Raw genomic sequence first — 288,358 nt, 5'->3', positions numbered from 1 at the left:
CCAACTGGCAGACATGGAGCAGCACCAACATGACCTGTCCAAGCAGCTGGCAGAGACCAGGTAAAGACAGGGAGCAGACCCTGGGCAGGACAGGGCTGAAGGGCTGTAATGATAAAGGTGGTAAGCACTACAAAGGGGTTTATTGTATCCTCTGTGCTTTTCAGATGTAGATTTGGCTGTTGAGGTCAAGTTGGGCTGGATTGTCTGTGCTATGGCAGGCCATAAGGAAGGCCTGGGCACTCCCTCAGAGGGCCCTGCTTTGCCACTGAAATGGCACAAATGTGCCTTCTCTGGATGAGTTTCCATGCCACTCATTTTCCACATTCAGGTGCGGGGCTCTTGAGCCATGTTGCCCTGGAATAACTGCCTGTGGGTGTCAGGAGCAGGCAACTCATGTCTCTCCATATTTGCAACTTGTAGATCAGCAAAGGAGAGCCTGGAATCCAGCCTGTTTGCTGCTCAGCAGCAGATATCTCATCTGGAGATCACCAGGAATCATCTGGAAGGTCAAGTGCTCACAGTGACACAGACCAAGGAGGTGATAGAAGGTGAGAACCTTGTGTGCTTTGTTTGTGGTGCTGGCCCTGCCTAGAGAAGCTGCTGTAAAGCCACCTCTGTCCACAGGGCTTCTGAGGAGTGCTGGGGATGGGGGCACTGAAAGGGCCTGAGGTCAGGAAAGTCAGTAAAGACTCTGACTCTTGCTGTTGGTCTTGTTTGCAGGAGAAGTGAAGTGCCTGCAACATGAGCTGGAAGCAGAGAGAGCTGCCAGGAGGCAGGAACAGGAAGACACAGCTCAACAGCTCTTGCAGGCAGAGCAGCAGCGTCAGGAAAGCCTCAGGCTTCAAGCAGCTGCTCAGCAACTGCAAATAAACAAGCTCCTGCAAGACCTGGTAGGGGACAATACACTTCTGAATTGTCCAAGGCGGCGCTGTGGGTTGGTTTAGCACAAGCAGAGGCACTGGGTGGGTGTGAAAGGGCAGCAATCCTCTGCCAGAGGCCTCCTGCTGCTGGGCCGGGCAGCAGAGCCAGCGGCTCAGACTTGGAGGTGCCTGAAGGCCCCCAGGATGGTGCTAGGACAGTAAATGCAGCCACGGCTTCAGTGAGGGCGTAAGACAAGTTCCAGAGCAGGTTGGGCAGTGCCCAGCCAAAGTGTGGCAGCCCAGGGCAGGATCATCCCCAGGTCCCACCTGCCAATGTGGAGCAGATGCCAACGTGGAGCAGATGCCAACAGTGCTGCAGGCTGCAGGCTTGGGAACTCAGTTCCTTTCCTGCTGTGCTTCCATGGTGGACAGATGGATCAGCTTTGGGCTGGAAGCAAATGGAACAGGCCCCTTGTGCTGGGTCCTTCAGTACTTGTTCCTGGGTCATCAGAGAGGGGAAGGTGGCACCTCCTTTTCTGAGTGGTTGGACTCAATGCTTGGGAAGGTCTTTCCCAACAGAAATGATTCCATGACTCCATAATTCTTGCACCTGCTGAGCCTCCTTTTAAATTCCCTGACACGACATGATTTCTGGAGGGCAGAAAGCCAGTGCTGTTGTCTTTGAAGGTTGGAGTTAGTGGGAGGGGTGAAGCTTCACATTTTCAGCAAGGAGGTTGCCTGGGACTTTATCTTGCAAATTTCTCCTCCCCTCCTCAGGCAAGTGAGCATGAAAGGCACCGTGCAGAGATGCAGGAGGCACTGGAGCAATGGGAAAAAGAGAAGGCAGAGAGAGAGCAGGAGCACGAGAAGGTGCTGTTTGAGATGAGGCAGAAAGTTTCCTCCCTGCAGGTCCAAAAAGAAGAGGAACGAACCAGATTTGAAAATGCCAAGCGAGAGGTAACAATTGTGAAAGGAGAACTGGTGTGATTTTCTGCAAGACTGGAGCTGTGGGAGATGACAGGATTTGGGGCTGTGTGGAACATGCCCTCCATGTCTTCTGCATTGAATCTGGGGAGGGGAAAGGTGAATAGGGCCATCTTTGGGACCAGGAATGAGCTCCCTCATAGGAAGCCCGGCAGAAACAGCAGCTTTCAGCTGACATTTTTGTGCTGCTCTTGTGCTCTGTTTTTCTAAGATTAAACTCAGAGTATCTTCACTGTTCTCTCACCACTCCCCTTTTGGAGTGTACTGGTAGGTGTCCATAGCCAAAGGGAGTTTGTAAGGAGTTTTCTTTTAAAGACACAAGAAGGGCTCAGCAGGAATGTTGACAAGAGAAAAATAAAGACTCGTCTGGAGTATTTCTGAACAGTAACTCAGAGATGTCTTCTGGGCTGTGTTTTCAGTCACTTCCTGGGAGCTGTGTCTCCCCCGGGGCAGACAGTGGCCCAGGGGAGCAGCAGCCCAGTGCTCTGAGAGCACGTGAGGCCATCAGTCTTTGCCTCTTGCCACACAGATGTTGTAGGAGAAGTGTGAAGTCCTCTGCTCTTTCCTTCTGTGCAGGTCCTGCTGGAAAAGCAGAATGAGAAAAATGCTTTATCTGAGGCACTGCTCCAAACTCGGGGAGAGCTCAGCCAAGCCTGCCAGCAGGTCCAGCAGCTCAGGCAGGAGGTGAAAGAACAGCAAGAGAAGGGGCAGGTAAGTCTGAGTAGGCAGGGCTCAGAGTGCAGGGCAGGGACAAAAACACTCCTGGGACTGAGGAGGCAAGGGCTGCTTCAGGCCGTGGGAGCACAGAGCCTGGAAAGCTCCAGAGCTCAGCCCCAGGAAGGCTTGCAGTGGAAGCAGAGTTGGATAGAGAAGCCATAACTGAAGTAGCTGAAGGAATGGGATTTTGGGGCAGCAAGTGGGAAAAGCTGAGCCTGAGGGCAGATCTCTGAAAACTGCTCTGCATTTTGTTGCCAGACTATCAAGGCAGAGCTGCAAGCTGAGCTGCAGGAAGCTCAGAGTGAAATCCAGGCAGTGCAGAGGAGTCACCAGGAAGAACTGCAAGGCATCAAAGAGGAAATGAATATTCTCCTTGAGCAGAGGGAGGCCCTACAAAAGCAGGTGAGTGAAAGAGCAGTGGCACTGCAGTCATCCAGCCAAGGGGTCTGTGTCCTTCTTGCTTTTCCATGGCAGAGCAGCAGCTGATGGGGTGATCCATCGTGCTCTGGGGACTCCATGGCAGCTGCTCTGAAGGACACTCAGTGCTCTGCTGAATCTCAGCTGCTGCCCTGGACCCCTGGGCTAGTCCTCTGGGCTGTAGGCCAGCAACCATCAGCATGGATTCCTGCTGGCCTCCTCTTGCTGGCCTTGGCTTTGGAGGTGCTTTTTTCACATGCCCTTGGTGGGCCACTTAGAGATTGAAACAAGTTGTCCATATCCATTGTGAATCTGGTGCTCTCAGGACAGGGAGCAATGGAAAGTTGTCCTTTCCCTTTCTTCACGGGCTCTGCTGTGGCTGACAGGGACAGGCTGTGGCTGTAGCCTCTGACTGCTCTGCTCTGTTTGACTGCAGGTGGGAGAGTTGACATCCCAGCTGGCAGCCTCCCAAGAGTCCAGGGAAAGAATTGTCCAGAGAGCCCAGCAAGATGTGAGTGAGGCCCAGGAAGAATTGAGGCAGAAGCTTCTGGAGGTTGGGCATGTCCAGAAGATGCTGGAGGAGGCAGAAGATCAGAACAAGAAGCTGCAAGAGCACCTGCAGAACTTGGAGAGGGAAAGGTGTCATTGGGAAGAAGTGGCACAGGAAAATTCAGAATTTCAGGCTTCTGTGAATGCCCTAGAGAGTGAAAAAGCCAGGTAAATGAAAGCCTGTGGGACTTTGCAGTGTGGTGAATGGATACCCTCTTTGCCATCTTGCACCTGCCAGGGCCTCTGGCAGCATTTCTGAAGAGGCAGATTCTGAACTCTCTGTGCAGACACGTCTCATTGTCTGGATGTTGTGTTTCGTTTTCTTTTCCTTTAAGTCTTCACTTAGGGTTTTTCTGAAGACCAAGGCTCATGGGGCAGCTCTTTCCCTCTAAGGAATGTTGTGTTGTTGAGTTAGATGGGTGTGTTAACAGTGCCCAAGCTGCAGTGTAAGGAGCTGCATACATCCATCAGCTGCACCTTGGCTCCTGTAACTCGAAGCCTTTGGGATCTGGATCAGCCTGGCATCTGATGCTTTTTGTTGACGCAAGATGTGTTAAAACCATGATTTTTTTATCTAAGCCAGATGAACAGAATCACAGAATGCATAGGGTTCAAGGGACCACAGTGGCCTGTCTGGTCCCACCTCTTTGCTCAAGCAGTGTCATCCCAGAGCACATGGAACAGGACTGCATGAAAAAGGTTCTGGAATGTCTGCAGTGAGGGAGACTCCACACCCTCCCTGGGCAGCCTGTTCAGGGCTCAATCTCAGCCCAGGAAAGAATTTCTTCCTTCTGTCCAGGTGGAACTTCCTGGGTATCAGGTCCTGCCCGTTTCTCTGGTGCCATTGCTGGGCCCCAGGGAGCAGAGCCTGGGCCCTGCTCGGAGCCCTCCCTGCAGGCAGGGACAGACAGGGCTGGGGCTCCAGGCTGAACAGCCCCAGTTTCCTCAGCCTTTCCTGGGCACGGAGATGCTCCAATCTCCTCATCAGCTCCACAGCCTCTGCTGGCCCTGCTCCAGGAGCTCCCTGTCCCTGCTGTGCTGAGGAGGCAGAGCTGGACACAGCACTCCAGATGTGCCTCCAGGGCTGAGGAGAGGGGCTGCAATCACTCTCTGACCTGCTGGTAGTGCTTCTCCTAATGCTTTCCAGGATCCCAGGGGCCACCTTGGCCACAAGGACACCTGCTGGCTTGTGGAGAGTTTCTTGTCCACCCCCAGGTCCTACTCCACAAAGCTGCTTCCCAGCAGGTTGGCCCCAGCCTGGGCAGTGCCTGGGGCTGTTCCTCCCCAGGTGCAGAACCCTGCGCTGGCCCTTGCTGAATTTCAGAAGGTTCCTCTCTGCCCGTCTCTCTAGCCTGAGATCCCTCTGAGGGGATGCACAGTGACCCTGATGGGGAGGCATCAACCATCTCATCCAAGTCACTGATGAGCAAGTTCAACAATAGTGGGCCCCGGAGTGAACCCTGGGGGACACCACTAATGACAGGCCTCTAACGAGATCCTGTGCCACTGATTACAACCCTCTGGCTTCTGCTGTTCAGCCAGTTCTCAGTCCAGCCCATTGTCCACTCCTCTAATCCTTACTGCCTGAGTTTCCCCAGGAGAATGGTGTGAGAAACAGTGTCAAAAGCCTTGCTGAAATCAAGGTAAGCAATATCCACTGCTATCCCTTTGTCCACCCAGGTAGTTGTTTCATTGTAGAAGGCAATCAGGTTGGTCAGGTATGATTTACCTTCAGTGAATCCATGCTGACCATTCCTGATCACCTTGTCCTTCCATGTGGGTAGAGGGGGCTCCAACATGAGGTGCTCCATCACCTTTCCAAGGATTGACAAGAGCCTGACAGGCCTGTAGTTCCCTGGGTCCTCCTCCATGCCCTTTCTGAAGACCAGAATGACATTTGCTTTCTTCCAGCCCCCAGGCACATCTGATCTCCATCACCTTTCAAAGATAATGGGGAGTGCCCTTGCTCTGGTGTCCACAAGCTCCCTCAGCACTCATGGACACATCCTGTCAGGACCTGTGGACTTGGGGATGTCAAGTTTACCCAGGCACTCACTAACCCAGTCCTCGAAAGGGGAATCTTGCCAAGGGATAGTCTTCCTTCCAACATTCCTTTAGCCTGGTGTCCTGGGCCAGAGATCCCTGAGGGGTGGTCTTGTCCAGTACAGACAAATGCAAAGAAAGGCACCCAGGAACTCTGCCTTTTCTGCATCCTGTATTACCAGGGTCTCCCCGCCATCTAGAAACACACACACATCATCCTTGGTTTTCTTTCTGTTATTGATGTATTTTAAAAAGCCCATCTTGTTGTCCTTGACATCCTTGCCCAGATTTAATTCCAAGGTGGTCCTTGGACTTCTTTGTCTCATTTCTACTTACTCCAGCAGTCTCTCTATATTCATTCCAAATGGCCTGAGCCTGCTTCCATCTCCCGTGTACTTCCTGCTTGCACTTGGGGAATGACAGGAGTTCTTTGTTTATCCACTTAGGTCTCTTGCTCACTATGATGCATTGTTGTCGAGCCTGGAAGAAGTGATCCTTGGATATCAGCTTGGACCCCTTTACTCTGCAGGGCCTGTTCCTATGTGCTTCTTTCAAGAACATCCCTGGAGAGGCTAAAGTTAGCTCTCATGAGGTCTGGTTGTAATCTTACCTTGCTGTCTTGCTTTTTTCCTCCCTCCCAGCTGAACTCTACAGTCTCATTCATAGGCCGTGCAGCCAAGGCTGACCCCAAGCTTCACATCTCCACCAAGGCCTTCCCTGATTGTTAGGATAAGATTGACAAGCATCCTGATGTGGGATGCTCCACTGCCTGTGACAGCAAGTTCTCATCAATGCTTTCCAGGAACATCCTGCACTATGTTGCCTGTAGAAAGCCTCATTTACTTCTCCTGTTCAGGTGGCCTCTAGCAAACACCCACAGCAGTGTCACCCTTATTTTTCTGTCCTTTTATTCTGACTCATAAGATCCAGACTCACTCCATCATCTACCCCAGACAAGGTTTGACACATTCCAAGTGTTGCCTCACATAATGGTCAACTCCACCGCCCCCTCTGAGGCATCCAAGGGATATGAATGTCTCTCATGGCCATCTCTTGACTTGTCCACAGGCTGACTCTTTCTCTGGAAGAAAAGGATCTGAGCCTCAGAACCCTGGAAGAAAACAACCTGGCCCAGATCAATCAGACATCTCAGCTTCGTTCTGCCCTTAACCAGGCTGAAGAGCTCCACTCAGAGCACAGAAGAAAACTGCAGGAGCTCAACACCCAGGTAAGCAGTGCACTGGCATCCTCTTCTCCAGGGACACACAGCACCACCTTTGGCTTGGATGCCCCAACCTCTTTCCCCTCCCAGTAGCATCCACTGCTGCCCTGTTCTGCCTTGTGCTGCTGCTGCACCCTGGCACCAAGGCTGGCTCTGGTGTCTGTGCCAGGCCCTGAGCAATGTGGGGACACAGAGGTGGCTGTGGCAGCCTAGGGAGGGCACTTCCACCACAGCCAGTTCAGCCGGGGTTCAGAGCTGCAGCCTCAAGGATGCCCATTGCCTCCCTTTCCGTTTTCTCTACATTTGTCTCCAGTGGAGTCCTTGCTTCTGGGCCTTCTGTTTCCTGTGTGTTTTTTGCCTGAAGTCATTTCTACTTTCTTGTTCTCCCTACTGCTCACTCTGAGCCTCAGGAGCAGCCCTGTCCCTGAGGCTCTGTGTATCCATGTTCCAGATCCACACCCTGCAGGATGCAGTGGTGCAGATGGAGACTACCCAGTTAGCTCGAGAGAAGCAGCTGCTGCAGGAGCTGGAGGAGTCCCGAGCAGGAGAACGGTGCTTGAAGGACTCTGTACAAGTGCTGGAAACTGAGATGTCTGAGCTGCGTGTGAGGCTCCAGAGCTCCGAGAACAGAGCAGAGACCTTGGCCACACAGTGTCAGCAGGCCAGTGGTGCCCATCAGGAAACTCAATCCCAGCTGGACAAACTGCTCTTGATTCTCCACTACATGATCAGGGACAGCAGAGATGTGGTCACCTGGAGCTCAGGTAAGTGTGGGAAGTAAGCTCAGTAAGTGTGGGTGACCAGGTGTGGGAGAGGAGGTGGAGTGAAAGGATGGTTCCTGGTATCCTGGTATGATACACTCACTGTCAGTTTAGACTGACTCAGATCTTGCGATGTTGTGACAGCTTGACTTCCCTGTAGAGACACAAGTCCATGTTTGCATGTAGAGAAATTACCAGAATCAGAAGGGAGAAGGGCCCAAGTTCTGTCAAGCCACAGGGCCCATGCACCTGTCTTTGAGGCAGTGCTGACGTTAGTGGTCATCAGAATAATGTCAGCCTGTGACACACATCCTGCTGCAAGGCGAGCTCTAGGACAAGTGACAAAGGCACCTCCTCCTAGGTAGAGAGGCCTTGTTTGTTGGAGACCATTGGATTAAATCTTGAAACGGAATGTCTTCTCTTTTCAGAAGAGGGTCATGTGAGCTTAACTGCTTCTCAGGCCAGAGATGTCCCTGCAGAGCTCACAGTGGACAGAGTGGCAGCAGCTTTGCAAGACCTGCAGCAGCACCTGGAGCATTCCCAGAAAGATCTGGTAATGTGTCCCGAGTGCGCCCAGAAATCCTGTCTGGCTGCTGGAGAAGCAGCCAAGCAGTGCCAAGGCCAGAATGGATGTCAGTCCTTGTTAGGGGTGTTGGCTCACTTGGCATGGGGAGAAAGGAAGATTACAATCACATCTACCAGAACGGTCCAGCTGCCCTCTCCCACCTGATCTATTTCTGCTTTAGTGTTTGTAGCCCTTTGTTTGCTGCTAGCAGTGGTACTGGCAAATGATTCTGCTCCTCTTACCTCTTCCAGAATGATGCAAGGAAGAAGATACAGGCCATGGAGCTGGAGCTGGGCACGGGGCAGGCTCAGATGGACAGTCTCAGGTCTCGCAATCAGGAGCTGCAGATACAGTTGGAGGAAAGTGCGCAAGGTACAACATCTCCTCTCCCACCCATTGCCCCATCGTGTCTCTCCAGTGGGGTTCTCTGATTCCATGCAGAGGAAGAATGCCCAGAGATGGCAAAGGGGAAAAACAACCAGCAGGAGATTTATCCATCCAAGTGCCAGTGAAAGCTTTTCTCAAGGACATTGCCATGGCTGGCAGTGCCATCTGGCTGGGCTGTGGCTGATCCCGTGCACAGCTGGTGCCTTTCAGGTGCTCTGTCTGTGCTAAGGAGCTCTAGCTGGATGCCTCAGCTCTATTCCCCCAAACTCCAGGCCCTGCCAGAGCCTCCAGGCTATTGGCCTCTCTGGAGCAGGGCTGCACAGGCATTCCTGCTCCTTTGTCTCTCCTGGATTTCTCATTCTGCACAAGCCTAAAAGGAAACACACTTTCCTATTCCTCTGAACCTTGCCCCTTTCCATTCCTGCTTTTCTCTCTGCCTGGAAGTTTCCCTCATTTCGGTCAGCTTTGGAGCCCTTGTGGGCTTAGGGCGTGGCAAAGACAGGCAGGCAGAGAAGACAGTGCTGTTGTCTCTGCAGGATGCACATCAGTTTGCCTTTGCTTTACTTTTCCCCTTCTTGTCCTTCCCCTTCCCTTCTGCAGCAATGTGGAGAGCAGAACACCAGAAGACCTCGTTGGAAATTGCCCTGAAGGACGAGGCTGTGACCCTTTGTCAGGAGGTGGCATCTCTGCAGAGGAAATTGGAGAGCCTGGAGAAGGAAAGGAAGGATATGCAGGTGAGATTGGCAGATGCCACAAAGGGCCATTTCCTGGCTATTTTTGGACCTTGTATTACTAGTTCTAAGGAGCACCTTTATCAGTTTAACCTTTCTAATTTCATTCTTTTGAATAAGAATGAAAAGATATTATAGTCATGTCAAAGCCAGCTAGTGCTGAGGCTGCTGATTTTCCTCCATGCCAAAGTTCTGTGCCCTAGAAGGTTTAGTTCTCAATGTCCAGACCGTCTCTAGTGACATTTCATTATTTGGGCAATTCTTCATGTCCAAACCTGTGCTGAGATTTCTAAATATCTGGACCTGGAAGGAGATGTGAGAAGACCAAGTTTGCTGTTAATAGAAAGGTGTTGGCCTTGGCCATCTGAGAGCAGCCAGGGGGGAAAGAAGAGAGGAAAGCCAAGTGCTGATCCAGATAAGGACGTGTGCCTGCAAAGGCAGAACTCGTCCTGAGTGGCAGCAGAGAATGACAGACTGATCTGGCCATGGCTGCTCCAAGAGAGGGCAGTGGGGCTCTCAGGGATGGTGCCATGGTAACTCCACACAGAAGAGGTGAAAATCCACTCCTGTTGGGCCAACATCAGGGAATGAAATGCTGGGGGTGTTTGCTCTTCCTTTCTTCCCTGATGAGGGGCACATCCTCATGGCACTGCCTAAATCCTGCTTAGCATGGACTTGAAATCCTGGCTGCAGTTCTGGCAGCTCCTGCCCAGAGGAACACGGGAGTGGAGCTGCAAGAGGTCGTGGAAGGGCAGAAAAGAAGCTGGGATGGGCTGAGTGAGCTGGGAAAGATGCAGCATCAAGGGGAGCCCGGCAAAGGTCTGCAGCATCCCGAGAGGCAGAGAGAGAGGGGCAGCCTTTGCCTGCCCCTGCAGCTGGAGTCCAGATGTGGTATGAAAAGCAAACTGCGAGAGGGAATGAGTGACCCTTTTTCTCCCTATTTTGGCAGCATGAATGGGATAGGCTGCAGGCAGATAAAGAAAAACTAGAGTATGAGATAAAACTTCTAGAGGAATCAGTCACAGCCTCTGAAACCCGAGCAAATGCAGCAATAGACAAGAATTACTCCCTTGAACAAGAACTCCAAAGCGCACTGTCCATGTTAAAAATTAAAAATGAGGAAGTGCAAAACCAGGGGAAGAAAATGGAAATTCTTCAGAAAGAGGCAGGAGAGACCAAGGCTTTGCAGGAGCATCTCACTCATGTAACTGCCATCCTGTCAGAGAGAGAGGGAGAAATGAAGTTGTACCAAGAGCAGATGAGAATGTTGGAAAAGCAGAAAGAAATGCATAAAACTGCTCTTAATCAGATTATTAAGGACATAACAGAGAAAGAACAGAAGACAGAATCTCAACAGGAACAGATACAGGAGCTCGAGAAGCAGCAAGAAAAGCAAAGGATTGTTTTAAGCAAGATGAGCCAAGAGCTGGAAGAGAAGGACCAGGAGATCAGATCCCAGCAAGAACTGATAAGGGAGCTGGAGAAGCAGTTAGAATTGCAGAACTCTGCTGTCAGCAGGGTGAGCAAAGAGCTGGAGGAGAGGCATCTGGAGATCAAATTCCAAGAGGAGAAAATAATGATTCTAGAACAGCATGGTGCAGTACAAGTCAGAAATCTCCTTCTGGATCTTGATGATATGAAAGGAAACCTGAAGGAGAAAAGGTTGGAGCTTCTTTCTCTGACTCAGCAGATTCAAGAACTGGAAAAGGAGAGAGAAGATGTGAAATCTCTAAATGCAAGCCTTGAACACCTGCAGACTGTTCTTAAAGACAGAGAGAGTGAGTGTGACACTCAAAGGGAAGAGTTAAGGCTCTTGCAGCAGCATAAGGAACAGCAAGATGGGAATCTGCAACAGCTTCTTGGTAAAGTAGAAATCATTACACTTTCTTTATCTAAAAAAGATGAAGAGCTTGAGTCACAACAAAAGCAAATGCAGGAAGTTGAAGAAGTCATGAAAATGCAATTAAAGACTGTCCGTGACCAACTGGAGCAGACCTTAGCAACCTTAAAAGAAAAAGACAGACTTATGGACATCCAAAAGCAACAAACAAGGAGCTATGAGGAAAAAATGGAAGAACAGATGAATGTCTTGCACAGAGACTTAGAATACTCTAGGACAATATTGAAAGAAAAGGACTTAATGATTGAATCTCAGAAGGAACTGATTGAGACCTTCCAAAAACAAAAGCAAGACTCTGAACAGCAGAAGCAAATTCTGCAGCATCTTCAAGTGGAATTGAAGGAAAAAGAGCAAGAAATTTTGTCCCTTAGAAAGCCATGTGAGGCATGCAAGGAAAAGGAGGAAAAGCATGAAGCTGAGCAGAGAAATTTCCATGCAACAACACTGACTCTGAAAGAAAAAGAGGAAAGGATTTGTGTTCTGGAGGACACCATCACAAAACTTCAACAGCAGAAGGAAGAGACAGCGGTACAGACTAAAGCCATACTGCAAAAACTAGAAGATGCTGAATCTTCTCTTGAAACTAGAGATCAAGAGATAGTGTCTTTGCAAGAGCATGTCCAGGACCTTCAAGAGCAGAAGGAGGTGGCAGGCAAGCAGGCCAAAAGCCTAGAGCAGGATCTAGACAAAGCAAGCCAGATGTTGCAGAAGAACCATTTGGAGTTCCTTAAGCAGACAGAACAAATGAATGCATTCCAGCTTCGTGAAGAAAGCATGAAAGTAGCACTAACATCATGCCAGAAGCAAGTGACTCTGCTTGAGGAAGTGATGAGGAAGAAAGATGAAGACAGTGACGCTCTTAGGCAAAGACTCCAGCACGTAGAAGAAGAACTGAAGACTTTGCAGAATCTCCAGTTTAGGCTAACTGAGAAGAATGAAGAGGTTAGACATTTTGGAGAGCAAGAGTTCCTGAAAGAAGCCTTCCCCGAGAAAGGAGAGATCAAGGCTCAAAGTGAGCAAAAGCAGTTAGAAGAGGAAACAAGAGCTCTTCGGAAAGATCTCCAGCATGTTCAGCAGACTCTGACAAAGAAGGATAAAGAGATCAAGTACCAGACAGACAGAGTAAAGTATTTAAAGAAGACTCTGATTGAGAGAGAACAAGAGCTTAGAAGGCAGAGTGAACTCCTGAAAGAATTAACATTGGCTTTGCGATGGAAAGATGAAGGGGAAACCCTAAAAAAACAAATCCAAAAACTCCGAAAATGGGAAGAAGATGAAGTAGAGAAGAGGAAAATTCTCCAGGAGAGAGACCATTTCTTGCAAAGGCAGAAGGAAATTACCCAACAATTGGAAGCTGAGAGGGAAGTCAATGGTGAAGAATTGGAGCATGTGGCTGCTGCTTTGAAGCAGAGAGAAAGCAGAGAACATGAATGGAGAGAGAACACTCGAGTCCTGAATGCTGCACTGAGCAAGAGTGAAATAGCCAATGGGAATCTGAAGAAAGAGATAACCATCCTGCAGAGAATGCTTTCAGAGAGAGATACAGACCAATTTCATCAACAGGTAGGCACTTGCATTGACCCTTCAGTCCACTCCATTGTCCCTGAATTATTCCAACAATGTTTCCCATAAAGAGGTGGGATCTATATCCCTGTCAGTCCAGGCCAGCTTGGGCAAAGCAGTCTCGGCTGCAGCAGGCAGCTTTGTCTGTGTGCTGGGCTCCAGCCAGAGACCATTGACTGCCCCATTGTTTCCTGGCATGGCCAGAATGATTGATACAGCTCTGGAGCTTGCTGTTCAAATCAGCTCCAGGCCAAAAGCTGGGGATGGGGAGCTGCTTCTCCCATGCCCATGCAAGGGGCAGGAAGACATGGGGGTTTGGATTTGGTGTGGGAAGGAATGGAGCCCGTGAGCAGAGTGATGGACTAAACCCAGCAGTTTTGTACTGGAGGCTGAACAGCAGCTGCACTGCTGGTGCTTCCAGGATGCTTCCTGAGATGGAGGTTTTTGAGGGACAGCTTTTGCAGTGTATTAAAAGTATGGGATTTCTGTTACTGCTTGGTCAGGTTAAATGCTTAGTTATGCATTCAGGACATGTCTGTACTACTACCCAAAAGTCGTGGAGGCAAACTTGTGTGTATTTTTCCAAAGTGAACTGATTCAGGTCCTGCTAGTGAAACAGCTGCAATAGCCTGTGCTGCAGCCTTGCCAAGAATTTGCCTATATTCTAGTGTCTATTAGTATATATTGGCATGTGTAAAAAGTGCTACTAAGAAAACACTGTATTTATGCATTATACATTTACTTATGACTTGAAAAATATTAGTTGTATCCTGATCCAGGATGCTGACAAGTATTTAGATCTGTTGATGAGAAGCAAAGATGTGACAAGGGCAAGAAATGTGAAAAGAGCATGAGATTTCAGTTACATCCATGCAGGTCAGGTATACAAGAACATTCAGTCACGTAATGCAGTTGCATCCACACAGACTGGTTTAATGCTGATACCAAGACTACATTTCTAGGTGCTCCAAGGAGCAGTTCATGAAAAAAGGCACAAAGGAGGAGGTGGCTCCTGACTGAATTCAGAGCAGTGCATATGGCCTGATTGATAATGTGATATTTTCAAAGAGCTGTTCTGTATGAGGATGTAACAGGTGAAGAGAATTGAGAACAAAACCAGTGTTTTATCACTGCAGAAATATGTGCTTCACCCACGTCTTGCACGTTTGGTTGTCTAAGGACAGAGAGTAAAACTGTAGGCAAGAAAATTTACAGTGATGATCAAAGAGGATGACCAAAGATGGTAAATAACTTCCCTAAGAGGAATATGTAAATGTTTAAGTATTCAAAACTGACAAGAAATGGCTGAGAAAGATGGAGACACTACAGAGCTTTGTAAAACTATGAAGTGACTGGATAGGAAATTAATGCTTCCAGTCTCTCAAAACTGTAATGGGAACATTGAACAAAACTAGCAGGAAGCAGATCCAGAACAAATTACTCAGTTCTTCAAGGGGATTTGGAGGAGAGCCCCTAGAAAGAGGGTGTGTTGTTTTGGCCTGTGGACAAGGAGGAGAACAAGGACCTTAGCACTGTCCATTCCTGCTGTGATCACTCTCCCTGATGTATTGATCCTGACACCCTTTAACATTTATGTGGCATCAGCTCATGGAATTTCCTCTCTGGATGCCCAGCAGGCTGTTGCTGAAGGGGAGCAGCTGTCATGGCTGTCAGAGAAGAGACTCATGTTGCAGAGCTTGGAATGTCTGCAGCGAGCAGTTGCAAAGCTGGAAAATGAAAGGGTGGAGCTGAAGCAACAAAACACTGAACTCAAGAGGACTCTGGAGCAGGTAAATTGGGCTTTTGCAGCCTCTGTAGAGCCTCAGGCTCCTCTGGAACACAACATGTCAGCGCAGGCAGCACTTTGGAGTCCTCTGCTTGTTTCCTTGCCTCTCCCTGTGCCTGCTGTGGGCACACCCTTTTGTTTGTTCTCTCTCTTGTGGCAGCCCATGGCTTTAACAAAGGCACTTTCACTCTGCTGCCTCTCTCTGGCCTCGTGTCCCCAGACACACACTGGCCTCTCTTGCACAGACCCCAGAGAGAGCTTTTTGCCCCCAGTGTTGTCTGGTGCAATTCAGAGTCTCAGAGCAGAGATCTCCTTGCCTTAATGTCCAGAGGCCCCTTTTGCTCCATGTTTGCTGGCAGGTTTCTCTGACCCTTTCTCCCATCCAACGTGCAGGTGGAACACGAACGGAGAAGACTGAAGAGATGTTTTAGGGGTCAGTTACTGCCAGATGCCTGTGGATTTTCTCTCTCTGAGTCTGAGCAGTGCAAGTTGCCCACTTCTAGACAGGTGAGAACAACATTTTCCTTGGTGTGAGAAGGCTTTGGTCATACAGAGGAATGATGGGAAATCCCAGTGGCAGCAGCCCTCCAGAGACCTAACAGAAGTCGAATATTGCCTGTGGCTGTGCCAAACAGACTGAAAGAACATCCTTTCATTTTCTTCACAGGAGGAGTCTCATGCTCACTGCAGTCAGCGCTTAGCTGAGTTACAGAACCAGGTGAGGAGTAGGAAAACTTCCATCAAAGGCTGCTATACTCATGGGCACAGGTGTGCATCCTGCTACAGCCCAAGTTGTGTTTGGCTGTCAGGAAGTGAGTACAGCAGGCATTGTCAGTCGCTCACCTGTTGGCAGCAACCAAACGACATCCTTTACCTTGGTCTTATTTCTGACTTGTCTAAAGATCAGGCAAGATCAGGGGGAGAGAGATGGGATGAAATTCAGAACACTGGAAGTCACCTGGAAATATCAGAATCATAAAATCATAAAATGCTAAAGGTTGGAAAAGCCCTCTGAGATCATCTAGTCCAACTATTAAGCCAGCATTGTCAATCCCAACACTAAACCATGGCCCAAAGTGCCACAGCCACATGTTTTCTGAACACTTCCAGGGACAGTGATCCCACTACTTCCCTGGGCAGTCTGGACCTGGGTGTTCTCCTTTGTTGCCTGTTTCCATTTTCCCTTGACTCTGTAATAGTGGACCTTGCATCTTAGCAGAAATCCAGGGATCAGAAGCAATGCCAGAGGCTTATTATTCCACTGGGCTTAGTTGCCCACATTGTCCTCTGCTCCTGTGTGGAATGCTCTGAAGTTTGGGAGAGGGAGAGTTTTCTCTCTGTCCCTCAGCTACCTGTCCAGCAGCTCAAGTAGAAGAGTCCTCCAGTAGCTCAGGGAAGCAGCAGCCCTCGTGCTGAGGCACAGCCTGTGGAGAAAGGGGTCAGTAGCCCGAGTTTGTGCTTTGGAAATCAGAGTTGGGTTTCTAAATGCTGTCAGAACTCTCTCTAATAGAACCTGTGGTGGCTGAGGGTTGTATGTGGGAAGGGTTTGCCAGCCATGAGCTGGACTTGTTGATCATCTGAGCTCTGTTCAGGGGCAGCCTGGGAGCCTGTTCCTTTCCCCTTCCCCAAGGGCAGAGTGTTGGTGAGGGCTGGACTTGGAGGCTGTGTCTGTCCCCACAGCCGGTTCCGTGGGGCTGCGGATGCTCCTGCCAGTGTGGGCTTGTCTGAGCTGGGCCTTGTGCCTCTTTCAGGTGTCCCTGCTGCAGTCACAGCTTGCCCAGGACCGACAGCACCGGCAGAACTACATTGAGAGCTGTGCAAGGACCAGCCAGGAGCTGTCACACCTTCACCAGGAGCTGTCCTGCTCCTTTGCAGCTGTGCTCAAGGAGCCCAAAGCTGCTGTTCTGGAAGCAGAGACTCGGAAGCTGGACCAGTCTCTGAGCCTTAACTCAGCACTGACGTCCCTGGACCGTCAGTCTCTAGAGAGACAGCCCAAGCATCCAAGAGCCAGACCTGCCAGAATCAATGATGACCTGAGGTAACAGCACCTCTTGTCTCCATTTGAATGGAAGAATTTCTGCTAAGACAAAGAGTTTATGGATGTGAGAAATGGGATCAATTCCTCAGGGCAGGGCTACACTCTGCCTTTAATATCTGTTGGTCTCACATTCAGCTGGTGTCAAACCTCACCTTATGTTGAGGACTAGGATCTATGAAGCATTATTTCATGAAGTAGATGATTGCTGGGACCAAAATTTGAATATGTGAGAACAATGACATAGGTAAGGAGAGAATGATGTATGGAGAAGGAAACCCAAACAAGAAATGAATAATGAAGAGTAAGGCTTTTGGGTGACATCTGTCTGAGGGCAGCTACTTAAAAGGGCACAGAGCATCCTACAAACAATTAAAGTAATGTAACAGTTTGTGGTGTTTGCATTTGCAAGCATCTCCTAGGAACAGATTTTTTTTTTTTAATAAATTTTTTTTCAGAAGAAAATTATACTTATTTTCACTGGCACAATGAGGCTATTGTGAGCTCTTATACAATTTTTCTTCTTGAGGGCAGAGGTGTTCCCTGCAACAATTAATGGGATTTTGAGGTGTTACCAAACAAAGGGGTGAAGAGTGCACAGCAGGGATCAAAGTTCAGTGAGAAACAAGGTTTCCCTTCCCTTCTCCCTTTTCTTCCATTTTTCTCTCCAAAGCACTGGTGGCATTGCTGGCCCAAGGGACAGCTTGGCTGCTCTCCACAGGCTGTCAGTGCCCAGCTCCAGCCCTGCCACAGCCCAAGGCCATGGATGTTATGGGGAGCATATCCTGGGCAGGGGGAGCTGCTTTCCACCAGCAGCTGAATCCCCTCCCTCTGGTGCTGCTCATGCTGCTGGGGATGCAACCATGGGCTTTCTGGGCCAGTGCAGGGAGAGGTATTTTCTGAATCTTATCCCCACCTGTCAGCGCAGCAATCCTGTTTCTGTAGGGTCTCTAGGTCATCTGTAGGGTCTCTGAGGAGCTGGCCAGTCTGAAACACAGCTGAAGGAAGCTGGTACCCTCTGCTTCACAGCTGGAACCCATCTTCTTACAGCTGCTTTCCTGCCCTAAATCCTCTTTTCAAGTTCTGCCAGGATGTGACAGATTGCAGGGAGGAAGAGTAGAGCAGGATCTCACCACCACGTCCAGGGTGTTGCTGACAGCAGATCATTCTCGAGACCATTCTCTGGAGGCATTCAGGGTGCAGCACTGGCAGCTGTAGCAGCCGCTGTCACCTTTCTGCACGTGGGAGAGGTTGTAGTCACCTTGTTCCCTTGAGAGTAGCTGGGCTCGGGTGTGGCCCTCCAGGTACAGGTAACAGACGGTGCTGGGGTGTGCGGAGGTGCAGCGGAACATCACGTCAGCTCCAGCAGTCACCTCGTGCCCAGGCAGGACAGAGAGGTCGGGTCTGGGCAGATGGAGCTCTGTAGGGACAGGAGAGGGAAAGAGGAGGTGCAGAAGGCTTTGACATGGTGCCAGGAGCACCAGGATCTCTCTGTAAAGCCACCAACTGGCTCAGGCAGAGATGAAAATGGTCCCCACCTCTCCAAGCCAGGGAAGAAGAGAAAAACCCTGCCCATCATGTGTACATGGAAGCCAAGTGGCTCTGTACATCCCAGTGTGCCCCTGGGGCATGTGAATCCATGAGAGGGGAAACAGCACCCCCTCACCTGCATCCCCCGCCATGGACATACTCCTCTTGCCAGGTAGCCCCCACAGCTGCATCCCCCTGGCTATGGCCTGATGCCCCTGGGCCTGTAACTGTATCCCCATGTCCCTGCCCCATAGCCAGGGTCCCCTCACCACCCATGTACGTCTTCCTGCTCCTCTGCAGCTGCTATTTCTGAGATAAAAATCCACATTTCCTGTGAGTGCAGCAGGGAATAGAAACTGCTGGGCCAAGGAGGTGCCAGGGCTTCAGTGCAGCAGGGCAGAATTGGGCACCAGGTGCTGGGCAGCAGCAGCAGCTCCGGGCAGCGCGCAGGGGTCTCCCCGCAGTGCCCATCATGGCCCTCAAGCAGCCAAACGCGTGAGTGGGTCTGGGGGGTGTCACTGCAGGTTTGTGGGGGGACACAGGGCATGGCTGGGGCGTTCTGGGGGCCACGGGGGGCTGTTGGTGGGGTGGGGGACTCAAGGGGTGGTGGAGAGAACTGAAGGGTGACAGAGAGGTGGGGACTGTGCTGGTCAGGGCTCACAGGGAGGGGGGTTTGGGGACTGCTGGATGTCTTGGTTTTGACTGGGAGAGAGAGAATTTTCTGCCCAGTAGCAGCTCCAGTGCTGTGTTTGGGATTCAGTGAGAACAGCATTGGTAATGCACTGACTTGGAGCCCTGTCGAGCTGACTTCCAATCAAGGGTTTTTTAGTGTCCCAGGCTCTGCCACCAAGGGTGAAGCATGGCCAGGAGACCCAACTCAAACTGGCCAGAGGGAAATTCTGGACCACAGAACTTCTTGCCCAGTACAGACACTGGGAGAAGGTTGGCCAGGAGCCACCAATCACTGCTGGGGGATGGGTGGGGCACTGGTCAATGGGTGATGGGCAACTATTGGGCATTGCTGGTTTCTCTTGGTTTTTTTTATTCTATTCTCTCTCCTTTTCACTGGTCAAAACAGAAGTAGTAAAAGCAGTAATATAAACATATTTAATTGTGTTTCAGTTATTAAATGTTCTTGTGTCAACCTGCAGGTTTACCTTTTCCGGATTCTCCTCCCCATCCCACCAGAGCAGCGAGCGGCTGAGTGGGACTGAGTTCCTGGCCAGGGTTAAACCAGGTCAGGCCTTATTGGTGCTCACCTGGGGCACAAAGAGTTGAGATAACAATAGATCTGAGCAGAGTGTGTTAAAACAAAATTGTTATAAGCATCTCTTGTATTTGTTTAATAGCTGTGGGTCACAGTTTGCTCTCAGAGGTCCTGCCCTTGCACTCAGGTGCATTTTATAAAACCCTTCCTCGTGTGTATGGTCCCGTAGGAATGTTCATCCTCCCTGGCTCTGGGCTAAGGTTATCATTCGGTTGTGGTTGGTACCACCGGGCTGTGGTACGAGAGAACGGCTGGAGCTGAATCCAATCTGCCGGCTGTGCTCAGCGTTGCCGTTCCCGCTGGGCTTCGGGAGCCATCCAGTGGGAACTGTCAATAATTACACCTTGAGGCTTTTCTCCTGCGAGAGCTAAGCCATGAGACAAATATTACAGCAGGTGGCCTTGCCCTTGTCTTGCCTTGCCCTCCTTTCCCAATGCTCTGCACCTACTCAAGCCCTCAGGTCAAATCCAACAGGATGGGCTTGAATGGAATGACAAAACTGGGGGTGTAGTTTAAACTTGTTCCTTTTCTGTATAGCTGCCTTCCCCTGCCAAGGGCACTCTGCTGCACCTTGCCAGGTTTCTTACAGGCAGAGCCCACCAGGAGTATGGCCTGGGCTCTGCTCCACCTCTCAGGCATCCTGTTGTTACAGAAACTTCCCTGTCTGAGCATGCCAGAGGCACTCTGGCAGTCACACTCCCACCACCACACTGTTCCTGCTGGGACCAAATCCCCTTTGCAGTGGGTGGCTCAGGTGAGCCAAAGGGTGTCCCCGCTGACTCCCCCCACTCTCATACAGTCAGACCGGGTTTCCCACAGCAGTCTCATGTCTCATTCCGCAAAACAATTTATTCACAGCCCAGGAACACAGAAACAGCTTGAGCCAGAGCCTCCAGAGAGGGCCCTTGAACCCCTGGGCTGTTACACCTTCACAGTCCAAGCACAGCAAAGTCTCAGCCCTTCCTCCCAAGCCTTGGCATCTGCCCTCAGTCTCTGAGTGGCCACTGGCCTGGCTGCGCCACAGGTCCCCAAGTTCTTTGTCCTGCCAAGGGTCAGCAGGTCATGGGCTCTTGCCTCAGGCTCCTGCCAGCCAGAGCTCAGCCTGGAGCTGGCAGTGCAGCTGCACCTCGAGCTACCTGCCCAGGAGTATTCCTCAGCAGCTGTGCTCTGCAGCTGCCGAGGAACTGCACACAGGGCCTCCTACTTGGCCTCCTGGGACTGCACGGGGAGCTGCGGGAGCTGCCTGGCACTGCCCCAGGTGTGTGAACGCTGTGGGGCTCACGGCCCCAGTGCCTGAGCAGGACATGTGGCACAGGGAAGTTGGGGTGCAGCTGATGCTGCTCCAGCCCTTGCTAAGCTGGAGAAGAGCTGTAGCTGGAGCATGTGCCAGAAACTGCCTTGGGAGGAGAGGAACACTGTCCCTGAGCTGTGCCCCTCACTGTTTCCCAAGAGCCCTGTGGTAATCAATCACTGCACCTCCACCAGATTGCTCTGCCTGTCTCTTGCTTTGTTCAAGGAGTGAGGCTGGCAGGGCTCTGCAGTGTAAGAGCTGCCCCAAGGAACCAGACAGTACTGGAGAACCTCGCCAAATCCAGCCAAGAAGGGGTAGGAAATGAGAGTGTCACCAAATGGGACAAAAAACCCCTTATGCAATACCAATTTGATGTGAATGAGCAGGCACTTCTTTATTCAGGTGCTGGGAACATGGGGGATAACTTCTCTTGTAACATGTTCCACTTAACAAACAAACTCCATCCATTTAATATACTTTTTCTGCTGCATCTTTGTTATGTACATTCTTTTACATTCTATACATACTATTCCCACTCTTAAATTTAACCTTTACATTGATTGTTTCTAGTAGTTAGTAACTTCATCAATTTTCTTATTCTAAAACAATCACTGGTCATCTCCCCTGAGGCCTACTAATTAGAATCCTTTACATTAAAATCAAGATGGGAACCGTAGTGGGTTTCCAAGCAGCGTTGCTGGTGACCGTGACCTCCATAGAACAGTCCAGTAACTTCCTGGGGAAGTTTATATGGTTACACATTCCAAACACAGCACTCCTGATATTTCTATACCTTATCTTTCACAATTTTCTACTTATGATCATAGCTAACCCTTTTATATTATTTGCTCCTTGATCAAAATATTCATAACAAGGAGCAGCAGAAACCAGGGCAGGGGAGACTGGGAAGGTGGCAGAATGGTGTCTGGTCTGAAGGGGAGCCTGAGGAAAGGGGAGAAGAGGACTTTCCCTCAGCCCATGCTTCTCTTCTGTTTCTTAAAACATGACCAAGGAGTCTCATGTTGCCAGGGATGGGCCAAATATCCAGTTTGCTGCAATTTTCCCCATTGTGGCTGCTTGGCCATGAGAGGGAAGAAAGGTCTAAAAAGGGAAAGACGGAAAAGCAGAGCCCAAACTGTGCATGTTTGGAGTGGCAATTCCTCCCATTCCTTCCTGCTGGCAAGGACACTTTGGCTCACAGAATGACAGGACAGGGGAGGGGGAAGGGGCCTGTCAACAGGAGCTCTCACAGCAAGGTCACACGGAGGGGGTCCCACAGGGATGTCCAAAGGGGCCCCCAGGTGGGCCCCCCTCCCCCCCAGGTGTGGTGGGCAGTTTCCACGTGACACCATGATGTAACAATGGGCCGTCACTGGGACACCTCAGGACCATGAGGAGTCAGTGTTGGAATTACAGCACCACGAGAGCTCTTGGAAGGAGCTGTGGAGCTCCATCTCACTGCTGGTGTCCTACCAAAAGGCAGAGGCACTGCTGAGTGCACTGGGAATTGGGAGGAGAGCAGTGGGCTGATAGAGCTCAGTCGGTGAGGCTAGGCCTTGGGGGGTCTGCTCTAGGGCCTAAGGACCCTCAGGAACCTCAACTCCTTCTCTTGCACCTGCTGTGCTGGAGGCTTATTGAGCTACTGCCTGAGTGTCATCTTCCCAGCTCAGCCCCAGAACTCCACACCTGGGTGACTGAGCCACCAGGCTGATGGATTCTCACCTGCTGGACCTCCCACTTGGAGTCAAGATCTATGTGGAGCCCAAATCCAACACTGTCTTCTGCAGGGGAAAGCTGGGAGAAAAGGTAAAGGAAGTAAAAGAGAGCAGAAAAGCTCTCCTCTTTCATGGGGTCCCCATCATGTAGTTCTTGTGGCCACCTCCTCTACTGCAGAAGCTGCAGCCCTACAGTCAGGCAGGGCTGGGCATCAGAGGGAAGATCCAGGCTACCTGGAGAAGAAGCACTTGTCAGTGTCCTTACTGGTTTTTTGGCACTGTGCATATCTGTGGCAGGTGCCTGCCTGCAGCAGGAGGATGTGTTCGTCCGGGTACCAGGGCAATGAGCCCCTCCAGCTCATCCTGCCACGCTGAGCCAGGCTCTGGTGGACCTTTAAGGGAAACTCCAACCTTCTCCTGCCTATTCTGTTGGCATATTTGGAAGAGCTTGGGTTCCCCTGATTGGGGAATGCACACACTGTCCTCCTCCTCCAGCTTGCACTGCACCTTCCCAAGGCAGAGACCTGCCAGAGGTGGAGGCAGAGGCAGCCGACACAGCCCTTGTGCCTGCCTAACCCAAAGAGACTGGTTTCATCCATTCTCACCTGGCTGCATTTGAAGCACTGGGCTTGACCTTTTCAGTTGGAAGGTTCATTTGTGGGTGGGTCAGCAGTTCTTCCTGGGGGTCTAATGTGTCTATTTGCTGCTGGGGTTGCTGCTGGGGTTTGTCTTCTCTCCCTCAGCCCATCCCATCAGAGCCCAGCTGGCCCAGCACGACCCCACAGTCTTTCTGTGAGGGCCCCTGTGCCTTCAGAAGGATTTAGAAGAGTGCTGGTTGTCAAAGTACCTTGCTCTTTTCACAAATACCATATGGCACCTCTTTGCTGCTCTCTCCTCCCTCCTTCATACTCTGGGAAATGTCTCTTACAGCTTCACGGGCCATGTCCTTTCAATTTTGATGATCCTTACATTCACTGTATGAGCCTGCAATACAACTGCCTGCATGACCCCCACCTTCAGGATTACCACAAGCGCAAGGACATCCTGCGGATGCTGAAGAGACAGGGTGTCATCACCAGTGACAACAAGGTAGGTTTGGGTGTTGGGCTGATCAAGAGCAGTCCTCTTGAGGCAGGGCTCCCACAGCCCTTGCTGCAGCCACCTGCTGCTGTCAGAGGGCAGGGCTGTGTGCTGGTGTCCCTGGGAGCAGAAGCAGCACCAGCTTCACCCTGGCAAGCCCCAGTCCTGCCCTTCTCAGCCTGCCCCACACTGCAATTCAGCCCTGGCTGGGGGAACATCAGTGGCTCCATCCCCAGGGTATGGGGTAGGGCTTGGAGGCAGCTCCCTTCCCACTGGGCTTGGGCTGTTTTGGGGAAGGCTGTCTGCAGGGTTTGACAGGGTTTGGGGGATTCTGCCCTCATCCCTCCATAGGTGGTTTGCACTGTGAAGGAGTTCAATGACTACAGGCACTACCTAACTAGGATCAAGCTGCAGATAGAGAAGATCTTGGGGCAGCAAGAGGTAGGTAAAGTGTGTTCAGGGGCATGGGACTGTGCAGGGCTGTGCTGCTGGGCCAGGCTCTGCAGTGAGGAAAGGACTCTGGGGCTGGGAGCTGAGCCAGCACAGGGTGCTGAGCTGGGCACGGGCAGCAGGGCCACGTGCAGGCACAAGGCAGTGCTGAGGGAAGCCTTTCTCTCCTGCCCTCATGGCCTGGCTGAAGCAGAGTGCTGGCCCGGGCCTACGGGAAGCCTCAGCACGCAGGGGCTGAGCAACATGAGCCACAACCTGGTGTCACCTTTCAGGAAGGGCTTCTCCCATCTCTGGCCAAATTAAAGGACAGTCCCAAACTGCTGGGAACCACTGACACTTCCTGCCAGACAGAGTGGTGGCCGTAGCCTCAGAAACCTTATTTTCCACATCCACAGAAAAGCAAAGAGACCCCCCTGAAATCAGGGAAATTGAGAAGAGGAAAAAGAGCTTTGGACAAGTGCCAAATGTACCCCAGAGCTGAGCTGGGCACTGCTGCTGACTCCCAGAGGAAGCCAAACAATACTGCTGATGGCCTAGTTAAAGCTGTCTTTGAGCAGCTGACCACAGCAGAAGCCCAGAAGCTCCAAGAGCTGGTTGAAAATGTTGTGCACGAAGTCTTTGGGAGGCTCAGGGTCCCTCGGGATCACTATGTCAACTTTTTAAGGAATGCTGCCCGGAGGATCAGAGGAATAGTTTTTAGTGGCTGTGTGGGAACAGAGACATCTCTAGACCGCCATCAAAAATTGGAAATGGTGGCCAAAGAGCTTGTAGTCAAAGTGTTGGAGATCTTGGGGAATCATCTGGAGTCCAAAGCTTCTGAGCCAGGGATGGCAGCCAGGCAGAAGAAGCCTGTTAATGGAAGAGCCATTCAAGCGGACAAATCCAAAGACACTGAAACAGACAGAGCACATTTACATGTTTGCCTTGACAAACTCACCAGACAAGTTGTTACGAATGTTCGCTGCCTCTTGAAATCTATGATGGCTTCTCAGTTTGAAGGAGACTCCAGTTGTGACTACACTGAAATCCTGAAACTTCCTAAGGGTAAGGTCTCCAACAGACAGAGGCAGCTAAGATTCACTGGAGTATCTGGAGAACAGAGCCAGGAAGCAAGTACAGCAGTAAAGCTGCCTGCCTTAGGACAACAGCTCCATGCAGAAGGGACTGGCTATGCCAAAACCATGGAGCCCAAGAATCCTACAATGGTGAAGAAGAGCTTGCTGAGAGGAAGGAATCCACTAGCCTCGGGCAACACTTTGAATATAAGGACCATGGCAAATCAGATCGTTCAGTCTCTGTTAAACCAGATTGGTCATCATGGGCCTGCACCAACCCCCATACAGAATTTTCAGGGACCTGTCCCAAATCCAGCCACATCCCAAGGCGGAGAGGAGAGCTGTGCTGCTGAGAACACTCTCCCCTCTGTGAACCCAAATTTTTCCCAACAGTCCATCCCTCCGGAGGATCCGATGGATCCAAAACCCCCTGCCTAGGCTGGAGCATGGGGGCAGATCAGTGCACCCAAAGCTCATCTGAGGCGAGCGAGGTGTGTGGCAGGGGACCTGTAGGGCTTCTACTAGATGGCAAACCTCACACCCTTGTTCCATCAATAAAGATTTTACTCCTAAGGCCTTGCTTGTGCTTCCTCCAAACCACGCCAAACTGCATCTGCACATTTTCTCTGCTGTAACCTGTCCCATCCTCTTCCCTTCTACAGCCTCAGCCAATTTTACAGGGAGTCTGAGCTAGGGAGGCAAGGAGTAGCCAGCATTTTTGTCTTGTACAGCAAGCTTTGCTGTCAAGCAAGTGGAGAGACATGTCCCATTGGAGGCAGCTTGGGTTTCACCTCGTGTGAAGGACAATGATGCCTTTGCCTTGTGATCCTTTTTGTAGGGCCCTTTCTCCCCAGACCGAGCTGCCCCAGAAGCTCTGCATGCGCACTCGCTGTCACTGTGCTGGGGACTGACAGCAGTGTGTGCATCTGGGCACTGCTCTGCCACCTTCGGGTCTTGCCTGCCCAGGGGACAGAGGCAGAGAAAAGGTGGAGGCCCAAAGTTTGTTCTGAGTTTTGTCCTTTTTTTCACGCCCTGTCCAGGATTGGAATGGCCAACCCACATCCCCTTGGGGTAGAGTAATGCAGCTGCTCAGCAGTGGTGGTCGGTGAGCAAGGACTGGGCTGGCACAGCTGGTGGAACGGTGCCACTGCAGGGGATTTAAATGGGCTGGAAGCCAGGACGCGAGAGCACAGGAGCCGTCAAGGGCCTATCCTTTCCCCAGGCAATAAGGAACAGCTGGGGACCTAAGACAGGCAGCTGCTCTCGCCACTGGGGCTTGGAGCCTGTCCGGCAGCCCCCGCCTGCACCCGGCCGGGTTTGTTCCTCCTCCCGCCTCAGGCCGCGGGCGGGGCCCCGAGGGGAGGCAACAGGCCCGGCCCCGCCGCAGCTCCGGAGCGCTAGCTCCCCTCGGGGGCTGGGCAGGGCCTCACACAGGTCCCGCTCCTGCCGAGATTGCCTCGCCTCGTCTCTGGCTGCAGCCCAGGGTCCCTAAAGGCATGCGTGTCCCACATTTACCTCATCGAAGTGTGTGAATATCGAAAAAGTGGGTGCCAAGAGGCTGGAGCCAGGCCCTGCTTGGCAGTGCCCGGCAATGGGACAAGAGGCAATGGGCAGAAACTCTTAACCAGGAAGTTCCACCTGAAACATGAAGAAATTCTTTCCTGTGCAGAGACTGATCACAGGAACAGATTGCCCAGAAAGGGTATGGAGTCTTCCTCACTGGAGATATTCCAGAACTGTCTGGGCACAATCCTGTGCCACATGCTCTGGGATGACCCCTGTTGAGCAGGGAAGTTGGACCTGATAAGCCACTGTGGTCCTTTTCAGTCTGACCCATCCTGGGATCCTGTGGGAGCAGAATCCCGGTGGTATCATCAGCCCCCCCATCCCAGCCTAGGGAGCTGTGGGACTGTCAGGCCAGTGTGTGGCTGCTAGCCCTGCCTTGAAGGTGTTACAGGGAAGATGTTCCCAAGCAAGCAAAATTAGGCACAAGAAATACTCACTTGCTAAGTTTGCACGGTTTTGTTGCAGCTTTGCTGCTTTCAGAAAATTTGATGTGTTTTGTTCTGTGAAAAATACACAGTCACTGATAAAACTGAACAAGGACATCAAAATAAAACTATTTGTTAATATAAATGAGTCAGTTGAGCTGAGGAGGCACACCTCTCCCTAAAATGCACACATTTTTATGCCCTTCTGCAGCTGGTGGGGGTCCCTGTCCCCTTTTCCACTGGCTGGGTTCTCAATAACTCACATTCTTCCCAACTGCCTACTGTGCTCAAGCCAGCACCTCCTTTCCTCTCCCCTTTCTCTCCCTAGTGACAGCATCGGTTCACTGTCCTTTTCCTCCCACTCCACTCTCACAAGGCCTAGCCCCGTGCTAGCTACATCTTTGCCTATGTGACATAAGTGTACATTCTTATGGCTGAAACAATAGCTGAAGCAAAACATTACTTTATCTCTCATAGTTCCCAGAACAGACTCACTTATGCTCACAGGTTGTTGTTAGTCAAGTTCTCTTGCTCATGTCTTCAAAGCCACCTTTAGATTGGAGTTTCTTTGAATGTAATGCACATTTTCAGTCAGAGCAGAATCGTATCTGTATCCATGAATTTGAGCAAGACCCATTGGCCGTACTTGAGAACTCAGTCTTGAGTAAAACTGCTATCTCTACAATTAATAAAAATCTGAGTCTCTTTAATACCAAACTCATAAATTGTTTCAATATTGAGGCAATAGAAGGAAACAGATTTGACAAGCAGTTCCATCAGTCTCTTTCAGGCCCTGTTTTTATTATATTTGTACTAAAGCTTTGAAGTTTCAAATTTTGGCTTCTGTTGTTCTATTGTTAATTGTAAGACTGAAACAACAAATTTCCTCCAAATCTTCCCACCTGTGCCTGACCTGGAGCAATCTCTGCCTGCTCCATTTTCCAAGACTGCTTCCTGTACTGGTTTGAAAGCAAAACTGGTGAGAGACTCCAAGTCAGAAATACAATTTAATGGGAAGGGAAAAAAAAAAGTGCAATAGTACAAAAAAACCACTGACAGAGTCAGAACACAACCTGACACCCTGTTAGTTAGGGTGGTGGTAGCAGTCCATATGATGTGGTCTTGTTGAAGCAGTGATCTCGTAGAAATGTCTCGTAGCTCTTGTCCTCTGGGAATCCAGTGGGTAAGGGCTCCCTGTGCTATTCCAAATCCCAGATTTTATCCAGGTGGGAATGCTTGGCTCCTCCCCCTGGGTGGAGTATCTCACAATGGTATGATCTCATTCTATGAGTCATGTAGTGGGTCCTTGGTGGCCCATTAAACAGAGATAGTTCCCAGAGGGAGTTACCTGTGAGTCGTGGGCAAGGCATTGATGGGGCCATTTAAAGAAGACAGTTTGGAGGGAGGGGGCAAGGGAAACACTGCCCCACCTGGTTTCAACAGCTCTTAAAGATGGTGATAGAATACATACTTCGGGGGCACATCTTACATTGTTACCTAAGACACTTCCCTATTCAAATGTTGTTCCTCTTGGAGTAGTGCAATCCAAGTGGGGGTGGCAGTCAGAGGTTTTGAAGTGTACATGCAACCTGTGTCAGCTGGAGGTCAGCACCTCTGGCTAGTGCAGGAACTCCCACTAATGACAGGCTCAACACATTTACAGGAATAAGGGCAAAAGGATGAAAGGCTTTAATTGGAATTACTCACCACACAATAGAACTGCTAATATAGTGCTTTCTTATTAAATCAGTTATATCAGAGCTATCGTTTCAACTGGAGAACGATGTTACTCACTCATCCCAATGACCATGGGCAATCTCTTTCACTCAGCCTCGAGGGGTAGCCTTGAGGGTTGTCCCCTCTCTAGGTGTTAAAAATGGGCAGGAGACGATGTTTTCTCCTTTGAATGCCTTTATTTTTTCAGCTCTTTAGAAAGGGAGTCTCGAGGGTGGCTCCACCTCTGCTGGCTTCAGCCGAGCGGCACCGCTGCAGGGGAGGAATGCACACTTTCCTACAAAGTAGTAAAGTGGGGAGCTCTCCCTCCTCATGGAGGGGATAGTGCCAGAAAGCTCCATCTTGCCCAGTCCCCAGGGTCCCCCCCGTTCTAAAGTTTCCTTTAAGTTATGTCGAGACAGCTAACTGCAAAATTCAGCCGAGCTGTAGTTACTTCAGGCTGTGCCCATACCCAGTCCTCTATTGCTCTGTTTTGGCTTGGCTCATAGTCTGGGATACCAACTGGCTTCAGTGTTTGTTTTCAGAAGCAATGCATCATGGGATCTCATTTCCATTTTTGGGTGGTGCTGTCAGTCGGGAGAACAGCCTGGGTGGAGAGCAGGCGGCGCTTGTCCGGCAGAGTAGTGAGCCTGGGCAGAGAGTAGGCAGGGTGCAGGCGGAGAGTGGGCAGGGTGTAGGCTTTTGATGGATGGGGTTAGAGTAGAAGCAGCATAGTAAAAAAACGGAGGGGCGGCGGGAGGAGAAAATGTTGTATAGTGAACCTAGCAGGAAAACAATGGGAGATAAGTAGTATTTCTAAAGCAGGAGATACAAAATAGATACAAAACAGTTTTAACTAACGTGATTACAAATCTTAAACTAGCTTATACCTTAACTTTACAATTTTATAACTAGCAGCTTCTAACTTTATGAGTTGTTTGGACTCCATTTCTCACACAGGGAAGGATTTTCACACACCTTAGGGAGGTAGGCAAGAAATCCCTGCTGTGAAAATGTGCAATTGGTCTGTTATAGTATAAAGTGATTGACTGTCAGTCAGACACAATTTTGGTCCAGGTGTTGTCATGCCTGCTCCGCAAAATATTGCTGAAGCAGATGTTATCAGCTCTTTAATTTCTTCTGCTTGACACTTGTGACTTTTTCTTCTGTCTTGGCCTGCTGGCCCCTGCTGATGCCAGCCTTGGTCAGGAAGCACCTGTCTAATTCTGTGCTACTTCAGGTCTAATTCCAAGTACTTGGTCTCAGCACCCTTTGGCACTAAAACTAGCAGAGCCTTCTTGCTCAGTCCATTCCTGATAATTTGTAAATAAGACAAAGTTCAAGCTGCTCTAGCCTAGCTCAAGCAGACCATCCTTGTTACACCCATCCTCTGAATGCAGACAATCTTTGGCTCATGAAATGGTCATGCAGGTACCTTTGCCTCTCTGCTATGGAAGTGTCCAGAGTGTATGTAAAGAATATGGGCAAATGTGTTGAGAAACATGTGGAATGCCTCTGCCCCAAGTGGTGGAGATGTGGGGTGTGCCCCTGCAAGCCCAAGAAAAAGCACTCCACTCCCAAGTTACAAATAAGGTATCAACCTAGAGTGCTCTCTCCTTCTTTTGTTATCATTGGTTAAAGTTATACTGCAATGTCCCTGCTTCAGTTATTCCTATTGGTAACCTTCCTTCAGCCCACTCCTCTGCAGTCCTTGCTCCTCTCACTATTGGACCCCGACCCTAGACTCCACCCTTGCTCTACCCTATAAAACCTACCACCCTACCTGTCCTGGGTTGTAGTGTAGGATGTAAACAAAGTATTTATTCTATCACCATCTTCATGACCTGTTGGAAGCAAGTGGGGCAGTGTTCTTCCCAGGCCCTCTTTCCTTTGGGCTGTCTTCTGGTAATGGCCCATCAATGCCTTGCCCATGACTCACAGGTAACTCCCTCCAGGAGTTATCTCTGTTTAATGGGCCATCAAGGACCCACTACATGACTCATTATCCCATTGTGAGATGCTCTGCCCAGGGGGAGGAGCCAAGCATTCTCACTTGGATATAATATGGGATCTGGGACAGTACAAGCAGCCCTTACCCACTGGATTCCCAGAGGACCAGAGCTACCAGACCTTTCTGTGGGATCACTGCTTCAGGAAGACCACCTCATCTAGACTGCTTCCACCACCCTGCTCAGATTGTATTCTGACTCTGTCAGTGGTCTTTTGTATTATTGCATTTATTTTATTTTACCTTTTTACCTTTCTTCCTATTAAATTGTATTTCTGACTTGGAGCCTCTCACTCGTTTTCCTTTCAAACCACAACACTATCTTTGTTTTTGTTCTTGTCCCTGGTCACCATTTGAGTTACGTTGTAATAAAGGATACTCAGGTTTCCAAACAAGAACTCACCTTGTCTCTGTCTACATTTATCATCAGTGGCTGGCTGAGACACCAGAACCCTGGGGGAGTTGTTGCCCCTCCATAAAGTGGAATATAACAGTTGTTGGAGAATGTGGCCAGCGCCCACCATGGGCTCTGAGACCCCACATAGTAGGCAGCACACTGTGCAGCTGAGGGGGTTCCTCCAAGCAGTCACCACTCTGAAGAACCAGCTATGTAATCCAAGTTTGGACCCAGCTGCAAAGGAGGAGAGCTGAGCTTCTGAGACAGTGGAGAACAGCCGTCAATCAACATCCCCTTAAGCTACTGGAAGAAAGCACTGTTGAACCCTGTGTGTGGTCAAGTAAAGCAGACCCAGGTCCCAATCCCCTAGAGCTTTAGGCCAAGCTCACGGGAACCCCCCATGCTAGGAGGAAGGAAGAAAAGTTCATGGGAGAAAAGTCCTTTCCAAAAGCAGACTGTTATAGCTTGTTTAAATTCCATTGTTAGTGGACTATTCTGTATCCCCCTGTTTCCCTGAATTAATGGTTTTGTCATGAAAGTTGTTTCAACCCCCTGAGATGTCAGTAGCACCTAACCCAACCCCTCTTTCCTGAACCTTCTAAGTCAATCCTTTCCTTGGCCAACCCCTGTCTAAATTCATCCTGGGGATTCCCCTAATCCTGGGCACCCTGTTGGCCCAAGTGACCTGTTCTCCTCCCACTGTTTTCCCATCGGTTCCTGAAGTATGAAAGTATTGGTTCTTGAAGTATCTTGTTCTCCTCCCACATCTTCTCCCTATTGGTTAGAATTTGGTACCCACCCCGGGACCTCCCCTGTTTATAAGCTGCTACAGACTGCATTCTGGGTGTTTTCTGTCACTGACTGTTCAGAAGAATAAATCCTTATGAATTACAAACAGAAGACCTCCTTCTCATTCCTTGTCCCCAACCTGTGCCGATCTAAAGACCTTCATGCCGTAGAGCAAGAAGCTCTAAGCTGTGTCTCTCGTCACCTGTTTGGGAGACATGTCCCACTCTCGGTGCTATGCTGTGGTGGCTGAGCTAGCAAGAGACTCTGGCACAGTGTCAGTGGAGTAGGCCAAAAGTAAATTGGGAAAGGACCGACTCACAACTTGCCAACGAGCCATATATAGACATTTTAAGTTTCACTTAGTTTTCTGTGGGAAGTTTACTAAGAAAGATGTTAAAAATGTTCGATGGCTTTACAACATCTTCCCTGACATGTCTACAGACTCTATCTGGGACACCAACTTCTGGGACCTAGTATATTGCAGACCGCTGGCAGTCCCAAAGGTGCCACGACCTTCCCTGACAGAAGTGTCTTTAACAAGACACCCAACTTGCCAAGTGTCGCCCTGATCCTTAGCCTTCTGATGATTGTTTACATATTTCCTTTGGAGTCTCTCAAGACAATGAAGATTGTTTTCATTCCTCTCTTGGTGATGGACTTCTGAATTGACCATTGGGGTCAGAGAGGTGTTCCTCTCATCTGCCAATCCTTGACCAAATTCCTAATCCTATAAAAACCTATATCATAATAAACTGCCTTCTTTTCCTCACTTCAACCTGACAGGTGAATGTGTTCTTTTCGTGTCCATAACAGTGACAGCCAAGAGCACGGGCACACCATGGGTGATGGTGATTTAGCTCACGTGTGAGTGCCACTGAAGTGGCAAGGTGTCAGAGTAACTCCAGGCGATGCAGGAACAAAGCAGGAGCAGATCTGCTGGTTTCCAGTAGTCTTCTTCATTCAACAGGAATCAGTGACCAAAAGACCCCGAGGTCTCAGGGAAGCAGAATTATATAGAGGTTCAAGGGGGTGAGGTTGGCAACTTGGACCAATGGGGAAAAGCACTGGGGAAAGGGCCAGTGAGGGGAAAAAGAACCAGTCGGGAGAAGGGAAAACCAGGAACTGGGGATACAACAAATCAGGCATTAAAGATTAACATTTAGTAACAATGGCCATGGAAGTACTTAGTTTTGCTCGCCATGAGTGAGAGGGAAGTCTCCTAAGAAGACAGCCCAGGGGGAGAGCACAGCAACTTAAAGGCATCTCATCAGCTGCTGGCCCTCCAAGGGAGAGCAAGCTCCTCTGTGGATGGCCCAGGCACCACCAAAACTCTTCTATCTTTATTTAAACGAAACACTTCACTAACAGCCTTTTTTTAAACTTTGTAGTAGGCATGAAAACATCAACAGAGCTATGAACACAACAATGAAGATCCAGAGAAGGTGGTTGAGAAAAGAAGCAATCCTTTCTTTTAATCATAGATGTCTGAATAAGTTCCTAGACTGCTCAGGGTCTTTTTCAGTCATTAAATCTTTCACATCCTTCTTGAGCAGCTGGATGCTTCGAGAAATGGATTGACTGTGGTTGGACAAGTTAAAACAGCACAAACCCTCGAAGTCCTGGGCAGCTGTGCCCATGGACTAACAGCAAAAAATCAGTATCTGTCTGGTTCTGCAAAGTTGCATGTCTGGTGGTTTCCTCATCTTTGAGGAGGTCACTGGGTGCCTTAGATGTTTGGTTGGCATGCTTACTGAGCCAGCACCCCAGATGGTGAAGCTCCCCAAGACTTTTTGCAGTGGCTACCCAGGGAAGGAACATGGCTACTGCAACCCTCTTGCTTTTTAGCCAATCAAAATATGTAGTCACAATTTTCATCAAATTCAACAAATTATCATTTTTGGCATGTCAATTTATAATTTTGCTTCCAATCCTGAAGGAGGGTTAGGTTGGGGATGAGGGCAGTAAGCATGACAGCGATGCATGGACCTCCCCTAAGATGAGAGGGGACTCCTGTCCATGCCCTATCACCACATAGAAAGAACATGCCCTGGGGAAGCACTCTGGGATAAAAGGAATTTGAGGCATCAAATGGTATTTTTATGGTGTAATTACACCAACTAGATGAATTATAAACTTTTTTGACAGGTTTTACATCCATTACATAATTTACAGATGGATTCCAAAAATAAAAGTTAAAACAATAACTGGCTTTGGCAGATCTCAATAGATCTAATTCCTGGGGTTCTTGGGGTAATTTAGGCAGGGTTTCTGTCTTTCTTTTCCAGGCCTCCAGGGCGGGGTCTTTTTCAGCAGTTGGTGGAGTGGGCCATTTTCCAGCAAAGGGATGTGAGAGTGAGGGTACATGGAATTTGAACAGAATCCCAACTACACGTGACGACAGAGGGTTGTTCACAGAGCCCATGGACAGGCACAGGTTATTTTGCTTGAGGGACTTGGCCAAGGGGACCCACACATTCTCATGAGGTCATCCGGCTCTCCAGGCCCAGGCATGCTGTATGATGAGGAGCATCCGGACTGCTATGCAGAAATAGATGTTCTTCATTCTTCTATGTAGCTGAGTTGTTGAGGAGAGTGCTTCTATTGAAAGAAAAATTATTAAATAAACTTTCTTAATAAACTTTTGTTTAACCTAACTTCAACTTAACTTCAACTTCTTTTTCTTCTCTTCCTGCCTATCATCCCTTCTTTTGCCCTTTAAAACAAGTAACATAGGGGGCTGGGTGAGAGGAGTGAGGAAAGTGGGTTTTGGGAAGAATTGAGGTTAGGAGCTGTTTTACCTGTGACAAGGATTGAGCAAAAGCAAGAAGGAAGTCTCCTAAGGAGACTTCCAGGGACACAACCTAAAGGCTACTTTCTCTCCAAGGGAGAGTGTTCAAGTAGTTAGCTGACCCACTGGTCATCCTCTCTCCTCCTTCTTTAATTAAATAAAACAGTTTGGTTATGGTGTGCTTATGATAACATAACTGATAGATACACACAAGAAAAATTTTAAGTAGAATTACAGAAATTACAATGACAAAAAGAAAAAGGAGTCCACCCATCCCACATGTTTGGATGCATTTTGAATTTGTTCCTTGTCCTCTTTGGGCAGCTGGGTACTCTTGTAATATTCATGGGGCTCTGGGATGCTTTTGGGATGGATTATTGCCGACACTTATTATTCTCTAACAAGTTTATTTGATTTTGCCAGGGAACACTTAATACAATAAATTTACAGATGGTATGTTCAGTTGTTTGGCTTATCTCTACTTCAGTAGTGTACTTGACCCCAACTGTGACCTGCTTCTTAGCACTAATAATTTGTACAACTTGACTGGAGTGCCTGTTGTTGCCAGCTTTGTCATGTTCCTTTATGGCAAACTGCAGCACTTGTTGCAGTCCTTTGTCCTTCTCTGGGTTATCAATGGGTTGTGGTGCACTTGCCAACCGTGGGAAGGCTTTGCTGCTTTGTGTGGCATGAGCTATGAGGAGAATGGCTGCTACTACCATCATCAGGGGCACCTTCCTTGCTGCCATATATGCCCTTTTCTGCAGATGGATGTGTGAATGGATGTTTCTATTAAAATAAAAATAAGCTTTTTGAGAGAGCCTTCTTTTTCCCATCCTTCCCTCACCAACCCCTTTTAGCCCTGTTATGGAAGGAGTAGGGTGAGAGGGATTTGGGAAAACTGGGGTTTGGGATGGACATGGGATTAGGGTAGACTCGGGAAGGTAAGTTATAGGAGTTTCATCAAGGTTTCTCGAACTGGGATAATGACAATGAAATTCTAAACAAAGTCTTGTCTGTCGTCTTGTTGTAACAGAGAGAAAGATTTCTTCACCTGGTTCAAGAGTCTGTACTTCAGGGAAAATGAAAATTTCAGAGGGTTTATGGATAGGATCACCAATAACAAGGATATCAAATGGTCCATCGGTGGGTGCGCACTTTCCTGTAGCTGTTTTGTAAACACTGTCTTCCTCAAATTGGGTGGATAGATCGCTCACCAATTGGTGGCAGGTTCCCATCTGTACGTCGGAGTAAAACGGGTCTGTTTCATTTCAAGGGGCACCTTGGGAGATGGAATCTGAGGCCCATGGGAAAACTGATCTTTCTTCCCCTTGCTTGAGGTATTGGTGGGATGAGTAAAATGGGACGGCTGAGCATTTGGTGTCATCGCGCGGGGCCATCCCGCGCTCTGCTGACCGTTTCCCAACCACCACCATGCATTGGGGTTGGTACGCAGCCACTGGTGATCCCTTCTACTGTCAGTCAGTCCAGGTTTTTGAGGACATTCAACCATTAAATGACTAAATTCCCTACAGTTGAAACACCTTTGGTTTTCTTTTGCCGCAACACCTGCGAAAGCCCCAGACACTCCTTCTGCAATTCCTTTATAAACAGCTTGAGCTACTGTATTTTCAGTGGAAGTATGTTTAACGCAGACTTCAATCATTTGATCAATAGTGGGCTCAGGCTCAAGAGGCAGGGATCTTAAAATTGTTTTAGTATCTGTATTAGCATTCATCTTGGCTAATGTAATGAACATCTCTTTCTTTGCCTCTCTGCTCTCGCTTTGTTTTTCGAGGTCATCTTTAAGACAATCAACAAATTTAATAAACAATTCATCCACCCCTTGTTTAATGTTAGTGAAGCTTTGAACTGGAATTGAATCATCTGGGGTGAGAAGGAGTGAGGTCTTTGCAGCATTGGTTATATCAAAGAGTGCAGCTTCGGGGATGTCTTTTTTGATCGTTAGGTTTTTGAAAGTCATCTTTGCCAGCAATTTGCTCAAAGACCAAATTATGTTTATTTGGGTCTGTTTCATAAATACTGACCAAAGTGCTTAATTGCCTTTTCCATTGCCTCTCCCACAACATGTATTCTGCTGGGGAAAGGACACACTGCATGGTGTTCTTGATATCATGAGAGATCAGCATGTGCAGGGTGAAAACGGCTTCAAGTAAGTTTTTGAAATAATGTGACCCCCGCCCACGTTCCTTCGCAGCTTTAGATAATTCCTTTAGCTCCTGATATGGGACTGGGTCCCAAGAGACCCATGTTCCTGCTCTCCTGCTCCACTTGTACACAACTGGGAAGGCTGAGATCTTATTCATCATTTCCCAGTCGCCTTCCCTTGCCACCTGCCCCTGGGTTTTTGCCCAGTGATCCTCACATTCAAAAAGCAAGGAGTCATTGCTCTCATCCTCCGAAGAGGATGGAGGGCACCTAATACGAGCGTTGGGCTTCATCAGGCAAGCCAGAGGTGCCTGATGTGAGGTGGCAGTGGAGGTCAATATCTAATAGCTTAGAAAGATACGCTATCGGTTTTCTTTGACCTCCCCACTCCTGAGTGAGTACTCCATGGGCAATGCCTTCTTCTGCATTAACAAATAGGTCAAATTTTTTTTTTTAGGTCTGGTAGGCCTAAGACAGGAGCTGTAGCCAATTTAGTTTTTAAGTCTTCCAATTGTTTTTCATCAGTTTGTGTCCAATTGATAGGTTCTGATTGTACTAATTTTTCATATAAAAATTTGACACTCTGGGAATATTTTTCAATCCACCATCGGCAGTACCCAAACAGATCCAGAAGTTTTCTTACATCAGTTTTGGTAACTGGTGCAGAAATGGCTAGTATCCCTGAGATCCTTACTGAGCTTAGCTTTTTACATCCTTTTTCAATTAAATGACCTAAGTATGTAACTTGGGGCTCTACAGACTGTAATTTGTCCTTGGAGACCTTCAGGCCCTTTCCCCCAAAAAAGTTTAAAAGATTGATGCTGATTTACTTGACCTCAGCCTGATGTTCCCCTGATACCAAAAGGTCATCTACATATTGTAAGATCTGGATGCCATTCTCAGGGATGAATTGTTTTAACAATTCTTCCAGGGCCTGCCCAAATAAGTTCGGACTGTCTGTAAAACCCTGGGGGAGGCGTGTCCATCTTAGTTGTTGCTTTCTATGTGTTTCAGGGCACTCCCATTCAAAGGCAAACCAATTGCGGCTTGGGCCAAAGGACAAGTCCAGAAAGCGTCTTTCAAATCAGTTACTGTGAACCAAGCATGATCAGTGTGGACCTTACTCAACAGGATGTACGGATTAGTCACCACAGGGTGATTGGTAATAGTCTTCTTATTTATTTCCCTTAGGTCTTGTACAAGTCTAATTTTTTTCTCTCCTTTCTTGACAGCTAGGATGGGTGTGTTGTGAGGAGACATGCAGGGCTCTGAGACCCCTGCTGCTAACAGGTTTGTTATAATTGGGGCTAATCATTTTCTCTCCTCTGTTGAGAGGGGATATTGTTTAACCCTTAATGGTGGTGTTCCTTCTGGTATGTTTACTTTTGTAGGGGTGATGTCTAGGTAGCCATACTTCCCCTCTTCTGCCCATACATTTATGTTAATCTCATCTAGATCTTCTACTGCTAACCTCATCATTTGTACAACCATTCTCCCCTCTTTTGGAATAATTCCCACTCTTAGCTGTATTTGTAAGTCACATCCTAACAAATTGCTGTCAATGTTTGGTAGGTATATTAGATCTGTGATGTATTTCCTTGAATTTCCCCTGACTTCCACACCTTCAACTATAGTGGCCTTAAAGGGCCTCCCTTCTGCTCCCAGAACATCACAAGATCTTTTTCCTGTGGTCAGTCCAGCGGGGACCTGCTTGATACTTGATTTCTCCGCTCCTGTATCAACTAAAAATTCAACTTCTTTATGGCAGAGACCTATTTCTAACTTTACAATGGGCTCTTCTTGATATTTATTTGGATCCCCCATTGTGAAGAGCCCATGACACCCCTAGTCTTCTTTATTTTCCCCACTCAACCATTTTTTGAGGGTTTTCTGTTCCTTTGCTATTCTTTCATCAAGGATGGCCTTTTTGCATTCTCTCCTAATGTGTCCTTCTCCACAGTAAAAACAAGTTCTTGTCTCTCCCGGTCTCGGGGGGGTATTCCAAGGTAACAACCCTTTTCCCCTCCCTCATCCTAGTGGAGGTTTTGTGCTCTCTCCACTCCGAGGGTTTTTATTACTCTCATTGTTTACTAGGTCTTTTACCCTCTCTCTCGCTACTGCCACCATGATCTTAGTTTTAGCTCTGTTTTTTTCCTCTTCCCTCCGCAGGTACACTCTCAATGCTTCCCTTAACAACTAATTTATCCTCTTTTCCTGCCAGTCGTCTAGTTTTTCTAGCTTCCTCTGAATATCCAGCCAGGATTTTGTCACAAATTGAAGTTTCAGGAAGACTTGACCCTCTGGACTGTCAAGGTCCAGATTTGAGTATTGCTGGAAGTTCTGTCTGAGTCTAATCAACCAAGCTGCCGGCATTTCATCTTTCACCTGCAATCCATCAAAGGCAAGTTTGGTGTTATTATGTCAGGGGACTGACTCTTTAATTCCTCTTATTACCAATCTCCTAAATTCTTCCATATTTCTGTGACCTTCCTCCTGGTTTGGGTCCCAGCCTGGGTTGACTAGTGGGAGCTTCTGCTCTCCGGGTGGACCCATGCGATTCTCTCTCTCCCATACTCTTATTCCTGCTGTCCTTATCAGCCTTACCTCATCTGCATTGAATAATATATTTAAAATTGAATTTAATTCATTCCAGGTGTAAAAACATGGGCCTAGGAACTGGTCTATTTGATTTGCTATTCCCACAGGATCCTCTACTAGATTTTTCAGCTCTTTCTTAAAATTCCTAATTCTGAGGCGGTCAGGGGAGTGTTAACAAAGCCTATTCTTCCTGCTACCCCTCCCATGGGCACCTCTCTTAAGGGGAATAGCTTTGGTTTTGCCCTAGTGTTCTGATAGGGTCCTTCTGGGGTCTCTGCAACTGGTGTCTCTTCTGTACTAGGGACTGTCTTTCCTACCTCCCAATTCGGGGGGGGGTGGGGGGGGTGGAGGGGTGGGAATTGTTGATGGCAGTGGGGGTGTTAGGCTAGGTAGGTGCTGGTAGGTGTCTTAGATAAAGCGGAAGAATAAACAGGGTTAGCCAAAATGGGGAGATTGGGTTGGAGGAGAGATGGTGGAGGAGATGGGGATGTCCCTGTTGTGAAGCTTGCTGAAGGAGGAGTTAATTGTGGAGGAGTCGAGGTTATTGGTGGGGATGAAAAAAGTGGAGTGGCTGGAGGCAGAGTTGGAGGACTGGTGGGTGGCAGTGGAGGGTTAATGGGATGTATTTGCGGAACTTGTGGGTATATTGGGGGAGGAGGAGGTAAATGGTCGAGAGGGTCCTACTGCTTATTTTTTTCTCTCTTCTCTTTCCTCTCCTCTACTTTCTCTTGCTCTTTCAACTTACAAATCTTCGTGGCCTCTTCCCTGGATGTACTGTCTTGCCAACAGACAGCATACCTTATCTGCTCGGCACTGGTGTTCTCTTGAGATTTTAAGTATTGATATAATTGTGTGCACATCCACAAATCCCTGGTCCCACACCATGGCCACTGGTTCATTAGATCCAAAGTGGGCCAAACCTCAACACAGTAATGGATCATTTTGATCGTACTTAGATCCCTGGTTTTATCATCGCTCTCCCATAATTCTAACATTCGCCCTAACGGGCTCTCTGGTGGTATGTTTTTGACTCTATTTTCTTCTCCTACCTCTCTCTTTCTTACAACTTTGCTCATGCAACCGCCCATTCTCACCGGGTCTCAAACCTAACCCTATAAGGTACTCTTACCTAAAAGGAAATTCTAAACCAGAGCAACACAAACTCAGAGAATTGACCCTTAACCTTAACTAAAATCTCCTAAGGTGCTTTTATTCAAATACAATCAGACAACTAATATTCTAATTCACACTCACTCGAGGGCCCTGGAAGCAGTTCGTATGACCCGCCCTTAGGGTCCCGACCCCTGCTACAGCCAGCCCCTGGTACCCGTCAGTGGCCTGAAACTCGCCCACCCTCTTTAGGGCTTCAGCCACCACCCCAGCCGGTACCCTCTTTCGCCCCTGTGCAACCCCTGTGGATGGCCAGTCGGCCTGGGCCCAAGGAGTCAGCACCGCCCACAGCCAGGATCGGATGCACAGTGTGCAGCTCATTCACTCCCCCTACTGTCAAGCTTCCTGCACCAGCTAAAGCTTGTTTCCCTCACTTTCACTCCTTACCCCCAGACGGCATATCTCTTGGACCCCTCCCAATACACGGACTGCACCCAGAAATACCCCTCTTCACATCCATAAGATACACCTCCTTTTTGGTGCCCTCCGACCAATGTGAGCACACTGTACTTCACCAGTCACCCCAGCCAGCCTCCTCACGAGCCCTGAAGGATCAAGCACTCCTCCCATCTTGAGTTACCCAGAGCTCCCTGAATTTGTGTAGTGTGTGCTTATCCCCAATGCTCGTAAGAACCCTGGACCATGACCTCGGCCAGTACACCCAGTCCCATTCCACACTATTCTGAGCTCCCTGAATTGGTGCGTGGCGTTCTTCCACACCTTGAGCTACTTCAAACTCCCTGTACTTGTGTGTCCGCCCCCACACACTGAGCTATCCCAAGCTTCCTGAATTTGTGTGGTGTGTGTCTCACACACTTTTTCCTTGGCCTCCTGCACAGCTGGGACAGCCTTGGTGGCCCACCCCTGTTAATGGGGGGCCTATCCCACAGGCAGACTCTAACGGGCCACTCACACCCTAAGTTTCCTCCACCCGTTTGGAGGGGGGCGCCTGAGCCCTTGGAGACGCCTTCACTCGCTTCCTCCTTTTCCCCAGCCAGCCCCTTTTGGGAGTCCAGGACCACGGTAATCAGAAGTCTGCACTCGCTTGGGGGTCCCTTTCTCATTCTTGCCCCCTTTCTTATTCACTCACACACTTGCTCGTCTCCACCCCCACCACCGTTTTTTCTTACCGATGCCCCTCAGTGGTGTCCCTCGAGGCTGGCATGCGATGTCCTCTTGGTCCAGGAGGCCAGCTGTCCAGGAGGCCTGTTATGGTTTGAAAGCAAAACGAATGAGAGGCTCCAAGTCAGAGATATAATTTAATAAGAAGAATGGTAAAAAGGTAAAAGTAAAATAAAATAAATGCAATAACACGAAGGATCACTGACAGAGTCAGAATACAACCTGAGCAGGATGGTGGAAGCAGTCCAGGTGAGGTGCTCTTCCTGAAGCAGTGATCCTGTAGAAAGGTCTGGCAGCCCTGCTCCTCTGGGAATCCAGTGGATAAGTGCCCTTGCACTGTCCCACATACCAGTTTATATCCAGGTGAGAATGCTTGGCTCCTCCCCCTGGGCAGAGCATCTCACAATAGCATGAGAAGTGTGAAATGGCTCCTTGATGGCCCATTAACAGAGATAGCTCCTGGAGGGAGTTACCTGTGACTCATGGGCCATTAGCAGAAGACACCCCAAAAGTCATTAGCAGAAGACACCCCAAAGGCGTTAATGGGCCATTAGCAGAAGACACTCCAAAGGCCATTAGCAGAAGAGGCAGGGGGCTTGGGAAAACAGTAGCTCACCTAGTTTCAACAGTTCATGAAGATGGTGATAGAATAAATACTTTGTGTACATCCTACACTGCAACCCAGGACATAATCCACCCCTTATTCTATTACCATCTACATCATATCCAAATCAATACATTCTTACAAAGATATGCATACACATAGAGAATAAAATGTTACACACTGTTCTCACTTAAAATTAAGTCTCCCTGTGGTACACAATGGGTTTCCCCATCTTTCTGCATTACCCACCAAGTGTGACCAGGTCCTTGAGCAAAGACAGTCCCACATATGGGTCTGCCTTTTCCTGAGGGGGGATTAATCCAAACAGTCTTCCCTAAAATGCCTTTCATATGCACTGCAGGGACTTTATCTCCATCCACTGTGTGCAAGGGTTCAGACTGGGCAGGACCACCTCGATTAATAGACCCTTGGGTGTTGACCATCCAAGTAGCTTTGGCTAAGTTCATTTCCCAATTCTTGAAGGTTCCCCTGCCAAGTGCCTTCAGGGCAGTCTTTAGTAGTCCACTGCACCGTTCAACTTTTCCGGCAGGTGGTGCATGATAAGGAATGTGATTTATCCATTCAATACCATGTTCTCTGGCCCAGGTGTTTATAAGGCTGTTTTTGAAATGGGTCCCGTTGTCCGACTCAGTTCTCTCAGGGGTGCTGTGTCTCCACAGGACTTGTTTTTCCAGGCCCAGGATGGTGTTCCGGACAGTGGCATGAGACATAGGGTAGGTTTCCAGCCACCCGGTGGTGGCTTCCACCATGGTCAGCATGTAGCGCTTTCCTTGGCGGGTTTGGGGAAGGGTGATGTAGTCAATTTGCCAGGCTTCCCCATACCTGTACTTCAGCCATCGTCCACCATACCACAGAGGCTTCACTCGCTTGGCCTGTTTGATTGCAGTGCAGGTCTCACAGTTGTGGATGACCTGTGAGATGCTGTCCATAGTAAGGTCCACCCCTCAGTCACGGGCCCATCGGTATGTCGCATCTCTTCCTTGATGACCAGAGGCATCATGGGCCCAACGAGCTAAGAACAGTTCTCCCTTGTGCTGCCAGTCCAGATCCACCTGTGATACTCTCACCTTGGCGGCTTTGTCTACCTGCTCGTTGTTGTGATGCTCCTCATTAGCCCGGCTCTTGGGTACGTGCGTGTCCACGTGTCGAACCTTCACGGTCAGTCTCTCTACTCGGGCAGCGATGTCCTGCCAAATGTCAGCGGCCCAGATGGGTTTTCCTCTGCGCTGCCAGTTGGCCTTTTTCCAGCGATTCAGCCATCCCCACAGAGCATTAGCTACCATCCATGAGTCAGTGTAGAGATAGAGCCTCGGCCATTTCTCTCGTTCAGCAATATCCAAAGCCAGCTGGACAGCTTTAGGCTCTGCAACCTGACTCGACCCACCTTGTCCCTTGGTAGCCTGTGCAACTTGTCGTGTGGGGCTCCAAACTGCAGCCTTCCATTTCCGGTTAGCGCCTACAATTCGGCAGGAGCCATCAGTGAAGAGAGCGTATCGTCTTTCAGTCTCCGGTAGCTCATTATATGGTGGGGCTTCCTCGGCACGCGTTACTTGCTTTTCTTCTTCTTCAGACGATAATCCAAAATTCTCACCTTCTGGCCAGTTTGTTATAACTTCCAGAATCCCAGAGCGATTTGGGTTTCCAATACGGGCACGCTATGTGATGAGAGCAATCCATTTGCTCCATGTGGTGTCAGTGGCGTGAAGCGTGGAGGGAACCTTTCCTTTATACATCCACCCCAGCACTGGTAATCGGGGTGCCAGAAGCAGCTGTGTTTCAGTGCCAATCACTTCTGAGGCAGCTTGAACTCCTTCATAGGTGGCCAAAATCTCCTTCTCTGTGGGAGTGTAGTTGGCTTCGGAGCCTCTGTAACTTCGGCTCCAGAATCCCAATGGTCAGCCTCGAGTCTCCCCAGGCACCTTCTGCCACAGGCTCCAGGACAGACCGTTGTTCCAAGCTGCAGAGTAAAGCACATTCTTCACATCTGGTCCCATCCTGACTGGGCCAAGGGCTACTGCGTGAGCAATCTCTTGTTTGATCTGAACAAAGGCTTGTTGCTGTTCAGGGCCCCAGTGGAAATCGTTCTTCTTGCGGGTAACCAGATAGAGAGGGCTCACAATCTGACTATACTCAGGAATGTGCATCCTCCAGAAGCCTATGGCACCTGGGAAAGCTTGTGTTTCCTTCTTGATGGTAGGTGGGGACATGGCAGTGATTTTGTTTATTGTCTCTGTGGGGATTTGGCGACGTCCATCTTGCCACTTGACTCCCAGGAACTGGATTTCTTGAGCCGGTCCCTTAACCTTACTTCGTTTAATGGCAAAACCAGCTTTCAACAGAATTTGGATAATCTTCTCTCCTTTCTCAAAGACCTCCCCTGGGGTGTTCCCCCATACGATGATGTCGTTGATATACTGCAGATGTTCTGGAGCCTCACCTTTCTCCAGTGCAGCCTGGATCAGCCCATGGCAGATGGTGGGGCTTTGTTTCCACCCCTGGGGCAGTCGGTTCCAGGTGTACTGCACGCCCCTCCAGGTGAAAGCAAACTGGGGCCTGCACTGTGCTGCCAAAGGAATGGAGAAGAAGGCATTGGCAATGTCAATGGTCGCATACTACTTTGCTGCCTTGGACTCCAGCTCATATTGAAGCTCTAACATGTCTGGCACAGCAGCGCTCAGTGGTGGTGTGACTTCATTCAGAGCACGGTAATCCACCTTCAGTCTCCATTCTCCACTGGACTTACGCACAGGCCATATTGGGCTGTTGAAAGGTGAATGAGTCTTACTGACCACCCCTTGGCTCTCCAGTTTACGAATCATCTCATGTATGGGAATCCCAGAGTCTCTGTTAGTGCGGTATTGGCGGCGGTGTACTGTTGTTGTGGCAGTTGGTACCTGTTGTTCTTCGACTCTGAGCAGTCCCACAGCAGAGAGGTCATCTGAGAGACCAGGCAAAGTATTCAACTGTCTGATGTTTTCTTTCTCAACTGCAGCTATCCCAAAAGCCCAGCGATATCCCTTCGGGTCTTTGAAATATCCATTCCTGAGATAGTCTATGCTGAGAATGCATGGGGCCTCTGGACCAGTTGCAATGGAGTGTTTTTGCCACTCGTTCCCAGTTAAACTCACTTCAGCCTCTAACACAGTCAGTTCCTGGGACCCTCCTGTCACCCCAGAAATAGAGATGGATTCTGTTCCTATATACCTTGATGGCATCATGGTACATTGGGCCCCAGTGTCAAACAATGCTGTATATTTTTGTGGGTCAGATGTGCCAGGCCATCGGATCCACACAGTCCAGTAGATCCGATTATCCCTTTCCTCTTCCTGGCTAGAGGCAGGGCACCCCTATTCCTGGTCATGGCATACATTGTTCTCCTCCTGTACGTATGTTTCTGAGGTCCCTTCCAGAGGATCAGTCATATCATCATTCCTGTACCGTCTGGAGTTCTGAGAGACTGGGGCAACCTTGATCCTAGATGGGCTTCTTGTGGTAGGTGTTCCTCTTTTCAGTTCACGTAGCCGGGCTGCTAAGGAGGAGGTGGGTTTTCCATCCCACTTCTTCATGTCTTCTCCATGCTCTCAAAGAAAAGACCAGAGGTTACCTCGTGGTGTGTATCCTCTCTCTCTGGCTGGGGGACGCCTGCTCCTAATGGCAGAGACTCTTGTCAGCTCTGGTGAGATATGGTAAATTTCTTCCTTAAGTTCTTTTAATTTCTGATGGCCTTCTTCAATCAAGCTCCGGACTTGCTCAGCCAGTCACGTTTCCACAGATGAGACATGGATACGAACTGGGGCGGTGACAGTGTCCTCGTAAATTCTTAATTTATTAGCCAAGACACCCACCTTGTCCTCACTTTCCCTCTATTGCAGTGTTGCCAGGTAACGTGAGTGCATCTCTGGTCCAAGCCATGCAAGTCTCAGCCACATCTGTGATGTGCACTGGACATCATCTGGGCTTTTAGGAAATCTCTCGTTTTCTGAGAAAATGATTTCCAGCACAGCCAATTCCCTCAGGCATTGGATACCTTGTTCTATTGTGCTCCATTTGCCTTGGTGCACTTGGAGGTCTTCTTTACAAAGGTATCTGTCTTTCACACTTGTTAGCAGTCGCTACCAGAGGCTGAGAGGTTCTTGGGTTTTCCCAATCCCCTGGTCAATGACCACATCCCAGGACAGCGATCCCAGTTGCCTGGCCTCAATTCCATCCAGAATGGTGTCATTGGCTGCAGCGTCCCAGATGCGGAGCAGCCAGGTCAGGATGGACTCGTTGGTCTGGCGAGTGAATTCCCTTCGTAGGTCACACAACTCACCCAGGGATAGAGAACGAGTAATAATCTCTATCTCTGTCTCCTCTGCTGGCTGCGAAGGTCCTGCTGCATTCTCGTCAGTCACTACGCGGACTGATTTGCTCCTTGACTTCTTTTTCTGAGTGGTAGCAACTGCTACTGGTTTAGGTTGTTCCAGTTCAGTGACGGTTTGTGTGGAGATGCTGACGGCACCTTTGGTTCCTTTCTCCTCTGTGACAGTCTGCGTAGATGTGGACACTGTTGCCTCACTTTTGGCTTCTTTCTCCTCTGTGGTGGTCTGTGTAGATGAGGACACTGTTGCCTTGCCTTTGGTTCCCTTCTCCTCTGTGACAGTCTGTGTAGACACGGACACTGTTGATTCACTTTTGGCTTCTTTCTTCTCTGCGATGGTCTGTGTAGATGCTGATGATGTTGCTTTGCTTCTCTTTCCCTCTTCCTCTTCCTTAGGAACACGCTGTATCACACCAGGTAGTGTTTTGATCCTAAGCATGGTGCAGAAAAAACAAAGGGCTGTGCAGAGAAGAGAAAGCAGGGATGACAATAACATAATACTGTCCTTGGCATCCAGAGGGTACTCAATATTTTCAAAAACTGCTGTGTGATGCCTAAAAAGCTGGAAAAAATAATTCTTTACTCCTCCCCACAGGGGCTGAGTGAGATTGTTGAGGCCCCCGATGTAGCATCCTAGACCAGGACACGAATCCAAAACTGGGTATATATTCTGAATGCTGTTCATTGCCTCGGAGTTTATCAAGCAATGGACATAATAGACCAATAAGGCAATTTTAGTACCATACCCTGGTCTACACAGGAGCATTAAGACCAGCAGATAGTGCCCCATGTGTGGAAAAATATAGAGAGATAGGTATAAGACACATGTAAGCATGTTCAGCATCATAGCAAACAGGTGTCTTCTCAAATACAAAACTGTAGTTCTGACTTTTCTCAGTGCCTCGTGCCCCACGTTGGGCATCAAAAAATGTTGTGGTTTGAAAGCAAAACGAATGAGAGGCTCCAAGTCAGAGATATAATTTAATAAGAAGAATGGTAAAAAGGTAAAGGTAAAATAAAATAAATGCAATAACACGAAGGATCACTGACAGAGTCAGAATACAACCTGAGCAGGATGGTGGAAGCAGTCCAGGTGAGGTGCTCTTCCTGAAGCAGTGATCCTGTAGAAAGGTCTGGCAGCCCTGCTCCTCTGGGAATCCAGTGGATAAGTGCCCTTGCACTGTCCCACATACCAGCTTATATCCAGGTGAGAATGCTTGGCTCCTCCCCCTGGGCAGAGCATCTCACAATAGCATGAGAAGTGTGAAATGGCTCCTTGATGGCCCATTAACAGAGATAGCCCCTGGAGGGAGTTACCTGTGACTCATGGACCATTAGCAGAAGACACCCCAAAGGCGTTAATGGGCCATTAGCAGAAGACACTCCAAAGGCCATTAGCAGAAGAGGCAGGGGGCTTGGGAAAACAGTAGCCCACCTGGTTTCAACAGTTCATTAAAATGGTGATAGAATAAATACTTTGTGTACATCCTACACTGCAACCCAGGACAAGGCCCAAGGCTGGGTGGTGCCTTCCCATCTTGGTCCTCTTCTGGGCGTGGCCAATCCCCGATTAGCCCCCAAATTTGTTAAAAATGGGCAGGAGACAATGTTTCCTCCTGTAATTGCCTTTATTGATTCAGCTCTTTAGAAAAAGGGGTCTTGAGGGGTGGCTTTCGCCACCACTGGGTTTTGTTGAGCTGCACTGCTGAGGGGGAGGTGCTGCACCATTCTGCTGCTTGCACAGCAGAGTGGGAGTCCTTTTGCCCTCGCGAGAATTTAGAGAACTATTTTTTTGGCGAGCACCGGCCAGGGGTCCCCCCTTCTAGGATATCTTTTAAGTCGTGGCGAGGCTGTGGCTTGCAGAGATCAAATTCACACAAGCAGTGTTTATCTCATGCCTTTTATTGCTCTTATCTGTCTTGTCATGACTCGTTGTCTAGGAGAATAATTTGTGTTTATTTTAGAGAGCATTGCATCATGGGATTCTTCATTTCCATTTTAGGCGGCACTGACGAGCCAGGGAGCAGCAGGGGCGGAGAGTAGGCAGGGTGTAGGTGGAGAGTAGGCGAGGCGTGGTGGAGAAGTGGAACTTGGGGGGTAGTGATCAGTCTAACCTGACAAGGAGCGACGAGAGAGGTGAGTAGAGTTTTTAAGGCAGGGAATATACAAAATAGATAAAGATAGTTTTAAATAACTAACATCATTACAATTTTTAAACTAACTTTTACCTTAACTTTACAATTTTATAACTAACAACTTCTAACGTTATACTTTAACATCTAGGAGTTGTCTGGACTTCATTTCCCACAATGTCAAAGCTAGTTAATGCTAGGGCTCTTTTGGTGCTCTGCTGTTGGGAAGCCCAGAAGCAGTGTGTGGCCTGCCAGGACCTGGGACCACCCTCATTTCCTGATGGGGGGCTGCTCCCACCCTTCGCTGGGTGGCAAACCCAGAGCTGAAGGATCAGCCTGAGCCGTTGAGAAAATCCCAAAGAACCTTTCCCTAGTGCATTCACGAGCCAGACTGCTACTGCCAAACCCCCGCTGTACCTCTGCCATTGCTCCAGGTTTGTGCTACACTCTGGCTTTTCATCCTCTGTCTGCCTGGAGGTCCTGCCATTCCAGCTTGCTGCTCTTGAGGTTTCCTGCTGCAGCTCCTTTTGCTACCCAGAGGAGGCACCAGGTTTGGCTGCCCCTGGGGATTGATGTGTGAGAAAGCCCCTTCCCCATCCTGTCCCACCAGCTGTGTTCGCCATTGACCACTGAGAGGGAGATGGCCAAACGCCCCCTGCAGTCACGGGGGAGTCAGCACACCTGCCCTGCCTGGCCGGGAGTCACCAGCGCCCCTGCTGGCTGTGCCCGGAACTGCACCAAAGAATGGGAAGAGACTGTTCATTGAGTTTTCGGAGTTTTTTTGTTGTTACCATTGTTGTTTGCCTCGTTATACATAAACACACACACACACCAGTAAAGAACTGTGATTTCTTTTCTCATATCTTTGCCTAAAAGTCCCTTAGTTTCAAAATTACAATAATTGGAGAGAGGTCATATACTTTATTTCAAGAGAGGCTCCTTCCTTCCTTAGGTGACAACTGCCTTTCAAACCTTCTAGAGTCATCCTCTATCTGAATACCCAGCAGGATGTTGCTGCAGAAATGGGGCAGCTGTTAACTGTCTCAGAGACCATCCTGGAATTTCAGCAACTGTTTGGCAGACCAGAAAAACAGAAGACAGAGAGGCCCAAAGGCAACGCTGAGCCCAGAAGAACTGGCGAGCAGGTAAAGTGCGCTGCCTGTGCAGAGCCTCAGGCTCCTCTGGAACACAACATGTTTACCCAGACAGTGCTTTGGAGTTCTCTGCTTGTTTCCTTGCCTCTCCCTGTGCCTGCTGTGGGCACACCCTATTGTTTGTTCTCTCTCTTGTGGCAGCCTATGGCTTTAACAAAGGCACTTTCACTCTGCTGCCTCTCTCTGGCCTCGTGTCCCCAGACACACACTGGCCTCTCTTGCACAGACCCCAGAGAGAGCTTTTTGCCCCCAGTGTTGTCTGGTGCAATTCAGAGTCTCAGAGCAGAGATCTCCTTGCCTTAATGTCCAGAGGCCCCTTTTGCTCCATGTTTGCTGGCAGGTTTCTGGAACCCCTTCTCCCATCCAATGTGCAGGTGTAACATGAAGGGAGGAAAATAAAGAGGACTTTTGCAGAGTGTTCTGCCCAGATACCTGTGTACTATGTGTCTGCCAGTCTGCCCTGCACAATAATGTTAACTTCTGGATAGACGAGAACAGACTCTTCTGTGGTGGGAGGAATACAGCCTCTGGCAAAGCACATGTCCCTCAGAAAGCAGAAGAGCAGCTGTGAGCCAGGCAAGCCCTGAGTGCTGCTCCCAGGGCTGGCATTTCTAGTGCTTCAGAGCAGACAGAGGGCACCATGCCAGAGCTGCTGTGGCTTCACCCACTGCAAAGCAAGCAGGAGCTGGCTCTGCTGCCAGCCAGCCCAGGAGCCAGAAGCTCATGGTGTCAGCAAGGAAGAGTTGGAGGAGATTCATGATCTCAGCATTGCTTGAAGGCTTCTTCTCCCCCTGGGCTTGGCTGCCCACATTCTGCTCTGCTCCTGTGTGGAATACTCTGAAATTTGGGAGAGGGAGAGTTTTCCCCTGTCCCTGGGCTGGCTGTGCAGGAGCTTGCACGGACTGTTCCTGCTGGGACTGTGAAAAACGAGGTTCACTTTTTGGTAAATTTTAAGAAAAATGTTTAATAATAAATAAGACAATTAGGAAATAAAACAAGCCAAATATGGCCAGCCAGGTGACTTGGCATTCAGCCAAGTCCACACCTTGCTATCTCAGAGACGTTCTTTAAATACCCTTTCTGTCGCATCAATTTATGAATATTCATATAATTCCATAAACTAGTTTCCATATTCCAGGAACTGTTTTGCATGGCTCCTCCTTGGGTCCGCCTTTTTAGAGTATGCGTGTTTTGTGGCTGTGTCTTTATTATCACCTCCAGCTTGGGCCTTGGTCCATGCTTTCTTCAGGTGGTAGATGCTGATAGTTGGTGTATCAATAGCAGGGTCCTCTTTACATGTTCACTGGATGTTATCCCAACCAAACAGACAGTTTAAGCACATTACATCAGTTACTACCACTATGCCTAATTTTCTAAAAGCAGAAATAAAAAGCTTATATTCTATATCCTTACCACAACATTATTAACCATATAGCACACATCTTGCAAAAAGCCAACTCTATAATGTATATAACAATTTCTTCCTCTTTCTTTTATAATTCGTTTGGCTTGAGCTGTATTTCTTGTTTTCTAGCCACCATTATTTGTTCATTTTTTTCATAGATCAATTTTGCTTCTTCAGAGGGGTCTTTTACATTATTTTGTTTCTTTAACACCATAATCCTTCGATCCATTCTGGATGTAGTCAATTTTGAGTCTGTAGGTACTGTTACCACTTGCATGCCTTGAACTACATTTGTAATCAGCCGAATAAAACAGGAGATTAAACAAGGAAGAAATATCAGGCCAGCAGTAGCACATAAGAGAAAAAATTCTAGTTTTTTTCCACCGTTCTATTCCCAGTAAATTATCTCACCAGCTGCTTTTTAGCATTGATTCCCACTTTTGGACGGGTACATGGGCTACTTTTCTGATATCATTGACTATATCCAGAACAGCATCTCCGTTGTCATCTATTTTCAAACAAGAATCTGATGTATTAAATTTTCCACAAACACCCCCTTCTTCAGCTAGTAATAATCTAAATAATAATCTAAATAATCTAAATAATAAATAATCTAAAGCTAACGTATTTTGATATACTGCAGCCCTTTTTTGGTGTTTTTGACTTGATATTAATTCCAATGCCTGACCAGTTCTGTTTGTTATCATTTCTACAACAGCCTGGAGTCTTATGATGCGGTTCAGCATATAAATTGGGGTCCGATGTCCTCAGGTCCCATCCTGTGCCCAGGTGGCTGGCCCATATGTTTCCAATATGCGTTGAGGGGGCCATTCATCATCTCCCCATTTCTGGAATCCTCCAATTACATCCCTTTTATTTCTTTTTAAGTCCTCATAAACTGGTATCCCTAATTAATCTCCCTTTAGTCCTGGTAAGAGAAAGAATCCTGGCTGTATAATTCCCAAGGTGCAGCTCCCCTTCTGCCTAGAGGGGAGTCTTGGGTATGCTCTTTCCACATATCCAAAATAAACCATCTGGTGCCTTCCAATAATCTTTTTCCTGTTGATTTATATTCTCCCAAAATTTGGATATTTCTGGGATCCCGAAATAGGGATTTTTTTCTATATCATTACATTGAAAAAGTCCATCTACTTCATTATATTCACAATTTCCCCTTTTTATTTTCTTTTGAGTCCAATAGCAAGTTGGTTTCTCTGCTATCCACCAAGTAAAAGTTCCATTGCTTACCTTATATCTTTTACAGGGAGCGTTTCCCACTTCATTAAGAAAGTGTTTTCCAGTGTGCCAGAGACATTCTTCACCTATTACTATTGAGCTTAAAATCCACCCTTCCGGTCAGTTTTCCCCTTTTGTATTTGTCTGGTTCCACTTAAGGAGTTCAATCAGGCCTAAGCTACTGCCTTCCCATGGCCATTCCTCTGACATCAAAGCCCCTCCACAGACCCAGCAGTTGGTTAAGTTCCTTGCTTATTCTTTCCCCCAGTTCCACAAATAGATTTTTCCCCAGTCTCAAGATATCTATTTCTTTTTCTAATTGCTGCTCCAGTTTTGTATACAAATTCTGGAGTGAGATTTGTACCGGGTTTGATTGCTGTGCTGGCTTTGTCTTTTTGTTTACCAGTTGCTCTTTTACTAAATATAGGACCTTACTCCCAACAGCATATGTGAAACAAATCCATCTTTGTCCTTTTGGACATTTATTCCCCAGCCTGTCACCACTTGTTCCCAAGTTTTCCGTAATCCAATATTTTTTCCCATTATGAGTACAACAATCTAATTTGGATGGGTTATAACAGTGACTGGCAATATGGGTATGTGTAATAAGAAAGGAACCTCAGTGTCTTTCCATATATAACTTCCAATAGCATCTGTGGCATGACTTTGCCGATATCCCATAAGGGAGTAGACAAAGAATGAGTGACAGAAGAAGGAATGACAGAGGTCTGGTATGGCTTATACTTCCACCTTCCATGCCTATGGGGTTGCAGCCCACAGCAGGAGTATGTGATCTTCATGGTGGCAAGTACAGCGGCCAACCCAGTCTTGCCCTCTATTTCCTTGTCACTTCCTTTTTGCTAATTTCCAGGCAAATTGTCTTTGACACTTCTTAATTGTAATTTCCCACTGTTCCTCAGGTATTTTCCCACTCAACAGTCACTAGTAATTCCCATACACAAAGCAAAGTTACTATTTCAGCTCTTCGTGGTTCTACCAGGATGGGGAATAAATTTGTCACTCAACACTTTATACAATGGGTGTGTTGCTTTTGTGAATTTACAATACCAAATTTTATTTTTAACCCGGCTAGCATGTTCAGTATTGGGATGAATCAGGCAGGTTATATAGTATAGTTTTGATTAAAGTAGTAACTCCTCTTCTTCTGTGTATAAGTCCTAAGGAGAGAATATGAGAATCCTCTGACCAAAACAGTCCTAATCCTTTTGTTTGAGGTAGAATTGTTTCCCCCACAGGGAGTATAATGGAGATATTTCGGAGATTCTTCCAGGCAGGACTTGAAACTACTGATATAAGTTTGCCCTTATTTCCCAATTAGGTATGATTCTTTGTATATTTCTTGGGTCAATTAGGTTCTCCCCAGTTCATTACTACTCAGTCCTCTTTTAAGAGTCAGTTTAGTATCGCCTGGTTCAGATGTTACAGTCCATTCCTTCGGTTCTTCCATGGATCCTTTGATCCTGCTGGCGTGGATCCACCCTCATTCCCTGGTCTGGACCGCAGCCTCAGTTGTCAGTAGTACCTGAAAAGGACCTTCCCATTGTGGAGTTAAAGATTGTTCTTTCCAAGTTTTAACTAGTACCCACTCCCCTGGATGAACATTATGGATTTTAAAGTCTAAAGGTGCAGTTTGAAGGAGTATCCCTTTCAACTGCAGATTTTCAAGGGTTTTTGCAATTGTATTGACATATTTCTTAATACTCATCTCTCCTATATCATATGTGGCTGTTTCATGTTGGATGGTCAGAAAGGGTAATCCAAACATCATCTCATGAGGTGACACTCCCAAGTCTGACATGGGTTGTGTGCGAACTCTCAATAAAGCCAAAGGTTGGCATTTCACCCATGACATTTGGGTTTCAATTACTAATTTTGTTAACGTTCTCTTTAAAGTCTGGTTCATCCTCTCTACCCTACCTGAACTCTGTGGATGCCATGGAGTGTGTAATTCCCACTTTATTCCCAAGGCTTGAACTATTTGCTGAAAGACTTTTGATGTGAAATATGTTCCTCTGTCTGAGTCTATCCTATTAACCATTCCATACCTGGGAATAATTTGTTCCAAAAGGGTCTTACATACTACATTGGCTGTGGCTTTGACAGTGGGAATAGCCTCCACCCAATGAGTCAGGTGGTCTGTTATTACTAATAAAAACTTCCATCTTTGTACCTGAGGAAGTTCAGTATAATCCACTTGGATACTTTGAAATGGTCGGAGAGCTAACTCTCAACCTCCTAATGTTGTTTTTCTCATTACCTTTTTATTTACCTTCTGGCAAATTTTACATCTTTCAGTTACTTGTTTTGACAATCCAAAAATTCCAATACACCCATAATTCCTTAGAAAGTGATCACACAAAGCTTGAGTATCCAAGTGTGTTTTTTGATGCGTGTTTTCTAATATTTTCTTAGTGAGTGGCTTATTAAGTAACTGTCTCCCATCAGAAAGTTTCCATCTCCCTGATTCATCTGACTTTCCCCCTATTTTTCTTAATTCTTCTTTTTCTACTTTACTGAATTTTGGAGTTTCCAACTCCTCCTCATTTGAAGTCAGAATTAGCTTAACTTTTTTGGTCCCATTCTCTGCTGCATCTTTTGCTTCTTGATCTGCCAGATTATTTCCCCTTATTTCAGGGGTCATTCCCTTTTGATGCCCTTTGATGTATACCACAGCTATCTCCTCAGGAAATCTTAGTGCTTCTAGGACTTCCAAAATAAGGCTTTCATGTATCAACCCTCTTCCTTTTGAATTGAGTAATCCCCTTTCTTCCCAATTTTTTTCAAAAGTGTGTACTACTCCAAAGGCATATTTTGAATCAGTACATATAGTTCCTTTTTTATGTGCCAAATATTCTAGTGCTCTTTTTAGAGCATATAATTCACAAGCTTGGGCTGACCAGTTTGAAGGTAACTTTCCTTTTTCAATGGTTTGCATATTTTTCCCATCCACCAAAGCATAACCTGACATTCTTTTCCCTTGTATACACCTGGAAGAACCATCCACATGTATTATTTCCCCTTGTAAAATGGCTTGCTCTTCGAGATCTTCCCGTACCTTAGTTTGGTACTGGATAATTTCTAAACAATTACGTGTTAAGTCACTTTTTTGGTTCTCCATATAAAAATTGTGCTGGATTTAAACTCTTGTTTACTTCTAATATCAGGTCATCACTATCTATCAGGATTGCTTCATATTTCAACATCCTAGAGTCTGTTAACCATTTTTCTGTCTTCTGGTTTAATATATTTCGAATTGCATGAGGTGTACATACAACTAGTTTACTTCCAAAAGTAAGCTTACGGCTCTCTTCTACTAGGATTGCAGTAGCTGCTATAGCTTGAATACACATCGGCCAGCCGTGGCTCACTGGTTCCAACATCTTTGATAGATAAACTATTGGTCTCTTCACTCCTCCCCACTCTTGAACCAGGACTCCATGAGCTACTCCACTTTCTACATTTACATACAAATTAAAAGGTTTTTCTAATGAGAATAAACTCAAGGCTGGCACTGAGGTAGTTTCGACTTCAATTTTTCTAATTTATCATCATCTTCCTTGGTCCACTTTATGTCATCTCCCTCTGTCAGTTTTCCATATGAAAATTTTACTGCTTGTGTATATCCTTCAATCCATAATCTGCAATATCCCAATAATGCAAGTAGTTTTCTTATTTCCTTCTTTGAAGAAGGAGGAGGGAGGGATAAAATTCCTGCAATCCTGTCAGGGTTTAGTTTTTCGGCTACCTTTGCTTATTAAGTGTCCAAGATATTTCACTTCAGGTTCTACGAATTGTAGTTTCCCTTTTGATACCCTTAATCCTTTTCCCCCAAGAAAATTCAAAAGTTTTATGGTAGCTTCCTCAACTTCAGCTTTAACTTCCCCTGGTAATAAGAGATCATCCACATATTGTATAATTTGTATTCCAGGAGGAGTAGGGAAAGTTTGTAATATTGTTTCTAAAGCTTGTCCAAATAAGTTGGGAGACTCAGAAAAACCTTGTGCAATCTAGTCCATCTTAGTTGCTGCTTCCTTCCAGTATGTGGATCTTCCCATTCAAAGGCAAAGATATTTCGGCTTTCCTTGGCTAATGGACAAGTCCAAAAAGCATCTTTTAGATCCACTACACTAAACCACTGATGCTGGGGCAGGACCTTACTTAGAAGAGTATAAGGATTGGGTACCAGGGGATAACGGGTCTGGGTTCTTTTGTTAACCTCCTGCAAGTCTTGTACTAATCTGTAATTCCCATCAGGCTTCTTTACTGGCAGAATAGGGGTATTATGAGGAGACATACAAGGTTCTAATGTCCCATCCTTCATTAGTCCTTCTATTACAGGCTTCAAATCTTCTCGCCCTTCTAAGGATATAGGGTACTGACGTACATGTATAGGACATTCTTCTCTTTCAATTGTGACCCTTATGGGGTCTATGTTTAATCCTCCCCTATTTCCTTCTCCAGCCCAGACTTCTTTGTTAATTTTATCCTCATCCTTTTGGTCAAGTTTTAAAATTTTAGCTGTCATTTTCCCTTCTTGTGGTATGACCCCTATTCCCAATTCTACTTATAAATCTCTCCCTAATAAATTACTACCTACCCCAGGGACTAATAAGACATCTCCCATCCAAATTCTAGTTTCACCTTCTATCACCACATCTTTAAGAACAGGAACTGTAAAACTTTCTCCTTTTGCCCCTGACACCTTTACAGTGTCTTTACTTACATTATAACCTGTGGGAACATTTAATAAGCATGTTCTCTCGGCACCTGTATCTACGACAAATTCTATTTCCTCCTCTTGGGGACCCACTTTTAAAGTTGTCAAAGGCTGTTGATGGTATTTGTCCCCTAAAAAATAGAGACTATGACTCCCCTATTCTTCTTCTTGGTTTATCTCTGAAAATTTTCAAATCCTTTTTTCGATGGGGACACTCATGTTTGTAATGTCCCTCCTCCCCACAAAAGAAACAGACGTTCTTAGAGTGGTCCTGGGATTTTGTTTGTATTTGGGCTCTGTTTTTTTCCTTTTCCCTGTCTTTAAGACCTGAATATCTAGGAGTGGTACCTGGGGGCTTTGGGTTTTTTGGAAATTACTTTCTCGCATCATGGCTATCATGATCTTTGCTTCTGCTTTGGCTTTTTCTTTATCTCTTTTAACATAAACCTTTTGGGCCTCCCTTAATAAATAATTTAGTGATTTTTCGTGCCAGTCTTCCATTTTTTCCAGCTTTCTTCTAGTATCTGGCCAGGCATGAGTAACAAAATTAACTCTCAATAAACCTGTCCAGCAGGTGTCTCAGGATCTATTCCAGAATATTTTTTCATATTTCTCTTGAGTGTCTCTAGCCAATCAGTCAGTGTTTCCTCTTTTCCCTGCTGTCCTTCAAAGGCCTTCCTGGCATTCTGCCCTCGTGGTACAGCCTCTTTTATTCCTTTGATTATCAAGTTACAATAATCATTCACAGATCTCTGTCCCGCTTCATCATTATGATTCCAATTTGGGGGTTCTATTGGCACTTTTTGGTCTCCTGGTTCTCCCTGCAGGTTTTCCCTTTCCCAAATCCTTATGCCAGCAGCTCTAATCATCTGTCTTTCTTCCTGGAAAAAAATAGTCTTCTTAATTGGTTGTAACTCTGCCCAAGTAAAAAAATTTGGCCCTAAGAAGAGGTCTAGTTGCTCCGAAACACCTACAAGATCCTCCAACAACCCTTTAATTTCTTTTTTAAAATTCCTGACTTCTGAAGAAGTCAAAGGGTCATTTACAAATCCTGTGCTTCCACCTCCCATGGGGACTTCTCGTAATGGGAATAAATTAATCTCTCTATTCCAGTTTTCCTGTTTTTTATCCTTATGTTGGTATGGTGTTTCTCCTTTAATAGGAGAAGTCCCCTGGCCAGTAGCAGCTGTCATTACCATGGGGACGGTGGCAAAGGCAGAGGTGGCTGTGCCTGGCAGAAAGGGAGGGGTAGGGGCAGTGGTCTGCCCCAGGGCTGAGTCCTCCAGGGAGGGGAGGGAGCTAGCGGGGGCTGCAGCTGGAACCGCTGACAGGACAGGATTTTCCGGCGGAAACTAAATTGGAGTATGGATCTTTTGCACGTGGTCTACACTCGGCACTGCCGGAGCCATCAGGGGCAGAGCCACTGGGGCCGGGACAGCCGGGGCACTCTTGGGCGGGAGAAAGGTGGCCGAAGCGGTCGTGGCTGGGGCAGGCGGGTTTTCTGGCAGAGGTGCTGCAGCCCACGCCGCCGGAACTGAAGCTGAGATATGTCCCAACATATCTATTGGAGCGACCCCTGGCCATGCGATCTGGCCCAGAGCCAACACAGGTGCCATGGACGGCTGGGCAGCCAGCGGTGCAGGAACAACATGCGGGGGAGCAGCCGCTGGGACAGGGGCCAAGGCGGGCGGGGGGGCCGAGTATGGGGGAGCGGCCAGCAGGGAAACAGGGTTGGCTGAGGGGGGCGGCAGAGGTGAGGGAGAAAGTGGCACAGGAATAGGGGCTTGCGGAGCAACTAGCAGAGGTGGGGGAGGCAAAATTTTCCATACATCTTAGCCCTTTTCTCTTTTTTTCTCCTCTTGCTCTGTCTTTGGGGTTTGTGATAATTTAAAAATTCTTATCCCCATAGGGTCCGTGTTTCCTTTCCAGCAGGCAGCATATTTTTTTTCCTCTGGATTAAACGGTTCTTTTGAATTTATAAATATATTTAAAGCTTGACAAACCCATCCTTCAGAAGAACCGTATCTGGGCCAATAAATATAGTCAGATCTTATTTCCCTATTTGTCCATTCAATCATACAGTATTGAATCATCTTTACTTTGTCTTTTTTTCTTGTACAAGGATCTAGATCCCAATTTGCTAACATAACTCCCAAAGGGCTATCGTGGGGTATTTCTACTGGCAATTCTTTTCTTTCCTTTTTTCCTAAACTCTGATTTTTACTAAGTTTTTGTCCCATTTTCAGGATTTTATCTAGTTATTGCTTGGTCTCTTTTCTGTTATCTAACAGCCTGAACACCACCTTTTCCCTTTTCCCCTCCAAGGCACAGAAAATTCTTTATCTCAGTAGTACAGTACCATGTGTTGCATGCACTGTCTTTCAAAACAAAAATTCCTTTTTACTTCAGCAGTCTATATTACACATACATTCACTCACCCCACTTACATAGTTTTATTTATAAATTTTTTCTTTTCACTTTTCCCCCCTTCACAACCAGACAACACAAGCAGACAATACAAGAAAATGGTACCCTCTTTTAGTATTTAATATTTACCTATAGGTATTTAACTAACCCCCAGATTTTCTTGGATTATCACACTCTTTAAGCCTCTAGTGTTTCTCAACCTGGCAGCCTTTTTTAAGGCCCAGGTGTCTTGGACCTTACACCTGCAAGCCTTTTTGTGTTTTTATCCTCAATCTGGCAAAAAAGAAAAATAGTTACATTTGGCCAATCTCAAATGCTCTTGGGTCTTACGTAACCCTCAATCTGGCAACATTTAGGGGATCCCCTCTTCTTTAATTTTTTTTTTCCCCTGTTTTCCCAGTGGATTGTATGGGAAAACTATTGGATCCCTCCCTGAGGGGTACAACCACTCCCTGGGACTGTCACAGCCACATGGGGTTTTTTTACAACCCTCTTTCCTCTGGGACCCCGTCCCAGCCACCTGTGGGTCACTTTCACACTTTTTATCTTTCACTTCACTTCTGTACTGGCTGTTTCTCTCGCGAGATAATGAAACCGCAGCGTGAGAAGATACCGCATTCGCTCCACCAGTCTGGAGTACCCAGCCAGTGTCTCATTCACACAGCACACAGACCCCATTTAAACCACTCCCCTGAAAAATACTTACAATCCTTTTTCTTTCTCAGGTTCTTTGTGCACGAGGTTTTACGGAGCACAAAAATACTGCTGTTTTAGGGAGCCTTTTCCCTTTTCCTTACTTGCTTTTTCTTTCTCCTTGCTTGTCTCTTTGGATGTTTACCTGCAATCCCCAATTCTCACCAAGAAAAACAAAGTTTTGGGCCACCAGAAACCCAGATGGGGCGCCTCCCTTGCTCTGGATTTCCTGGGGTTTCAGGGACGAGGTGTATCCCGGACGAGTCTCCAAATTGTGAAAAACGAGGTTCACTTTTTGGTAAATTTTAAGAAAAATGTTTAATAATAAAATAAGACAATTAGGAAATAAAACAAGCCAAGTACGGCCAGCCGGGTGACTTGGCATTCAGCCAAGTCCACACCTTGCTATCTCAGAGACGTTCTTTAAATACCCTTTCTGTCGCATCAATTTATGAATATTCATATAATTCCATAAACTAGTTTCCATATTCCAGGAACTGTTTTGCATGGCTCCTCCTTGGGTCCGCCTTTTTAGAGTATGCGTGTTTTGTGGCTGTGTCTTTATTATCACCTCCATCTTGGGCCTTGGTCCATGCTTTCTTCAGGTGGTAGATGCTGATAGTTGATGTATCAATAGCAGGGTCCTCTTTACATGTTCACTGGATGTTATCCCAACCAAACAGACAGTTTAAGCATATTACATCAGTTACTACCACTATGCCTAATTTTCTAAAAGCAGAAATAAAAAACTTATATTCTATATCCTTACCACAACATTATTAACCATATAGCACACATCTTGTGAAAAGCCAACTCTATAATATATATATAACAGGACCAAATCCCCTTTGCAGTGGGTGGCTCAGGTGAGCCAAAGGGTGTCCCCGCTGACTCCCCCCACTCTCATACAGTCAGACCAGGTTTCCCACAGCACAGTCTCATGTCTCGTTCGGCAGAACAATTTATTCACAGCCCAGGAACACAGAAACAGCTTGAGCCAGAGCCTCCAGAGAGGGCCCTTGAACCCCTGGGCTGTTACACCTTCACAGTCCAAGCACAGCAAAGTCTCAGCCCTTCCTCCCAAGCCTTGGCATCTGCCCTCAGTCTCTGAGTGGCCACTGGCCTGGCTGTGACACAGGTCCCCAGATTCTTTATCCTGCCAAGGGTCAGCAGGTCGTGGGCTCTTGCCTCGGGCTCCTGCCAGCCAGAGCTCAGCCTGGAGCTGGCAGTGCAGCTGCACCTCGAGCTACCTGCCCAGGAGTATTCCTCAGCAGCTGTGCTCTGCAGCTGCCGAGGAACTGCACACAGGGCCTCCTACTTGGCCTCCTGGGACTGCACGGGGAGCTGCGGGAGCTGCCTGGCACTGCCCCAGGTGTGTGAACGCTGTGGGGCTCATGGCCCCAGTGGCTGAGCAGGACATGTGGCACAGGGAAGTTGGGGTGCAGCCGATGCTGCTCCAGCCCTTGCCAAGCTGGAGAAGAGCTGCAGCTGGAGCGTGTGCCAGAAACTGCCTTGGGAGGAGAGGAACACTGTCCCTGGGCTGTGCTCCTTGCTGTTTCCCAAGAGCCCTGTGGTAATCAATCACTGCACCTCCAGCAGATTGCTCTGCCTGTCTCTTGCTTTGTTCAAGGAGTGAGGCTGGCAGGGCTCTGCAGTGTAAGAGCTGCCCCAAGGAACCAGACAGTACTGGAGACCTTGCCAAATTCAGCCAAGAAGGGGTAGGAAATGAGAGTAGATGGGAAAAAAAAACCAGGGCAGGGAAGACTGGGAAGGTGACAAAAAGATATCTGGGCTGAAGGGGGGCCTGAGGAAAGGGGAGAAGAGGACTTTCCCTTAGCCCGTGCTTCTCCTCTGTTTCTCAAAACATGACCAAGGTGTTATATGTATTATCTGTATGAAGTAATTCGTGCTTGGAAATTAAAGAATCTCAAATTAGAGGTTTGCAAGTGGCGAGCAGGGAGAGCTGATTTGCAACTGAGAAGCACAGGTGGCTCCAAGGAAGTAATACAAATTTGCAACAGAAAAGAACTGCTGCAGATGGAGATGAGATGTTACTAGGGCTGGGCCAGACCCACCTGAGGGATTGATATCTGATATGCATCTGGGATAAGACAATCAGAGTCATCATGAGTGTGCATCCCAATGCCACTTCTCAGAAATCTAATCAAGCTCTTGCCCCTGCCCTCTTGCCCCTGCCCAGAAAGCAGTTTCAGAGCACAGAAGTCCCAAAAGAAGACATGAATGTGCGATCTGAGCAAAAGTGGACAAAGAACCCTGCCTTAGGGGAAATAAACTGTATATAAACTGGCCCCTCAGCAGCTGGATTTGTGAACGGGGAGAGTTTGGTGTGATAGCGACCAAATGCAAGTTCACCCAATACTGATCCCAGGATCAGTGTTGTACTTTTTATTGTGGCTTTCCATGATCGCTGTTTGTAGCAAAATAAAATTTATTTTGATTATTAATCTGGCTATTTAGTTTATAACCAAGGAATCTCATATTGCCAGGGATGGCCCAAATATCCAGTTTGCTGCAATTTTCCGCCTTGTGGCTGCTTGGCCATGACAAGGAAGATGGTCTGAAAAGGGAAAAGGGGAAAAGCAGAGCCCAAACTGTGCATGTTTGGAGTGGCAATTCCTCCCATTCCTTCCTGCTGGCAAGGACACTTTGGCTCACAGAATGACAGGACAGGGGAGGGGAAAGGGGCCTGTGGACATGAACTCTCACAGCATGGTCACACAGAGGGGGTCCCACAGGGATGTCCAAAGGGGCCCCCAGGTGGGCCCCCCTCCCCCCCAGGTGTGGTTGGCAGTTTCCATGTGACACAATGTCAGCACGGTGATGTGACAATGTGGTGATGAGACATCACCATGATGTAACAATGGCCCATCACTGGGACACCTCAGGACCATGAGGAATCAGTGTGGGATTACAGCACCATGAGAGCTCTTGGAAGGAGCTGTGGAACTCCATCCCACTGCTGGTGTCCTACCAACAGGCAGAGGCACTGCTGAGTGCATGGGAATTGGGAGGAGGAAAGCAGTGGGCTGATAGAGAGGGCTTAGCTGGCAGTTCTGGGGCTTGGGGAGTTGCTCTAGGGCCTAAGGACCTGTGCTCTCTTGCACCTGCCATGCAAGATATTGAGCTACTGCCTGAGTGTCTGTATCATCACAGATCAGCCACAGAAGACCACACCTGGGAGAACGAGATATGACTGAAATGGATTCTGACCTGCTGGACCTCCCACTTGGAGTCAAGATCCCTGTGAAACCCAAATTCAAGACTGTCCTCTCCAGGGGCAAGCTGGGGGAAAAGGTAAAGGAAAAAGAGAAAGGTAGAAAAGCTCTCCTTTTTAATGTGGTCTTCATCATGCAGACTTCTTTAGGCCACCTACAGCAAGAGCTGAACCCCTTCAATTAGAAAGGGTTGGGCAGCAGAGGCAAGCTCTAGGCTCCTTGGAAAACAGAGAAGATGCACTTGTTTGTTCTTTTCATTGGTTTCTGGCAGCTTTTCACAAGTACTGCATAGCACCTCTTTGCTGCTTTCTCCTGCCTCCTTCATACTCTGGGAAATGTCTCTTACAGCTCCAACGGCCAAGTCCTTTCAATCTTGATGATCCTTACATCCACGAGACAAGCCTGCAATACAGCTGCCTGCATGACCCCCACCTTCAGGACTACCACAAGCGCAAGGACATCCTGCGGATGCTGAGGAGACAGGGTGTCATCACCAGTGACAATGATGTAGGTTTGGATATCAGGCTGATCAAACAGCCCTCTTCAAGCGAGGCCCCCACAGCCCTTGCTGCAGCTTCCTGCTGCTGTCAGAGGGCAGGGCTGTGTGCTGGTATCCCTGGGAGCAGAAGCAGCACCAGCTTCACCCTGGCAAGCCCCAGTCCTGCCCTTCTCAGCCTGCCCCACACTGCAATTCAGCCCTAGCTGGGGGGACATCAGTGGGTCCATCCCCAGGGTGTGGGGTAGGGCTTGGAGGCAGCTCCCCTCCCACTGGGCTTGGGCTGTTTTGGGGAAGGCTGTCTGCAGGGTTTGACAGGGTTTGGGGGATTCTGCCCTCATCCCTCCATAGGTGGTTTGCACTGCAAAGGAGTTCAATGACTACAGGCACTACCTAACTAGGATCAAGCTGCAGTCAGAAAAGATCTTGGGGCAGCAAGAGGTAGGTAAAGTATGTTCAGGGGCATGGGACTGTGCAGGGCTGTGCTGCTGGGCCAGGCTCTGCAGTGAGGAAAGGACTCTGGGGCTGGGAGCTGAGCCAGCACAGGGCGCTGAGCTGGGCACGGGCAGCAGGGCCACGTGCAGGCACAAGGCAGTGCTGAGGGAAGCCTTTCTCTCCTGCCCTCATGGCCTGGCTGAAGCAGAGTGCTGGCCCGGGCCTACGGGAAGCCTCAGCACGCAGGGGCTGAGCAACATGTGCCACAACCTGGTGTCACCTTTCAGGAAGGGCTTCTCCCATCTCTGGCCAAATTAAAGGACAGTCCCAAACTGCTGGGAACCACTGACACTTCCTGCCAGGCAGAGTGGTGGCCGCAGCCTCAGAAACCTTATTTTCCACATCCACAGAAAAGCAAAGAGACCCCCCTGAAATCAGGGAAATTGAGACGAGGGAAAATAGATTTGGACAAGGGCCAAATCTACTCCAGACTTGAGCTGGATCAGGAAGATGCCAGCACTGCCGCTGACTCCCAGAGCCAGCACGACAACACTGCAGCAGAAGCCCAGAAGCTCCAAGAGCTGGTTGAGGCCATTGTGTACAAAGTGTTTGCAAGGCTGAAGGTTCCTCGAGACCAGCGTGTCTCCTTTTTAAGGAACACTGCCCAGGCGATCAGAAGAAGTGTTTTCTGCAGCTGCATGAGAACAGAGCCTGCAAAGACACCTCTAAACCACCATCAAGAAATGGAAATGGTGGCCAAAGAGCTTCTAGCCATGGTGTTGGAGAGCTTGGGGGACCATCTGGAGTCCAAAGCTTCTGAGCCAGGGATGGCAGCCAGCTGGAAGGATATGCCTGTTGATGGAGAAGTCACCCAAGCAAACACATCCAAGGAAGCTGAAACGGCCTTCTCAGACACGGCTCGTATACAGGCTGCCCTTGACAAGCTCACCATCCAAGTTGTTAAGAATGTTCACTGCCTCTTGAAATCCATGATAGCTGCTCAGTTTGAAGGAGACTCCAACTGTGAGTGCACTGAAATCCCGGAGCTTCCCAAGGGTAAGGCCTCCAACAGACAGATGCAGCCAGGATTCCCTGGAGCATCCAAAAAGCAAAGCCAAGAAACAAGCATCAGACTAAAGTTGTTTCCCTTAGGACCACAGCTCCAACCCAAAGCCACGGAGCTTGAGAGTCCTGCAATAGTGAAGGAGAGCTTGGTGGGAGAAAGGAATCCAGCAACCTCAGGCAACATTCAGATACATGGACCACAGCAAAAGAAGATTGTTCAGTCTGTATTAGGGCGGATTTGTAAGTGTCTGCCTGTACAGCCCCCTGAAGAGAATTTTCATTGACCTGTCCCAAATCCAGCCACATCCCAAGGTGGAGAGGAGAGCCGTGCTGCTGAGAACACTCTCCCCTCTGTAGACCCAAACTTTTCCCAACAGTCCATCCCTCCGGAGGGTCCAAAGCCCCCTGCCTAGGCTGGAGCATGGGGCAGATCCGTGCACCCAAAACTCATCTGAGGTGAGCGAGGTGTGTGGCAGGAGAGCTGAAGACCCTCCGGAAGGCAAATCTCACACCCTTGTTCCATCAATAAAGATTTTACTCCTAAGGCCTTGCTTGTGCTTCCTCCAAACCACGCCAAACTGCATCTGCACATTTTCTCTGCTGTAACCTGTCCCATCCTCTTCCCTTCTACAGCCTCAGCCAATTTTACAGGGAGTCTGAGCTAGGGAGGCAAGGAGTAGCCAGCATTTTTGTCTTGTACAGCAAGCTTTGCTGTCAAGCAAGTGGAGAGACATGTCCCATTGGAGGCAGCTTGGGTTTCACCTCGTGTGAAGGAAAATTATGCCTTTGCCTTGTGATCCTTTTTGTAGGGCCCTTTCTCCTCAGACCGAGCTGCCCCAGAAGCTCTGCATGAGCATTCCCTGTTGCTGTGCTGGGTGAATATCTAAAGACAGGGTGCCAAGAGGCAGGAGCCACGCCCTGCTCAGCACTGCCCAGCAAGAGTGTTATAGTTAGGTAACGTGATGGTTGGCTCTCAAAATTAAGGGATGAATATTATGTGTATTGTTAAAAATGGGCGGAGATAATATTTTTCTCCTTAAAATGCCTTTATTAATCAGCTCTTACAAGGGTGTCTCGAGGGGCCAGCAGCCGGGTTTGCCCTTGAGGAGGAGGGTCTTGGTCAGCTTTGCAGCCAGAAGTTCCTGCAGAGCTGGAGAACTCTTTCCTTGCCGGGGGTCTCCAAGGAGTTCTGATTTCCGTTGGGTTGGCTTGGGGTCTTGCCTTTTTTTGGGTATCTTTAGGTTACAGCGAGTTACAAAAAATTGTTTATTAATACTCTAGGGTATACACAGTTTAGTACTGTCTTTTGTGGGTCTAAATCTTACATGGATTTATTTTTATAGGGGTTTTTTGGTGTTAAAAAGGGTCCCAGAGTGCACTGGGATTCTTAATTTACATGTACTACGGGGTCGCCCCCGGCGGGGGGGCGTTATTTCGCAATCAGCGCTGCAGCAGCCTCATGGTGGGAGCGGGTCGGGGTTCAGCAGCAGCGAGATGGCCGCGTTACACGAGGAGTGGGTGCCTCGGGGGTCTCGCAGTTTTGATGGGGGGGTGTGTATATGCTTTTGGCTGTTCCGTGGCGGGAGTGGTGTGGGAGCGGGACGGCCGGGGTCTGGCAGTTGGGGCAGATTTATGCTGGCTCTGGTGGGGGAGGGCGCAGGGGTGGCGGCGACTCGGCGGAAATTTGCCGCGGCTTTGGGAGCGGGTTTTTGAAGTGGGCTGGGCCGGGAGTCGGGGTGGCTGCGGGGGCACACGGCACACGGCATGGCCACGCGGGCCAGGAGCAGCGGGCTGCCCCGTCGACAGAGCTACGCCGGGGTGGTGGTAGTGGCGGGAAGGCGCGGGCACGTGATGTTCTGGCTGTGCCGGAGTGCGGGAGCAGTCTTTGGGAGCGCAGGGGTTCTCCACGCCGGGCTCGGGCTGGCTCAGCAGCCCATGCCACGTGGCGGCAGTTTGCGGGCTCTGGGAGCTGGGCCGCGCCGGCCCGAGGCGAGCGGGAAGGCTCGGGGGGGGAGGTGGCATGCCGGCAACTTTTGTTTTCAGTTTCTTCAGCAGCGCGGAGGCTGGGAGCAGCGGGCTGCCCCGTCGGCAGAGCCACACCGGGGTGGTGGCAGCAGCGGGAAGGCGCAGGCAGCCGGCATTTCGCAGGGGGAGGGGCCGGGGCGGCCTGCTCTGGTGTCTGTGGGGGGGGCTGCCGGCGGCCTCCAACAACCAAGCAGCCCCCCCTGCCACTGCCCCCCCAGGGGGACCACGGAGGTGGCTCCTTACTGTTACATTACAATTTAAAATTAACATTTAAAATATTAATACACTTATTGCATAACAATCAAGGGTTTCAACTCTTCAAATTTCGAACATATATTTAGGAGCTTTCCAATTTTCACTCCTTTCAATCTCTCCTCTTTTCTTTTGATCAGGTTTTTAACCTACATCAACCTTTTTTTTTGATAATATATTTCTTGTGACTTTTGATACTGATTATAAATTTTTTCTGCCTTATCAAGTGTTTTTGTACTAGAGGTTAGTTCTAGTACACTTGCAGGCTTTTTGGGGCTGAGTTTTAGAATTTGAAGACTTGCCTGTACTTTGGAGGTTATAATTCAAATAAAGAGGAAAATTATAACTACACTCAAGATTATAAATTCAGTCTTTTTCCACCAGGCTTCTTTCAGGGGCTTAAAATTGTTCCACCAATTGATACTGATTTTTTTTTTTCTTTTGGAAATTCTTTTGGTTTTTGTTTTAGAGCAGCATTTTGATGAATAAAACTTTTTACAGAGGTCACTTTCATTTGCTAGCAAATAGTTTACGATTAATTTTATTTGGTCTACTTCTGCTCTTGTTTGGGCTATTTGATGGCTCATATGATCTAGGGCTTGGACTGTTTTATTTGCTATCATTTTGAATATTGCCTGCAATTGAATAATCTGGTTTAACATATACATGAGGATTTTGTACTTCCAAGACTCATCTTGTTCCCAGGTGGTTGACTTGTATGTTTTTATGATTCTTTCTGGGATCCAAACTTTACTTGTCCAAGTTTGGGCATTGCTCATATCAATCACAGCTTGGTTTTGTTTTGTCATTTTTTGCCTAATTTTTGGGGCTTTCCCTGGGGTGTTTTTGGTGTTGAAAAGAGTCCAAATTTGGGCTACATTTTTGACTACTAGGGACTTTTTGTAGCCAGTTCTTTTTATTAAACTAATAAACAAGTTTTTACTGAGGGGTTTGCTTATTTCAGTTATTGTTTGTGGTTTTTCTTTTATGAGGTTTATAACTTTTCCTAAAATACTTATTTCTTTTAGCTAAAACCATTCTCTTATAGCGCACTCTCCAATCAGGCCTTGCTTAAAGGTGGCAGTATTTCTTGTGACTAATTTTTTTCTCTCTTTCTGACAGGTTGAAAGTTGGAAGTCAGCAAAACAAGTGGGGTTTGTGTTGGTACAAACTCTGATTGAGGACTGTGAGTTCTTCCCATCATTGATGGGGAAATGTCCTTTTGAACCAGCTCCTTTTATGGGTCTACTCATCATCCAGACTATTATTAGTCCTCCCAAGAGTCCAGTATGAACCTTTCCCATTTTTAGGTCTCACCTGGCCTTGCCTCTTGGGTTTAGGAGCTTTCTAGGTTCAGCTTCCAGAGTTTTTCTGTTGCACCATCACACTTGGCTGTTAGTTTTAGGTAGCTTTCTTTGGGGTGTGCTCTATGAGAGATTTCTAAATTTTTTTTATTTTTTAGTAGATATTTGTAGCAATTTTTTTCAATAATCTATACTAATTTAAAACAACAAACAATCCCACAACTTCTGTGATTGATATGCGCTCTCAATAACAACATCACATTTTCAACAATAAACTCTTAACAACAATATTACAACCATATTAATACAAACAGTAATTCAAAAACTTCTTGTATGTAGTACTGGGCTTATATAGTTCTTTTTCACTGAGGTTTTTGTTTTTTCTCGAAGGCTATTTTTAAAGAGTTTGAATGTGAAACAGCAATCCACGGGGGATGATTTTTTGGAAAGTCTGGGCTGGACAGGTTGTTTGGAGGTAGTACTGGTCCTTTCACTCTGGTAACATGGGTCTTACCTTCTTTAGCAGCACCTAGAAAGGACTTTTATATTTTGGGGTCAATGGAGTACTACCTCAAGATATGATTAATACTCAATTTTCAGGGTTAATTTGGTAAATATTTGAATTAGGGGAGAAGTTTTGGGGATTTTTGGGTTCTGGTTTCTCTTTCTTGGTAACTTCCAGTGCTAAAGGGGGTTAACAAGAATGGAAGTTTGAACATTATTTCATAAGGGGAAGCTCTTATGTTAGATTTGGGCCAGGTTCTAATTCACAAAAGAGCAAGAGGCAAACAGCTGAGCTAATTTAGCTGTGTTTCCTCTACGAATTTGGTTAACACAATTTTGAAAGTCATAGAGTTTATGACTTTTTAATTTTCATAATCTTCTCCCTTTAATATACTTTCTAATGCATTTTTTTTTCTTTCTTGATTGCCTCATCAAAAGATGACTTTTGGCAATCCTTTTTTAGGTGTCTATTCCTTCACAGTAGAAACACTTTCGAGTTTCTTCCCGTCTTTTAGGGGTCACCCAGGGTAGTAGATTATTTCTTTGCCCTCTTACTGGCTTCCCATCCTCTCAGTGAGGTGAACTCTGGTTGGATACACTTTCTCTAGCCACAGCTACCATGATTTTTCCCTTTGTTATGGCTTTTTCTTCTTCCCTTCTTAAATAGGCCTTTAAGGCTTCTCTTAACAAGTCATTTATTCCTCTATCTTGCCAGTCTTCCACCTTTTCTAATTTTCTTCTAATATCCGGCCAGGACTTGGTAACAAATTGTGTTTTAAGTAGCACCTGGCCTTCAGGGCTTTCTGGGTCAATATTAGAATATAATCGGAAATTTTGCTTTATTCTGGTCAGCCAAGTGGCCGGGGTCTCATCTTTTCCTTGCTTCGGGGGATTGACTCTTTAATTTCTTTGATTATCAAATTTTGATAATCATCCATATTCCTTCTGTCCTCTTCCCTATTTGGGTTCCACTTTGGGTCACTCACTGGCAGTTTATGATCACCTGGGGGCCCCATTCTGTTCTCCCTTTCCCAAATCCCTATCCCCGCTGTTCGAATCGTCCTTATCTCCTCAGGGCTAAATAAAATTCTAAATATAGAATTTATTTCCACCCATGTGAAAATATTGGGACCCAGGAACTGATCTGCTTGTTCAGCCACCCCCACTGGATCTTCTACTAAGTTTCCCAATTCCTTCTTGAAATTCCTGGCCTCTGAAGCTGTCAGGGGGGCATTTACAAATCCCACCCCTCCAGCAACTCCACCCATGGGAACTTTTCTCAAAGGAAAAAGCTTAGCTTTAGATCTGGTGTTATAGGAATGTCCTCCTGGATTATTTTCAGAGGGAAGCTCTATGCTTGGGGTGGGCAAATTCGGTTCCCAATTGGCAGGTGGGGCTGGAACCATGGATGGCAAGGGAGAAAAAATATAGCTACTGTTAGGGGAGACTGGGGGTATTTCTGTTGAATAGAAGGGGTTAGTACTTGATGGAGGGAGACTCACTGAAGGGCTGGTTAGGGAGGGGACAAGGGTATTAGTAGGTAAGGTTTGAGGATTTGAGGGAGGAATAGGGGAATTAGTTTGAGGGAGTTGAGGGTGGCTTGGGGCTGAAGGTATGGGAGGAGAAAGAGGGGTTACAGTCTGGGAAAACCGAAAGGGGTTTCCAGGTGGAACCTGGGGCATATCTGGATAAGCTGGAGGGGGAGGTAAGTAACTGAGTGGATCCCAAATAGGGCTATTCTCTTTTTCTTTGTATTTATCACTCTTTTCTTTTTTCCCTTGTAATTTACAAATTTTTATGTTTTCTCTGTTTTTGCTCTGTTCTCCCCAACAAGCAGCATACTGTATTTGTTCTGCTTCTATGTCACCTCGGGTTCTCAGATGCTGATTTAACTGAGCACACATCCAAGGGTCTGTTGTTCCCTGCCATGGCGATTCTCCAGGTAGACTTAGAGTAGGCCATACCTCTACACAATAATGAATCATCTTGATTTTATTCAAATCTCTAGTACTCTCCTCCCCGTCCCACTGTTCCAACATCTTTCCTAGTGGGCTCCCTGGAGGGATATGTGGTACTTTTTCCTTCTGCTTTTCAGCCTCTCCTGGCTTACTTATCCAAGCACCCATTCTTGGTAACTTTATTAAAATTCCTTTAAAGCACTTTCACTCAAATTCACTCAATTCACAGTCACTCATGGGCCCTGGAAGCAGTTCATATGACCCGCCCTTAGGGTCTCGACCCCTGCTACAGCCAGCCCCCGGTACCTGTCAGTGGCCTGAGCACTCCTTGTGCTTCAGCCGCCACCCCAGCCGGTACCCTCTTTCACTCCTGCGCGTCCGGCGTATCCCCGTAAGCAGCCGGCCAACCTGGGCCCAGGGTTCCAGTCACTACTTCTGCCAGGATACACACACACAGCATGCGACTCACTCACTCACCCTATCGTCAAGTCCCTCGCACATTGGTGTGGAGAAGATAGCTGAGGAATAGGTAGAGGATAAGGGACACAATAGCTCTTAGACTAATATTGTAACTAGAAGCTAGGACAAGGCCAGCATGAGGATGAGGGAGAGAAACTGAGATCATGAGAAAAGAGGAACTGAACATTACAAGGCGATACAACTGTTGCAATATGCTGATATAGCATGAAGTAAGCTATTGTGTAGTCACTACCAATCAGGAGTTTGGCTTTTGCAATATGTATGAACTAATTAATTAGAATATAAATGTAAGCGAGAAAACAAATAAAATCGAGCCTGATTGATCAACATCAGTTGAGTCAGTCTCCCTCTTTCCAACAAATAGTGACCCCGATACATGATATGGCACCACGGTTGGAGGAGTAGGAGTTCAGGTCCTGCAAGCAGAGGGACGGCGAAAGAAGAGCTTCCGCGCCCCGGTGCTCACATCGGTGGGGCCGGCTGATACGTGCTGCCGAAGACCTCTGGGAGCTGCACAGCGCTGACTAATATGGAGAGGCAAGCAGCATATGATTTATTTGCCTGTATGCTAGAAAAATGGGAAGTCCAGGGTATAGATATTAAAAAGGAGTTGCCAGGCTTGCTAGCATATGGGTATGCTAAGGGGTGTTTTATAAACCCCCATACAGTACATAAGCTTTCTGAATGGCAAAAATTTGGGGATAAGATATGGGAGGCGAGTTTAGATAATGATAAAACAGCTAAGAAGTTAGGGAAACAGTGGCGAGCAGTACATAATGCTCTGCTGCAACACCAAGTAGAAAAACGAGCAGCTCAGCAGGCAGTAGCAGCCCAGGGAATGAATCTGACATTTTCATCAGAGTCAGACTTTCCCTTGCCTCCTGGATGTACAACAGTACATCTGCCTCCAGAGCAAATGGGTGCCACCAGAGGGGATACGGTAGCTGCAGATTCTGTACCATCAGCTCCCCCAATGCCTCCAGTCGCTGCGGGTCAGCTGACAGATACATGTCCATTACCATGGACTGGGGAGAGCGATGAAACTATTCTGACAGTTGAATCAGATTTGACAAAGGTAATAGCCAGGAATCGGAGGGAGGCATGGAGTGCACTAGCTAGAGAAAGAGTAGAACGAGAGGATGCACAGATGATAGAAGCAGGGAGCTCGATGGCATGCCCGGTAATATATAATCCTGCACCGGGAGGAGGTGTCACTGCCCAATTGACTTCCCTTGACTGGAAATTACTTTCCCAATTGCGCTCCACTGTTAGCCAATATGGGGTAAACAGTGAGCCTGCTCGGCAAATGCTGGATTATATCTGGGGTACATATTTGCTGTTGCCAGCAGATTGTCGGGGTATTTCTAAGCCTATGTTTACACCCCACCAACTTTTGTTATTTCAAGCTCACTGGCAAGCCCTAGCACAGGAGTCAGTTGCCACATAGAGACAACCTGGGGATCCTCTGCATGGGGTTACCTTAGATGAATTGCTGGGAATAGGCAATTGGATAAGGACAGAGGCACAGGCTCTGTTAGGACCGGAAAAACGTTGAGAGGTCCTGAAGCTCGCTAGAGCTGCTATGGATAAGGTAAAAGATCCACATGGAACCCCTATATATATGGGAATAAAACAAGGTAGAGAAGAACCATTAGGCAAATTTGTAGATCAACTAGTAGAGGGAATAGAAAAAGCTGGAGTGCCACTCTATATGCAAGGAGCTATGTTAAAACAGTGTATACTCCAAAATGGTAATCAGGCTACAAAAAACCTAGTTAACACCTTAAGAGCTAATGGGTCTGTAGAAGAAGCCCTAGAGAAAGCAGCATCTGTACCCTCTGGGCCTCAGGCGTTTATTGTCGAGGCTATTAAAGGGCTAGGTGAAACATTTCAGAAACAGGCAGAGAGTAGTCAGGCTCAAGTTTTTGCTGCTCTTGCTCCACTCCAAGCTGCTGTTACAGCAAGTCAGCTGAAGTGAGGCAGAAGAGACCGAGGAAGAAGCTACCATTGTGGAACGATAGGTCACTTTCGCCGAGAGTGTCCTGCAGGTGGAGTATGGTGTCAGAAGTGTTGCTCTGATACCCATAACACAGGAGCCTGTTGGAGGAAATCGGGAAACGGCAAGACCAGCGCGCCATCTAGCCACTGTGCCGGGACACAAATAGCAGCTGTACAGCAGCCAGCGACCTGCACCCCGCCACCTCTGGAAGCCTCAGCCTGGACTTAGCAGCCACAGTGGACATATCTATTAAGGACAATCGCCCTGTGCCAATTCCCACTGGAGTAAAGGGGCCAGTAACCTATCAGGGACAGTCGGTTCCTGCTTTACTTTTGGGACAATCTACTTTTTTAAAAAGATTGGACATATTACTGTGGGATTTATTAATGCTGATTTTACAGGCGAGATTTGTATTTTAGCACAGACACTGTATCCTCCAGTGCTCACTCCAGCTGGCACCCGGATAGCTCAATTGTTACCATTTTCGACCTTGGCTCCAGAACATTGCTCGGAAACACAAAGAGGATATTATGGTTTTGGTTCTACAAGAGGATCAGCATTCTTAACACTGGGCCTGGTGAAGTACAATATATTGGTTGAGATCACATGTGTGTGCTTATACCCACAGGTCCTGCGTGGATTTCCAGCTGCTGGACACGAGCAGTGAATGACAGCACCCAGCAGTCCAGCAGAACGAGAGCGGCATCGCGTGCTCCTGATCCTTCAACCTGTGATAGCTCAGCTCCAGCCAGTGTGGCCTAATCCTCTAGTAGTAGAAAATAGAACTGATGTACTAACATTGTTGCATGAACTACAAAGCACCCGACTACGATTAATTAAGAGTTCTAACTGTCTGCACTGCGACAAGCCTAACTGTGGTGCTTGGGTAAAAATATATTGTGGGGCTTGTTGCAGATAGTGGTGGGTTTTTCAACAGCAGCTTGCACAGCCATGGTGCCCATGTTGCTCCTTTTATTGGCATCATTATAATTGGCAGACAGCCATAAAAAATTATACAGGGTGCAGTACTGTGCCAGAAGCAGTAAACCTTGTTCAAGATTTAGGTCAAAGAGGTAGGCTGGAATTGGTATTTTTAATAGAAAGAGAGGTGTGTCGCCTGTTAGCACAAAAGGCTACTCGCGTATTGCAGACAACCTGCAAATTATGGGGTGGGGATACCTCATATGCATCAGGTGGATCCTGCTGATTGGGATATGTGTTGTCGCCGCTGGGCTCACAGAGCTACCAAAAATAGATGAAAGGCAAAACATGTGGGTCACTTGGGTTAATCAATCTGGTCAGGATGGTTTGTGTTTATCACCTGCCACGCCTTCCAATCCATTTCGCACTTGTTTAATTGGAAAACAAGAATGTGCAAGGGAAGCGTGGAAAAGTTACATTTCTCATTGGCAAAATGAAACAACAACACAAAGAGAATATTGCTCTTGGTTTGCTGAAATCATTCAGCAAGGCAGTACTTCTCGCCGTGACCCTCTCCTGCCTATTAATTTGGCTATATGGCTCAGGAAATGCCATCTTCTTGGAGCCCTTGTTCAGCAATTAAAGAAAAGGGGGGAGAATAGGGGAGAGGAGAAAGACATTTGGGTATTAGAATGGTTACAGCCACCCCTACAACAATGTAAAACTGTTTTTCAAAAATCAGAAATGTTGGCAGTCCTTATCCATAAAGGTAGACATCGTGCACAACAGATTATGGGGAATGAACCAGGCACTATTCTGTTGCCAATAGCTAGAGATATACTGCAATGGTACATTGAAAATCATGAGGAGGTGGGCCTTGCTCTGCTGGGAGGAGGGGCCACAGTTGTGACAACGGTAAAGTGGCCCCCACCCTTGCGATGGGTGGGAGAACAACAGTGGCTGAGCAAACCTCTGCGGAGTGAACAGCCCATCCCAGAAGCAATCACAGTTTTCACAGATGCTGGGAAAAGGTCACAAAAAGCTGCTATTACATGGCAGCAGAGAAATGAATGGCAAGAAGTAATATTGCCTGCTGAAGAGGGGGATTCTTTACAAAGTTTGGAATTGTCAGCTGTTGTATGGGTACTGTGGTAACAAAAGTGATCACCAGGGGTTTGGGGCATATGGTGTAACAGCCAGCAGTAACAGAAACAGGATTTGGAACAATAATATGGTGAAAGCATTGCCAGCAGGAATTTTCCTGATCTGTGGGGATAGAGCATGGCAAGGAATACCTAAAGCATTTATAGGAGGTCCCTGTTATCTAGGTCAGCTTACATTATTTGCCCCTGACCGCCACGCACTGCCCTCTTTGATCAATAGCACTCTGGTACGGCGACGACAATCTTTACGGGCCCTTGATAAGAATTGTAATAACAAAGTAGAGTTATGGGGTCCTGCAGCTCGTATTTTTGCATCTATAACCCCTGGAGCTGGCACAGCTCATGCATTGATGTCACTTAATAAACTTGCATGTTGGGCTATAAAGCAGGCAAATGTTACTACGGAGGTCATATCAGCACTCACTCAGGACGTAAACAGCCTGAGACACGCAGTCCTTCAGAACAGAGCCACTATAAACTTTTGGTCTAACGCCATAGCTAACTCAGCTTTTGAAAGAAGGGCTACGATTTTTGCTTATGATTTTAATTGTCATTCTATGTGTGAAATTGGTGTTTGCTTGCTTTTTTCGTCGTCAGTCCCAAGTACTTGCAACCATTAAAGAAAAAGGAGGAATTGTGGAGAAGATAGCTGAGGAATAGGTAGAGGATAAGGGACACAATAGCTCTTAGACTAATATTGTGACTAGAAGCTAGGACAAGGCCAGCATGAGGATGAGGGAGAGAAACTGAGATCTTGAGAAAAGAGGAACTGAACATTACAAGGCGATACAACTGTTGCAATATGCTGATATAGCATGAAGTAAGCTATTGTATAGTCACTACCAATCAGGAGTTTGGCTTTTGCAATATGTATGAACTAATTAATTAGAATATAAATGTAAGCGAGAAAACAAATAAAATCGAGCCTGATTGATCAACATCGGTTGAGTCAGTCTCCCTCCATCCAACACGTTGGAACTTTCCTAACTTTCACTCACTGCATCCAGTAGCATTGGCTTTAGATACCCCCACCCAGTTTTACCTCTCCGTGCCCGGTAGCGTAGTGCTCCTGGCTACCCCCGCCCAGCACGACACACTCAAACCCGGTAGCGTATCTAAATCGACCCCCGCCCAGTGCACTCTTCACACCTGGTAGTGTGTTCCCCTTTGAGCACCCCCGCCCAATGTGACCGTCCTGTACCCTGTCAGCTACCTCCAGCCTAGCCACCCCTCTCCTGGGAGCAGCCCCTGGTAACCTCGGGCAGTACCTCTTGCTCTCCCCACACCCCTGCAGGACCCTGGGAGCAGCCTCCTAGCCACCCCTCTCCTGTGTTGGAGTGGTGCATGCCTCACACACTCATCCCTGGCCTCCCTGCACACTTGAGGTGACCTGGGTGGTTTGCCCCTACAGGTCTAGGGGAAACCTACAATACCACTTACTCTATGACGTGCCACTCACACTCTAATCAGCCTCTGTAGGTCTGGAGGGGGGTCCTCTACACCCCTGGAGATGCCTCTCTCACTCTATTTCCTTTCGCTTCTTCCTGTTCCTGACCACACTTCTCGTGAAGATGTGGAAATGTGGTAATTAGGAGTCCTCACTCGCGTCGGGGGTCCGAGCCCCTGTCTCACACATGCACACACTTGCATGTCTCCACCCCTGCCACCAAGTTTATATTTACCCGGTGCTCCTCAATGGTGTCCCTTGAGGCTGGTGTGCATTGTCCTCTTTGGTCCAGGAGGCCAGCTGTCCAGGAGGTCCAAGGTGGGCGGCGCCTTCCCGTCTCAGTCCTCTCTTGGGCGTGGCCACTCCGGGACGAGCCTCAAGTTGTTAAAAATGGGCGGAGATAATATTTTTCTCCTTAAAATGCCTTTATTAATCAGCTCTTACAAGGGTGTCTCGAGGGGCCAGCAGCCGGGTTTGCCCTTGAGGAGGAGGGTCTTGGTCAGCTTTGCAGCCAGAAGTTCCTGCAGAGCTGGAGAACTCTTTCCTTGCCGGGGGTCTCCAAGGAGTTCTGATTTCCGTTGGGTTGGCTTGGGGTCTTGCCTTTTTTTGGGTATCTTTAGGTTACAGCGAGTTACAAAAAATTGTTTATTAATACTCTAGGGTATACACAGTTTAGTACTGTCTTTTGTGGGTCTAAATCTTACATGGATTTATTTTTATAGGGGTTTTTTGGTGTTAAAAAGGGTCCCAGAGTGCACTGGGATTCTTAATTTACATGTACTACGGGGTCGCCCCCGGCGGGGGGGCGTTATTTCGCAATCAGCGCTGCAGCAGCCTCATGGTGGGAGCGGGTCGGGGTTTGGCTGCAGCAAGATGGCCGTGCTACATGGGGAGTGGGTGCCTTGGGGGTCTCGCAGTTTTGATGGTGGGGGGGGTGTGTATGTTTTTGGCCGTTCCGCGGTGGGAGCGGTGTGGGAGCGGGACGGCCGCGTGGGCTGGGAGCAGTGGGCTGCCCCGTTGGCAGAGCCACGCCGGGGCGGTGGCAGCGGCGGGAAGGCACGGGCGTGGGATGTTCCGGCAGTGCCGCAGTGCGGGAGCAGTCTTTGGGAGCGCAGGGGTTCTCCATGCCGGGCTTGGGCTGGCTCAGCAGCCCATGCCACGTGGCGGCAGTTTGCGGGCTCTGGGAGCTGGGCCGCACCGGCCCAAGGCGAGCGGGAAGGCTCGGGGGGGGAGGCGGCACGCCGGCAACTTTTGTTTTCGGTTTCTTCAGCGGCACGGGTGCCGGGAGCAGCAGGTTGCCCCCTTTCCCCCTGTATGGTGACCAAGGGACAGCCTTTGGGTCACTGGGGACACAAGTGATTTTGTAGAGAATTCAGCAGCTGTGGAAGTGTGAGAGTCTGCAGGCAGTGGGAGCAGGGACTGGAGAAGTGGCCAAGTGGGCCCTTGCAGGAATTGGTTAAAAAGGCACCTCAGGTATATGATTGTTAAGGGTGTCAGGATCTGCTCTTGTATCAATGGCTCACAACACTGCTGTGCCCTTGCTGAATTGAGAAGTGTGTTCCCTAGTAGACCCGGGAACTTCTCTATCTAATTTGAATTTTATGCCAAAGGCAGAGTAATTGTTCTTTTCTTAAGTGGGAAAGAGGAGCAGATGTGTTTTTTTCAACCACTTCTGGAGAATGTGTGTATGTGTATATGTGAATCGCCCCTGTGTGTGTTGAGTTTTGCTAGCAAATAAAAGTAACATGGGGACACTTATGAGAGTTTGCTAAATGTGTGAGATGGGTTTGAAAAGCATGAGTTTCTGATTATTCCTAGTTGTAATTGTGGTTTGCTAGGAGGGGATTTGATGACTGGAGTTGGAAATACGAGTTGGTGTTGTAAGGGGTGATGGGGAGGCTACCGATGTTGGAATATGGAAAACTGGATGTGGGGCCGCTACAGATACTCTGAGGCAACCTGGACACTGGTGTCTAAAAACCAATACTCTCTTTCAAAGGAAGGAAAGAAGGGGTTGCAGCCTGTTGTTGAGCTAAAGGCAGGTCTTTTGAAGCTGTGTATGTCTCCCTGTAACACTCCTATCCTGCCAGTTATGGTGCAGGACCTCAGAGTAGGCTATTAAACCCAGGCACTCCACCATCCCAGATCCTTGTACCATCTTGAGTTGGGTTCCCTGCTCACACTACTAAGGGATGCTTTCTGGGGATACTCACAGAACATAGTAAGCAGTATTTTTTTACCTTTGAGTCAGAAAAAGAGGGAAAAGAGGTTAATTTATTCCATCCTTATGGTTTCTTCCGAACTGATCTCCGGTTAGCTTGCTCTTCAGATAGCCATATAAACAAGTTATACCTAGGGCAGAAGGGGAGTGGGGAACCTGAAGCCTGGCTGAGTCACCAGCTTTTGCCAGAGCACTCAAGCCTTAGGGTGTGGCAATGGGTCTTATCAGTGAAGGTTTACAATGGACTGGGAGAGGGCTATTGTAAGGGGAAACTGCAGGGATTCGGGAAAGGGGGTTGGTAGGGATAAACTATTACAGAAAGTTAATAAGAAAACATACAGAACTTTAGAAAACCCAAAATGCACATTGCAACATTCTCCCTCTTTTTTTCTTCTTATTGTGCAATGTTTTGTAGTTTGATGAGGTGGATTCTCATACTTGAACTATGAAATTGCATCCCATTCAGGGCTAGTAAACTATCCTTTCTGTTGGCTCTTCATCTTCTTCAGGATCTGCATGCAAGGCTACTTAGTTTATTTCAGAGGGTGCAGTGTCGTTAGGGAATAGTTAACAAATAATTTTTAGAACTATACACTTAATAAAACAAAAACAATTAAATAAAAACAACAACGAACAAAATCAACAGTCCAGCTTTTGACCAGAAACCCATCCCACCCAGGGAATCCCCAGTTCAGAAACAAATACCGTCTTTAAATTCTTCTCAGTTTTGTTGATGATGCTTGAATCTCAGCAACAAGTGAGGCTCACTTTCAGCCACACTGTGGCTTGTCCACCTGCTGACTTCTGGAGGCTGGCAGGCAGAAGCAGCTGTAGCATTTTGACAGCTTTGGGGATTCTTATTTTGGGCAGGATGTGGTCTGGGGCTGTAAAGACAAACTTAAAACAACATAATTACAAAAACAGTGGGGAAAAAGGTAAAAAAGAGTTTTTTCAGGAACTTTTGTTTTTCTTTTTTCTCTTTTTCTTTCTTCTCCTCCATGCAGTGAAAGCGACCTGTAATTTTTGTGGAACAGTCAATTATGGTACAGAAGCTTTATTTAAATTTGTTTTGCAAGAAGGAGATATGATGTAAATTTCTCGTTTCTGTTTTTCCTTTTTCCCTTTCCCCCCTCTGTCCTTTTCTCTGGTTTGAGTCACCCTATTTTTATCTTCACGCTGGGTGCAGCATTCTCTCATTTATTTTTTTGAGGGGCTTTTTGGGGTTTCTCCCTTCCCTCACCCTCGCCCTTTTTCCCACCCTCCCCCTCTCTTTCATTCCCTCTTTTCTGTTCTTCGAGTTGGCTAAAGTCTTTTTTGACAGGACTCTGCAGTCTGCTGGATCTCATTTCTCCACACAGAGGACACAGATTCTGGGTTCTCAGGGCTGGTGTGTGAGAAGCAGAGAAGTAGATGGTTCACTGTTCATGACAGCAGCTTGGACAGCAATTTGTTTTTCTTGCAGATCTTCTGATGGGTTTATTTCTGCAGATTATTCCTCACACATCTCTAACAACTGGAACATTAGATTCATAGAAATTCTGAAAAATTCTAAAAGATTAACAGTTTGCATATTGTAAAATGCTTGCTCAGCTGCTGTCCTGGGTTGCAGTGTAGGATGTACACAAAGTATTTATTCTATCACCATCTTCATGAACTGTTGAAACCAGGTGGGCTAGTGTTTTCCCAAGCCCCCTGCCTTTTCTGCTAATGGCCCATTAACGCCTTTAGGGTGTTTTCTGCTAATGACTTTCTGGGGTGTCTCCTGCTAATGGCCCATGAGTCACAGGTAACTCCCTCCAGCGGTTATCTCTGTTAATGGGCCATCAAAGACACATTTCACACTTCTCATGCTATTGTGAGGTGCTCTGCCCAGGGAGGAGGAGCCAAGCATTCTCACCTGGATATAAGCTGGGATTTGGGACAGTGCAGTGGGCATTTATCCACTGGATTCCCAGAGGACTAGAGCTCCCAGACCAGATGTCTACAGGATCACTGCTTCAGGAAGAGCACCTCACCTGGACTGCTTCCACCATCCTGCTCAGGTTGTATTCTGACTCTGTCAGTGATCCTTTGTGTTATTGTATTTATTTTTATTTTACTTTTACCTTTTTACCTTTCTTCTTATTAAATTATATCTCTGACTTGGAGCCTCTCATTCATTTTGCTTTCAAAACCACAACAGCTGCCTTTTAAATTTTTTCCAGAACAGATATAGGGATATTTGAAGAAGGTATCAGGCTCCTTAACTCCCATTGCTCTTGGTTATTTATTTGATTTATTTTGATTGCAATTTTATTTATATCAGATTGTTCAGGAATTTTAATTATTTCTTTCTTTGTATTTTGGGGAGTATTTGGAGTTTGTGTTGAAGCCAGATCATAATTAGGATTTTCTGTCTCACTTTCTACTATGTTGTAGTGATTTGACATTAATGAGTGAGCAGGGGGAGGATCCGAGGAGAGATTAAGAGAGGCACTAGGGGTTGGCAGAGGGGCGTGCTGAGTGTGGGAAAGAGGAAGGGGAGTGGGGCGGCTGTCTGAGGTGGGGCAGGGCCACTGAGCCTCGAGGGAGAGTCTCGTTTCCTGGTGACTTTAGACAAAAGACAGACCTGGGGACAGGGTGAGGTGGAGAGGTTGGAGGAGAAGGCAAAGGGGGAATGGGCATGGATGGGGGTTTGGGAACACGAGGGATGCTGGGAAGAAGAAAGGGAAGAAAAGGAATCTGAGCCACGCAGGTGGCAGCTGCTGTTACTGTGTGGAGGGGAATTCCCGAGCCGGCTCATGCCACGTGGGTGACTCCCAGACCTGTGCAGGGGAGGAATAGTTACTTTGTGGTGATACTGAGCAAGCTCATGCACTGCCCTGGGACAGAGATCTCTCCCTGGGCACCTTGCGGTGGAACTTCACCGCCCGCCATGCCCCCAGCACTAGGGGGGTTCGGGGGGTTGTGCCAGGCTGACTCACTACCCACTCTCTGGTGCCGTGGTGAGCTCTGCCATGCGTTCCTGGTGGCGGCTCAGGTCCACCACCACCACTGCCACCACTGCTGGCATGGGCGCTGTGGGGCTGGCTCACGGGGATGCAGGGGGAGTAACACTCACCCCTTCTCTGGCGTTGGGGCAACAGCACCCGCCGCTGTTCCAGGTAAGATACTGTTGGAGTCCAGGACATCCCTTTGGATGACCTGGGACCCGGGAAAGGGAATTTGAGCCCTGGACAGGAGGGTGTGGGGCCGGTCCAGGGAGTTTGGAGACCTTGGCACAGAGCCCAGGAAGACACTGAGTTTGATCTTAGCCCATGGGAGAAACTTCCGACACAAGGAGAGGAATTGCAAATCACCAGGAAGTGAAAATAGTAGTTCAGCACAGTAGAACATGCAAAATTCAGTAGTTTTAGGATTCTTAGAATAGAGGCAAATGGGAGACAAGATGGTGGAATTTGGGTGGTACCTCGTGCCCCTCTCCTCCTTCCTCGTCCTCCATCTTCTGGGGTGGTGATGATATAAGGTAGTTAGAGTGGATTGGGTCAAAGCAGAAGTGACCCTTTAGTGTAAGCACTAGGCATTGGTACAAAATAGTAAATAACCTACACGTAACTATCTGTATAAATGTAAGGTGACGTCCCATCGGTGGGCAGTCACCTCATGTCTCAGCCGCTGTCTGGATCTCGGCTGGGAGTGGAGAAAAAACTCTGAGATATCAAATAATAAACATCACAAGAAACCAGAAAGCAAGGCCTTGAAGACTTTGCTTCTTTGTACCAATGCGACTTGGGGCTTTTAGAGGGCAAAGGACTTTAAACAACCTGAATCTCAGGTGAGAAAACCAACACGAGAGATACAGAGGTCTCGGACTGCCCGCACAGGGGAAGCGGGCCAGGCCACCGGCGGTCACTGCTCCAGGCGGGCGGAGACGGCTCGCGTTCTCAGTCATCACAACCGCGGGACTGTTCCAATGCCCGCCGCTTTTCTGCTCCATGTGGCAGGGGGCTCCACTTGGCCTGCCCCCACCACCACGGAGGGGACAAGTCTCTCTTCTCCCTCCCATGGCTTTCACAACCGCACAGAGCCAAGCTTCGCGAGGGGGAGGGTGAAAGGGAAAAGCGGCACTTACGGTTCAGGGATGCTGCAAATGCTTTTGCCACAGAGCTGCGGCATCCTCAGTGGGGGAGGGAAGCCCCCCCCCGACGCACAGAGCTCATGGCTCTGGGGATTTCCCTCACTTGCCCCCTTCCCGATCTAGTTTGGGGCTTTCTCTCCCGCCCTCCCTGTAGGGACAGAGGAAATGGGAGGACAACCAAGTGCTCCACAGGGAAGCGAGCTTCTCCCACCTGTGCCGACCAGAGCCGAACCAGCGCTGCAGCTCTGGGCTGGAAAAAGTGCTGCCCCACTCGCTCTCCCCGGATGAAACTGAGCCATGCCTGTCCCGGCGGGGGGAAGTGTGGTCCCCGGTGTTAAAAATGAGGCCGAAAATCTGGAATTAAATAAAAATTGGCCAATTGTTTATTGTAACAAAAGGACTATTAGAACAGCAAAAGGGTCAGGCTAGTCCTGAACCCCTTAGGACAAGCCAGAGTAACAATGTACATATGGTACCATACGGGTACTCCCCCCTTTAGACAACAGTGTCTCTCAGAGAAAAGGCACTCCCTCAGGCTGTCAGCCCCTTTTTATCTTCTCCCTTCTTCCTGTGATTGGTGGGTTTTGGATCCTCAAGATGATTCGCTTGTTTTCTGGGGTTCTATTGGTCCTTAGCAGGAGCTTCTCTGGACCAGTCATTTTTTCCCACCTTTGAATGATTGGTCAGTTGTGTCCACCAATCATTAACCCAGAGTGATGTCCTGCTTCGGATCCTACTGCGAGGGGAGAAGGATTCCTTCTTTCTTCTCTGTCTCTCTCTGGTGACAGCCTGGCGAATACTGTAACAACTCTTTAACTGTAACTTCCTACGTCCCTACTGCTTAAAACTCCTAGTGACAATTCGTACAAAACTGGCAATCACAACTATACAAAACTTATAGTAACAACTGGTGCAAAGCTACAAATGGAAATAACTCTTATGGGATACATAAACATTTGTGACAGACATGTACAAAGTTGCAAATGGAAATGGAAACTTATAAGACGCCTACATTTAGACTAAAATGACATTTATAACACCAGCACCGGGCAGCCCGCGCAGGTGTTTCACTGCCACGGATGCTGCTGCCGCCACCACAGGGCTCTTGCTGCCACTGTGAGATGCTGGCATGGCACCATTACAAGCCGCTGCGAGCCCCGGAGTGGCCACAGTGTCACGTGCGTTAGCGCGACTGCATTTTCTATTTACCTTTTTAATAACACTAAAAAGAACTTTGGTTTCCACTTTTAGGGAAGAGGTGGGGAGGGTGTCCTGCTCAGTCTGGCCAAGGCTGAGACAGGAATCTGGGAAGGAACGGCTGATTCTGTCCTGGGGAGAGAGGGGAGGCGCATGTGGAAGGTTGGGGTAGGGGAGAGATGAATTTTCCGATTCCCCTACGCTGGTGTGCCAGTGATCTGCCATGCGGGAGGAGCAGGACTGACCCTCTCCCTCCTCTTACTGCATGCCTCTTTTGGGAGAACAGAAAACAGGGCTGGGGGAACAGGAGACTAGGAAAGAATTTCCATGAGACCGTTTTTCACTTCCCATCTGTCTGCGGGTTTGTATTGCCTGCCGACAGTGGGGCCACTTAGCAAATTATGCAACTTGTAAATCACCATCGTGGCTCAAATCCACAAAACCCTAGCATACTTCATGTATGGAGTATGGACTACTACTACTATTATTATTATTATTATTATCATTATTTATTAATTATAATAATGATTAATATAATTATTATGTAATATGATTGTTATTATTATTATTATTATTATTATTATTATTATTATTATTATTATTATTATTATGGATTATTACACAATCTTAAAGTGGTTTGAGGGAAATGAATAAACAGGAACCTTACAAATTTCTTCAGGTCCCTTTCAGAGAACTTAACTTTTGCTGCTGTTAAAGCTGAGCAAATCCTTCAAAAAACACTCCTTTGCAGAGTAATTCACTCCCATGCTGCAGAGGTTTTACAATACCACGAAAAAGGCAGAAACATTCAGATTCAGCGTCCCTTCTCCCGGCCGTGTGGAGAGGTGGGGGGGTGCCGCACCTGCAGCGGCTACCAGGTGGCGCTGTAGAGCAAAGAGAAAAACCTGCAAAGCGCAACCCTCGAACATCGCATGTTCACAGAGAAAGGAAAGAGAGACAGAGATAGAAAGAGATTTTTCTCTACCGATGATATTCCCTTACAATTGCACAATTGATTTCCCAAAATCCTTTCTTCACAGGGAAAGGGGACCCTAAGCTTAGAGCCTTTTGTTCCAGTAGGAACTCCAAAAGTTACCCCTAACAAAGGAGACAATTCACCATCCGTTGTAGAGAAAAGAAATGTTGTGGTACACCTTCCAAGCCACAGAAGGACCCTCTTGGAGCTGGGGGGCTGCCCTTTTCTGCTGGGGATGTCTTTCCCAGGGGTGCAAAAAGAAACAAAGTCCGTTTGTTGGTGCCAGTGTTTTCTTCAGCTGGTCCAAGAACTCTCTGGGGTTTCAATATTGCAGAAAAATCCTTGGTGGTCACCTTGCAGTCATGTCTCCTCAGTACCCTTTTCCAGCCACGTAGTTCTGGGTTACTGGAGGTTCTGAGATCTGAGCCTCTCGCCTTGGGTGCCAGTTATGGTTTCTTCCGAGCTGATCTCCGACTAGCCTGCTCTTCAGATAACCATATAAACGAGTTATACCTGTGGGTCCAAATCTCAGACAGAGACATGTTCCCGGCTGGAAGAAGGAGCGGACTCACACTTGGGGACCAGGAAGGTTTTATTCAGGCTGAAGCCCAGGTGCAGGTGAAGATTTCTAGAGCTTAACTGCCCTTAAGTACAGGGGTGTTACCTTTGGGAATGAAGGGGAACTTAGGAACAGAGGGCATTGGCATGGCCATTTAGGGGCAGAAGGGGAGTGGGGAACCTGAAGCCTGGCTGAGTCACCAGCTTTTGCCAGAGCACTCAAGCCTTAGGGTGTGGCAATGGGTCTTATCAGTGAAGGTTTACAATGGACTGGGAGAGGGCTATTGTAAGGGGAAACTGCAGGGATTCGGGAAAGGGGGTTGGTAGGGATAAACTATTACAGAAAGTTAATAAGAAAACATACAGAACTTTAGAAAACCCAAAATGCACACTGCAACACATCCTTAGGAATGAGGTTATTAAAGTATGTGAAAGACATGTTCTTATCGGGAGAATGGGAGGAGGTGTGTCGTGGTTTGACCCTGGCCAAATGCCAGGCACTCAGGAAATTTGTTCGCTTAGCCTCTCCTGTTACAGTTGGGCAGAGGAGAGGGAAAAAATTAATGAAGAGCTCATGAGTTGAGATAAGGACTGGAAGAAAAAAACACTCTAAGGGCAAAACAGGTTCAAATTTAAAGGCATAAATTTATTATTAACAGAGTCAGAGGAGAATAATGAGATGTAAATTAAGCCTTTAAAACATCTCTGACAGTGCAGAGAGATAGGGCATGGGGGTTTTGGTCAGTTCCTCACTCTGAATCTTTTTCTGTTCACTCAGGTAATGGACCCCCCCCATCCCCTCCTATGCTGTGGGGTTCCTCTCACAGGCAAACAGTTTTCCCAAAACTGTTGTGGGGAGGGTCAGTTGTCCGCAGGGTGTAGTCTTTTAAGGATAGGCTGCTCTAGTTTGGAAGCAAGAGCCCTCTCTCTCTATTCAGGTCTCCCACGGGATCACAGCTTTCTCTGACATTGACCCGCTCTAGTGTGAGCACTTTTCCCACAGGCTGCAAGTGGATCTCCACATTACCCTGGATTTCATGCATTGCAAGACAATAGTTTGTCTCTCCATAGCCTTCACCACAGCTTGCAGAGGTATCTTGGCTCTGATGCTTTGAGCATTTCCTCCTCCTGTTTCTTTTCCACTGACCTTGGTGCCGCCATATTGTTTTTCTTTCGCATGTCCTTGCTTCTCCTCTTCCCTGACTAGAAGAAAAACTGCTGCTCATAGATAGCATTGCCAACAAGTCCCACTAATTCAGATTCCTGCAGCATTTCACAGTGCTGAGAGATCGATCTCCTCTAGGGTCTGCACTGGGGAGTTGTTCACCATGTTTCTGCCAGTGGCCAAGTGGCCCTGCTGCCACTGGGTGGGCAGTGCCAGTCACCACGGTGCTGGCGCTATTTAACACCTCTCTCCATGCGGGGAGCTGGGAAGGAGAAGCCACTGCCCCATTCCTGCCCTTCTGCCTGCAGCGCAGCTGCCTAGGGGAACCAGGCAGGCGAGGCTCAATGCAATACATGGAAAAAAACCTGCTTGTGCCCTGTTTGGATTTCCTTCTTAAACACATCCCAGAGGCATGATCAACCTCTCTAATAGGCACAGTAGAACGTCTGTCTTCAGAGACATCAGAGATTGGCTCTGTTGGACATGGTGGAAACTTCTAGCAGCTTCTCACAGAAGCTACTTCTGTGACTCTCCCTCGTCACCAAAAAACAGGCTGCACCAAATCAATACAGTTTTCCACTACAAGTGCTCTTACATCTGCTGTGCCATCCCGCTGCTCTGAGGCTATTGCCACAGTCCAGCCTGCCACCCAGAGTAGCACCAGGACCAGCTGCCCCTGTGAGTTTCACAAGGGAGTCATTTTCTCTCTCTCCCACCACCTGAGTTGCCATTGCCACATGGAGAGAGGAGGCCGAGCTCGCCTCACAGTGCCCCCTGCAGCCGCGGGGGAATCATCGCACCCACACTGCTGGCCAGGAGCCACCAGCGCCCCTGCCGGCTGTGCCCGGAACTGCACCAAAGGGGAAGGTGCCTGCGGCCAGGAGAAGGCTGTGACTGGGTCTCTGCTCTGTTTGTTGTTGCTGCCGGGGTTGTTGTTTGTTTGCCTTGTTATACACACACATACACAGAAAGAAGTGCTATTCCTTTTCCCATATCTTTGCCCAAAACCCCCATAATTTCAAAGTTATAATAATTTGGGGGGAAGGAGGGGTCATATTTCCATTCTAGAAAGGTTACTGCCTTCCTTGGCAGACACTTGTCTTTTAAACTATCTCAGGTCTGCCATGTACCTTAGCATTGCTTCCATCATCTTCCCATGCACAGACAATGAGGCTCACTGGTCTGTAGTTCCCTGGGTGTTCCTTTCTCCTCTTTTTAAAAACAGGAAAATTATTTCCCTTGTTGCAGTTCCCAGGGACTTTGTGTGAGTTTTAAATTAGGGTTGGGTGTTTCTCTGATTTTTCTTGCTTTCAAGTGTTTGAGTCTTCACAGCATGATTCTCACGGAGCTTGATGTAAACTATATGAATTTTTAGAAATTATCTATGTGTTTGCATAGTTGTTCTCTGAGAGGAGAACTTGATTGATGGTAAGAGTGACTAATGAGGTCCATGAGGTCACAACCCTCTTGAGCCAATCCTGGCTTTCTGTACAAAGTGTATATAAGTTGATGGAGCCAGAAAATAAAGAAGCTTTCCATGTCTGACCTGCTGCTGCCTGCTGTCCTCTGTGTGGGTCTGCACCAACACCACAATTGGGGACCCCTCCATGTGAGAACAGCACAATTGGTGACCCCTCTGTGTGAGGTGGACACAATTGGTGACCCCTCCGTGTGAGAACAGTATATCTGGACACTGTCCATGTCTGAACTGCACGTCGGGTGGACCTCTGTGCCCACTGAGAGACTGCAGCCTCCTGTGTGCCTGAGGTAATAGTAGTAAGAGATGGTGATCTCTAACCCCTCCTCAGAAGATGATGAGGCCCTCATGTTGGATCTTTGGCTTAAGGATCTACAGAGGGAAGGAGCCCTTGTTCCTGGAGATGGTCTCCAGAAATTATTCTATTATGCTAGAACTCATGGGTTTTTTTGCAGCCTTCAAAAACTTTTTCTGCAGCAGAGGGGAAGTCCCTGGGTGACCATTTGCTTCAGTTTTTCACTGCAGATCGCAGTGAGGAGTTTTTGGAATTGTTAATGGCCTGGAAAAGGTTGGAGAGGGTGCTGCATAAATCGCAGCCTCCAAGTTCTGAGGTCTCTGAGGACAGCTCCAGCCTCATTGGGCTGGATGCCAGGGGAGATGTTGGAGATGTTTCTCCTGTCCCTGCGCCGTGGAGATGCCACGGGAGTGCAGAGGCTTCAGCCCCCTCCCACATGCCCCGATATCAGCAGGAGAGCCAACCCCCCTCCCTTGGAGGCGCAGTGTGGAAAGCCTGCCTGTCCTCAGCGCAACTGCTGAGGTGGGCACGGAATCTGCAGAGCAGACCCCACCTGCATCCACGCCACATTGGCACTGGGGTGTGGGAGATTTCGGGGCTTGCAGAAGCCCTGTGGGACCGGTGCCGTTGCCCCCCCCCCCCCCCCTAAGTCCCATGCCACAGCAGCGGTGGTGGAGGTGGCAGCAAAAGGCCGCCACCTCCACTTGCCCCCCCATGCTTTCCTGGCATTGGAAGCACCAAGAGTGCTCTTGGATCTAGATTGGGGGGTGGTGATGGCGGACTGCCCACACTGTGGAATTCCAACAAGATATTCCGTGGAGCAGGATGTCGCAGGGTGCCGGGAGGGGCAGCCCCGGATCCCCATGGTGGAGCCTTGCAGCGCACATGCAACTCCAGGCAGCCTGGTGAGAAGCAGTGTGGCTCCGGAGAGTGGAGGAGCCAGCCCGGGGCAGGCGGCGCCACCTGCCCAATCCGCGCAAGGGAGCCTCTCCCTGGCAGCTGCAGCTCCGCCCAGGAATACAGGGGTGGGGTGGTGCTGCAGTGCCACGGCGCTAAGGGACACGCTCCCTCCAGCACTGCGATCCCCTCCCCGCGCTGAGCCGGAGCAGCGCAGGTAGCTGCCGCCAATCCAGAGGCAGCTGCTGCTGATCTGGAGGTGGCTGCCGGCTCTGCGGTGTTTGTTTTAAAGGGACAGCGCAGCGCAGCCGGTGACAGGTGGATGTCCCGCAGTGCCAAGTCTCCCTCAGTCTCGGATGATGTCCCAACCAGGGCTGATGCTGTGGGCGGCCATGGGTCGGCGCAGTGCCCCCTGCAGGGCAGAGATGGATTCCCCAGCTCTGCAGGTGCAGCAAGACAAGTTCTCACCCCTGTCCCTGTGGAGCACACGGGACAGGATTCAGAGGCTGAGGATGCCTCATTTAATGCTTAGGCCTGCAAGAAAAAAAGGAAGAGAATGCAAAAAGGGACCGCTCCTTTGTTTCTTTGTGGATGATGTGGATGGCCAAATCATGTGGCAAATGTTTGCAAGGCAACGATTTATATAAATGGCCAGCCTATGTCAAACGGGCAGTGGGGTGCAAAGAGGAAGCATGCTCAGACATGAGTGTCTTCCCAGTCCCCACAGCTGATGGAGGTCTGTTGGGCAAGTTCAGTCCCATACCCACCAGTCCCTGTCAGTGTCCCTGAAGGGACCAGAATTGTTTAATTTGTGGTTTTTGAGTCTTCTGTTCACAGGATGAAGAGTTGGTGGTGAGAAGGCAGCTGCTCTGAAGTTACTGAGATGCCTCAAGTTTACTGGACTGTTGCTCTGATCAGAGATTGTCCTGGAACAATTTGGAGCAGACATTGCGATTCTCTCCTTTGCTGCTTGGCAGCTGGAATGGATTGTCTTTCAAGACCCATTCATCCCCCTTCGTGACTTGGTTCAGCATCTGTTGGACCAGGATAATATGGAACCTTCAACCAGTCCTGGGAAGTTCCTGTGTTCTGCATCAGAACAGAACTCCAGGAAATGGAGGTTTTTATAAGACCTTTGAAAGGCCAATCCTCAATTGTGAATCTGAATGATTGTTTTCTTTGATTCATTTGTATCCTACAGGTATCATTGGCTGATGGATGTCCGATTCCTTGCACATTCTGGAATGGGTCATTCTGCCCCATTTGCCACAAGGCGGCAAAAATATTGTTTGAACAAACAAACAAATAAGGAAACAAATTTTTTGAGCTAATTGCTTGATTTCAGCTGCAAAAGATGGCAATCATTTTGTTTGAGCTCACCGCTCGATTGATAAATGCAGGCAACAATACTTGCAAATTTGATGGGTGCAGATTTTTGTAAAATTCATACTCTCGGTATTAAGGGAGAAATTTGATTGAAGCTTTGCAAACAGAGTTTTTCTGCCAAATGCTCTGGAGCCATGAGCCATTGCAAGTGGTGAAATTCTTTGAAATTTTTTGTGGCCCAAAAATAGTCAGAACTTAGTGCAAGGACCCACTGTCTTTACAGACGATTTGGGGAGGACAAGGAAGGCCATTGTTGCTTGGAAGGATGGTTTAGAGGGGCACGTCTTGGAAGGTCATGAGGATAGGCAGCCTATTTGGTTGAAATGAGGGCTGCTGTCATGGCATTTCCAAGCTTTTCCCAGGAACCTTTTCATTTAGTCACAGATTCAGTTGCTGTGGCCGACATGGCACACAGATGGGTTGTTCAATTTTGAAGGGAGTCAGCAATGTTGTTTTGTTCCATTGGCTGAAGAACCTGTGTTGTGCCACAGAGGCTTGGTTCTTCAAAAACAAAAATGGGGAATGCAGGGTGAAAACCCCACAAATTTAATTGGCAAAGGCTTTGCATGCCATTGAGTACCTTACAGGTGCCACAGAGCTTCATTAACCCTGTCATGTGAAAAGCAAGAAACTGACTGAATGAAGGTCAACAGTGGAGGAACCACTGAGAGATCCCTCCGGTGTCGATAACACGGGTGATCCAATGGCCCTTCCATGGGAACAGAAATTGAACGATGTTCATTTTCTTTTTTTCTTTTTTAATGGTAAAAGGGTGAGATGTTGCCCTGATTTTTCTTGCTTTCAAGTGTTTGAATCTTCACAGCATGAATCTCACGGAGCTTGATGTAAACTATATGAATTTTTAGAAATTATCTATGCGTTTGCGTAGTTGTTCTCTGAGAGGAGAACTTGATTGATGGTAAGAGTGACTAATGAGGTCCATGAGGTCACAACCTTCTTGAGTCAATCCTGGCTTTCTGTACAAAGTGTATATAAGTTGATGGAGTCAGAAAATAAAGAAGCTTTCCATGTCTGACCTGCTGCTGCCTGATGTCGTCTGTGTGGGTCTGCGCCAACACCACAGTTGGAAAGGGCTTAGCAATGCCATCAGCTGTTCCCTCAAGATCTTGGGGGGCTTCTCATCAGGCCCCACAGGCACATGGCCAGTCAATTCCCTCAGGGGATCCTGAACTTTGACAATGAGAGGGACTCTGCCCTCCCAACGTCCACCTGGAAGTTCAGGGATTTGAGAGATGCCTTTATACCTTGTTTTTGTTCATATCTCAGCCTGAAAAGTTTACTTTTGTTTTTCCCAATCTCCTGTTCTCCAGGGGAGAAAGGGTGAAGAGGTGGGGGGTGTGGAAGTGGCTGTGTGGTGTTTAGTTACCAGCTGGGGTTAAACCACAATGGTGGAGACCCAGAACTGTGCACATGAGCTGCTTGAGCAGCCCATGCCAGGGCTCACCCAAAATGGGGAAGTGGGAGGAACCTCTTTCCAACAGGAGCTCGCTGCCCTGCTGTGCCACAAGCTTGGTCTTTGGTGGTTCCTCATCCTGGAACTTCCCACTAACAGCCATAGCCATCCTAGATGCCTTCCTTAGGGCCACAGGAGCAATGTACTTGGGCAGTGAGGATAGTGGCAACTGACCACATGGCGTGGCCAGTGGATGGAGAGCAGCATTGGTTCCTGCTCAACTCTTGCCCACCACATTTCCAACTGTGCCCGCAATTGTAGCTCCCTCATGACAAGAAATACAGTGCTAAACTGAAGCAACTCCCAGGCACCCCCAAGGTGGAGAGGACCTAGTGCACACAGCTTGTAACATGGGGCTGTGGGACCTTGGCTTACTCATCCTGTAGACAAGGGGGTTCAGGTGGCCCTGGCAGCAGCATTGTGTGGATGGTTGTCGAGAGGGAACCACACGGGCCAGCAATAGTCACAGCCTGTGTTAGCAGTCACCAGGTGACATGTTACAGTCTCATGGCTCTGGTTGCTGGTGGGTGCAGCGTAACATGCAGAGGCTTGGTTGAGGTAACTGAGTGATGCCATGAGGCACAGCCCCAGTGCAGTGCAGATTCACCCCAGGCTCTTCCACACTATCACTGTGTAAGATGCTCTTACACAGCATCACCCACAGGCCACTGTGGGTGGCCTCAAGATGAAGAGACCAGCATCAGGATGTGCAGCTCTGTGCTGAGACAGATGGGGGACTGAAAGTGGCCTCTGAAACTGTCATGCTCACCCTCAGGTCTTTACCCTCTCCTCCGTCATGAGGGAAATGATCAGCATTGCATTTGTATCTTTCCTTGCTAGTGTTCTGCCCTACCTACCCTTGTCCCAGGCTTACCTCTGTTCTACCATACCCAGAGAAACCTCGGCTTCCTCCTACCCTGGTGGTTCCATCGTTTGGCATCAGTCATACAGCTGTGCATGGCTCAGCTCTGGGTCAGGCTGTGTCATCCCTGCATTTCTTGGTTTCAAGTGTTTGAGTCTTTGCAGCAGCTTCTCACGCTGCTTCATGTAAACAATATTGTATTCTTAGAATTTATCTGTATGTTTTGCATTCTTGTTCTCTGAGAGAGAACTTGACCAATGGTCATATTGACCAATGGAGTCAGGAGGTTGTAACCTCTTTGGGCCAATCTTGGCCCTCTGTACAAAATGTATATAAGCTATTGGAGTCAGATAATAAAGAGCCTTCCATGTTTGACCAAGCTGCTGCCTGCCGTCCTCTGTGAAGGTCCGCTCCCACATCACGATGTGTTGCCCCTCTAAGGGCAGGGGTAACAAGGCTGGCTGGCTCCATTACTTTGGTCAGTCCTTGAATTCAGTCTGGCACATGTAACATCATCCACTAGTCAAGCAATGCCTAAACCAATGCCCAGAGGCATCAGTCCACAGAAAGTCCAAGCAGACCGGTGTGCCGAAGCAGTTGGTCATGTCAAAACACACAGCACTTCCTGAAGGTCGCATGTGAAAGGACAGCAGAGAGGGAGGGACAAGGAAAGGGCCCACTCTCATCTCCCACATGGAGAGGAGGGGACAAGACAGCAGCATTCCCCTCCAGAGACCTTTGAGAACCTGCAAGTATGAGAAGCCAGGCCTCGTACATCCAAGCTGAATGGATAATCACAACTGTATAAGAATGAGCAGGGCTGCTGGGTGCCCCTGGGGAGAGACTCCAGTTGTTACTCACCTTTATTTACAACTCACTGGGAGGTAAGGGCAGAATGGAAGAAGAGAGAACAGCAAAGAACTACCTGAAAAAGAGTAAGAAGAGATATCCTGGAAGTGGTCAAACCTTGAAGACAATATCACATGGGAAGCAGAAAGTGGAGCCTGGAAGGACTTGGGGATGCTGGTGGATATGAAGGTAGACATGTCCTGGCCATGTGTGCTGGCACCCAGAATCCCCTCCGTGTCCTGGGCTGATACCCCAGCATGGGCAGCAGGAGCCAGGGGGGATTCTGCCCCTCTCCCCCACTCAGGGGAGACCCCACCTGCAGAGCTGCCTCCAGCCCTGGGGTCCCAGCACAGGACAGACGTGGAGCTCTTGGAGCACATCTGTTACACCTTTGGCAGCTCCCACGGGTTGACCTGGGGCCATCACCTGCAGCATCCATCCCACAGGGAGGTGGATGGGAGAGGACCCTCCCTCAGGGACTGCTAAATAGCATTAGGCTGGTGCAAGGGGCAATGTCCACAGCTGCTTCAGCTGCCAGGACCAGCAGGGCAGCTGTTCTCACCTACACTCTGCTGGGAGCTGTGCTCCAGCTGGCTTCCAACATCTTCTTGCAGTGTTCTGTTGGATCTGCCCCTCACACCAGCTCCTCTCCTGGATGGAGGATTCCCTGCAGGTGTAGGACAAAAATGACAGTCAACTGCAACTCAGGCAAGCGCTAAGCTTTTTCAGTGCCTAAACCCTTCTCTGCTTCTCTGGGCAGTGCAGAAGTAGAGTGAACCAAGAAGCAGGGAGACACTGACCATCAGGAGCCAAATGACCATCAGCCTGTGGTTGGAGAACAGATCTGATGGAGTGCTCAGGATGAGCCACTGCTCAAAGCTTCCCTTTAAAAAAAAACTTTACAAATGCCTCCACCTCAAGTTTTTGTTACCAGATGAGGAAGCTTAGTCAAAGGACAAGAGACTCTACCCAGGTAGGGCAAGGACAACCATGTTTCCTGTGTCACTATCCAGTGCTCTGTTCTCTAAACCAATCTTCCCCCTCTGTCCCAGCCCCTCAGTCCCAACCAGCTGCTTTTCCACAGCTTGGATTAACCAGCTCAGAGGCCTGGGCAGATACACACACACACACACCAGTGAACATGGGGAACACATATCACACTTGATATAACAGAGACATTAACACAGACAAATGAGATGGGAACAGAACATTCCTACAAGACACAACTTGGATTTATGTTTATTTTATATATATATATATATATATATATATACCTTTGTATAGATTAAACTGGGAGGGATTTTATCATATACATTTTTTTTGGTATAATACATGAGAAACAGGGACAGGAACACAGCAAATATAAATCAATACATTCCTTCAGTGAACTCCTTGACACACTGAGACTGAAAAATTGCATGCAATGGGGAGACAGAGAGAAGGGAAATTAATTTTATTAGAAAAAAAAAGAAACAAGATAATCTAGGTATAACTGTCAACAGAGGAGCAGCACTATAGATGGCAAACCTGTATAAATTAAAAGAAAATTCCACTCTGACATCTACTATGCTTTAAAGTGCAATGAAGCCTGATTTATTTACCTACAGAATACAGCAAAGTTTCCCCCTCTCCCCATTCCAATCTATCCCTAAAAAAAAACTGAATAAACCCAAACAAACAAACCAATAAAATAAATCTAAAGGATATACATTATCCACAGTCCTATAGAGATGCCTACATCTACTCAGTAGCACCAAGAATCTGATATGGGTGTAATTAAAATCAATTAAAACTCGGGAGCAATGGTAACATCTGTTAGCTGCTTCTGCAGACCTCCTGCTCTTTATGAGTGCCTGGGGGAGAGGTGGCTCTCCCTGCGCTGGGGTGACGGTGGCCTGGCGGGTCTGGCAGCAGCACAGCACACACAGCACAGCGAGAGCAGCGTGGGGACAGGGGGACATGGGGACAGGCCCCACGTGGGGTCTGCACGGCTGGGTGGGGCTGTCACACACCTGGGCGGGCACCTGCGGGGAGTGGGACTGACCTACACAGAGGGGAAGGATTGTGTGAGTCCAACACGCGCCACGAGCCTCTTTGGTGACAGGGTGATGGGAAGAGGGAGGGAGGGAGGGAGGGAGAGAGGAAGGGGGTCAGCACAGCCCCCCTCTTGTGAGCCTCTGACTGTGTTGTCTTCTGAGGCCAGGGGCCTCTGTGCCACAGTTCATCTGTCTCCACATGCCATCTCTCAGCAGCCCTCAGAAGCCAAAGGTCTCCTGGGAAGCATAGACCATGTAGAGGAAGCCATCCTCATCCTTCTCCTGCTCGTAGATCTCTGAGATGGGGGTGGACACGCTGACCATGCTGTGCTGGTTCACCAGCAGGAAGAACGCCTGGGTGGGATTCAGCTGCAAGCGGCGCCTGTGGGGGCAAGGGCAGGAGAGGCAGGGTTAGCCCACCTGGGGTGGGTGCCATGACAGCCAGTTTCACCTCCCCAGCAATGCTATTCCCTTGGGACCAGGCCTGCACAGCCAGGGCCTCCTCAGGACCTCCTCCCACTGCTCAGGACATGGTATCCTTGAGTCCAGCTGAGCTGCTCAGGCTCCAAGGCCTCCTGAGTCAGGACTCTGCAAAGCCCTCTTCCCCAAGTGCTACTTGCAAGGGCAAAGCAGAGGGGCCTCTTCCCTCTGAGCTGAAGAATAAAAAGAGGGGATGGGACCCCTTCATTGCTTATGAGTGTCCCCTTAAGGGAGAGACCCCAGCCCTTCACAAGGTACTAAACCTGCACTCCCCTGGCCCCCCACAATAGTCTGTACCACACACAAGGATGCTGCAGCTGCCACGTCCCCATCCCTGCCCTCAGCAGCTGCCTCTGCCTCACCCTCACCCCACCACTCTGCAGTGAGTGGCCTGTAGCTAAGGACAGGCTCTCAACATGCCAGCTGAGGCCACCCCACTCACCGGATTATTTTGACTAATTCACTCATGTTGACATGGTCTGGGACAAGGAACTTGGTCTTGTCCAGCACTGGCAGCTGTTTCTCCCCTTTGTAGCGTTCAATGATGACCTGGGGGGAAAGTCAAGGGTAGGATTAGTCATGTTCACAGTGCCCCATATGTTGGTCCCAAGGTCAAATACAAATCCAACTAGCACGGGTAGAAAAGGTGAGGTAAAGCCTCATTTTGCTTCACCCTCACAGAAAACAAAACAAAGAAAGGACATGAGTAGTGACCACCTGCTGGCTGCAGGTGGCTCTTCATCAGTCACCTGTGCCTGAGCCAGGCAGTGAAGAGTGTCCAAAACAATGAACTAAAGCACCGAGTGCTCTGGCTGGCTGAGAGACAGTGGGCACCACTGGACTGATACAGATTCTTGTCCTCTGGCATGCAGAGTAGTGAAGTATTTTAACATCACTTTCAGACTGACCAAACCCACAGGTTTTGCTGGCTTGAGCTACAGACAGCTCATGGTGCAGCTTCCTTCCCCTTTCCTTTCTGCTGCCATTCAGCATCCTTCTGCCTGCTCAGGAACAGCTGTGGATATTCCCAAGCAAGCAGTTTTTAGAAGTCCCAGTGAAGCACTCAGGCATTCCTTCAGAAAGGATTGTGTTTGGATTTCCCAGTCCCGCTCCTTATGTTAACAGTCAGACACACGGACTCCAAAAAGGATCAGAAACCTAGGGCCACCCCAGCTGTGCACTGAGCTTCCCAGGCACTCATGCATGGTGTCACCACAGGGACAACCCAGCCCATCCTCCTCTGCCAGACATCTTGCTCGGAAAAACTCTTACCATCCCTACATTCTGAAACGGCTGAATGATGATTTCTGATCCATTTTCCTGCTATTATAATTAATGATTTTCTTCCGTGAAGCTGTTTGCTGACAGCTACAATTGCTGTTCTAAACCAGCCTGGAAAGGTACATTTTGAGTCCTGAGAAACAAAGCAGCAGGCAGTTAAAATAAGGAATGTACTTTTAAGTAAAATTAAAGTAAGTGAAGAATATACAGAGTATGTTCCCATTACAGTGATGCTCTCTAGCATCTCACATCTCCCATCTCTCCAGCAACCTGTTGTTTTCCCCAAAGAGAGACTCTTGGATACTCATCAGTCTATTATCCTCTTCCACCTGACACTAAACATTATTTTTCACTATAAGGCAAGGAATTGCCATTATTTATTTTCCCAAGTCCTTTCCAAAAATACTTGAAAGATTGCAAATGGCATTTGGCAGCAGAGCGATGGAGCAGTGTGCAGAGGGGAGGATCCCCAGGAGATGGCTTTGTGGAGCCAGAAGGACCAGGGAACCTCTGGGAACACGGATTTCCCTTTCCTTCCATCCCTTGTTGACACATCAGCCTCTGGCAGCAGCAGCAGTGGAACTCCTGCCAGCCTCCCCCTGAGGTGGATTCAGACATCCTGGCTGGAACACTGTGGAGTCACCAGTGAGCTGGGAATGTCTGAGGAGCCCCCCAGGCCATGGGGCTGATCTGACAGGGCTGGGCTGAGGAGGGAGGGGTGTGAGGTGCCTTGCTGGGAGCTCTGCACCAAAACGGCCTCAGCAGAACCCTGGACAAATCTCACCCAAGGGGAACCCAAGGCCTGGGCAAGCAGCATGTGAACACCAGGAACTGCCTCTTCGGTCTCTTTTGCAAAGGAGGATGTGATTAAAGAACTATTTTCTGCAAGAGACTAAATCATGCTCTGGGATATCCCCCACCATGTTGATGGCCCTTCATCCCTCCAAGGAGGGCACAGGGAAGACAAGATGAGCAGAACCATCCTACAGCATTTAAACTCAAGTCTTACAAGGACAGGTGAGTATTTTGGCTGTGGAGAGAGGAATAGTCTTGAGGGGCTGAGCACTCACAACAGCCACATACAAGGATGCTGCTGGGAAACACACAGGCAACAGTGACCCTTCAGCTTTTTGGTTTGCACGAAGGAGCAGCTGCACAGCAGCTGTTTGTGCACCTACCTTTACCTGCAGAGAGGGCCCTGCACACCTGGATAATGCTTCAATTCTTACAAAAACAAGGACCAGAGGCCAGTGTCTCTCTTTACCAGCCAGTTCCATCCCAAGAAGAAGAACCTTTAGATTAATCCAAGAATGGCATGCAATGGCTGCCCTGGCTCTTGGAGCAGCAGCTGCCTTGTGCCCTGAGCAGACACAGAGCCTCTCATGCAAAACAGCTCCAAGAGTTTCTGTTCCCAGAACATGAGCTATTTGGGTAACCCAGCTATGAGAACAGGTGGCCAATGGACAAAACGTTCTTGTCTAGCTCTGGAGGGAAAAGCATGATCAAATGCTAAAGTTACATCCCTGTGGCCACAGGGCAAGTGTACACAGCCACCCCCCATCCTGTATCCTCTTCCAAGCTGCTGCCTTGAGCCAGGGGGTTCCTCAGGGTGGGACACCTGCTCTTGCAGAGGGAACCCACCCCAGATCTCTGCAGAAATCACGAGTAGGCACGGGTGGGGAGGGGAAATGCTCAGGGCAGAGCCTGAAGTCCTGGTCCCACTGCAAAGGGGATTTGGACAGTGTTTATAAAAACAACCTTTCTTCTGGGGCCAGTCTGGAGAGATGTAAAGGGAGTTTGGTAAGGAATATGGCCAGATGTGGTGGTCAACAGAGGCAAGGTCCAACCAGGAGTGAGGCTGGGAATGTATTCCCAGCAGGCACAGAGGCTCAAATGTGTGTATGTAACACCTCCCTGACATCAATGGTCAGGCACAGAGACTGACAGAGACACACACAGCACTCACATGAGCACAGACTGCACCAGCCTCATCCTATCCCCCTCTAGCAGAGCAGGCTACAGGTCCTTTAGTAGCAACAGACAGAGTAGCCCTCAGTCAAAAAAGTGCTCTGGTGTTGATCCATCCAGAGTCATGGCAGTGCTGCACACTGGGTCTGCAGCTCCCCAAAACAGCCTTCCCAGGAACCCAGAGAAGGTTGTCCCTTCCTCTGAGTCCATAATTTGGGTTTCCATCCACCCCTGTGCTGGGGCAGGGCATTATGTGGGATCCCCCCCCTGCCATTACCTCTCTGTGCTCCTCTGTGAGTGCTCAGATGAACCCAACAGAGCTCTCTCTGCACAGCCCAAATACCCCCTCAGCCCTCCTTAACAGCACGAGGAGTGGCCCTACCTTCACTCCCCTCTACAGCCCATGACTCACCAAGCCAGCCTGAATTCAGCATTGCAGGGCTTTGGGAAATGGTTTGCTCCCAGTGCTGCCCAGCACAAACTGTTTCCCAGCAATTTCAGACTCTCTGAGGCTTCAATCATCTCCAGAAAGATCCCATGGACTGAGAGCAGGCAGGGACAGTGTGGGGGGCACAGGCTCCCTGTCCTCTAACATGGGAGTTCCAGTGAAAAGGCTGAAAGTTCTCTGCTTGCTCTGATTGCCCGAGGAGGAACTGCCCTGTGAGGGCAGCTGGAGATTTCTTCCCGACAGAGCTGAGTGTGAGCAGCACCTACATCACAGCACAACCATCTCACCTTCTTAGCAAGAGCTGCATGTGCCTGTGGTCAGCACTTTCTACCAGAGCAAGCAGCTCTGGGAAATGCAGAGACAGCAAAGGAGCCCCTGGCATGAGGTGGACAGGGGACCTGGCTCCTGCCTATGTCCTTATTACATCTGCCAGTGGGGTGTTCTGGGATGTGACTTCCCTTGAAACACAAGGAAAGAACTCCACGTCTGTCCCTTCCTCAGCTTTCCCTGCAAGTACACTCATGGAAACAGGGGAGACATGCTCTTCCCTGGGAACACAGCCAGGCCATGCCCTCTGCAAATCCTCCTGGCCCCCTCTCAAAGCAAAAGGGACTCGCCCAAGGACTCCAGCTGGAAACTGGAGATGCAGGAGGGCAGCAGGTGCTGCACAGCTTTGCTGTGGTTTCTGTCAGCAGTAAGGGTGTGACCTTGGATCTCCCTAACTCCCCCAGGCTGTGGGCTCAAACCCTTCTGCTAATTCCAAGTGGCTCTCCAGGGAAGCCAATCACTTGCAAAACATAGCTCCTGTCTTTCACAGATGACCAAGATCTTCCTACAGCCGATGAGCCTGCAGTGCCTGGATCTACAACAGTGCCCACACCACACTCCTCCTGCACAAGGCTCTGATCACTGCCCAGCATGGAAACCTGCAGGATCTCTGCCTTGGGAGAGAAGAGAGACAGCACCAAACTGGTGCTGGAGTCTAACAGGGACCAGGCCTTTAGAAACACCAGTGACACAAACATGGCTGGACCCCACAAGGCCTTCACGACCCTTCTCACCTCTTGATTCTTTTTACCCCTCCAAGCAAAAATTGCTTTGTGGTGTTGACCCCAACACAAAGAGCACTCCAGCTGTGGGAGCTCTCCCACATGTCTCAGTAATGCCATAAAACTACCTGTGGATGCACAGCTCTGGCTCCTTCTGTCCATTCCCCAAGCAACACACATTTGTGTGCAGGCACTTGATACATGCACATGTGTGCATTTTATATACAACTTACTTCTAGCCTGGCCTTACTGCCAGAGCGTGAATGCACTGCAATTAGCTCTGCCACAACTCTGGAGAAATGCAGAACCAGTCTAATGCCATTAAAATCACATTAAAAGCAGAGGTGAATCACTGTGTTGATGACCTGGAGTACTGGTACCCAGGGTGATGTGAGGGGCAGGCCCTGCTCTGCTGAGCTGGAAACATGTGAACACCATGTGAACACCACAGTGGTGATGGGAGGAGGAGAAAGAATTCTTGTGGCTGGAAGACACTGTGCTAAAAACAAAACAAGAGTGAGGCAGGAGTGGACTAAGATGGGGCAAGAGCAGTTTGAGACATTCAGTCTTGAAGGCCAGATACTGATAGTCTACAATTTTAAGACAAGGTTGATGTTCATTCAACACTGAGAGAGAGCTGAACTAGGAATCCTGTCTTTTTGGTCACAGATGCTGTGATATTGCAAATAGTAAGTCAAGCAAGCCCCAAGTACATAATTTCATAGAATCATGGAATGGTTTGGGTTGGAAGGGACCTTAAAGGTGAGCAGGGACACTTTTGACTAGACCAGGGTGCTCCAAGCCCCATCCAACCTGGTCTCAAACACTTCCAGGAGTGGAGTGTTCCTCTAAGTTCTCCATCTTCTCAGGAAAAGAAGCAAATACTCAAGTAGGAGCTCAAAAGCACACTCACAGCCAAAGAGCAACTCAGCATATTAAGTGTGACATGGGCAGGAAGAACTGCAAGTTCATGATGTGCCTGTCAACTACAGCTACTGGGAAAGCACAGAACAGGTATGAAGGATCCTAAGAGAGACTCTGTGCTTTCAATATAGTGAAGATCAGCCCATACAGCTTTCTCTGCGCAGAGAGAAATCCTTACCACGTTATCCAGGAAAGATGAGGTAGCTACTACAGCCAAAAGAAAAGCCATTTCAGAGTTTTCTCCTAGTGCACTAGCTTGGAAAGAGATGTGAGATCAAATCAGTCTCCTGCCTTGAGGGCAGCATGGAGCTTTAGAGCCAGACTGTCCTTTGCACTGCAGAGAACACATCTGCTATTGAGTAGCTGGCACATACAAGACACTGGAGGCTCAACATCCTGTGTTGATTCCAGGAAGCAAAGTTTTGCAACCTCCATGGAGGCCACCCAAGGAGCACAGAGAGGTCCTGAGAACAGAGTCTGACACAGCAGAGTGAGAACAATCACTTACCGGGATTTTGTTTGGATGCTGCTCTCGGATCTGCTGCACTTCTTTACAACGGTCCGCTGGAGAGAAAGAAGTAAAGAAATGAAGTTAGAAACACCTGTGTGTGGTAGGGTAGGCAGAACTGAGGTACCCACCCTTCAAGCCACAGCCTGACCCAGAGAGAGGGACATTTCCCAAGGAATGCACATTCTGCTCACCAGGCCTTTTCTGAGCATGGTTTGCCAGATGTCAGCTTCAGTGACCAACCCTTCCTGGCTTCCTACTGCCCCAACCATCCCCCCAGGCTGGGACATGCCACTCTGCCTGCCAAAACTGGGCAGCACACCTGGAAATGATGAGAGTGAAAGGACACCATAAAGATAACAAAACCAACTTAAATCCACCCCAAGCAAATGCAGCTCCTGGCAATGGGTGCAGGGCAGCAGCGCAGCTACAGGGGCTGTGCTCTGCAAGTTCAAGCTCTCTCCTGGATGCTTACCCCAGGGAGACAATTCTCCAGCTGGGGCTGGGTTTTAGCCATTTACTTCTGCCTGTTGCGCCCTTCCAAGCACTCTCTGGCACAGTTCCACAAGAGCTGCACCTTGCCAAGCAGGACTCCTTCCCTAGCACAGATCTCCAGAGTAGCTACAACAGCTCTTGGCCTGACAGAAAGTATGTCTAGGCCTGGATGCAGAAAGAAAACCTTAAGCAAGGAGATGAACCACATACAGAAAGACTTTTCCTGCAGTTGTTCTCACGATTTCTATTGCATTTTCCTCCAGAGTTTATGTTTACTGACACACACAACAGGCAGCACACAAAGCTTGTGCCCTCTTCCAGTTTACAGGAGAATTTCCAAACCCCTCACTGCTTTACCAGAGGGCTCTCCACTTTCCAAAACCCAAAGCAGCAGAAAGCAGATGAAGAAGCAGTACCAGAGCCAGGTAGGGCTCTGTGCAAGCTCTCCCTGGGACACTACAGAGCTGCACTCCTCCTGGAACTGCCACGACTCTGGGAAGTGCTCCACAGCCTACAGTGGCCCATCTGAAATGCCCAGAAACTAAGGGGACACTGAGGGTGAAGGCTGGTGACTAAGCACTGCCTAGAAAAGAGATCTGGGTATTGCAGAATCTGTCACGGGACCATCCTGCCCCACCAGCACGGCTCCAGCCCAACTCTCCTCACCAGCTTACACAGCCCCAGTTTCTCATGGCCCACTGGGATAATGGAGGGCAGGATAAATGCATGTATTTGAGTGTTGTCTCCTCAGAAACACTGAGAATTTCTCCTCTGAGCACTCAATAAAACATTACTGCTTTTTGTTGAATGTGGCTAGATATGACTTCAGGAAGAAACTGGAGTTTCCTTAAAAGCCACAAGACTACAAAATCACCAGATCATAGAAAGTTTTGAACACTATTTCTGCCTCCTCTGAGAGAAAAATATCACTCTGCTAGGAATTGTTAGACCTTTTATTCTGTAGGACTCCATAGGTGAGCAACACAGAGCAAGATTATTTGGATTTCATGAAAAATTCAGGCATATTTGTTTTGGGTTTTATGACTGAAGATGCAGTTTCTCATGTTTCCTTTTCATCCAATGCAGTGCTCCAGGGACCCAGAGTTATCCTTGTGATACAGACAACTTTCCCCTGGGGTACCAATCAGCCAGGGAGTCACATAGACATCAGCACCACATGTGACACTGGTACAGAGACACCTCCCTGGGAATGCTGAAGGACACAATGCCAGCAGCATCCAGCCCACATCACCTAGCTGGAGCAGAAGCAGCTGCACCCTCCCATAGAGCCCCATTCCCACATATTCACTTGTGCCCACGATGGAGCATCCAAAAGACTGGAGATCCAAAGCTCAACTGGACAACACTGATAACCATGGAAATTCCAGCAGCTTGACTGCAGCCAGCTCAGACCTCTGAGTGTTACCAGAGCCTGCAGAGCTGTGTCCTCACCTCTGCCCAGTCATCCTGGCTTCAGTGCCACCCTAGTCTGCTTCTCTGTCCATACTATCAGATGGCCATGTGGATGAGCTTCCTTAGCACCATGTGCTGTCCTGCAAGGTCACAGGACTGTTTGGACAGGAAGCCCCAGCAATGCAGGTAATTGTGAGAAGGGTCGAAGAAGGAATTTGCTGAAGGCATGTTATCATGACTAGTAAATGAAGATAAATCTTGGAGCATCCAACTAGCCCAAGCTGTGTGTGCCAAAGGGCAGCTACATGCCAGACCCCCCCTCCTGCTCCCTGGAGGCATCACCAGCTACAGCACAAGGAGATGACACAAGCCACCACCACCTTCATTTACACAGTGGAAACAGAGGTGCCTCCTACCCATTACACTGAAAAAGGCACCACACAGAGAGGAAGAGGGTCCATCATCACTCTAGCTGCACATCAGTGCCTCAGGATCCTGGGACCACAGTCCTTTGCCCCCCCAAGGAGAGCAGAGGGGGTGCCTTGCACAGAGGTGGCTGCTGCAGAAAGCTCCTTCCAGGTCTTGATGACTCCATGCTCAGGAGGAATCAAGGGCACGAGATAGCAGTGACAGAGATCTCAGCTACCCTCAAGTCTGCTGGACAGTGGAAGCTCCCCTGTCCCACTCTTTAACACCTGCCACATGTCCAGGACCTGCTCCCCTTGGCCAGCAGGAGCCAGGGCATTTGCAGCCTTTCTGACCTCAGGGCACCCTGTGGCAGGAGGCTGATCTGCAGGTTACCACAGTGGAATGGCAGCAGGTGCTACTTTACTCCGGGGGCTGCTAGATCTCTCCAGCAGGTCCATGGATTGCAACTACAAACACCTCAAGCACTGCAGTTTTTCCTCTGGCCTGGAATTGCTCACTTCAGAAACTTCTTTTGGGAAGGCAGTTGGGAGCAATCCCACCTAAGGTGCTTAGGTTCCTGAATATACAAGCAGAAGTTTCCAGGACAACTGAAGCACTGCTGAAGAGCACACTCTGTCCCATCCTAGTCTTGAAGAGCCAAGGAAGCAGGCTTGGCAATTGGGAAAAGCTGCATCAATCCCTGGATGATTTCTGTGCACACAGGAGTTCAGACACAAGAGATCTCCATCAAGAGATAGTGATGGTCACCCACACCCTCCTCAGTCTGGGGTGGGAGTGAGAGGCTGAGCCTGTGACTCATGAGGCATCAACATCACACACCATGAACGGCTATAAATACCAGCCTTAATTTAGTGTCTATACAGTCTAATCTAAGTGACAGGAATACAGAGAGAACGGTTAAAGGGCACTTCAGAGAAACCTGGCTGGAGGTCCCAGCCCAGCACCCGAGCCCCCATGGTGCTGAGGACAGGCAGAATCCCCCCACCCAAGCAGTGTCTGCACACTCACACTTCATACACAACAGGACTGATCTTACAAGCTTTGTTCTTCTCCTGCAGCTCTCCCAGACTGTGCTGAAGTTGAGACTTTCCCTTTCCCTGCAGGATCTGGCTACAGTTAATCTGTAGCCAATGTGCAGAGCAAACCAGAGCTGTTTACACAGCCCTGTCCCTATCCATGTTCTCCTCCTCTGGACCCTCCTCACTGCCAGGGGAGCAGAACATCACACTTACTGCAGCAGCTCAGGGGCTGGAGGGGCAAGAGGGGCTCCATCCTCCTGCTGTTCCAAGGAGCTGAGCAGAGTGATGACCTGCACGAGAGGGAAGAACCCCATCTCTGCTCCAGCTGTGGGCACCACATCTCTGCCATGAGGGAAGCCAGATTTCTCCCCATGCCAGGATGTCAGACTTCAAGATGGCAGCAAGATAAAAACCACACAATTTTATTGGTTATTCCCAAGGAAACTTCTCTGCTAGGGCCTTTTGAAAGATAGGAATATTTTTGTAGCATTGCATATGCCAGGAAATTGCCTATTTCTCCTCCAACTGCTCTTTCAACTGTTAAGTACCAACAGCAAAGCTTGCAAATTGCCCAAAACACCAGAATCTTGGCTGTTTTCTTGACCAAGGTCCTTCCCAAGCTGTGCTCCAAAGGATGTGAGCACACAGTGTATCCCATGGCAATGTAGCATGAGATCATTATGGCAGTTGAGGAGAACAGTGGAAAATTTTAAGCCACACTTTCTAAACATTAACCTTTTTTATCAGCAGTGCCCAGGAACCCTGGCCACAGGAGCCAGGTCCCTGCTGTGCTGGGTGCTGTGCAGACATGGAATGAAAGGACAGTCCTGGATGCAAAAGAGCCTCAGCAGACAAAAGATACAGATGGTGGGACAGAAGGAAAACACATGGCAAGTCCTCCAACAGCGCCGTTGCATAAGGGGCACCGTTTACCAGGAGATTCTAGACAAGCGCTGCTCAGGCACTGGTGCTGCCCTGGGGCAGCAGATGGATGATAGGGAGAGGCCCTGCTGCCTGTGACCAGCAGGAATGCTGTTAGGAAAACACCAGTAAGAATAAATACCACCTGGAAACGTCATCAGCGTGCTAGCAGATAAACAGCTCCTGAGCTGAGCAAGGGCTGTGTGCTGAGAGCAAAGCAGAGACCAGAAATGCAGCCATGAGCTACTGTCTGTCCCTGTGTCCCACAGCTCTGGAGTGTACAGACATCCCCGGCACCTCCAGCAGGCTGCAGGCCCTGTGGCTTCTCCTTGCCATCCATACAACACCCTGCCAGCCAGGCCAGAGAGGGATCTGCCTCAGATTTGAAGCAGATGCAAAAATTAACACGCTTCTTCAAGAAGCTGCTGTGGTCAGTCCCAGGGCAGAGTGCTGCTAGAGCATGGACTTGTCTCCAAGAGATTTTCTGCCAGGAGAGGAGGAATTGGATGGTTTGAAATCAGGATATGTGTGGGATGAGCTGGCAAGTGCTGGAGACACAGGCCAATTATGCAGGTCATTCCAGATGAATATCAATAACTATTTCTGTAATATCACACCATCCTAAGGCCAGACACCTCTAACCACCAGGAAACACCCCCATGAATCTGTCATGGCTCACCCAGCACCTGACCTGATCCGTCCTTGCCCAGTGCTCCTTCTCAGGCCAGTGGTGCTGCAGGAGGAGCAAGAGGAGACTCCCACATCCAGGATGGAAAGAGGTGATGCCCAGGGCAGGTGTCCTCAGCACCCCAAAGGGCACTTGTCCCAGCCTACATAGGACAGAAGCACTGCAGACATCTGACAGTGCTTCTGATTTTCAGGTTTATTTTATTTGTCTGTCTGCAAAGTTGAGTGCTCTGGACAGGACAAATGACTCAGGACCAAACCTACACTGCTCTGAACCTAAAAGCTTTGAACAGATAGAAAATATGTCTCTGCATCATTAAATAGGTGGAGCCTGAAGCTCCACTGTCTCTCAAAGGTATTACCAACACAAACATGGAGCAGTGAATGCTCTGTCTTCATGACTCTCCATCCCATCACTATAGCTGCAATATCAGGTCTGCAGTGTCTGGGAGGATTTCTGAATGCCAGGTTCTTGGGGTCCTGTCACTGCAGAAGGATCTCAGCAGCTTTATTCATTTGCAAAAGTTCCCAATCTTCCTGGCTCCAGAATAGAGCTTGAAAATGGATTTTAAAACACAAAGAGGAAACAACTTTGTTTTTCTTAGTAGTTTAAAAATGTAACAGGTGTATGATCTTGAGCCTGGCTCCAGGAATGAGCATTTGCATCTGGCAAATCATGATAAGTGCTCAGCTCATGATCAAGCAGAGCCACACCACAACTGTGAACTCTAAATACATGTCAAGACACTCGTCCTCCGGTTGTACAATACCACTGGAGTGACAGGACAAGGGGGAATGGCATTAAACTGACAGAGGGCAGGGTTAGGTGGGATACTGGGAAGGAATTCCTCCCTCTGAGGGTGGTGAGGCCCTGGCCTCAGGTTGCCCAGAGGGTGGTGAGGCCCTGGCCTCAGGTTGCCCAGAGAAGCTGTGACTGCCCCTGGATCCCTGGAAGTGTCCAAGACCAAGTTAGCCTGGGCTTGGAGCAACCTGGGATAGTGGAAGGTGTCCTGCCCATGGCAGGGGTGGAATGAGATGGCCTTTAAGGCCCCTTACAAACAAAACCATTCTGAGATTCTGTGATCCACCCCTGCCATGGGCCATGCAGGATGAGAACTGGACCTCCATCATCCAAACAGCTTAAAATTCACTGCACCCTCTGAGCACGAGGGGCAAATGGGCAGCACCTCCTGTGTCACGTCAGGATGGCAAACGGAGTATTTACATGGCAGTTTCAGATAAGGAACTGGTTTTTTTGCTCAACATTTAATCACAGTTTCACTATCCTTGCTAAAGGAACATCGAGTTCCCACTGTACAAGCCCTCGGGAAGCTGCCATGCCAGGGTTTCCCTCTGCCTGACTTTCCACCTGGACAATCTTCCCATCCATAAGACAGCAGGAACACACTCATATTTCTCAGAACTACTCAGGACACTTGAAATTGCTCAAAGAAAGACCTGGCACTGCTGGCAGGACTGTTGTAGTGGTGTGTTTTTGGTTTTATCAGTTTTATGTATGTATTTGTTCCTTGTTTTATATTCTTTTTTATAAGTTGTAATGATTTGCCCCATTTCACCCATGTTCCACCCTTTTTGGTTTTACCCCAACCCCAGTTATATGTCAATCATAAGTTATACAGCCCTGGGGTCTTGTCTGTCACTTTGGAGTCTCTCCCAAAAGTCTGGAAAGTTCCAATAAGGACCCCAAGTGATTGGGGTCAGCTGTCTCCCCACCTGAGTTATTGATTTGTTACAATGTGTGTCATTTACCTGGAGAGCCCCTTGGCCCCTGATTCGTCCCCAGTTAAACCCATCCCTGAGCTCCTCCCCCCAATAAAAGGTGTTACATTGGGGGGTTTCTGGCTTTTTTCCCTCTCCTCCTTTCTTCCCCGCTGCTTCTGCTGAGGGGTGTCTGCTGGGGCAGATACTCTGATGAATAAAGCCAGCAGTTAACCCAGAACAGCCTCCCTCTTTCTTTCCTGCTGTTGTTGCTTCACTCCTTCGGGCAACTCACAGTGGTCGGTGAGGTTCATCCTGCTACCGAGCCGTGCCCTTTACTGATGAGGTGTCAGGGCCGGCCGAGGCAGAGACAAGACACCTCTTCAGACTGTAATTTGGTGCAGCCCACCGTGCACCTGCATGTACCAAGAGCCTTTGCCCAGCACAGGTCACTGCTATTTGTGCACAAACAGGCCTGGACATGCACAGATGCTCTGGGGACACGTGCCAGAAACCAGAGTCTTGAATTCATTCCTGCATTTTCTCTCACAGCCTTAAACCACCTTCTGAGGACAAAAGGCAGCAAACGGCAGCATGACAGAGCTGGGAGTGTTTACGCCCTGCCAGTCAACCACAGAATGTCACACGAGCAGGTGACACATTGTGAGACCTCCCAAGTGACTCTCCTGGCCGTGATCCCTGCTGGGACTGACCACAGAAGGAACACCAAAGCCAAGGGACATGACTTATCCATGCCTCATGGCTACTCAATGACAGAGGTGGCAAGGGCCTACCAGCCTGACAGCCCCTGAATTCACCAGTCTCCACCCTTCTGGCTCAAAGGAAGATCTGATGTTTTTATAGTGGAAAAAAAAATTAAGTAATGAACAAAACACACAGGTTTTATTATTCCTGGCTGTCAGTCAGGACCTTGTGTTATATAAAAGAATAATCATTAAAAAAATCAAAATTTGTGGTCTACATGTCAGGCTGGCATTTGTTCTGGACGCCTGTTCAGTTCTTCAACACTGATAATTACCCCCGCATCCAGTCAAGTCACAGAATGTCCTCAGTAATTAACCCAAGACACAGGCAGCTAAGCAGCAGCTTGGAGCAGCATCCTCCTCTCAAGGAATCCCATCTCTCAAAGCACAACTGCCAGAGCACAGATACCCTGAGGACTGGCCAAGGATCAGCGAGGGCTCACAGACCAACCCCACATCAATATCCAGATGTTCTTCCAAGCCACCAACAAGCAGAACTGTTGTGATAAGCACAGGATGGTGTGTGAAGCAGACAATTCAGCCACTGCTGGTCTCTCAATGGGTACAAGCATGGTTGGCTCACACTGGATGAGTCCCCAGGGACGCTGCTCCCCTGAGCCAACAAGAGTTTCACTCCACACCCACCACTGCCTTTCCTCTGAGGAGGAGTGGCTTCCCACAATCAAAGGCAGATCTCCCAGAGGATGGAACCTGGGATGGGAACACTCCGTCCACAGAGGCTGAGGTCAAACCTCTGTGTCTGTCACCATGCCAGGGGCTCCAGCTGAGCCACCAGACACATGTAGGTGTGTTCCTGCCTCCGTTTTGGCTGGACATGGGGGCACAGGGCTGAGATACTGTGGGTCATCCGGCCGGGATCCACGCCTGTGTCCGTCACCACGCTGGTTTTGTGCTGCCCTGAAAACACAGCTGGCAGCTGCTGCCAGTCCAATGCAAACCCTCACCTGAGCAGCAGTGGGACAATGTTCCCAAGGACTCATGTTCCTTTCAGGAAGTGCAACAGTGTTGTCAGGCTGCTGCACGCTCTTACTACTGCCAGGACAGCCTGTTCCTCTGACACAGACCACAGCTTTGTTCTGGGAATTGTTTTGGACTCCTGCAACAGATCTGAACATGCCTCAGCCTCTGGGTTCAGCACATGGATGCAGAGGTACTGCCACATTTTACCCCCTGCACCACAGCAAGGACGTTCTGCTGCCAAGGACCTCACCTGCCCACCAGGGACAGCACCTCAAATCACGGGAGAGTCACTGCTCTGTGCCCTCCACACACCTTCAAACTCCTGGTGTTTTCCAGCCAGTCCCCTCCTCAAGTCCTCAACAATGATGAAGAGAAATAAGGAAATTTTACTCAGGAGAGACCCAAGGCCAAGCAGATGAACAAAGACAGGAAATACACAGAAAAATTCCAAAAATACAAGAAGGGGGAACACAGCATTGAGGAAAGGAGAATCTTCACTGAGGAGCAGCAGACCAAGACCTAAGGCTGCCACTTGCCATGAAACTGGAGCCTGGGTGCCTTTTGTAAACAGCCATAGCCCTGACTCTGCCTTTTTGCTGCTTTTTTGGAACCGTTCCATTTCTGTAAAGTTTTGAAGCCTTAAAAATTAAGCCATTCTGAGGGTAGAGAATCACTGGAGATGTTTTCCACCAGCCCTCTCCAACTGCATTGTAAACAATCGCTTCCTGCTCCTGTTGTGTAATGATTCAAAGACAGAAACAAGCCGTATTTACTTTCTCCAACAGAATAATTCCAGCTCTGACCCAAAGCAACTGCGGGGGCTGCCAGGCCTCCTCCTCCTCCTCCTGGCTGAGCTCTGCAGCCCAGTCAGCTGAGAGAGCAAAAGGGCAGAGGAAAGTACAGAGAAACAAGGAGCACTTGCAGTTGCCGGCACCAAACTCCCTCACCCCCTGTCCCTCCTGGGCTATTTTAATCCTGCTTTCTTTCAACTACTGAGCCTCAGATTTTGTTTTCCTTCTGGCTCACACAAAGTCTGAGCAATCCAGAAAGGCGAACCAGTCTCCTCTCGACCATAATAAGCTGATTCTCACCAGTTTAACATTAGGTAGTTACTAAGGGGCTGATTTAGGATTTTAAATATGGTTTTAATACATAGCTTAGGAGAACAGAGCAGAGTCCCAGCAAGTATCCCAAGCTCCCAGGCTCTGGCTGGTTCTTGTTTGTGCGTGTTCCCCTGGCTCAGGCCTGTGGCAGGGGAGGGCTGGGTAAGCACTCAAGGCCAGAAGGGTTGTGCTAATAAAATACCAAATATTTACAGTTTCCAAGAGAGCAGCAAGGGGCTGGATCAGCAGTTTTCACCAGGCAAAAGCTCCAATTTTAAAACTCATGTAGGAAACGCCCTCACCTGTGTTTGGACGGTCTCTGGCACAAGATGAAGTTTTTTATGGCACAAACCCACAGATTTCAGCATTATACAGCCAGTAAAGCTCAACTGATACCCCCTCCAAAGGGATTTAACCTGCCAGAAACACACACCTCTCCCTGCACCAGCTGGAAAAGGGCAAGAGAAACAACAGTTGACGTTTCCTCGGATTCCATTATGAGGTCTGGAGATAAAATCTGTGACTTTCTACAGTCACCTCCTCACCTCTTGAGCCTCCCCACCACGCACCTTTGACAAAGGGGCGGGGAGGATGCGAGCACTGACTGCTCTGAGTCTCCACAACCAGAACCGAGGGCGTGCGACATCCTGGAACAACAACCGCCCGAACGCCGACGAGACGGGAGCGCGGAAGGCGATTTTTGGGGAGGTCTTTGTGCTCTGACAGTCAAAAGGGACACCCGGCCACCACCCTCGTCCTGGGCATTCCACGGCCCCTTTGCGGCCGCCCCCGCGCCCCCGGTTCCCCCGAGAAGCGGCGGCAGAGCGGGGACGGCCTGGGGACATCGCCGCGCTGGGCCGGGCGCGGTGCGGCCCCCCCGGAGCGGAGCCGGCCGGGATGACATCACCGCGCGAAGGCTGCGGCACCGCCGCCCCCGGCCCGGGCCCCGCTGCTCCCGCGGCCGCGCCCGGCGGGGACCCGCGGCGGCCGAGCCCCGGCCCGGGCGGGGCCGCCCCGCAGGGCAGCACGGCGGGGGCGGCGCGGGGCAGATCCCCAAGGCCCTCCCTCCCGCGCGGCCGCTCCCGGCCGGTCCCGGCTCACCGAAGGTGCGGCGCTGCTTGAAGGGCCGGTCCGAGGGCATCGCGGCGGGACCGGGACGGCACCGGGACCGGGCGGCTCCGTCTGCGCCGGGGCTGCGGCTGAGCTGCGGTGACGTCACCGGGCCCCGCCCGCCGGGGGCGGGGCTTGCCCCGCCCGAGGCCCCGCCCACCCCGCGCCCCCGGAGCTCGGCCCGATGGGCCCCGCGGGGACCCGGTGCCGGGAGAGCCCCGGGCCCGCGCGCGGGTTCGGGCTGGGAGGGACCGTCCAGCCCAGCCCGTGCACCCCTGCCACGGGCAGGGACACTTTCCACTATCCCAGAGTGCCCTGAGCCCTGTCCAACCTGGCCTTGGACGCTTCCAAGGATGACACAGCCACAGCTTCTCTGGGCACTCTGAGCCAAGCCTTGCCACCCTTGTAGGGAAGAGCACCTTCCTAATATCCAATCGAAATCTAACCTCTTTTAGTCTAAAACTATTCCCTCTTGCTCTATTACTATCTGCCTCTCTTTTATAAGCCCCAACATGAGAGAGAGCAGCTGTGACATAGGGCCAGCCTTGCCCTAGGAGCACCATGGCAGAGCATCCCCATTTCCCCATGGAACATAATGGTTTATTCAGAGATGACCCCAAACATGAACATTTTTTCCAGCCCTGATGGAACAGAGCACCTGAGGACCTTGTTTAAAGCAGCAGAAGCAGAAGTACACCTGGGCTGGGATTTCCAGAGGTGCTCAAAGGACAGAGGTCTCTGTGAGCCCAGCCTGCAGTGGCATCTTCTGGACATCTCGGCTCAAACATCTTCCAGGTGTCACTGCCAGCTTTGGGCAGCAAACGTGGCTGTTGTGAGAAGGGTGGAGGAGAAGGAAAGATTGTGTGGGGATGAAGCCACAACAGCTCAGACCACAGATTCCAGCCAACAAACCTGGACAAACTACTCTCACACAGATACTCAGGCATTTGCAATTCCCACATCTACCCCAATGATCTCCCTGCTAACGAGCCCGTTGTTTTCCCTGCTGCATTCAGAGCCGTGGCTATGCTGAATACATTAAAGCCCGCAGTACGACTACAAATAGGGCAGCTATTTCTGGAGCTGGTAAATGAATAAAAAACAACTGCAAACAGAGCGTCAGTGTTTCACCAGGTCTAATATCCCTCCTCACTGCACGCCACAACAGGAGCTATATCATGCTGGAGCAATGTCTCATTGTTACAGTGAATTGGCACAAAACAGGAACAAACACAAAATGTTAAAGGATTAAGTATAACCTTGGTAAAAAAACCAACATGAAAGATGCAGTTTTGAAAGAACTGCTCCAATTATTGTGTCACCAATTAAAACAAATATACATTTAACAAGAATTGAAGAAATTCTTGTTTCCTTGTTGAGTTTACCAAAGAAAGAAAACACTTTTGTGGCAAATATAATGCATTTTCCTTGACCCAGCAGTAATTAAATGAGCACATACTGGTAAGGAAGTATTCACTTTCATAATTGAGATACAGGCAGAGCTATTGATCTCTGATATAGGTCCTGTTAATCAGAGAATACTGAAGGGAGAGCAAGAATGTTGAATCAGATACGGCAAGTGATGACCCTTACAGACTTCATCCTCAGCAAAGGGGTTTATTAATGTTGCTATAAAGTGTGAACCTCTTTTTGATGAGAGGAATGTGGAAGTCTTTCCATTTTAGTGATGTGGCCCCTGGTTTTATCCATGCAGACCTCACTGCAAGACTGGGGCCATAATTCCACAGACCATTATTCAAACACCTGGAGAGAGAGGAAAAAAAAACCCATTTCATAGGAACTCTGGAGCTTCTCAGCATGTTAATGTACTTCCAGAAATAGGATCTGGATCAAAGAAGTTTGATTTAATTTATACACTTCTTCCTCAGGTTCCCAAACAATCCTTCACATATTAATGCCTCTCTTGTCTGGTCTTACTTTTTTCACTGGCAAAACTCCTTATTTAAGGAGGTGCATTTCAGATCCAACCTGCCTCCCCTGGATCAGTCAAAGGTTTAAGGCACCAGTGAGCTGTCCTAACATGACCTGGAATCAACAAGGAGCTTCCCGCATGCCAGCATTCCACAGTGCAGCACCACTGATAATGAGCACTCCTGGACCTTGTGAAACCACAGCAGTGAGGGAAATATTCCTGAAGGAATCCTGTAATGCTGGTAAAGGAAGTGTATTTTGGTCAACAGAACTGTGTGGATGCTCAGGCTCCTGCTGGCCCGGGAAGTGTCTGAGCTTCTGCCCCGGCACCCCCAGCTGCCTCAGCTCTGCTCACTTTAGCTCAGCCTTTCTTGGTGTGGGACCTTTGCCTTTGGCCCCTAGAGAAGTAGCTAAGACAAGATCAAACATAAATCACACTCTGGTTTGGGTTGGAAAGGACCTTAAATCTCATCCAGTCCCACCCCTGCCATGGGCAGGGATACCCCCCCACTATCCCAGGTTGCTCCAAGCCCGTCCAGCTTGGCCATGGACATGCCCAGGGATGGGGCAGCTGCAGCTCCTCCGTGTCTTGTATGTGAAGGACACTGTCATCAGCCACCTTAGGCCGGGGAGGAGTTACGTGGGAGGGCTCTGGAGCCAACACAAATCCAGGGAAGGTGTCTCCAAGCTCAGCTTCTACAGTGTTACCTCCACTCCTCTGTCAGAGCCTTGTCTCAGCACAGAGGCAGCACAAGAGACACACGCTTGGGACTCAAGTGCTGCTTTTCCCAGCCCAGAGCCATGCCCCAAAATCCCTTTCATTACCTTGTTAATCCATCGGGGTTTGTTTTCCCAGCAGCAGATGCTTCTTAGGCCTTTGACAAGGATCCACCAAAACCAAAACTGACTTTTCCAAGACAGCAAACCAGACCAGTCTCCAGCCCCAGCACAGAGCAGCTCCAGGGTGCAGGTGGGACAGGCTGTTCAGGCCTCCTGTGATCCTGACTATGAAAAAGGACTGGAACCATAATGCTCATTTTTCCAGTCTTCCTCAGTTTGGCAGTAGTTTCACCATACAACTAACCAGGCCCAGACCCATGAAGCACAGGACCAGAAACTGAGCTCCATCCACTCTGTTTTTGTTTTTTTTTTTTTACCCTCTTTATAATAACGCAGGAAAGTGAAACCCTCCCCCAACTTTCATACATGGAAATTGATGCCAGCTCTGCGACCCTCTAATGGTCTTGATCCAAATAAACTTTAGTTTAGTTTATTAGTTTAGTTACTATTTAGTTTAGTTACTTTGTTCCATAGTAACTAAATGGAAGTTGTTCTTCAGCTTTCTTCACCTCTAGCCAGTTTTAAAAAATAATTCTGAATGAACTTGGGATGCTGGTGTAAAGGTGACATTACATGGCCTAAGCAAGGCCCAGATGAATCTGACAAGCTCCTTGACTCCAAACTCAGCTTAAGAGCCTTTCAATTCAGATTCCCAAGTATATTTCATGCCAGGCTGCTCTCAATCCCTGAGAAAAAAACCTGAAACCAACCCCCAAACCTCCAACCAACCAGCACACAGCAGGAGCTCTGTCATTTCACTGCAAGTTTATGATCTCGACACAACAGAAAAGGGCCATGATCTTTTGTTTCGCAATAGGTTATTACAACTTGTTTTAAGTAAAACCAACACTCAACACTCTATGTACCAAGCTCCTGTGACACAAAGCTACTGGTAGGACAGCTGTCCTTAAGGAAGTGTCCAAAAAAATGCAGGACACTGCAGGTTTTTCACTGTTCAGAGAAGCAGCACTGCCATCTACTTGGGAAAGCCAAAATCCATAAGCAGATCACCACCTCCAAGGAAATATTTCTCTGTGTTACAAATAACACAGACATCACTGAGGTCACATTTTTCTTCTGCCTTGGCTCACTGTTCAGTTATTACCCAGACTTCAGCTTGCTGGAGGTAATTTTTTTGGGAGGCAGCATTCAATTATTGCAGATCACATGCATTATGTAAACTGCTATGTATTAGGAGCTGCTCCAAAGGCCAAGCAGTTTTCCAGACCCTATTCCCTGTGTTTGATGGAATGGCTTAAACCAGATGTAGTATAAAAGGGAGAAACAGCTCATGAACAGCAACAACCAACAGTCACGAGGGCAGCTGGGACACCCAAAGCAGGGATGCTACAGGGCTACAGACCCCAACAGGCATTTCTGACCTCCAGAGTCATGGCCACCACCTAGATTAGACACAGTCTGAAAATTTATGTCAAGGTCTGCAAATGCACAGAGAAAACCCTGCACAGGCAGGTTACCTTGGCTATTTGAGTCCCACACACCCACCCTTCACTGGGCTCTGAAAACCACAAGTGCCCAAGTCAACACCAACATTTTTACTTAAATCTCCACAGCTGCACTTTCCAGAGCAACCCCCAGCCCTGTTTTTGTTTTCTTAAGAAAAACTCCACCAAAATAACCCCTTGAGCATTCTGGAGTAACCATGTGAGCTTTTTTTTTGTCTTTATTTGCATTAATAAAAAAGTACTAAAGGAATATGGCAGATCAGACTGGCTACTGAGCTGTGATAGTGTGAGTTCTCCCATGGGTGGCCTCAATGGCCTTCCTTAACCATGAAAATTCTGTTTGGAACAGAAAAAGTGGTAGGAAAATGCTGCAACACAAGAGCCAACTGTGAGTGCACTGCACACGCCCTTGGGCCAAATCCTTGTTCAGAGAAAGCAACAGACAAACAAAAACAGTCCTAGGAAGATTCTGTTTTTTGAAGAAAAACTCAACCAATCATGAGAAAACTTAAAATCTTGATAAGAAAAATACATAAGACAAAACAAGTTACTGGTGACATTTTTTAATTTCTTATGGTCAGACTTTTTTGAAGTAAAACCAAGAGAGTAAGACAGAACTAGAGGACAGGCAGCCATATTTACAGACATTCAAAACTAGGAGTGTAAAAGCACAGCTCAGTGGTGAAAGAAGCATAGAAGCATACAAAGAGTAGTCATTTTTTGGTTATTACTTGAATTTTATTATATTATCTTAGCTATTAAAAGAATCTGTTGCATTTTTTACTGCCCAATTCCAACTCACCAGCTCCCCCTCAAAACGACTTGTGATAGAAAAAGCGCCATTTTTTTCTGTTTGTAGACAACAAAACCATCTGTTTTAATTTTCCTAAACCTTACTGAAGAGTCACAGCACAGTTAACACTAATGCTCTATTCTTTACCATTAAATAAAAAATAAAACAGGGAAAATATAACAGGCAAAGGGAAAAAACCAGACTGAGTCAGTGTAATCATTCAGTTGGATTCTGGATGACAATCAGGAAATAGTCTTTATCTGGAGAGAAAAAGAAAAGAAAATTATTCTTTCACTGCTGGTATTTGTTCACAGAAATAGTAAATTCCAACAATTTTCACATCTCTCTGATGTGCTGTGGGAACTCCAGAGCCCTGACATCCATTCTCAATGAGCAAAACAGGCTCCAAGTGTCAGATCATTTATTGTATGGGTTTTTCTGAGAAAAACTCTCAGCTTTAGAAACTGCATGTTCCCAAGGCAGCTGAATTTATGTTTATGAATTTATGTTTAGTTTGTGCCAGGAAACCACAGTAACTGGCACATGCCACACTGGTGAAAGGTGGCCACTGCCTTTCTCTCACAGGCACACTGGGGGCCACAGCTGTTTTTTCTGGAGCAATGTTTATTCCCTCTTTCCATCCTTCCTGTGGAAATCTGAGGCTGCCTCAACATGAACCAGAGCCTGTGTTAAAATCTGCCCTGACCCATGCCTGCCTAGGGCAACTGCCATCCCCTGCTTGGCCTCTCCACCAGCCTATCTCAGCAGGGAGCATGCAGGGACAAGGCTGAATTCCTGCCACATGAGGGATGTGCGCCCATCTCGCTGCTTCCCAGATTGGAATTCAACAAAATACTGAGGATGTTTCCTGAAAAGAAGGTTGCTGCTGCTGCTGCTGTATACCACAACTCATGATTACTGCTACAGTGTGCTCTAATACTTCTCCCAGAACTGGAAAGTCGGGACTGTCTTATCATTCAGTCCACAGTGTTGGAAATTGCTCCCAGAACATATTTCTTTTCAAATCCTAGGGTTTTATACTGAAAAACAAAGCATGAGAGGGTGCAGCACTCTCTCAGGCATTATCTGATATACTTTAATCTAGACAAAATGAGGGAAGGGGTTTGCTACATTCAAACATGACAAAGGAAACTTAGGTCAATGAGAAAGCTTTCAACTCTCCAGAAAGTAGAACAGCTTCTTGTAAAGAATGGATTATCCCATGTGAACAAAAGCAGCAGGCAGAGTCCTTCCAGGCTGACAGTGTCAGTCTCAAGAGAAAACCTGCTGGACTCCCAGATTCCTGCTTTCACCCTGCTCTCTCCTACCTGGAGCAACCATAATTTCGTTTTTCTTGGAGCGGATCCGCAGGAATGTGAGGTCGTTCTGGGGATCGATGTCCCGCACGGTGCTCCTGGCCTTCATGATGAAGCTGTGCATGAGCCCAGCGTACTGAATGGTGGTGGAGTTGTCTATGGTGCTCTTGATGGGAATACCTGCATGAGAGGGGACAGCAAGGCTCAGTGACAAACCTCCAGAACCAACTGTGCACTGGGCATCCCCAGATCCAACCTCGGTTGTCACTGCATCAGGGCCTAGGAGTGTTCTCTTTGAAGGCAAGAGGAAAACATGAAGAAAAACAAGACATGAAAAAGCTGAGATGTGGGACCACAGGTGTAGGTGAGAATGGTTTAACTCTAGGAGCATCAGTGCTTTACTTCTGCATTTTGAGAGTTAGAAATAAATTAAACAAAAAAAAATTATCTGTAGAGGAGACAGAAAATACCAATGTTGCAGTTTTTTTCTCCTGACTGGGGACACCTTTTTGACTTCAGAAAGGCTCCCCAGCATCAGTTAAATGATACTGAGCTAGGCCAAGCTGGGATCAGTGATTATGGAGGACATCAGCTGCTGCATCACACAGCTCCAAGGCTGAAGCTCCAACATTCAGCCCTAAGAGGTGGAGCAGTCCTGGGAGGTCCCTCGTTCAGTGATAATCAGCCTGGAGGGCAGACACTGTTCAGCCAAAGCTTTCCCTCCCTTACACTTCAGCCACCCATTAGATGCATTTTCCCACCAAAATCCAGTCAAACCCCAACTCCTGGGTCAGAACACAGCACCTAGGTATCAAATTCTACAGGGCAGAACCAGGTGCATGTTCCAGCAACTACAGCTGCAGCACGGACAGCACAACCCACTCAACCATCATAAAAAAGCAGTGAGCAGGAGCCAAGCTGCATGATCTGATCCTCAGTATATTCATATGTAGCTACTGTCATCTTTTCTAAGGATTATTTCTAGGAAATATTCAATTTTTGGGCTGCTCACAGTGTATTCAGAGTACTCCAAAGGAGTTGCTCTGTTGAATTCTACAGAGAGTCCAAAAAGAGATAACCTGCTGATGAGTTCCACGAGACCACAAGCACTAGACAGTGCTAAAGAACTGGAATCTGCCAGGCCAGCAGTGCTCTGGACAGGCCCAGCAGAAAGACTTACATCTTGTTAGAGCCTCGGTGCTATTGATTAAAGTTTTCACTCAGTTTCAAACATTGCCATAACTCAAATATTTCAACGTTTTTGCAAATTATTTTATTTCCTAAAATAATAAAGTGAGCTTGCAGAAATTTGAAACCAATTTTCTCTTGTAGCCTGACTACTATCTATCTCCTTGGGCTGCAGGAAAACCTCTCCCAAACCCAGACTCTAAGCTATGTGCAAGTGGTACAAGCAGCAGCCCTCAAAGTGGGCGGCTGGAATAAGTGATAAGTCAGAAAAGTGAGGCTGACACAGCACCTTCCGAATTAACCACGATGATTCCCTGCACTCCCTTCTGGCTCTGGATTCGCTTCAGTGTTTCCTCCACCTCAGCCTGCAAGACAAAGCACAAATCAATACAGGGTTACAGCTGCTCTTTGCCTCCCACCAAAGCTTTGGGATAACGTGGCTGAAAACAAAGCTGCACCGGGATGATTAAACAGCCACTGCCTACACTGGTTTACACAGCCAAGTGTCTGTACTTTGGTATCACCTTTTCTGCATGATCTTTCCAGTTATTTTCCATCTGCCTTTCTTCTTCACTCACTTGTGATTATCATCCTGGAACTCCCCTCTCTCCTCTTCCCCAAGCCTCCTGCTGAAGACTTGCAGCTGGAAGCTGCAGCCAGACTGCTACAATTTAGGTGTCAAACAAAAATCATCTTCTAAAATGGACATGGAATTTATAAAAAAAGTAGGAAAAAGATACATTGTGGGTGCAAGGTGACCTTCCCTTTTATCAAATAAATGCCAAAAGTGATTACAAATAAGAGAAATGAGGGGAAAATAATGAATGAACACGCTTTGTTTGTAATTCTGATTTTTGCTGGGATGGCTTCAAGGCTGTAACCACTGCCAAAAATTTACAACTTAAAAAAGGAAAAATGCAATGCAGATCAAGGCAATAGTCCTTTGTCTGCTCTATAAAAACCATCAAAGGAGGTTTCAGTACCTTCTGCACAACTTTCCTGCTATAAGACACCCATCAAAATGGAACTATGGCATCTATAGTAAGGTGGGAAACCCTTGCACCTGAGCTGATTTCCACAGCTGGATGAGATTTTGGCATTTTTTATTCCCATTAAAGGAAACAGAAACAAGCAGCATTTCAGATCCTGCATGGCAGAGTCCCCCAGAAATGGTTTAGGAAGGGAGACAAGAATCACCCAAACAAGGACAGGTGAGACCTACAAGGGACATTTGGCCAAGGCTGCGTTCCTTGGGCACCCTGAACAATCCTTTCCACCTCCTCCCACAGCAAACAGGCACAAAGTTGTCACACGCTCTGTTCTCTGGGAAGAGACATTGTCCAACAACAAACACAGCACAAGACAACACCAGCTCAGCAGCACCAGCACTTTCCTCGGGGTGCTGTTGGTAACACAACCCGAGGCTCACAAGAGATGGGACCCCCTGAGCGGGTCTTCATGGAGCAGAAGTTGTTCTGGGTAATCCAGCACAGAAAAATTCAAGTATTTTCAACTAAAGTCTTGATTATTCTCAATATGACAAGGGAAAACAAAGGAAATTAAACACCAAACTAAAGGGTGTACAAATGCTGAGAAAATATAGTGGCAAAATGTTCAATCTATTAAGAAATTAGGATCTGATTTCCTGCCTTCTTACTAGCACTATTTAAGTCCTGATTAAACACTTTCCTTCATAGGACCTTATTTCAGATACAAAGCACCATCCATAAAGAAGGACACCAGTTTTTAATTTCCTCTGACATCTTCAGCTGATTTAATCACAGGTGGGTGATCTGCTCTGACAATTCAACTGCTCCTCCTATTCCCACTCTGGGGCTCATCCAGCACCTCCACAAGCCAGTGCAGCTCACCAGACCAAGAAAAATAATACTGAGAAAAAAATTACATATTTAATCCATGAAAAACACAAACCCCGTTTTAATGAAGGGCTGAATAACTACAAGAGATGGCACATGGAGAAAGAGAGATGCACTCTAGAAAAGGAGAATAAACACTCCCTCAACACCATTTTGCTGCTAAATATCCTTTGCTATATGTACAATAGCAGCTTTTATTGTCCTGTTTCCATCTGGAATACCTGAGCTCCTAGGTTTGCCTAAAAAATACATCTTATTAGATAATTTCAATTTTCCCTCAGCAACTTCGGTCAGCATTTATTTCTTTAGAAACTTTGACATATTTTGATCCCCAGTTTCATCAACATGCAATAGCCAGCAACACATCTGAGCAAGAAGAAGCCTCCAATACAATCACAACAGAACGAATACAGCCCCGGTTACTAAACATCCAAACCCAGTCTTTTTTTTCCTGCCTGCTGCCAGCTTTAGGGATGTGCCCTGGCAGGCGTAGCAAATGCAGGATTTGCTGTGAGCGTTTCCCCGGCACAGCGCTGGGCTGGATGGGGGCCGGGTGAAGGTGCGGCCGCTCCCGCAGTGACTCGGGGCCGGGCGGAGCCGGTGAAGCCCCTCGGGGGGGACGCCGGGACCCCCGGGCCCGCCCCGCACCAACACGACCCCGTCTGGGGGACTGACACCGAACCCGACACACAACCCAACACGAACCGAACCGAACCGGGCCGGGCCGGGCCGGGCGTTCCCGGCCCCGCAGAGCCCCCGGGGCCCGCGGCGGGGTCTGGCCTTTACCCGGGCCCCGCCTGTGCCTAAGGGGTGCCGGGACCGGCACCGGGACCGCCCCGCGCCGGCCGCAGGAGCCCCCGAGGGCCGGGGGAGGGCACAGAGACCCCCGAGGGCGGCACAGGGGCCCCGCCCGGACTCCGGACCGGGCTCACTCACCATGATGGAGCCGCCGCCTCCGCCCCGTCTCGGCCCCGGCACTGCCCCGGAAGCGCTCGGAGCGCGGGGCGGGGCCGCCCCGGAGACACTCCCCGGGCCTTCCACCAACTCGGGTCCCTCACAAACGCCCCCCAAGCTCCCGAGGCCGCTCCCGGGAACAGGGAGGGGTCCCTGATCCGGTTTTACGGACGTCAGCGTGAAACCCAGCCTTCCAGTACCTGAAAGGGACTTACAGAAAAGGTGGGACGAGTCTATTTACAAGAGCCTGGAGTGACATGACAAAGGGCGATTGGTTCCCATTGAAAGAGGGGAGGTTTAAATTGGAGATTAGGAAGAAATCCTTCCCTGTGAGGGTGGGGAGGCCCTGGCACAGGGTGCCCAGAGAAGCTGAGACTGCTCCATCCCTGGCAGTGTCCAAGGCCAGGCTGGACGGGGCTTGGAGCAACTTGGGATTGTGGAAGGTGACCCTGCCCATGGCAGGAGGTGGAGAGATGGCCTTTAAAAGTCCCTTCCCACCCAACCCATTCTGTAATTTCATGATAATGGGGGTGGGGAGTTCTTTTTTCCCCCCAAATGGCTGCATCCTCTCAGCTGCTGCCAGAGCCCCCCGGCACAGGGGCAGAGCCGCTCCTAGGCACGGTGCACCCTAAAACTGTGGGAGCTCCCTGCCACAGCCCTGGGGATCCATGTCCTGAGGATAAAGGTGTGTGCTGCCCCTGCCAGTGAGAAAGGAAGAGCTCTCAGCTCCCTTAGGGGAAAGACTGGAGGTGACCATGGCAAAGCAAAATAACACACTGAAGAACTGCATCCCATGTAACTCCAGCTCTGTTCTACACACACAATAGCAGCAGTTGGGACTTTCCTCCTGACCTCACGCTCTGCTAGAAGTGAAACAGACAGTCCCAGAATGGTTTGGGTGGGAAGGGACCTTTAAGGGCCATCTCATGCCAACCCCTGCCATGGGCAGGGACACCTTCCACTATCCCAGGGTGCTCCAAGCCTGTCCAAGCTGGCCTTGGACACTTCCTGGGACCAGGGGCAGCCACAGCTGCTCTGGGCACCCTGTGCCAGAGCCTCACGACCCTTACAGGGAAGATTTTCTTCCCAAAATCCAATCTCAACCTACTCCCTCCCTATTATTTTGAATGCTCCTTTCAGGACCACGACCCTGGAATCAGCAGACACTGGGCTCACTGAGCTTCCACAGCAGTCACAGAGAGCTGGTATTGGGTGAAATGTAAAACATCTTCACAAAGTAGTTTTAGATTCCACCCCCCCCCCCCCCCCAAAAGCCAGGATTTGACACAGCAGGTAAGCTCACTGGCCTCTCCACTCTGTCAGTCTGCATTCTCCTTAGAGGAAACAAGATTTCTCCAATGAGCCCTGTCATTTGTGCACTGCTGGGCTGACACATGGATAATGGACATGGGATCAGGCATTTCCACAGACCAGGAAAAAAAAATTCCTTCTTTAGAGATATGGCTATTTCCTCTTCTAGTGGCTATTTACAACTCTGCAACCTAATTCAGTTAAATTCTAATCTCTCTTAGCAGTCCAACAGCAGGGTTTACAGCTTGGCTCCAAAAAGTCATTTTGCCATGGATTCATTTAACTTCTCTTCTGTGTGATGGTAAGATTTGGGCAATAGTAAGGATGTGGTGGATAATTTGGGCAATAATAAGCAGTGCACATCTGCCATCAGACACCCAAACCAAACATGGGTTTGTTTAAACAACCATTCCCATCCTGTCATGAACAAAACCTTCAACATCCCCACCCAGGGCTGGTGCTGACATTAGCACCCTCATCATCAAAGCAAACAGGAAAAAAAAAAAGGTGCAACTGAGATGTACATTTATCATACATTGCATTGTGATTAAATTTTGCCTTTTTAAAATAAACTTCAAATGTATGTGAAATACCCTTGTGGTAAAAATGGACAGAGATAATATTTTTCTCCTTAAAATGCCTTTATTAATCAGCTCTTTCAAGGGTGGCTTGAGGGACCTGCAGCCGGGTTCACCCGTGAGGAGGAAGTTCCTGCAGAGCTGGAGAACTCTTTCCTTGCCAGGGGTCTCCAAGGAGTTCTGATTTCCGTTGGGTTGGCTTGGGGTCTTGCCTTTTCTTGGGTATCTTTAGGTTACAGCGAGTTACAAAAAATTGTCCATTAATACTTTAGGGTAAACATGGTTTAGTACTGTCTTTTGTAGGTCTAAATCTTACAGTGATTTATTTTTATAGGGGTTTTTTGGTGTTAAAAAGGGTCCCAGAGTACATTATGGTTCTTAATTTACATGTACTACAAGGTCGCCTGGGGGAGGGGGCGTCATTTCGTAACCAGCGCTGCAGCTCATGGCAGGAGCGGGCCGGGATCTCGGGGGAAGGGGGCGGCAGCACTGGAGCCACGCGGATTCTCTGCACGGGAGAGCGGGCACGGCACGTCCCGGCTGCACCGCACGGGGAGCGGGCGCCTCGGGGGTCTCACGGTTTTGATGGTGGGGGTGTGTGTATGTTTTTGGCGGCTCCACAGCGGGAGTGGAGTGGGAGCGGGGCCAGGGTCTGGCAGCTGGGGCAGATTCATGCTGGCTCTGGTGGGGGAGGGCGCGCCGGCGGTGGCGCCTCGGCAGCAATTTGCCGCGGCTTTGGGAGCGGGTTTTTGGAGCGGGCCAGGCCGGGAGTCGGGGCGGCTGCAGGGGCACACGGCATGGCTTTGGTGGTGGTGGTGGGACAGCCGTGCGGGCCGGGAGCAGCGCGCCGCCCCGTCGGCAGAGCCACGCCGGGGCGGTGGCAGCGGCGGGAAGGCGCGGGCAGCGGGCATCTCGCAGGGGGAGGGGCTGGGGCGGCCCGCTCTGGTGTCTGTGGGGGGACAGGCTCCCCTGACGGTGGGCAGCCCGCTCCAGTGTCGGGGGGGGGGCTGCGGGCGGCCTCCAGTGACCAAGCAGCCCCCCCCACCCCCCACTGCCACCCCAGGGGGACCACGGACGTGGCTCCTTACTGTTACATTACAATTTAAAATTATTAACATTTAAAATATTAATACACTTATTACATAACAATCAAGGGTTTCAACTCTTCAAATCTCCAACATATATTTAGGAGCTTTCCAAATTTCACTCCTTTCACTTGTAGCTGTACTCACATAAAGCTGCCCAAAGCAGTGTCAAATTTTGGGTTTTCACAATTTACTAGGATGCTTTTAAGTAGTTCCCTTCGAAGCTTGGAGGAAGCAACTCCACACCAACTTCCCTGCTGCAGAAAAAGACAGTTGTTATTGCATGTATTTGCCTGGGACAGGAAGTCATCCTTGGGATTTGCTGCCCCTAACAAAACTGTGTTAACCAAGCCTGTGGGAACACCTGGGAAAGTCAGTAGAGGGAGAACACAATGGGAAGGTCTGCAGGGAAGGATGATGTAGGGACTAATTGACCAAACTGGACAGAATCAGGCCCTTGAGACAGAATCACAAAATTAACTAGGTTGGAAGAGATCTTTGAGATCACCAAGTCTAACCTATGACCTAAGCCTTGATGGGACATCCCTGTCAGCACTAAAACCTCACTCCAAAGCCCACTCTCAGTTTTCTCGGTAAGCTTGTGACCAGGAGAGATTCTGATGACAGGAAGAATCTAAATCCCACCTCCCCCTTTCAAGGAGGATCAGAGACACTACAAGACTGGTTGCTGTCCTGGGTTGTAGTGTAGGATGTACACAAAGTATTTATTCTATCACCATCTTCATGAACTGTTAAACCAAGTGGGGCAGTGTTTTCCCAGGCCCCCTGCCTTTGGGCTGTCTTCTGTTAATGGCCCATTAACTCCTTGCCCATGACTCACAGGTAACTCCCTCCAGGAGTTATCTCTGTTTAATGGGCCATCAAGGACCCACTTCACGACTCATCATCCCATTGTAAGATGCTCCACCCAGGGGGAGGAGCCAAGCATTCTCACCTGGATATAATCTGAGATTTGGGACAGTACAAGCAGCCCTTACCTACTGGATTCCCAGAGGACCAGAGCTACCAGACCTTTCTGTGGGATCACTGCTTCAGGAAGACCACCTCATCTGGACTGCTTCCAGCACCCTGCTCAGGTTGTGTTCTGACTCTGTCAGTGGTCCTTTATGTTATTGCATTTATTTTTACCTTTTTACCTTTCTTCTTATTAAATTGTATTTCTGAATTTGAGCCTCTCACTTGTTTTGCTTTCAAACCATGACAGTTTGTCTCATTAGAACTTCCCTTCCCCTCTTTGTGGCATTCTCTCAATCCAAACCACTTGCAGTGTCATTCCTCATTGCTGGTATCCTTGCAACAAGTGCTGCAATGAGATGTTACAGCTGTTGCTCCTGCAGAACCTCTCTCCACCCCCTCCCTCAGGCCTCAGCAGCCTCACAGCCCTCACTGGCTCCTCAGGGCAGCATCCACAAGCACTAAAAATCCACAAATAGTGTCCAAAATCTCCTGTTCAATATCCGATGCAATGAACAAGAGTGAATGAGGTCTTGGAAAAGAATCACGGTGGAATGACAAGTCCAGACAGCCTAACCCTTGCCCCCATGAGCACACAATTCATTGCCACCTGGATTTTCTGTCACGTGTAAGGAATAAAGACCAGACCACCAGCTCTTTAAGTAGTTTTATAAAAGTATTTGACTTACTGAGATACTGTTACAGTTACCTGAGTATTTGAAATTACAATGCAAGGAAATATCGACAATGAATTTCATTACAGTATTTTACAATCCAGTGCTGCTGATCCCAGTTTCTACATGAGTTCACTAGAGCACATATACACAAACAGTGATTCTTGGAGAAAATTAAAGACAGCACAGAAAGGGGGGCTGGAGATACCAATATAACAGAGTTGAGATGACAAATCCAGTGCAGCATGTAATAAAATAAAAGCTAAAAAAACCACCCAAAAACAAAACAAAAAAAAAACCCAACACCACCTAACACCCCAAATAATTTTTTATTTTTCTCAAAATAATAAAAAAGGTTGGGTTTTTTTTTTAAACACAAGCAACTGGATTAAAAAAAACCCCAAACCTTCATACTAGATCAGATAAAGACATGATGTATTTACTGTGCATGTCATTAGTAAATGAACAGTTCCTGAGCTACTCCTAACAATAAGGCTTTGTTAATTCTCAGTATTTCATTCTCTCATGTCATTCTCATGAGGGAAAATTCTAAATAAAATTTCTTTTAATACTTGGTAATTAGGAACAAGTGACAATTGCATATGAATGTACATTTGTGACATATTTATGCAGCTCAGGTTGCTAAAACAGTTGAAGCAGTAGGAGATAAATTCATTAATCTTGACTGAAAATCTCACTTGTAAATCCAATCTACAAAAACCTGTTATCTGGGACAGCAGCTGCTCTGGGCTCATCCCTGTATTGCTTCACCAGATCCCCAGAAAGAACTGAAAAGTGCACCAGTGGCTTGTATAATTCCTTTTAACTTCTACACAACATGCTGTAAAAATTTAAAAGATTTGTTAGTATTCTCAAGTCAAATGCCTAAAGAATCTGAACTTGTGCCTTCAGGAATATTGTCAATGTAACACTGTAGAGCTGCTTTAAACTTTTTATATTTGGCCAAAACTGATGTTTCACTGATTATTTTTTCCCCTCAATGAATTCTTTATTTTCAATATTTTAAAATCATATCTGGTGCTTGGGATATCCAGCCCCCTTTCTCACATCCTGGTACAGCAGAAAAGACATAAAAACATGCCATTTAAATTAAAGAAACAATGGAATAAGTGGAATCCTGGACATGAAAAATATATACAAGCAGGTATGTTTTTCCTGAACTAAACATTTCAACCATAAAAATATTCAACAGCCAAACCCTATAGAACTAGGGCTAAGGCTATTTCAATTATAACTATTCTTTATTTTAAAAATATAGGGCTGACAGCCTTTTGGGTGATATTTATACATGAACAATAGTTCTAAGTTCCCTACACAAGTTGTAAAGCAATATGCAGAACATAGACTATTTTTTCATAGCTTAACCTTGTATTATCTTGCTTAATTTAATCTCTCTTGTAAATATGTTAGATAACTACATTTCATTGTAAGAACAGAAAATATATATATAAGGCTTTTTTTTTTTTCTCCTCATGAGCTGTATACTGTGATAGATCCCAATGTTGTGGAAGTTGGCAATTCTTCTCCCAGTCACAGCTGAAGGTGAATTCTCACCATCAATGCAACTTTAAACAAGGGGCATTCCTGTGTCATCAGCACCTCTCCCCAGGCCTTCCTTTGATTAAGCCTGACAAGTCCCACTCTCCTGTCTTCCCAAAGTATTTATCACTGAACCCTAACACACTTGTGAAGTCAGTTAAAACCTGTAGTGTCTTGGTTCTTCTTAGGCCTGAATTAGTTTTTCCCTCTTGCAGTTTAGATGGATGAGACAGCAGGAAAAAGATACTCTTTTTCCAGATTGAATGTTCAGTTTTACACTTTCCCACTGTCCTGTTTCAGCTCTGTCATCTGAAAGAGTCTTAAATGCAGCTCTTGCCTCAGTGCTCTGAGCTGCAGGTTTACTTTAATATGTGCTACATGTTTTTTCAAGTGTTACGTCTCTCACTGTGGCTACAGCTCATTTCACTGGTGTCTGACTTCCTCCCTTCAGGGGAAGGGAAAGGGCTGACCAGACCCAAAAAGTGCATTCAGTCTAAAGGAGCAGTAAAATGCAAAATGTTATTGTAAACTGGAAAAGAATTAACAGATTCTAAAAAGAAATAAAAGATATTAATTCAACAGGAACTTGCTACAAAAATTACTAGCTGTAAGCAGCTTAGGGTAAATTTGCTTAGAAACCTCCCCAAAAACTTTTGTTTCAAACTTTATAGAACTATTTACTGATGCTCCAGCTTCCCAAAAACCTGTAATCCATGTCTGAACTTTGTAATCCTCTTGGCCTCAGCCAGTCTCACACATTAGTTCATCTGCAGAAATGATGAGTAGGACAATTTTCTGAATCCAATTGTTTTGTGTCTCTTCCTGAGAGCCAATCTTCGGAGCAAACTGACTGCGACATGTAGGAAAAACACCGAGGGTAATGTCCATTAACACTGCTGACAAACAGCCTGCAAACAGGAACCTCAATGGAATCAGTGCAATCCCAGCTGGGCTTGTCTTTTGCAAAACAAGTGAAGTACCACAGTGTTAATATTGATTTTGAAGTTAAAATGTATTACACGGCAAAAGCTCAGAACCCTTCAGAGGGCGCAGAGCAGTGTTCCAGCAACTTTGGGCAGGTGTCTCTTTTGCTGACAGGAGCAGGACTGGGATAAACCAAAGCAAAGCTATGACCTGGATTTGTGCCACAGTTTGACATCCCCTTAAACAGCAGCTTCAGTCCAACTGGCATATGAGCAGACTCCAGGCAAGGAAAAACAGTCTGGCCACACTTAGAGTTAGAAAAAGGAGCTTAAGGAATGGAGCTGCTCATGGCACAGAGGTGGATCCAGGCTGGCTCTGATACTGCTGTTAAGAGGCTCAGGATGCTGCTGCAGCATTGCAGCCACCAATGAACTTCCCAGTGCATCAGTAGCAAAAATGCTACTAGAAAGGAAAGACAAAACTATTGTTAAAAATCTGTCAGTCACTAAGGACACATTCTAATTAATGAATGGTAAAGCAGAGCCCAAAGCTGTATTAAACCTCTACTTCAGTCATCAGTCACTTGTAGCCGTATCTGATTTTGCATTTGATTTCTGAAAGTGCTCAGTAGAAATCCAGAGTTAATGTGGATAACCTCAGGATAACATCCATTTATTTACACATTAGTACTGCTAAATAAATCCAAGTCATGTCTACTTTACAATGAAGTGTGCTACAAGCAGAAGTGAAGCACATACATCGTGTTGGGTTCACATTCTTCAAGGTGCAAATTTCAGCTACTCTTGCCCAAATCCTTCTGTTTCTTCAATTGCAAATAACAGCTTTTCCTTCAACTGCTCATAATTCTTATACGGTGGAAGGTCTAAGCGATTAAAACTGAAAAATAAAATAAAAAATTAAGTACTGATGAAGAACTCAATAGGAACAAAAAAAAAAATCCATTATGAATATGGGCAATTTGAATTTTTGCTGTGGAGATGGATACCGCGATTTATACCCCAAGAAAAACTGACTACTGATACAAATGTAGGTATTTTTGAAGGCAGAGGTTAGGATTAAAGTGCTCAGACAGTGATAGTTTTCATTAAATTTTCCTAGTTGGAGAAAACGCAACCTCTAGGTGGTTAATCATTCATTATTCAGACACAAAATTTTCAATTTGTGTGGTTTTGCCTACCACTACCACCCAAAGAAAAGAGCAGAAGTGACCTTTTCTCTGGAAGTGTGTGAATGTGGCTATTTTACTAAGGAGTGCAGTGATAACAAAAGATAGTCCCAGTCCTGTTAGACAGTACTGTTAGTTACTTTAATTATTCAGTAATATATTATACAAATCCATGGAATTCACAATAGAACCTATTCCATGCCACAAGAGGTTTTCAGAAGTTCAGTTATCATTCAACAACATAATCCATTGGTGTAATTTATAATTGCTTTCACAGAGTCTCAACCATGAATGAATATTCAGCATATTACCCATTTACTAAAATGTCAAAGAAGACTGTGATCACCAAAACCAGAGCAATAGCAATATTCTGATTTGTTATGTACTCACCAGGTATGACTTCTAGGTAACCAATTTTCCTTTCCAACCTTTTCAATACAGAATTTTTGGGGTCCATTGCTCCCTGTAACAAATTTCAATAGACATGGCATAGGTCCAGCTACCTTTGTATCACTACAACACACATCTGAAGCATGCAAGGCTTAAGTAAAGAGAGGATTACCATTATTTGCACAGAGAAGGGACATTTTGTCTCACTATACATCTCTGCCTGGATCAAAGTATGCATGTGGAGAAATGCATCAATTTGAAGTGATTTTAAAGTGCAATAAAGAGGTGTAAACATTCCTTCCATATTTTTCCATCATAGCTCATGTATATGCATGGCTTACAAAACAGTATTTAAAATAAAATTCATTTTAAATGCCATAAATATATAATTTGGTTATTTTTAGAAGTATCTCCTGCATTAGAAGGGTTATTGAATACATACCCATGAGGTCAGCAAATCCTCCCACTGGCAATCTGCATGTTCCAGTCACAAACTGCAAAAGTCTCATCCTCTTCTCATTATCTATTTCTTTCACAAACTGAAAAATAGTAATTGAAATAAACATTTAGGGATATATTCAATCTTCAGACTTTCACATCATCACCATCCACAGATGAACAGTAAAGTGGCTGTTGGGAACAGCTGGGATAGCAGTAACAGTTTCTATCTGCACTCTGCAGGCATGCTCAGTGTTCTGACCACTGTCCACTGAGCTGTGCTCTGCAACTTCTGCTGGTCTGAGAATAAAGCAAAATCTGCAAACCTGCCAGAACCACACAATCTGCCTGCTGGTCCTGGTGTAGTGCCTGTAGATGGTGTGTCTCTGCCAGTCATTCAGGTCGATTTCTTGCATTCCACAGAGAAGCACCTTTGGAGGAAAAAAAGGGAAATAAGCAGAGGAGTACAAATTTCCACTTTCCTTCTGTGATCTTGCACACAGTAAAAAAGAACAACTGGACCCTCACTTAGCAGCACTTGTAGTAACAATTTCTTGGTTTTAATTTTAAACTTCATCCAAAACTTCTATAAACAAAGACTGGTGATGTTTCATGAAGTGTATTTGGAGAGGCCACAAATTAGAGGGCATCTCTGCTGTGAAAAATGTAGTAATCATTTGCAATTTTAGGAATAAATTCTTCCCCGTGAGGGTGGTGAGGCCCTGGCACAGGGTGCCCAGAGAAGCTGTGGCTGCCCCTGGATCCCTGGAAGTGTCCAAAGCCAGGCTCGATGCGGCTTGGAGCAACCCGGGCTACTGGAAGATGACTGCATATGGAAGGGGGCTGGAACAAGATTATTTAAGATCCCAACACAAACCATTCTGGGATTCTATGTAGACATTCAAGCCAGTTTATCTTTGCCCAGCCATACAATTCTTCACTAGGGATGGGATGTTTTGTTTCGATGGTTTTACTTTTCAAACTGAACAGGTGCTTCAGAAAGTGTAATTCTGAGAGATCAAACCCAAACCAAGAACTTGGCCCAATCTATATGCAAGCATCCATTGCATATCTGGCTTTATCTCTCATTCTGTCAAGTTACTCCTTCTCTGAACACAGAAAAATCAAAGAATCACTAAAACAAAGTAAGAAATTTCTGCTAACAGAATGTTGGCGTTCAGAAGTATCTAATTTGGCTGCTAAGAGGAAAGTCAAGGAAAACACAATAATCTAATACTATTCCATGAAGTTTCCCCCATATTCCTTATAAAAACGTCAGCCTCAGTAAGTTCTGCTCTTCAGATATACTGGCTGGAGTTTATTTTATGCATAATGACTTGGATCCAGCAATAACCAAGCAATCTTTTACCTCCAGCTCCTTTGCATCAAAATACTGCAAATACTGTTGTGGCAGAATTTCATTGAAGCCTTCAAAGAAAGCCTGTGTCTGCTCCTCAACACCTCGGGACAGTCTCCATTCTGCTACTAGCCTGGAAAAGAAGACACACCGAGATCATTTAAATGACCCATGCTAACCCAAGCCTACATCTTTGCCTATTTTGAGATGAACTGTAAGCTAAGTTAAAAAAAAACATGGAAAGTCTGGAAAGTTCTGGGGATAGAGCACTGTATAATTTTATCAGCAGCCTTTACTCTGTGCAAATGATTTAATTTTTTCTCTAAATTACCCTAAGTGTTCAACTGTTCTGCTACAGAAGTATTTTGGACTCAAAGAGGAGGCAGCATGTCTTCACTGATTATATTAATGAGAGCACAGCAGTCCCAAGGTATCCGAAGATTTTGTCTGATAATTCTCCCCAGAAATCTCAGTTGTTCTCCATGACAAGGTAAAAAACAAGTCAAGTTGTACTGGTGAAGAGCAGCAGGACTGCCAGCTTACCAAGCAGTGACTATGTCCATTTGAAAAGTTCCATATTTGTTTCTGTTAATCATGAAACTTTGCTCTGTGGCAGAAACTCCACTCTCCATTAATAAAAGGGTGAAAAGCAGGCAGGAGACACGGAGAACCTGAACCCAGGGAGAAGCAGATATTATGCTGAATTCAAACCTAACCTGTCAGGAGCACTGGAGTCTAAAGGAGAGGTGGCTGTTTCCCATTTCATTGGGGGACTTAAAGCAGGGCTTGGAGTAAAGACAGAAGAATCTGAATCAAACTGGAATCTGAGCTCTCCCTGGGTTCCTACAAACTAGAGGAGAGTGATTTTCTGCGGATCCTCCCTCCTGCCAAATGCCAGTATGTTTCTTGTGCAAACACCACCTCTTTTGTGAATCACTGAAATGTCTGCAGATTTCTCATGTGATGAAAACAGAGCCCACTCCCGACTCCCTCGCCCTGCCCACAGAAAAAGCCTTCACAGACCACATCGTAACGAAGAGGAAAATTCTCTGTGATTCAGTTTAGTTTGTGCCTGCAATGTGTGAGGACTTTTTTTTTTTTTTTTTTTTTTTTTTTTTTGCAAGCACATCCTCCAAGCTTTTATGTTGAAGTTCACACCTTAAACTCGAGCTGCGGTACTGCTGCACACTGAGGAGGGAGGGGCTATTTCAGGACAAAGCAGGTCACTGTTCACATTCTTATTCCTTAATCACTCTTAGGCTCCTTCACTCTTAATCCATTGTTTTAAAACATTTTTGTGATGCAAATAAGATCCTTACTTTACGACAATGAAATCTATGACATCATTCATAATACCTACAACCACAATACCAGTTCAGATAAAACTAATAGCAATTCCAAGTATCTTTGAAAAATAAAAATCTTCAGAAAAACATCCAAAAAAGTTCTCAAAAAATCCCCAAAAAACCAACCCCTCAAAACCCCAAATGAACCAGAAATGGCTGGCTAGAACATCAGTAGGCTATGAAGCAATATAATTATAATAATAAACACATGTAACATTTCATTAAATACATGACAGTCACAATTCTTGTCATGGTATTCTGCCAAACTGAGATAACTCTAGAAAAAAAGTAGACTTTCGTCTAATCACGATCTTTAGGAAAAGTCGATTTTAGAAACTTATTTCTATCAATATTCCTTTCAAATATGAGATCCAAACACTTGCCACTTGTTGCCAGCATCAGTAATTATTCAGCAATGCTTTAGATTACACAGACAGTCTTTTGTTGCTAGAAATCAAGAAAGAAAATGACAGAGGTATTTTAAAGTCTTCATTTATTCTTACCTGATGTAGTCTTCTTTGTTTTCTTCTGTGACCAGAATGTTGCTACCATTTGGCTTCAAATCATGGCTTTTGATTTCACCTAGTATTTCTTTATCCACAGAAAAAAACATTTCCAAACCACATTCTTCAATATCATTCTCTCTGGAAGGAAAAAAAATACAGTTTTAAATAACTGTGTTGAGAACTTGCACACAGTAGAGGAGACGAGTACGAAGAACCTCAAGGTAGAAGGTTTGAGGTACATAGTCAATATAAGGAAATGTTCCTTACACAATAATTATGGCCTTGCAAGAAGTCTTGGAGTTTGTATGTTGATTTATGCTTTTGCAAAATGAAGAACTGCCTGTATACACAGAGATTTTGATGATCATTTTCCTCCAAAATAAAGTGCAAAATCCAGGTATTTATCCTGACCCATAACACAGCAATGCCAGTCTTGAAAACATGGCCGTGGTTTATTGTGCCTCATGATGGAACTGCACTTCTGAACTTCACCTTTCCAAAATACATGGTACTGCAGGAAACCTTGGGTGAGGAAGGAAGACTTCAGATGAAGGACTGATTTTATTTCATCATCCATCCCTTTTAAAATGGAAGCTACATGCTCCAGCTCAGTTTGGCAGATGATTTCTAAAAGTCCCCTTCCAAACCCAGTCAATCTGTGAAATCCTCAAACTTGTGGGAATGAGGAAAACAGCCCTCTGATACAAGTGCCAATGAATGCTTTCTTGCAAAGTTATAAAATTTGCTTTTTTGTGAGGAAAAAATTTATGTCTGCCTGACAGACATGGCTCTTCTCCCCTGTAAATGTGCAGTCCTGTCCTCAGGGGTACCTCAAGCAGGACTACAGACAAGCAGGCTCAGCTACACTGAAGTGTGGGTCTGGACTAAGAGGACTCTGCAGCCTTGGAGGTGAAGCCTTTTCTCCAATTTTCACATCCTTAAGTGTTTTTTCGAAGGGCCTAAGCCTTTTCTGGACTCCAGCCTAGAAGATTTCTATCACTACAGAAATTGCTTTGAATTAAAAAGAAGGCACATAAGCACATCCATGGAGTGCAGAACATACCACCCTGAAAACCAAACAAAATTCCTATCTCAATCTTAAACATCCCATATGCTGCTTTCTCTACTCCTCAGTATTTAAGATAAACCTTCCAAGAACCACACTATAGGGGATGAAAATCTGGGTTTTATATTTAGTTTTGCATTTCAAACCCAATCTATTCTCACACCTTCTATGATGTTTTCAAATCATGTTTCAAACTATTCTTGTGTGATTCTTAAGTGAAATGTTTTGTCTCTAGTCACAAGAAAGACTATTTTTTTCTGCAAAATTGTTTTTACTATAGCTGAAGAAAAAAAATTACTCAGTTTGTCTTTTTCTTCTAATATATTTGTTAACATTTTTAACTGAAAAAAAAATTGTTACTGAAACAAAAGGTGCACATCAACCATGGATTAAAACATGTGGCATTCTCCTATGATGAAATCAGTAAAGAATTACAATGTTTTAGATCAAAGGGGTTTTAAAAATTATTTCTTTAAATTATCTGTAATAGATAATTCCAAAATAATTGGGGTCTAGAAACACCACATCCTTTTTACTTGCTAGTCTCTGGAGAGGAGTTTGCAAAGGAGTGGAAGAGGAGGACTCCACAAAAGCATGGACAGAGAGGTGCCTGACTATGCAGACATGGAAGGCTGCAGGTAAGAATGGTCTGGAATCATTAAGCCTGGGGCAAAAATACCAGGACAGCTAGAACTTCTTTAAACCATTAAACCTTCAATACCAACCCTGAAGTCAAATTGCAAGTGTGACTAACAGAAGAATTATGTGGTAGTAAATAATAAACTACATTTGTTATCTTCATGTTATTGTAGCACTAAACATTTTGTATTCTAACTAAACCAGGTACTAGAGAAACATTAAATGGGTTTTTGCTGATTTCTTTTAATCAGTTATCTGAGAAGTCTCAGTCGAATTTACTCAAGCCATTTTATTTGTTACCATGTTCAAGACTGCCACATCTGTATGTCTAACTAGAATTAGCCAACAAAAACACAACACAAGATGCTGCACATAATATGCAAGGAACCAAAAAGGCTCTGAATTAATAAATTATTATTTGTGTATCTGAAGTCACAGTAAAAATTCCATACTGCTCTAACATAATCATATGTTAGATTATATTTTTCTGTGGGATTGTTAGTAATAGATTTACACCTACTTCCTGGCAGAAGTGAAAACCAAAAACATTGTATTGTTATTTCAAGAACAAAATGAAGTCAAACTCACTTTACCCAGATGAGAGAGTTGTAAAACTCTGGGTCAACAGATTCTAAATCCTTGAGTCCTACTGCCTTGTTTAGGATACGTTTATAGAATGGCAGAGAGAAACCAGTGTCAATGAACTTCCCATGGAACAAAGCCTGAGGAACACAAAAACAGACAAAATAATGCAAAGGATACTTCAGTACTTAATATGACAACATTCTGTTCTCTGTGCCCATGAAATCTGACAGCCAAAGGATTAAACCAACCTGAGTACCATGACTGCCAATATGCTGAATTAGCTTTTGCCAACAGGAGTTACAGGCAAAACACCTGATACTGTCAACTTAAAAATGGATTATTTAATTATCCATCTAACGACACAGTATTTATTTATAGGAAAATTACAGGACAGACCTGCTTCCTGCTTTAGGACTTACCATGGCAATGAACCTCCCGATGAATCTGAAGTATTTCAGGTGGTCTGGGTTGATGTAAGAGGCTGGGTTTATCTGTAAGCAGTAGTTATCTTTTCCTGCATATTCAAACAGGCAATACATGGGGTTCAGGACTTCGTGTGACAATAAAAAGAACCACTCCCTGAAATCACACAAACAATAAAAACACATTTCAAAATAAATTACAGCAGAAATTACTGTAGCTAACTCATGTTGACTCAGGCTCTTGTTGGCACAGTCTGCCTCCTTCCCCAGAGAGCAGCTGGCCCACGCTGACACCAAAGGGAAACTACAGCAAATTACAAATTAAAATGCAAAGTTGCAATGACAGACAACTGTCAGTGGCTTGGATAAAACCCACTCTTATCTAAACAAGCACATTGCAAGTCTACCACTGATCTAAACATCCAGGGTTGGGGAATGCTAATTAACATATGCACTTCTCCATTACATTCCTGTCAATACTTTGGATTTAAATGTAGATTTCTGTCACTTTTTCAATAAACTCTACTTTGACATTAACAGTTGGGTCAAAGGCTCACTTTAGTTCAGTAAACCGGATCTCTTTAATTGTGGAGATGATTAAAGTCATTCCTAATGCAAACTGAAAATCATTTTATACAGTTTTAAGACATGAAAACATCTTCCAGAACTGCCTCTCTCAGATATTCCAAGTTAAGGAATAAACTTCACTCCTATTGTGAAAGCACTGCAGTTTAAGTATCTACTTTGGGGAAGCCTTCACATCACCACTTGCATAACAAGTTATTATCTGCTATTTTAGTGTAGTTTACCTTGCCACACCTCCATAATCTAAACCTTCTTCACCAGGGAAAATAACCCATAAACGTCTCCGGAGATCCTGAGGGCTGAAGCTCATTATCTTAGTGAAAGAAAAACAATCAATTCTTTTTAAGAAAACAGCTATAAGCAATTGTTAGAATTATTATTATTTTCTAACCAGCACTAGCATATTTAGTAATTTGGAAAAATTTTAATCAGGGTCTACAGACTTTAACAAGACCTTAACATTTTAACCTTAGGTCTACAGAGATTAATAAGAATTTCACTTCTACTAATACAAAAAGAATTAATAGTTTTTGTTTTTTAAAACAATAATTAGTCATTTCAAGACAATCAGACTAAAATCAACTTAATATATTTTTTGTACATAGCCCATGCTGGTACAACACACTGCGAGGAAAAATGCACCAACAAACATAAGCACAACAAAAACATCCTGAGAATTGGGTGCTGCTCTGCCCCAGTACTCTCCTCAAAATTAACTCACATTTTAAATCATTTTGAGGAAAAAAAAAATCACCTTTGTCAGATAAATCAGTGCCAGAACTTCCTATTTTAGACTGATCTTTTAAGTTTGAATGCAGCCTAACCATTAAACTAATATTTTTTTGTTAGTCTGACTTAAAGTAACATTAGCAAAAAATCAAAGGCTCAAAAATAACATGTGAGAATAAATTTGATAACTCCACTTTTCATGCCCATTACTCCCATGTTTTAATACAATACCTGCTGAAATGAGTCCTCGAATAATGTTTTCCTGCTCACTGTGATCTTTATGTGCTGTGGCATTGCCAGTTGCTGAAAGAAAATTTTTTAGAGGTGAAGGGTACAATCACTAAAGTTTCTACTTCTGAGTCTGGATTGCTATTTGTTGTATATATTAAAAGGTACTGTTGAATTTCATTAATCAATACAAAACAAACTCAGGAATCAAGGTACATGAATTGTAATTTAATCCAAGAACAAACTGGTCCAAACATTGCCATCTACAGTGATATGAACACACCTCTAGATGCTGCTCAGAACAGGTTAAATATTGCACTCCTACAAGATACTGGAAAACACGAAGATCAATAACATATTCCAGCTCAGGAAGGCTTTCTACCCCAGAACTGATGAGACACATGAAGTACCTTTCCTATGAGAAAAGGTTGAAAGAATTGGGATTGTTCAGCCTGGAGAAGCTCCAGGGTGACCTGTGACCTTCCAGTACTTGGAAGGGACCAAGAAAGATAGAGACAGACTACTGACAAAGGCCTGGAGCAACTGGACACATGGAATGGCTTCCCACTGCCAGAGGTAGGGTTAGGTGAGATATTGGGAAGGAATTCCCAATATCCCAAAAGGGTGCTGAGGCCCTAGCACAGGTTGCCCAGAGAAGCTGTGGCTGTCCCTGGATCCCTGGGAGTGTCCAAAGCCAGGCTGGATGGGACTTGGAGCCACCTGGGATAATGGAAGGTGTCCCTGCCCATGGCAGGAGGTTGGAATGGGATGATCTTTAAGATCCCTTCCAACTCAAAGCATTCTGTGATTCTATAAATTTAATAAAAAATTAGAAATTCAGGCTATACCACATGAAATTCCAAGTGAAAAATGAGGCTAGTCTCTCTACTCTTTTCAAAGGATAATTCAGTGACTCTTGAAAACTGCAACATTTAAACCAAAGAATTTTTCCTAAACATAAAGTTATTTAATCTCTTTATATAAGGATCTTAGAGGACTGACACACTGGAATTTGATATTATGTTAGAGCACCCTAACGTGCACCACAGTACATCCTTCACTGCTTAGTCTTGTGTCACAAATGCCCTGCATTTTCTGCCAGAAGTGGGTATTTATATAGAAAGTAGATTTTGTATTAACTCTAAAAATACTGTGCCTCCATATATTCATCCATTAACAGTAGCAAGAAAACACTATTCAGAAACCCACCACTTCAAAGAAAGTAAGGAAATCAATGTTTTCCTTTATTCTAAAACATTTTAAAGCCAAAAAGTTATATCACTTTAAAGCTTACATGAGATTATACAATTCCTCCATTTACTCCCTCCTAATTTAACTCACCTTTAACCTTAGAGCAGTTTGATTCCCTTTACTGGAAGGCACTGAAGAAGGCATTGAAAGCATGTAAGCAAAACCAAAAGTGCAAGCAAATATTGCCAAAAAAATGAATACATACCTGACACCAGAATCTGAAATAATGGACCTTGGCCTTGAAATCACGCACATAAGCTATCTGAGGTCCATTGTCTCTGCAACCAGAAGGAGGAAAAGAATGAATTTCCAAGTGTTTTTGTAACTGAAGTAAAAGCCTACAAACGTATTAGTCATACAGCTATATGGTTTAGCTGGCTAACTAGTCACATTTTTTGATTTTGGGGTGTAATTTCTTGTTTTTAAATTAAAAAGAATAATCTTCCTTTGTAAACTATGGAATGCTTAACAGTATATTTAAAACACTGCCTGATCATTAACTGTAAAAAAAGATTCTAACAATAAAGATGTGATGATATTCAGTCAACTTGAGAGGTAAATTCTGGTTTCAACTTTATTCCGGTTCCTAAAAAAAAAATCAAAAAAAGAAAGGGTTGGGTCTTTTCTAAAGAGACTAGTAACTCTAAGGAGGGGATTTGTCATCAACAGGATAGATGCAGCTCCTCCATTACTCTCAAATCTCATACAGTACATGGCAAGAAGGATTCTGCAGTGTTCAGAATTCTGCCTTCTTCAGGGACTTTCAGTGAATGAAAAATCCCAGGTAATTAAAAAGCAATGCTGCATGTAAACCTTCCGGCCTAATAATGTAGTAAGAGGAAAAAAATCAAAGATTTCAAAAATGATGTGTGCTAAACTGACTTTTGAAACCTTAGTAAAATATTAAGAACACTTACAGAGCAGACTTGCCCGTGCGGGGATCTATGTACGTAGTAGTTCTTCTATTGTGATCCACAAAGTAGGGAATTCCATCCACAGTAAATCGCATTTCCCAGCCCTCTGGCAAGGGTTTCTCATTTAACTGACTATGGATACAAGAAAATACATGGTAACTGATCAACTTAATCTATTAAGTTCAATAGTAATAACTGAGACAGTAAGCATTTTGGAAAATCTAGAAAATCTACAGATTGAGAAAATTTCCATTTGAATTTATTTTAGCTTTATCCCTCCTCTCCTAAATTTTCAGTCAACTCTCAATTAGACCAAAATGACCATTTAAGGAAACATTAGCTCATTTGCTTGCACTACCCTAAATAAAGGCAAGAAAAAACCTTAGGGGAAAAGTGTAAGAAAGGTTTATTGTTTCCTTCACAAACAAGAGAATTTTATCTTCTAACTATGAGGCTTTTAGTCAAAAACTGTCATAATTTCAATTAGCAGCTTTTGGTAACTCACATATAATTTCAACAGCCAAAAATGTTTCAGAATGATAAAAATAAAAGAAAATGCAAATACTGATCATGTAGAATTTTCTGACCGTTTTCAACTCAGTTTTGCTATACACAAAAGCAGATCTCAACATAGCTGAAAAACCTGAGCAGTACCACTGAAGTGCTCCCCAGTGGCTTCCCTCCATAAATACCATGTCTGTGCAGACCAAACATTCTGTTGTTGGGCTGCTCCAAGAGTAACTGCTCACCACAGCTGACTCCTGCAGAGGTGAATGGCTACAGCTGTGACCACATAGCCTTGGCTGCCCTCCTTCCCCTCCTCCATGGAGGACAGGTGAAGTTGCTTCACCACATAGACGTTTTTAGCTCAAACAGCCGTTGGGACTGAACACACTTCACCCTCAACTTCCTGCCTCCATTCCTTACCTTGGAGACTTTGCAGTGACAGAGCCCAAAATAAACAGAACTCCAGTGTTTTTAGTAATGCCTCAAGTTCTCTGTCTCCTTTATTCCTCCTTTTTTTAAAAAGGTGTGAGGAAAAGCGCTAGTTTTTTGGGTTTGTCTTCTTTCTGTCTCCTACCTATCCCTGGAAGTGTCCACAAGGCTAGCCTGGACGGGGCTTGGACAATCTGGGATTGGAGGGTGTCCATGCCCATGGCAGAAGAGTGGAACGAGATGGACTTTAAGGTCCTTCCAACCCAAACCATTCTGTGATTCTACGACTGTCTGGGAAACAATCAAAGTCTTATTCGAGACTCTGCACTCTCATCATCGTACAAAGGAAATATCTCCTTCCTCCAATGACACAAATGTTTAGACAAATGTAATCGATTACTTATGAAAAGTAGAAGCTGTCCTGGGGAATGAGCTTATTGCTTACTGTTGACCAAGGCTTTTCTGGTCAATGTAGGATGACAAAGTAATACTGTGACAGTTTTCATTTTGGCCAATATCTCAACTTTTTATCAGGCTCTCTCACGTTTGCATAGCATAATCCATGCCACACCTGTGGGCAGCAATTCCTGGCTCACTCTACTCTCACTACTTGGCTACATTTTAATTTCATTTACATTTTCATCATACATGCAGCTGCAACCGATTTCTTACCCCTGACTCCTGGGGTCTTCCCACTGAGTGATTCGTGTGTTATGATTGACAAAATACACTCTGCCATTGCTGTCAGTTCTCTTTTCTGAAAAGATGTAAAAGGAGAAAAAAATCAAATTCCTTCTTTAATATATTGAGGAGACTGTATCAAATAAATAATATCAATCACCAGACCCTGCCACAGCCTCTCCTGCTCTCAGGTTTCTCTGTATCTTCTCTGACCCAACATATTTTCACTTTCACTGACATTATTCCTTACTACGTGATTTATTTTGTAATTGCAGGAAAAATTAATTGGGAAAAGGGAAAATCTTGAGCTGTTTTGTCCACAGGAAATTTCAGCTGTGTCAAATATTGTGATGTGCCTGACAAGCAACACAGAAATCAAACAAAGAGGAGGGAAGGGATGTACACAAAAGTATCAAGAAGGTACAAGGGGGCTTCAAGTTTCAATTATAGCAGGGAATAAAAAATGGTCAATGCTGTTTCCAAGAAAACCCATTTATATTTTCTCTCAGATGAACGATGGGCATACATTGACCTAACACTGCCTATGAGAAATGCCCTGGCTTGCTCCTCTCTACCATTCTGCAGCTCTTCATACCATTTTTATTTAGTGTTGCAAGAGAAACAAATCATAAAAATGGATCAGAACCTGACTACCACAGGTCAAAAGCTTCAGTTTCTAAGAGAAGTCTGTAAGCAGGTATTTGCCTATGATCCTGACAGCAGAATTCCACATGATGTAGAGACTCAGTTTGCCATTTCCTGGACAATGCCAGCCTAAAGACCTTTCTGTGAAATGCTATATATGTAACATAACTAAGCACAAGTGTGGGGAATGACAGTTTTATGGCAGGAAGGTGCATCAATATGAGGACTAAAAATCCAAATAGTTCTGTTTGTAAAGCAGATGAACCCAAAAACTCAGATCCAACTCTGCCAAGTAATTACTTGCTCCAAACTCCGCAAGAGAATTCTGAGAGCTTTGCCTACATATTACAAAACTTGAATTTTTATATCTGCTTGATAGTCACACCAGAAAACAGTTCTGCACTTCTATTTTTTTATGACACCCTGTCAAAATTTATATTAATTGTAAATTCTCAACCCTGTAAAGTACAAGAACAAATTTATTCCATGGTGAAGGCCAAATTAAGAAGCAGTTAGCTATCACTATAAAAAACATTTTCAGACCAACAAAACTCTTCAAGAGTTGTCTTGGAGAGAGAATTTGGCAGTTTGACTTAGAGAGGATTGGGAGCCTGATTTAGCAGAAACAGGATGGTAGGGAGGAATGAAAAAGTCTCAAAAGGATGACCGTGTTAAAGGAGCTATTACACTTGTTACCAGTGGAGTAAACCAGAACACTTTACAGTTTCTAAACCACTTTGAAATGACATAGCCTAGTCAAGATTATGTTTTAACAGAACATTTGATTAGATCTAATTTTAGAATATTTTTAAACCAGATTTTAATTTTTAAAAACTAGCTTAGAACAGCTGACAAATAATTTGGCAGCAGTATGCTTTAATGTTTAATTACATTACATTACAAAACACATTCAAGTTAGTCTTACCCCATCCGTGTGGCAGAGGACCAAGAGGATCAAACTCTTTGTTCTGTGTGGATGAAAAATCCTGGTTCTGCAAGTCACACGAACAAATGAGGCATTAATGACTAGTTATTTGCTTTCCAGATGTTCTACCATAGCCATCCTGAATTATTGAAGTAAAGGTATTTTTGTTAATGTTACACATAAGCAAAGATGCCAACTATTTATTTTTCTCCACAGAGAAGGCCTGCTTTACTGACCTTGGCATGCTTAACTAACTACAGTGCCAAGATATAATTATTCTTTGTTTAGTACCCCTGCCTACGCAGGAGGAAATTAGTACAGTAGCACCCAAAACAATCAGAAGCTTCATTCCTGTACTCAGTACAGCTCCCCCTACCACTACTTATGGGCTCCATTTTATTTTCACACCAAGTAAATCAGAACCTACACCATTCTTGATGAGCATGAGTAGCATGAGTTGGAGCGATGTAATGTCTGATCTATATTGAGTGATCTATTCATCAGAGGCGAACAATGAGTTAAAAGTGCTGAAAGGATTATTTTCAATTTCCCTGCTCTCCTAACGTCTGTTGTGCATAATTCATTTTACCCAGAGCAGAAATGGAGGGCCTGTGATCTTGCTTACCTCCCAGCTGTTTGGCCAGTGTAACACAAGACACAGTACAAATAAACCAATTTATTACTAGGCTCTAATTTGTTTTGAACCAAAGGCTTTATCAATATTGTACATAAATTTTATCCAAGAAACCTTATATTGAGGTGACAACTAAATCCCATCTGCTGACTGCAAGGAGATGAACTAACCTTACAATGAGCCCTCCCTGCCATGCTACACACAGAGATATATTATCATAAACCATAATAGTCTGCTGCCTTTATGGGGAAAGATCACCCACAGGCATGTGCAAACTCCAAAACCACCCTATGTATTCCTTACCCCATAAATAAACCTCTGGTTGAACTGCTGCATGGCTCCCTGGAGCTGGCTACGCTGGAGCTGCCACTGCTCGTAATTCCGGACAGACTCCAGCGTTGGTCTCTGCCACGTCGTCGTTCTGGTGAAGTGGTCAACGTAATAAATCCTCCCCATGTTGTCAACTCGGCGCTCCCAGCTTTGGGAAAAAAGACAAGCCACAATTGTCAATAGCTGGCAATTTAAGGGCTCAGAGGCACTTGGAGACCAATGTGGTAGAAGGGAAGAGAAAGCATGGGCTCATCAGGTTTTTTCTCCTTGTACCCTCTGCTAAAATTATGCAAGAGCTAGAATTGTTCTACAAGAAAAAAATTTATTTGTTGTGTACTATACAAAGTCAGACCCATTTCATTTACTGTATTTTTAGGGATTTTTGAAATAGTTTTCAAGAGCTGTCTAGACCACCGTCCATACTGTGCTGGCATCACTGCAATTATCCCACCCAGCCTGTAACACAAGCCTGCTGGTTTCTCCTAAACACAGCAACCTCTCTGACATTTTAAGCTATTCAATACAAGACTTCCTCACACTCTGATCTGGCAGAAAAGAAAGGTTTGGGCATGGGGTTTGGTGTTTTGTTTTGATTTTTTTGGGGGTTTCTTTTTTAATTTTCAGTTCATATGAGATCAGTACTACTTATAAAACTTGAAAGAAAACATTCCTATTCTAAGTAAGCTTAAGCAATATACAAGTTCATCAGCTCAAAGAGTTCAAAATAACTTGAAACATGACAGGTGGGCTCCATTTATGAGACTGACAGCTTTTGTTCTTTAATGCCAAATTCTCTTTACTATCTCACATTTTCACTTTCTAATTCTTTATAGAGTGTGAACAATTTGAAGATGAAAAAGTGCAACAGAACAAGTCCTGTATTTTTCTTATATTGTTAAAAAATAAGAAACAGCAACTGTGAACTAGCATCACTGGCTGTTCTGATGCCAAGGGCTGGAGAAGTTTAATAATGAAAGCTGGTTTCTACGTGCATAATAAATTGGCAGCTGAGAGCCCTGAGACAAGATCAAAGGCCTGCAAACAGTAACCTCGGGATAAGAGGTAACCAAAAGCATTCCTGCTCAAGCTGATAGTTACATCAGTCTCAAAATACTTTTCTGTGGTTTTGGCTCTCTTTTACTCTTGGGGGTGTCTACTGCCTTTAACTGAAATCTGTTTCTCAGTCAGTAAATATGCACTTGCTTAATCTCTGACAGGAAATTCAGATATGGTTATTTCTGACATTCAGCTCTTTTCCATATGCACTCCTTGGAGACAACCTGGAGCAACTGGGTTCATATTTCCATTTTCAAATATCTGTTCCAGCTTTAGCAAACTGTCAGGCAATTAATTGCTGAAAAACCCAGACATCTGAGATGATCATATGGCTGATCCAGGCTCACCTTGGAGGAAGAGGCTCTGGCCGATCCCATGTTGTTCTTTTTTCAACATGATCCACATAATACACTCGACCATGCTGGTCTACTCTTTGCTCCCAACTGAAAAGAGATCAAGAAGTTTATTCTTCCTCCAGATCAAACTACTCCAACCATTCATCTACAGCATAAAGATCGGGAGCACTTGTTTTCATAAAAGGCTTATTTCTAAACAAAATGGTTGAAACTAATCCTTGGCTCATGAGATGTACCACCATAATGTGCAGCATAGAGTGGTACCATCCATGTTAACAGTGATTCTATGTCAACTAAAAAACAAAAACCAAACCATTGTACATGACCACCTTTCTGGGTGGATGCTCAAAGTCATGCCTAGATGTACAATTTGTGCAAAATTTTGTATTCAATATCAAGTGGATATCTGCTGAACAGAACCAACTACAGATCATTATCCCCTTTTAGAGTAGCATTAATTAAGCATATTAATTAATATATTGATATGCACATTTTTCAGTGATCAAGTATATGCAGAGATCACCATAAGAGCACTGGTCACTTTTTGCATATGCAATATTTGGGATAATGACTTACCCCTGTATTTGCATCAGATGTAACATCACAGGAGAAAAAAAGAAGCTATTTGCCGTTTCTTTTGAAATCAAAATTATAAAGCAACAACTGATGTTTTCAAGACCACTTTTTTATTTCTGTTATCCCGTGAGGTAATTCAGACCTCTCCTACCTTTTGGTTTAACTACCTGCAAATCAAGGCAGGTAATTCACCAATTATACCACTCACATTGGGAAGTTATTGATTTCTCTCACTCAGAGAGTCTAGAAACATTTTTGCTGGTTTTTTTTTTTTTTTTTTTTTTTTTTTTTTTTTTTTTTTTAAGTTGAGAGCTTTTAGGCAACAGGCCAACTATCTGACAAATTCTGCATGTACCAAAAGCACAGCAGCATGTCCACACTGCTCTCAGGAGCTGCACTATGAAATCCAAATCTTCAAGAGTGCAACAGCAGCTTTTCTTCTACTTACCCATATCAGTATTTTCCTACCTGACTTTATTTTAATTTGAAGACAACAAGCTGTCACACCATTTTAAATCCACCTTTCACTGACACGGGAACATATGATAAATATCAGAAGTAATTCTTTCCTTGAATGCTTGAAGACTGACCATACAAAACAGTTATAAATCCTCCAAATTCATACTGGAGGGTTTATGGTCAGGCAGTAAAAGGTAGATGTTATCAATGGTTTGTTACACCTACTGTAAACAAAATAAAGTAAAACCAGAGAAGTCAGCACACATGGGGAGAAAAGTCATTAAACCCATACCCAGGTGGAAGAGGACCTTGGCTGACTGTAGTAAGGGCCTGAGGTGAAGGATTTACTGGCTGAACTTGTCTTGACACTGGAGGAGTGGTGAGTGCAGGAGTGGCAGGAGCTGTGGTTGCGGCTGTTGCCCCCTCAGGGCTCTGCTCTGAAGGTGTATTTGAGGCTGTACCTGCCAGTGATCCTGCACTGGCCCCATCGCTCTCTGTGGATGTAGATGAAGGACCATTTGCACTTGCTATGATGTCAGAGAGAGAAGAGAAAAAGCATCTAATTGACATTTATCCCCAATCTATTGTAGAAAGTTGCACATTACAAAAGCAAACCTGCCAGAACTGCTGTTTCCACAGCCACATTTTGCAGCTCGAACAAAAACTAAACAGCAATTCTGTTCCACTGTAAAAATGCTTCAATCCAAGAATGGCCATAAACAGCACCTTGATATTTCCGATAAATATTTACCATGTCTGCATTCTGTAAATATTAAATGATGGTTAAAAACTACTTCCTTGTACAAATGAATTAATTGTTTTCCACTTATTATTTGGAATAATAATTTCAGTGATGATAAGCATAAAATTTTCAAGAGGAGATTTAATATTGCATGGAAAGTAACAACCACAATGGGAAGGGAACACAGACATTCTTTAAATGTTTTCTGTTTTATCTTAACACCAGTTGGAGGGTGGGGTTAGAAGTTGAACACAGGTCAAGTCTCATTAACTAACTGCACTGGAATAATCTTTTAAAGTAATTACTGTATTGCAGAGCCCATCCAGACCCAGCATTTATCAACTGTAATAATGAGACTACCAAAACATTGCATTGTATGGGGGTAAAGGAATTACACCAAAACATCAAATAACTTTTCAGCATTAGTGGCATTCAAGTAGTTTTTAAATAACAAGAAAAAAAAAATCTATCTATTTCAGCAGAGAAGAGTAATGAATGTTTTAAGTGCTGCAACTTCACAGAATCTAACTGCAATTGTAGAAACCGGTAACTCATATCTTAGAACCCAGTATTATCAACTTGAGGCAGTTCTGTGAGTCCTTCAGTGGATTTCACGTCACCCTTGATGGGTGCCTTAGTGCAGCAGCAGCAGTCACTTGTGCTCCTGTCCCAGCTCTACTCTCCGTAGCACCACCACTGACTGCCACTACCCCTGAGCAGATGTGGAAACAATAAATTTCCACTAAGGGGAACAACGACTAAACAACATGTACTGAATGCAAGCTAAAAAATACTCCTTCAGAAATGACCTGCCAAAGAATTAACCATCAAAAGTGCAGTTAAACATCAGGAGCAGAAACAGTTATGTTCACTCAAGGAGTGCCCAGCCCCACAGACGTACCGGTGACTGACGGGGGTCTGCGGGGAGTGGGGGGCGGCGGCCTGGCAGGTCTGGGAGGTCTGGCAGGTTTGCAGTTTCCATTTGTGAGTAACGGAGAGTCACTCCCATTAACAGTCTTGTTTTCACTGGAAGCAGCATCCTCACAGTTTTCAAGGCCATTTGAGTTAGTCCTTTTGTAGGAAAAGACACAGAAACTGTTCTAGTAGTGCATGGGTGACATGAAACTTTGCAAATCACAGAATCATGGAAGAGTTTTGGGTTGGGACAGGCCTTAAAGCTCATCTTGTTCCAGCTTCCTTCCAATAGACCAGATTGCTCCAAGCCCCATCCAACCTGGCTAGGGACACTTTCAAGGGGGTTGAAAAGACACATATAACAATAGAATGCAACAGTTACAACTAGCTGAGATTCGTAACATTCACAATAATTCCAAGTATCTATACATCTGTATAAACACACTCAGAGTTTATCTCCTAGGGTACTTGAAACCTCAGTTGATGGAAATGTGGTGAAATACATGTATGTAATATCTGTCACCAAAATCTCCTCTGTCATTTCCCGATCTGATACACTTGCTCTTAGGTCCAGGTTCTGGATTTTGTTGCTCAGCTACTTCTGCCCATGAGTTCCTAATGAGATAAGACGCTGACTAACACCTGAGAACAGCCTGTGTGCCTTTACTCCACAGGGCTAGCATATGCTCAGAACACACAAAATGTTACAAATTTTTAGAAATCTTACTTATGCATACATATTTTTTTCTCTAAACTCAATTATGGAACAGGCTGGAGAATTTAGGACTAAGCATTAAAGTTTTGACCAACAGCTACAAATATAAACTGCTCAACCTTACAAGAATTAAGAAACTACAAAGCAGTACTGACCCATGCTGTGCTGTTCACTTACACCTAGCTGAGTATTATTCTGACATATCTGTAGCTCCTTAAGCAGAGTTAGAGGTATCTACATCTTTATTCTAAAGCATTTTATTTTCAGAATATGTTGGACAAAACAAAAGGGTTGTCAAACAAAATTCTGGTGGATTTACAGGTCAATGACATAAGCAATCAGAAATAAAGGAAGAAGTTACAGTTTCAACCCAATACCTCTAAAATGACATTTCTTTAAATGTACACAAAATAAAATCCAGTAGGCAAGGCTAAGTAAATCACAACTCATAAAGGACCAAGTAAAATCACGTTCATTTAACCTCAATATCATGGTCAAACACATTTTTGCTCTATACCAGGTGTGGTGCATGTAATTCATACTACACCAACCCTAAAGTAAATGACTCTGAAAATGGATCCAAAATATTAGCGACTTCAAGTATGTAGCAGGTTTAGCCCCAGTTTTTCAGCCAATCCCCCTTGGTCTTTCATGTCATGCCCTTGTAGAAAGTCACTTTCTTGATCATTTATGTGATCCTCACAATGACCACCGGATGCCCCCTGCTTGATACCAAAACTGAATCCTTATTACTATTGTTATTATTCTAATATACACTCAGGTATTCGGAATATCCAGACATCTAAACATTCTTTAAATCACAAAAAGGAAACAGAACAAAACCAAACTTTCATGGGAAGCCTTCAGACAACATAGCCAAGAGTAAACTGTTAAAAAAAGATGAAATTTAGCTTGTCTACTCTAGATGTCATCCAGAGTGCTGTGCCTTGTACAGATCCTTAAAATACTCGTAATACTGGGAAGTAATTAAAGTAACATGGTGCTGGGCACACTCTTATCCTACCAGGCAGAAAGGTTCATAATCCAATATCAGCCTTAGCGCACTTTAAGTGCTAGATAGCTTTTGGGATCTTCTTAACAATGCTAAATATAATTCTGATACCTCCATGCTATAAAGCAAACCAGTGTAAAAACAACCAGTGCCACTTGTTTGGGGTTTTTAAAATACATAATTTACTTTGGGTGATCACTGGGAGAAGGATAAAGAACACAAAGGGAAAAAACAAAAAGATCAGTCAGGTACGGAGACAAAACTGAGGCCAAACAATGGAGTTGAGCAACAGTTCAGTATTTTTGTTTAGGGCATGCTCAGACCTTAACAGATACTGCTGCAGGGCATATTCATAAATTTTTCATTGTCTTCTTTACAAAACACACAATTCCTCTTTCAGAACTGTGAATATTAAAAGGCAGAATAATAAAAAAAAAAAAAAAGGGGGGGAGGGGGAAGTCTTACCGTGTATCACTCCTTATTCTGGAGCTTTCACTCTGTGTAGGACCTTAAATTTCAGGAAGAAAAAGACAACAGAAGCATAAGCAACACTGAACCATTTCCAAGGAAAGTAGCAGCCTTTAATGCTCACACTTCTTTCAGGTATAAGGTAAGACACTGTGTGCTGCTTATCTACTATGTTTCAAAGCTGTACATGTTTTGCATGTCTCTATTTGTGTGTGTGAATACAATTTTTTTAACCACTGCCACTGTAATACTTCCACCTTATGGAAGATGTAACAGGACATCATTTGACTGTATGAACATTCCCAAATACACCACAGTTTAATAACACTGTCTTTCTAGCAGTATAAAACAGTGTTCATTCTTTTAAGTGGAGCTCATTTTCCAAACTCTCTCCCTTTCAGTAATGGCAGGCAGAACAGAAAGGGCAAAAGCTTCACTAAAATCTCCTCTGTAGTTGGCTGGGGGCTTTGTTTTCAGGAGCTCTCTACCCTGGACCCTTCCCCTTCTCAGTAAATAAAGGCATTGAAGCAGGTACAAAAATATGGCTGCACTCCAAAAGCATTACAGCAGCTCAGCCTAGATTTACAAATGTCTTGTAAATGCTTATTCAGCCAGCTTGGAAATATTTGCCTTTTGTGCCAGCATTTGCAAACTTTGAATATGCCACACAGAACTGCTCATTCATGTAGATAGCACCAATATTTTATTTCCATAGACTTAAACTAATGTAATTAATAAATCAGTTTTCAGTTCAGATGGGAACTGTGGAGAGATCTAGGCCTAAGACAAGGACGTAGTCACAGAACGGCTTAGGATAATGTGCTGTTAGTGGACTGTGCATGGAAGGAATTAAATCCCAGCAAGAGAAAACTTAACTTAAAAGCAACTCCATAAACCATGTGTGTGCCTGAAGTGCCTTTAGTCTCTACAATGTGCCAGACTACTTTAACATTCAACTCCTTCCTTATGTGCTCCAGTCCCTTGATTATCTGGGAACCTTCTACTGAACTTGGGGCTTGCTGTGTCATTGTGTAAATGTACTCAATTCCATTTCCTGCATGACTTTCCTCACCTTTTTCTCAGTAGATGAACTTTAGGAAATCCAAGAAAGCACAGATAAGAATCAAGTATTGCATAAAAGGAAAATTTGGTACTTTCACTTGATATTTCTATCCCTACACCTCAGGTCTGCTCTGTAAGTCACACAAAACCCAGCATCTAGCTTTTACTTACAAATTAATTTCCACACAGTCAGTCTGTGCAATAGATCCTTTTAACAAAATGCAAAGAAAATGGACTAAAAACTCTAAGAAATAACAGTTACAGAATTTGTGTTTAAATTCAATTTTTCTATGATACTCAGATGAAATTTCAAAGCAACTACCTCTAGGACTTTAAAAGTCCCCCACAACCCAGAAACCTAGAACTTGCCAATTAAGTCCAGCTGGTCACTATTGCAGACAGTCTCCCTTGCTGCTTTCCAGGAAGATAACTCTTACCTAGTTCTACTTCTCAATGTACCGTATTTCAGAAATGCTCCACTGTCCTGCTTCAGGAGAACTAAAATTACCTTTTTATTTTACTGTAATTAGATACTTCACATGTATTCAGGTTTTCAGTTTAAAAAACTGTACACACCAACTAAACAGAAAGTGGATCCCTCTCTGCAGCTGTCCACAGGGAGCTAAATCTATGAATACATTTATTTAAATGAGCTATTTTAAGAAAAATTAATATAAACCCATGTCTCCTAGTAAGCAGAATACTTATTACTAGGATGATGATGAGATCAAACCAACTTTATATTTTTTCTGCTTATGATGTTATTAAAATTCAGGGAAGCTAGAGGCTTTCATTAACATTTGGCATCACTAGATAAAAGTTTGCAAAGTCTAGAAAATAAAGATGCTGATCTGGTTTTTGTTGCAATAAGGCTGAAGGTCTGCCCTGTGAACTATGACTCCACCTCAAACAAAAATGGATGACATTTCTGATCTCCATAAACAGAAAGTTACAGAAACTGCTGTTATTTGGCTTATTTAAAAACTGTGTTAAAGCTTCCCCAAAAATGGCTTTGCATAGCAGATACATGTAGATTTGGACTGAAAGTTACTTACTTCTTGTACTTGAGGCTTCCCCATTGGTCAGGAGCTCAGAGTCAACCTGCATCCCATCCAGACAGACTGACAGATCTCCCACCACTTCCGCTGGCTCCCTGTCACCGACGAGGTGCAACGTCACCACTACCTGCTCCACTGGAAAGGAACACAGAACAAAGGCAGCTTATCTTACAGCATGAGAAAAAGAGGCCTTTTATTCAAGAAGCTGTTTGTAGACCTCAGTGACCAAGGGGAAAAAAACCTCAAACACCCCCCAGAACTATAGCTCTGCCTCTCCATTATTTTTTGTGTGGTAAAGCTGAGCATTTTCATATATCATTAAAAAGTTATTGTTTCTACAAAAAGGGCAAAACTGGAGCATCATCTTGTTGCTGCCTAGAAAGGATTATTATTACAGCAGAGATTGAGTCTCACATTTCTTCAGCAATTAATGCACCTGCCCTCAATATAGAGTTAGGAAGTGCAATTCAGTTTATTCCTGATTAAGAGCAGATGATATTTCTGTCTTCTGACTAAAATGCTTCACATTTACCTAATGACATCGAAATTCACATTCAGAATTGTGAACATTTTCCATCGTATCCCCAGACCAGCGGTATATTCAGGGTTTTCAGTGAAACAGAACTGTAAATATTCTTGCTGAAAGGGTTTGAAACAAACTCCAGTGAGCTCCAACAGGTGCCTGGTATCAGACAGCAAATGCACTGATCCACAGGGATTTTCACCCAGATTCAGCAGGACAGACACTGCCAGGAGAGCAGCTCTCACTGCTGTCAACATTCTCCATCTGCAACACCCAAGTGTAACAGTTGGGAAGCCAAAACTTCTTTAACAGACCAAAAGGAGGACAGCACAGAGCTCTGTGCTGCAGCCCCATGAGTGCTGTAATGGCTCTGTAGAATTTTGTATTTCTCCTTCAAGCTTCCCAAGATGCACATACTGCCCAAAGCCCTAACTAGTTCCAAGATTAATGAAATAATACAACATACGCCTGTAGCACTATTTAAAACAAAAATAACTTTACACATTTCCTGTCTAGCACCAGTCCCAACCACAGTTTTAATTTTGAAGCTATGTAAAAGGAAACTCTTCTGTTTAATCAGCCTTTCATTCAGTGTTGCACACACTAGCAAAGTGAAAAACATCTTGTTTCCAGGGACATCATAGCAGCCTGTGTACAACCAAAAAAGATTGCTCTGAAAAAGTAGGAGAAAGCTCATAAAAGCAACCAGAAGCACCAAAAGGAATCCTTAAGAGCCATTTTCAGAGGTGCACACAGCATTCATATCCACTAACAGACAATTCCTGAGGAACTCTGTGGCATTCTGAGGTACCCTCCACCTTGGACTTACATTTCATACTATTGGATTTCAAAGTCTCATGAATATCCAGAGCAGCACTTCCCAGAAGGACATCAGACTTTAATGTTTGATGGCTCCAAACTCGAAAGTTCAATTTACTTACAGGGGTGACAATTCTGCAAGGAAAAAGTTGAGCACTGTTAGGGCATTTGTTAGTGGGGAAGGGGATGAACTGAGCCATCTACTGCCACTAGAAGTTATTTAAAAACAATGGTGGTAACTTCAAACCATTTCCAATTATCACATTCTCATGTCACCTGGATATGTCACGTCAATCAAGACTGTTGCACGACTGTTCAGAGACTGAATATATTATTATTACTACTTAAAGGGAAATACAGAAAAGCTACCAGCTACTCCTTAGTAATACACAGTAAGTTCTGTGACAGCAACTTCAAAGTGATTTTTAATACTGATATTCTTTTTCTGTAAGAATACTCTAACATTTACATAGTTTTAAATTATTTTCATTGTGAGAAATGGGAACAAATGAATGCTTATTTTCTCAGTGGATAATTTCAGCTGTATATGGTTGATAAATCCAGACTTTCACAGTCAGCCAATCCCTTCAGAAGATCCACCGAACAAACTCCAAGGAGAGGAACCCCAAGAGGATTCACCCTCATTTCCAGAAGCCACTACATTTTTCTTTTTTATCCTGAATCTGAATATAGAGAGCTGTGCCAAAATACTTCCTAAAAAACAATTTACCTCACTAAACTTCATGCAGCTTTAGTGTAATTTACAATGAAGTTGATATACAGAGGGTGTCTGTGCTCTCCTCTTACTGAACTAGAGTAGAAATGGCTCATGTATTATTGTGTGCATTTGCACAGCCCAAACCACAAACATTCTCATTAAAATACGAGAAAGGCAAGCTTTAAAAGGTAAAAGAAAATTCTGCTCTTCTACACTTACATGCATATAAAGTGCAAGATTTTATTTTTCTTACTATATCTCAGTGCAAAGTAAGGTAGTAAATAGCAGTAACTAAAACCTCACAATAATCAAAATTACAATAAAAGTACAGATACAAAAAAGCTTTCCTCAGGTAATGTTCCATGTGCTTCAAGAAGAAAAATCTACAATTTAAGTACAAGCAAATCACAGAATCACTGAATGGTTTGCACTGAAGGGACCTTACAGCCCATTTCATTCCACCCCACTTTCCACTATCCCAGGGTGCTCCAAGCCCCATCCAACCTGGCCTTGAACACTTCCTGGGAAGGGGCAGCAACAGCCTCTCTGGGCAGCCTGTGCCAGGGCCTCAGCACCCTCCCAGGGAAGAATTCCTCCCTAATATCCTATCTGGCACACCCTCGTGTAAAGTCCTTGCCCAATGTGCAAGCACAGAAAGATCTTTATCCCAGAGCTCCATGTGACATTAGAAGAAAACTAAATTTTATGTGTAAAAATACCTTGTGTACCTTTTTATTCACAAATATTGGGCCAAGCAAACATCAACAGTTGTATTCATCTTGAATCTAATGTTACTTTTGTACTAACAATTTGCATAAATCAACTGGGAAGTTTGGATTTGTGCTTGAATTTAGAGGTGCACAAGACAGAGCCAACTACCTGTATTATGGCATGGTACACTACAGTGGGACACAAGGAACAGCTACACTTTATAGCCACAAAACTTCTGAAAACTGTAACTTAAAACATGACAACAAAAACGTGCATGGAACCATCAGTTTTAATACTAAATTACTGTCCTTACTACCCACAGAATTAGAGCCCCTCTAACAGCACACACAGCAATACAAAATATAAGCACAAGCAACGTAATATTTTGTAAATATCTATTTCAGACTGTACTACATTTACTCTAAAAATTATATAAATGTCATCATCTCATGTGACATTCCACTCCTTTCTTAAAATAAAAGCACAGTCTACAAGCCCACTGTCAATTGCTTTAATTTAGCTCATATAAATTGGAAAATAAAACCAAACTTACACTGTAAGATGCTGTTTCCACTTTGGACTATTTGTATTGTTGCATTTTTCTGTCTTCTTTGACTGTCCATCTACTGAGACTTCCACATAAGGGCTAGGTCCGAACCATTTATTCTTTTCTTTTAGTTTTGCTGAAATAACTTAAGAAAGAGAAAAAGCAGTAGTTAACTCAGGAAGATTTCAATTGCAAATAGTATTTTTCAGTTGGGTGCTTCAGAAGTCAAGTATCAGGTCCTTGATGCCTCACTCAAGAAAACACTCAAGAAAAAAAACACATTAGATGGGTAAAAACCTTATTGCATTCCAGCTCATTCATACAGTGCCACAGCTCACACAAATGCCTAAAACATGTAACAACACTTTTGTAACATCAGACACTCTAATTAATCATAACCAGTACAAGATCCACAAAAGCGCTCAGGTGTTGAAAGCAGAAAATCTCCTCTGAAACCTTCTCCTGTCTATCACCAGCCAAGAGAAACCCTGGAGTTTATTACACTGTCTGTTAAAAAGCTCAAAACAAGATCTTCCTCTCATCAAGGCACCATGGAAAACTGCCACAACTTTTCATGAACAGAGTATCACTGAGAAAATGAATTTTGTGTAAAGTTTTCTCTAGCTAAGCAAACTTACTGAAAAGTTGAATCCAAACCCTGGGTTCCAGTAACTACCTCCTGTTCTAGCAACAACAAATCTGGACAGGACTTGCAGCTCTAGAGCTTTAATTTTGGTGGGGAGGGGGTGGACTGGGTATTTTTTTGTTGTTTGAGATTTTTTTAAGCATTCACTATTATTGACTGCAGCATTCCCATCTTTCCAAACACCACTGCTATGCTGCCTCCTTTACAACGTGTGTCTACCCTGATGTTTGAGTCCCAGGTGTTCTTGGATTCACTGGCAACACTGAACTCAAAAAACAGTACTGAACACAAAGATATTATCATTTCCAGTTGGCCCCTAAACTCACTGTTCTAACAAAAAACAACTTGCTCTTCTGTGTGTTTATCACCCACCACAGCCTCACTACATCCTTAAAAAAGAGATGACTAATTCAGGCCCATCTGGCTAATCTCCCCAGATTCCCTTTATAGTCTATGCTCCTTTAGAGATTTAGAGAAGTAGCTTAGTATAAACTGTTCTGAACTGCTCTCTTACTCTGTGTATTACAGACACCTCACAGAATTTAACTAATTTTCACAAACAGCTCTTTCCCCTCCCGTCTTCAGTACTTCTATGCTATTATAGCACCTCATACCTCAACATCTCTAATTATCTCAAAGATCTGCTTTGCAGCAGCAGCAATCAGCAAATTTGTACCTACTTTCAAGGTTTGTTCCTATCCAGACACCCTGAAAATTAATTTAAAACTAATGAGGGCAGCAGAGTGGGGTACTAAGGGTAGGGCAGGTGGGAGGTAACACCAGCAACAGTTTGCTGCAGATAATGGCTGAACATCTACAGAAATTCAGACCTGAAATTCAAATACCTCAGTAGTCTCAATTCTAAACACTAAGGCATTCACCCTCACTGTCTTTGTGTGAGTCTCAGGCCTTTAACAGGGAAAGCCTTGGACAGCAGTTACCACTTCAATCCTTGGCTCTGCTCTCCATCCCCATGTAGAGGAGGTAATTCTGTGAAAATCTCTTCCAATTTCTCTCTAATATCAACCTGTAGGGACAAGATTTCTCTACAGCCTCATAACCTACTGAGGAAATACACGCTTGTGACCTCAGAGGGACAGCTGCAGCTTGTATAACTTAGTAAGATCCAACCTCCTTCCTTGTCTAAAGCTTTTTATCTATTTTTGACAATTCTTTTCATCCCCACAATATCCCTTTTCTGAATCTACAGCATATGCCCACAGGTCCTCACAGTGAGGATGTAAAATTTACTCCTGAGGCTCCTAATCAGAGACCTGCACACATCCCCAGATGTCCCATTCAGTTTTGGTGCCCCAGTTAAATTTCCAGAGAGAAAAAGTGAGAAAAACCTGGTAATTAAGTTTCAACAGCTGCTCTGTTCATGAGGCACTACAGAGAGCAAAGCCTGTAATATAAATCCATTTCCAAACAGTCCAGAGGTGTTCAATTACAGTGATATTCTCACCAACACTTTTATTAATTTTTTTAATCCATTTCAATGATGGCCTAAAAATATGTAACAAGGGAAAAACTGTAAGTCAACTTTAACAAACAGCAGTATCAGGAAAGTGTTAGATTTGATATTATGCCAAGTTTCAGTAAGTGCAAGCAATATCATAATGCACTATTACATTTCCAGGAGGACTGCCTCTACAATTTACTTAACAGTACCCAAAAAGAATTATTCCTTTCTTTTTTCTTTTACACAAATCTGTATAATTTCAAAATGCATTTTAGATAAAATTCAGAATAAAATAGTTGCCAAGTAATGATGGCCTAACATCAATCTTGACTTCTCTTGGGCATTTTACAATGCAAAACTTCCTGAAATGCAACAGTAAACTCTGTTTAATTGTGAAAAAACACTCATATTTCTAACCAGAAAAGACAGATAATTTCAGAAGGCTCACCAGTGATCTGAAGCTGTGATTTCATGGACAACCCACTGGCTGGTCCTGATCTGGACCCACTGCCAGCCATAATATGGGCTGGATCTTGAATCTGCATGAAGAGAGAATGCAAGCATTTCAATACTCAGAAGTTCAAAACTTAATCTCGTTTTTGACATGTGGATACATTAGTGCAAACCCACCACACTTGTTTTTTGTCTAGTTCCTTTCCATTTCCCCAAAGTACAGAAAATCCTTTAAAAAGGGCTCAGTCTCTATTACACGACAGGTAAGCATTCAGATTCTAGGCAAAAACGGTCTTTTGATTGTGTCATTTCAATTTGTCAATTAATGAGTGAATGATGGTCTAATTCCAAAGTCTGCTGTACCTCTTATGTCTAAACCACCTGCTTGTCTTAGTACCGTAAATCCTGGATAAGTTTATCTGTCTGTGTCAAGTACTATTTGGTTTTAAAAAATAAACACTACAATCTATAAGCATAGCAAAAAGACTGAAAATAAATTAGTAAATTAAAAGGGGAATTTTGTATTTTTTTGTTTTTTCCTGGTCAGAGCAAGTCTACAGACAGGGGTTGTAACTCTACAAAGCATTTGAAAAAGGAAATACATCACTTTTGAACAAGAGCAAGACAACTTTCAGTTACCGCACAACTTTCCTTCCTTGCACACCCCAACACTCACCCCAAGGCTGGTCTGATCTTCCCAGCCCCAACCAGCACAGGTTCTTCCTTGCAGTACTTGTGTTTTTTTTTTTTTTTTTTTTTTCTTTCAAAGTGGACAATGCACATCATAGAGGTTCCAGAGAAATTAAATTGTGTGCTATTACATTAAACACAGAGATCACTCTGGAAATATCCAGATACCCCTGTCACCAATTCATTTATAAAACACATTTTACCTCAGCATCTCTCATCAACTGAACTCCACTGTAAAATGAACAGCCTGCTGGATACAACTTCCAGACCACTCATTGCATCCCTGTCATGCCATGCTCCCTCCTTTGTGCCACTTCCACATCATTTCTCTGCTCAGAATCTACTGCAAACCATTTGTGCACCTCTCTGGGTGACCCCCTTCTCGTGGGGGCTCAGCTGCTGTGGCCAAAGAGCTGCTCATCATCCCTGAGCTCCCACTGATGCTCCATTTTGGGCAGCCACCAAACAGGATCCCAACGCACAACAAACATCCCATGCCAGTTTCCAAGCACTTTTCTGCACACATTACTTCCAACAAGGAAAGGCAAGTGTTAGCTTAGGCTGCTGCTATCTGAGAGTCAAAAGACTCCATTTATGAACTTACAATTGATAACACCACAAGCAGTTTATCTAACCCCAAACATATTCAGTCACACCAATGAAACTGCAATTTGCACAAGGAGATCAGGTCTCAATATGGCAACTTTCTTTTTTGAGGCTGCAATTTGAAGCAAATGTCTGTGACAGTGACTGGGGAAATTGTAATCCCATAGGTACTTGTAAGTCGTGAAATGGACAATTCTTGCATCTTGCAGCTTGCTGATGCCAATGTTCCCTATTGCAAAATGTGACACCACCAAAAAAGGTACTAATGACTTGCTCAAATAGTATTTGGTGCCATTAGTAGAGTTCAGTGCTGTGTGCAAAAATTTCAGATGCCAATCACAGAAATTTAAACCACGTTACAGTGAAAAAGATTTTAATATAAGTTTTTAAAAAGTAGCCTAAATTTAAATTATTTAAAGGGCAATTCATAATTTGCTCCTGTGACTGGTAGTACTAACCTCCCTGGGTATCCTTTATGCTGTATGACAGCAATCAGATTACATCTATACCAACACAGACACACTGGATGGTCTGAAGGAGTTTAGATTTACAAAAGAGCTGCCAGTTCCCACCTGGAGAAATAACACTACACAGAATACACCTGAGATCCCTGAAGGGGCTCACTCTGAACTGAACTCCCACACTAAGCACTTACACCATACAACACTCATTCAGAAGCACGTGTTAAAGCCAACTTTCATTTCTAACCCAGCAAATACACTCCTAAATGATTTTAGTAGCAACTAATCATTTTCATTGAGAATATGCAGAGAAAATCTAGCAGCTTAACCACATCTGAAATGAGCATCCTGCAAACATATGTGGATGTATAAATGTCTATGTTGGGAGACACAGCCTTCACCAACAGCTTAAGGAAAATTCCAGGAATATACTACCTGCCAAAACTTCTAAAAAATCAAAGTGTATTGCACATTGTTTAGTTCTCTCAGTTGCTAGAAAGTTTCTAATTATTTTTGAACAATAAAACTGAAGAGTCTTATTTTATTTTACTATTGCTTAAAATCTAGAGGCTGTTCACTTACAGCAAGCTCTATTAATTAACCAGGAAAAGCAGAGTTCCAGAGGAAGAAGCAGGAAACAACAATTTACCTCTGCCCTGCACTTCAACATCCCTACCTCTTCTTTCATGTTTTCTAATACCTTGACTCCAGCGGCTCTTCTTACTCCCCTTACGTGCCTGCTGAGAAAGACTCCACAAGCAGAACAGCTGGTTCCATGCCAAGCTCCCAGCAAAGAATAATCACAGAAAATACACTGTAGCTTTTCTCAGCTGGGCATTATTTTAAGTCTCTTCCCCACCATGCGTATTTATACTTTATCTGGATTTTCCACAACTCATAGAAATTTTATCAACTTCTCTACCTCCATCTCCATTAGTTTTTAGCTGGAATAGATCAGTAATTTAGAAAGTCTTTAGTGCAACACACAGGAAAATGGGAAGAGACCAGGTGGAATAATTTACACCTCATTGTGTTAGGAAACAAATATAAAATATATTGACTACCCAAAGAAAAAATCTATGGTGATTAATGAACTAGACTTGGAAAGAAGCAAAAGAGTGCAAAGGCAGTAACACCGTCAGTCACCCATATTCAGCTACTGCCTATTTACACTTAATTTTTAACATTTTCCTCCTCTTTATTTATGTAACAAATACACCAAACAGATTTTGTTTGTGTGTAAAAAATTACTCTATTAAAAGCTGCAGATGATTTCAATTCAAAATCAGCCTAGGGCTACTTGTAAGCCTAATCACAAAATGCAAAAGCATACACTCCTCAACCACTGTTAAAGTATTTCCATCTAGTTTTATTATAGATATGATACTTAGGAAGCTGAAAAGCAAATGTCTTTATAAATTCAATGTAATGCTACAAGCACTTTCTCAAGTTGAAACTGTCATTCTAAACCTGAGAATGCATGCTCAGGTTTTTTTCTGCAGTAGAAAATTAAACACATCTTCATGGATATTTAGGGATTTGGGGAGGTCAGGGTTGGTGTGGTTTTTTTTTTTTGTTTGTTTGTTTTTTTGTTGGTTTTTTTTTTGTTTTGTTTTGTTTTGTTGGTGTTTAGTTTTGTTGTTCTGGTTTTGTTTTGTCTTAAATTATAGTAAAGTTCTATTGCCATTTTTCTCCCAGATGCTGCAACTCACTTCCAAGAAATTGTCAGAATCTAAAATTTAGGAACATTAGCTGAAAGGTTTGAGACCTGTGGCAGAACAACTGGGGCAGTGTAATGGATATTCAGAGCATGATCAGGTAAGTATGATTTTCTCAAAAATGAACAAGCCAAATTCTTTGGCATATAAATAGAAGAGAGAAAGACTTCTTGCCATTAAAAATAAACCATTGAAACTGTTGTCTGAATTTCCTCGGGAGCTGCATACCTGCTCCAAGAGAGGTTTGGTTCTATAACACCCTACCATAATATGTAAATTATCAGATAAACTATACTCAGCTTCATAATTGCATGCACCACTGTTGGTACTCAGGCAGGTTTGAACAAACACTGCTTAAAATAAATCTGCCTAACAGCAGGAAACTCGGACCACGCACACTTTTGGTCCTGTACTCTGAATCCCACCGCCAGTGCCTTCCCAGCAGCTTCCCCTTTGGCCTGACCCAGCACTGCTGAGGCATTTTCATCCAAGACAACAAATTTCCACCACAGGTTACAGTGTGAGGGGTATGGAAGGAGGAGAGTGCAGCCCAAATGCTACACTAGGAAAAAGGAAGGCAGCAGAGGAGGATCCTCGGTTATTTTTCTAAGAAATCATGAGGAAGCTGTTTTTCTCTCCATTCTTTTTAGTGCTTCGTGGTTAAAGCAAGGGAAGGGTAGAGCTGGGGAGGAGCTCCTCAACCCACAAAATCAGGGAGCACAGACAGAAGAAAAATGCTATCAACAGACTGAGAGACCTTCACTGTCACATCAATTTAACTTGGGTGACGACTTTATTCAGCACTGGAATTTATCTGGTAAGGAACCAGGTTACTGAAGAAGGTAATTGTGTTTTCTATATATTTGAAAGAACAAAAGACACCCAGTTGAGAATGAAAACATGACTGTATTACACACCCATAACTCTGAAATATGTTGGCACATGCTCTTTATAATTTAAAAAATACTGAAATAATTGCACATTGTTGGCTGCTTTAAGTCTTATGTTAAGTAATTATTTTTAAGAATAGGCTAAGCTGCTCTTTGCAGGTGTTCCTATTCAAAGTGCATTTGCAATTTCAATATGGAGAAAAAACCTGCAAAATGAAAAAAAATCTTATATACATAGAAATTTTAAAAATGGTTTTGAGAACCTCACTATGTAACAGGAATAAAGACTTTTGCGAAAAAGCATAAAATATACAAAATTTTGTTTTAAAAATTGCACGTACAATGTAACATATCCCTTTTATCAACAGCTATGTGATAAATACATGCACTTTTTTGTGTGTGAGAAATAATAGGAATACTTCCTCCCCTTCCCCCCACACACTGAGCCCTCTCTAACTGAAGGCATGCATACTGTGGCAAAGGTTTTTCTCTTTCATGTTAGCTACAACTACACAGTTAGTCCAGGCAGAGACAGGGAGTTTGGCAACTTACTTGCTTAGCAAATTTGCAGTTACTTTAACTGTTCAAGTTTCATCTTTAAAGTAAAATGTGGTTTGACAAAGCTGGTTTTAGTGGCTTACACTTTTCCCCCCTCTAAAATAAGTTTTAAGGATGTGGTCAGGTTTGCTCAAACAAGTCAAAAGACAGAAAGGAAGCAACTGCTGAGTAATCAACCAGGGAGAAAAGAATAGAAACAGATTATAAAAGTGTTGAGTACACACTGGAAATGGAAGTAATTATGAGGTTTGCATGAAGGGATATTTATATAAGGAATGGATCAGAGAGGTTTAACACAGAATGCAGCCTGGCTCCCTTTGGTGATTACTTTGTGAGCAGCACTACATCCATTCACCGAGAAGTCTGGAAAATCCGAGCAGTCTGTGCCATAAGACAACTTGCTGGAATTTAAAATGCCTGAATTGTCTTCTGAACAAATGTGAAATACATGCTGAGTCTGAAAACAGGCTGTGGTTTGGATTACTGAGCTGTATGGTCCTGTCTCCCCTGCCATCAGACAGCACAGTCACAGCTCCCTGCAGCCTCCATGCTCAGGTTATCCAGGCAAAAACCAACATCCACACAGCTGCTCCAAGAGCAACAAGAGATCCCAACTGAAAGATAAGACTGGAGCCAATTCAATACACAGGCTAAAATTATATTTGTGGGGAATACAATTTAATCAGTTTGGGAAGCAAACCAAGTGACACAACCTTCAGAGGCTGCAAGGGGGGACAAGCAAGATATATAAACCAAAGAACAAATGAAAACAGGTGCCCAACTTCTGTCCCAGCCTTATAGTACACTTACTAACAAAAAGTCCTTGATGCTGAAGTAGAAGCTTTATCTACTCTCTGGTCTTAAAATAGTGTATCTTTTTTTTTTTTTCATATCTGATCCATTTATACAATATATATGATCTACTGTATTCCAGGCTCAACAAAGCAATCACTTTCTTGTTACATCTCTTTACAGATGATCATTTCTGCACCCTTTCCAAGGACAATGGTATATCAAGAGTCAGAAGTAACATCATCTCAAAATCAACAGGTCTAATTCTACAAGTGAGACTACCTGAATCTGAATGAGCAAACATACCTTGTAGAGAATGTAGTGAAGATGCTAAATCGAAATGAACAAAGCAGGGATGAAAACATGCATAAATCAGCTAAACAAGAGTTAAAATGGCTTTGATTGATAACAAAGGCCACTTCTTGCAAGAATAAAACTGAGGAGTGTTTGTGTCAAGGCCAGGATGCCTTCACTCTGATAAGACTCCAGCACAGATGCCTGACCAGCAAAACAGCCTGGGCTTCAAAGAGGAACATGCCAACAAGACTGTGTCACATCACATATGTCATTCCATTTCCTGTCAGCCCAACAGGAAAACATACTGTAGCTTTAAAGAGATGGATATTCCAAATAAGGAAAAAAATGAGCAGCACATCCACAGAAGATTTATGGAAGCTGAAGTAAGCCAGATTCTGAAGCAAAGGACTAGCAAAAAACAACTCTTGACTCCCAGAGGATATAAAATATCTGTATGTGGTTTGTTGTCACCAACAGGAACCTGAAGGACAATAAGCAGTGACAGATACCATTAGTTCCATACTCTACAAAGCATAAAAGAGACACTGGCCAGCCTGCCTCAATACATGGAAATGTTCTGGTGTCTGAGAGTACACCAGTGAGAGGATGAGTTAATGAAATGTTTGAGAGGCTGTAAGTAATTTGAGATTTTGAAGATAAATACCACATTCTCCATGGTAAAGAGACTGAGACTCTACCCTCTAAACTCTCAGTATGAGTTTTGTTTTACTAACTTCCTGCAGCCTCAATGCAACATGAATGATAATGAGTGTGATACTATACCGATATCCAACAATGGCATCAAAAAATGATTGTAACAAACAGATCTTAAATTACAGCAGCAAAGACTAAGAAATTACATACTATCAACCTTAAACACCGTTTCTAGAAACAAATATTTATGCAACAGTAGTTCTCAGTGCTGATTCCTTCTTGTTCCTAAATATCTATCATTTCAAGAGAGAACTGAGCATGGAAAACTATTCTGAATATTAAATCTGTAAGTTGGAAGTGTTGAGAAACAGTCACCCTGCCTACTAAAGCAAAAACATTGCCCAATGAAAGGCAGAATAACTCTGGAAATGTTGTAGCCAGACACTCAGTGATAATCACTTTAACTTTTCCCTGAATACCTGCGATCACCAGGTAGTGCTCCTTGCGCAAATAGCACAGGTTAGAAAAACTGGTCTATCAACTTCAGCCTGAAGAGAAAAATGCTTCCAACACTGCTTGCAGTCCAAATTAAACTGTCTTCAGGCCTCCCAAACTGGAGACTTACAGCAAAATTATAGAGAATTCAGTCATTAGCATTTCTCTGCAATGAGAATCATGCTCGTAAAACCCGCACCCCAGCAGAAATAGCTCACATGACTTTTTTCTACGCACATGTAGCATTTGATCCTGAATAAAAGATTGGGGAAAAGACGTGTAAAGAAATAGAACTGCAATATAAAACATTTCAATAAAGACAAGCATAATTTGACAGTTTTTCACACTTTCAGTAGTACATCAGAAATTCCCCAACCACAAGCTGTTCTTAGACTAAAACTGTGGCAGGCAGGACAAAAGGGATAAAATTGGCATTGCCACCAACTCCGACAACTTCCCAATGGATTTCCTTCCTACTAGGAGGATGTTAGCTTTTACTAACTTTTAAGAAATGCTCAAAGAGGGGAAAAAAGAGAAAAATGTATATGAATATCATATGCCTTTTGCTCTATTTCCAAAAGCCTGGCAAGAGCAGCCACTGCAGAGAGCTGCACAGGATAATTAAAACCATTTGTGAAAACAAAGAGATGGTCTATTTTTATTTCAGCCATTTTCTTCTCATGGTACAATCCATTTCAAAGAGGACAACAATTCATATATGCAAACCACTAAGCTAAAACTGGTTCACTGCTGTAATCTTCAAAATAGAGAAAATGGCTCTACTTGAAATGGCTGGTTCTCAAATGCTGCCATCTATGAAACTTGGCACGCAGGATAACCCCCAGTACAGAGAATTAAGCTACAATTAAGATGACAGAGGAGATGGCAGTGAAACTGGAACAGTTGTAAGTAACTACCACAAACTCAAATAGATATTTGAATTATTGGATTTACCTATATTAGCTGGACATTAACAGGATTAACTCCTGCGTTTTACAAACCACTGCTTTTAGAAATTAATTTTGGCCCTGAAAATTATTTGCAAAAAATATTTGGTAATCACATAGTTTCAACACAATACTGCACTGACTCAGAACTGTTTCATTCTAATGCTTCTGTGATGAGGTTTCAGGAAAATTTCCCAGTGGGAGTTCACCAGAACAAAATTACAATCTGTGGAGTGGAAGGTAAGCAGTTACCTTGCTACCTGCAAAGCAAGACAAATTGCTTTTCATTCAAGAAACCAGATATTCAAGCCTGTTCCTTTATAGTTGAGAGTTCCCAGGTGTTATCATGGGCTGGCAACACACAAAGTAAAAGCTCATTCATAGGGCTCTGTGCTCTTTCATCTAGTTCATGATGGGCAAAACTCTTTTTCTGGAAGTCAAGAGTTTTAATTCACTGCTGGCTGCCTTTTCTTAATGAATACCCCTAAAGGTGTGAGCACACAACAGTTTTATTTATTAAACACATCTAATCATATTTAGTTGAGGAGGCAGAGTGAGCACTTGGCAGCCAGCCATGGTTAACCCACCTCATTGCTCTGCTGTGACCATCAGATTTCTTACAGAATGGTTTAAATGAAGTTCAGCTTTCAAAACACAAATTAAACTCACAATCTGAAACCCACCAAGTGACAGTATTGTGAGCAGAGAGTTTATGCCCTTAAAAGGTGAAAGTCCTAGAATTGGGAATGAATTGACTATATAGTGAACCAACTTCTCAGAATGAGCAACACTCTTCTTCCATAGAGAAATACCCTTTTAGCATCTCCAAAGTCTCTTTTATCTTAAATATTCCTGCTACTAGGACTTTATGATTGTTATTATAGATCTCCAACAAAAAAGCCATCAAGTTCTAGCAATCAGAACTCTCATATTTGGTAGAAATTAATTACAGCTGAACGATGTCCTACACGGACTTTTCAGGAAACAGAGGTTAAAGAAATATTCTGCGCTGTAGCTTCAGGGATATCCTTCCTCAGAGATGAAGAAGACAGACTGAAGCAGCATAATCAAGAGCATGTATTTTCCTAACAGGCACTAAAATGTTTTATATTTCACTTTTAAAAAACAACAACTATTACATTTGAGGCTTCTATAAAGAATGTACCTAGAAAGCATAAACAGTATTTTTTCAGTGGTAACCTTGGAAGAGAATTTTCTCCAGGGAAAAGCACACAGTGTTGCCAGACACTTCCAAGCAGTCACTGTTAAACTGCTCTGACATTACCCTGACCAGGTATTTGAGACCATTTAGTGCTTTCTATAAACTGCAGCTGCTTGATAAACACAGTATTCCTACAGCATGCAGCTTCAGTTATGGCTCACCCAAGTAACATCCCACCCTGACTGTAGAAATAAATGTATCTGTTTTGTAATTCGGAGATCAGGTTTCCCAACTCACCTCACATTTTATCAGAAAGGACTGATAAAGAGCATCAAAGAAGCACTGAAGAGAAGTACCACAAGATAGTCAACAAAACAGTTACCCAAAGCGATAATGTTTTGTTCCATCTGCCCTGTAAAAGCTTATTTAGCCCTACAGCCATGTTGAGCTCCAGCTGGCTCAAAGGCAGAGAGGCTCCTACAAAGCAAAAATACGAAGCTTGAGCATCTTAGTCAAATATTCATGGCGTTGTTTACAACAGGTTATTTTAGATCTTACCATGACAGCATGCAAAGGAATCTTCTGAAGAAGTTTACCCAAAGTCCCTTCCTGCCTGTTGCTATGGGAAGGGGAAAGAATGAATTTATCTACAGGCCTCTGCTTATCACTGTTTCAGCTGCAAGACACAGTAGTGAAAAGAGAGAGTCACATAAATCCACAAGCTATAAGCTACTTATTCATGTTATTTAATAATGTTTGATTAGGGCAATGAAATAATGTGATCACTCAGAGGAAAAGCATCAAGTCAAAATTTTACATCTCCCACCCCCCCCCCCCCCCCCCCCAGCAATTTTCTTACTTATAATCTATTAACTGATGACTGCCTGGAAGAGGTAATTCAAACAACCTTCCTTTTAGCCATCTTTTTGCAGTTTCAATAGTTTTCCTGCAATCCAAGAAGTCAGTAGGAGCAGTCAGGAAAAACACAAATTAAGACTTATGTATTTAAAACAAAGGCATTAATGGATTAAAAACATGAAATACATGAACAAAACGTGAAAAAATAAAGACACCAGAAAAAAACCCCAAAACTTTTCCTGTTATGAAGCACTGAGAAAATTAAGCACAAGGAGACAAAATACACAGAATAGGCACTGACTCTGAAGTCAGGGTACCTAATCTCGTGAAAATTTTCACTGAGGCTGAGAAAAGTGTGCTTGGTTTAACTCTTTGAGATTTCTGGAAACAGTCTAAACAAGTGCCAAGTTACATTTATATCTTTACCTCTCAGACCCTTTCCATGTATTTTTGTTCTTCCCTACGTTGTGCATTTAAGCAAAACATGATCTAAGAATGATCTGAAAATAACATAAATGAAAATGGGTTACTAAAAGAGCATACAAGAATATCTTAGAACAAGAACATACTTCTAGGAATTGCTTTCAATTTCTTCCTTTTATTTTTTTTTAAAGAGAAACAAGCAATAATTTGGGCTGGAAAGGGCCTCTGGTGGTCATCCTGTCCAACACCCTTCAAAACAGGGAATACGAGTGTTAACCCAAGATGTTCAATGTCTTGTAGAAATGTTCACTACACTCATGTAGGAGCAAAATACAAGTTATAATAAAGGCATCTTAAGAGATATTAATGTTTTCAGATACAATGACAATAAAGTGAGTGGCTCTGAGGCTTTATACAAACACATGCTATTTCACTAGGGCATAAATGGGCATAATGCCTTGCATTCTTAACATGTCAGCCTTTCACATCTCCCTGCCACACTGCCACTGAAACCTACCAAGGAAACTAAAATATTAAATATGAAATTACAAAAAATATGCATTCTTTAGAAATTTTATTCCTTTTGATATTGGCAATAATACAGTAAGAAATTGCTCACAGTCAAGATGGCTTACTTTTGTCAGAACTTTGTACTGCGAATCAAACAGCTTTACTAGAACTTAACAGGAAAAACCTAACAGTTAAAACAAAAACTCCAAACATTGTATATGATAAGATTTATTTTGTTACATGATTTAATTCTTAGAAGTGCAATCATTTTTTCCTGTGTATGCTTGTACATTTATTTCAGATGGTGTCCAGTTGAATGAATGAGAAGAGTTTCCAAGCTAATTCCTTTGGAAGGATTCTCCTGCTCAGTTTTTCAGCTACTCCTTTAACACCTTAGGATGTGTATTTCCTTGCACCTTTTATAAATAACAATCCATATAAATGCTTCACTTATTCTCAGTTTAGGTGGGATTTTTTTTTTGTTTGTTTCTTCTTGAAGACTTCCACTGCTTATTCATTTTTAACATTTGTTCATATAATACACATTCAGAGAAAATCAAAATAAAAGGAAAAATAAAACCTGTTTTTAAGAATAAGACTATTACCCTTCAGGTTGTACCAGCTAACTGCATTGTCATATGGTTTCTAAGCTTCACTGCGGGAATTACTCACCGAAACAGACTCCTATTTTCTTACAGACACATTTTTACCTCCTGTACTGTAATCTTCCTAAAAACTCTGTGCCTACACCTTTCAGAATTACTGTAGTAATTCTGTTTCTTTTTTGCTACAGCCCATTTCACAATGGCACAGCCTTTTCCAGTGATGGTCTCTGAACTCTCCCATAAGGATTTGCTGAGCCCACACCCACAAGCAGTGCAGTGCACCAGGAGTGGGGCCAGGCAGGAAGGTCTGCAGACCTGAAACTCACATGGGATATGTTCTTGGAGTTTTAGTTTGGCACAGCTCTACTGGAGCCACACAGTCCCACACCAGCAAGATCACAGCTTCCAGCTTAGTGGCATCCAAAAGCAACTCAGCTTCCTTGATCCAAGATCATTTCACAAGTCAAATCAAGTGCAGTCTGCAACAACTTTCAGTGGATTAATTTCCAAAGTGCCCTCCTTGTCCAAATTAAAACAATTAAACCACTAATGAAGATTGTTTCTTTTCCTGTTCTCTCTCTAGGCATTCTGGCTCTGAGGAAAACCTCCACAAGTCTCTCTCACATCCACTGACTCAAGTTCACTCTTTTCACATTACTTCTGTTCTCCTTCTTTAATTTCCTGCATATGGACATGAGTATTTTCATGTGTGACCTTTCTTGGCCACTTTGTTTCTAGACTGCCATCTTTTATTCCATTTTGACAGTTTCAAAGTGTCGGAGTCCAGGGCATCCCTTTGGGTACCCTGGGAGGTCAGGGACCTCGGCAGGGATGTCTGGGACCCAAGCAAGAGGGTTTGAATCCTGGACAGGGGGATCAGAGGACATTATTTTTCAGAATATTTTCCTTTATAAAATTATAAAAAGGAAATTCCAAAGTTTCTCACTCTCCATCAGTGGGACAGTTGTGCTTTTTCTCTTCTTCAGTGCAAAACCAAGGCTAGAAAATTGCTTCTACAAAACTACTAGGAAGTTCTATCTGATGTGCTTTGGTCTAAGTAAAAATCAGAGTATTTTTAGTAAAATAGATTAAGATAACAGTATATGCTTAATTAGAGTATATGTCTATTTAATACAAATGATGAATGCTGTAGGTTAAAAAAAAAAGTCTGTTCTAAAGCACAACATATTTGTGTCATCAAACAGGGTAACAGATTGCTTCCCTGAGGCCTAAGTGATAAGCCAGACCACAGAACCGCTTGTTTCATGTGGAAGAAGGAGCTGTAACTGAGTACCACTATCTCTATAAGCACAATCGGGGGTTTTTTCCACAAGGAGGATAAATTTCCAGAACTATTAAGCACCTAGACAGATGCTGAAAAACTGAAATTTCTTTTCCTGTTCATTCTATGCATTAGAGAAAATCAGTGAAGCCCACTCTGTGCCACATTAAAGGGAAAAGTCTAACTCCTGTGAGTGACTCCCCACATTCCTGGTACTGAAAAAAACAAATTACACTCCTTTCTTTAAAGAGCAAGAAGGATGATCCAAGAAACTACAGACTAACCAGTGTCATCTCAGCCCCCAGGTAGGTCAGGGAGCAAAGTCTCATAGGAGTCATTTCCAAACATAATGTGGGCAAGAAAATGATTTGTATTAGTCAGCAAGGATTTAATAAAGAGGAAATAAGTCTGATCAACCTGAGACCTTTCTTTGAGAAGATGACTGGGTAGCTGGGACAACATCATGTCCTCAACATCCTCACACAAGGGTATGAAGCACGGACCAAGCAGGACTAGGCAGCAGACTGCAAGCCTGGATGAAGGGCAAGATTCCCGGGACTGGGATCGGAAGTGCACTATCCAGTCAGAACGTGGGCATTGGCGCTGTAGCCCAGGGGTAAAGACTTGACCAGTGCTGTTTAACTTCCCCATTTATGACCTGGACCCACCTCACCCTCAGCAAATATGCTGATGAAACAAAAATTCCACGTGGGGCAGTGCAAAGTTCTGTACGTGAGGAGGAATAAACCCCTGCAGCAGTAAAGGCCAGGGGGCAGCTGGGCAGAAAACAACTCTGCAGAAGACGCTGATGCTGTTGTACATGAACTAGCAATGCTTCCTCACAGTAACAACAAATAAAAGAGTTGCCAGCATCCTGGATTAGGAAAAAAGCATCACTAGCAGCATGAGGAAGGTGATCCTTCTTTTTCATTCTAATTCTAGCCTCCCCAAATCAAGAGTGACACAGATGTACTGATGTGACTCCAGCAAAGGGCTATGGACACAAAGTGATCGAGAAGAGGCTGAGAAAACTGGGATTGTTAAGCCTGGAACGGAGAATGATCAGGAGGATCTTATCAGTGTGTATAAATACTTAAAGGGTTAAAAGGCTGAAGGCAGACTCTTCCTAGCAGTACACAGGGATGGGACAACAGCCAGCTGGCACAAATTAAAATACAGGAAAATCAACTTAAAAATAGGGGATGGAGTTATTTTTCTGTGGGGTGGTTGAACAGCAGAGAAATTGTCAAGAGAAGTTAAATCACCATTCTCAGAGCCATTCCAAACCTGGCTGAACACATTACTGACTGCCCTAACTGGCCTTGCTCTAAGCAGATGAATTTGGATCAGGCCATGTTCAGAAATCTCCTCTAACCTCAAGTATTCTGTGATTCTTTGAGTTCCCTAAAACAACCTCCTGTTGTACCTGACCTGTTCTTCTTCTTCTTTTTGGGTATCGGTCCTGTAGCAGATTCCTCCTCTAAAGAGACATCAAGCTGGTCATATAGGCTATTTTTTTTCAAACTGAGGATGCCTTTCAGTGCCCAGTTATTAATACAGCTTAAGTTTTACTAGTTTGAATAGAAAGGCATGGATTGCATAAATCAGCATTGCACTTTCTTCAGGTTCAGTGATGTTCATCTTCAACATCAAGATTTTCCTTTCTACAGTTTTTCCTAAGTCTTACACTAAAATTCAATGCACAAGTCTACAACGGTTATTTCTTCTCACTTTTCAAAACTACTTCAATTTCCCTTATCGCTGCTGTGTATTATAAAAAACAAAGCAATACAGCTTGAGTAAATTTCCTACATGTCCAGCACTATGCAGACCCAAGTGTTAGCCAGCTCCTATTAATGATAATCAGGTAACATGAAACTGAAAAACGGGCAAAATTCAACTGGTTCAATTGTCCCAAAATAAAGATGTTACTGGACACTTCATATGCCCACTAGTTTCTTTTCATTTCTAATAAGAAACCTCATTAAAAATTCACATATCATCACCTTGGAACCAGTGGTATCCCATCGTTATAAAAACATCAGAGATGAGAAAGTCATTAAATGTCAGGGCTGGATACTCTGTTTATTCAAAAAAAGATATCAATTTGTTGATTCTTTCATATACTTCCTTCATTTTAACTTATATGGTTATTATCTACCCAAGCAAATCTGGACAGTTGCCATGTGTCGCTCAGTGTCTCTCCAATGCTTCTTTAAAGTCACTGTCCTGGTACTTTCAATCAAATGAATTACTCTCTTTTACCTGAAAAATATCCATCTGTGACAAAATTAGGCTGGAGAGCTGCTTAAAGGATGCTGATACTCTAACAATTTCTAAAACCTTCTCCTAAGTGTCTGCATAAATTAATCCAAACCTTGGTGGCAAAGATTGGCACTGAAGTTCTGCTTATGATACTAAAACCAAACAAAAAAGATGCGGCAAAAAATTCCCACATTGTCTATATAGGTAACTTGATTTTGGAGGTATAACATAGCTCCATACCATAACATAGCTGCCTTTCCCATCAATGTCCTCTTCTACCACTTTGACCTGATGATGTTCACATATCTACTGACCTTCCCTCATTTTCCAGTGCCAACATTTATCTTCTCTGTCTCATTAGTACAGACATACCCACACAGTATCACAGTTCCCATTACTGCTTTAAGTTATTTTCCAATTTAAAAAGTGGAAATAGTCAACCTTTGTGAGCAAATTTCAGAAACTGCAGAACTTAATTTGATGCCTATGAGAAGAGATAAAAGACTGGTATCACTGGATATGTTAAGAGAACCACTTGAACTTTAACTAATTTGACATGTTATTTTGTGACTTGTCATCAGAAGAAAATCCATGGTTTTTGTATTACAGCTATTTTTAAATGTACTTCAAAGGCATTACTTTTGAAGTGTGTTCTGCCAATTGATGGGGGGCGATTTAAAGGATACAGACACCAACAGAAAGAATGGTCTTATCTGAGTATGAATACTAAGGCAACACAAAAGTAAAATAATACATTCAATAAAACTACACACTTGGATTTAGCAGCAAGCAAAAAGAAGCAAGGTAATGCACCTAATAATTGCTGTATGAGAGACTGGATAGTGATTGAGAAAGATACATCAACCAACTGCCTAAATTATTCACCATAACCCAGTCTGCAGTCACTGGGGAGCCCGGTTTCACAGTGAGGGCCTGGAGAACCCTTCCCAGCATTTGGGAAAATCCCTCATGGTGCATCCACCCACAGGTGAGGTCTCCAAATTCACCCCAAAAATGGGTCCAGTTTTTATAGGCCCAAATTAGTAAGTCTAAGTGACCTGATATTTTTAGCACAGAAACTCGGGGATCTGCTGGCACACTTCCTGACCAGCAGGGGCCAGAGCCCAGGCCTTGGTTGGCTGGGTTTTCCCCTAAAATACCCTACAAACAAACCTCTATTCATGTCAGTTGGGAAAGTTTCTGAAAATGATAAATTTCTTGCAGATAACTACACAAGGTTATACGCCAGCATAAGTGTCTGCCTAATTTATTTTTAGCTAAATAATACTGATGGTGTTAGTCACATAACGCCCAGGGCCCATCTTGTAAGTCAGCTCTGGCCAAGGCCTGGTGCTCAGGCCTAAGCACATCAGAGCATCCATAAGAAACACTTTCTCTGCTGTAAAATAGCACAGCAAAACAAAATATGAGGCCATCACCTTCTGTTTCACTATCCACTTTGCAGCTTTGGAACAAGTCCCTTCAGAAGCAGTTACACATTCAGTTATTAACAGAGGGCAGCAACTACAGAGGATTTCATAATCTCCAGCCATTAGTTTTACTTCTTATTTACAGCTCAGTGCTTGCTTCACATTATTTCCCCATTCCTTTCTCAGAGCTACATTTCATTATCAATGGTTTGTACACACACCTAAACAAACCTGCAAAAAGCTTTTAACTCTGGGGAATGAAAAAAACCAGAAAACTTGACCATTAAATTACCCAATTATCTGCAGTCATTACTGAGAATGACAACTTCAGCAGCCATTACAGTTGTTGTACATGTTTATATGTTTGTAAAATTGTACAGTTTTAATGTTTTCAAAAGTAGCTTCTGGAAAGACTGTTGTCTACCAGGAAAATGTCAACCCTGATCATCCCACCCAGAACCCTCAAATGGAGCAGACACAATTTTCAAAAGTGCAATGTTTGCATCTACATGAACCTAAACATGATTTTTCATGATTTTCTGTGCAGGACTGTCCAGCACACAATGCACCTTGCTTTAAGTGTCCAACAGCACTGGTGAAGGTTTAATGAGCACAAAACTACCTCCCTCTGTGGGTAGAGCAATGAAGACAGCCCCAGACACACCTCCACTCCTTTGCTCCCAAGAACACAGGTAAAAAGGCCCATGGAGCTTTCAGGAGATTTGCCAATAAAAACTTGTTAAACAGATCGTCACTGTAGGTACCTGAGCAATAAACGAAATCGAAACAGACTGCACAGCTCTGCAATTCAGCCTGGCAAAGCTCATCAAAGAAATGATGAATCATTCCCTACTACCAGTGACAACAACACATCTGAAATGTGCTGACGACTTGAAATCTCTTGAAAAAGAAAGCTCTTTGTCACTTGCTGCTTGTACCTGCTTCAGCAAAGTAGATGGTGTAAGACAGGTCCTGTTGATTGACTCAGCTGTGGGAACAAGAACTGGTGTAGATAATGCACTAAAATTCTGACAGGTAGCTCATTACCAAGGTATGACTATGCATACACTGCCCCCTAAGAAAAATAAGCTACTTCTCTGAGTATTCTTAAATAGTAGAATCAAAGAAACTAGAAGTGGTATGCCAGTACATCCAACAAAATGAAGTAATATTGCTGTGTGCAAAATTCACTGTTAGTCGAAAATAAAATTACATTTTTCCAAGTTAAATTATTTATTACTAAAGTAAATCCAAAAGATGTAATGGAAACTACAATTTCAGAGAGAGGAAAAAGTACTGAGATTATGTAAGTCAACCTTGAGGTATCTGAAAGTCTGGTACGGGTCACTGTATTTTCCAAAACTGCAAACTGCTGCAAGCACAACCTTCAGCTCCAGGGGAGTCATCTTCATGTTTTCTAACTTTAACACAAGTCCATTACCTGCTTCCTAGGAATTTTTTAAAAGTGACCAGATGGTAACATGAAAGTACAGCCATGGGTGGACAACACAGCCTTCCCAACACTGCAAAAATCTGACTGCTTGCTACATTCCAGCTCATGCCTCTTTGTAAAATAAAACAAAACAGAAACTATAGGAGAAAGGTGGCCTAGAACTGTACCACTATTCCAATATTCTCATCACTTCCATTAAACTTGGTTTTTGTGGGGCTGCCCTAAAATTCCTTTGACCTTTATCAAAAGAGAAAAATGTCAGAAATCTTAATTCTTCCAACTAAAGTAATAAGTAGAATTAATAGTCTTTAAACAAAAGTTTTAGTCTTTACATCCTAGATATTCTGTGTGAAAACCTGACAACTGCACATTAAATAAAAGAACAAAATCATCTCTCACAACGAACATTGACTGTATCCTTCAATTTCAAGGGACTTGCCTTACTGCTGCGATACAACTAGAAGCCCACAGGTTGGTGAAGAAGCTTAGGACTGGCTCCTAAACCAAAACTTGTAAGTGAACCAGAGGTAACTGCACCCCCCACACGTGTCAGCAGTGCAGCTGCTGCAGTTATCAGTCAGTACAGATGGGGAATTCTCCTCCTGCAGCTACTGCCCAAGGAGTGGGCGTCCCTTCCCCTTGACACTCCCCTGTCTCACAGTCCTTCCCTATCTTTGTGTCAATTCTAGTCATAAACTGACATTCACTGACCTGTTTAATCCAGGAAATCTTCAGGGACAAAAGCCTAGGGCCCCTGATAACTGTGAAACAGTGTATTTATTAAAAACAGAATAGGCACACTTTGCATGCCCTGGAAAAATATTCTATGCAGGGAGAGCAATTCATTGTGAACACACTACACCATATATCCTCCCCTTCATGGCTTCCCTTGGCCATGCATCATGTGGAACATCAAAAAGAAACCCACATACTGGAGAAAAGAACAGGCCCATAGGGTTATAATGCTGTGCAATGACCACCTTAATTCAGCAAAACATCCTGACAGATACAAACCCTGAGTCTGAACCATGTGAGGAGCTCTGACAATCTTCTTCTAAATTCTATTCAGACACTTTATCTAGTTTGCAATACATTAGAACATTATTGTGTGTGAGATTAGAGGTTATGAAGGCAAAAATACAGAATATGAAGTATAGAGTTGACTATTTTTAAAACAGGAAGTGAAATTCCAAAAAGCAAAGAAATCCCAGCTGTGACACAGGCTCTCTTAGAATAGATCTCATCCCTATTATTACTGTCTATAAGTCTCCTCCTCTCCCACATCAACCATCCTTAACTATGAATTTCACTTTGTTGGTGTCTTTACTCAAACAGAGTGCATTAGGCAGTTTCCAGCCTTAAATAAACAGCCATTAGTCTGAAAATATTTTCACCTCTACTATCCCCCTCAGGACATTATTATTTTGTTCACACTGCAGATGTGAAAGCAAGACATTGCTTAAAGGTGGTTTTTTTGTTTGTTTGTTTTTTAAATAACTCAAGCTCTCAGTAGTGCCTTAAGTCATGTAGTTCTGAGAGCCTCATGACAAATGGAAAAGAAGGGAAAGGAGAAAAATGTCATGATATGCCATGCCACACCTCACAGGGCTATGTTTAAAACCTTTAAACCATGGAGAATATCAAATAAACCACCAGCAATGTCAACAGGTCTCTACAGAGCAAATCCACCTGCCCAAACCAGATTTCAAGACAGGAGTTAAACACCCTGATTCAATTGGTGCACAGAAGAACAATGAGAACACCACTGCCTCATGATAGCTTTTTCACTGACCTGAACTCAATTTGGTTCCGACAAATGTTTAATAAATGCAGCACTGCTCTGGAAATTGGTCTTTTTAATATTCACAAAATGCCTCTTCGGTATAAGGCAAAAAAAAGATATTCTAAACTCTTACTGGTAAACTCATTTTAACATGCACAAAGTGGAACATGCTAATTACATGCAGGATTACTGCCAGTAGATCCTAAGTTTTCCTCTGTATCTTTAGGTGATGAGCACTTGAATGGAATTAGAAATGTCACACGGTGAGTATCCACCTGAAAACACAGGTCACAGCTGTTTAGTTTGGGTAGCTATGGAAACTTCTTTCATGCAGAGTGAGGTGATCAAAGAGCCTTCCTTCAGCATTTCCCTCCTCTTTCCTGTTACCATCAGACACATTATTCCCCTTCAAATAGCTGGAATAAGAAACTGCTCTGAAGGCTTCATCATTGAAGACATCACATGCACAGGGTCAATCACAGACATTTAAGAACCAAAGCAGCTTTGTGATCTTTGAACTGGTGGCTTTAATGTTCTTTCCAACCCAAACCATGCTGTGATCCTGATACCAAAAGCAAGTCAGTTTCACAAGTCTCACTTTTAATCTTCTAAGTTCACAAATTTTCTTTTCTCTTATTTCCTTTATAAAGCGCCCTTCACATGCAGGATTGCTCAGGAAGTCTTAACCTCAATAGATAGGAAAGGGTGTTGAGGTAAAATCTGGTGAAAATATGCAGCTCACGACTTTCACAGAAGTTAGCAAGCCGGGTTAAAGATTAGGCCAAATACATTACCATTTTATGAACATTTTTCTGTATTGGTCACTGTGTTTCTTATCTAGTCTCTGAAATTATATACTTGGAGCAGTAGGAAATGCACACGTATATACAAGGCACACAGACTTGTAAAGACAAGCCTCATTAAGAGAACTTAATCAGAGTGATCCACAGATGACTTAATTCAGACTCTGACAATCCAAAGTGAAAAAAAAAAAACCTTTAAAGATGAGGAATCCTTATACAAATCCTTACACAAATGCTTCTATAAACACGCTCCATCCAGCTGCTCTGCAAATAAATGAAAAGAGCAGCACTGACAGAGCAAAAACCTCAAGGTGTCAGAAAAGTAGAAGAGGAGTACTCAGAGCAACAAGTCTTAATCTGTTCAAGTGTTTATGAAGCCAGCAGTGAATAAAATAAAAATCTGGATATCTGAGCACTCTAACTGTTAAGCAAGAATACTGATTATTAATACATAATCAGAAGTTAGCTAGCACTGGGGACTGGGGAGGCACTAAGGATGGGAACTGACCAAAAGTATGTTAAAAATTAACACAATCCACTCTTCTACGTCTCAGTCCATCTCTTCAGCTTGCTCAGCACTGAAATTTCGTTCCCTTTTTCCACTGAATGAGGCAAAGCTAAAAAGGGTAGCAAGTTATGAATGACTCGCCCGAGAAAAAGTTCCATCCCAATCATGTGAAACTTCAGGGATCAAAGAACCTATTTAATTTTTCAGTAAATTAACATGCTTCTAGTCACAAATTTTATATTCCTGATGGATATTTCACTGCAAATGGCTATTTATTTGATGAATTAATGAATAAATCAGAAGCAGATTGCAGACCTGTCTTACCATGTCTTTTTCTGTTTCAAGATCACCTTAATCTTTTACCTGTTTTTTCTTTTCCTTAGTAATAAACTTCAAAAAGATTACTAGGTACCCAGCTAATACTTAGAAAGAAAAAGTATGTGTATTTCTTTCTACCACTGAAATAAAAATAGACCTATAAAGAATAGAAAACTGAGAACACGAAGATTTATAGAGGCTGATGCAACACACTCCTCTTGAAAGCTCCAGCTTCCGTATCATGGGCTAACAAATCCTCAACCTGAGACCTGCACATTTCAGGTACAGGAAAGTCACCTAACTTTCGCTTCCTGATTAGAAACATGGTTTCACAAAATTAAACTGGGAATTGAAGAGAATAAGCCTTTTTTTTGCTGAGCAGCCACACCACTTGAGTCTGAGCTCCAGCTTCAGAACCAATGATACAAATGCAAACATGACAGGAGTTCTGTGCCTGACTGAAACAACAGGCCTCTCCCAGCAGCAGAGTTGAGAATAGCTCCAGCAGGTGGGTGGAAGGCAGGAATTATCAGTTCCTAAAAAGGAGGACGGTAATAAAACTTTTTTTTTTTTTTTTTTTTTTTTTTAAAGAACAGCAACATAGTGCCAAGTTTGAAAAACTATTTGAATAACCAGCACAACAAGATCTGTTATAGTGTCTCCTCAGAGGGGAGAAAAAACCTGCTGTGCTTTGGTACAGTAAAAGTAGAAATTCCAGGCATAACTTGACAGGGCCTTGGCTTCTTCAAAATACTCTTTCCCAGTTTGTTGCAATACTTTAATTTCTATTATGTATAATTTGCAATTCTTATGAAGAAAAATATAAATCCTTCAGCTCCAGCAACTCTGCACTATAGTAAAACCTGAGTGCCAGTCACTGAGACAAAATGACCAAGTCTCTATTGCTTTAATCTTCAGAGAGAAGAATGAAGAACCTTTCTCTCACCAAAATGTGCACACAGAATTAGCTCAGCTAACAGTCCAACCAAGCCCAAGAAGCACTGCCTGAAGTCTTTAAAAACAGTCAAGTTACGAGAAAGTAAAACTAAATATCTAGAATGCTCCCAAACTAGACTATAATCATGGCTTGTCTACTTCCTCTTCTGAGCACTCACTTCAAAAAGTTTCTGCAGCTGGGCAAAGTACAGTTACACTGAGGAACTGTGGCCAGCACTCCTCTGGGTTATGCACACACCTTCATTTTCCTCAGTTGTGAGGGCACAAAGAAGTTCCTGCAATTATATGTAAGTACAGCAGAATGACAAAAAACTAGAACATTACATGAACATAACTGGACACCCAAACAGAAAAGCTTAAAAATAAACTCCCAGAACTTCACCATTACCCTGTGCAAAGGGTTCTTCTTCTACTCTCACCCTGCAGACTATCTTCCTTGCTTTTAAGAAGAAATCAAATTGATTTTACTGCTTGGAAAGTACTTCACTATGGCTGAATACATTTATCACTTTGTTTAAATAGCTTAAACTCACAAAAGATGTTTATTTAGATACTATCATCGACTGATACTGGTAATGTTGCTGACAGGGTCTTATCTCTTTCACATGTTGTAAAATAGGAGAAAATTCCTTTGTAAATATCTCATGAAACATTTTTCAAGCAGTCTATGACAAGCTCTCTTAAAAAAATATAAACTCCTCAAGACAAACACCATGCTACTTTACTGCCTTTCTTCCTATTAACTTATTCTGTAGTTTTCCCCAAAGTGTTTTGAAACTTAAAGAAATAAGGTAACTCATGTTTGAGGTCTGTGTCACAACAGAAGAAACAGAACTTTAAGAGGGAGAGAAAATTGAGGGAAGAAAATGAGGTGATGCTGCTTAACTAATAAATTCATATAAATAATCTTTCAATCTCTCTTAAACCCCAAAATAACTTTAATCTGTAAGAAGCTTTCAAAGTTAGCACTCAGAAGTCACAGTTATTTTCCACTCCAAAATTATCTTTCACATCGACTGTGTAAGTTCTTGTTTTATTGACAACAAAACTCACTTTGGGTCTGAAAGCTACATATTACTCCAAAGATCACTTAGAGGTGAATGCATTCAGTGCAGTGATTAAATGTCAGCTACATCACAACTACGAATGCACACTTCTAGACACACTTCAGATATAAACAGCTGTAGTGAACAGCAAGTTAATTGTAATTAAATTAGAACTGCTTTGGACTTTCACTTCAAGAAAACAGAAAACAATTTACTGTTTTTTTCAAACAATACGTTTTTAAATATTAAAGTCCTCAGAACCAAAGGCAGCCTGTGATTCATGTTTCATTCTTAAACGCCTGTGCCTTTTCTCAGGTAAATACACGCAATTGTTGGATCTCGTGTCACTCTCAGCACAGAATGCCTTCTTTCAAATACCAGTCCAGATTTCTCTCTTTGAAAAGGTTGACAGGCAGGGTAGCAGAGATCAAGCAAAACAATGAGAAACTCACAAAAATAAGCAGTAATATATTGGGAAAATATATTTTAAAATACCCTAGTTTCTGACTTCTTCAATTCTAACTAAGCTATAAAGGTAAGTTTTGCTGGGGATATTTCCTGAACCATCAAGGGTAAAGGCTGCCACAACACAGGTACCTCAAACACTACACCTGACCCTTTCTCTGCATCACACACAGATTAGAAGGTCTTCTGCCAATTTAACATCATAAATTACAGAGATTAAAACAAACTATTCGAATTCTCGAATATCAGAGCAAATTACAGAAACCCATCCTCGAACACCTTTGTCTGCTTTTATCTCGACAGCACTGGCACACAAGGTCAAAGACAACCTGCGTGGGAGCGGAAGAGTTAACAGCCAGAACTTGTCCGTGTTTCCAAAATAGAGCGGTGGCACCAGCGTTGCCATTCTGCCGTGTTTACAAGAAGGAACACAGTTCGGGATAAACCTCTGGCTGTAGTTACGCTTTATCGCTAAGAAACACTCCTTCAATGTCCGGCTGTACCCGGCCGAGACAAAGACACCGAACCCTCGTACACCTGGAAGGAGCTCCGGGACAGGGGGGACACACACTGGGGAAGGAGGCTGTGCTGGAAGGGCTGCGGAAAGCACAGTCCTGAAGGGAGCGTGCCCCCGAGAGGGCGAAGGTTTCGGGGCAGACCCTGGCGACCAGGAAAAGCTGGGGGGGGTCCGGCCGGGCAGGGACGCAACACTGCCGGGGACGGCTGGGGAAGGGACCTGGAACTGGAGGCACCAGGGCGCGGGCAGGTGCCCCCGGCAGCCGCGGAGGGGCAGAGGGGCGGCGGGGCCGGGCAGCGCAGGGGTCCCGGGACCGCCGCCCGCGCCCCGGGGAGGGAGCGGTGCTGCCCCGCTCCCGGAGCTGCCCCGCGGGGCCCGGGGGTACAGAGCGGCGGGTCCGCCCTCAGCGAGCCCCTCCCGGCGCGAGTCGCCGCTCCGGATCCGGGCCCGACCGCGGGTTCCTGCGTCCCCCACATCTCCCCCACAGGGCCTCGTCTCCAGCACTACCCCCGTGCCCCCTCTCCGCCCCCCGGCCCTGCTCCGCTCACCGGCCACAGCTCCCCCGTCCCTCAGGTCCAAGATGGCAGCGCGGCCCGCCCGGCCTCCGGCAGCGACTTGGCAAAGTCGGGCGTGACGTACGCAGGCGCCGAGTCCTCCGGCTGCCGCGCAAGAACTACAGCTCCCAAAGTGCCCCGCGGTGTCATTGCGCATGCTCATTTTACGGGCCACGGAGCCGCCCGGCAGGAAGCGGACGGGCCGGGCTGGCCGTGAGGGGTGGTGAGATCCACGTTAACGAGCAGAAGTCCATGGCCCCTGGAGGCAGGCGAGGAGGGTTGGGCGTGTTCACCCGGGGAAAAGAAGGCTCCAAGGGGCACCTTAGAGCGCCTTCCAGTGCTTAAAGGGGCTCCGAGGGAGCTGGAGAGAGAAGTGGAACAAGAGCCTGGAATTCCAGGACAAGGGGCAATGGCTTTTCGCTGCCAGCCAGAGGGTAGAGTTAAATGGGATATTGAGAAGAAATTCTTCCCCGCGAAGGTGGTGAGGCTCTGGCACAGGTTGCCCAGAGAAGCTGAGGCTGCCCCTGGATCCCTGGAAGTGTCCAAGGTCGGGTTGGACAGGGCTTGGAGCAGCCTGGGACGGTGGGAGGTGTCCCCGCCCATGGCAGGGGTTGGAACAAGATCTTTAAGGTCCCTTCCAGCCCAAATCATTCCATGAATCTATGATTCGGTAAACAGAGTGTATATATATGTGTGTGTGTGATTGTCTGTGTACAAACACTACAGTAAAAATCTTGGATAATCAAAGCACCCCTGAGAGCTCGGCTGGTGCAAGAACACCTTGAGGGATGGCCCTACGTTACTGCAGTGACACCGGTAACAGGAAATCTGTGACAGCACAAAGGGACATCCTGGCTAACGTGAGTCTGTAACAGTCAAGCAGCTGGGACATCACTGCTGTCACTGTGGGCTTTGGGACACAAAATATAGTCCTTTGTAAATAAAATCACTTTTGTGATTTTTTAAGTATCTGCTGCAGGTGCTTAAGCCATTGATATTATTTAATCTTTACATAAAATGTTTCTTGTTTTACCTGTATTTTTTTCTTAACCTGAACACACTATTGCATAAGTGAATGCATAGAAATTACAATATACCTCCTCTTTTGACAGTGAGGAATGAGGGAGTCCACGGCCTGAAATCGGAGGAAAGACTACCCAGAGAGTAGGAGAATATCCTCAATAATTCTTCAGAAAAATTATACACTTTACAAGTGCAAAGTTTAGCATTTCCTTACAACTGGTAGGGATGTGAAAATCCATCTTGTCTTCCATGCATAAACTCCCATAAGATCTCACAGCCGCAATAAAGTGACCGTTTCTGTTGATAAGGCCTAAGCAAAAAACCAGCTCCAGTTGTTTCCCCAACAGACCAACACGCACGTTTCAATGCTAATCAGCCATCTGTGGTTCTGACTGACCAAGGTACACGTGCACATCACTTCAGGCACAGAAATCCCTTTAATTCCAGCACAGAACACTGTATGCTCCTTAGCCAGAAGCTGAGTTTGGAAGTCAGGAGTGTGCAGCTTTGTCAGAGAGGTGAGCATCCCTGGGAAGCAAGTTTGGAGCCAAGGTTACAGCCCAGTATAAGGACAAGGAAATTGATCAGCTGAAATAAGGTCTGGAGGTTTTTTTTATTATTATTTTTTCTAAACCTTTTCTATGTACCTTTAAGTTTTTATGTTCCTTTAGAGATATTTGACCACATACACATACATTTAAATTTCCATAGTTAATGGTCCATTAAAATTAATAACAATAAAAATGAGTTCTATAAGCCTTGCTTAAGAGAGATTTCTGTCTCATGCATCACCTGCATAAACAGTGGTCTCTTGTCCAGGTCCTGTCCTGGCTGCTGTCGCTCTGGCTGACTGCAGCTGAAGTTCCACATCTGCCCAGCTGGGCATCCTTTGTGCTGGATTTGTTGTCCCCCAGCTGGCACATAACACTGTTTGATTTTGGAGATTGCCTGTGGTTTGATTCTCAGTGGTGGGAACATTGCACTGTACGCTTCTCCCCAGCCACCTGGATTAATTTTACCTTCAGCAGAGCTGAGTGTTTGCAGGAAGAAGCCGGATGTCACCCCAAGGACACATCCCTGTAGCCCCTGTGGATTCCAGCAGATGTGCATATACCCATCCCTAGGGCAGTGTGGCCATTTGCAGTCTCTTTTTATCTTACTAGGTTTTGGTAGGTAAAGGTTGCTAAAGCAGATATGAATAACAGTCAGTGTCTTTTTTTAAGAACATCACATCACTTGTCCTCTGTGTTACTGTTTTTCCCCTCCTTTTTTCAACTGGCATTTCAGACAAAGTGCTTGTTTTTCAACCTCAGCAGCCCTAATCTCTTTGTTTTCCAGCGACTGATGCCTCCAGTCAAGTTCCATTGGTTTCATCTGCTCTGTAAAATTCATGAGAAAAAGAATGTACCCCAGGTTCAGACTAGTGATCAGTTTGTGCTTGCCAGGACAAGAGGAACACAGAGCAATCCTCACATTCACTCTCTTTCAGATATCATTTCCCCTGACCTGTCAGTGAACTGGAAGAACAAATAAATAATTAACACAGAATATGTGGTGAGTGAAGATGAATATAATTGAGTGGCAGAAGAACTATGTATCCAAGATTTTACCTTTGGGGAGAGGAGTAGAATGCTTGATTGTTGTCTTTTTTCACTATGCTTTTTATAACTACAAGATACTCGGGGGATGGAATTTTCTTGCTATTCCCTGTCATAACTTTCTTTTGACGAGTATAAACCTCAACAGATAGGAAAGTCTCCCAGAGTAGTGCAGGATGATGTTGTGCAAAGCCTTTTCAGGAAAATGGAATGCTTAGTAGCTTTGCACATTTGTTGGGTTTGATATGGTGAAGCTGTGCTTCTGGGAGACAGTTTCTGAGAAATAATATTTAATAATTTTCATAATATTTTTCTTTTATTTCTCAGTCCGATCCAGACTGGTCAATGGGACAGAGATTCATGCTTGTGGCAAAATATGTGTAGCATTTATTCTTGGCTGGGCTATTGTAAGTAATAATATTCACATCCCTAATGGAAATCTATCCTCTTAAAACAGAGCTGCCACACTCAGAGAGTGCTGTGGGTACTGAAAGCTGACTGGGAAGCCTCTGAGGATAAGGGTCTGTATGACAGAGTGGTGTAAATGATTTTCATGTTTGAACCTTTCGTGTGGTAATAAAAAAAAACCCTGCAAGATCATTAAAATATTGGGATTCTGTTTGGTTTTTGAGCAGAATTCTGCAACTGGAGATTGCTCTCTGACACCTCTGGGCCTTGGGCTCTCTCAGTTAAAGGGCTGGGACAAGACTGTGTAACAGAAGCACTGAACGCTCTTATTATTGTCCCATCCCTAGAGTACAGGATTCCCTCTCCTGAAATAGACCCTGCCTTCATTCCCTCAATTTTTCCACTCTCAACCAACTCCATTGACCTTACACATGACAAACCTCTTCTTTCCGACAATACGTAATTTCCTAAAGGTTGCATAGCAAGTCTCTTGTCAGACTTGGAAACAGGGCTGGATTTCTTAGCTCCTTGACAAGTGTTTAATGTTTAGTGGGGTAGGTTTGGGGTTTTTTGTGTAGGTTTTTGTTTTTGTTTTTGTTTTTTTTTTTTTGGTGGTGGTGGTGTTTTGGTTTGGTTTCTTGATTTTTGAGTTTTTTTCTGTGTGTGTGAGGCACACAAGAATCCTGATAGAATCACTTAAATACAAAATAATACAAAATTACTTCAGGTAGGAAGTAACCTCTGGAGGCCTTTAGGTCCACCCCATGCTTGAACCAGAACCAAGTTAGATAACGCTGCATAGGTAAGAGATAAATACCTTCAAGGCTGGAGATGCCACAGCCCGTTCGTGCTCTGGTCAACCATTTGATTCCACTCATAGTCCATTTTATTTCCTTATATTTATTTGTGATTTCACTTCACAGCTCCGCAAAGAGTACAGCTTGTGCTCACACCTTCCCAGCAGGCAGTTGCAGGCAGCAGTAAGGTGCCCCTTCACCTTCTCTCCTCCAGGCTAAACAGATCCAGCTCTCTCAAAAGCTGCTCATGTATGCTGTGCTCCATTCCTGATAGTGTGGTGGGCTCCTCTGGACTCTGGTACATCTGTGCCTATATAGGACAGGCACCAGGGAGCTCAGGCTGGTTCCAGCACTCACAGGTGGGTTCTTATCACTGCAGAGTAAAAGATGAGGTTCCTCACCCCACTGGCTGCACTCTTGGTGACACAGCCCTGAATGTCCTTCTTTGTCGCAGGGCACTCAGTTGGGGTCCTACTCAGCTTATCAGGACCACAGCACCTCTTCCACCAAATTGCTTTCCAGGCAGCCCCCCATGTCCTGCTGAATTTAAGTTACTCCCTCCCAGACCCAGAACTATCTTTGACCACCTGCATTTGTCTTTGCCAAGTTTTCTTAGGGTTTTCTCCTCCTTCCTGTAGGACTTCAGTCTCTACTGCTGATTAAATCAACAACATGAAGCTGGTCCTGGTAGTGGGGAGACCACACTGACCATCTCTCCATGGAGGCAGTTTGGTAGTGTGGATGTTTACCTGTTTTGGGATAGACACAGCCCCGAGCAAGTATCACACAATGACTGTAGAACAGTCATCAGGTGCCATCAGCACAAATTAACTCCTAAGCAATTGTCAGTCTTCAACTATGGCTTAATGCTGCTGTCCGACTTAAGGCTGTGTAAAGTTGGGGATTTATAAATGCAGGAGTACTTTGTTTTCACATCATTTTTCTTTACTGGTGTTAAAGCACTTTGTAAGTACTATAACATCAACCTTCTTATTCTTCTAGAGCATTTTGTTAATTGGGTAATTATTCCAGGAAGTGTTTCATATTTTAAAATCTGACTTCTTGTCTTGAAATTTTCATCCCTAGAAGGAAAATTGTTAAGCTGCCTTGTAAGGAGAGTCTGAATTCATTTCACTCATGAAGATTATGGTGTAGTCTCAGAGTGTATCTATTTCTAATTGACTTTAAAATCAGAATTAATTAATTTGATTTAAGATTTAGAAAAATACCAGTAGGAAAAGATAGATTACTTCCTGTTATCAGTAGAGGGAATTAATGAACCCTTCAGGTTGGCATGAAACTATTATTATTTCCAAGTAATCAAATTAAAGGGTGTAACAAAGACGTGGCTATTTAATTAAGTGTTTTATTACTCAGTTGCTCTACAGCATCTAACATGATGCATAATCAGAAGTGGGAGGGAGCGATTAGGTGTCTTGAGAAAGGAAATGACACAACCAAGATGCGCAGATGTTTTAAAGGAAGGTAAAGCTACTGGGAAAATTGTACCTCTCTTCCCCACACAAAAGACTGAAGATTATTTTTCCTTGGGAGTGAAGAACATGACACTGTAAAACTGCTGGGGAGTTTTCAAAAGCAGACATGAGATGTTGGTGCTGGGAAAGGTAAAACACACAAGGCAGTGCTTAACTGGTGGATCTGTCCAGCTCTTGTCTCCACAGGGGCCTTGCAAGCAGGGTCAGCTGGACCCGTGGGAGGCACCACAGCAGATCTGCAGGGTGTCCACAGACACCACTTGGATCCCATCACAGCTTTGCCCTCTGGATGATGCATTGAGGATGCCCAATGGAAGCAGATGTTCAGTGTCAGTGTGAGTTGAATGCCTGCTTCTGCCAGGCTCTTTGAGAAGAGTTTTTGACATGAAGATGTTTGTAGAGACAGAACTTTTTGTTTAGACCCAGGTTTATTCCTGTCCCACCCTGATCACCTTCCTCATTTATACGGTTGTGAATTATCTACATCTGAAAGGCTGACTCATCCCCTGAGTGGTTTGCCTCCTTGCAAATTGCTCTGGTATAAATCACCTTGTGTTTCAGAGCAGAGCAGGTGCTGATAAAAAGCCATGTAATGTCAAAACTAATACAAAGCGAGGAGGTATGATTTAAATACCGGGAGCTTGATCCAAAGCCAAATAAAGCTAACGAACTGGTTTCCATTAATAACTCTTTAATAGTCCTTATCAGCTTTAGGGGTCTGTACCTTCCTTATCTTGTGTAGCACCTCATAACAGGATACCTGAATGTCCTTTGCTAAAAATTAAAGCCCTATGCAAACTATCAGTTCTGATGAGTGAGAGGTGGAGTTGTGTATTTCACTGCGTCCCTCTGTCCCTTGGAGCTGCAGCATTACACTTGTGATTTCTGAACAAAGCCTCTGGTCTTGGACTTACAGTCCAGGTTAAGGAGATCCCTGGCTGATCAGAAATCTTTCTCATTCACTCAATTTCTTTTATCCAGCCGTTCTTATGCTCAGTGTGCAGTGAGTAACTGAGCACTGAACTGCAGTCTGAGGGTGAGTAACAGCAGGGGCTGGAAGGTTGCTGCACCAGTCCCATCACATGCCATTAACATACCAGGTGTAGTGCTCATGGTTTCCCAGACTGGATTAAGGGAGAACCTTCTTGGTTAAACTTGCTCTGCAAGGCCCAGCGTTTGATCCTCAGTTGATGTTCTGCGCATGCTTGCTATGACTGGAGAGGAAGGAGAAGATAATGCACTTGGCTTACCACCAACCCAGAGCCTGGGGCTCTCAGGGACTGAACCAGCCTCTTGTATAACAGGCTGGCCCCAGGGTTCCCATAAGGAACAAAATGTTCTGGTTTTCCTCTTGTTGAGGGTAAAAGGAAAATAAGAGGCAAGAGGTAATAAAATTAGTCCAAGCTTCCCTTCACACCAGTTCATTTGTTATCTTCTGGGTCTTGCTTCAGTTTCTGCCTGCACTGGATGTACACACACAGCATGTTCATGAGTAAATAATTTCTAGTGTTCTTGAAACAAAAACACAACTACCTTTTAACCAGTGGACTAGCTATGCTCCTCCCAAAACGCATCAGCTCAATCATACCCAGCTTTTGAATGCTGCTTGTCCTCATTCCCAGGGAAAATGAAGGTTCTGTCTGCCCTCTGTTGGGCAGTTCATGGTGGGAAGGGATGGTACCATTACAGCATAAGGACCTGGCATGGTGCAGAAGCCTTTAGAGAGGACAGGGTGGGAGAAAGTCAGCTGCAGTAAAACTGGAATGTGTTAAAATTAATATCACTGGGGCAAGTGGTATAATCATCATGATGCAAATGCTGGCTACAGTAATATAAATATTTCTATAGATGGAGACAGTATTAACTGAACTGGATCCCAGCCATTCTGCACTGCTGGCTAGGGCCCTCACAGATGTGAGGGTACAAACAAAGCACTTTGCTTAGAAGACACAGTGATGGCATCATTGGTGTCTTCTCTAGGCACCTTGTGACATTTGCCATGGTGTGATCTAACTGGATTATCAAACACTCCATATCTTTCTCTGTACAGAACAGCTGTGCTGGCTGGAACAGCAGTTAGACACCTCCTCTTTCATCGCATCATTCACCATGGGTATTCTTCTTCACTTCTCACACAACCACTATGCAGGGTAGAACAACACTGGTTTCCTAACCAGGATCTCCTGAACGTCACCACCACAATATTGTAGTGCCTAAAAGGCAGAACTGAATTTGTGTTTGCAATTGTACATCTGAGTTTGTGGAAGAGTGAAATCATTGTAGTTTGCATGCAAGGGCAACCTGAAGTACAGAATGTAACATTACGTGATTTTTTTCTCTGTGGGTACCATTTTGAGACATGCAAGGAATGCTTTGTCAGAGTATTTGGCATTTTGCTACATTTACTAAGGTCAGCGATATACTCTGGACTTTGGTCCATGCAGCTTGACAGAACATTGATCAAGAAATAGGAAAGAGCAGAGGACACTTGTCATGAACACTTAGAAAATGAGTATGAAATTAAGGATCACTGCAAAGCCTAGGGGCTGAGGCATCACCACAAGGGGATGATGTGCTGTGGGGGTACAGAATCCTGTTCTCTGTGCTCACACAGCACTGCATTAATTGCCAGACCATCCTTGCCACTCTTTGGTGCCCATCTTCTGCCGGCTGTGACAGATGAAATCTATTATGTTAGGGGTTGTTGGGTGGAGACAGAAATGACACGACCTTACTGAGGTTCATCAACAAACAGCCAAGAGTTTATTATGGCAGTTGTTTTTGTAAGGGGTTTGAATTTTGTGGGTTTAGACAGCTGATCTGTCTGGGTCTTAACACCACCCAGCAACTTGACCAATGATATGTTTGCACTTAGGATCAGGTGGGGTTGGCTGAGGGTCCCTTACATGCGTTCAAATCCATCCTATCATTGCTCACCCAGAGACTTGTTTATCAAAGTAGGAAAGCCAAATTGGGTTTCTTATTATGGCCAGATTCATCTGTCAAGCTACAGACCAGCTGTACTGTGACAGAAATCCTGTGAACAACACCCTCATTTTCTGTGCGTTTCTAATTCACACTCATACAGATCCTCCCAGTGTCCTGTCAAGTGAAAATCCTGTTGAACAAATAATTATTTTTTTATAATAAAAAAATCAGATTGCACAAAATTCTTCTCATATGTTTATAGCATATAAATTGTGCCAATCAAGCCACTAGCTGGCTTTGTATGGAGCACCTGTGTCAGTATCACCTGCATTACAGAGGCTCGGACTGATGTTTTCCTCTTGTTCTTGGCATCTACAGCACTTCCTAGCCATACCAGTAAGCTGGGAGTGGGGTGTTTAAAATATACTTCTGAATAGATGTCATGTTCTTAGTTTTAAAGCAGTGGGACTTTTCCCCCTGAGTTCCACAGCATTTCAGTGACTATGAAATATGACAGTGAAATATGTAAATTTACATTCCAGAACTTCCCTGCTTGAACTCCTACAGTAAATGAAACAGTCACAGGATATATAACATGAACAACATTCTGCTATTGTGTCATGGACTGTGTTGGGTAATAGGGTTTTGTACTCTTCTTTTTCCTGTCCTTCTTTTTCATAACATCCTATTCTCTTCCCTTCATTACTATCTTATGCCACCTAGTGTCACAAATTCACCAGTGACAGCAACAGTGACAGGACCAGGAACAGTCAAGGCATGAAATACCTACATGAAAATGTAATAAAATTCTGTGTGCTGTAAGCTATTAATCTTCTAAATTAGAGGGTCAGGATGAACCATGCAGCTAGAGTGGCTTCTTCTTAAGCATTCCTTATGCACCCAGAAATTACTGAGAATATTTTGTCTTTGGAGCACCTTCACACCAAGTGGAACTGACCTGTCCTCATTTAATGAAACAAGTGATTTTGAAAGTAAGAGAAAGAACATATGAATGTCAAAGGAAAGCATGACCCAACACCACCATGACCAAAAAGATCCTTTGTTGTAGAAGTTTTTCCACTGCCTGTAATGCATCCAGTGAGATCTGTGGAGCTGGCAAGGCCCCAGATCCCCTGTTCACACTGTAGAGCACATACCCCACTAGTTACAGCTACCTGTGCAGCCAGGCCAGCCACAGAGGCCCAGCAGCATCTTTAAAACACAGACTACTTTGGCTGCCCAATACTATTGCCGTGTTTGTTTAGCATACCCATAAAATTCTTGCAAACATTTCTCTGTTCCAGATACTTCTGTGCTTGTACCAAAGCTGCAAAACTAAAATGCTCCAAGCCACAGAGGAGACAAGGGGAGACTGCTGATGAGCATGAGCCAGGATAAATAACTTCTGCTGTGCTGTTGTCTTGACAACTAACTTTAATACTCTGGAATTACTCACTTCTATCCACAGAGCTGCTTACAGGTACCTTGGGGAAAGCTTTAAAGCAAACGTGTTGCTATAAATCCCTTTTGTCCTGCTAACTTTACAAAACTCCCTTTCTCCCCAAATATTTTTGACCTTTATGTCCTTAGAAAATTTACATATAACACAGGAATTACTCAGGAATCCAGATGTGTGGAAGAGAAGTCATGCAACTGTGATTCTTCACATGGGGTTTCACCATGTCCTCAAAGAAAATAGTCCAGTGCAGGGTGGTAAGGTGTCCTGTCAGTCTGTGACAGGAGAGACATCATCCCTTCCACCTCAAAGAGCAGAGCTAAAAATACCCATTTATTTTCAGTGCCTAAATCAAACACTTGGAGAATTGATCTGATAGAGTAATGAAAGTAAACAGGTTTCCTTCCAGTAGCCATGGAAGAGTGCAAAAGAATCCAGTATTCATAATTTTTCTAGAATTTGTAATTTTTTTCTCAAAATCCTCTGCCCTGGATTCCCAAATTCTCTACACAGTCAGATCTGTGCCTTCAGCCTTCAGCACCAGATATCCTGAGTGTCCCAAAAAGGCTGCAAAGGCCCACCATGTCTCATTCATCGATTTCTCCAAGCAAAGTCAACAGCAAACAGGAGCACAAAACACAGAGAAGCACAAAAGTTCTGACAGAAAATTGCAGCTTTAACTGAGGTACGGTGCAGGGCAGGAGGAGTGTCCTAGGGTGACTATGATGCTTGTATCCCCAATCGTCTGTTCTGTGTGTTCTGTACCTTTAAGACTGGTTCTGGAAGTGAACAGAGAAAGAAGAAGTGCGCAGTTTGTTTTGAAAAACTATTCACTCCTCTGCACTTTTTCTTCATCCTTGGACTGTGTGTTCATCGAACACACGGACAGCAGTCAGAGTTTTTTTCCTTTTAAGTTAGTCTAGCTAGCTGGGGCAAAAAAGCTTCCTAGACTGTTTTTTTTTTCCTTTTTCTTGGGACTGTTTAAATCTGCTCTGGAGTGAAAACCCAGAGGAGCACCAGGAGCTGCACCTGTGGCCCACCGGGGCCTGGACCTCGGCATTTTACAGCACTGAAGGGACTGGGACTGATAGAGCTGAGAGAGCTGAGCTAACTCCCAGCAAGGACTCTCAGTTTTGCCATCTCTCTTCGGAGCAGTGCGAGGTTTTATTGTTTCATATTATTCATTTCTTATGCTTGTGGACAGTTTGTTTGTTAAATAAATAGTTTTTTCCACTTTTCTCCAAGGAAATTCTTTTCCCGGACCGGCTGGGGGGAGGGGCCATTTGGGTTTGCCCTCCTGAGGAACCCCATTCGGAGGTTTCCTCCCAAATTTGCCCTAAACCAGGACAAGGAGTTATCCACTGTGTTCTCATTACAATTATCCCCATTTATCTGCTGGGTACTACCTGGACAAGTAGAAGCTATTCAGTAGGAAGAGGCTTTTGGGGACCACCAAAGAAAAACAAGAGAGGCAAAGAAAACCCACAGTTCTGTCAAATTAACCCAGGAGCCACTCACTGAAGACACCCCAGGCTGCTTCCCCTGTAGACAGCAATTTGGATTTTACTGTCTCTTTCAGATCCAGAGCTAGGACAAAGCAGGAAAAAAAACACCAGGAGTGGTGCTGAAAACCACAGCCCAGGAGAAGACTCTCAAGAAGAGCACAGTGACACGACATCCCACCCATCTTCACACACTGGGGCCAGCTCCATGGGCTGACCCCATGCTGCATTTATCCAGAGCAGTATCTAGCCTGTCAAGGCTTTATCCCTTTCCTGAGCACCTTTATCGGCGATTGAAGGAGAGACGGGGAGACCGACCATGATCAGAATCCGATTTTACTCAGGTTTTCCAAGAACTTATATACCATTTCAGTAAGGTTAATAATTTCTACTACAATAATTAGGTTAAAAGATCATACAAACAACTCATACATTTTTCAACATATCCATGTAGGGGGTTGATTGAATCTTCTTCTCTTGAGCAGATTTCTAATCCCATCTTCTCATGAGCTCAAAGTTCTGTTTGTTCTTTCCAAGGCATCCTAGTCACCAGACTAGATACGCAATTTAAGTCTGTCTTACTCTTGTGAATCCCCACACACCTTCCTTATCTTTAGTGAACAGAGTGTTGGCCCTTTTTCAGCTGTTTTCAGTGAGCTCCCCACCCAACATGAGCTGAGGAGGGAAGGCTGTGCTCCAGCTGTCTGGGGACTAGGACAGGCTGGGCCATGCCTCTCTGTATGGAGGGGGAGGACCAGAACAGGGACCCCACCTGCTTTTATTTTTAGCTGTTGATTATGGGAGGGCTAGACTCTACCATACTCCCCAACACCTGTTGTAGGTACTGCTCTTGGACAGGGACGACATGCAGACCCTGGCAGGTTCTGTGTCTTTCTGAGCACATCTTTAAGTCAAAACACAACTGAATTCAAAGATGAAGTCTCTTTTTTGTAGGTACAAACCCACAAAATAAAATAGCAGGAGCCAAAGTCTTAACAACTGTCACAGGAAACTCTCCAAAACAAAAAATTTCCCCAAGGGATAGGTAAGGCTCTGTGCCACACTTGCCATTAACCATTCACTGTGACTTCTTTCAAGCAGACTTTCTTACACCTGAAAGGTAAATCTTGGAAGCAATGTATGCCGTGACACCCGACACCAGGGAAAGGCAGGGACCAGCAGCAGGGAGCAACCCAAGTCCCTGCACCGTGTCACAAAGGGCCCTTACACACACTGCCACCTGTCCTGGGGCCGCCCCCAGCCCACCCGCAGTGGCCCAGGTTGGAAGGAATGCCTTGCCCCAAGTGTCTCAGACAGCTGTAAGACAGGATCTTTAGGAACGGCTCAAACCATAAGCAAACGCTGCCCTGCTCTGTGGGCTCAGGGCAGCAGAAGGGGTGGGAAGGGCCCAGGGCCTTCCACAGGAGCTGGCACTGCCTCCCTGGGACACGTCCCGCCTGGTGGCCATCCTAAAGAAGGCAGTGGGACATAATCGAGGAAGGCGTGGGCCAGGGCATGGATGCTGCTCTGACCCCTGGGGCCCGGGGAGCACTGAAATCCGCAGGTGTTAAAAAAAAAAAAAAAAAAAAAAAAAAAAAAAGAAGATGTAAAAGAGACTGTAGAGGAGATGGAGGTGGAGGTCACTGAAGTGGAGGAGCTGGAGGAGATGATGAAAGTTGATATGAACGAAGAGAGGGAGGACATGGAGGTGAATGAGGAGGATGAAGAGGAGCCCATGATCGTGGGATGAGGATAGAGCCCCACCAGAAGGACAGACCGGTGCTGGCCATGCCCTGCCCACAGGCAGAGTGGGTTCCCTGTGGCCAGGCTGGGGCTGGGCTGGGTGGTCCCACTCAGGGACATGGTGCCCCAGGGGGGCCCTGGATTGTGGTGGTACAAGCACCACCCCCGGCCTGCCCTGCGCTTGCCTTGGGCCATGCAAGCCCTGTCCCAGCACCTGGGCCCAGCTCCCAGCCCCAGCTGGGCTCAGTGCTGGTGGCAGAGTGCTGCTGTGCCAGTGTGTGCCAGCCTGGGGGCACAGGGAACAGCACTCAGGGCTGGGCTGGAGTGGCCATGCTGCTTCCTTCTCTTCTGACCGAGATGGTAGACACAGTCACTTCTGTATTTAGATATCTAAATTGTTAGATTCTTCTGTAAATATGTTTATCAGATTCCAGGTGTTCTATAGGGCCCCTCTACTGTAAATACATTTCTGAGGTTGTTGTTTTTATATATGTCCTTTAGTCTGTAAATATGTTTATTACATTACTGTTTTTAGATAGGTCTATAAATTGTAAATATTTTTTCTAGATTGTTGTTGTAAGAAATCTTATATTGTAGACACATTCTATACTTTATGGTACTTCCGAGCTGGTGTTCCGGCTAGCTTCTCTTCAGAAACCATAAACAAGTTATTCCTTTGGGTCCAGATTTCAGACAGAGACGTGATCTTGCTTGGAAGAAGGAGCGGCTCACACTTGGTGGTAATTAGGAAGGCGTTTATTTAGAGCCAAAGCCCTGGTGTCAGAGAGCGTGAGAGTGTGAGTGAGGATTTTGGGTCTCCCCTGCCCTTATGAACAGGAATGTAACTGATGCTGAAATGAGGGGGAGTGACTTAGGTAAAGGGGCATTGACATTGCCATTTTGGGACAAAAGGGGTGTGGGGATACCTGAAGCCTTGCCTGAACCATCTGGCTTTGCCAGGGTACTCAAGTACCAGGGTGTGTCCATTGATAAGGTACAATGGGAGGGCACGATAGACTGGGAGAGGGCTATTGAGGAGACATACAAGGCGGAGGGAGAGGCCTGTTGAGGGGGATAACAACAGGGATTAGGGGAAGGGGGGTGGGTATGGATGAACCATTACAGACACTCAATAACAAAAATCATACAGAACTTTAGAAATCTCAAAATGCACACTACAACATCACTTTATTGTTGTTTCTGCTGTTCTGTAAAAAAATTGTCATTGTTTGTCACACCCTGGCTCTCTTTGTATTTGCTTTGGGCACAGGCAGCGTTTGCACAGTCGTGGTTTCCATTTGCTCCAGGCTCCTGGGGCTGGAGGTCCCTAGGTATGACTTCTTCTGGGGCTCTCCCCCCATCTCACTCAACACTCCCTCCTCAGCCTCACAGAACCTTGGAGTCTCCAATTCCCCCTGGTCAAAATTATCATTACGCTTTGGATCCCATTCTCTGCTGCATCTTTAGCTTCTCGATCTGCCAAATTATTTCCTTTTTTTTCTGAGGTCATTCCCTTTTAAGGTCAGTCCCTTAAAATGCACTACAGCTATCTCCTCAGGTAATTTTAATGCCACTAAAACCTCTAAAACGAGTCCTTCATGTATCTGAGGCATTGAAGACTGTAGTCAAAATAGATAGTGCTGAGATAATGTAGCTAGGACTTCCCTTTTGCTAACAGAAGCCAGACTGAAGGTGATAAAAATAAAACAGTAAAAAGCCACCTCAGTGGCACGTGGCACCTTTCCTCCCAGACCACCTTAAAAACAGGGAGCCCGTTCCCGTAGAGAAACTCTCGGGCGCCGCGCCCCCCCATCCCAGGTCGGAGACGGGGCGGGGGAGCCGCGGCGGAGCCGCCGGCTCTGCCACCGACAGGGAGAGAGGAGAGAGCCGGCCGTCCCGTCCCCACCCCGGTTCGCCGCGGAAAAGCCCCTCTCCAGCCCCGTCCGCGGCCGGGAGCCGGCGGGGGGGAAAACCCAGGGTCTGCGGAGCCGCCCGCAGCTGCCATGCTCCCCGGCCGTCCAGCCCACGGAGCCGCCCGCAGTCAGGCACCGCCGGTCCAGCGCGGAGAAACCCCGGCCGCCCCCGCCCGCAGCCGCGGAGCAGCCTCTCCCCAAGCCCCAGCCATTCCCCGTGCTGGAGCGGAGAAAAGAGCCCCGGCCGCCCGTCTGCCCGCAGCCGCCACGCGGTCAGCCGCCTCGGCCAGATGACGCATCCCCGGGCCGCCGCAGCTGCACCGTTTCAAAAGAAAGAAACCCACGCCTGCCACGTGCCACGTTCCACCTCCCACCGCACAAGCCCCGGCACAAACCCCCACAACGTTGCCGCCGCTGTGAAGCAGCGTGAGACCGAAACGCCATTGCTGCGGCAAAGACTACCACGCGGCCGCAAAGAGCTTCAAGCGCCCGCCCCGGTGATCCCACATGCAAATTAAGAACTCCGAGAGCGTCTCGGGATGAAATCTAACATAAAAAACCCCTTATCAAATAAAAACCAAGTAAAATTAAAACAGATAAGAACTAATGCTCAGCCGTGTGAACCCTAGAAAATCAGAAGAGCTAATTTCTCCGGTTTTGCTTACTAGCCGTAAGGTAAAAAGACCAAACCAGAGATGAGACCACAGGAGAAAACAAAGAACTGTCAGGACTCTGGGATTGCTTCCCAGCAAGGGCCAGTCCTCCAGCTCTGTTGACTTGCCTGCAGCAGAGCTGATAAAGCCCTCCTCCTCCACAGCGACTACGGGCAGCCAAAAACCCCTCGGGCAAATATTAATAAGAGCTGATTAATAAAGGCGTTTATGGAGATTAATATTTTCTCCGCCCATTTTTATTCATAACAGAAGGAACTGATAAGGAACTGATAAATCATGGGAGCTGTCAAACTAGGCTTCTGCATCCTGAATAATCAATAGACCCTAAGAACACAATACAATTATAAATCAAACAGTCCTGGGAAAAACAGGATTTAGCTGTCACGAACACTAAAGGTTAAAAAGTCAGAGCTGAGGAAGACAATCTTACTTCATCATTTTGGGACCCCACCCCATGAAAAAGACCACCGACCCATTTCAAAGAACAAACTACGCATGCTTGATGGCTTTTTGGGCTAATTACCATACGAAGCGGGGAATGGGAGGTATCAAAGCTATGAATATGCATTTGTAGTTTGTGTATTCAATACTCCTGTAGATAAAAGACCCTGTGATGATCTGTAAATTGCGCGTGTGTTTCTGGGAGCTATCCCGCACGCTGCCCGGCGTCGTAATAAACATACACTTTCTAACTTTAAACTGTTAGAGAGTCTTTGTCCATCATAGTTGGATATTGGTATTAGATCAATGTCCATAGTTTTTTAATAAATCATATCAATCCATTTCCCTTTGAATTAAGTAATCCTCTTTCTTCCCCAAATTTTTCCTAAGGTATGTACTATCCCAAAAGCATGCCTTGAATCAATATATATAGTTCCTTTCTTACGGGCTAAATATTCCAGTGCTCTTTTTAGAGCATAGAATTCACAAGTTTGAGTGGACCAATTTGAAGGTAGATTTCTATTTTCCAGGGTTTGTATATTTTCCCATCCACCACAGCATATCCTGACATTCTTTTTCCTTGTAAACATCTAGAAGAACCATCCACATATATTATTTCTCCTTATTTTTAAACTTATTTTCCTTTTGGTATCCTATAATTAATTTTAATACTTCTAAAACCTTTTAAAAATAAATCTCTCATGTATTATTTTCTTTCAAGTGACTCACTTTTTCTCAAAAAAAAAGGTGTACTATTCTCAAAAACATACACATAATCAATATATATATTACACATATCCTAACATTTTTTCCTTGCAATACATTGAAACAAATTATCAACATATACTCCCTCTCCTTCTAGGAGTATGCTACTCTGTCAAACTTTCACCATCCTTCTGGTACAACACCCACTCCTAACAATGCTTCTAGATCTTTTCCCAACACATTAGGACCCAGTTCTGGAATTAATAAAATATTACCCATCCACCTTTTGTTATCGTTGCTAATTGCTACATCTTTTATTATAGGAACTTCAAACTTTCTGTTCTCTGCTGTCACCATCTCTAAAATTTCTTTACCCACTTCACATCCTATTGGGTTTTTCATGATACAGGTTATCTCTGCCCCTAGATCAACTAAAAATTGGAATGCTTCTTCTTTAGGACCCACCTTTAAAGTTACCAAAGGTTTTATATGATATTTATCTCTTGAAAAATAAACTCTTTGTTCTTTCTTTGGATATAACTGTGCTGGAATTCTACTTTGTCTTTCTTCTTGGTCTCTACAACTCGAATCAAGATAGTTTCTGACTCCAACTAGGCTTCTTGTATCATAAAGAAGGGTATTTACAAAAGAGCTAAGGGCAGATACGAGAGTGAAATCAATTTCCCAGATCAGTTCCTCCCAGGACAAGAGGGGGAAGGCGTAAGTTAGTGCGGGGGTTTGACTCTCTGGAGGGGAAGAAGCAGGGTTTGGGGCCTGAACAGTCTCGGGGTCAGAGCAGGGGTGGTCTGGCAGAATCCAGAAGGTTTGCACATGGCCCATGGCAGCTGCACTCAGCACAGTCACCAGGGCAGGGATGGCCGGAGCGGCTATGGAAGGAGTGGTCAGGGGTGGGGTGGCCAGAACAAACAGGACTTTTGGGTGACCGCAGACCCCGCGGCTGGCGGGATGTCCGGCGTGACTGGCAGAGCGGCCGCGGGCCAGGCAGCTGAGACTGGGGTAGACCAGTTCCCCAGCAGGGTCGGAGCCAGCATGAGGTTGGGGCAAGTGGGAAAGAAACAATGGAAAAAAAATGAAACCTTCATAACCCTTTTCTTCCTCCCAGAAGTGTTCCTTTTTCTACAAACAACATAGAGACAAAACCGGTGATTTTCATTCGGTTTCACCATTTAAATATAGTCTTTCATCAGTTCTTGAGGAGAGGAGTCTCTCTTAGTTTACCACGGAATTTCCCCCACTGACAGTTCTAGAACAGTTCTCTTGTGGGTCGGAACTCTCACAGAAACCGCCTAGGGAAACCTGCTTCCTTGCACTTTGTTTTAGAAAGGACAGGGACCTATCAGAGGCCAGTTCTGGGTTATTGGCATATGGTTTGACCACTGAGAGAGTTGAAGGCGACTTTTTGTAATACCCATAAAAGCTGAGTGTGCCCACACCAAGCCCTCTTTTTCCTTCCGGCCAAGGAGTTAAGGCAGTGCCAGCTCTCTCCTTGGGGAAGGGCCAGGACGGCCCGGCCTCCCCGGGCCCGGGCTTTCACAGGAGGCCTGCCTGGCTGGTGACTCCCAGGCCAGGGGAGGGGATGAGCATATAACCCATCCCAGCCCGGATCGGGTTTTTAGGAGCTGTAAAACACCCTGCTGCTCTCCCTATGGAGAGGGAGCTGGCCCGAGGCCTGGCCGTGGGCCTGGGCCCTTTCCCCCAGCAGGGAGAGGGGAGCCTGCAGCCGCTCCAAGCTAGGCCACCCTGGATGAGACCAAGGGGTGGGGGCGGGAGCCATCCATCAGCCAGGCTGCTCTGACATCTGCCGGCCTGAGTTTTCTCCCCCCATCCCCACGGCTTTTGAAAATCCAGACACTGCTGCTGGGCAAAGATCACCTGACCCATCTGAAAGAATGTTGACTTTTTCCTGACACAGATTGAGACTTTTAGCTCTCTCCAGAGAGAGACAAAAAGACAGAGTGAGCATAGAGAAGACCCAGCATAACAGTCAGATGGAGAGAGTGAGTAAAAGACTAATTAGAAGAAGGATGAAGGAGTTGCCTGCTGGCTGGACTTTCATATTTAAACCATGGCAATGAACTCTATAGGTAGATTATCCATTAAATCATGGAAAAAATGTGCATTTGGGGAGATGATTTGTGGATTTTTGAGCAAAGATGTTTGTGATGGACTGAGTAATATTGTGGAGAGGAATTTTCAGAAGAGAGAGGCCACAATTTATTGATAGAAGGATTGAACAATCCCTGCTATCAGGGTTTTGTACTATGCCTGCTGTGTGCTGTGCTGTTCTTACATTGCCTTGAATTAGCAAGAAAGTAGCAAATGTAATAACTTGTTGATCCTTTTCACGGATGCCTCCTCGGGGAAGCTGAAGACGTGTAGCAAGTTGTCGTGCCTTCTCATAGATGCTTAAGACAGAAATTCTGATCATAAGACAAAAAAGAGAAGAATTTGCTGCCAAAAGATGTGAGGCAATGAACAATCATTTAGAGCGTTTAGACATGAGATTTTAACCAATCACAAATTGTTTAGCTGTGCCTGCTTCTACTTTATAACCACATAAATATAAGGAAGAAGGAATAAACAAGGAGATCAAACCTAATCACATTGATGTTCCATTTGATACTTGGCTCCTTCCTTGCAACAATATTGCATTAGAATCTGTGATTCCTGTGGTGCCATGAGATGCCTGAACACAGAGAGAGAGAGATGAGACGCCCTCTGAGCCAGCAAAATCCGTGAGAAGACATCTCTGTTCCTTGAGATGAAGAATCTTTTGCCTTTGAAGTTACACATTTTTACAAGGTGACACCCCAGATGCCTGAGTTCCCAGGACCCAGGAGCAGCTTGGGAAACTGCTAATGGGAGGAGACCACATGGAAACAGGTTTCTCTGGGCAGCTGTTTCTGTGAGAGTTCCAACCCACAAGAAAACTTTCTAGGTTGTCAATGGGGGAAATTCCATGGTAAACTAAGAGAGACTCCTCTCCTCAAGAATTGATGAAAGATTATATTTAAATGGTGAAACGGAATGAAAATCACCATTTTTATCTCTGTGTTGTTTGTAGAAAAGTGACCACTTGTGGAGGGAAGAGAAGGATTTTGAAGGTTTAATTTTTTTCCATTTTTTCTTTTCCCTAGTGTGTGTTATTAAACTATCTGTTTCCCTTAAGATCGGGCCTGTTTTGCCTTTTTCTCCAAAATCCTATCCCCCAGAGGTAAAAAGAGCAGAAACTCATACCACTACACTAAATTTGTCAAAACAAAAATTCGATGAATGTGAAACCACTCCATCCAGTTAGGATGATGTGAGGAATTTCTTAATTGCCTCTCCCACTTCTCTTTGAACTAGTTACAAAAAGCATATGCTATAGCCTAAAAACGATATTTATCACACTACTAAAAAAGACTATATTAATACAGCATAACTTTCTAACATACACATTTAATATTCATTTTATTATTTACAAAATCCAATCATATAATATGTGTTTATAACAACAGACAGTCCGTGACCTCACAGGGCAAAGTCTGACATCACAGAATGGACTGTAATGTCACATGAAAGCTGAATGACATCACAGATTGCACTGTGACATCACAGATGGAGATATGACATAATAAAGCAGGATATGACATTGCAGAGTGGGGTAGGACATCAGATGGCAGCTGTATGACATCAGAGAGTGGAGGTCTGGCATCACAGAGGAGACAATGACATCACAGAGAAAGTAGTAACATTACAGGGTGGCTGAGTGACATCACAGGCCCATGGTCTGTGACATCAGGAAACAAACTATGGCATCACAGGCATCTGTATGACATCCCAGAGAGGGCTGTGACATCACAGGGTGGATTTGTGACATCATAGAGTGTGCAGTGACATCACAGGGGGGATGTGTAAAACCACAGAGGGGGCTGTGACATTGCAGAGTGAACTGTGAGGTCACAGGGCAGACTGTGACATCACAAATGGGATGGTGTGACAGCACAGAGTGGCTGTGTGAAATCACAGAGAGGGCTGTGATATCACTGGTTTTTGGTGTGATATCATAGAATGGGCTGTGAACTAACAGGGCAATGGTATAACATCACTGAGTAGGTTGTGACATCACAGAGTGGGTGTATGACATCAGAAAGAAGCTGTGGCATCACAGAGCCATCCATGACATCACAGGTTGAGTTATGACATCATTTAATGCCCAAAGACACCACTAAACCAGCTGTGACCTCACAGAGGGGCTGAATGACATTGCAGAGTGAACTGTGAGGTCACAGGGAATGTGTATGACATCACAGAATGGTCTGGGACATCACAAACCAGGCTGTGCTGCCCCGCCCGCACTGCCTGTAATTTTGAAGTTGTAATAATTTGGAGGGAGATGGTCCTCTTTTCCATTCCAGGAAGGTTCCCCCTTTACTTGGCAGGCATTTGTCTTTTAAAACCAAGAGAGTTATTGGGGCCCAGTGTATGGCATGAAGGCATTGAGAAGAAAGGGTGAAAAGAGAATAACAGTTCTTGAGTAGCCCATTTGCATACAGGACAAAGAATCTCGTTAAGTGGCACCCCTCGTGTGGCCTTGCTCTGGTTTGGTTGGCACATGATTGTGGCTACATTTTTCCAATTTGTAGCTCCTTATGGGTCTTACAACTAAGAGCATTGTGGCTGTTATCCAGTTTGTAGAATGGGTCAACAAGAAATTCAATGCTTGTAAACTTCTTCTGGAATGCAGGCACATGACTACATAACTATCACAAACTAACCTCATGTCTTTGGGGTTTCCTTACTAATGGTACCTATTGTGATGAAGCAACACAACGGGGAGTTTTCTGACAACCTTTCCTCACTCCTTTGAGCCCAACCCTTCAGCTTTTGAAGAGTTTAAATTTCACCTAGAAGCTAAAGAGATCATATACTTGTTTATGTTTTTGCTGTGTTTATTCAGCCAGGTCCATTTGTTGCCTGATCCCGAGAGAAAACACAAACCAACAGAGTGTCAGTTTATGTGGTGCTTTATTCGAGGGCCCTGGGGACCTGAGGACTAGCGTCCTAAGTCAGTGTCCCGAGTTGGTTACAAAAGATGCTCATCTTTTATACCTTTGTTACAAGTCTTACTTCATCAGCCTACGTGCAGTTTCCTACATACTTCACTTCAAACATTCACGTTCATCTTCCAGATAACCTTTCTAATGGTTATAAATTTTGCATGCTTGCTTTAGCTAAAATTAAGGTTAATTTTCTAAGCTTAACTCCCACTATAGAAAACATTTTATTGGTAACAATGTAATCACATTTCACAAGTAATCTGTATATCTGTATGTACTACATGCTCTACTAAGTCCTTTAAACGTTGTTCCTTGCATCAGCAGATTCTCAGGCCTCATTTCTCAGGTTTGGTTCCCATGGGCCTGCACAGGAACCAACTCCTTAGCCTAACTACTGCTAACGGAGGCCTTATGGCAACAACTCCCCCCTTTTGAGCATTCTTCAACCAGTTGCAAGGATGCTCAATTCTCTTCTTCATGCAACAATCTCTATATAAGATGGTGGTGGAGCAATTCTTGTCATGACTTCATTTCGGGTCATGGCCTTCATGACTCTTCTCGTATGCATTCTTTCCCTAAAGATCATTCCTAAGAAACAACGATATGCTACAAAAATAATCACAACCAAGATTATAATCATTATTACATATTGAATAACAGAGGATATCCAACCAGAAACCTGGATCCCTAAGGAGCTAAATATTGCTCCAATCCAATTGTGTTCAGCATCTTCTTTGGTTTCCTGTATTTTAGACTCTATATCTTCCAATTGACTTGTGTCTTTTTCTACTTCCTTTGTAACATTTGGAATATGGATACAGCAATGATCTGTTCTATCATGTAAGTACCTGCAGACACCATGTTCCTTTAATAACAACATATCCAATGCCATTCGATTCTGTATAGCCATCCTACTAGTTGCTTGTAGCTGCAAATTCAAATCCTTAAACCCCTTTTTAGTGGCTGATGCTAATCTCTCAGTTTGTCCCAAAAGCCGGTAGAGCATTTCCCTATTTCTATAGGTCGATATGGGAGCAAATAATGATTCTAACATCCAACCTAATTTGACCCCTCCTGATGGTTCATGCCACTCATCTTCTGGATTTATTCCTTCCATGACCTCTCTTTTATTCCTCCTTCCTATGTCTAAATCTGTCAATCTTGATTGTTTCCAGAATGGGCATAATGTGGGCACTCCCAACGTTATTTGGGTCACCAATCCATCTATAGGTATATGTGTGGTCCACATTCCATGTCCCATGACCCATACTAAATTCCCTGGACTCCTTATGGTAGTAGTTTTGCAATTCACCTGCTTTTGCCCTTTTAATTCTCCTTTATAGAGTGGTTGTATCCTCTACATTCACATCCCTATTTCAGCAAAATCTTCACTGGTACCAGCCCTATCTGCTCTCCTGGTGTATCACACGTAATTACCCTTGTGCAATTCCATGACTCTACTTTCTCTGTCATTTTCCTATGACTTGTTTCTGCTGTCAGAACATGGGCACGTGTCTGGTTCTTTCCACCAGTCCATTGTATACACCATCCAATTTTCCCCAGATAACTATATGTTTCCAGCAAGCTTGGCCCCCAGATTGCTTGCCATGTAGTCCACTCTTCCTTGCCATCCTGGCAAACTACTTCATAGTAATATTTTGTAGTGGGCATTTTATGCAATTGCACCTCATCATATTCACACCATCCTACATTTTTGAATCGTCCAATTGTGATAAATTTGGAATTGGTTAAGGCTTCACAATCCCCTCTGCTTCCAGGTGACGACCACTGTTTACAGAGAATCGTTGTTTTAACTGTCCACTCAGTACGATTATGCAACTCTTTCCTACATTCCTTTGTCCCATTTCTGGTAATCGGGGGCATTTCAGTGATAGGAATAATTCCCCAGGGTATAGGATCTTCTGCTGCATGGGGTATAGGTACACAAGCAGTTATGGATGATACATTCTGAGTTTTTCCAAAGTCTCGTATCAGTCCTACTACCAGATTTTCCTGTTTAGAGTTTCTTGGTAACACTACCTCATTATCTACCTGCCAAGTCACTCTCATCTCACCTAGGTACATCATCGTTCTTGCATGTACCCACTAATCATCCTGTGCTATCCAACACCAGTAAATGCCTTCATCTTTCCCTGGCTTCACATTTCTTACTATCAGGATAATTGAGTCTCCTAATCTTCTTTCTATCTGATAATTTCCTCCAGATGTTTCCTCCAAACCACCATCCATACTCGGAAAAATGCTGGCCTTCTTTAACTTCACAAGTAAGAATCACATCCTTCCCTTTGGTTACTCGGTATTCTCCATGTTGGGCCTTAATTTCAGAGCCTAAGTGGGCCCTTGCCTCCACCTTTTGTAGCCCAAAATTCTCTTTCCCTCCACAAGACACTATGCACAATTATATACCTTCTGTCTCTCCTATTTTTGGATCAGTATAATTCAGCCACCCTTTCCCATAAGTTCCCAGAGTCCACCAACTTATATTCCCCAACTGTCTTTCCCATTGCTGATGTTTATTCTGTTTCCACCATTTGACTTGGATATCCTGATAACATTTCTTTTTCAATTTGAAGGTACTATTTATTCTCAAAGGAGGTCCGTCTCACATATTCACCTGAGTTGAGACTGGAGTTACATTTACAGCTACAGTTTTTCCACTTATTTTCCCAGTATCCCATGGTAAAACCTTCAATTTGAAATTTCCATAATCAAAGCTTTCTCTTATCCAGACCACGCAACGATAAACGTCGCTGTCAGTTATCATGACATTGGATAGTTGCAGGGTGGTATTTCCCTTTTGCTCATCCTTATCCCAAACCATAGTTATACCTGTATGAATTTGTTCTGCCCCCTGTCTCCTCCACCTTACATTGACTTCTTCAGATCCAACTTTCTGGTTGTCTGTAAACAGACAGGTCATAGACACATTCATTCCTTCCATCATCACTATTTTGGGTTCGAGTTCTGTAATAACTAAAAATTCATTGGTTAAAGGTAATAAGCAGATCAGCAAGAGCCCAACTGTCAGAATCCGACCTTGGGCCGGAACACCATTCGAGTGGGGGTTAACGGTTGCACTTCCCAATGGGTCGGCACCTTCTTGACTCGAGTGTAATGTATCCAATTGTCGATCCCCTCGACTTTTACTGTGGTGAAGGTGGTCATGATCACTTGTTGCGGGCCTTCCCATGTTTCTTTCTGGGGGTCTGTGTTCCAATTCTTCACATAGACCTGGTCTCCCGGCTGGATGTCATGGACAGGATTTTCCAGCGGCAGGGGTCTGTTCCATTGCAGGGCTCCTTTTAGGGCAGTGAGTACCTTGTTCAGAGACAACACATAATTAAAGAACACATCATTCCCTACTACATGAGGGTCTCCCTTTAATACTGTAGCATGATATGGTCTGCCATACAGTATCTCGTATGGACTTACTCCTATCCTCTCCCAGGGTTTAATCCTAATTCTTAACAAGGCTAATGGTAGGGCCTGAGGCCACTGGATTTTGGCCTCCTGACAGATTTTCTTAATCTGTCTTTTCAGGGTTTGATTCATCCTCTCTACTTGCCCGCTGGATTGAGGCCTCCATGGGGTATGCAAATTCCAAGTAATATCTAACAGTCGGGCGACTGTCTGTACAACTCCTGCCACAAAATGAGGTCTCCTGTCAGAAGAGATTCCCAATGGAACCCCAAATCTCGGAATGATTTCTCTCATTAATGTTTTTACTACTTCTTTGGCCTGATTAGTTCTGCAAGGGAATGCCTCTGGCCATCCCGAGAATGTGCAGACATACACCAGCAAATACCTGTATCCTTGTGATCGGGGCAATTCGGAAAAATCTATTTGCCAATAATCTCCTGGCTCTGCCCTTACCTGTAATTTCCCTAGTTGTATCTGCTTCCTCACTATTGGATTATTTTTAAGGCACACTGGGTACATGGCATTCACTCGTTTAGCCATTGTTAACATCTGGTTAGAGATAATTTCCCTCTTCAGAAATTTTACCAATACCTCTGCTCCCCAGTGGCATTTATTATGCTCAGTTTCTAAAATCACCTTCATCAATTTGGTAGGGACCACTACTTGGCCAGTCCGAGTCACATACCATCCCATTGCATTCTTCTGGGCCTGGACCAGTTGTGCCAATTTCTCATCCTCAGCAGAGTAACTGGGTTTTTGTCCATATAAGGTTGTACCGGTCCTACCTTCGTTGGAATCAGCGCCATTTCAGTCCAGACCTCTCTGGCAGCTTTTCGTGCTGTTAAGTCAGCCAGCCTATTCCCTCGAAAAATCTTTCCCTCATCTTTCTGGTGTCCTTTCACATGCATCACAGCCACTTCCACTGGCTTATACACAGCTTCCAGTAGCAGCAGGATCTCATTCCGATGTTGAATGGATGTCCCCTGTGAACTTAACAGTCCTCTCTCTTTCCATAAAGCCCCATGTACGTGCAGAACTCCAAATGCATATTTTGAATCTGTCCATATATTTACCTTTTTCCCACTGCTCAGGACCAGGGCTCTGGTTAATGCTATAATTTCAGCCTTCTGTGCAGATGTTCCTGGAGTGAGGGCCCTAGCTTCCACCACCTGCGTGAGGGTCACCACCACATACCCGGCATACCTGGTTCCATTCTCTACGAAGCTGGATCCATCGGTATACAGTTCCCAGTCTGGCACCTCCAGGGGCACATCTCTCAGGTCCGGTCGGCTAGTGTACACCTGTTCAATGGTTTCCACACAGTCCTGTGTTAATTCGCCCTCATTCTGCTCACTGCGGAGGAACTCTGCTGGATTGATGCAATTAGTCACTTTGAGCTCAACATCATCCTGTTCTCTGAGCAATGCATGGTATTGTAACAGTCTGCTAGAGGACATCCAATGCCCCCCTTTTTGTTCCAAAACTGCCAGTACCATATGGGGCACAAACATCTCCATCTTTCTCCCCAGAGTCAATTTTCAGGCCTCCTGGATCAGTATCACTGTGGCTGACACTGCCCGCAAACATGCCGGCCATCCTGCGCTCACAGTGTCCAGTTGTTTAGAGAAATACCCAACAGGCCTCTTCCACGATCTGAGGGTTTGGGTTAGTACGCCCAGGGCTAGTCGCTGCCTCTTATTGACGTATAGCTGAAAGTCTTTATTTAAGTCTGGTAAACCGAGTGCAGGTGCCTCTTTCAAGGCCTGTTTCAGATCTAGGAAGGCCTTCTCCTGTGGTTTGCTCCATTGCAGTTGAGACTCCTTTAAAGCCTCATAAAGGGGTTTGGCCATTAGTCCAAAGTTTGGTATCCAGAGTCTACACCAACTCACCATTCCTAAAAAGGATCTTAATTCTTGGTGGTTTTGGGGTGTGGGTATTGCACAGATAGCTTCAACTCTATTGATTCCCAATTTCTTTACCCCCTTTGAGATTTCACAGCCTAGGTATATCACACTCTCTTGGACTAATTGGGCCTTTTCCTTCAAAACCCGATATCCTCCTTGTCCCAGCATATTCAGCAGTTCTATGGTTAGGGTTAAACAGACTTCCTGTTGTTCTGTAGCCAAAAAGATGTCGTCCACATACTGGAGCAGAACGTAAGAGAAAGGTGATTCTCTTACCTGAGTCGTCTTCCATTCCTCCAGCTCTTTGGCTAATTGATTTTCAAAAATTGTAGGCGAATTCTTAAATCCTTGGGGAAGTTGTGTCCAAGTGAGCTGCCTTTTTCGTCCGGTATCTGGGTTTTCCCATTCGAAGGCAAAATATTTCCTACTTTCTAATACCAGTGGGATGCAGAAGAAGGCATCTTTTAAATCAATAACTGTAAACCATTGGAATTTCTCTGACACAGATGTCAACAAAGTGTATGGATTAGCCACCACCGGGTGAATGTCTTTTACAATGTTATTTATTGCCCTTAAATCCTGCACTAGTCTATACTTACCATTTGTATATCTCTTTCACAGATGCTAGCAATGTATAAGGATTAGCAACTACTAGATGAATGTCTTTTTAGTTATCTCATTTATGCCCCTTAAATCTTGTACAAGTCTATACTCACCATTAGATTTCTTTACTGGGAATATTGCAGTATTTTATTTTAATTCACATTCTTTTAGAATTTGGTACTTTAGGAATTTATCAATGGTCTTTACTATTCCCTGTTGTGCTTCTGCCTTGATAGGATATTGTTTAATTTGCATGGCACTTGCCCCTTCTTTCAATTCTACCTGTACTGGCTATGCCAATTTAGATTTCCTTAGTATATCCGTTTCTCACACAGAGGGAATCACTACTTCTTCGACGTTTTTAGGAATATTGGGAGTTGGTTTTTCTTTTACTGTTAAAATCTTTCCTGCTTTAGACTCGGGTATCCTCATTACAAGTTCACCACTCTCAAAAGTAATCACTGCCTCTAGAGCTGCCAGAAAATCACATCCTAAGAGCAGAGCTGAACACCCAGGCATATATAAAAATTCATGTGTTAAAGTTTTATTTCCAAAGCTCAGATCTAGAGGTTGCAGGAATGACCAGATCTCCTCCTTCCTTGTGGCTCCAATAATTACAGTCAATTTCTCCCCAGTCTGCTCTTTTACGTAATTTAATATGGAATATCTACAAGAAAAGTGACATCTTTCCCTTCTAAGCGCAGAGTGACCATCTGTTCCTTTGATCCGGGCTTCCCCTCACAGATCCATGGCTCTGGCTATGCTATTCAACTGAGGCTGAATATACTGACTAAACCAGTTTGGGCACTCTCGCTTTCAATGTCCTTCTAATTTATTTATTTTTAATACTCCACAGCCTTTGCCAAAACCACCTCTATTACTGTCCCGACCGGTTCTGCCACTACGTCTTCGCCACCTCTAAAAGCTTGTCCAAACTTCTTAACTTTCCGCTTTCCAGTTTCTGTAACTTTTCCTAGTGTCCTCCTGTGACTGGTCTAGAAAAATAAAGGCGAGCTGAATCCTTGCTTGCTCACTATCTCTCTGAAGACCAGTATATTTCCTGGCTGCATCTGAGCTATCCTCTCCACTATCACTGCTTTCCGTTCTGTCCCTTCTGCATCTCCCTCCCCTTCATCCCCATCCCACAGTCAAATCCTGATCGTTGTCAGGGATAGAAGCAGTGGGCAACTCTGGCAGAGGAGGATTGAGGATAGGGGACAGGAGCCGATGACATAGGCGTAGATGGGAGAGGAGGGTCGGTAGAGGGATAAATCTTTGAGCAAGTGTCAGCAGAGAAGGGGGATAGCCAGGAGAACCATTTTGGATAGGCGCAAGCAGGGGAGAGGAAACAGAATCAGGTGGGGTGAGAGTAAGTGGAGTAAAACTTAATGCTGAGAGAACGTTGGTAGGGGCAGTGCGTCCTACAAATAAATCAGCTTCCAAATCATCTCCCCCCTTTTTTTTTTCCAAAACCAGGTGTTCTACACAACACTTATCTTGGACGCAAGCCAAACAATGATTATTTTCTAAGACCAGTGCTTGTATTCCACATTCCACCAACCATGCCGGTTTCTCTTTTAAATAAAAGAAAAGATCTATGTATGGCAATTTATCAAGTTTTGATTCTCGTTTACAATGTGTCATCAGTTGTGATATAAGTTCCGATTGTAAAGACCCATTTTCCAGCCATCTCTGGTTTGTTTTTGAGAGCATAAAACAAATCAAGATAAGGTATCTCATCTCATTTCTCATTATTCTGTAAAAAGCACATCAAGGGGGTTATAACATCAGGGTTAACAGATCCATTCAAAGGCCATTCTGGGCCACCAGTTTCATATTGTGGCCACCAATGATTACAGTAATCAATCATTTTACCTTTATGTAACTCTTAGTGGAATCCTTCCCTTTTCCACCTTCCCAGTAAACATCCCAAAGGGGAATTCCCGGGGATTTTATCATTGGATTGTACCAAAGCTTTAAAGGTTTTAAACGGCATCATATTTTACTCCTTCTAGTTGCTTGCACACACACACACACACTAAATATGGATAGACTCAAACACCAATACTAATATTAATACCAATACCAATACCAATACCAATACCAATACCAATACCAATCTTGCCACTTCTCGTCGCTGCGAGGGGCAAGTGTCGATCCTGTGAGACTTTCGCCTCATCTGACGGTCGGCGCCTAGGCTCTCCAGACCATAGATGTCTTTTGCCCAACCCTGCGGGGATCGCGCCCCGTCTTATTAGGCAGGTACCCAAACCTAAAGAATAAAGCACCTTTCCGGCTTACCTTCCCACGGTTGTCCGTCAGGCGCGGGGTCGGGGCGCGGGTTGATGACTCCACAGAAATCACCTGATGCCGGCGTGGAGTTAATCAGCTCGTGAACCGCCCCAGCCACCTCCTGAGGTCCTGCCACTGTCGCCAGAAAACTGTTGCCCGATCCCGAGAGAAAATACAAACCAACAGAGTGTCAGTTTATGCGGTGCTTTATTCGAGGGCCCTGGGGACCTGAGGACTAGCGTCCTAAGCCAGTGTCCCGAGTTGGTTACAAAAGATGCTCATCTTTTATACCTTTGTTACAAGTCTTACTTCATCAGCCTACGTGCAGTTTCCTACATACTTCACTTCAAACATTCACATTCATCTTCCAGATAACCTTTCTAATGGTTATAAATTTTGCATGCTTGCTTTAGCTAAAATTAAGGATAATTTTCTAAGCTTAACTCCCACTATAGAAAACATTTTATTGGTAACAATGTAATCATATTTCACAAGTTATCTGTATGTACTACATGCTCTACTAAGTCCTTTAAACGTTGTTCCTTGCATCAGCAGATTCTCAGGCCTCATTTCTCAGGTTTGGTTCCCATGGGCCTGCACCAGGAACCAACTCCTTAGCCTAACTACTGCTAACGGAGGCCTTGTGGCAACACATTCATCATTCAGAGACAGCATGAGGTTACCCAAAACCTGACACAGAGGTCAGCGACATGGTCCAGCAGCACCACCTGCAGTCAGAGGGAAAGGCCAATGGTGCAGTAGTGGAATCCAGGGATGTTACAAGTGTCCAGGTTCCAGCTCAACCACAAGAGCAGCCACAGCCACAGCCCAACCTGCCCCAGCTAGGGAGAGGGAGTACACCCCCCAAGCTGACTTGTGGTTCGTCCTGTGTGAACATGGGGAGGACATGAGAAGGTGGCATGGGAAACCCATCTCTATCCTAGCAGCATGAGTATGCAAGCTAAAGGAGGAAACTGCTAACAGAGGGAGTTCCATAAAAATGAATGTAGCCCCAGCTTCCTGTGGCCGAGCTGCCTTTTCCTCCCGAGAAGGGAGGATGATATGTCAGAGCCCCTTGAAGGAGCATCCAGAATATATGCCCAGGGAGGGAACGGTAACCAGGACTAGAGAGGCCCTGCATCTAGCAAGGTAGAGACCAGGGAAAATTGCATCTTTTGGTCTGTGTGGATCCAGTGGCCTGGCACATCAGAACCATAGATATATGAGGCTTTTGTTGACACTGGTGCAAGAGTGTACTCAATCCCATCAGGACATGTTGGGGAAGAACCGATGCCCCATGGAGAAGACGGATCAAGCAAGCTAAGTGGGTGAAGCACCTGTGGTATGGGGGGCCGTGCTCCAAATACAGGTATGGGGAAGCCTGGCAGATTGATTACATTACACTGCCCCAGACCCACCAAGGCAAGTGCTACATGCTCACAATGGTAGAAGCCACCAGTGGGTGGTTGGAGACCTACCCTGTCACACTACTGCCCAGAACACCATCCTGGGTCTTGAAAAGCAGGTCCTTTGGAGGCATGGTACTCACAAAAGAACTGAGGCCAACAATGGGACTCATTTCAGGAATAGCCTTATGAACACCTGGGCAAGAGAACATGGCACTGAGTGGGTGGACCATATCCCCTACCACACACCAGCTGCCAGAAAAGTTGAGCCGTGCAATAAACTCTTAAAAAGAACATTGAAGGCAATGGTATGGGGGTTGGGACCTTCAAGCAGTGGGAGGTACATTTAGCAAAGGCTACATGGTTACTTAATACCAGAGGCTCCACCTACCAAGCTGGCCATTCCCGATCCCAACCCCTGTGTACAGCAGATGGAGACAAGGTTCTGGTGGTGCATATGAGAGGTATGCTAGGAAAGACTGTTTGGATTAATTGTGCCTGGAGGAAAGACAAACCCATTGCTGGGATTGTCTTTGTTCAGGGAGCAGGTTGCACTTGGTGGGCGATGCAGAAAGATGGAGAAACATGATGTATATCTCAAGGGGTGAATTGCCTGAGACACTGCCTATATCCATGTCTGCATGTATGTATGTATGTATGTATGTATATAATTAGGATAATACAGGTATGTATGTTGAAATAAGTCAGCTGAGACTCCATTTTCTTTATGCAGGAAAAGCCAGTTTTTTACTTGTAGTAGCATCCGTGGATGGCAGGGACAAGGAACTGTGCAGACCTGAGATATTCTAGAAACATGTGTTTTTATTACAAGGGTCATGAGTAAAGATGGCCTGCTTTCAGCCACCAGTCTTGGCTGAAGCAAAGCCCCAAAAGAGAAAGGGAGAGAGAGAGAGGGTAAGAGAGAGGGAGGAAGAAGAGGAGCTAAGAGAGTGAGAGCTAAGGGGTAGAAGCGAGGTAAGAGAGAGCGAAGACCTTGTTACAATACATTATATCTCTTTTTGTATTGAATATTCTAATTTACAGTAACTAACCAGTGCAAAATACAAAACCTACAAACTTTGCATGCAGCCTATGAGAACTACTGTGTTACCATGTCATCTTATATTCTAAACTCTAAAGAATACTTTCTTATCTGCTTTCTCCCTGATGCCTTGGCAGGGTGGAAAGGGGCTACATTCCTGAGTCCTTTTGTTTCTGTCCTTCGACCTGACTCCAGCTAATCACTGTCGTCCTGCTTCCCATGCCTACGTCTTGAAGCTGGCCTTCATTTCTATTTCACTCACAGGTTTTACATCTCCAGTATTTCTTACCAGACAATCATATCCATAAGTCCTTCCTGTCCCATCTTTCCCAACATTTATTCACGTAACTAATTTTATACAATTTTCACACACCTGGAGTGCAGCAACCCTACAAAACTGTTAAAAATGGGCAGGAGACAATGTTTTCTCCTTCAAATGCCTTTATTGATCAGCTCTCAAAGGGGTAGCTCGAGGGATGGTCTGAGCCCTCGCTGCTCTTCCTGGTTCACCTTTGAGGAGGAGGGGCAATTCAGCTCTGCAGCTTTGGTCACTGCAGAGCTGGGAGCCCGCCCTCGCAGGTGTTCCCAGAGCTCACACAGGCTGGCCCACTCCAGGGGTATCCCCCCCTTCTCGGGCACTCTTTAAGTTACAGTGAGGTACAAAAAACTGTTTATTAGCACTTTAGGCCATAGCCAGTTCAGTACTGTCTTTTGTGGGTCTGGATTTTGCATCGGTTTGTCTTGGCTGGAGATTTTTGGTGCCTATTATGTTCTGGCTTACAGCAGGGTTTCATGGGTGTTCTACTGATTTCCATGCCAGCAGGAAATGCCAACGGGTCACACGTGGTCATAAATGCAGATGGGGTACATGTAGTGCTGGCAGTGCTGGAGAACTCGCGTGGCCCACACTGCCACACTACAGGGGTTTACAATTACAAACTGTTTGAAACATTAATACACTTATTGCACAACAATTAAGAGGATTTTAACACTTTAAACTTTCAACATATAACCAGGAATCTTTTAAACTTTATTTCTTTCAAAACTATAACCCATTGGTTGGTAGTTTTTTTGCTACTCCAATTATTGGTCAGAAGGTGATTTGTGTGTGCTAAGGTTCAGGTTGTTTACATTTTTCCTTTGTGGGTTTTCATGGAACAGATCTAATGTTTATGCAGATGCACTTATTTTTCTCCCTGCGAATAAATTGTTGTGCCAATGAACTTTTCATGCTCAAGGTTGTTTTGTATGAGAACTTGCGAGTTATCTGCACTTAGCTAAAGTAGCAGGGCCTAATGCATACTGTATACGACATTTTATAACATCTTTTACTTCTTTGCAAAATATGTATCTAGTTTAAAAATCAAAGTTTGATGTAACATGATGGAATGGGAAAAAATTCAGGATGGAAAATGTTGTGGGTTTGGAGGCAGGGGGAGATGTGTTTGGTGAATTTTCTCCCATATGTTACCTGAAAAGGGGGATGTGGCAAGGAGAGGGCAGTTGATGCCTTTGGGGAATGAATGAGGGGCAGCTGAAATACAAAAGAACTGGCCAGTGACCCTCCCCCTCCACTGGAAGCCTCCAGGCAGGGAGGGCGGGGCCGGGCACTGCCTTGCTGAGGAAGAACTAGCCGGCTGTGCAAGGAGGAGGGCGGTTTGGGCAGTTTTTGGTGCTGGACCCAGCGCTGCTTCAGAATTCTCCTTGCCACCCATAGGCGAGCCTGTTGCTTGCAGCAGCTGCCGGTTGACAGGGACTTTTCAACACTTGCCATTGCAAGGAAGACCCTCAGCATCTGCGCGGGTGCTTCAGGGGAAACCGGACCACCTCACTTCTTCTCTCCCTCTCTGCAGAGAGGGAGCCCCAGCTGCTGTTTGCCTGGAACCTCACCAGAGCTGCCATCGCCAGGATACTGCAACAGACAGGTGAGAAGCTGGGGAAACCAGGCCCCCACCTTGTCTCTCTCCCTGAGGCTGCCCTTAACGCCTGGGGTGGCTCAGAGCTCGCATGGGTGGCCCCATGAAGCTGCCTGAGCCAAGGGTGCCCTCTGCCCAGCTGTGGCCATAACTACAGCAAAGTGAGAACTGCTTAATGGGTGGGAAAAGTCTGTTCCTGGTTTGGGGGGTGGTGGTGTTGTTTGTTCTCTCTTGTTACATGTGTGTATATATATATTCCAGTAAAGAACTGTTATTCTTTTTCCCATATCTTTGCCTGGAGACCCTGTAATTTCAAGTTATAATAATTTTGAGGGAGGGGGCTATCTTTCCATTTCAGGAAGATTCCCAGCTTTCTTGGCAGACATCTGTCTTTTAAACCAGGACAATCTGCTATCATTCATGGAAAAATTGACCTAGGAGGGAAAGGAGCTCACAGAAGCACAGTTTCAGCCCTTGCCTAGGAATTGTTCCTGATCTCCACAAAACAGGGCCTTCCATGGTTTGAGGAATAGCCTTTGAATGATCTCTACACCTCAGCTTTTTCCTTCCTCTGAGTGCTCCTTCCCACAGTGTGTCACACCTGTCTGGTGCGGTTCCTGTGCAGCTGACATCCACTGTCACCAACAACAGGACTACTTTACCCACCACCAGTGAGAGGGAGCAGGGATCATTACGTTTTTTTCCCACATAAGATATGAAGCAGAAATCCCTGATGTAAATCCTGTCAATTCTTTCACAATATTTACATACAAGCAAAGATGCCTTGCAGAAAAATCTACCTTCTTGGATCCCTGGTGATCAGTGGCATGAGCAGTGTAGCCTGGAGGACAGTGCTGAGTCCAGTCCTTTCTGACACCTTTGTTAGTAAACTGGGGGATGGGGCAGAGTGTGTGCTCCCACAAAACCAGGAGGAGTGGCTGATGTGCCAGAGACACGTGCTGCCATCCAGAGGGATGACAGTCCAAGGGTAACAGTTCAATGCCAAGTGCTGAGTCCTGTCCTTGGGAAGGAACAACCACAGGCAGCAGTATCTGCTGAAGTGGAAAACTGAAGTTAGGCAGGGTCCTGCTGGACACCAGGATGTCCATGGGCCAGCAATGTTCTCCTGGAGCAACACAGAACAGCATCCTGGGCTGCACTGGGAGCTGTGACACAGCCGGTGAAGGGAGGGGATCCTTCCCCTCTGCTCCACACCAGTGAGGCCAGCCCTGGAGTGCTGGGCTGCCCAGTACAGGAGACAGGGACAGACTGGGCAGAGTCCAGCACAGGGCCATGAAGGTGATGGAGGCACTGGAGCATCTCTGCCATGAGGAGAGGCTGAGAGAGCTGGGACTGCCCAGCCAGGAGCAGAGCAGGCTCAGGGCATCTCATCCCTGGGGATAAATACCTGGGGGGAGGCTGCAGAGGGGACAGGGCCAGGGACAGCCCCAGGGGCCACAGGCACAAAGTGACACACAGGAGGGGCCCTCTGGAGCTCAGGAGACACTTCTGCATTGGGAGGGTGGCTGAGCTCTGGTGCAGGTGCCCAGGGAGGTGGTGAAGTCTCCATCCCTGGAGGGACTCAAAAGCCACCTGGACACATCCTGGGCAGCTGGCTCTGGGTGGCTCTGATGGAGCAGAGGCTGGGCAAGGTGACCTCCAGAGGTGCCTCCAGCCTCACCCAGCCTGAGATTCTGTGATTCTGAGAAAAAACAGGTTGTAGTTTCCTAAGGACAAATGAAAAAGCTCCACACATGGCATGTTTCACCTGCCCTCAGCAAAGTGGTTCATGTCTCCCTTCTGCACATTCCTTCCTGGAGTGAGGATGCTCCTATGGTCACTCCTTGAGGCAGAGAGAAATGTTTTCCCATGGTCATTGGTTTGGGGGATCAATCTTTAATTAAGAATTGGTTTTGCTGGCTTGAAGAGAATTGCTTCAATGTTGCTTCAAATAGAACTCACTATACTGGAAGCTATAGTTCTCTGTACTGGGTAGTAAGTAATTCTGATAAAGGTCTTTTTGTTTAATCGTGATCATAATAAACTCTTTATTTGTCTACAAATATATCCTTCACCCTATGGAGCACAGTTGTATAAAGGTTCAATTACACCTATACTACCCTTTAAACATAAACTATTGACTAAGTCTATGACTGCATCCAGCTGCATCCGGGTTCTTCTCTGAGACGTTGAGGAAGCAAGGAGGTCCTTTCTGCACCCTGTGACTCAACAGGAGTGTCCTGCCTGCTCCTCGTACAGCTCTCCAGGTGCTCCTGCTGGTCCCGGGCCAGCTGTGACTGCAGCAGGGACACCTGAAAGAGGCACAAGGCCCGGCTCAGACAAGCCCACACTGGCAGGAGCATCCGCAGCCCCACCGGCTGTGGGGACAGACACAGCCTCCAAGTCCAGCCCTCACCAACACTCTGCCCTTGGGGAAGGGGAAAGGAACAGGCTCCCAGGCTGCCCCTGAACAGAGCTCAGATGATCAACAAGTCCAGCTCATGGCTGGCAAACCTTTCCCACATACAACCCTCATCCACCACAGGTCTATTAGAGAGAGTTCTGACAGCATTTAGGAACCCAACTCTGATTTCCAAAGCACAAACTTGGGCCACTGACCCCTTTCTCCACAGGCTGTGCCTCAGCATGAGGGCTGCTGCTTCCCTGAGCTACTGGAGGAGTCTTTTTGAGAAATCGATGTGGTCTGCTGGTCAGACTGGGAGACGGGCAATGTAAAGTATCTGGGAGGAACACTGTCCCAAAAGTTCTGATTCTTCTCCCTTCAGGTTCCACCTGCACATTGGATGGGAAAAAGGGTCAGAAAAATGTGTCAGCAAACACGGAGCAAAAGGACCTCTGGACATCAAGGCAAGGAGATCTCTGCTCTGAGACTCTGAATTGCACCAGACAACACTGGGGGCAAAAATCTCTCTTTGGGGTCTGTGCAAGAGAGGCCAGTGTTTGTTTGGGAACACGGGGCCGAGAGAGGCAGCAGAGTGAAGGTGTCTTTGTTAAAGCTGCCACAAGAGTGAGAACAAACAAAAGGGTGTGCCCACAGCAGGCAAAGGGAGAGGCAAGGAAACAAGCAGAGGTCTCCAAAGCACTGACTGGAATGTCACTAGAGACAGTATAGACATTGAGAACGAAAGATTCTAGGGCACAGAACTCTGGCATGGAGGAAAATCAGCAGCCTCAGCACCACCTGGCTTTGATATGACTATAATATCTTTTCCACCATAGTCAGAAGAATGAAATTAGAAAAATTAAACTGAAAAAAGGTGCTCTTTAGAACTAGTAACACAAGGTCCAAACATAGCCTGGAAATGGCCCTTTGTAGCATCTGCCAATCTCACCAGCACATCCATCCTTTCCTTCTCCAGGCTCTCCAATTTCCTTGGCAGAGATGCCACCTCCTGACAAAGACTCACAGCCTCTTCCTTTCTTTCAGTGGCCTCTTTCTTCAAGGTAGTTTTTCGAGAGGTGTGCTTCTTTTTTGGCCCCCACCAATCTGCAGCAAGGAAGGGGAAAGAGAAGAAAGGGAATGGGAAAAGCAAAGCAAAGGCAAACTGATGTGCATCCTGCAGAGACAACAGCACTGTCTTCTCTGCCTGCCTGTCTTTGCCACGCCCTAAGCTCACAAGGGCTGCAAAGCTGACAGAAATGAAGGAAACTTCCAGGCAGAGAGAAAAGCAGGAATGGAAAGGGGCAATGTTCAGACGAATAGGAAAGTGTGTTTGCTCTTGGGTTTTGTGCAGAGTGAGCCAAAGAGAGACGAAGGAGCAGCCCTGCTCCAGAGAGGCCAATAGCCTGGAGGCTCTGGCAGGGCCTGGAGTTTGGGGGAATGGAGCTGAGGCATCCAGCTAGAGCTCCTTAGCACACACAGGGCACCTGGAAGGCACCAGCTGTGCACGGGATCAGCCATAGCCCAGCCAGATGGCACTGCCAGCCATGGCAATGTTCTTGAGAAAAGCTTTCACTGGCACTTGGATGGATAAATCTCCTGCTGGTTGTTTTTCCCCTCTGCCATTTCTGGGCACTTTTTCCCTGTGTGGCATCAGACATCGTTGCTGGCAAGACAGGATGGGGCAATGGGTGGAAGAGGAGATGTACCTTGCTCAGTTTCCTCCAACTCTATCTGCAGCTCCTTACTGAGGGCTCTGTGTTTGTCCCTCTGAGTCTGTGTCCTCCTCACCTCCAGCTCTGAGGTGTGACACTGTATGGCCAAGGCAAGAGCTTTGTCATCAGAGCTCTGGAGACACAGACGCAGCTGGGACACTTCAGCCTGCAGTGCATGCACAGAGTCCTTCAAGCACCGTTCTCCTGCTCGGGACTCCTCCAGCTCCTGCAGCAGCTGCTTCACTCGAGCTGCCTGGGTAGTCTCCATCTGCACCACTGCATCCTGCAGGGTGGGGATCTGGAAGATGGATGCACAGAGCCTCAGGGACAGGGCTGCTCCTGAGGCTCAGAGTGGGCGGTAGGGAGAGCAAGAAAGGAGAAATGACTTCAGGCAAAAAACACGCAGGAAACAGAAGGCCCAGAAGCAAGGACTCCACTGGAGACAAATGTAGAGAAAACAGGGAAAGGGAGGCAATGGGCATCCTTGAGGCTGCAGCTCTGAACATGGGCTGAATGACTGTGGTGAAAGTGCCCTCCCCAGGCTGCCACAGCCACCTCTGCATCCCCACATGGCCCAGGGGCTGGCACAGGCACCAACTCTGTCTGGGACAACACTGCTAACAGAGGGACAGATAAGCTCCAAAGGAGTCTGCTGCAGCTTCTCCTCTCAGATTTCCTGCTGGGACCCAGCAGAGAATTGGGGAAAACATTGGCAGCAGACACCAGAGCCAGCCTTGGCCTCAGGGTGCAGCAGCAGCACAAGGCAGAACAGGGCAGCAGTGGATGCTGCTTGGAGGGGAAATAGACTGGGGCCTCCAAGCCAAAGCTGGTGCTGTGTGTCCCTGGAGAAGAGGATGCCAGTGCACTGCTTACCTGGGTGTTGAGGTCCTGCAGTTCTTTTCTCTGTTTAGAAAAGAGCTGCTGGGTCTGCTGAAGAGCACAGCGAAGCATAGACACCTCAGTGTTCAGCCCCAGGTTCTTTTCTTCCAGCGTTCTGAGGCACAGGTTCTTTTCTTCCAGAGACAGAATCAGCCTAGAAGGGAAGCATGCAAATCATTACTGCATATCACATTCCATGAATTCTTAAGACTTGCTTCGCCTCGAAAAAAACTGCTGTGTCTGATGTGATTTGTCTAAACAACTTGACTGTTTGTTCCCCGTGCAGTCCCAGCCCAGCATGTGCCCACCCTGCTTCTGTTCCTGAAAGAGCAGGAAGTTCCTGCCTACATGCCCAACCTTCTTTTTCAGATGGGAATGTGAGTACAAACCGAACAAAGTTTTGCCATCAAGATATTAGGGGAGATGAACAATTTTCTTCTGACTCCAAGGCTTTGGTCACCATGGAAGAGACATTTCCTTCACCGATCTTGTATGTCCAGGCAGGAGGAGCAGCACCCCACAGCCAGGGGATCTCTGGGAAGTTCCCTAAGCTTTACCAGCACCCATCCTACTTTCAGCTGGAGAAACAAAGGCCAAAGGAAGAAGTGACAAGGGAGGCTTGAAGCACAATCTGATGGAAGATGCAGAAATCTCCAGGCAAGCAAGAGTGCCCTGCCTTTCCTTTGGCTTCTTCATGGAAGAAGAATGGGGTGGCACTGAAGACGGGCAAGACTTGATCAGCTGGAGGAGCCCCCCTAACCTTGCTCTTGTTTCTTGCATTCTCTGCACAGTCAGTAACGCCTGTGACTGTGGAGGGTGTCAAGGACCCTGCTTGACCCCTTCCTGGCACTGGGGGCATTTGAAGAGGAGCAATGCAACAGAGACATTCTGGTTTCTTGGGTGCCTCTGAGGGCAATCTGGCCTAGGTCAGCAATCAGGGCCTTAAGATGGCTCTGCCCAGCAAAGGCATCAGATGCCAGGCTGATCCAGATCCCAAAGGCTTTGAGTTACAGGAGCCGAGGTGCAGCTGATGGATGTATGCAGCTCCTTACACTGCAGCTTGGGCAGTGTTAACACACCCACCTAACTCAACAACACAACATTCCCTAGAGGGAAAGAGCTGCCCCATGAGCCTTGGTCTTCAGAAAAACCATAAGTGAAGGCTTAAAAGAAAAGAAAATAAAACACAACATCCAGGCAATGAGACGTGTCTGCACGGAGAGTTCAGAATCTGCCTCTTCAGAAATGCTGCCAGAGGCCCTGGCAGGTGCAAGATGGCAAAGAGGGAATCCATTCATCACACTGCAAAGTCCCACAGGCTTTGATTTACCGGGTTTTTTCACTCTCTTGAGCATTCACAGAAGTCTGCAATTCTGAATTTTCCTGTGCCACTTCTTCCCAATGACACCTTTCCCTCTCCAAGTTCTGCAGGTGCACTTGCAGCTTCTTGTTCTGATGTTTCGCATCCTGCAGCAGCTTCTGGACGTGCTCAACCTCCAGCAGCTTCTGCCTCAACTCTTCCTGTGCCTCATTCACATCTTGCTGGGCTCTCTGGACAATTTTTTTCTGGGACTCTTGGGAGGCTGCCAGCTGGGATGTCAACTCTCCCACCTGCAGTCAAACAGAGCAGAGCAGTCAGAGGCTACAGCCACAGGCTGTCCCTGTCAGCCACAGCAGAGCCCGTGAGGAAAGGGAAAGGACAACTTTCCATTGCTCCCTGTCCTGAGAGCACCAGATTCACAATGGATATGGACAACTCGTTTCAATCTCTAAGTGGCCCACCAAGGGCATGTGAAAAAAGCACCTCCAAAGCCAAGGCCAGCAAGAGGAGGCCAGCAGGAATCCATGCTGATGGTTGCAGGCCAACAGCCCAGAGGACTAGCCCAGGGGTCCAGGGCAGCAGCTGAGATTCAGCAGAGCACTGAGTGTCCTTCAGAGCAGCTGCCATGGAGCCCCCAGAGTGTGATGGATCACCCCATCAGCTGCTGCTCTGCCATGGAAAAGCAAGAAGGACACAGACCCCTTGGCTGGATGACTGCAGTGCCACTGCTCTTTCACTCACCTGCTTTTGTAGGGCCTCTTTCTGCTCAAGGAGAATATTCAATTCCTCCTTGATGCCTTTTACTTCTTCTTTGTGCCTCATCTGAGCTGCCTGGATTTCACTCTGAGCTTCCTGCAGCTTAGCTTGCAGCTCTGCCTTAATGGTCTGGCAACGAAATGCAGAGCAGCTTTCAGAGATCTGCCCCCAGGCTCAGCTTTTCCCACTTGCTGTCTCGAAATCCCGTTCCTTCAGCTATTTCAGTTTTGGCTTCTCTACCCAACTCTGCTTCCACTGCAAGCCTTCCTTCCTGGGGCTGAGCTCTGGAGCTTTCCAGGCTCTGTGCTCCCAGGGCCTAAAGCAGCCCTTGCCCAGCCTGCTCTGGAACTTGTCTTACACCCTCACTGAAGCCATTGCTGCATTTACTGTCCCAGCACCATCCTGGGGGCCTTCAGGCGCCTCCAAGTCTGAGCCGCTTGCTCTGCTGCCTGGCCCAGCAGCAGGAGGCCTCTGGCAGAGGATTGCTGGCCTTTCACACCCACCCAGTGCCTCTGCTTGTGCTAAACCAACCCACAGCGCTGCCTTGGACAATTCAGAAGCGTATTGTCCCCTACCAGGTCTTGCAGGAGCTTGTTTATTTCCAGTTGCTGAGCAGCTGCCTGAAGCCTGAGGGTTTTTTGACACTGCTGCTCTGCCTGCAAGAGCTGTTGAGCAGTTTCTTCCTGTTCCTGCCTCCTGGCAGCTCTCTCTGCTTCCAGCTCCTGTTGCAGGCACTTCACTTGTCCTGCAAACAAGACCAACAGCAAGAGTCAGAGTCTTTACTGCTTTTCCTGACCTCAGGCCCTTGCAGTGCCCCCTGCCGCAGCACTCCTCAGAAGCCCTGTGGACAGAGGTGGCTTTACAGCAGCTTCTCTAGGCAGGGCTAGCACCACAAACAAAGCACACGAGGTTCTCACTTTCTGTCACCTCCTTGGCCTGCATGACCATGAGCACTTGAGCCTCCAGATTGTTCCTGATCTCCTCCAGATGAGATATCTGCTGCTGAGCAGCAAACAGGCTGGATTCCAGGCTCTCCTTTGCTGATCTACAAGTTGCAAATATGGAGAGACATGAGTTTCTTGCTCCTGACACCCACAGGTAGTTATTCCAGGGCAACATGGCTCAAGATCCCCACACCTGAGGGTGGAAAATGAGTGGCATGGAAACTCATCCAGAGAAGGCACATTTGTGCCATTTCAGTGGCAAAGCAGGGCCCTCTGAGGGGGTGCCCAGGCCTTCCTTATGGCCTGCCATAGCACAGACAGCCCAGCCCAACTTGACCTCAACAGCCAAGCCTTCAGCTGCAGTTCCTGACCTATGACACTGGGTAGCTGTGCCCAAACAGGCTGGGCTGACAAGCAAAAGCCCAGCCCCTGGTCACAGCCCTTCTCTCATCAGCACTTCCAAGCTGCTCTGCTGGGGGACAGAACAGATTCTTGTCCTGGCTGACTCCTGATGCTGCAATGCTCCTGATAATGGACATGAAGATACATCATCATCTTCCAGACACCCTGTCTTTAAGAGACTTCAGAACTACTTTGCATGATACAGTAAAATCTCATGGTCACGGCAGCACTTGTGAAAAACCAGAACACAAGGATTTTTGTCTGAACAACTACCACCTGAATGCAGAGACTGCAGTTTAAACTCTTACAAGGTCAAGGAGTAGACTTGCCAGCTTTATTTTAGTGTTGCTGGCTAAGCAGGCAGTAGCCCAAGTGACTTGTCCATCCTTACAGAGTGAGAGGACCATCCAAAGGGATCTTGGCAGGTTTGGCAGGTGGGTGCCCATCAACAATCAGCAAGAATCCCCAGAGGCTGTTGAGAATTCCAAAGAGCTTTCCCTGCTGCTCTCTAACCAGCTCTAGGACTTGCCCCACACTTTTCAAGAGTGTGCCTGGAAGCAGAAGGCCCTCAAGATTTTCAGTAGCAGCCTCTGGCTTTGTGCTCCTCCCAATGTCCCAAGGTAAGAGCCTGGAATGCTGAAGATGAATCTTCAGTTCCAAAGATCAGAATAATGTCAAGCTACTTGGTAAGGAACGAGGGATGTTCAGGGCCCAGAACAAGGAACCAAACCCAAGAGAAACTTGACATTTCACTCAGTATCTGCATTTTTCTAACTGCTACTCAGTTCAGGGCTGGGTGGTTTGCTTTGGACTTCCCACAGGAGTGTGCTCAGTGGCACAAACAGGAGCCCAAGGCTCACCAGAGCTTTGCTGGCTTTAGGTGTCAGAAAAATAATCTTCACATGGTGGCGTAGTTTTTTTCTTCTTTTAACTCTTCCATATTCTGTCCATGGAATGTAAAAACATCTGGAAAGGGTTTGCTCCCTGCCTTTACCTGATCTCTGCCAGCTGCTTGGACAGGTCATGTTGGTGCTGCTCCATGTCTGCCAGTTGGCCCTCAAGGGCAGCCTTCTCCTGACCCAGCAGCTCCTTCTCTCTGCACACCTGGGCCAGTGTGTGCCCTTGGCCAGAGGATTCCCAGCGCAGCTGCTCCAGAGCCCTCCTTAGTGACTCTTGCTCCTGGGAAACCTGGAAGTGGGACAAGGTACAGCTCGAGGCCTTCCTCAGGAGCCCTGTGCAGAGCCAGCCAGTGCCAGCTAACAGGCAGCCAGAGGACAATGAGCACCTGTGCTGTGGGCTCAAAGTTTCACAGCATCTGCCCTATGCAGCTCTGATAGCCTGGCCTCCAAAAGCCTCTGGCACTGTTTTCCCTTGCAAGTGCTGTGTTGGGTCCTGCTGCCTTGCCTGAAACCAGACAGCTCCTTCCCAACAAACATCCCTACTCCTGACTCTGTGTTGTGACCCAAAATTGCCACATATTTTACTACTGCAAAAAGAATTTTCTCTGAGCACCAGCAGTGCAGATGCTTTTCAGCCATTGGCCCAAAACTCTACTGGGTTTAGTCCATCACTCTGCTCACCTGCTCCATTCATTCCCACACCAAATCCAACCCCCCACGTTTTTCCTCCCCTTGTGTGGGCACGGGAAAAGCAGCTTCCCATGCCCAGCTTTTGGCCTGGAGCTGATTTGGATAGCAAGCTCCAGAGATGTATCAATCATTCTGGCCATGCCAGGAAACCATGCGGCAGTCAACGGTCTCTGGCTGGAGCCCGGCACACAGACAAAGCTGCCTGCTGCAGCCCAGGCTGCTTTGCCCAAGCTGGCCTGGACTGACAGGGATATAGATCCCACCTCTTTATGGGAAACATTGTTGAAATAAACCAGGGATATTGTAGTGGACTGAAGGTGAATACCAGTGCCTACCTGGAGATGAGACTGGCTTGTAGCAGTGTCACGAGCCCTTCCCTGTAGGATTGCCAAATCTTTCCTCAAAATCCCTTTGGCCATTTCACTCTTGCACAGTGCAGCACTCAGGACTTGAATGTTCTCTCTCCCTTTAAGTTTTTCTCTTCCTCTTGGATTCAAGGTGCCAGCAGCCTCATGCTCTAAGTCTTCCTGCATGCCTTCCCTCTCCATTTCCAATTGCTGGGTTACGTCATCCCAACTGGGAATGTGGGGTGCATGCATTTCATTCTTCTTTTCCAGATCTCTCATCTGCTGCTCATACAATTCCCGTTCATGCTGCCAAAACAGGGAGAAAAAGGGTCACTCATTCCCTCTCTCAGTTTGCTTTTCATACCACATCTGGACTCCTGCTGCAGGGGCAGGCAAAGGCTGCCCCTCTCTCTCTGCCTCTCGGGATGCTGCAGACCTTTGCTGGGCTCCCCTTGATGCTGCATCTTTCCCAGCTCACTCAGCCCATCCCAGCTTCTTTTCTGCCCTTCCACAACCTCTTGCAGCTCCACTCCCGTGTTCCTCTGGGAAGGAGCTGCCAGAACTGCAGCCAGGATTTCAAGTCCATGCTAAGCAGGATTTAGGCAGTGCCATGAGGATGTGCTCTCCATCAGGCAGGAAGGGAGGAGCAAACACACCCAGCATTTCATTCCCTGATGTTGGCCCAACAGGAGTGGATTTTCACCTCTCCTGTGTGGAGTTACCATGGCACCATCCCTGAGAGCCCCACTGCCCTCTCTTGGAGCAGCCATGGCCAGATCAGTCTGTCATTCTCTGCTGCCACTCAGGATGATATCTGCCCTTGCAGGCACACGTCCTTATCTGGATCAGCACTTGGCTTTCCTCTCTTCTCTCCCCACTGGCTGCTCTCAGATGGCCAAGGCCAAACACCTTTCTATTAACAGCAAACTTGGTCTTCTCACTCCTCCTTCCAGGTACAGATATTTAGAAATCTGACATGAGGAATCGCCCAAATCATGAAATGTCACTAGAGAGAGTGTGGAAATTGAGAACTGAACCTTCTAGGGCACAGAACTTTGGCATGGAGGAAAATCAGCAGCCTCAGCACTACCTGGCTTTGACATGACTACAATATCTTTTCCTCCATGTTCAGAAGAATGAAATTAGGAAAATTAAACTGAAAAAGGTGCTCTTTAGAACTAGTAACACAAGGTCCAAACATAGCCTGGAAATGGTCCTTTGGGGCATCTGCCTTTCTCACCATCAAATCATTCCTTTCCTTCTCCAGGCTCTCCAATTTTCTCTGCAGAGATGTCACCTCCTGACAGAGAGTCACAGCCTTCTTCTTCAGGGCAATTTCCAACGAGGTCTTCTGGTGGTCTGCTCTCCACATTGCTGCACGAGGGAAGAGGAAGGAGAAGGGGAAAAGCAAAGCAAAGGCAAACTGATGTGCATCCTGCAGAGACAACAGCACTGTCTTCTCTGCCTGCCTGTCTTTGCCACGCCCTAAGCTCACAAGGGCTGCAAAGCTGAAAGAAATGAAGGAAACTTCCAGGCAGAGAGAAAAGCAGGAATGAAAGTGGCAATGTTCAGAGGAATAGGAATGCATGTTTGCTTTTGAGGTCGTGCAGAGTGAGCTATGCAAGAGAGTCAAAGTAGCAGGAATGCCTGTGCAGCCCTGCTCCAGAGAGGCCAATAGCCTGGAGGTTCTGGCAAGGCCTGGAGTTTGGGGGAATGGAGTTGAGGCATCCAGCTAGAGCTCCTTAGCACACACGGGGCACCTGGAAGGCACCAGCTGTGCACGGGATCAGCCATAGCCCAGCCAGATGGCACTGCCAGCCATGGCAATGTTCTTGAGAAAAGCTTTCACTGGCACTTGGATGGATAAATCTCCTGCTGGTTGTTTTTCCCCTCTGCCATTTCTGGGCATTGCCCTTTTCCTCTCCATGGCATCAGAGATCCCTGCTCTCAGGACAAGTTGGGGCAATGAGTGGGAGAAGAAAAGCTTTACCTTGCTCATGGTCCTCCAACTCTATCTGCAGCTCCTGATTGAGGCCCCTGAGATTGTCCATCTGAGCCTGTGTCTCCCTCAGCTGCATCTCCACAGCCTTACACTGTATGGCCATGGCCTCTGCTCTTTCCTCAGAGCTCTGGAGCCTCACACGCAGCTCAGACACCTCAGTTTCCAGCAGCTGCTTCTCTTGAGTTGCCTTGTGAACGGCCACCTCCATCAGTGCATGCAGCTCGGCCCGGGTCTGGAAGATGGATACACAGAGCCTCAGGGACAGGGCTGCTCCTGAGGCTCAGAGTGGGCATTAGGGAGAGCAAGAAAGGAGAAATTACTTCAGGCAAAAAACACGCAGGAAACAGAAGGCCCAGAAGCAAGGACTCCACTGGAGACAAATGTAGAGAAAACAGGGAAAGGGAGGCAATGGGCATCCTTGAGGCTGCAGCTCTGAACCCCGGCTGAACTGGCTGTGGTGGAAGTGCCCTCCCCAGGCTGCCACAGCCACCTCTGCATCCCCACATGGCCCAGGGGCTGGCACAGGCACCAACTCTGTCTGGGACAACACTGCTAACAGAGGGACAGATAAGCTCCAAAGGAGTCTGCTGCAGCTTCTCCTCTCAGATTTCCTGCTGGGACCCAGCAGAGAATGGGGGAAAACATTGGCAGCAGACACCAGAGCCAGCCTTGGCCTCAGGGTGCAGCAGCAGCACAAGGCAGAACAGGGCAGCAGTGGATGCTGCTTGGAGGGGAAATAGACTGGGGCCTCCAAGCCAAAGCTGGTGCTGTGTGTCCCTGGAGAAGAGGATGCCAGTGCACTGCTTACCTGGGTGTTGAGGTCCTGCAGTTCTTTTCTCTGTTTAGAAAAGAGCTGCTGGGTCTGCTGAAGAGCAGAACGAAGCATAGACACCTCAGTGTTCAGCCCCAGGTTCTTTTCTTCCAGCATTCTGAGGCACAGGTTCTTTTCTTCCAGAGACAGAATCAGCCTAGAAGGTAAGCATGCAACTCATTACTGCATGATATCACATTCCATGAACTCTTAGGACTTGCTTCACCTCAGGAAAAAACTGCTGTATCTGATGAGATTTGTCTAAACAACTTGGCTGTTTGTTCCCCGTGCAGTCCCAGCCCAGCATGTGCCCACTCTGCTTCTGTTCCTGAAAGAGCAGGAAGTTCCTGCCTACATGCCCAACCTTCTTTTTCAGATGGGAATGTGAGTACAAACCGAACAAAGTTTTGCCATCAAGATATTAGGGGAGATGAACAATTTTCTTCTGACTCCAAGGCTTTGGTCACCATGGAAGAGACATTTCCTTCACCGATCTTGTATGTCCAGGCAGGAGGAGCAGCACCCCACAGCCAGGGGATCTCTGGGAAGTTCCCTAAGCTTTACCAGCACCCATCCTACTTTCAGCTGGAGAAACAAAGGCCAAAGGAAGAAGTGACAAGGGAGGCTTGAAGCACAATCTGATGGAAGATGCAGAAATCTCCAGGCAAGCAAGAGTGCCCTGCCATTCCTTTGGCTTCTTCATGGAAGAAGAATGGGGTGGCACTGAAGACTAGAGGGACTTGATCAGCTGGAGGAGCCCCCCTAACCTTGCTCTTGTTTCTTGCATTCTCTGCACAGTCAGTAACGCCTGTGACTGTGGAGGGTGTCAAGGACCCTGCTTGACCCCCTCCTGGCACTGGGGGCATTTGAAGAGGAGCAATGCAACAGAGACATTCTGGTTTCTTGGGTGCCTCTGAGGGCAATCTGGCCTAGGTCAGCAATCAGGGCCTTAAGATGGTTCTGCCCAGCAAAGGCATCAGATGCCAGGCTGATCCAGATCCCAAAGGCTTTGAGTTACAGGAGCCGAGGTGCAGCTGATGGATGTATGCAGCTCCTTACACTGCAGCTTGGGCAGTGTTAACACACCCACCTAACCCAACAACACAACATTCCCTAGAGGGAAAGAGCTGCCCCATGAGCCTTGGTCTTCAGAAAAACCATAAGTGAAGGCTTAAAAGAAAAGAAAATAAAACACAACATCCAGGCAATGAGACGTGTCTGCACGGAGAGTTCAGAATCTGCCTCTTCAGAAACGCTGCCAGAGGCCCTGGCAGGTGCAAGATGGCAAAGAGGGTATCCATTCACCACATTGCAAAGTTCCACAGGCTTTGATTTACCGGGTTTTTTCACTCTCTTGAGCATTCACGGAAGTCTGCAATTCTGAATTTTCCTGTGCCACTTCTTCCCAATGACACCTTTCCCTCTCCAAGTTCTGCAGGTGCACTTGCAGCTTCTTGTTCTGATGTTTTGCCTCCTGCAGCAGCTTCTGGACGTGCTCAACCTCCAGCAGCTTCTGCCTCAACTCTTCCTGTGCCTCACTCACATCTTCCTGGGCTCTCTGGACAATTTTTTTCTGGGACTCTTGGGAGGCTGCCAGCTGGGATGTCAACTCTCCCACCTGCAGTCAAACAGAGCAGAGCAGTCAGAGGCTACAGCCACAGGCTGTCCCTGTCAGCCACAGCAGAGCCCGTGAGGAAAGAGAAAGGACAACTTTCCATTGCTCCCTGTCCTGAGAGCACCAGATTCACAATGGATATGGACAACTTGTTTCAATCTCTAAGTGGCCCACCAAGGGCATGTGAAAAGCACCTCCAAAGCCAAGGCCAGCAAGAGGAGGCCAGCAGGAATCCATGCTGATGGTTGCAGGCCAACAGCCCAGAGGACTAGCCCAGGGGTCCAGGGCAGCAGCTGAGATTCAGCAGAGCACTGAGTGTCCTTCAGAGCAGCTGCCATGGAGCCCCCAGAGTGTGATGGATCACCCCATCAGCTGCTGCTCTGCCATGGAAAAGCAAGAAGGACACAGACCCCTTGGCTGGATGATTGCAGTGCCACTGCTCTTTCACTCACCTGCTTTTGTAGGGCCTCTTTCTGCTCAAGGAGAATATTCAATTCCTCCTTGATGCCTTTTACTTCTTCTTTGTGCCTCATCTGAGCTGCCTGGATTTCACTCTGAGCTTCCTGCAGCTCAGCTTGCAGCTCTGACTTGATGGTCTGGCAACAAAATGCAGAGCAGCTTTCAGAGATCTGCCCCCAGGCTCAGCTTTTCCCACTTGCTGTCTCAAAATCCCGTTCCTTCAGCTATTTCAGTTTTGGCTTCTCTACCCAACTCTGCTTCCACTGCAAGCCTTCCTTCCTGGGGCTGAGCTCTGGAGTTTTCCAGGCTCTGTGCTCCCAGGGCCTGAAGCAGCCCTTGCCTCCTCAGTCCCAGGAGATGCCTTTTGTGTTTTTGTCCCTGCCCTGCACTCTGACCCCTGCCTACTCAGTCTTTCTTGCCCCTTCTCTTGCTGTTTTTTCACCTCCTGCCTGAGCTGCTGGACCTGCTGGGAGGCTTGGCTGAACTCTCCCTGAGTTTGGAGCAGTGCCTCAGATAAAGTACTTCACTCATTGTACTCTTCCAGCAGGACCTGCACAGAAGGAAAGAGCAGAGGGCTTCACACTTCTCCTGCTACATCTGTGTGGCATGAGGCAAAGACTGATGGGCTCACATGCTCTCAGAGCACTGGGCTGCTGCTCCCCTGGGCCACTGTCTGCCCCGGGGGAGACACAGCTCCCAGGAAGTGACTGAAAACACAGCCCAGAAGACATCTCTGAGTTACTGTTCAGAAATACTCCACACGAGTCTTTCAAATGATTTTTCTCTTGTCAGCATTCCTGCTGAGCCCTCCCTGTGTCTTTAAAAGAAAAATCCTACAGACTCCCTTTGGCTATGGACACCTACCAGTACACTCCAAAAGGGTAGTAATAAGGGAACAGTGAAGATACTCAGAGGTAAGCCTTGGCAAAACAGAGCACAAGAGCAGCACAAAAATGTCAGCTGAAAGCTGCTATTTCTGCCGGGCTTCCTATGAGGGGGCTCATTTTTGGTCCCAAAGATGACCCTGTTCAAATTTCACCTCCCCAGATTCAATGTGGAAGACACGGAGGACATGTTCCACACAGCCCCATATCCTGCCATCTCCCACAGCTCCAGTCTTGCAAAAAATCCAATTTTCATTTCAAAACCATTACTTCTTGCTTAGCATTTTCAAATCTAGTTTGTGCTAGCTCTGCTAGTAACACAAAGTCCAATCATAGCCAGGAAATGGCCCTTTGTAGCATCTGCCAATCTCACCAGCACATCCTTCCTTTCCTTCTCCAGGCTCTCCAATTTTCTCTGCAGAGATGTCACCTCCTGACAGAGAGTCACAGCCTTCTTCTTCAGGGCAATTTCCAACGAGGTCTTCTGGTGGTCTGCTCTCCACATTGCTGCACGAGGGAAGAGGAAGGAGAAGGGGAAAAGCAAAGCAAAAGCAAACTGATGTGCATCCTGCAGAGACAACAGCACTGTCTTCTCTGCCTGCCTGTCTTTGCCACGCCCTAAGCTCACAAGGGCTGCAAAGCTGAAAGAAATGAAGGAAACTTCCAGGCAGAGAGAAAAGAAGGAATGAAAGTGACAATGTTCAGACGAATAGGAACATGTGTTTGCTTTTGGGGTCTTGCAGAGTGAGCCATGCAAGAGAGTCAAAGTAGCAGGAATGCCTGTGCAGCCCTGCTCCAGAGAGGCCAATAGCCTGGAGGCTCTGGCAGGGCCTGGAGTTTGGGGGAATGGAGCTGAGGCATCCAGCTAGAGCTCCTTAGCACACACAGGGCACCTGGAAGGCACCAGCTGTGCACGGGATCAGCCATAGCCCAGCCAGATGGCACTGCCAGCCATGGCAATGTTCTTGAGAAAAGCTTTCACTGGCACTTGGATGGATAAATCTCCTGCTGGTTGTTTTTCCCCTCTGCCATCTCTGGGCACTTTTTCCCTGTGTGGCATCAGACATTGTTGCTGGCAAGACAGGATGGAGCAATGGGTGGAAGAGGAGACGTACCTTGCTCATGGTCCTCCAACTCTATCTGCAGCTCCTGATTGAGGCCCCTAAGATTGTCCATCTTAGCCTGTGTCTCCCTCAGCTGCATCTCCACAGCCTTACACTGTATGGCTATGGCCTCTGCTCTTTCCTCAGAGCTCTGGAGCCTCACACGCAGCTCAGACACCTCAGTTTCCAGCAGCTGCTTCTCTTGAGTTGCCTTGTGAACGGCCACCTCCATCAGTGCATGCAGCTCGGCCCGGGTCTGGAAGATGGATGCCCAGAGCCTCAGGGACAGGGCTGCTCCTGAGGCTCAGAGTGGGCATTAGGGAGAGCAAGAAAGGAGAAATTACTTCAGGCAAAAAACCAGGCAGGAAACAGAAGGCCCAGAAGCAAGGACTCCACTGGAGACAAATGTAGAGAAAACAGGGAAAGGGAGGCAATGGGCATCCTTGAGGCTGCAGCTCTGAACCCTGGCTGAACTGGCTGTGGTGGAAGTGCCCTCCCCAGGCTGCCACAGCCACCTCTGTGTCCCCACATGGCCCAGGGGCTGGCACAGGCACCAACTCTGTCTGGGACAACACTGCTAACAGAGGGACAGATAAGCTCCAAAGGAGTCTGCTGCAGCTTCTCCTCTCAGATTTCCTGCTGGGACCCAGCAGAGAATTGGGGAAAACATTGGCAGCAGACACCAGAGCCAGCCTTGGCCTCAGGGTGCAGCAGCAGCACAAGGCAGAACAGGGCAGCAGTGGATGCTGCTTGGAGGGGAAATAGACTGGGGCCTCCAAGCCAAAGCTGGTGCTGTGTGTGTCCCTGGAGAAGAGGATGCCAGTGCACTGCTTACCTGGGTGTTGAGGTCCTGCAGTTCTTTTCTCTGTTTAGAAAAGAGCTGCTGGGTCTGCTGAAGAGCAGAACGAAGCATAGACACCTCAGTGTTCAGCCCCAGGTTCTTTTCTTCCAGCATTCTGAGGCACAGGTTCTTTTCTTCCAGAGACAGAATCAGCCTAGAAGGTAAGCATGCAACTCATTACTGCATGATATCACATTCCATGAACTCTTAGGACTTGCTTCACCTCAGGAAAAAACTGCTGTATCTGATGAGATTTGTCTAAACAACTTGGCTGTTTGTTCCCCGTGCAGTCCCAGCCCAGCATGTGCCCACTCTGCTTCTGTTCCTGAAAGAGCAGGAAGTTCCTGCCTACATGCCCAACCTTCTTTTTCAGATGGGAATGTGAGTACAAACCGAACAAAGTTTTGCCATCAAGATATTAGGGGAGATGAACAATTTTCTTCTGACTCCAAGGCTTTGGTCACCATGGAAGAGACATTTCCTTCACCGATCTTGTATGTCCAGGCAGGAGGAGCAGCACCCCACAGCCAGGGGATCTCTGGGAAGTTCCCTAAGCTTTACCAGCACCCATCCTACTTTCAGCTGGAGAAACAAAGGCCAAAGGAAGAAGTGACAAGGGAGGCTTGAAGCACAATCTGATGGAAGATGCAGAAATCTCCAGGCAAGCAAGAGTGCCCTGCCATTCCTTTGGCTTCTTCATGGAAGAAGAATGGGGTGGCACTGAAGACAGGCAAGACTTGATCAGCTGGAGGAGCCCCCCTAACCTTGCTCTTGTTTCTTGCATTCTCTGCACAGTCAGTAACGCCTGTGACTGTGGAGGGTGTCAAGGACCCTGCTTGACCCCTTCCTGGCACTGGGGGCATTTGAAGAGGAGCAATGCAACAGAGACATTCTGGTTTCTTGGGTGCCTCTGAGGGCAATCTGGCCTAGGTCAGCAATCAGGGCCTTAAGATGGTTCTGCCCAGCAAAGGCATCAGATGCCAGGCTGATCCAGATCCCAAAGGCTTTGAGTTACAGGAGCCGAGGTGCAGCTGATGGATGTATGCAGCTCCTTACACTGCAGCTTGGGCAGTGTTAACACACCCACCTAACTCAACAACACAACATTCCCTAGAGGGAAAGAGCTGCCCCATGAGCCTTGGTCTTCAGAAAAACCATAAGTGAAGGCTTAAAAGAAAAGAAAATAAAACACAACATCCAGGCAATGAGACGTGTCTGCACGGAGAGTTCAGAATCTGCCTCTTCAGAAATGCTGCCAGAAGCCCTGGCAGGTGCAAGATGGCAAAGAGGGAATCCATTCATCACACTGCAAAGTCCCACAGGCTTTGATTTACCGGGTTTTTTCACTCTCTAGAGCATTCACAGAAGCCTGAAATTCTGAATTTTCCTGTGCCACTTCTTCCCAATGACACCTTTCCCTCTCCAAGTTCTGCAGGTGCTCTTGCAGCTCCTTGTTCTGATGTTTTGCCTCCTGCAGCAGCTTCTGGACATGCTCAACCTCCAGCAGCTTCTGCCTCAACTCTTCCAGTGCCTCACTCACATCTTCCTGGGTTCTCTGGACAATTTTTTTCTGGGACTCTTGGGAGGCTGCCAGCTGGGATGTCAACTCTCCCACCTGCAGTCAAACAGAGCAGAGCAGTCAGAGGCTACAGCCACAGGCTGTCCCTGTCAGCCACAGCAGAGCCCGTGAGGAAAGAGAAAGGACAACTTTCCATTGCTCCCTGTCCTGAGAGCACCAGATTCACAATGGATATGGACAACTTGTTTCAATCTCTAAGTGGCCCACCAAGGGCATGTGAAAAAAGTACCTCCGAAGCCAAGGCCAGCAAGAGGAGGCCAGCAGGAATCCATGCTGATGGTTGCAGGCCAACAGCCCAGAGGACTAGCCTAGGGATCCAGGGGGGCAGCTGAGATTCAGCAGAGCACTGAGTGTCCTTCAGAGCAGCTGCCATGGAGCCCCCAGAGTGTGATGGATCACCCCATCAGCTGCTGCTCTGCCATGGAAAAGCAAGAAGGACACAGACCCCTTGGCTGGATGACTGCAGTGCCACTGCTCTTTCACTCACCTGCTTTTGTAGGGCCTCTTTCTGCTCAAGGAGAATATTCAATTCCTCCTTGATGCCTTTTACTTCTTCTTTGTGCCTCATCTGAGCTGCCTGGATTTCACTCTGAGCTTCCTGCAGCTTAGCTTGCAGCTCTGCCTTAATGGTCTGGCAACGAAATGCAGAGCAGCTTTCAGAGATCTGCCCCCAGGCTCAGCTTTTCCCACTTGCTGTCTCGAAATCCCGTTCCTTCAGCTATTTCAGTTTTGGCTTCTCTACCCAACTCTGCTTCCACTGCAAGCCTTCCTTCCTGGGGCTGAGCTCTGGAGCTTTCCAGGCTCTGTGCTCCCAGGGCCTAAAGCAGCCCTTGCCCAGCCTGCTCTGGAACTTGTCTTACACCCTCACTGAAGCCATTGCTGCATTTACTGTCCCAGCACCATCCTGGGGGCCTTCAGGCGCCTCCAAGTCTGAGCCGCTTGCTCTGCTGCCTGGCCCAGCAGCAGGAGGCCTCTGGCAGAGGATTGCTGGCCTTTCACACCCACCCAGTGCCTCTGCTTGTGCTAAACCAACCCACAGCGCTGCCTTGGACAATTCAGAAGCGTATTGTCCCCTACCAGGTCTTGCAGGAGCTTGTTTATTTCCAGTTGCTGAGCAGCTGCCTGAAGCCTGAGGGTTTTTTGACACTGCTGCTCTGCCTGCAAGAGCTGTTGAGCAGTTTCTTCCTGTTCCTGCCTCCTGGCAGCTCTCTCTGCTTCCAGCTCCTGTTGCAGGCACTTCACTTGTCCTGCAAACAAGACCAACAGCAAGAGTCAGAGTCTTTACTGCTTTTCCTGACCTCAGGCCCTTGCAGTGCCCCCTGCCGCAGCACTCCTCAGAAGCCCTGTGGACAGAGGTGGCTTTACAGCAGCTTCTCTAGGCAGGGCTAGCACCACAAACAAAGCACACGAGGTTCTCACTTTCTGTCACCTCCTTGGCCTGCATGACCATGAGCACTTGAGCCTCCAGATTGTTCCTGGTCTCCTCCAGCTGAGATATCTGCTGCTGAGCAGCAAACAGGCTGGATTCCAGGCTCTCCTTTGCTGATCTACAAGTTGCAAATATGGAGAGACATGAGTTTCTTGCTCCTGACACCCACAGGTAGTTATTCCAGGGCAACATGGCTCAAGATCCCCACACCTGAGGGTGGAAAATGAGTGGCATGGAAACTCATCCAGAGAAGGCACATTTGTGCCATTTCAGTGGCAAAGCAGGGCCCTCTGAGGGGGTGCCCAGGCCTTCCTTATGGCCTGCCATAGCACAGACAGCCCAGCCCAACTTGACCTCAACAGCCAAGCCTTCAGCTGCAGTTCCTGACCTATGACACTGGGTAGCTGTGCCCAAACAGGCTGGGCTGACAAGCAAAAGCCCAGCCCCTGGTCACAGCCCTTCTCTCATCAGCACTTCCAAGCTGCTCTGCTGGGGGACAGAACAGATTCTTGTCCTGGCTGACTCCTGATGCTGCAATGCTCCTGATAATGGACATGAAGATACATCATCATCTTCCAGACACCCTGTCTTTAAGAGACTTCAGAACTACTTTGCATGATACAGTAAAATCTCATGGTCACGGCAGCACTTGTGAAAAACCAGAACACAAGGATTTTTGTCTGAACAACTACCACCTGAATGCAGAGACTGCAGTTTAAACTCTTACAAGGTCAAGGAGTAGACTTGCCAGCTTTATTTTAGTGTTGCTGGCTAAGCAGGCAGTAGCCCAAGTGACTTGTCCATCCTTACAGAGTGAGAGGGACCATCCAAAGGGATCTTGGCAGGTTTGGCAGGTGGGTGCCCATCAACAATCAGCAAGAATCCCCAGAGGCTGTTGAGAATTCCAAAGAGCTTTCCCTGCTGCTCTCTAACCAGCTCTAGGACTTGCCCCACACTTTTCAAGAGTGTGCCTGGAAGCAGAAGGCCCTCAAGATTTTCAGTAGCAGCCTCTGGCTTTGTGCTCCTCCCAATGTCCCAAGGTAAGAGCCTGGAATGCTGAAGATGAATCTTCAGTTCCAAAGATCAGAATCATGTCAAGCTACTTGGTAAGGAACGAGGGATGTTCAGGGCCCAGAACAAGGAACCAAACCCAAGAGAAACTTGACATTTCACTCAGTATCTGCATTTTTCTAACTGCTACTCAGTTCAGGGCTGGGTGGTTTGCTTTGGACTTCCCACAGGAGTGTGCTCAGTGGCACAAACAAGAGCCCAAGGCTCACCAGAGCTTTGCTGGCTTTAGGTGTCAGAAAAATAATCTTCACATGGTGGCGTAGTTTTTTTCTTCTTTTAACTCTTCCATATTCTGTCCATGGAATGTAAAAACATCTGGAAAGGGTCTGCTCCCTGCCTTTACCTGATCTCTGCCAGCTGCTTGGACAGGTCATGTTGGTGCTGCTCCATGTCTGCCAGTTGGCCCTCAAGGGCAGCCTTCTCCTGACCCAGCAGCTCCTTCTCTCTGCACACCTGGGCCAGTGTGTGCCCTTGGCCAGAGGATTCCCAGCGCAGCTGCTCCAGAGCCCTCCTTAGTGACTCTTGCTCCTGGGAAACCTGGAAGTGGGACAAGGTACAGCTCGAGGCCTTCCTCAGGAGCCCTGTGCAGAGCCAGCCAGTGCCAGCTAACAGGCAGCCAGAGGACAATGAGCACCTGTGCTGTGGGCTCAAAGTTTCGCAGCATCTGCCCTATGCAGCTCTGATAGCCTGGCCTCCAAAAGCCTCTGACACTCTTCCCTTGCAAGTGCTGTGTTGGGTCCTGCTGCCTTGCCTGAGACCAGACAGCTCCTTCCCAACAAACATCCCCACTCCAGACTCCGTGTTGTCACCCAAAATTGCCACATCTTCTACAACTGCCACTTGGAAAAAACCAAAATTTCTATCAGGATCTATTTCAGTGCTGGACATTTTCAGGAAGTTTGGGGAAAGAATTTTGCTAGCTAAAGCAAGGGAAATGATACAGGTTTTCCCCTTCCTGAACAAAACACACATCAATGTGTCATCTCCTTCAGTGCTCAAAGCAGCTCTCTGCAAGGAGGGCATGCTTGGCAGGAAAACAGCTCTTGTGGTGGGCAGTTATTTAGTGACTGATGGAACTTTGGCTGATGTGGCCAAAGCAGACTCTCCTTGTGCAGCAGTTCACACCAACAAGAACACTTACTTGTCTCGACACAAAGAAGGTGACTAATGGCCCTTGCTGGTATTCAAGCCTGAAGACTAAGTCGTGTTTTTCAGCTCATTTCTTCAGAAGCAAAACCTCTGCTGTGTTTTTGCCAAACCTACCACATACCCCAGAACTGAGACTGTGTGACAGAGACCATCAGAAACAAGCCCTTCTCTTGCAACCCTCCTGTAACACCCAATCCAAACCTCCCCTGGCACAGCCTGGGGCCGTTTCCTCTTGTCCTGTCCCTTGTTCCCTGTGAGCAGAGCCTGACCCCCACCTGGCTGCACCTTCCTGTCATAGGGAGTTGTAAAGAGCAAGAAGGTGCCCTCTGAGCCTTCTCTCCTCCAGGCTGAGCCCCCACAGCTCCCTCAGCCACTCCTCATCACACCTGTACTCCAGACCCCTCCCCAGCTTCAGTCCCTCTTTTAGAGCCTCTGTGGCTGCCCAAAGCAACAAATTCTGCCCAAGCAGGCAACACTTTGCTCATGAACATGCCTATCCCTGGCTAATAAATGCATATGCCATCCTGAGGCAGGCAGGTGTGCACAGCAGTGTGCCTGTCTTCTACTGCCAGAAACAGCCTCTGGGCTGATCTGGTTGGCACAACTCCCATCCCACAGGTGCTGCCTAGGAATAAGGTGTCCAGAGCCATGGTAACATCATCTTTCTCTTGCCCCAGCAGATCCCTCTGAAGCTGCAATTCCTCCAATGTCTGCCTCTTGACTTCCTGCTGGCTCTGCAATGATGGGTCTTCTCCCTTGAGTGCAGCCAAGTCCTCCACTGTACAAGAAGGAGCAAGACAAGTTTTAAATGGAAAACCAGTCTCATTTCCAAAACCAACCTCCATCCTGTCCTGCTGCTCTGCCTTTTCCGCCTGGGCTGACGCTTCCTTCTGCTGCTTGGTGCTCTTCTGATGCAGAAAAAAGGCTCCTGGCTCCGGGATTCCAGTGCATTGATGCAGCATTTCCTTGGACTTCTCAAAGTTTTCACAGTCACTGCAGAAGCAAAGCTCAGTCAGAAGAATGAAGAGGCCTGAAGAGTCCCCAGTCCCATTTTCAGCACTCCCAGATGGAGCAGGGGATAGTGGGCTGAGGAAGACCGTGCTCTTTTCCTTCCAAGGAAATTCTCCAGAGGCAAAGGGAATATAAGGCAAGATTTTGCTTCAGTGAGAAGCAGTGGCTGGGCTGAGGCACACAAAGAACAGAATTCAGGGAAGCAGTGTGGTGAGAAGAAAGAGTCTTCTATTCCAACATGGCTGTGCACCTCCCAGACAGCCTTGGGAGTCACAGTAGAACATGAAAAACCCAGACAGGATGATGATCAAGAGCCACACTGAGGCCTCCACATGGCAGGGCAGGTGATTTCTTCACCCAGGACACCTCTGCACCCCACACCTGGAAGCAGATTGCCTCTGGAATGCAGGAGGAGGAGGAGGGGGAAATGCTCACCTTCTGATTTCCTCCATCAGGCAGTCCATGTACTCCTGGTGGCTTCTGAGCACCTGGCATCTCTCTGTCATTAGCTCAAAATGTCGCTGTAAGCGCTCACAATTCTCTGAGGCTTCCCGAACCAATTCAAAGGGATACTCTGCATCAGTGGATGTCAGAGTTGAGAGGGTGCTCCGAGAATTGTGAGTGCAGATGATGGAATTGGCCATGCTGTCACTGTGATCTAACAGCCCCTGAAAGCCCAAATCCAGCTGTTAGACAGGTATTCTGCTCCTATTCCAAAGTACCACTGAGATGCCTCTTCTGATCCCACAAGAACCAGTGTCCATTAAAGGAGAACCAGTTTCAAAATCCCAGCCAGCTCAGCACAGTTTACTCACCTCAGGGGCTCGGGAGGAACGTCCCTGGTGAGAAAGCCCTCGAGCTCCCTGGAAAAGCACAGGGAAGAGCACACTCAGACTGCACGGCTGCCCCTGAGGCAGTGGCCTCTAAGTGCTTCCCAGCCTGTCCCAGAGCACAGCAATTCCAGCAGAGCTCTTCCCCCCCTCCTGGGGAATCTTTTCAGCCCAGTAGTTAGACAGCAGCACAGATGAACATGCTGGAAGGTGTCTCATCACTTCTAAGAACACTAGAAGGGGAATTGCCCAGAGCTCCATCCAACCAGGCCTTGAACTCTCCCAGGGATCCAGGGGCAGTCACAGCTTCTCTGGGCAAACATGTGCCAGGGCCTCAGTGCCCTCACAGGGCATTATTCCCTCCCAATATCCTGTTCACCCCTGCTCTGATAGTGGGAAGCCATTATCCAGGCTTGACATCCTCAACTCCTGCATCCTTTCCCATTGGTGCAGGTGCTCCAGCCCCTGGAGCATCTGCCTTAGGCCACTGGAGATCATCTCAGACATGTCTGTGAGAAACCCCTTCTTGCCTCTGGGGCGTGCTGAGGCTGTGCCATAAATTGGGCTGAGGGGAAGGCAATGAAAAGCTGCTCCCTTGTGCCCACAGCCTCCAGTAGGACAAGGATGGAGGAGATGTGGCTGTGCTCTGGGATGGCCAGGAACCCTCCATTCCCTCCCAGTCCTGTCTCTACAGCAAGCACCAAAGCTGCTGCCAGCTCTGGAACAGCCAACTGTGAACCCCTTGTTATTCCCAAAGGAAATTGTTCCGTGAGGCACAGCCCAGGCCCACCCAGGCCCCTGCTGGGCTTGGCACAATGAGAGCAGCAGCTTTCTCACTCACCCACCGGGTCTCCATCCGCCCCTTGTCACAAGCAGTGACCAAATGACAGTGTCCAAAGGTCGCTGGCCTTTGCAGGGTCTAAACCCCAATCAAAAGGCCTTTGGCCTTTGCAGGGTCTAATCTGCAATATCCAAAGGTCCTTGGACTTTGCAGGGTCTAAACCCCAGTGTCAAAAGGATGTTGCCCTTTGCAGGGTCTAAACCACAATCTCCAAAGGTCCTTGACCTTTGCAGGGTCAATAGCACACGATCAAAGTGCCGTTGGCCTTTGCAAAGTCCAAGCCCCAACGTTCGCGAGCTGTTGACAGCTCCAGGGTCTAAACCCCAATAGCCAGGAGCTGTTGATTGTTGCCAGGGTCCAGCTCCCAACATTCCATGGCCTGTTGACAGTTGCCAGGGTCCACCCCACAACATTCCATGGCCTGTTGATGGTTGCCACGGTCCAAAGCCCATCATTCCACAGGCTGTTGGAGAGGCCCTCCCTGGCTCTCCCCCCATCCCAGCTCCCTGGCACCTGCCCTGCCATCCCCGTGTCCCCACAGCCCTGTTGGGCAGCTGGGCGGGGACCTGGCTCATAACATGAGTTCAAAATTGCTGGTCCAGGCAGCATCAGTTTTAAGACTCAGCATTCTCAAGACCTGCATGCTCTTTAGGGATGCGCTTAGTTCCTGAGTCACAGGAATTCTGTCTTCCCTGACAAAGAAAAAGAAAAAGGCTAAAAAGGTTCTTGGTGCTTACAAATATTCATGGAAAGTAAAGTGTTGCATTTCGAACCGCCACATGTGAAGAAAAATGGTGTTTGAGGGGCTTTTCAGATTCTTACAGAGAAATGCCAAGAGCTGTAGTGTTTAAGGCTCATAAAATAGATTCAGAATCCTGAGACAGCCACAAGTGCATTTTTTTCCTCTGCTCTCTGTTTGGCAAGATATCACTAGGTCTTCTAGGTAGAAGATAAGTCTTGCTGCTTACATCAAAGATTCCTCACTAGGAACAGACCTTCAAGAACCAAATGAGTATGCTTGGAAAAGCTTTGGCAGTTATTTTTTACCCTCATCTTCAATGGCGTTTGTCTGTGTCCTAGGGAGGATTTTTGTGCCCCAGTTGATGGGAATTGGCTTCTGAGCAGGGCACAAATCCTCCGTGGGAGAGAAGAGCTGCATGTGCTTTCTCCAGGGCCTGACTCTCCAGAGACTGACGGCCCAAGGATGTCATTGCCAAGTGAAGCTTCAGAGACTGATGCAGCTTCAAGTCTCTGCTTCCAGCACAGCAGCTTTGGACTCCTTGAGCACAGCTGCACAGGAGCAGGACAGCTCTTGGTGAAGGTCTGACAACTCCTGGCTGGTCCTTGCACAGCTCTTAACATAGTTCTGCCAGTGCTGTTGGTCCCGGGTGAGCTGTGACTGCAGCAGGGACACCTGAAAGAGGCACAAGGTCTCTCATCAAGCTGTATCTTGGCTTCTCTCTGAGATGCTGAGGAAGCAAGGAGGTCCTTTCTGCACCCTGTGACTCAACAGGAGTGTCCTGCCTGCTCCCTGCACAGCTCTCCAGGTGCTCCTGCTGGTCCCGGGCCAGCTGTGACTGCAGCAGGGACACCTGAAAGAGGCACAAGGCCCGGCTCAGACAAGCCCACACTGGCAGGAGCATCCGCAGCCCCACGGAACCGGCTGTGGGGACAGACACAGCCTCCAAGTCCAGCCCTCACCAACACTCTGCCCTTGGGGAAGGGGAAAGGAACAGGCTCCCAGGCTGCCCCTGAACAGAGCTCAGATGATCAACAAGTCCAGCTCATGGCTGGCAAACCCTTCCCACATACAACCCTCATCCACCACAGGTCTATTGGAGAGAGTTCTGACAGCATTTAGGAACCCAACTCTGATTTCCAAAGCACAAACTTGGGCCACTGACCCCTTTCTCCACAGGCTGTGCCTCAGCATGAGGGCTGCTGCTCCCCTGAGCTACTGGAGGACTCTTGTACTTGAGCTGCTGCACAGCCATGCCAGACATGAGGGGAATGTGGGCCTTGGGGTCTTTTGGTGCCTTCCTGAGGCATTTTAGCAGCCCAAGCCCCATTTTGCACGCCCCCATTTTTTAATTATACGTTAACTCTGGCTTTAATTGATTTATATGTTTGCATATTTATTATGCTTCTAGTAAATTTTCCCTAAATTTCAGGGATTCTTAAGGGTGTTTAGGGGGTTTTCTTGGTTTTGCCACCTTTTAGTGCACAATCTGCATTTTCCACCCTTCATTGTTTAAATGTAACAAAAAATATAGCCTTGAATATTTCATACTTATTCACATTTATTCCGTTTGCGTCAGTTTTGTTGAAATTTCGAGGAGGTTTTGAGGCTATTTTGGGTCATTTTGGGTTCCGGCCCAGCAGATCCCTGAGGGCGCTTTTCCCCGCCCGCGGTTTGGGCGGAGCCGCCCCCGCCCTTGTCAATCCCTGAGGAGGGTTCGGCTGAGGTGGGAATTTCTCCCCGCCCGCCCCTCGCCGGCCGCTCCCGCCCCTGCCCTGCCCCGCGCCCAGGGGGCCCTTGTGGCTCTGAATTGTCCCCAACGGCCCCAGTCTGGCCTGCATTCTACTGCTTTATTCTCCCCCTCCCCAGGTAGGAGAGCTGCCGTGCCCTCTGCCCCCACCCCCCAGAGCGTAAAATTCACATCGCTAGAGGTTCGTGTCCACAAAGCAGAGGAAAAGTCCCTTGATTTGAACAAAGGGACAGTGTCCATCAGGTCTGCGTCCAACGGGCTCTCTCTCAATTAATTGGAGCAAGTAATCTTCTTTTCTCCTCATTCCCTTTCTCCCTTGGCTGAGGTACTTGCATGATACCTGGGACTTCTTGATCCACCTATCCATGTCCCCCCCTTACTATGTGCCCTCTGCAAAACACATGATGCATGATCATTACAACTAGATAAATCAATTGAAATTTTTTAGTAAGCTTTACTAATTGACATGGACTGCTCCTCAGCCAATGTCATGCTAAACTCCTGAACTTGGGGAAGAAGAACAAAGACTTCATGGGATTGTGAGGGATGAGGTGATATTTTGCTGAAGTCAAAAGGTTCTTAAGTTAAAGAAGGAAAGTTGTTGTTTCTATGTTTTGCTGTTTGTGGTCTGGATATGTTCTGGATGGTTTGTTGGGTGTTGATGTGAGCTGGGAGATGAGTGGGGTTCAAGACCTGACTAAAAAGGCTGACTAAGTAGGATGAGAGGGGAGAAGGCAGAAAAGTAGGCAGTAGGAGAGAGTGGAAGTTCCTGATGTAATAGATACAGTATACAAATTTGCATATAAAAATGTTGTATTAAATGTTTAGGCTATTAAAGGCTACCGGGGGTGTCTCCTAGATTCCAGGACCCATTTTGCAACTGTGGAATTACAACATTTCAACAGAAATGGCAGGGCCTGGCTGGAGATGGCCCATTCACCAAGGATGGACTTCTACTTCACAGCCACTCAAAGTCTGATATCAGTCTTGATGGGAGATCTGGAGGATGGCAGCATCTGCACTTCAAATGAGGAGTCCAGGAAGACTTTTGGGGCTTCTTTCTTACTTACAGGAAATCTTTTCAAACCAAGCTCAGGAATAAAAGAAATACATGAATATTTGGACTTTTCAATAAACGTAGCATCCGGATAGAAAAACTGTATAAAAGCTGTATGGCGAGACCCAGCATTTGTGGGCAAGGTTGGATGGCACCCTTGATGTTGTCAGCCTGTCCACCCAGCATTCGATTGATGTTGTCCAATTTTATTGTGGCCTTTTTATTTGATCTTGGAAAATTGCTAAATAAATTCTTTTATTTTGGATTGGCTCTTGATCATTTATAACACTGAGTACTCAGGCAATGGGAAAGGGGACAGGGATTGCCCCGGCCGGGAAAGGCTATAAAATATACCCATTTTTTGTCAAGGCATGTGTGTTCTGCTACTGGGAGGGAGACAGAAACTTGGCTCAGCTGAATCGCTACTTATGAACAGTTTTCTTTTGCTTCAATGACTTTGTCCCCATTTCCTTGTATCTAAAAGTCAGTTAATTTCTAACAGCGTATATGAATATTAAGTTCTTTGCCCAGGGCGGATTTAAGCTCATTAGAGCCCCCCCAAACTCCCATGTCACCTCCCTCAGACTTTCAGAACATCAGCAGAGTGTCCTGGGTTGTAGTGTGGGAGGTACACAAAGTATTTATTCTATCACCATCTTCATGAACTGTTGAAACCTGATGGGGCAGTGTTCTTCCCAGGCCCCCTTTCCTTTGGGCTGTCTTCTGTTAATGGCCCATCAGTGCCTTGCCCATGACTCACAGGTAACTCCCTCCAGGAGTTATCTCTGTTTAATGGGCCATCAAGGACCCACTTCACAACTCATCATCCCATTGTGAGATGCTCTGCCCAGAAGGAGGAGCCAAGCATTCTCACTTGCATATAATCTGGGATTTGGGACAGTACAAGCAGCCCTTACCCACTGGATTCCCAGAGGACCAGAGCTACCAGACCTTTCTACAGGATCACTGCTTCAGGAAGACCACCTCATCTTGACTGCTTCCACCACCCTGCTCGGGTTGTGTTCTGATTCTGTCAGTGGTCTTTTGTGTTTTTGCATTTATTTTATTTCACCTTTTTACCTTTCTTCTTACTAAATTGTATTTCTGACTTGGAGCCTCTCACTGTTTTGCTTTCAAACCACAACATTTTTTTGGTGCCCAACATGGGGCCAGAGGCACTGAGAAAAGTCAGAATTACAGTTTTGTATTGAAGAAGACACCTGTTCACTATGATGCTCAACATGCTTACATGTGTCTTATACCTATCTCTCTATATTTTTCCGAACATGGGGCACTATCTGCCGGTCTTAATGCTCCTGCATAGACCAGGGTATGGTTCTAAAATTGCCTTATTGGTCTATTATGTCCATTGCTTGATAAACTTCGAGGCAATGAACAGCATTCAGAATATATACCCAGTTTTGGATTCGTGTCCTGGTCTAGGATGCTACATCTGGAGCCTCAACAATCTCACTCAGCCCCTGTGGGAAGGAGTAAAGAATGATTTTTTCCAGCTTTTCAGGCATAACAGAGCAGTTTACAGAGCAGTTTTTGAAAATATTGAGTACTCTCTGGATGCCAAGGACAGTATGATGTTGTTGTTAGTCCTGCTTTGTCTTCTGTGCATGGCCCTTTTTTTTTCTGCACCATGCTTAGAATCAAAACACTACATGGTGTGATGAAGCGTGTTCTTAAGGAAGAGGAAGAGGGACAGAGAAGCAAAGCAACAGCATCAGTGTTTACACAGTCTGTCACAGAGGAGAAGGGAACCAAAGGCAAGGCAACAGTGTCCTCATCTACACAGACCATTGGAGAGGAGAAAGAAGCCAAAAGTGAAGCAACAGTGTCCACATCTATGCAGACTGTCACAGAGGAGAAAGGAACTAAAGGTGCCGTCAGCATCTCCACACAAACCGTCACTGAACTGCAACAACCTAAACCAGTAGCAGTTGCTACCACTCAGGAAAAGAAGTCAAGGAGCAAATCAGTCCACGTAGTGACTGACAAGGATGCAGCAGGACCTTCGCAGCCAGCAGAGGAGACAGAGATAGAGATTATTACTCGCTCTCTGTCTCTGGGTGAGCTGCGTGACCTGCAAAGAGAATTTATCTGCCAGACCAACGAGTCCATCCTGACCTCGCTCCTGCGCTTCTGGGATGCTGCTGTCATTACACCATTCTGGATGGAATTGAGGCCAGGCAACTGGGATCACTGTCCTGGGATGTGGTCATTGACCAGGGGATCGGGAAAACCCAAGAACCTCTCAGCCTCTGGCAGCAACTGCTAACAAATGTGAAAGACAGATACCTTTGTAAAGAAGACCTCCAAGTGCACCAAGGCAAATGGAGCACAATAGAACAAGGTATCCAACGCCTGAGGGAATTGGCTGTGCTGGAGATCATTTTTTCAGAAGACGAGAGATTTCCTAAAAGCCCAGATGATGTCCAGTGCACATCACAGATGTGGTTGAGATTTGCACAGCTTGGACCAGAGGTGTACTCACATTACTTGGCAACACTGCAATGGAGGGAAAGTGAGGACAAGGTGGGTGTCTTGGCTAATAAATTAAGAATTTACGAGGACACTGTCACCGCCCCAGTTTGTACCCATGTCTCGTCTGTGGAAACAAGACCGGCTGAGCAAGTCCAGAGCTTGATTGAAGAAGGTCATCAGAAATTAAAAGAACTTAAGGAAGAAATTTACCATATCTCACCAGAGCCGACGAGAGTCTCTGCCATTAGGAGCAGGAGTCCCCCAGCCAGGGAGCGAGGATACACACCACAAGGTAACCTCTGGTCTTTTCTTCAAGAGCATGGAGAAGACATGAAGAAGTGGGATGGAAAACCCACCTCCTCCTTTGCAGCCCGGGTATGTGAACTGAAAAGAGAAACACCTACCACAAGAAGCCCATCTAGGATCAATGTTGCCCCAGTCTCTCAGAACTCCAGACAGTACAGGACTGAAGATATAACTGATCGTCTTGAAGACACCTCAGAAACATATGTACAGAAAAAGAACAATGTATGCCATGACCAGGAATAGAGGGCCCCTGCCACTACCCAGGAAGAGAAAAGGGACAATCAGATCTACTGGACTGTTTGGATCCGATGGCCTGGCACATCTGACCCACAAGAATATATGGCGTTGGCTGACACTGGGGCCCAATGTACCATGATGCCATCAAGGTATGTAGGAACAGAATCCATCTCTATTTCTGGGGTGACAGGAGGGTCCCAGGAACTGACTGTATTAGAGGCTAAAGTGAGTTTAACTGGGAATGGGTGGCAGAAACACCCCATCACAACTGGTCCAGAGGCCCCATGCATTCTCGGCATAGACTATCTCAGGAATGGATATTTTAAAGACCCGAAAGGATATCGTTGGGCTTTTGGAATAGCTGCAGTTGAGAAAGAAAACATCAGACAGTTGAATACTTTGCCTGGTCTCTCAGATGACCCCTCTGCTGTGGGACTGCTCAGAGTCGAAGAACAACAGGTACCAACTGCCACAACAACAGTACACCGCCGCCAATACCGCACTAACAGAGACTCTGGGATTCCCATACATGAGATGATTCGTAAACTGGAGAGCCAAGGGGTGGTCAGTAAGACTCATTCACCTTTCAACAGCCCAATATGGCCTGTGCGTAAGTCCAGTGGAGAATGGAGACTGACGGTGGATTACCGTGCTCTGAATGAAGTCACGCCACCACTGAGCGCTGCTGTACCAGACATGTTAGAGCTTCAATATGAGCTGGAGTCCAAGGCAGCAAAGTGGTATGCGACCATTGACATTGCCTTCTTCTCCATTCCTTTGGCAGCAGAGTGCAGGCCCTAGTTTGCCTTCACCTGGAGGAGTGTGCAGTACACCTGGAACTGACTGCCCCAGGGGTGGAAACAGCCCCACCATCTGCCATGGGCTGATCCAGGCTGCACTGGAGAAGGGTGAGGCTCTGGAACATCTGCAGTACATCAATGACATCATCGTATGGGAGAACACCCCCGAGGAGGTCTATGAGAAAAGAGAGAAGATTATCCAAATTCTGTTGAAAGCTGGTTTTGCCATTAAACAAAGTTAGGTTAAGGGACCGGCTCAAGAAATCCAGTTCCTGGGAGTCAAGTGGCAAGATGGACGTCGCCAAATCCCCACAGAGACAATAAACAAAATCACTGCCATGTCCCCACCTACCATCAAGAAGGAAACACAAGCTTTCCCAGGTGCCATAGGCTTTTGGAAGATGCACATTCCTGAGTATAGTCAGATTGTGAGCCCTCCCTACCTAGTTACCCGCAAGAAGAACGATTTCCACTGGGGCCCTGAACAGCAACAAGCCTTTGTTCAGATCAAACAAGAGATTGCTCACGCAGTAGCCCTTGGCCCAGTCAGGACAGACCAGATGTGAAGAATGTGCTTTACTCTGCAGCTGGGAAAAATGGTCTGTCCTGGAGCCTGTGGCAGAAGGTGCCTGGGGAGACTCGAGGCTGACCATTGGGATTCTGGAGCCGAAGTTACAGAGGCTCCGAAGCCAACTACACTCCCACAGAGAAGGAGGTCTTGGCTGCCTATGAAAGAGTTCAAGCTGCCTCAGAGGTGATTGGCACTGAAACACAGCTGCTTTTGGCACCCCGATTACCAGGGCTGAGGTGGATGTTTAAGAGAAAAGTTCCTTCCATGCATTACGCCACTGACACCACATGGAGCAAATGGATTGCTCTCATTACACAGCGTGCCCGTATTGGAAATCCAAATTGCCCTGGGATTCTAGAAGTTATCACAAACTGGCCGGAAGGTGAGAATTTTGGATTATCGTCTGAAGAAGAAGAAAAGCAAGTAACACGTGCCGAGGAAGCCCCACCAAATAATGAGCTACTGGAGACTGAAAGACGATATGCTCTCTTCACTGATGGCTCCTGCTGAATTGTTGGTGCTAACCGGAAATGGAAAGCTGCAGTTTGGAGCCCCACATGACAAGTTGCACAGGCTACCGAGGGACAAGGTGGGTCGAGTCAGGTTGCAGAGCCTAAAGCTGTCCAGCTGGCTTTGGATATTGCTGAACGAGAGAAATGGCCGAGGCTCTATCTCTACACTGACTCATGGATGGTAGCTAATGCTCTGTGGGGATGGCTGAATCGCTGGAAAAAGGCCAACTGGCAGCACAGAGGAAAACCCATTGGGGCCGCTGACATTTGGCAGGACATCGCTGCCTGAGTAGAGAGACTGACCGTGAAGGTTTGACACGTGGACACGCACGTACCCAAGAGCCGGGCTAATGAGGAGCATCACAACAACGAGCAGGTAGACAAAGCTGCCAAGGTGAAAGTATCACAGGTGGATCTAGACTGGCAGCACAAGGGAGAACTGTTCCTAGGTTGTTGGGCCCAGGATGCCTCTGGTCATCAGGGAAGAGATGCGACATACCGATGGGCCCGTGACCGAGGGGTGGACCTTACTATGGACAGCATCTCCCAGGTCATCCACAACTGTGAGACCTGCGCTGCAATCAAACAGGCCAAGCGAGTAAAGCCTCTGTGATATGGTGGACGATGGCTGAAGTACAGGTATGGGGAAGCCTGGCAAATTGACTACATCACCCTTCCCCAAACCCGCCAAGGAAAGCGCTACATGCTGACCATGGTGGAAGCCACCACCGGGTGGCTGGAAACCTACCCTGTGCCTCATGCCACTGCCTGGAACACCATGCTGGGCCTGGAAAAACAAGTCCTGTGGAGACACGGCACCCCTGAGAGAATTGAGTCTGACAACGGGACCCATTTAAAAAACAGCCTTATTAACACCAGAGCTAGAGAACATGGTATTGAATGGATATATCACATTCTTTATCATGCACCAGCTGCCAGAAAAGTTGAACGGTGCAATGGACTACTAAAGACTGCCCTGAAGGCACTTGGCGGGGGGACCTTCAAGAATTGGGAAATGAACTTAGCCAAAGCTACCTGGATAGTCAACACCCAAGGCTCTATCAATAGAAGTAGTCCTGCCCAGTCTGCACCCTTGCACACAGTGGATGGAGATAAAGTCCCTGCAGTACATATGAAAGGCATTTTAGGGAAGACTGTTTGGATTAATCCTGCCTCAGGAAAAGGCAGACCCATCCATGGGATTGTCTTTGCTCAAGGACCTAGTCACACTTGGTGGGTAATGCAGAAAGATGGGGAAACCCATTGTGTACCACAGGGAGACTTAATTTTAAGTGAGAACAGTGTGTAACGTTTAATCCTGTATGTGTATATGTATATCTTTGTAAGAATGCATTGATTTGGATATGATGTAGATGGTAATAGAATAAGGGGTGGATTATGTCCTGGGTTGTAGTGTGGGAGGTACACAAAGTATTTATTCTATCACCATCTTCATGAACTGTTGAAACCAGATGGGGCAGTGTTCTTCCCAGGCCCCCTTTCCTTTGGGCTGTCTTCTGTTAATGGCCCATCAGTGCTTTGCCCATGACTCACAGGTAACTCCCTCCAGGAGTTATCTCTGTTTAACGGGCCATCAAGGACCCACTTCACAACTCATCATCCCATTGTGAGATGCTCTGCCCAGAAGGAGGAGCCAAGCATTCTCACTTGCATATAATCTGGGATTTGGGACAGTACAAGCAGCCCTTACCCACTGGATTCCCAGAGGACGAGAGCTAGCAGACCTTTCTACAGGATCACTGCTTCAGGAAGACCACCTCATCTTGACTGCTTCCACCACCCTGCTCAGGTTGTGTTCTGATTCTGTCAGTGGTCTTTTGTGTTATTGCATTTATTTTATTTTATTTCACCTTTTTACCTTTCTTCTTACTAAATTGTATTTCTGACTTGGAGCCTCTCACTCATTTTGCTTTCAAACTCTGACACAGAGCCACTCCAAACCCTCCTGTCAGGCCCTAGAAATGCCCCAGACACCTCCCAAGCCATGTATCAACTCCCCAGCTGCCATTACTCCCCCAAAGTGCCCCAGCTCACCATAACTTCCCCAAAGCCCCCCCAAACCTTATATCACATTCCCCGACCCCAGACAAACCCTTTTTTTATCCTCTCGTCCGTTCCCCTCCCCTCCCCCCAATGCCTCTGGTTACCCCACATGGCCATGGCCTGACAGTGGCGGTGTGACATCAACAGACAGTCTGTGATCTCACAGGGCCAAGGTCTGACATCATAGAGTGGGCTGTGATGTCAGATGAGAGCTGAATGATATCACAGATTGGCCTGTGACATCAGAGATTCAGCTATGACTTAATAAAGCAGAATATGACATCACAGAGAGGGATATGACATTGCAGAGTGGGGTAGGACATCAGATAGCAGCTGTATGGCATCAGAGAGTGGAGGTCTGGCATCATAAAGGAGACAATGACATCACAGAGAAAGTAGTAACATTACAGGGTGGCTGAGTGACATCACAGGCCCATGGTCTGACATCAGAAAACAAACTATGGCATCACAGTCATCTGTATGACATCCCAGAATGGGCAGTGAAATCACAGGGTGGATTTGTGACATCACAGGGTGTGCAGTGACATCACAGGGGGGAATGTTTGAAACCACAGAGGGGACTGTGACATAACAAAGTGGGCTGTGAGGTCACAGGGCAGACTGTGACATCACAAATGGGATGGTGTAACAGCAAAGAGTGGCTGTGTGAAATCATAGAGAGAGCTGTGATATCACCGGTTTTTGGTGTGATATCATAGAGTGGGCTGTGACCTAACAGGGCAATTGTATGACATCACAAATAAGGCTGTGACATCACAGAGCTCGGCATGACATCACAGGTCAAGGTAGGACATCACTGAGTGCCCAAAGACATCACAAAAACAGCTGTGACATCACAGAGGGGCTGAATGACATTGCAGAGTGAACTGTGAGGTCACAAGGAATGTGTATGACATCACAGAATGGTCTGGGACATCACAAACCAGGCTGTGACATCACAGAGTGGTTGTGTGACATCACAGAGCTGGCTGTGACATCACAGGGGTTATGAGGTCACAGGGCAGGATCTGTCATGATAGAGTGGATGGGTGTGATATCACTGAGCCGGCCAGGACATCTCACAGTGGGCTGTGACATCAGGGAGCGGCTGTGTGACATCATAGCATGGCTGTTACATCCCAGAGAGGACTGTGAGGTCCCAGAGCACACTCTGACATCATAGAGGGGGAGTTTGTGAAATAACAGAGTGGTCTGTGATATCCCAGGAGCAGCTGTGGGATAGCACACAGCCAGCTGTGACCTCCCAGGGAGGTGGTGTGAGGTCACAGGGGGGCTCTATGAGGTCATTCCACCCCTGTTCCCCCTCCCTGGTCCTCCCTCCCTCCTGAAGTCCACCCCAGACACTGCTGAGCACCAGGGAGCACCTCCCTGTCCCAGCACAGGGCCAGGGACAGGTTCTGGGGCCACCCAGCAGCACTCACCAGCTCCCTGGGAACAACAGGGGACATCAGGGATGGGGCAGCCCAAGAACATATGGGAGGCACTGGCCTTGTGAACTGCCAAAGCCTGGGAGCTCTGCTCTTACCAAAGGTTTAGAGAGAGGAGGAGAAGATGAGTGGGAACAATGCAGGAAGCCTGAATGCCAGAGATGGAAGGCTGGTGATCCTGGGTGCATGAGGAATGTTTGTGGGTTTCATGATGGCCCTGGGATCTCCTTCTGGGCTCTGGGGATGCTTCTGGTGGAGGAACATTTCTGATCAGCAATGTGCAGAGAATGAGCTCTGGAACAGGTAAAGGTTGAATTGTCCTGGGACAGGAAAGACAAGAGATGGTTCCGTTTTGGGAAAGGGAAGCCCAGCAAACTGCTGCCAGATCCTGGTGCTTCCTGTGTGTAGCTTGTGGGGAGTGTCCAGGCTCTGCAGCAGGCAAGGCATGGTGCTGGGAGCACAGGAGCAGGCCAGGCAAAGAGGGAGGTGAGCAGAATCCCTTGGCTTCTGTCTTTGTTGCCTACTCAAGGGTAAAGTCCAAAGACTTTCTGTTTTCTGGGGCTGTGAGAGGCCCTGTCTTGGTGTGGAACAGGGCAGCCTTTCTCTTGATGCCAAAATGGGTATGAAAACAAACTTTCTGACAACCACTGGAAGAATTAGAATGCAGGCATTATTTATTGCTGTGCTGGACATACAGAGGACATCTCCTCTAATCATGTCTCCTGAAACTTTCCAACAGGGTATTTATTCCATTATGATCATACATATTCCAAGTTGTCTCCAGACTTAACACATAAACATCACTTTCCTAGAAATCATTTCCATGTATCTGCCTCTTACTGGACGTCCTTTGGTGGTCCTGTGGGGGCTCTGCTCTAAAGGGGTCTCTGCTGCTCGTAGGCACTGATGGCCCCCAGTGTTGCAGATGACCTTGCCTTGAGCTTCTCTTTGGGCAGGTGCTGTTGCTTCTTCTTACATGGCTGTCTTGGGGTGACTTTATGACATGGTGTCCCCTGTCTGTTAGGACTGTAGAGATGGGGACAGCTGAGAGATGTTATAAAAGATGGCTTATTGTTTAATCAGTCATATGAGAGGGTGAGACATTGAGGCTGTTCCATGTAATGCCATCACATCAGAAGCCACCCTAATTCTAGTTACAACACCTCATATAGGTTTATTAGCCAAGCAATTACTTCCACAGAGCCCGTTAGTATCTTCTTACACCAATCATTAACTGCTTTGTCTTACATGGCTCTACCGCAATGTGTCTTTTTTTATCCAATCATACAATGCTACACGAACTTGCATTGCTACATCTTAAGCTTCCTACTAACTCTAGATCAAGCTTTATTGCTAAATTTAAAAATTTTCTACTCTCTTGCTCAATGTATTTTTTTGCTTCCCTAAGGCATTTTTCCTCTTGCTTAAAACATATTTTTGCTTAAGCCTCAAACCCACATTCCTGCTTCGTGTCTGTGTAACTTTACTGCTCCAAATCTGCAAGCCTTCTCCAAGGTCTTCAATCAAACTCTGTATATCCATTTCTATCTCTGAGCCTGTATGCACAAGGCTATGGGAAATTTCTGTGCCTCCATTTTCTACACCTGTTGTCTGCTTTATGCCCAGACATGAGTCCTGTAGCTTTAAGCGAGGCCTGGGGAAGGGGCCAAGGGGGAACCGGTGGAATTGTTTTGGTGTGTTTTTCACACATCCTCCCCCTGGGTTCTGTCTCAGCTGTGTTGTCTAGCATGGACAGAGGGAGGACATCTTTGCTTTTTAGCTAGTTTTTTTGTTAGCTGAGGCAAGAAATTCTTCCTGGAACTGTGGCTTCTTCTTCTTCTTCTGGAACTGCTCAGCTTTGCTCTGGTCTGGAAAACCAGGCTGTCACCAGGACCCCCACGCTGGGCCCAGTGTGGGGAGGATGTAGGGATGCCACACCCCAGCTCTGGGTCTTGGGAGGAGCTGAGCAGGACTCTAAAATATTGCTGTTTGCCGCCGAGAGGGAAGACACGACAATCATTATGATTGAATAGGTGCTTCCGCTTTATTCTGTGTTAGTGCACACATTTATACATCCTCTAAGCAACTCATTAGTTAGGCATACATGTAACTTCCTGATTGGTTGGCAATTTAAATGTTGTATTTGCCTTTTATCTGGTTTTGCTCTCATTCTCCCTCATTCTGCTGACTGCAGGCATCCTGTTATTGTATAATTTGCTACTTAAAGTCAGGCTGACCTTGGCTAGGTGTTCCCTGATGCAAAGCCTTCCAGGCCTAGGCGTTCTCTAATTTAAGGCCTTCCAGACCTTTATCCTGCAGCCACATCTCCACAATTCCCCCTTTTTGTTTATGTGCTATAAAAGCTTGTGCGATCACTTGATTGGCTAACTGTTGCATGCATTGCATCACACAGGGAACAATCAATAAAATAATAATAATAACAGCAAGTATCAGCAATCCAGTCCTGACTAGAGATACAAGCCAAGGGGTAAGACCAAGATGAGTCAACCAGCTCGTGAAAGGATCTGATTCAGTCTGTAATTTGTGCATATTATCCCTCAATTGGGCAAGCTGTCAGTGAATTGAGTTTGAGTGGTCAGAAAAGTTCATACAGCACAGGCCCTCAAATTCCTCACATTCGTGTCCTTGTGCTAGCAATAAAAAATCAATAGCAGCACGGTTTTGCAATACAGCATGTCTCACGCTGCCAACATCAGTTACCAAATCAGATATAATGTTGGATATGATGTTAAGTTGTTTACCTGTCCAACAAGCTAATCACCGTAACTGCGTTAGGGCTTGTGACCCTGCTACACCCAGGGCAAGGATGGAGGCAACGATCACTCCTGGGGGATCTTACAAGTTTACCTTGTCATTGCAGTTAGGACCTAATTGGTTTATGGCACTCTTATGACGCCGTGCTACAGCAGTATGGGTGGCTGCAAACACTTGTGTTATGTTCGGGGCAAACAAGGTAAGCTTCCCTAGATAACAAGGTTTTCCAATTGCGTTAGTGGGTATCTTTGTCTAGGCATAATTGCCACATATCAAAAAATAACTTTGAGGCAACTGCTGAGCTTCTATGGGTGAATTTAACTCCATAAGTTGGTTGACACAGTATTTAGTTCTGTTAACCAATTACTATTAGGAGTAACATCATACCCTCGCGTAGAGATTGTTTCATTTAAACTAAAATCAACACACCATTGGCCTGGGACTGACCCTAGTAATTGCAATTCTTGAACCTCTGAAAGGGATTGATTTGCATACCGCATCATTTCACGATCATGTATTCCACATGTCTCATTCATTATTAACCATGCACAGAAAAGGTTGGGAATGCCAAACCAAGAGCAATATTCCTGTTTTGCTGTTGTCTCATTTTGCCAATGAGAAACGTAGCTTTTCCATGCTTCCCTAGCACATTCTTGTTTTCCAATTAAACAAGCGCGAAATGGATCGGAAGGCATGGCAAATGATAAAGATAAACTATCCTGACCAGATTGATTAGCCCAAGTGACCCACATGTTTTGCCTTTCATCTATTTTTGGTAGCTCTATGAGCCCAGTGGCAACAACACACATCCCAATCAGCAGGATCCACCTGATGCATTTGGGGTATCCCCACCCCATATTTGCAGGTTGTCTGCAATATGCGAGTAGCCTTTTGTGCCAACAGGTGACACACGTCTCTCTCTATTGAAAATGCCAATTTCAGCCTATCTCTTTGACCTAAATCCTGGACAAGGTTTACTGCTTCTGGCACAGTACTGCACCCTGTATAATTTTTTATGGCTGTCTGCCAATTATAAAGATGCCAATAAAAGGAGCAGCGTGAGCACCACGGCTCTACAAGCTGCTATTGAAAGACCCACCACTGTCTGCAACAAGCCTCACAATATATTTTTTACCCAAGGAGGGAGTGTGAGGTCACAGGGAGGTTCTATGAGGTCATTCCACCCCTGTTCCCCCTCCCTGGTCCTCCCTCCCCCATGAAGTCCATCCGAGACACTGCTGAGCACCAGGGAGCACCTCCCTGCCCCAGCACAGGGCCAGGGACAGGTTCTGGGGCCACCCAGCAGCACTCACCAGCTCCCTGGGAACAACAGGGGATATCAGGGATGGGGCAGCCCAAGAACCCATGGGAGGCACTGGCCTTGGGAGTTGCCAAAGCCTGGGAGCTCTGCACTTCCCAAATGTTTAGAGAGAGGAGGAGAAGATGAGAAGGGGAGAAATGCTGCTCTCTTGGATGTTTAAGTACCTTGGACATCTCAGTCAGTTCTATTATAAGCTAAGTTAACTGCTGTTTACCTGTGGAGGAGATGGCTGAAGAATGGTTAGAGGATAAGGGACACAATAACTCTCAGATTTATCTTGTAATTAGAAGCTAGGACAAGGCCAGAATGTTCTTGGCAGAACTGTTAGAAAATAACAGGATGAGGGAGAGAAACTGAGATCATGAGAAATGAGGAACTGAACACCACAAGGCGATATGACTTTTGCAATATGCTGATATAGCATGAAGTAAGCTATTTTTTTAGTCACTACCAATCAGGAGCTTGGCTTTTGCAATATGTATGAGCTGATTACTTAGAATATAAATGTGCGAGGAAACAAATAAAGTTGAGCCTCATTGATCAACATCGTTTGAGTCAGTCTCCCTCTTTCCAACAAATGGTGATCCTGGCAATGTGATACTGCACCATGGTTGGAGGAGTAGGTGTTCAGGTCCTGCAAGCAGAGGGATGGCGAAAGAATTTTCCGCGCCCCAGTGCTCACATCGGTGAGGTCGGCTGATACGTGCTGCCAAGGCCTTGGGGAGCTGCACAGCGCTGACTGACATGGAGAGGCAAGCAGTATGACTTATTTGCCTGTATGCTAGAAAAATGGCAAGTTCAGGGTATAGATATTAAAAAAGAGTTGCCAGGCTTGCTAGCATATAGTTATGCTAAGGGGTACTTTATGAACCCCCATACAGTACATGAGCTCTCTGAATGGCGATAGTTTGGGGATAAGATATGGGAGGCAATTTTAGATGATGATAAGACAGCCAAGAAGTTAGGGAAACAGTGGCGAGCAGTACATAATGCTCTGCTGCAACACCAAGCAGAAAACCACACAGCTCAGCATGCAGTAGCAGCCCAAGGAAAGAATCTGACGTATTCACCAGAGCCAGACTTTCCCTTGCCTCCTGCATGTACGACAGTACATCTACCCCCATAGCAAATGGGTGCCACCGAGGGGGACACGGTGTCTGCAGACTCTGTACCATCAGCTCCACCAATGCCTCCAGTTGATGTGGGTCAACTGGTGGACTCATGTCCATTACCATGGACTGGGGCGAGTGATGAAACCATTCCGAAAATTAAATCAGATTTGGCGGAGGTAATGGCCAAGAATCGGAGGGAGGCATGGGGTGCACTAGCTAGAGAAGGAGTAGAACGGGGGGATGCACAGATGATGGAAGCAGGAAGCTCGATGGCATGCCCGGTAATATACAATCCTGCACCAGGAGGAGGTGTCACTGCCCAATTGACTTCCCTTGATTGGAAGCTACTTTCCCAATTGCGCTCCACTGTTAGCCAATATGGGGTAAACAGCGAGCCCGTTCGGCAAATGCTGGATTATATCTGGAGCACGTATTTGCTGTTGCCAGCAGATTGTCGGGGTATTTCTAAGTTTGTGTTTACACCCCACCAACTTTTGCTATTTCAAGCCCACTGGCAAGCCCTAGTGCAGGAGTCAGTTGCCACACAGCGACAACCTGGGGATCCTCTACATGGGGTTACCTTAGAGGAATTGCTGGGAATAGGTAATTGGATAAGGACAGAAGCACAGGCCCTGTTAGGACTGGAAAAATGTCGAGAGGTCATGAAGCTTGCTAGAGTTGCTATGGATAAGGTAAAAGATCCACATGGAACCCCTATATATATGGGAATGAAGCAGGGTAGAGAAGAACCATTGTGTTGGAAAGAGGGAGATTGACTTAACTGATGTTGATCAATCAGGCTCAATTTTATTTGTTTCCTCGCTTACATTTATATTCTAAGTAATCAGCTCATACATATTGCAAAAGCCAAGCTCCTGATTGGTGGTGACCAAAAAAATAGCTTACTTCATGCTATATCAGCATATTGCAAAAGTCATATCGCCTTGTAGTGTTCAGTTCTTTTTTTCTCATTATCTCAGTTTCTCTCTCTCATCCTGTTCTTTTCTAGCAGTTCTGCCAGGAACATGCTGGCCTTGTCCTAGTTTCTAATTACAAGATTAATCTGAGAGTTATTGTGTCCCTTATCCTCTAACCATTCTTCAGCCAACTCCTCCACAGTTCCCCCTTTTTCTTTAATGGTTGCAAGTACTTGGGACTGATGACGAAAAAAGCAAGCAAACAGCAGTTTTACGCATAGAATGACAATTAAAATCATAAGCAAAAATTGTAGCTTTTTTTTTAAAAGCTGAGTTAGCTATGGTGTTAGGCCAAAAGTCTGGGTTAGCTAGTCATCTAGGGGATTTTGTGAAAGTTTAATCTTTGTCGTGTGCTTTTTTAACTAGTCTAGTTGCACATGTATTGATTGGCTATGATCAGATAAATTAAAGCAACATATCTCTTTGAACTCTGATCACTTGTGTTTTTGAGCAGAAAATTTATAGCGGCTCTGTTTTGAAGGGCCGCGTGTCTCAGGCTGTTTACGTCTTGAGTGAGTGCTGATATGACTTCTGTAGTAACATTGGCTTGCTTTATGGCTTAACATGCAAGTTTATTAAGTGACACCAATGCATGAGCTGTGCCAACTTCAGGGGCTATAGATGCAAAAATACGAGCTGCAGAACCCTATAATTCTACGTTGTTATCACAATTTTTATCAAGGGCTTATAAAGATTGTCGTCGCTGCTAACATTAGTTACTAAATCAGATATAATGTTGGATGTGATGTTAAGTTGTTTACTTGTTTAACAAGCTAATTGCCATAACTGCGTTAAGGTTTGTGACTTTGCTACACTTGGGGCAAGGATGGAGGCAACGATCACTCCTGGGGGATCTTACAAGTTTACCTTGTCATTGCAGTTAGGACCTAATTGGTTTATGGCACTCTTATGACGCCGTGCTACAGCAGTATGGGTGGCTGCAAACACTTGTGTTATGTTCGGGGCAAACAAGGTAAGCTTCCCTAGATAACAAGGTTTTCCAATTGCGTTAGTGGGTATCTTTGTCTAGGCATAATTGCCACATATCAAAAAATAACTTTGAGGCAACTGCTGAGCTTCTATGGGTGAATTTAACTTCATAAGCTGGTTGACACAGTATTTGGTTTTGTTACTTTTATACTAATTACTATTAGGAGTAACGTCATACTTTTGTGTAGAGATTGTTTTATTTAAACTAAAATCAACACACCATTGGCCTGGGGCTGACTTTAATAATTGCAATTCTTGAACTTCTGAAAGGGGATTGATTTGCATACCGCATCATTTCATGATCATGTATTCTACATGTTTCATTTATTATTAACTATTGACAGAAAAGTTTGGGAATGCCAAACCAAGAACAATATTCTTGTTGTGCTGTTGTTTCATTTTGCCAATGAGAAACAACTTTTCTACAATTTTTTTGCACATTCCTGTTTTCTAATTAAACAAGTGCGAAATGGATTGGAAGGTGTGGCAAGTGATAAAGATAAACTATTCTGACCAGATTGATTAGCTCAAGTGACTTACATGTTTTGCCTTTTGTTTATTTTTGGTAGCTCTATGAGCTCAGCAACGACAACACACATTCTAATCAGCAGGATCCACTTGATGCATATGAGGTATTCTTACTCCATATTTGCAGGTTGTCTGCAATATGCGAGTAGCTTTTTGTGCCAATAGGCGACACACTTCTCTTTCTATTAAAAATACTAATTCTAGCTTATCTTTTTCACTTAAATCTTGAATAAGGTCTACTGCTTCTGGCACAGTACTGTTGCCATAAGGCCTCCGTTAGCAGTAGTTAGGCTAAGGAGTTGGTCCCTGTGCAGGCCCATGGGAACCAAAACCTGAGAAATGAGGCCTGAGAATCTGCAGATACAAGAAACAATGTTTAAAGGACTTAGTAGAGCATGTAGTACATATAGGTATATAAATTACTTGTGAAATATGATTACATGGTTACCAATAAAATGTTTTCTATGGTGGGAGTTAAGCTTAGAGAATTAACCTTAATTTTAGCTAGAGCAAGCGTGCAAAATTTATAGCCTTTAGAAAGGTTACCTGTAAGATGAATGTGAATGTTTATAGTAAAATACGTAGGAGACTGCACGTAGGCTGATGAAGTAAGATTTGTAACAAAGGTATAAAAGATAAGCATCTTTTGTAACCAACTTGGGACGTTGACTTTGAGACATTAGTCCTCAGGTCCCCGGGGCCTCAAATAAAGCACCGCATAAACTGACACTCTGTTGGTTTGTGTTTACTCTCAGGAACGGGCAGCAGTACTGCACTTTGTATAATTTTTTATGGCTGTTTGCTAATTATAACGATGCCAATAAAAGGAGCAGCGGGGGCACCATGGCTCTGCAAGCTGCTGTTGAAAGACTTACCACTGTCTGCAACAAGCTTCACAATATATTTTTACCTAAGCACTACAGTTAGGCTTGTCACAGTGCAGACAGTTAGAACTCTTAATTAATCGTAGTCAGGTGCTTTGTAGTTTATGCAACAATGTTAGTACATCAGTTTTATTTTCTACTACTAGAGGATTAGGCTACACTGGCTGGAGCCGAGCTATCACAGGTTGAAGGATCAGGAGCAGGCGATGCCGCTCTCATTCTGCTGGACTGCTGGGTGCTGTCATTTACTTCTTGCATTCAGCGGCTGAGAATCCACACAGGACTTGTGGGTGTAAGCACACACATGTGACTTTGACTAATATATTGTACTTTAGCGGGCCTAGTGTTAAGAATGCTGATTCTTCTGTAGAGCCAAGACTATAGTTTTTCCTTTGTGTTTCTGAGCAATGTTTTGGAGCCAAGGTCAAAAATGGTAACAATTGAGCTATCTGGGTGCTAGCTGGAATGAGCACTGGAGGATACAGTGTCCGTGCTAAAATACAAATTTTGCCTGTGAAATCAGCATCAATAAATTTCACAGTAATATGTTCCTTTAAAAAAGTAGAAGATCGTCTTAAAAGTAAAGTAGGAACCGACTGTCCCTGATAGGTTACTGGTCTTTTTACTTCAGTGGGAATTGGCACAGGGCGATTGTCTTTAATAGATATGTTTACTGCGATTGCTAAGTCCAGGTCAGCTGATTCTGAGGTGTAGGTACGAAGGGAGGAGACAGGGTGGAGAGATTGGTGACTCCTGTTGCTAGGGATGACTGCAACGGAAGCGGGTTACCTTTCTGGCTGGAGCTGTTCTAGTTTTCGCTGTAATTGCTGCTCGCAGCGATGTCAGGGCGGTTAACGTCTGCATTTGCTGCTTTTGCCTTCTTCGCAATGCTTCTTTTAATTGCTTAACAGCTTCCACTGACTTTTTTACTGCTTCAACTAACGTAGCTTGGGGCTTAACAGGGACTCTACTTATCCGCTCGAGCATTTTTTCAATAGATGCATTACTTGGGAGCGAGGCCAAAATGGTTTTAGTGGCCGGATTACAGTTTTGCAACAAGACTGTCTTAATAAGGCACTTTGCATCTACTCTTGCACATCTGGAGTCTGATCTGACACTTTATCCACAAATTGAGCAAACGATTCTTTTTTGTCTTGTTTAATATTCATGTAGGTGGGCATCCTTACTGTTGTTTTAACTCTTCTCAATGCTTCTAAAGCAAGTTGCAAGGCCTCTCTTAGCTTATTAGGACCTCACAGAGTTTGATGATCTGAATTAGAAAATGGTCTAGTTCTTATTAGCTTTTCAGTAGTGACTCCAAATAAGGGATGTCTTTGCTTCTTTTGTGCATTAGCACTAGTAATACATAGGTCTTGTCAGTGAGCTTGCCAAAGCAATTGCTGAGACTGAGTCAAAATAATTTTTATAATGGTTTGAATATCATTTTGTAACAAAATATTAGCACCTTAGATATAATTTAGCAACTGTTTAGCAGGTTTATTATGAATACTCGATTCATTCACAGTAGCACGTAGCTGAATAAGAATTTTTCAATTTAGGGCAGTAATAGTACTTTGTGTTATAATTTTCTGTGGGGTCTGTTGTTGCGTATAAGTGACTGGAAAGGCTTGAGCTACTGCTTCATGCAGGATTCTAGCAGCTTGCATATCTCCAGCAAGAACTGCTTCTCGGTGAATATTAGGCTACATACGAGTCTTTTGGGGGCTTTTTTTTTTTTCCCCTCTGGGTGTAGATGTACTATCGTACTTGCAGGAGGCAAGGGAAAGTTTGACTATGGTGAATATGTTAGATTCTTTTCTTGGGCTGCTACTGCATGCTGAGCTGCTCGGTTTTTTTGCTTGGTGTTGCAGCAGAGCATTATGTACTGCTCGCCACTGTTTTCTTAACTTTTTAGCTGTTTTATCATCATCTAAACTCGCCTCCCATATCTTATCCCCAAATTTTTGCCATTCAGAAAGTTCATGTACTGTATGGGGGTTCATAAAGTACCCCTTAGCATACTCATATGCTAGCAAGCCTGGCAACTTTTTAAAAATATTTATACCTTGAACTCGCCATTTTTCTAGCATACAGGCAAATAAGTCATATGCTGCTTGCCTCTCCATGTCAGTCAGCGCTGTGCAGCTTCTCAAGGCCTCGGCAGCACGTATCAGCGGGCCTCAACGATGTGAGCACTGGGGCGCGGAAATTTCTTCTTTTGCCGTCCCTCTGCTTGCAGGACTTGAACTTCTACTCCTCCAACCGTGGTGTGGTATCACGTCGGGGTCACCATTTGTTGGAAAGAGGGAGACTGACTCAAACGATGTTGATCAATCAGGCTCAATTTTATTTGTTTCCTCGCTTACATTTATATTCTAAGTAATCAGCTCATACATATTGCAAAAGCCAAGCTCCTGATTGGTGGTGACTAAACAGTAGCTTACTTTATGCTATATCAGCATATTGCAAAAGACATATTGCCTTGTAGTGTTCAGTTCTTCTTTTCTCATGATCTCAGTTTCTCTCACTCATCCTGTTATTTTCTAGCAGTTCTGCCAGGAACATGCTGGCCCTGTCATAGCTTCTAATTACAAGATTAATCTGAGAGTTATTGTGTCTCTTATCCTCTAACCATTCTTCAGCCATCTCCTCCACACCATTGGGCAAATTTGTAGATCGACTAGTAGAGGGAATAGAAAAAGCTAGGGTGCCGCTCTATATGCAAGGAGCTATGTTAAAACAGCGTATACTCCAAAATGGTAATCAGGCTACAAAAAACATAGTTAACACCCTGGGAGCTAATTGGTCTGTAGAAGAGGCCCTAGAGAGAGCAGCATCTGTACCCTCTGGGCCTCAGGCATTTATTGTCGCGGCTATCAAAGAGATAGGTGAAACACTTCAGAAACAGGCAGAGAGTACTCAGGCTCAAGTTTTTGCTGCTCTTGCTCCACTCCAAGCTGCTGTCACAGTAAGTCAGCCGAAGCGAGGTGGAGACCAAGGGAGGTGCTACCGTTGTGGAGCAATGGGTCACTTTCGCCGAGAGTGTCCTGCAGGTGGAGTATGGTGTCAGAAGTGTCGCTCTGATACCCATAACACAGGAGCATGTCAGAGGAAATCGAGAAATGGCAAGACCAGCGCGCCATCTAGCCGCTGTGCCGGGACACAAATAGCAGCTGTACAGCAGCCAGTGACTTACGCCCCGCCACCTCCAGAAGCCTCGGTTTGGACCTGGCAGCCACAATAGATGTTACCATTCTCACCACTGCTCCATTAGGAATACCCACAGGTGTACATGGACCACTGATAATACAGGGACAAAAACTTGCAGGACTGATAATAGGACAGTCATCAGCGTCCCTTATGGGATTGTTTGTGTTGCCTGGTATTCTGGATGCGGATTATAACGGGGAAATAAAAATTATACTGCAGGTATCACAACCTCCAATGAAAATAGAGGCAGGGCAGTGTTTGGCTCAACTAGTTCCCGTGCCCCAGCTGGCTAAGCCCTTAGCCCCTGAACACCCTGTACCAAGAACGGGGGGCTTTGGGTCCACCAGTGGTGTGGTGATGCTCACGCTTGACCTGTCCACCAGACCACGAAGGGACATTATTCTGACATGTTTCGGACACTCAATTACAATAAAGGGACTCTTAGACACAAGTGCTGACACCAGTATTATTGACCCGGGCTATGGCCAAGTGAGTGGCTGTTGGAGACTAGAGGTTCCACTATTACAGGAGTAGGAGGGGTGACGCTGGCTAGATGTACCCCCCAAATAACAGTCTCCATGGACAATCGGACAGTGAATGATGTACTAGCTGTGGCTCCATTACCAACAGGAGTATGTTGCCTTATTGGTAGAGACTTACTATCCCAGTTGGGAATGGTCCTTACAAACGACCACCCTTTGGGGTAGGAGCCACTGCTTGGACTTTCTCAATTCCCATAACCTGGAAAACAACATCACCAGTGAGGGTGAAGCAGTGGCCACTAAAATGGGAAAGTCTTCAACAGGCACATGATTTAGTGCAGCAACAACTTTGCCAGGGCCATTTGAAACTGTCTATTAGCCCTTGGAACATGCCCATATTTGTTATTAAAAAGAAGTCTGGTAAATATAGTTTACTCCATGATTTGAGAGCTGTAAATGAACAAATGGTGGCTATGGGGGCTTTACAACCTGGAATGCCCAGTCCAGCAATGCTCCCTGAAAAGTGGCCCCTAATGATTATAGATTTGAAGGACTGTTTCTTTACCATTCCCTTGCACCCAGAAGACACACAGCAATTTGCATTCACTTTGCTGGCCATCAACAGAGCTGAACCTGATCAGCATTATGAATGGACAGTGTTTCCCCAAGGCATGCGCAACAGCCCCACCTTGTGTCAATTGTTTGTAACAGCCGCCTTACAATCAATATGACAGGCGTGGCCCAATATAATTATTTATAATTATATGGATGATATTTTGTTGGCACAGGCTGAACCTTTCACAGTTGCACAAATGAAATATGTAGAAGATATCTTGGCAAAACAGGGATTACAAATTGCGCCAGAGAAGGTGCAGTTGCAGGCTCCGTGGAAATACTTGGGGTGGAAAACTACAGACAGCACCATTACTCCACAGAAACTTACATTACAAACAGAACTACACACCCTGAATGATGCTCAGAAATTGCTTGGGGACTTACAATGGCTCAAGCCGGTGGTTGGCATACCAAATGAACTGCTTATGGAAGTACCACCGCTGTTGCGAGGGACTGATCCTACTGCAAAAATTGTGCCAACCTAATGTCAGCGTACAGTGCTCCAGAAAATTGCTGAACTTATTCAGCAAGGCAGTACTTCCCACCGTGACCCTCTACTACCTATTGATTTGGCCATATGGCTCGGGAAACGCCATCTTCTTGGAGCCCTTGTTCAGCAATTAAAGAAAAGGGGGGAGAATAGGGGACAGGAGAAAGACATTCGGGTATTAGAATGGTTACAGCCACCTATACAACAATGTAAAACTATTTTTCAAAAATCGGAAATGTTGGCAGTCCTTATCCATAAAGGTAGACAGTGTGCACGACAGATTACGGGGAATGAACCAGGCACTATTCTGTTGCCAATAGCTCGAGATATACTGCAATGGTACATTGAAAATCATGAGGAGGTGGGCCTTGCTCTGTTGGGAGGAGGGGCCATGGTTGTGACACTTGCAATGGGTGGGAGAGCAACAGTGGCTGAGCAAACCTCTGCAGAGTGAACAGCCCATCCCAGAAGCGATCACAGTTTTCACGGATGCTGGGAAGAAGTCACAAAAAGCTGCTATTACATGGCAGCAGGGAAATAAATGGCAAGAAGCAATATTGCCTGCAGAAGAGGGGGACTCTTTACAAACCTTGGAGTTGTCAGCTGTTGTATGGGTCATGACAAATTTGTCAGAACCGGTGAACATTGTTACAGATTCGTTATATGTTGCTGGGATAGTGCAGAGAATTGAGGGGGTTCAGAAATAAGACAAGTAGATAACAAGAGACTAGGGAACCTCCTTATTCAATTAAGACTGGCAATTCAGACAAGAACACACCCCTATGCAGTCATTCACATTCGCAGTCATAAGTGGGACATTGGGTTAGGTGAAGGAAATGATAGAGCTGATAAGCTGGTTGCAGTAGCAGGAACACCAGCCCTGCCCCCCAGAACCAAGCTAGGGAGTCACACGCTATATTCCATCAGAATGCCAAGGGGTTGGTGCGAGCATTTAAGATAACCTCAACAGAGGCTACTGATATTGTAAGGGCTTGTCCCATTTGTAGTCACCACAATGGAGGGGTTGGTATAGGAGTGGGAGTCAACCCCCGGGGACAGGGACCAAATGAAATATGGCAAATGGATGTTACTCATATTCCATCATTTGGTAAACTAAAATATGTGCATGTTACAGTGGATACATATAGCAAGTATGTATGGGCTACAGCTCAGGCAGGAGAACAGGCATGTACTTCGACATCTTACTGCCTGCTTTGCAGTCATGGGAGTGCCGAAGACAATAAAAACTGATAACGGCCCTTCATATACTAGCTCCCATGTCAAAACCTTCCTGCAAACTTGGGGGGTGGAACACAAAACAGGCATTCCACACTCACCCACTGGGCAGGCTGTGGTAGAGCGCACACATGGAATGCTTAAAGCATATTTAAAGAAGCAGGAAATAGTGACAGATTTACAACAGAGACTGACTACTGTGTTATTTGTAATAAATCATTTGTGTGTGTTTGGAGATTTAAAGGAGCCAGCAGCCATGAGGCATGCTAAAGGCCCTGATAAGGAACATCAAAATGATGTATGGGTCAAATACAAAGATCCTAAAACAGGCATTTGGCTAGAACCAGCAAAAGTGCTGTTTTAGGGGCGTGGTTATCTGTGTGTTTCTACCTCTACAGGCTCACAGTGGATCCCAGCAAGAAATGCCAGACCATATCATGGCAGAATTTCTGAGTGAACAGTTGGAGGACCACGAGAGAATTATGACGAAGCTATTAATCACGCTGAGACCGATATTGGAGAGTCTCAAGGGGCAAATAAGTGAGTGGGTAGACAAAGCTATAGACCAAATTACATCCCCTAGAGGGACTGGAGAACTGCAGTGGGTCCTCTCATCTACCTTTGATAGAAATACTACCACAGAACATTGCCTAATTTGTAAAGATTGGAGGTGTACCTCTTGGGTGTTGTTGGACTGTGCTGGATGCGGTCGTAGGGTGTGGGCTAACCAAGAGTTATTGTATGATCGAATTTATCCCTTGTGCTTTGACCGATACCGCAGGGAGACGCCCATTGCCGCACTAGAAAAAGATACAAGACTTCCCACCCACTTGGCAAACCAGTTGTTCGAGTCTCTGGAACAAAGAATAATAGCCGGAGCACGCTGAGAGATAAGCATCACGCTGCACGTTTCCTTGCTGCTGCAAGCTCAAATATTTGTGCTACTTGCTGTGCTAAAACAGTAGGTGTCCCGAGAGGGTGGGCAATTCCGGAAAATGACTGGGATGATCTTTGTGCTCGTTTTGCTAGGCTGGGGCATAAACCTAAAAAGGGAAAGCGGGGTAAGCGCAACACCTCCGATATGGGAAAATGCTAATGTGTGGGTTACTTGGTCAAATGCAACTAGAACTAATGCCTTTTGTTTGTCATTAGCCAGCATCTCACAGCCTTTCAAAACCTGCCTGATAGGGTTACCCCTTAATCTTACTAATCCAAAGGACCCAGGACTGTTTAGCAATTACAGTAAACTTACCTGTTGTACTCAAAGTCACAGCAGTCAAATTGCTGCCTGCATTATTAGCAATTTAAATACCAGCTTACCTTGGGACCCACAGGAAATAGACTTGTTAGGATCAGTAGCAATTGGAAATGATACTGAAGGTTGGAACCAAACGTGCTTTGTATTTGGTAATATTCAACAAAAGCAGAATCCTTTCAAAAACCTCAATGGGGCAACCTGGACTAATATGTCCTCCCATGTTCAGGGATATAACTACCAAGGAAATGGGTACTGTGGCAACAAAAGTGATCACCAAGGGCTTGGGGCCTACAGTATAATAGCCAGGAGTAACAGAAACAGGATTTGGAACAATAATACGGCGAAAGCATTGCCAGCAGGAATTTTCTTGATCTGTGGGGATAGAGCATGGCAAGGAATACCTAAAGCAGTTATAGGAGGTCCCTGTTATTTTGGTCAGCTTACATTATTTGCCCCTGACCGCCACACACTGCCCTCTTTGATCAATAGCACTCATATACGGCGACGACGATTTTTATGGGCCCTTGATAAAAATTGTGATGACAAAGTAGAATTATGGGGTTCTGCAGCTCGTATTTTTGCATCTATAGCCCGGAGTTGGCACGGCTCATGCATTGGTGTCACTTAATAAACTTGCATGTTGGGCCATAAAGCAAGCTAATATTACTACAGAGGTCATATAAGCACTCACTCAGGACGTAAACAGCCTGAGACACGCGGTCCTTCAGAACAGAGCTGCTACGATTTTCTTCTTCTTGCGCAAAGGCATGGGTGTTCAGAGTTCAAAGGGATGTGTTGCTTTAATTTATCCAATCATAGCAAATCAATACATGCGCAACTGGACTGGTTAAAAAAGCACATGACAGATATTAAACTTTCAAATAATCCCCTAGACGACTGGCTAACCCAGACTTTCGGTCTAACATCGTGGTTAACTCAGCTTTTGAAAGAAGGACTACGATTTTTCCTATGATTTTAATTGTCATTCTATGCCCGAGGCTGCTGTTTGCTTGCTTTTTTCATCGTCAGTCCCAAGTACTTGCAACCATTAAAGAAAAAGGGGGAACCGTGGAGGAGATGGCTGAAGAATGGTTAGAGAATAAGGGACACAATAACTCTCAGATTAATCTTGTAATTAGAAGCTAGGACAAGGCCAGCATGTTCCTGGCAGAACTGTTAGAAAATAACAGGATGAGGGAGAGAAACTGAGATCATGAGAAATGAGGAACTGAACACTACAAGGCGATATGACTTTTGCAATATGCTGATATAGCATGAAGTAAGCTATTTTTTTAGTCACCACCAATCAGGAGTTTGGCTTTTGCAATATGTATGAGCTGATTACTTAGAATATAAATGTAAGCGAGGAAACAAATAAAGTCGAGCCTCATTGATCAACATCGGTTGTGTCAGTCTCCCTCTTTCCAACAGTTTACCTGTTGTTCCTTGGTTAAATCTTAAGGTTGAGGTTTAAGGCCTGTTCAGTTTGAGTGCTATTAAGCTTTTTGGCTGTGTTGCTTTTTATCCTTGCCCTTTGTCACACACACCTGAACACACAGACACATAGTCAACCCACATGGAAAGTTCTCAGTTCACTTCTGTTTGGATGGACTGGATTTTATTTATGGTTGCTTTTTATCCCCTGGTGTGTCTTAACCATCTCTCCAGTAGCACAGTGAACCTTGCCAATGAACTTTGTCGGGCTGGTGCTAAATATCAAATCTGGGTTTTACTGATCCCCTTGACGGGGATTTTTTAGAGTGATCTCAACCGCTCGTTTGGAACAGGGGGAAGGAATCCTGGCCCAGGCTCTCTGCAAACTCTGCCTGTGCCCAAGGGAATTTCAGAGAGATGGAGTGTGACAAACAAGGACAATTTACTTAGAGAAGAGCAACAACTATGAACTACAGAACATATGAACTGAATCAAAGGAGAGACCCAAAAGGTTCAAACTTCAGCACCTTGGGTGTTATTGAAGTAACATCCCGATTATCAAAGCTGGTCAGTAATGGACACAAGCAGTGTCATTCACCAAGGATGCCTGTGAAACAAAGACTTTCAGGAGTTTATGCAAACTACAATTTTTACTCCCCTTCTGCTGAGTTCATCCTATGATTTCCTCAGATACGGGTGTATCATGTTTCTTCTTGCAGTTTTCTGTGAAGCAATATTGCCATCTAATGTTCTTTTATGGTGATCTTGAGGAGGGATCGTGGGGACGTCTCCTTTTACTTCACTGTCGCAGTTAAGGACACGAAAAGAACCACACTCACCCATCTCGCTGAAGTGAGGAAAAGAAGGCAGTTTATTATGATTTAGAGTTTTTATAGTATTAGGAATTTGGTTGAGGATTGGCAGATGAGAGGAACACCTCTCTGACCCCAGTGGTCAATTCAGAAGTCCATCACCAAGAGAGGAATGAAAACAATCTACACTGTTTTGAGAGACTCCAAAGGAAAACATGTAAACAATCATCAGAAGGCTAAGGATCAGAGTGACACTTCACTATCATCACCTTTGTCATGCTGACCTCTAGAGGACATTTCAAGCCTCACACATGCGCTTTTGGTGCTTGTGATATTCAATGTATTATTTTATTGTTCAAATTTCTTACTTAGATATCTAATTAATCTCTCATTATAAAATACTTCCAAAGCTCCTTTAGGTAAAACAATAGTCTTTTGACTTAAACTTCATGGGTATAGCTGCTTTCCTTACCACAGGGGTAACACATTCATCCCAGTGTAAGTCTGAGATACTCCCTCTTCTTTCCCATAATACCTATTTACTTTATAAGAAAGAAGATACGCCTTAAGTAGAACTAAGAGCAGCTAAATCAAGAAGATTAAAAAACTGAGTAAACAAAGTGACCGAAACACAAATTTCCTAAGTAATTTCAATACTGTTTCTTATAAAATTCAGTGTCATTCTTTCTTAGCTAAATAATATATATATCTCCCATAACATTATGAGAATTCTTATAACAACAACAATCTCTGAAAAATATTTACAGAAGGACCTGGCCACCTGAGAGCACTACAGCATGTTAGAGGGAGCAATCCCCTACATATTTGGCACCAAATAAAGCAAATACCCACCTCACTGAGTCAGTCTCTGAGGTGACTCTTGGCTCAGCACTGGAGCCAATCAGTTCTTATTTCAAAATGTTAGAACTTAGCAGTATCTATGAACTAAAACACAGCATCTGGTTCTGGCAAAACAAAAACTTTTCCTTTCCTTTCTTCAACCTTTGTTGCTGTGGTTTTCCCGGTGTTGCTGGCTCTGGCCAGCCCTGGCACCACCGCAACTTGGGGATCTTTGAGTCAGTGAAACAGAGCCACTGCTAAGGCGCAGATGAAATAAGAGACGGGACTCTCCGATGAAACAGCAACTGAGGTTTTATTCTAACCCCAGGGCCGAGGCTCCAAGATTGAGAGATGGAGAGCAGGAGAGACGGAGAGACCTCGAGCGCCTGAAGGGTTCAGTTTTTAAAGGGGGAAAAAGAACACGTGGGACAGCAGAGCATGGGGACCAATGATAGGAATTCAGGGTACATAATTTAACTTGTAGGAGGGGGAAACCCTGGCTCCAACCAATCACCCAGGACTCTTCTTAGAAGTTTCCAGACACTGGGAGAGGTCTCTGGTTGACTGGCAGGAGCAGGTGCCATGTAAACAATAAGATTGACAGGTAACTGCCATTTGATCTTAAGAATAGGAAAAATAAGGGGTAACAAGGCATGAACTATTCAACATTAACACATAACATATCAGCAAAGGATAACCATCAGTGCTCATCAACCCACCGCCACACTTTGTATTTCTTGATGAGTTTGTTTTCTCAATTGCTGCAGTAGGTACCCCACTCTTACATACACTGCAATTATTAACACAAACCCAATCTCAGTCAGCGCTGGTATCACAACTGCAGGATGTAGCTTAGATTGGAAAAGCCTGTGGCAGCTGGAGACGATCCAAGAAATTTTTCTCACCAGTGGTTCTCTCCTTTCCTCTCCATTTGTTGTAGGACATGATGTGCTTTTTTTTATATCATGATGGACACTCATCAGTTTCTACTGACTTTTCTTCTTCCACTGTTATAGCAGTTAGTGCGGGCCAGGATGTTCCAACAGTTTTTTGACCATGGTAACGTTCATTTCAATGGGCGTTGGAGAAAAGTTGACATTGTAGGTTCTGTAACACGGCTTCTGGTAGGTAATAGTTGAAATCACATCCTGCTCTGTTTGTAAAGTAACAAATACCTACTTTTGAATGGTTGGCAAGCTGGATGTGTTATCTACTGTTAAGTTGTCACAAGGGGTTCCAAAACACAGACATTCTTGTCTTATCCACACCAGGATGGGTTCAGGATGGTTGTTGGAGCACATTTCAATGTGACTTTGTTCTGGGCTTTCAGAGGGTTACTTTCACACTCTCTTGGGAGGTGACTCACAGTGATGGGGATATCCCATTGTCATTTGTGCCAGGAACTGTCACTGTTTCCTACCCAGGGCCTCCCACAGCTTTGGGGATAGCAGGAGAGGTGTAAGCTCCACTCAGGATCCACAGAGGGTGGGGCCAGGGTTGCCTCTTCCCTTTGGGTGGGGGGATCAGAGGACTGGCCGTGGGGGTGTTGGGCTCTGTGTGTTTATCTAGCTGGGGGTATTGCTCTGTTGTAACTTGGCGCTAGAATTGGATCTGCCTGCCTTCAGCGTTTCTGCTGGCTGCTGGTGAGTGATGCTGAGATCCACTGTTGCTTGATCTGATCTGCCTGCCCTCTCTGTTTCCTTCCTGCTGCTGGTGATGGTGCTGAGATTGGTTGCTGCCCGTGAATTGACAAAAGGAGCAATTTCCCCTTTGCCCTCACCCGAGATGCCATCATACGTGGGGGGCGGTGCTGGGCTCGCCTGAGCGTCCCCTGCTGGCCAGGGGGAGGCATTGCACCCGCCCAGCCTCAGTGGGGCCTGCCGGCGCCCTCTGCCGGCTGTGGTTGTAACTACACCAAAGGGGAAAGCGACGCTTGACGGGTGGAAAACTCCTCTTTGTGCTTTCTCTTGTTGTTTGTGGTTTGTTCTGTTTTATATGTAGTAGAGAACTGTTATTCCTTTCCCCATATTTTTGCCTGAAACCCTGTAATTTTGAAGTTGTAATAATTTGGAGGGAGAAGGTCGTCTTTTCCATTCCAGGAAGGTTCCCTCTTTACTTGACAGACATTTGTCTTTTAAAACCAAGAGAGTTATTGGGGCCCAGTGTATGGCATGAAGGCATTGAGAAGAAAGGGTGAAAAGAGAATAACTGTTCTCAAGTAGCCCATTTGCATACAGGACAAAGAATCGCATTAAGTGGCGCCCCTCGTGTGGCCTAGCTCTAGTTTGGTTGGCACATGATTGTGGCTGCAGTTTTTCCAATTTGCAGCTCCTTATGGGTCTTATGACTAAGAGCAATGCGTCTGTTATCCAGTTTGTAGAACGGGTCAACAAGAAATTCAATGCTTGTAAACTTCTTCTGAAATGCGGGCACATGGCTACATAACTATCACAAACTAACCTCATGTCGTTGGGGTTTCCTTACTAATGGTACCTATTGTGATGAAGCAACACAGCAGGGAGTTTTCTGACAACCTTTCCTCACTCCTTTCAGCCCAACCCTTCAGCTTTTGAAGAGTTTAAATTTCACCTAGAAGCTAAAGAGATCATATACTTGTTTATGTTTTTGCTGTGTTTGTTCAGCCAGGTCCATTCATCATTCAGAGACAGGATGAGGTTACCCAAAACCTGACACGGAGGTCAGGGACACGGTCCAGCAGCACCAGCTGCAGTCAGAGGGAAAGGCCGATGGTGCAGAAGTGGAATCCAGGGACGTTACAAGTGTCCAGGTTCCAGCTCAACCACAAGGGCAGCCACAGCCACAGCCCAACCTGTCCCAGCTAGGGAGAGGGAGTACACCCCCCAAGCTGACCTGTGGTTCTTCCTGTGTGAACATGGGGAAGACATCAGAAGGTGGCATGGGAAACCCATCTCTATCCTAGCAGCATGAGTATGCAAGCTAAAGGAGGAAACTACTAACAGAGGGAGTTCCATAAAAATGAATGTAGCCCCAGCTTCCTGTGGCCGAGCTGCCTTTTCCTCCCGAGAAGGGAGGATGATATGTCAGAGCCCCTTGAAGGAACATCCAGAATATATGCCCAGGGAGGGAACGGTAGCCAGGACTAGAGAGGCCCTGCCTCTAGCCAGGTAGAGACCAGGGAAAATTGCATCTTTTGGGCTGTGTGGATCCAATGGCCTGGCACATCAGAACCATAGGAATATGAGGCTTTTGTTGACACTGGTGCAAGAGTGTACTCAATCCCATCAGGACATGTTGGGGAAGAACCTGTTTCTATTGCTGGGATGACAGGGAGATCACAGCAGTTGACCCTGCTGGAAGCTGAGGTGAGTTTGACTGGGAAAGAGTAGGAGAAACACTCTATTGTGATTGGTCCAGAGGGCCTCTGTATTCTGGGCATGAATCTCCTCCAGAGTGGTTATTTCAAAGATGCAAAAGGACTCAAGTGGACTTTTGGAATAGCTGCTGTGGAGGTAGAAGGCATGAAGCAATTGAAAGTCCTTGCCTGGGCTGTCAGAAAATCTTTCTGCTGTTGGACCCTTGAAGTTGAAGAACAGTAAGTACCAATTGTCACCATAACAGTGCATCATCGACAATACTGGATGAATTGACATGCCCTGATCTCCATCCACAAGATGATCCATGAGCTGAAAGTCAAGGGGGGATGTTGTGGTTTGAAAGCAAAATGAGTGAGAGGCTCCAAGTCAGAAATACAATTTAATAAGAAGATAGGTAAAAAGGTTAAAATAAAATAAAATGAATGCAATAACACAAAGGACCACTGACAGAGTCCGAATACAACCTGAGCAGGATGGTGGAAGCAGTCAAGATGAGGTGGTCTTCCTGAAGCAGTGATCCTGTAGAAAGGTCTGGAAGCTCTGGTCTTCCAGGAATCCAGTAGGTAAGGGCTGCTTGTACTGTCCCAAATCCCAGATTATATCCAGGTGAGAATGCTTGGCTCCTCCCCCTGGGTGGAGCATCTCACAATGGGATGATGAGTTGTGAAGTGGGTCCTTGATGGCCCATTAAACAGAGATAACTCCTGGAGGGAGTTACCTGTGAGTCATGGGCAAGGCACTGATGGGCCATTAGCAGAAGACAGCCCTACACTAGAGCACTGCCCCACTTGGTTTCAACAGTTCATGAAGATGGTGATAGAATAAATACTTTGTGTAAATCCCACACTACAACCCAGGACAGCGGTCAGCAAGGCCCATTCAGCCTTCAACTGCCCCATGAACAAGTCTGATGGAGAATGGAGACTGACTGTGGCCTATCGTGGCTTGAATGAAGTGACTCCACTGCTGAGCACTGCCATGCTGGACATGGTGGAAGTCCAGTACAAGCTGGAGTCCAAGGCAGTGAAGTGGTACACCACTATTGACATTGCAATGCATTTTTCTCCATTCCTTTGGCAGCAGAGTGCAGGCCCCAGTTTGCCTTCACCTGGAGGGGCATGCCTTACACCTGGAACGGACTGCCCCAGGGGTGGAAACACAGCCCCACCATCTGCCATGGACTGATCCAGGCTGCACTGGAAAAGAGTGAGGCTCCAAAACATCTGCAATACATTGATGACATCATTGTGTAGGGGAAGACAGCAATGGAAGTATTTGAGAAAGGAGAAAAAGTCATCCAGATTCTCCTGGAAGCTGGCTTTGCCATCAAAAAGAGCAAAGTCAAGAGACCTGCCCAAGAGACAGACAACACCAGATACCACTGAGGTAATCAAAAATCTCACAGAAAGGTCTTCACTGATCTGCAAGAAGGAAACACAAGCTTTCCTAGGCACCTTAGGTTTCTGGAGAATGCACAACCCTGAGTACAGCCAGATTGTGAGCCCTCTCTACCTGGTCCCCTGCAAGAAGAACCATTTCCACTGGGGCCCTGAACAGCAACACGCCTTTGTTCAGATCAAGCAGGAGATCGCTCATGCAGTAACCCTTGGCCCAGTCAGGATGGGACCAAAGGTGAAGAATGTCCTTTACTCTGCAGGTTAGAGCCATTGCCTGTCCTGGAGCCTTTGGCAGAAGGTGTCCGGGGAGAGTTGAGGCCAACCACTGGGATTCTGGAGCTGAAGTTACAGAAGGTCTGAAGCCACTTACACTCCAACAGAGAAGGAGATTCTGGCAGCCTATGAAGGAGTTCAAGCTGCCTCAGAGGTGACTGGCACAGAGGTACAACTTCTCCTGGCACCCCAACTGCTGGTGCTAGGGTGGATGTTCAAAGGAAAGGTTCCTTTTACCCACCATGCCACCGATGGCCTATGGAGCAAATGGATTGCCCTCATCACACAGCACACCAGTATTGGAAACTCAAATTGCTCTGGGATCTTGGAGATGATTAGGAATTGACCTGAAGATGAGAACTTTGGTCTCACAGATGAAGAGGAGCAGGAACGATGTCACATGCTGAGGAAGCTCCACCTTACAACCAACTGCCACAAGAAGAAAGATGCTACACTCTTTTCACTGACAGTTCCTGTCACATTGTAATGACAAACTGAAAGTGGAAAGCAGCTGAAATGAGCCCCATGTGACAGGTTGCAGAAGCTACTGAAGGAGAAGATGGATCAAATCAACTTGTTGAACTCAAAGCCATCCAGTTGGCCCTGGATATTGCTGAGTAAGACAAGTGGCCAGAACTCTCCCTCTACACTGATTCATGAATGGTAGCTAATGCTCTGTGGAGGTCTTTCCTGCCTGGAAAGGTGGAAAAAGGCCAATTGGCAGCAGAGGGGAAAACCAATCTGGGCTGCTGACAGTTGGGAGTTAGGTTTGCTCCTTTTTTACGTTAAATAATTTTTTCCCCGTTAGTTACCGAGGAGACTAAGTGTTGGATACTTAAGGGTACTTGACCAAAACAAAGAGATAGCCAAAGGTTGTTTTTCTTATCTGTTGTAACTCCAGAAGGGAGGGGGTAACTGCCTTCCCTGATAACAAGCCAGCTGTTAAAAACCTGCTGGGGTATTATCTCTTATCTCTGCTCAGTCTTTCACTGCTCCCATGGGAATATCTTTTGTTAACGCACCATCAAAGCTCACCAATGGCATGACACATTTCATCACCCTATTGTGAGATGCTCTTCTAGAAAGCAGAAGAGCAACCTTTTCCACCTAGATAAAAAAGGAGCCACAAGTGTCACCAGGCACTCTGGTGTTCCCACAGGACTCCCAAAGGAAGACTGGACCCATTTCGGGACCCCTGGTTCCACAGGACCATCATCTCTGCTTCCAACAGGACCACATCTGCCACTCCAGGAGGGCTGACTTTGGACTGTTTTCAACGCCCTGATTAACAGGGTGTCAGGTTCTATTTTCTGACTCTGTCAGAGGTTTGTTTGGTTTTTTTCTGGGATTCCTTGTTTGTTTGTTTGCTAATTCTTTTTGTACTACAACATTTGTATTTTTAATATCCTTAGTAAAGAACTGCTATACCTATTCCAAAAACTGTGTCTGACAGCCTTTTAATTGCAAATTTATAATAATTTGAAAAAGGGGAGAGGGGGGCTTGCATTCCAAGGGAGGCTCCAATCTTCCTTGGCAGATTCCTGTCTATCCAAACCAAGACACTGACGAATGGCAAGACATTGCCACTCTGGTAGAGAAGCTACCTGTGAAAGTTTGCATATAGATGCCCATGTCCCCAAGAGCTGGGCTAATGAGAAACATCAAAACAATAAGCAGGTGGATCAGGCTGCAAAAATCAAGGTGTTACAGATAGATTTGGATTGGCAACACAAGGAACAGTTGTTCCTAGCTCAATGTGCCCCTGATGCCTCAGGCCATCAGGGCAGAGATGCCACCTATAAGTAGACACAAGACCAAGGGGTGGATCTGGCCAGGGGCAGCATCTCCCAGGTTATCCATGACTGTGAGATGTCAGCTCTGATCAAGCAAGCTAAGTGGGTGAAGCACCTGTGGTATGGGGGGCCGTGCTCCAAATACAGGTATGGGGAAGCCTGGCAGATTGATTACATTACACTGCCCCAGAGCCACCAAGGCAAGTGCTACATGCTCACAATGGTAGAAGCCACCAGTGGGTGGTTGGAGACCTACCCTGTCACACTACTGCCCAGAACACCATCCTGGGTCTTGAAAAGCAGGTCCTTTGGAGGCATGGCACCCACAAGAGAACTGAGGCCAATAATGGGACTCATTTCAGGAATAGCCTTATGTCCTGGGTTGCAGTGTAGGATGTACACAAAGTATTTATTCTATCACCATCTTCATGAACTGTTGAAACCAGGTGGGCTAGTGTTTTTCCCAAGCCCCCTGCCTTTTCTGCTAATGGCCCATTAACGCCTTTGGGGTGTTTTTCTGCTAATGACTTCTGAGGTGTCTCCTGCTAATGGCCCATGAGTCACAGGTAACTCCCTCCAGGGGTGATCTCTGTTAATGGGCCATCAAGAACACATTTCACACTTCTCATGCTATTGTGAGGTGCTCTGCCCAGGGGGAGGAGCCAAGCATTCTCACCTGGATATAAGCTGGGATTTGGGACAGTGCAGTGGGCACTTACCCACTGGATTCCCAGAGGACCAGAGCTCCCAGACCTCTCTACAGGATCACTGCTTCAGGAAGAGCACTTCACCTGGACTGCTTCCACCATCCTGCTCAGGTTGTATTCTGACCCTGTCAGTGATTCTTTGTGTTATTGCTTTTATTTTATTTTATTTTTACCTTTTTACCTTTCTTTTCATTAAATTATATCTCTGACTTGGAGCCTCTCACTCCTTTTGTTTTCAAACCACAACACCTTATGAACACCTGGGCAAGAGAACATGGCATTGAGTGGGTGGACCATATCCCCTACCACACACCAGCTGCCAGAAAAGTTGAGCCGTGCAATAAACTCTTAAAAAGAACATTGAAGGCAATGGTGTGGGGGTTGGGACCTTCAAGCAGTGGGAGGTACATTTAGCAAAGGCTACATGGTTACTTAATACCAGAGGCTCCACCTACCAAGCTGGCCATTCCCGATCCCAACCCCTGTGTACAGCAGATGGAGACAAGGTTCTGGTGGTGCATATGAGAGGTATGCTAGGAAAGACTGTTTGGATTAGTTGTGCCTGGAGGAAAGACAAACCCATTGCTGGGGTTGTCTTTGTTCAGGGAGCAGGTTGCACTTGGTGGGCGATGCAGAAAGATGGAGAAACATGATGTATATCTCAAGGGGTGAATTGCCTGAGACACTGCCTATATCCATGTCTGCATGTATGTATGTATGTATGTATGTATGTATATAATTAGGATAATACAGGTATGTATGTTGAAATAAGTCAGCTGAGACTCCATTTTCTTTATGCAGGAAAAGCCAGTTTTTTACTTGTAGTAGCATCCGTGGATGGCAGGGACAAGGAACTGTGCAGACCTGAGATATTCTAGAAACATGTGTTTTTATTACAAGGGTCATGAGTAAAGATGGCCTGCTTTCAGCCACCAGTCTTGGCTGAAGCAAAGCTGCAAAAGAGAAAGGGAGAGAGAGAGAGGGTAAGAGAGAGGGAGGAAGAAGAGGAGCTAAGAGAGTGAGAGCTAAGGGGTTGAAGCGAGGTAAGAGAGAGCAAAGACCTTGTTACAATACATTATATCTCTTTTTGTATTGAATATTCTAATTTACAGTAACTAACCAGTGCAAAATACAAAACCTACAAACTTTGCATGCAGCCTATGAGAACTACTGTGTTACCATGTCATCTTATATTCTAAACTCTAAAGAGTACTTTCTTATCTGCTTTCTCCCTGATGCCTGGGCAGGGTGGAAAGGGGCTACATTCCTGAGTCCTTTTGTTTCTGTCCTTTGACCTGACTCCAGCTAATCACTGTCGTCCTGCTTCCCATGCCTACGTCTTGAAGCTGGCCTTCATTTCTGTTATAAATGCAATGGCAAATATCGGATAAATAAAAGACAATTTATTAATAACAAAATATCAAGCACAAGAAAAATGAGAAAGCCACAAATTAGGAGAATATCAGCGCCGCGCTGGGTGGATAGGGGTCTGCACCAGGGTACAAGACTCCCAAATCCACGCCGATGCAGCTTTCAGTCCGGCATTTTATAGGGTTTTTCTGCCCTTAGGCAGTCCAGGTGTCCAGGATGGGCTGAATAGTCCGAATTTCTTTTCGATGACCTTCCCGGATCTCGTCAGGTCTCATTGTCTCATTCTGGGAAAAACTCTTTCTTATGTCAATTTCATGTGTTAGTCTTATGCTGATTTCATTTTGCTTGTTGCGCCGGAGAGTTGATGAGATCGCCAGAGAGTTGATGAGATTGGCATCGTCGTCATGCAGGAATTTCTTCCTTGCATTGGCAAGGAAGTGATTCTTATCGAGGTTGGCCAGTGTCTTTGTCTAGCTTGATGATGTTCATCCTGTCTTTGCAACTGAGACTGGCAGGCTGGGGGGGAAACAATTAGCCCTATACTGGATTTCACAATTTTTATTAACATTATTCCCATTACACATCAGGTTATTATTTTATACATGAATTTTTACCCGAAATTTATCACAGTCCCCCACCTAATAATTTATCAAATTAAAAATTTGTTTATTTTATTTATTTTGACCTCAATTCCAATTGAGATCACACTCTTCCCAGTCCTCCTGAGAGGATTCATCACTTGGTTCATTTTACTCTCAGGGTCCATCCCTTCCTCGTTCCTTGAAAAACAAAAGGCTTGGTCAAATTGCAAGCACACACGGTTATCACCCGGAGGCAATAAATCGAAAATGATGGGTTCTGAATCCAAGGAACCTATTTCCTCATGTTTGAGGTTCTTCCCTTCCCAATACAATTTTCCACCCATATTACATATTTTTAGTTTTGTTTTGTCGTAACACAGGGGGTTCACCTTGTAGTAGGCAAGGAAAGTAGATTGCCTTTTTCCTCCCACCCATACAGTTTTATTACATTGTTGACACGCTTGCACCGAGTAAGGAATTT

At 46.0% G+C, this 288,358-nt stretch overlaps 4 protein-coding genes and 1 long non-coding RNA gene across 14 annotated transcripts in view; 2 read left to right on the top strand and 3 right to left on the bottom strand.

Annotated features, from left to right (window-relative positions):
* Nucleotides 1–18,264, top strand: part of LOC310916054 (uncharacterized protein) — a 28,426-nt gene extending 10,162 nt beyond the window's left edge. For 3 of the 5 annotated variants that reach the window (XM_083873317.1, XM_083873315.1, XM_083873319.1), the window contains 17 exons: nt 1–60; nt 421–548; nt 721–890; nt 1,638–1,817; nt 2,421–2,555; nt 2,820–2,963; nt 3,415–3,695; nt 6,639–6,798; nt 7,244–7,556; nt 7,982–8,106; nt 8,370–8,490; nt 9,106–9,239; nt 10,186–12,699; nt 14,334–14,489; nt 14,879–14,992; nt 15,153–15,203; nt 16,237–18,264. The exon at nt 1–60 is cut by the window's left edge and continues 134 nt beyond it. In XM_083873317.1, coding sequence (XP_083729443.1) covers nt 1–60; nt 421–548; nt 721–890; nt 1,638–1,817; nt 2,421–2,555; nt 2,820–2,963; nt 3,415–3,695; nt 6,639–6,798; nt 7,244–7,556; nt 7,982–8,106; nt 8,370–8,490; nt 9,106–9,239; nt 10,186–12,699; nt 14,334–14,489; nt 14,879–14,992; nt 15,153–15,203; nt 16,237–16,527 — 5,077 coding nt within the window. In that variant the 3' untranslated portion in view covers nt 16,528–18,264. Of the gene's footprint in view, nt 61–420; nt 549–720; nt 891–1,637; nt 1,818–2,420; nt 2,556–2,819; nt 2,964–3,414; nt 3,696–6,638; nt 6,799–7,243; nt 7,557–7,981; nt 8,107–8,369; nt 8,491–9,105; nt 9,240–10,185; nt 12,700–14,304; nt 14,490–14,878; nt 14,993–15,152; nt 15,204–16,236 lie in introns of those variants that run through there. The other 2 variants (XM_083873316.1, XM_083873318.1) reach the window with 2 other exon arrangements.
* A 78,167-nt stretch (nt 18,265–96,431) lies between these two features.
* Nucleotides 96,432–114,603, bottom strand: MAP1LC3A (microtubule associated protein 1 light chain 3 alpha). The gene is made up of 4 exons (XM_083873287.1): nt 114,509–114,603; nt 103,877–103,932; nt 98,141–98,247; nt 96,432–97,600 (listed from the first exon to the last, which is right to left on the bottom strand). Exons 1-4 carry the CDS (start codon nt 114,546–114,548, stop codon nt 97,438–97,440), a joined length of 366 nt encoding a protein of 121 aa, XP_083729413.1. The 5' UTR covers nt 114,549–114,603; the 3' UTR covers nt 96,432–97,437.
* Nucleotides 114,604–119,302: 4,699 nt separating this feature from the next.
* On the bottom strand, nt 119,303–124,933 carry DYNLRB1 (dynein light chain roadblock-type 1). Its single transcript, XM_083872964.1, has 4 exons — nt 124,866–124,933; nt 122,342–122,417; nt 120,877–121,044; nt 119,303–119,808 (listed from the first exon to the last, which is right to left on the bottom strand). The coding sequence occupies exons 1-4, from the start codon at nt 124,866–124,868 to the stop codon at nt 119,765–119,767; spliced, it is 291 nt and encodes a 96-aa protein (XP_083729090.1). The 5' UTR covers nt 124,869–124,933; the 3' UTR covers nt 119,303–119,764.
* Nucleotides 124,934–124,945: 12 nt separating this feature from the next.
* Nucleotides 124,946–126,948, top strand: LOC310915818. The gene is made up of 3 exons (XR_014591224.1): nt 124,946–125,105; nt 126,024–126,495; nt 126,848–126,948. It is a non-coding gene; the product is annotated as an uncharacterized lncRNA (long non-coding RNA).
* On the bottom strand, nt 126,888–187,198 carry ITCH (itchy E3 ubiquitin protein ligase). 6 transcript variants are annotated; one of them, XR_014591223.1, is made up of 26 exons: nt 187,123–187,198; nt 162,077–162,167; nt 159,527–159,665; nt 157,555–157,679; nt 156,200–156,337; nt 154,080–154,122; nt 151,874–152,043; nt 150,523–150,757; nt 149,187–149,282; nt 147,757–147,931; nt 146,820–146,886; nt 145,241–145,325; nt 143,636–143,764; nt 142,924–142,996; nt 141,471–141,542; nt 140,735–140,823; nt 139,923–140,082; nt 139,507–139,640; nt 137,211–137,351; nt 135,374–135,494; nt 134,331–134,435; nt 134,009–134,105; nt 133,567–133,639; nt 132,749–132,887; nt 128,005–128,114; nt 126,888–126,998 (listed from the first exon to the last, which is right to left on the bottom strand). XR_014591223.1 is itself a non-coding variant. In XM_083872961.1 (25 exons), exons 2-24 carry the CDS (start codon nt 162,144–162,146, stop codon nt 132,788–132,790), a joined length of 2,637 nt encoding a protein of 878 aa, XP_083729087.1. In that variant the 5' UTR covers nt 162,147–162,167; nt 187,123–187,198; the 3' UTR covers nt 127,943–128,114; nt 132,749–132,787. The 6 variants fall into 6 exon arrangements, 5 of the variants coding, with proteins under 5 accessions (XP_083729087.1, XP_083729086.1, XP_083729085.1 ...); XM_083872961.1 differs by lacking the exon at nt 126,888–126,998 and having other exon boundaries at nt 127,943–128,114; XM_083872960.1 differs by lacking the exons at nt 126,888–126,998; nt 128,005–128,114 and adding an exon at nt 130,980–131,974.
* Nucleotides 187,199–288,358: the final 101,160 nt, after the last annotated feature.

This window comes from Zosterops lateralis (assembly GCF_965231275.1).
Source record: "Zosterops lateralis genome assembly, chromosome: 16".
Taxonomy (NCBI): Eukaryota; Metazoa; Chordata; class Aves; order Passeriformes; family Zosteropidae; genus Zosterops; species Zosterops lateralis.
Note: the sequence above shows the minus strand (reverse complement) of the source record. Positions and strands in the feature narration are given on the sequence as shown.

Bases quoted from the DNA above. Each gene is read 5' to 3' on its own strand.
- MAP1LC3A (XM_083873287.1), bottom strand. From the start codon at position 114,548: ATGCCCTCGGACCGGCCCTTCAAGCAGCGCCGCACCTTCG. The intron at 103,933-114,508 runs GTGAGCCGGGAC...CTTTCTCTCCAG, and splicing joins CAAGCAGCGCCGCACCTTCG to CGGACCGTTGTAAAGAAGTG. The intron at 97,601-98,140 runs GTGAGTGGGGTG...TTGCCCCCACAG, and splicing joins GAATTAGTCAAAATAATCCG to GCGCCGCTTGCAGCTGAATC.
- DYNLRB1 (XM_083872964.1), bottom strand. The intron at 121,045-122,341 runs GTGCTGTGTCAG...CCTCTCATGCAG, and splicing joins CATCGTGGTTAATTCGGAAG to GTATTCCCATCAAGAGCACC. The intron at 119,809-120,876 runs GTAGGAGAGAGC...TTTTCTCTCCAG, and splicing joins CGAAATTATGGTTGCTCCAG to ATAAAGACTATTTCCTGATT.
- ITCH (XM_083872961.1), bottom strand. From the start codon at position 162,146: ATGGCTGGCAGTGGGTCCAGATCAGGACCAGCCAGTGGGTTGTCCATG. The intron at 147,932-149,186 runs GTGAGCCTGGAT...TTTTTCCCAAAG, and splicing joins CCAGAGCCTCTTCCTCCAAG to CTGGGAGCGCCGAGTTGACA. The intron at 137,352-139,506 runs GTGAGTTTGACT...TTTTCCTTCCAG, and splicing joins AACTCTCTCATCTGGGTAAA to AGAGAATGATATTGAAGAAT.